Source organism: Eubalaena glacialis, chromosome 12 (assembly GCF_028564815.1).
Source record: "Eubalaena glacialis isolate mEubGla1 chromosome 12, mEubGla1.1.hap2.+ XY, whole genome shotgun sequence".
Classification (NCBI taxonomy): domain Eukaryota; kingdom Metazoa; phylum Chordata; class Mammalia; order Artiodactyla; family Balaenidae; genus Eubalaena; species Eubalaena glacialis.
Window position 1 is genome coordinate 73,898,403 of NC_083727.1, and position 288,358 is coordinate 74,186,760.

The following is a 288,358-nucleotide window of genomic DNA, read 5'->3' on the forward strand; positions in this document are numbered from 1 at the left end:
TCTTTGTCCACCCATCCGTTGGTGGACTTTTTGGTTCCTTCCATATCTTGCCTATTGTAATACTGCTGCAATGCAGATTTCCCTCCCTGTGTGTTTCCAGCTTGGTTTCCTTAGGTCATAGGTCCAAGATTCGGCCGGCTGGATCATAAGGTAGTTCAATGTTTACCTTTTGAAAGCACCTCCATTGTGTTTCCATTAGTGGGTCTTACCACATCCCAATCAGCACCGAAGGTACGCATTTCTCCACATCCCCTTTAACATTGAATATTTAAAGAATTTTTGCACTTGGCCATTCTGACTGTTGTGACCTGACACGTTTTTGTAATTTGGATTTGCATGTCCTTAACAATTCCTAATGTTCAGCATTTTCCCACGACTTTTACTTTTCCATTTAAAAAAATATAAAACGTGAGTACAATAAACCTCTTGAAATTTTCTTCTTCGAAGGTTGCCCTTTTGTGAAATTCTTGGTCGATTTTCGACCTCAGGAGTTTTTTTGAAGGCAAGTGTCATTTACATGCCTGCAATGATTGTGAATATTTCGTGAACTTTAGCAGTGGGTTTAAAGCTGCTGTTGTGGGAAACGGCCTCAAGGTGGGAGCATTTTTCCATTATGAAATCTGGTTATTAAGGCAGCAGAGCCTTTCTGGAAGTCGTGTTTGTAGCTTGTAAATTACAATGAAATAGGCCAGGAGAAAGCCCCTTACGTTGATATCATTACTTCTTGTTCGTGTTTTTAATTTAATTTTTATTTTTTATCAGAGCAAGTTTGATTACACTATTCTGTTTGTTCTAGGTGTGCAAGATGTGGCTCTTTTACACATATACATATCTGTATTGTTCTTCGAATCCTTTTCCCATGTAGGTTATGACAGAATGTTGAGTAGTCTTCTCCTTGTATTCCATAGGTCTTTGGTGATTACATATTTCACATGTGTTTGTATATCTCTGTTAACCCCAATATCATAAAGTATTCAATCCTCACACCTTTCCATTTGGTGAACCATAAGTTTGTTTAATGAATCTGTGATTGCCTTTCTCTGTGGAAATATCTTCATTGGTATCAATTGTTAGGTAACACCTCTAAGTGATATCATAGGACAGGTGTCTTTCGCTTTGTGACTCACTACTAGTTGCGTGATTACTTCTAGACTCATCTATGGTGCTGCAAATGGCATTGTTTCATTTTTTTCCCCATGTAAATATTCTATCTGTATAGGTACCAGTTCTTCTTTGTCCACCCATCTGTTGATGGACTTTTTGGTTGCTTCTATATCTTGGCTGTTGTAATACTGCTGCAATGCAGATTTGCCTGCCTGTGTCTTTCCAATTCTGTCTTCTTAGGTTCTAGGTCCAGGAATGGGCCTGCTGGATCATATGGTAGCTCAATATATACCTTTTAAAGGCGCCTCCATTCTGTTCTCATTAGTGACTCTTTCCAGGTTTCGTCCCACTTCATGTTGAGGGTATGCATTTCTCCACAAGACCTTCAGCATTTCGTGTTTGTAGTTTTCTTGCTGATGGTTCTTCTGACTGGTGTGAGCTGATACGTCTTTGTGGTTGGATATGCATGCGTCTAATAATCCGTTGAAATTGCACTTTAAGGCATATCCTTTTTTTCCCCAAATTGTGTTTACAGCTTACTTCTTCAAATTGTTTTCTTAAAGTATGTGCCACATTTTGAAATTTTTTGGCCATTACCACCCTCAAGACATTTTGAAGGCACGTTTCATGTACAGCCCTGCAGTACTTTCTCATATGAAGTGACCATTAGCACAGGTTTTAAAGCTGCTGTTGCAGGTAACGGCCAGAGTGTGGCAGCATTTCTACGTTCCCCATGCTGGTACTAGGGAAACGGACCTTCCTGCCAGTGCTGTTCCTCGGTTATAAATTAGAGTGGAAGGTGCCCGGATCAACCCACAAAAGGTGATGTCTCCTTACTCATGTTTGTTTTTTAAATTTAATTTCCATTTTTTAGTGGAGTAATATTCCATGGTGTACATGGGCCACTTCTTCTTTGTGCATTCCTCTGTAGAAGGACATTTTCGTTGCTTCCAAGTGTTGGCTATGGTAAATATTGCTGGAGTACAGGATTGCCAGCCTGTGCCTTTTTGATTCTCATTTTCTCAGGTGATAGGCAAAGCAGTGCGTATGCTCGATTGACTGGTAGCTCAATGTTGACCTTTTCAAGGCACCTCCATTGTGTTTTCATTAGTGGCTCTTACCTCTTCCCACTTAGCACCGGGGGTACGCATTTCTCCACATCCCCTTGAACATTTTTTGTTTACAGAATTTTTGCACATGGCCATTCTGACTGGTGTGAGCTGACAGGTTTTTGTAATTTGGATTTGCATGTCCTTAACAATTTCTAATGTTCAGCATTTTTCCACACCATTTTATTTTCTATTAGAAAAAAAAAGAAAAAAAGTGTGACTACAATATACTTCTTGAAATTTTCTTATTGGAAGATTGCCCTTTTTTGAATTTTTTGGTCGATTTTTGACCTCAGAATTTTTTTTCAGGGCATGTGTCATTTACAGGCCTGCAATGATTGTGAATATGTAATGACCTTTAGCCCTGGGTTTAAAGCTGCTGTTGTGGGAAACGGCCCCAAGGCGGCAGCATTTCTCCATTACCAAATCTGGTTACTAAGGCAGCAGAGCTTTTCTGGAAGTCGTATACCTAGGTTGTAAATTAGACTGGAATGTGCCAGGAAAAAGACCCTTAAGTTTATGTCTCATTACTTCTTGGGTTTTTTTTAAATTTAATTTTTATGTTTTATCAGAGCCAATTTGATTACACTGTTCTGATTGTTCTAGGTGTGCAAGATGTGTTTCTTTTACACATATACATATATGTATTCTTGTTCGGATCCTTTTCCCATGTAGGTTATGACACAATGTTGAGTAGTCTTCTCTTGGTATTCCGTAGGTGTTTGGTGATTACGTATTTCACCTCTATTAATCCCAATATCGTAATGAAGCCAATCGTCACACTTTTCCATTTGGGGAACCATAGTTTATTTAATGAATCTGTGATTGCCTTTCTCTGTGGAAATATCTTCATTGGTATCAATGTTTAGGTAATACCTATAAGTGATATGATAGGATCGGTGTCTTTCACTTTCTGACTCACTACAAGTTGCGTGATTACTTCTAGACTCATGTATGGTGTTGCAAATGGCATTGTTTCATTTCTTTTTCCCTAGCAAATATTTCGTCTCTACTTGTGCCAGTTCTTCTTTGTCCACCCATCTGTTGGTGGACTTTTTGGTTCCTTCCATATCTTGGCTATTGTAATACTGCTGCAATGCAGATGTGCCTGCCTGTGTCTTTCCAATTCTGTTTTCTTAGGTTATAGGCCCAAGAATGCGCTTGCTGGAAAATATGGTAGCTCAATGTTTACCTTTGCAAAGCACCTCCACTGTGTTTCCATTAGTGGGTCTTACCACATCGCACTTAGCACCGAGGGTATGCATTTCTCCACATCCCCTTTTACATTTTATGTTTACAAAATTTTTGCACATGTGCATTCTGACTGGTGTGAGCTGATTGTTTTTTGTGATTCTGATTTACATGTCTTTAATAATTCTTAATGTTCAGCATATTTCCACGAGTTTTTCTTTTCTGTTAAAACAAAAAAGAAAAAATGTATGAGTACAATATACCGCCTGAAATTGTCTTCTTGAAAGGTTGCCCTCTTTTGATCGTTTTGGTCAATTTTCAACACCAGGTTTTTCTTTGAGGGCAGGTGTCATTTACAGTCCTGCAATGATTGTGAATATTTAGTGACTTTTAGCACTCGGTTTAAAGCTGCTCTTGTGGGAAACGGCCACAAGGCGGCAGCATTTCTCCATTATGATATCTGGTTACTAGGGCAGCAGAGCCTTTATGGAAGTGCTGTTCCTAGCTTGTAAATTGGAATGGAATGTGCCAGGAAAAAGCCCCTTAAGTTTATGTCTCATTACTTCTTGTTCGTTATTTAAATTTAATTTTTATTTTTTATCACAGCAAACTTGATTACACTATTCTGTTTGTTCTAGGTGTGCAAGATGTGGTTGTTTTACAGAAATACATATATGTGTTCTTCTTGGGATCCTTTTCCCATGTAGGTTATGACACAATGTTGAGTAGTCTTCTCTTGGTATTCCGTAGGTCTTTGGTGATTACGTATTTCACCTGTGTTTGTGTATCTCTATTAACCCCAATATCGTAATGTAGCCAATCGTCACACTTTTCCATTTGGTGAACCATAGTTTGTTTAATGAATCTGTGATTGCCTTTCTCTGTGGAAATATCTTCATTGGTATCAATTTTTAGGTAACACCTTTAAGTGATATCATAGGATCAGTGTCTTTCACTTTGCGACTCACTACAAGTTGCGTGATTACTTCTAGACTCATCTATGGTGCTGCAAATGACATAGTTTCATTTTTTTCCCCAAGCAAATATTCTTTCTGTACAGGTACCAGTTCTTCTTTGTCCACCCATCCGTTGGTGGACTTTTTGGTTCCTTCCATATCTTGGCTATTGTAATACTGCTGCAATGCAGATTTGCCTGCCTGTGTCTTTCCAATTCTGTCTACTTAGGTTATAGGTCCAAGAATGGGCCGGCTGGATCATAAGGTAGTTCAATGTTTACCTTTTGAAAGCACCTCCATTGTGTTTCCATTAGTGGGTCTTACCACATCCCAATTAGCACCGAAGGTACGCATTTCTCCACATCCCCTTTAACATTTAATGTTTAAAGAATTTTTGCACATGGCCATTCTGACTGTTGTGACCTGACAGGTTTTTGTAATTTGGATTTGCATGTCCTTAACAATTCCTAATGTTCAGCATTTTCCCACGACTTTTACTTATCCATTTAAAAAAATATAAAACGTGAGTACAATAAACCTCTTGAAATTTTCTTCTTCGAAGGTTGCCCTTTTGTGAAATTCTTGGTCGATTTTCGACCTCAGGAGTTTTTTTGAAGGCAAGTGTCATTTACATGCCTGCAATGATTGTGAATATTTCGTGACCTTTAGCACTGGGTTTAAAGCTGCTGTTGTGGGAAACGGCCTCAAGGTGGGAGCATTTTTCCATTATGAAATCTGGTTACTAAGGCAGCAGAGCCTTTCTGGAAGTCGTGTTCGTAGCTTGTAAATTACAATGAAATAGGCCAGGAGAAAGCCCTTTACGTTTATATCATTACTTCTTGTTCGTGTTTTTAATTTAATTTTTACTTTTTATCAGAGCAAGTTTGATTACACTATTTTCTTTGTTCTAGGTGTGCAAGATGTGGCTCTTTTACACATATACATATCTGTATTGTTCTTCGATTCCTTTTCCCATGTAGGTTATGACACAATGTTGAGTAGTCTTCTCCTTGTATAACATAGGTCTTTGGTGATTACATATTTCACATGCGTTTGTATATCTCTGTTAACCCCAATATCATAAAGTATTCAATCCTCACACCTTTCCATTTGGTGAACCATAAGTTTGTTTAATGAATCTGTGATTGCCTTTCTCTGTGGAAATATCTTCATTGGTATCAATTGTTAGGTAACACCTCTAAGTGATATCATAGGACAGGTGTCTTTCGCTTTCTGACTCACTACTAGTTGCGTGATTACTTCTAGACTCATCTATGGTGCTGCAAATGGCATTGTTTCATTTTTTTTCCCCATGCAAATATTCTATCTGTACAGGTACCAGTTCTTCTTTGTCCACCCATCTGTTGATGGACTTTTTGGTTGCCTCCATATCTTGGCTGTTGTAATACTGCTGCAATGCAGATTTGCCTGCCTGTGTCTTTCCAATTCTGTCTTCTTAGGTTCTAGGTCCAGGAATGGGCCTGCTGGATCATATGGTAGCTCAATATATACCTTTTAAAGGCGCCTCCATTCTGTTCTCATTAGTGACTCTTTCCAGGTTTCGTCCCACTTAATGTTGAGGGTATGCATTTCTCCACAAGACCTTCAGCATTTCGTGTTTGTAGTTTTCTTGCTGATGGTTATTCTGACTGGTGTGAGCTGATACCTCTTTGTGGTTGGATATGCATGCGTCTAATAATCCGTTGAAATTGCACTTTAAGGCATATCCTTTTTTCCCCCAAATTGTGTTTACAGCTTACTTCTTCAAATTGTTTTCTTAAAGTATGTGCCACATTTTGAAATTTTTTGGCCATTACCACCCTCAAGACATTTTGAAGGCACGTTTCATGTACAGCCCTGCAGTACTTTTTCATATGAAGTGACCATTAGCACAGGTTTTAAAGCTGCTGTTGCAGGTAACGGCCAGAGTGTGGCAGCATTTCTACGTTCCCCATGCTGGTACTAGGGAAACGGACCTTCCTGCCACTGCTGTTCCTCGGTTATAAATTAGAGTGTAAGGTGCCCGGATCAACCCACAAAAGGTGATGTCTCCTTACTCATGTTTGTTTTTTAAATTTAATTTCCATTTTTTAGTGGAGTAATATTCCATGGTGTACATGGGCCACTTCTTCTTTGTGCATTCCTCTGTAGAAGGACATTTTCGTTGCTTCCAAGTGTTGGCTATGGTAAATATTGCTGGAGTACAGGTTTGCCAGCCTGTGCCTTTTTGATTCTCATTTTCTCAGGTGATAGGCAAAGCAGTGCGTATGCTCCATTGACTGGTAGCTCAATGTTGACCTTTTCAAGGCACCTCCATTGTGTTTTCATTAGTGGCTCTTACCTCTTCCCACTTAGCACCGGGGGTACGCATTTCTCCACATCCCCTTGAACATTTTTTGTTTACAGAATTTTTGCACATGGCCATTCTGACTGGTGTGAGCTGACAGGTTTTTGTAATTTGGATTTGCATGTCCTTAACAATTCCTAATGTTCAGCATTTTTCCACACCATTTTATTTTCTATTAGAAAAAAAAAGAAAAAAAGTGTGACTACAATATACTTATTGAAATTTTCTTATTGGAAGATTGCCCTTTTTTGAATTTTTTGGTCGATTTTTGACCTCAGAATTTTTTTTCAGGGCATGTGTCATTTACAGGCCTGCAATGATTGTGAATATGTAATGACCTTTAGCCCTGGGTTTAAAGCTGCTGTTGTGGGAAACGGCCCCAAGGCGGCAGCATTTCTCCATTACCAAATCTGGTTACTAAGGCAGCAGAGCTTTTCTGGAAGTCGTATACCTAGGTTGTAAATTAGACTGGAATGTGCCAGGAAAAAGACCCTTAAGTTTATGTCTCATTACTTCTTGGGTTTTTTTTAAATTTAATTTTTATGTTTTATCAGAGCCAATTTGATTACACTGTTCTGATTGTTCTAGGTGTGCAAGATGTGTTTCTTTTACACATATACATATATGTATTCTTGTTCGGATCCTTTTCCCATGTAGGTTATGACACAATGTTGAGTAGTCTTCTCTTGGTATTCCGTAGGTTTTTGGTGATTACGTATTTCACCTCTATTAATCCCAATATCGTAATGAAGCCAATCGTCACACTTTTCCATTTGGGGAACCATAGTTTATTTAATGAATCTGTGATTGCCTTTCTCTGTGGAAATATCTTCATTGGTATCAATGTTTAGGTAATACCTATAAGTGATATGATAGGATCGGTGTCTTTCACTTTCTGACTCACTACAAGTTGCGTGATTACTTCTAGACTCATGTATGGTGTTGCAAATGGCATTGTTTCATTTCTTTTTCCCTAGCAAATATTTCGTCTCTACTTGTGCCAGTTCTTCTTTGTCCACCCATCTGTTGGTGGACTTTTTGGTTCCTTCCATATCTTGGCTATTGTAATACTGCTGCAATGCAGATGTGCCTGCCTGTGTCTTTCCAATTCTGTCTTCTTAGGTTATAGGCCCAAGAATGCGCTTGCTGGAAAATATGGTAGCTCAATGTTTACCTTTGCAAAGCACCTCCACTGTGTTTCCATTAGTGGGTCTTACCACATCGCACTTAGCACCGAGGGTATGCATTTCTCCACATCCCCTTTTACATTTTATGTTTACAAAATTTTTGCACATGTGCATTCTGACTGGTGTGAGCTGATTGTTTTTTGTGATTCTGATTTACATGTCTTTAATAATTCTTAATGTGCAGCATATTTCCACGAGTTTTTCTTTTCTGTTAAAACAAAAAAGAAAAAATGTATGAGTACAATATACCGCCTGAAATTGTCTTCTTGGAAGGTTGCCCTCTTTTGATCGTTTTGGTCAATTTTCAACACCAGGTTTTTCTTTGAGGGCAGGTGTCATTTACAGGCCTGCAATGATTGTGAATATTTAGTGACTTTTAGCACTCGGTTTAAAGCTGCTCTTGTGGGAAACGGCCACAAGGAGGCAGCATTTCTCCATTATGATATCTGGTTACTAGGGCAGCAGAGCCTTTCTGGAAGTGCTGTTCCTAGCTTGTAAATTGGAATGGAATGTGCCAGGAAAAAGCCCCTTAAGTTTATGTCTCATTACTTCTTGTTCGTTATTTAAATTTAATTTTTATTTTTTATCACAGCAAACTTGATTACACTATTCTGTTTGTTCTAGGTGTGCAAGATGTGGTTGTTTTACAGAAATACATATATGTGTTCTTCTTGGGATCCTTTTCCCATGTAGGTTATGACACAATGTTGAGTAGTCTTCTCTTGGTATTCCGTAGGTCTTTGGTGATTACGTATTTCACCTGTGTTTGTGTATCTCTATTAACCCCAATATCGTAATGTAGCCAATCGTCACACTTTTCCATTTGGTGAACCATAGTTTGTTTAATGAATCTGTGATTGCCTTTCTCTGTGGAAATATCTTCATTGGTATCAATTTTTAGGTAACACCTTTAAGTGATATCATAGGATCAGTGTCTTTCACTTTGCGACTCACTACAAGTTGCGTGATTACTTCTAGACTCATCTATGGTGCTGCAAATGACATAGTTTCATTTTTTTCCCCAAGCAAATATTCTTTCTGTACAGGTACCAGTTCTTCTTTGTCCACCCATCCGTTGGTGGACTTTTTGGTTCCTTCCATATCTTGGCTATTGTAATACTGCTGCAATGCAGATTTGCCTGCCTGTGTCTTTCCAATTCTGTCTACTTAGGTTATAGGTCCAAGAATGGGCCGGCTGGATCATAAGGTAGTTCAATGTTTACCTTTTGAAAGCACCTCCATTGTGTTTCCATTAGTGGGTCTTACCACATCCCAATTAGCACCGAAGGTACGCATTTCTCCACATCCCCTTTAACATTTAATGTTTAAAGAATTTTTGCACATGGCCATTCTGACTGTTGTGACCTGACAGGTTTTTGTAATTTGGATTTGCATGTCCTTAACAATTCCTAATGTTCAGCATTTTCCCACGACTTTTACTTATCCATTTAAAAAAATATAAAACGTGAGTACAATAAACCTCTTGAAATTTTCTTCTTCGAAGGTTGCCCTTTTGTGAAATTCTTGGTCGATTTTCGACCTCAGGAGTTTTTTTGAAGGCAAGTGTCATTTACATGCCTGCAATGATTGTGAATATTTCGTGACCTTTAGCACTGGGTTTAAAGCTGCTGTTGTGGGAAACGGCCTCAAGGTGGGAGCATTTTTCCATTATGAAATCTGGTTACTAAGGCAGCAGAGCCTTTCTGGAAGTCGTGTTCGTAGCTTGTAAATTACAATGAAATAGGCCAGGAGAAAGCCCTTTACGTTTATATCATTACTTCTTGTTCGTGTTTTTAATTTAATTTTTACTTTTTATCAGAGCAAGTTTGATTACACTATTTTCTTTGTTCTAGGTGTGCAAGATGTGGCTCTTTTACACATATACATATCTGTATTGTTCTTCGATTCCTTTTCCCATGTAGGTTATGACACAATGTTGAGTAGTCTTCTCCTTGTATAACATAGGTCTTTGGTGATTACATATTTCACATGCGTTTGTATATCTCTGTTAACCCCAATATCATAAAGTATTCAATCCTCACACCTTTCCATTTGGTGAACCATAAGTTTGTTTAATGAATCTGTGATTGCCTTTCTCTGTGGAAATATCTTCATTGGTATCAATTGTTAGGTAACACCTCTAAGTGATATCATAGGACAGGTGTCTTTCGCTTTCTGACTCACTACTAGTTGCGTGATTACTTCTAGACTCATCTATGGTTCTGCAAATGGCATTGTTTCATTTTTTTTCCCCATGCAAATATTCTATCTGTACAGGTACCAGTTCTTCTTTGTCCACCCATCTGTTGATGGACTTTTTGGTTGCTTCCATATCTTGGCTGTTGTAATACTGCTGCAATGCAGATTTGCCTGCCTGTGTCTTTCCAATTCTGTCTTCTTAGGTTCTAGGTCCAGGAATGGGCCTGCTGGATCATATGGTAGCTCAATATATACCTTTTAAAGGCGCCTCCATTCTGTTCTCATTAGTGACTCTTTCCAGGTTTCGTCCCACTTCATGTTGAGGGTATGCATTTCTCCACAAGACCTTCAGCATTTCGTGTTTGTAGTTTTCTTGCTGATGGTTATTCTGACTGGTGTGAGCTGATACCTCTTTGTGGTTGGATATGCATGCGTCTAATAATCCGTTGAAATTGCACTTTAAGGCATATCCTTTTTTCCCCCAAATTGTGTTTACAGCTTACTTCTTCAAATTGTTTTCTTAAAGTATGTGCCACATTTTGAAATTTTTTGGCCATTACCACCCTCAAGACATTTTGAAGGCACGTTTCATGTACAGCCCTGCAGTACTTTTTCATATGAAGTGACCATTAGCACAGGTTTTAAAGCTGCTGTTGCAGGTAACGGCCAGAGGGTGGCAGCATTTCTACGTTCCCCATGCTGGTACTAGGCAAACGGACCTTCCTGCCAGTGCTGTTCCTCGGTTATAAATTAGAGTGGAAGGTGCCCGGATCAACCCACAAAAGGTGATGTCTCCTTACTCATGTTTGTTTTTTAAATTTAATTTCCATTTTTTAGTGGAGTAATATTCCATGGTGTACATGGGCCACTTCTTCTTTGTGCATTCCTCTGTAGAAGGACATTTTCGTTGCTTCCAAGTGTTGGCTATGGTAAATATTGCTGGAGTACAGGTTTGCCAGCCTGTGCCTTTTTGATTCTCATTTTCTCAGGTGATAGGCAAAGCAGTGCGTATGCTTGATTGACTGGTATCTCAAAGTTTACCTTTTCAAGGCACCTTCATTGTGTTTTCATTAGTGGCTCTTACCTCTTCCCACTTAGCACCGGGGGTATGCATTTCTCCACATCCCCTTGAACATTTTTTGTTTACAGAATTTTTGCACATGGCCATTCTGACTGGTGTGAGCTGACAGGTTTTTGTAATTTGGATTTGCATGTCCTTAACGATTCCTAATGTTCAGCATTTTCCCACACCATTTTCTTTTCTATTAGAAAAAAAAAGAAAAAAGTGTGACTACAATATACTTCTTGAAATTTTCTTATTGGAAGATTGCCCTTTTTTGAATTTTTTGGTCGATTCTCGACCTCAGAACTTTTTTTCAGGGCATGTGTCCTTTACAGGCCTGCAATGATTGTGAATATGTAATGACCTTTAGCCCTGGGTTTAAAGCTGCTGTTGTGGGAAACGGCCCCAAGGCGGCAGCATTTCTCCATTACCAAATCTGGTTACTAAGGCAGCAGAGCTTTTCTGGAAGTCGTATACCTAGGTTGTAAATTAGACTGGAATGTGCCAGGAAAAAGACCCTTAAGTTTATGTCTCATTACTTCTTGGGTTTTTTTTAAATTTAAGTTTTATGTTTTATCAGAGCCAATTTGATTACACTGTTCTGATTGTTCTAGGTGTGCAAGATGTGTTTCTTTTACACATATACATATATGTATTCTTGTTCGGATCCTTTTCCCATGTAGGTTATGACACAATGTTGAGTAGTCTTCTCTTGGTATTCCGTAGGTGTTTGGTGATTACGTATTTCACCTGTGTTGGTATACCTCTATTAACCCCAAGATCGTAATGAAGCCAATCGTCACACTTTTCCATTTGGTGAACCATAGTTTGTTTAATGAATCTGTGATTGCCTTTCTCTGTGGAAATATCTTCATTGGTATCAATGTTTAGGTAACACCTTTAAGTGATATGATAGGATCGGTGTCTTTCACTTTCTGACTCACTACAAGTTGCGTGATTACTTCTAGACTCATGTATGGTGTTGCAAATGGCATTGTTTCATTTCTTTTTCCCTAGCAAATATTTCGTCTCTACCTGTGCCAGTTCTTCTTTGTCCACCCATCTGTTGGTGGACTTTTTGGTTCCTTCCATATCTTGGCTATTGTAATACTGCTGCAATGCAAATATGCCTGACTGTGTCTTCCCAATTCTGTTTTCTTAGGTTATAGGCCCAAGAATGCGCTTGCTGGAAAATATGGTAGCTCAATGTTTACCTTTTCAAAGCACCTCCACTGTGTTTCCATTAGTGGGTCTTACCACATCCCACTTAGCACCGAGGGTATGCATTTCTCCACATCCCCTTTTACATTTTATGTTTACAAAATTTTTGCACATGTGCATTCTGACTGGTGTGAGCTGATAGTTTTTTGTGATTCTGATTTACATGTCTTTAATAATTCTTAATGTTCAGCATATTTCCACGAGTTTTTCTTTTCTGTTAAAACAAAAAAGGAAAAATGTATGAGTACAATATACCGCCTGAAATTGTCTTCTTGGAAGGTTGCCCTCTTTTGATCGTTTTGGTCAATTTTCGACCCCAGGTTTTTCTTTGAGGGCAGGTGTCATTTACAGGCCTGCAATGATTGTGAATATTTAGTGACTTTTAGCACTCGGTTTAAAGCTGCTCTTGTGGGAAACGGCCCCAAGGCGGCAGCATTTCTCCATTATGATATCTGGTTACTAGGGCAGCAGAGCCTTTCTGGAAGTGCTGTTCCTAGCTTGTAAATTGGAATGGAATGTGCCAGGAAAAAGCCCCTTAGGTTTATGTCTCATTACTTCTTGTTTGTTATTTAAATTTAATTTTTATTTTTTATCAGAGCAAGTTTGATTACACTATTCTGTTTGTTCTAGATGTGCAAGATGTGGTTCTTTTACACAAATACATATATGTATTCTTCTTCGGATCCTTTTCCCATGTAGGTTATGACACAATGTTGAGTAGTCTTCTCTTGGTATTCCGTAGGTGTTTGGTGATTACGTATTTCACCTGTGTTTGTGTATCTCTATTAACCCCAATATCGTAATGTAGCCAATCGTCACACTTTTCCATTTGGTGAACCATAGTTTGTTTAATGAATCTGTGATTGCCTTTCTCTGTGGAAATATCTTCATTGGTATCAATTTTTAGGTAACACCTTTAAGTGATATCATAGGATCGGTGTCTTTCGCTTTGTGACTCACTACAAGTTGCGTGATTACTTCTAGACTCATCTATGGTGCTGCAAATGGCATTGTTTCATTTTTTTCCCCAAGCAAATATTCTTTCTGTACAGGTACCAGTTCTTCTTTGTCCACCCATCCGTTGGTGGACTTTTTGGTTCCTTTCATATCTTGGCTATTGTAATACTGCTGCAATGCAGATTTCCCTGCCTGTGTGTTTCCAGTTCGGTCTCCTTAGTTCATAGGTCCAAGAATGGGCCGGCTGGATCATAAGGTAGCTCAATGTTTACCTTTTCAAAGCACCTCCATTGTGTTTCCATTAGTGGGTCTTACCACATCCCAATCAGCACCGAAGGTACGCATTTCTCCACATCCCCTTTAACATTTAATGTTTAAAGAATTTTTGCACATGGCCATTCTGACTGTTGTGACCTGACAGGTTTTTGTAATTTGGATTTGCATGTCCTTAACAATTCCTAATGTTCAGCATTTTCCCACGACTTTTACTTTTCCATTTAAAAAAATATAAAACGTGAGTACAATAAACCTCTTGAAATTTTCTTCTTCGAAGGTTGCCCTTTTGTGAAATTCTTGGTCGATTTTCGACCTCAGGAGTTTTTTTGAAGGCAAGTGTCATTTACATGCCTGCAATGATTGTGAATATTTCGTGACCTTTAGCACTGGGTTTAAAGCTGCTGTTGTGGGAAACGGCCTCAAGGTGGGAGCATTTTTCCATTATGAAATCTGGTTACTAAGGCAGCAGAGCCTTTCTGGAAGTCGTGTTCGTAGCTTGTAAATTACAATGAAATAGGCCAGGAGAAAGCCCCTTACGTTGATATCATTACTTCTTGTTCGTGTTTTTAATTTAATTTTTATTTTTTATCAGAGCAAGTTTGATTACACTATTCTGTTTGTTCTAGGTGTGCAAGATGTGGCTCTTTTACACATATACATATCTGTATTGTTCTTCGAATCCTTTTCCCATGTAGGTTATGACAGAATGTTGAGTAGTCTTCTCCTTGTATTCCATAGGTCTTTGGTGATTACATATTTCACATGTGTTTGTATATCTCTGTTAACCCCAATATCATAAAGTATTCAATCCTCACACCTTTCCATTTGGTGAACCATAAGTTTGTTTAATGAATCTGTGATTGCCTTTCTCTGTGGAAATATCTTCATTGGTATCAATTGTTAGGTAACACCTCTAAGTGATATCATAGGACAGGTGTCTTTCGCTTTCTGACTCACTACTAGTTGCGTGATTACTTCTAGACTCATCTATGGTGCTGCAAATGGCATTGTTTCATTTTTTTTCCCCATGCAAATATCCTATCTGTACAGGTACCAGTTCTTCTTTGTCCACCCATCGGTTGATGGACTTTTTGGTTGCTTCCATATCTTGGCTGTTGTAATACTGCTGCAATGCAGATTTGCCTGCCTGTGTCTTTCCAATTCTGTCTTCTTAGGTTCTAGGTCCAGGAATGGGCCTGCTGGATCATATGGTAGCTCAATATATACCTTTTAAAGGCGCCTCCATTCTGTTCTCATTAGTGACTCTTTCCAGGTTTCGTCCCACTTCATGTTGAGGGTATGCATTTCTCCACAAGACCTTCAGCATTTCGTGTTTGTAGTTTTCTTGCTGATGGTTCTTCTGACTGGTGTGAACTGATACGTCTTTGTGGTTGGATATGCATGCGTCTAATAATCCGTTGAAATTGCACTTTAAGGCATATCCTTTTTTTTCCCCAAACTGTGTTTACAGCTTATTTCTTCAAATTGTTTTCTTAAAGTTTGGGCCACATTTTGAAATTTTTTGGCCATTACCACACTCAAGACATTTTGAAGGCACGTTTCATGTACAGCCCTGCAGTACTTTTTCATATGAAGTGACCATTAGCACAGGTTTTAAAGCTGCTGTTGCAGGTAACGGCCAGAGTGTGGCAGCATTTCTACGTTCCCCATGCTGGTACTAGGGAAACGGACCTTCCTGCCAGTGCTGTTCCTCAGTTATAAATTAGAGTGGAAGGTGCCCGGATAAACCCACAAAAGGTGATGTCTCCTTACTCATGTTTGTTTTTTAAATTTAATTTCTATTTTTTAGTGGAGTAATATTCCATAGTGTACATGGGCCACTTCTTCTTTGTGCATTCCTCTGTAGAAGGACATTTTCGTTGCTTCCAATTGTTGTCTATGTTAAATATTGCTGGAGTACAGGTTTGCCAGCCTGTGCCTTTTTGATTCTCATTTTCTCAGGTGATAGGCAAAGCAGTGCGTATGCTTGATTGACTGGTAGCTCAATGTTCACCTTTTCAAGGCACCTCCATTGTGTTTTCATTAGTGGCTCTTACCTCTTCCCACTTAGCACCGGGGGTACGCATTTCTCCACATCCCCTTGAACATTTTTTGTTTACAGAAATTTTGCACATGGCTATTCTGACTGGTGTGAGCTGACAGGTTTTGTAATTTGGATTTGCATGTCCTTAACGATTCCTAATGTTCAGCTTTTTTCCACACCATTTTCTTTTCTATTAGAAAAAAAAAGAAAAAAGTGTGACTATAATACACTTCTTGAAATTTTCTTATTGGAAGATTGCCCTTTTTTGAATTTTTTGGTCGATTTTTGACCTCAGAATTTTTTTTCAGGGCATGTGTCATTTACAGGCCTGCAATGATTGTGAATATGTAATGACCTTTAGCCCTGGGTTTAAAGCTGCTGTTGTGGGAAACGGCCCCAAGGTGGCAGCATTTCTCCATTATCAAATCTGGTTACTAAGGCAGCAGAGCTTTTCTGGAAGTCTTAAAACTTGGTTGTAAATTAGACTGGAATGTGCCAGGAAAAAGACCCTTAAGTTTATGTCTCATTACTTCTTGGGGTTTTTTTAAATTTAAGTTTTATGTTTTATCAGAGCCAATTTGATTACACTGTTCTGATTGTTCTAAGTGTGCAAGATGTGTTTCTTTTACACATATACATATATGTATTCTTGTTCGGATCCTTTTCCCATGTAGGTTATGACACAATGTTGAGTAGTCTTCTCTTGGTATTCCGTAGGTGTTTGGTGATTACGTATTTCACCTGTGTTGGTATACCTCTATTAACCCCAATATCGTAATGAAGCCAATCCTCACACTTTTCCATTTGGTGAACCATAGTTTGTTTAATGAATCTGTGATTGCCTTTCTCTGTGGAAATATCTTCATTGGTATCAATGTTTAGGTAACACCTTTAAGTGATATGATAGGATCGGTGTCTTTCACTTTCTGACTCACTACAAGTTGCGTGATTACTTCTAGACTCATGTATGGTGTTGCAAATGGCATTGTTTCATTTCTTTTTCCCTAGCAAATATTTCGTCTCTACTTGTGCCAGTTCTTCTTTGTCCACCCATCTGTTGGTGGACTTTTTGGTTCCTTCCATATCTTGGCTATTGTAATACTGCTGCAATGCAAATATGCCTGACTGTGTCTTCCCAATTCTGTTTTCTTAGGTTATAGGCCCAAGAATGGGCTTGCTGGATCATATGGTAGCTCAATGTTTACCTTTTCAAAGCACCTCCACTGTGTTTCCATTAGTGGGTCTTACCACATCGCACTTAGCACCGAGGGTATGCATTTCTCCACATCCCCTTTTACATTTTATGTTTACAAAATTTTTGCACATGTGCATTCTGACTGGTGTGAGCTGATAGTTTTTTGTGATTCTGATTTACATGTCTTTAATAATTCTTAATGTTCAGCATATTTCCACGAGGTTTTCTTTTCTGTTAAAACAAAAAAGAAAAAATGTATGAGTACAGTATACCGCCTGAAATTGTCTTCTTGGAAGGTTGCCCTCTTTTGATCGTTTTGGTCAATTTTCGACCCCAGGTTTTTCTTTGAGGGCAGGTGTCATTTACAGGCCTGCAATGATTGTGAATATTTAGTGACTTTTAGCACTCGGTTTAAATCTGCTCTTGTGGGAAACGGCCACAAGGTGGCAGCATTTCTCCATTATGATATCTGGTTACTAGGGCAGCAGAGCCTTTCTGGAAGTGCTGTTCCTAGCTTGTAAATTGGAATGGAATGTGCCAGGAAAAAGCCCCTTAAGTTTATGTCTCATTACTTCTTGTTCGTTATTTAAATTTAATTTTTATTTTTTATCACAGCAAATTTGATTACACTATTCTGTTTGTTCTAGGTGTGAAAGATGTGGTTCTTTTACACAAATACATATATGTATTCTTCTTCGGATCCTTTTCCCATGTAGGTTATGACACAATGTTGAGTAGTCTTCTCTTGGTATTCCGTAGGTCTTTGGTGATTACGTATTTCACCTGTGTTTGTGTATCTCTATTAACCCCAATATCGTAATGTAGCCAATCGTCACACTTTTCCATTTGGTGAACCATAGTTTGTTTAATGAATCTGTGATTGCCTTTCTCTGTGGAAATATCTTCATTGGTATCAATTTTTAGGTAACACCTTTAAGTGATATCATAGGATCGGTGTCTTTCGCTTTGTGACTCACTACAAGTTGCGTGATTACTTCTAGACTCATGTATGGTGTTGCAAATGGCATTGTTTCATTTCTTTTTCCCTAGCAAATATTCTTTCTGTACAGGTACCAGTTCTTCTTTGTCCACCCATCTGTTGGTGGACTTTTTGGTTCCTTCCATATCTTGGCTATTGTAATACTGCTGCAATGCAGATTTGCCTGCCTGTGTCTTCCCAATTCTGTTTTCTTAGGTTATAGGCCCAAGAATGCGCTTGCTGGAAAATATGGTAGCTCAATGTTTACCTTTTCAAAGCACCTCCACTGTGTTTCCATTAGTGGGTCTTACCACATCCTACTTAGCACCGAGGGTATGCATTTCTCCACATCCCCTTTTACATTTGATGTTTACAAAATTTTTGCACATGTGCGTTCTGACTGGTGTGAGCTGATAGTTTTTTGTGATTCTGATTTACATGTCTTTAATAATTCTTAATGTTCAGCATATTTCCACGAGGTTTTCTTTTCTGTTAAAACAAAAAAGAAAAAATGTATGAGTACAATATACCGCCTGAAATTGTCTTCTTGGAAGGTTGCCCTCTTTTGAACGTTTGGTCAATTTTCGACCCCAGGTCTTTCTTTGAGGGCAGGTGTCATTTACAGGCCTGCAATGATTGTGAATATTTAGTGACTTTTAGCACTCGGTTTAAAGCTGCTCTTGTGGGAAATGGCCACAAGGCGGCAGCATTTCTCCATTATGATATCTGGTTACTAGGGCAGCAGAGCTTTTCTGGAAGTGCTGTTCCTAGCTTGTAAATTTGAATGGAATGTGCAAGGAAAAAGCCCCTTAAGTTTATGTCTCATTACTTCTTGTTCATTATTTAAATTTAATTTTTATTTTTTATCACAGCAAATTTGATTACACTATTCTGTTTGTTCTAGGTGTGCAAGATGTGGTTCTTTTACAGAAATACATATATGTATTCTTCTTCGGATCCTTTTCCCATGTAGGTTATGACACAATGTTGAGTAGTCTTCTCTTGGTATTCCGTAGGTCTTTGGTGATTACGTATTTCACCTGTGTTTGTGTATCTCTATTAACCCCAATATCGTAATGTAGCCAATCGTCACACTTTTCCATTTGGTGAACCATAGTTTGTTTAATGAATCTGTGATTGCCTTTCTCTGTGGAAATATCTTCATTGGTATCAATTTTTAGGTAACACCTTTAAGTGATATCATAGGATCGGTGTCTTTCGCTTTGTGACTCACTACAAGTTGCGTGATTACTTCTAGACTCATCTATGGTGCTGCAAATGGCATTGTTTCATTTTTTTCCCCAAGCAAATATTCTTTCTGTACAGGTACCAGTTCTTCTTTGTCCACCCATCCGTTGGTGGACTTTTTGGTTCCTTCCATATCTTGCCTATTGTAATACTGCTTCAATGCAGATTTCCCTCCCTGTGTGTTTCCAGCTTGGTTTCCTTAGGTCATAGGTCCAAGATTCGGCCGGCTGGATCATAAGGTAGTTCAATGTTTACCTTTTGAAAGCACCTCCATTGTGTTTCCATTAGTGGGTCTTACCACATCCCAATCAGCACCGTAGGTACGCATTTCTCCACATCCCCTTTAACATTTAATATTTAAAGAATTTTTGCACTTGGCCATTCTGACTGTTGTGACCTGACACGTTTTTGTAATTTGGATTTGCATGTCCTTAACAATTCCTAATGTTCAGCATTTTCCCACGACTTTTACTTTTCCATTTAAAAAAATATAAAACGTGAGTACAATAAACCTCTTGAAATTTTCTTCTTCGAAGGTTGCCCTTTTGTGAAATTCTTGTTCGATTTTCGACCTCAGGAGTTTTTTTGAAGGCAAGTGTCATTTACATGCCTGCAATGATTGTGAATATTTCGTGAACTTTAGCACTGGGTTTAAAGCTGCTGTTGTGGGAAACGGCCTCAAGGTGGGAGCATTTTTCCATTATGAAATCTGGTTATTAAGGCAGCAGAGCCTTTCTGGAAGTCGTGTTTGTAGCTTGTAAATTACAATGAAATAGGCCAGGAGAAAGCCCCTTACGTTGATATCATTACTTCTTGTTCGTGTTTTTAATTTAATTTTTATTTTTTATCAGAGCAAGTTTGATTACACTATTCTGTTTGTTCTAGGTGTGCAAGATGTGGCTCTTTTACACATATACATATCTGTATTGTTCTTCGAATCCTTTTCCCATATAGGTTATGACAGAATGTTGAGTAGTCTTCTCCTTGTATTCCATAGGTCTTTGGTGATTACATATTTCACATGTGTTTGTATATCTCTGTTAACCCCAATATCATAAAGTATTCAATCCTCACACCTTTCCATTTGGTGAACCATAAGTTTGTTTAATGAATCTGTGATTGCCTTTCTCTGTGGAAATATCTTCATTGGTATCAATTGTTAGGTAACACCTCTAAGTGATATCATAGGACAGGTGTCTTTCGCTTTGTGACTCACTACTAGTTGCGTGATTACTTCTAGACTCATGTATGGTGTTGCAAATGGCATTGTTTCATTTCTTTTTCCCTAGCAAATATTTCGTCTCTACTTGTGCCAGTTCTTCTTTGTCCACCCATCTGTTGGTGGACTTTTTGGTTCCTTCCATATCTTGGCTATTGTAATACTGCTGCAATGCAGATGTGCCTGCCTGTGTCTTTCCAATTCTGTTTTCTTAGGTTATAGGCCCAAGAATGCGCTTGCTGGAAAATATGGTAGCTCAATGTTTACCTTTGCAAAGCACCTCCACTGTGTTTCCATTAGTGGGTCTTACCACATCGCACTTAGCACCGAGGGTATGCATTTCTCCACATCCCCTTTTACATTTTATGTTTACAAAATTTTTGCACATGTGCATTCTGACTGGTGTGAGCTGATTGTTTTTTGTGATTCTGATTTACATGTCTTTAATAATTCTTAATGTTCAGCATATTTCCACGAGTTTTTCTTTTCTGTTAAAACAAAAAAGAAAAAATGTATGAGTACAATATACCGCCTGAAATTGTCTTCTTGGAAGGTTGCCCTCTTTTGATCGTTTTGGTCAATTTTCAACACCAGGTTTTTCTTTGAGGGCAGGTGTCATTTACAGGCCTGCAATGATTGTGAATATTTAGTGACTTTTAGCACTCGGTTTAAAGCTGCTCTTGTGGGAAACGGCCACAAGGCGGCAGCATTTCTCCATTATGATATCTGGTTACTAGGGCAGCAGAGCCTTTCTGGAAGTGCTGTTCCTAGCTTGTAAATTGGAATGGAATGTGCCAGGAAAAAGCCCCTTAAGTTTATGTCTCATTACTTCTTGTTCGTTATTTAAATTTAATTTTTATTTTTTATCACAGCAAACTTGATTACACTATTCTGTTTGTTCTAGGTGTGCAAGATGTGGTTGTTTTACAGAAATACATATATGTGTTCTTCTTGGGATCCTTTTCCCATGTAGGTTATGACACAATGTTGAGTAGTCTTCTCTTGGTATTCCGTAGGTCTTTGGTGATTACGTATTTCACCTGTGTTTGTGTATCTCTATTAACCCCAATATCGTAATGTAGCCAATCGTCACACTTTTCCATTTGGTGAACCATAGTTTGTTTAATGAATCTGTGATTGCCTTTCTCTGTGGAAATATCTTCATTGGTATCAATTTTTAGGTAACACCTTTAAGTGCTATCATAGGATCGGTGTCTTTCGCTTTGTGACTCACTACAAGTTGCGTGATTACTTCTAGACTCATCTATGGTGCTGCAAATGACATAGTTTCATTTTTTTCCCCAAGCAAATATTCTTTCTGTACAGGTACCAGTTCTTCTTTGTCCACCCATCCGTTGGTGGACTTTTTGGTTCCTTCCATATCTTGGCTCTTGTAATACTGCTGCAATGCAGATTTGCCTGCCCGTGTCTTTCCAATTCTGTCTACTTAGGTTATAGGTCCAAGAATGGGCCGGCTGGATCATAAGGTAGTTCAATGTTTACCTTTTGAAAGCACCTCCATTGTGTTTCCATTAGTGGGTCTTACCACATCCCAATTAGCACCGAAGGTACGCATTTCTCCACATCCCCTTTAACATTTAATGTTTAAAGAATTTTTGCACATGGCCATTCTGACTGTTGTGACCTGACAGGTTTTTGTAATTTGGATTTGCATGTCCTTAACAATTCCTAATGTTCAGCATTTTCCCACGACTTTTACTTATCCATTTAAAAAAATATAAAACGTGAGTACAATAAACCTCTTGAAATTTTCTTCTTCGAAGGTTGCCCTTTTGTGAAATTCTTGGTCGATTTTCGACCTCAGGAGTTTTTTTGAAGGCAAGTGTCGTTTACATGCCTGCAATGATTGTGAATATTTCGTGACCTTTAGCACTGGGTTTAAAGCTGCTGTTGTGGGAAACGGCCTCAAGGTGGGAGCATTTTTCCATTATGAAATCTGGTTACTAAGGCAGCAGAGCCTTTCTGGAAGTCGTGTTCCTAGCTTGTAAATTACAATGAAATAGGCCAGGAGAAAGCCCTTTACGTTTATATCATTACTTCTTGTTCGTGTTTTTAATTTAATTTTTACTTTTTATCAGAGCAAGTTTGATTACACTATTTTCTTTGTTCTAGGTGTGCAAGATGTGGCTCTTTTACACATATACATATCTGTATTGTTCTTCGATTCCTTTTCCCATGTAGGTTATGACACAATGTTGAGTAGTCTTCTCCTTGTATAACATAGGTCTTTGGTGATTACATATTTCACATGCGTTTGTATATCTCTGTTAACCCCAATATCATAAAGTATTCAATCCTCACACCTTTCCATTTGGTGAACCATAAGTTTGTTTAATGAATCTGTGATTGCCTTTCTCTGTGGAAATATCTTCATTGGTATCAATTGTTAGGTAACACCTCTAAGTGATATCATAGGACAGGTGTCTTTCGCTTTGTGACTCACTACTAGTTGCGTGATTACTTCTAGACTCATGTATGGTGTTGCAAATGGCATTGTTTCATTTCTTTTTCCCTAGCAAATATTTCGTCTCTACTTGTGCCAGTTCTTCTTTGTCCACCCATCTGTTGGTGGACTTTTTGGTTCCTTCCATATCTTGGCTATTGTAATACTGCTGCAATGCAGATGTGCCTGCCTGTGTCTTTCCAATTCTGTTTTCTTAGGTTATAGGCCCAAGAATGCGCTTGCTGGAAAATATGGTAGCTCAATGTTTACCTTTGCAAAGCACCTCCACTGTGTTTCCATTAGTGGGTCTTACCACATCGCACTTAGCACCGAGGGTATGCATTTCTCCACATCCCCTTTTACATTTTATGTTTACAAAATTTTTGCACATGTGCATTCTGACTGGTGTGAGCTGATTGTTTTTTGTGATTCTGATTTACATGTCTTTAATAATTCTTAATGTTCAGCATATTTCCACGAGTTTTTCTTTTCTGTTAAAACAAAAAAGAAAAAATGTATGAGTACAATATACCGCCTGAAATTGTCTTCTTGGAAGGTTGCCCTCTTTTGATCGTTTTGGTCAATTTTCAACACCAGGTTTTTCTTTGAGGGCAGGTGTCATTTACAGGCCTGCAATGATTGTGAATATTTAGTGACTTTTAGCACTCGGTTTAAAGCTGCTCTTGTGGGAAACGGCCACAAGGCGGCAGCATTTCTCCATTATGATATCTGGTTACTAGGGCAGCAGAGCCTTTCTGGAAGTGCTGTTCCTAGCTTGTAAATTGGAATGGAATGTGCCAGGAAAAAGCCCCTTAAGTTTATGTCTCATTACTTCTTGTTCGTTATTTAAATTTAATTTTTATTTTTTATCACAGCAAACTTGATTACACTATTCTGTTTGTTCTAGGTGTGCAAGATGTGGTTGTTTTACAGAAATACATATATGTGTTCTTCTTGGGATCCTTTTCCCATGTAGGTTATGACACAATGTTGAGTAGTCTTCTCTTGGTATTCCGTAGGTCTTTGGTGATTACGTATTTCACCTGTGTTTGTGTATCTCTATTAACCCCAATATCGTAATGTAGCCAATCGTCACACTTTTCCATTTGGTGAACCATAGTTTGTTTAATGAATCTGTGATTGCCTTTCTCTGTGGAAATATCTTCATTGGTATCAATTTTTAGGTAACACCTTTAAGTGCTATCATAGGATCGGTGTCTTTCGCTTTGTGACTCACTACAAGTTGCGTGATTACTTCTAGACTCATCTATGGTGCTGCAAATGACATAGTTTCATTTTTTTCCCCAAGCAAATATTCTTTCTGTACAGGTACCAGTTCTTCTTTGTCCACCCATCCGTTGGTGGACTTTTTGGTTCCTTCCATATCTTGGCTCTTGTAATACTGCTGCAATGCAGATTTGCCTGCCCGTGTCTTTCCAATTCTGTCTACTTAGGTTATAGGTCCAAGAATGGGCCGGCTGGATCATAAGGTAGTTCAATGTTTACCTTTTGAAAGCACCTCCATTGTGTTTCCATTAGTGGGTCTTACCACATCCCAATTAGCACCGAAGGTACGCATTTCTCCACATCCCCTTTAACATTTAATGTTTAAAGAATTTTTGCACATGGCCATTCTGACTGTTGTGACCTGACAGGTTTTTGTAATTTGGATTTGCATGTCCTTAACAATTCCTAATGTTCAGCATTTTCCCACGACTTTTACTTATCCATTTAAAAAAATATAAAACGTGAGTACAATAAACCTCTTGAAATTTTCTTCTTCGAAGGTTGCCCTTTTGTGAAATTCTTGGTCGATTTTCGACCTCAGGAGTTTGTTTGAAGGCAAGTGTCATTTACATGCCTGCAATGATTGTGAATATTTCGTGACCTTTAGCACTGGGTTTAAAGCTGCTGTTGTGGGAAACGGCCTCAAGGTGGGAGCATTTTTCCATTATGAAATCTGGTTACTAAGGCAGCAGAGCCTTTCTGGAAGTCGTGTTCCTAGCTTGTAAATTACAATGAAATAGGCCAGGAGAAAGCCCTTTACGTTTATATCATTACTTCTTGTTCGTGTTTTTAATTTAATTTTTACTTTTTATCAGAGCAAGTTTGATTACACTATTTTCTTTGTTCTAGGTGTGCAAGATGTGGCTCTTTTACACATATACATATCTGTATTGTTCTTCGATTCCTTTTCCCATGTAGGTTATGACACAATGTTGAGTAGTCTTCTCCTTGTATAACATAGGTCTTTGGTGATTACATATTTCACATGCGTTTGTATATCTCTGTTAACCCCAATATCATAAAGTATTCAATCCTCACACCTTTCCATTTGGTGAACCATAAGTTTGTTTAATGAATCTGTGATTGCCTTTCTCTGTGGAAATATCTTCATTGGTATCAATTGTTAGGTAACACCTCTAAGTGATATCATAGGACAGGTGTCTTTCGCTTTCTGACTCACTACTAGTTGCGTGATTACTTCTAGACTCATCTATGGTGCTGCAAATGGCATTGTTTCATTTTCTTCCCCGTGCAAATACTCTATCTGTACAGGTACCAGTTCTTCTTTGTCCACCCATCTGTTGATGGACTTTTTGGTTGCTTCCATATCTTGGCTGTTGTAATACTGCTGCAATGCAGATTTGCCTGCCTGTGTCTTTCCAATTCTGTCTTCTTAGGTTGTAGGTCCAGGAATGGGCCTGCTGGATCATATGGTAGCTCAATATATACCTTTTAAAGGCGCCTCCATTCTGTTCTCATTAGTGACTCTTTCCAGGTTTCGTCCCACTTCATGTTGAGGGTATGCATTTCTCCACAAGACCTTCAGCATTTCGTGTTTGTAGTTTTCTTGCTGATGGTTATTCTGACTGGTGTGAGCTGATACCTCTTTGTGGTTGGATATGCATGCGTCTAATAATCCGTTGAAATTGCACTTTAAGGCATATCCTTTTTTCCCCCAAATTGTGTTTACAGCTTACTTCTTCAAATTGTTTTCTTAAAGTATGTGCCACATTTTGAAATTTTTTGGCCATTACCACCCTCAAGACATTTTGAAGGCACGTTTCATGTACAGCCCTGCAGTACTTTTTCATATGAAGTGACCATTAGCACAGGTTTTAAAGCTGCTGTTGCAGGTAACGGCCAGAGTGTGGGAGCATTTCTACGTTCCCCATGCTGGTACTAGGGAAACGGACCTTCCTGCCAGTGCTGTTCCTCGGTTATAAATTAGAGTGTAAGGTGCCCGGATCAACCCACAAAAGGTGATGTCTCCTTACTCATGTTTGTTTTTTAAATTTAATTTCCATTTTTTAGTGGAGTAATATTCCATGGTGTACATGGGCCACTTCTTCTTTGTGCATTCCTCTGTAGAAGGACATTTTCGTTGCTTCCAAGTGTTGGCTATGGTAAATATTGCTGGAGTACAGGTTTGCCAGCCTGTGCCTTTTTGATTCTCATTTTCTCAGGTGATAGGCAAAGCAGTGCGTATGCTTGATTGACTGGTAGCTCAATGTTGACCTTTTCAAGGCACCTCCATTGTGTTTTCATTAGTGGCTCTTACCTCTTCCCACTTAGCACCGGGGGTACGCATTTCTCCACATCCCCTTGAACATTTTTTGTTTACAGAATTTTTGCACATGGCCATTCTGACTGGTGTGAGCTGATAGGTTTTTGTAATTTGGATTTGCATGTCCTTAACGATTCCTAATGTTCAGCATTTTTCCACACCATTTTCTTTTCTATTAGAAAAAAAGAAAACAAGTGTGACTACAATATATTTCTTGAAATTTTCTTATTGGAAGATTGCCCATTTTTGAATTCTTTGGTCGATTTTTGACCTCAGAATTTTTTTTCAGGGCATGTGTCATTTACAGCCCTGCAATGATTGTGAATATGTAATGACCTGTAGCCCTGGGTTTAAAGCTGCTGTTGTGGGAAACGGCCCCAAGGCGGCAGCATTTCTCCATTACCAAATCTGGTTACTAAGGCAGCAGAGCTTTTCTGGAAGTCGTAAACCTAGGTTGTAAATTAGACTGGAATGTGCCAGGAAAAAGACCCTTAAGTTTATGTCTCATTACTTCTTGGGGTTTTTTTAAATTTAAGTTTTATGTTTTATCAGAGCCAATTTGATTACACTGTTCTGATTGTTCTAGGTGTGCAAGATGTGTTTCTTTTACACATATACATATATGTATTCTTGTTCGGATCCTTTTCCCATGTAGGTTATGACACAATGTTGAGTAGTCTTCTCTTGGTATTCCGTAGGTGTTTGGTGATTACGTATTTCACCTGTGTTTGTATACCTCTATTAACCCCAATATCGTAATGAAGCCAATCCTCACACTTTTCCATTTGGTGAACCATAGTTTGTTTAATGAATCTGTGATTGCCTTTCTCTGTGGAAATATCTTCATTGGTATCAATGTTTAGGTAACACCTTTAAGTGATATGATAGGATCGGTGTCTTTCACTTTCTGACTCACTACAAGTTGCGTGATTACTTCTAGACTCATGTATGGTGTTGCAAATGGCATTGTTTCATTTCTTTTTCCCTAGCAAATATTTCGTCTCTACTTGTGCCAGTTCTTCTTTGTCCACCCATCTGTTGGTGGACTTTTTGGTTCCTTCCATATCTTGGCTATTGTAATACTGCTGCAATGCAGATGTGCCTGCCTGTGTCTTTCCAATTCTGTTTTCTTAGGTTATAGGCCCAAGAATGCGCTTGCTGGAAAATACGGTAGCTCAATGTTTACCTTTGCAAAGCACCTCCACTGTGTTTCCATTAGTGGGTCTTACCACATCGCACTTAGCACCGAGGGTATGCATTTCTCCACATCCCCTTTTACATTTTATGTTTACAAAATTTTTGCACATGTGCATTCTGACTGGTGTGAGCTGATAGTTTTTTGTGATTCTGATTTACATGTCTTTAATAATTCTTAATGTTCAGCATATTTCCACGAGGTTTTCTTTTCTGTTAAAACAAAAAAGGAAAAATGTATGAGTACAATATACCGCCTGAAATTGTCTTCGTGGAAGGTTGCCCTCTTTTGATCGTTTTGGTCAATTTTCGACCCCAGGTTTTTCTTTGAGGGCAGGTGTCATTTACAGGCCTGCAATGATTGTGAATATTTAGTGAATTTTAGCACTCGGTTTAAAGCTGCTCTTGTGGGAAACGGCCACAAGGCGGCAGCATTTCTCCATTATGATATCTGGTTACTAGGGCAGCAGAGCCTTTCTGGAAGTGCTGTTCCTAGCTTGTAAATTGGAATGGAATGTGCCAGGAAAAAGCCCCTTAAGTTTATGTCTCATTACTTCTTGTTTGTTATTTAAATTTAATTTTTATTTTTTATCAGAGCAAGTTTGATTACACTATTCTGTTTGTTCTAGATGTGCAAGATGTGGTTCTTTTAGACAAATACATATATGTATTCTTCTTCGGATCCTTTTCCCATGTAGGTTATGACACAATGTTGAGTAGTCTTCTCTTGGTATTCCGTAGGTCTTTGGTGATTACGTATTTCACCTGTGTTTGTGTATCTCTATTAACCCCAATATCGTAATGTAGCCAATCGTCACACTTTTCCATTTGGTGAACCATAGTTTGTTTAATGAATCTGTGATTGCCTTTCTCTGTGGAAATATCTTCATTGGTATCAATTTTTAGGTAACACCTTTAAGTGATATCATAGGATCGGTGTCTTTCGCTTTGTGACTCACTACAAGTTGCGTGATTACTTCTAGACTCATCTATGGTGCTGCAAATGGCATTGTTTCATTTTTTTCCCCAAGCAAATATTCTTTCTGTACACGTACCAGTTCTTCTTTGTCCACCCATCCTTTGGTGGACTTTTTGGTTCCTTTCATATCTTGGCTATTGTAATACTGCTGCAATGCAGATTTCCCTCCCTGTGTGTTTCCAGCTTGGTTTCCTTAGGTCATAGGTCCAAGATTCGGCCGGCTGGATCATAAGGTAGTTCAATGTTTACCTTTTGAAAGCACCTCCATTGTGTTTCCATTAGTGGGTCTTACCACATCCCAATCAGCACCGAAGGTACGCATTTCTCCACATCCCCTTTAACATTTAATGTTTAAAGAATTTTTGCACATGGCCATTCTGACTGTTGTGACCTGACAGGTTTTTGTAATTTGGATTTGCATGTCCTTAACAATTCCTAATGTTCAGCATTTTCCCACGACTTTTACTTTTCCATTTAAAAAAATATAAAACGTGAGTATAATAAACCTCTTGAAATTTTCTTCTTCGAAGGTTGCCCTTTTGTGAAATTCTTCGTCGATTTTTGACCTCAGGAGTTTTTTTGAAGGCAAGTGTCATTTACATGCCTGCAATGATTGTGAATATTTCGTGACCTTTAGCACTGGGTTTAAAGCTGCTGTTGTGGGAAACGGCCTCAAGGTGGGAGCATTTTTCCATTATGAAATCTGGTTACTAAGGCAGCAGAGCCTTTCTGGAAGTCGTGTTCGTAGCTTGTAAATTACAATGAAATAGGCCAGGAGAAAGCCCCTTACGTTGATATCATTACTTCTTGTTCGTGTTTTTAATTTAATTTTTATTTTTTATCAGAGCAAGTTTGATTACACTATTCTGCTTGTTCTAGGTGTGCAAGATGTGGCTCTTTTACACATATACATATCTGTAATGTTCTTCGAATCCTTTTCCCATGTAGGTTATGACAGAATGTTGAGTAGTCTTCTCCTTGTATTCCATAGGTCTTTGGTGATTACATATTTCACATGTGTTTGTATATCTCTGTTAACCGCAATATCATAAAGTATTCAATCCTCACACCTTTCCATTTGGTGAACCATAAGTTTGTTTAATGAATCTGTGATTGCCTTTCACTTTGGAAATACCTTCATTGGTATCAATTGTTAGGTAACACCTCTAAGTGATATCATAGGACAGGTGTCTTTTGCTTTCTGACTCACTACTAGTTGCGTGATTACTTCTAGACTCATCTATGGTGCTGCAAATGGCATTGTTTCATTTTTTCCCCCATGCAAATATTCTATCTGTACAGGTACCAGTTCTTCTTTGTCCACCCATCTGTTGATGGACTTTTTGGTTGCTTCCATATCTTGGCTGTTGTAATACTGCTGCAATGCAGATTTGCCTGCCTGTGTCTTTCCAATTCTGTCTTCTTAGGTTCTAGGTCCAGGAATGGGCCTGCTGGATCATATGGTAGCTCAATATATACCTTTTAAAGGCGCCTCCATTCTGTTCTCATTAGTGACTCTTTCCAGGTTTCGTCCCACTTAATGTTGAGGGTATGCATTTCTCCACAAGACCTTCAGCATTTCGTGTTTGTAGTTTTCTTGCTGATGGTTCTTCTGACTGGTGTGAGCTGATACCTCTTTGTGGTTGGATATGCATGCGTCTAATAATCCGTTGAAATTGCACTTTAAGGCATATCCTTTTTTTCCCCAAATTGTGTTTACAGCTTACTTCTTCAAATTGTTTTCTTAAAGTATGTGCCACATTTTGAAATTTTTGGCCATTACCACCCTCAAGACATTTTGAAGGCACGTTTCATGTACAGCCCTGCAGTACTTTCTCATATGAAGTGACCATTAGCACAGGTTTTAAAGCTGCTGTTGCAGGTAACGGCCAGAGTGTGGCAGCATTTCTACGTTCCCCATGCTGGTACTAGGGAAACGGACCTTCCTGCCAGTGCTGTTCCTCAGTTATAATTTAGAGTGGAAGGTGCCCGGATCAACCCACAAAAGTTGATGTCTCCTTACTCATGTTTGTTTTTTAAATTTAATTTCCATTTTTTAGTGGAGTAATATTCCATGGTGTACATGGGCCACTTCTTCTTTGTGCATTCCTCTGTAGAAGGACATTTTCGTTGCTTCCAAGTGTTGGCTATGGTAAATATTGCTGGAGTACAGGTTTGCCAGCCTGTGCCTTTTTGATTCTCATTTTCTCAGGTGATAGGCAAAGCAGTGCGTAAGCTTGATTGACTGGTAGCTCAATGTTTACCTTTTTAAGGCACCTTCATTGTGTTTTCATTAGTGGCTCTTACCTCTTCCCACTTAGCACCGGGGGTATGCATTTCTCCACATCCCCTTGAACATTTTTTGTTTACAGAATTTTTGCACATGGCCATTCTGACTGGTGTGAGCTGACAGGTTTTTGTAATTTGGATTTGCATGTCCTTAACGATTCCTAATGTTCAGCATTTTCCCACACCATTTTCTTTTCTATTAGAAAAAAAAAGAAAAAAGTGTGACTACAATATACTTCTTGAAATTTTCTTATTGGAAGATTGCCCTTTTTTGAATTTTTTGGTCGATTCTCGACCTCAGAACTTTTTTTCAGGGCATGTGTCTTTTACAGGCCTGCAATGATTGTGAATATGTAATGACCTGTAGCCCTGGGTTTAAAGCTGCTGTTGTGGGAAACGGCCCCAAGGCGGCAGCATTTCTCCATTACCAAATCTGGTTACTAAGGCAGCAGAGCTTTTCTGGAAGTCGTATACCTAGGTTGTAAATTAGACTGGAATGTGCCAGGAAAAAGACCCTTAAGTTTATGTCTCATTACTTCTTGGGTTTTTTTTAAATTTAAGTTTTATGTTTTATCAGAGCCAATTTGATTACACTGTTCTGATTGTTCTAGGTGTGCAAGATGTGTTTCTTTTACACATATACATATATGTATTCTTGTTCGGATCCTTTTCCCATGTAGGTTATGACACAATGTTGAGTAGTCTTCTCTTGGTATTCCGTAGGTGTTTGGTGATTACGTATTTCACCTGTGTTGGTATACCTCTATTAACCCCAAGATCGTAATGAAGCCAATCCTCACACTTTTCCATTTGGTGAACCATAGTTTGTTTAATGAATCTGTGATTGCCTTTCTCTGTGGAAATATCTTCATTGGTATCAATGTTTAGGTAACACCTTTAAGTGATATGATAGGATCGGTGTCTTTCACTTTCTGACTCACTACAAGTTGCGTGATTACTTCTAGACTCATGTATGGTGTTGCAAATGGCATTGTTTCATTTCTTTTTCCCTAGCAAATATTTCGTCTCTACTTGTGCCAGTTCTTCTTTGTCCACCCATCTGTTGGTGGACTTTTTGGTTCCTTCCATATCTTGGCTATTGTAATACTGCTGCAATGCAAATATGCCTGACTGTGTCTTCCCAATTCTGTTTTCTTAGGTTATAGGCCCAAGAATGCGCTTGCTGGAAAATATGGTAGCTCAATGTTTACCTTTTCAAAGCACCTCCACTGTGTTTCCATTAGTGGGTCTTACCACATCCCACTTAGCACCGAGGGTATGCATTTCTCCACATCCCCTTTTACATTTTATGTTTACAAAATTTTTGCACATGTGCATTCTGACTGGTGTGAGCTGATAGTTTTTTGTGATTCTGATTTACATGTCTTTAATAATTCTTAATGTTCAGCATATTTCCACGAGGTTTTCTTTTCTGTTAAAACAAAAAAGGAAAAATGTATGAGTACAATATACCGCCTGAAATTGTCTTCTTGGAAGGTTGCCCTCTTTTGATCGTTTTGGTCAATTTTCGACCCCAGGTTTTTCTTTGAGGGCAGGTGTCATTTACAGGCCTGCAATGATTGTGAATATTTAGTGACTTTTAGCACTCGGTTTAAAGCTGCTCTTGTGGGAAACGGCCCCAAGGCGGCAGCATTTCTCCATTATGATATCTGGTTACTAGGGCAGCAGAGCCTTTCTGGAAGTGCTGTTCCTAGCTTGTAAATTGGAATGGAATGTGCCAGGAAAAAGCCCCTTAAGTATATGTCTCATTACTTCTTGTTTGTTATTTAAATTTAATTTTTATTCTTTATCACAGCAAATTTGATTACACTATTCTGTTTGTTCTAGGTGTGCAAGATGTGGTTCTTTTACACAAATACATATATGTATTCTTCTTCGGATCCTTTTCCCATGTAGGTTATGACACAATGTTGAGTAGTCTTCTCTTGGTATTCCGTAGGTCTTTGGTGATTACGTATTTCACCTGTGTTTGTGTATCTCTATTAACCCCAATATCGTAATGTAGCCAATCGTCACACTTTTCCATTTGGTGAACCATAGTTTGCTTAATGAATCTGTGATTGCCTTTCTCTGTGGAAATATCTTCATTGGTATCAATTTTTAGGTAACACCTTTAAGTGATATCATAGGATCGGTGTCTTTCACTTTGTGACTCACTACAAGTTTCGTGATTACTTCTAGACTCATCTATGGTGTTGCAAATGGCATTGTTTCATTTTTTTTCCCCAAGCAAATATTCTTTCTGTACAGGTACCAGTTCTTCTTTGTCCACCCATCCGTTGGTGCGCTTTTTGGTTCCTTCCATATCTTGGCTATTGTAATACTGCTGCAATGCAGATGTGCCTGCCTGTGTCTTTCCAATTCTGTCTTCTTAGGTTATAGGTCCAAGAATGGGCCGGCTGGATCATAAGGTAGCTCAATGTTTACCTTTTCAAAGCACCTCCATTGTGTTTCCATTAGTGGGTCTTACCACATCCCAATCAGCACCGAAGGTACGCATTTCTCCACATCCCCTTTAACATTTAATGTTTAAAGAATTTTTGCACATGGCCATTCTGACTGTTGTGACCTGACAGGTTTTTGTAATTTGGATTTGCATGTCCTTAACAATTCCTAATGTTCAGCATTTCCCCACGACTTTTACTTTTCCATTTAAAAAAATATAAAACGTGAGTACAATAAACCTCTTGAAATTTTCTTCTTCGAAGGTTGCCCTTTTGTGAAATTCTTGGTCGATTTTCGACCTCAGGAGTTTTTTTTGAAGGCAAGTGTCATTTACATGCCTGCAATAATTGTGAATATTTCGTGACCTTTAGCACTGGGTTTAAAGCTGCTGTTGTGGGAAACGGCCTCAAGGTGGGTGCATTTTTCCATTATGAAATCTGGTTACTAAGGCAGCAGAGCCTTTCTGGAAGTCGTGTTCGTAGCTTGTAAATTACAATGAAATAGGCCAGGAGAAAGCCCCTTACGTTGATATCATTACTTCTTGTTCGTGTTTTTAATTTAATTTTTATTTTTTATCAGAGCAAGTTTGATTACACTATTCTGCTTGTTCTAGGTGTGCAAGATGTGGCTCTTTTACACATATACATATCTGTAATGTTCTTCGAATCCTTTTCCCATGTAGGTTATGACAGAATGTTGAGTAGTCTTCTCCTTGTATTCCATAGGTCTTTGGTGATTACATATTTCACATGTGTTTGTATATCTCTGTTAACCCCAATATCATAAAGTATTCAATCCTCACACCTTTCCATTTGGTGAACCATAAGTTTGTTTAATGAATCTGTGATTGCCTTTCTCTGTGGAAATATCTTCATTGCTATCAATTGTTAGGTAACACCTCTAAGTGATATCATAGGACAGGTGTCTTTCGCTTTCTGACTCACTACTAGTTGCGTGATTACTTCTAGACTCATCTATGGTGCTGCAAATGGCATTGTTTCATTTTTTTTCCCCATGCAAATATTCTATCTGTACAGGTACCAGTTCTTCTTTGTCCACCCATCTGTTGATGGACTTTTTGGTTGCTTCCATATCTTGGCTGTTGTAATACTGCTGCAATGCAGATTTGCCTGCCTGTGTCTTTCCAATTCTGTCTTCTTAGGTTCTAGGTCCAGGAATGGGCCTGCTGGATCATATGGTAGCTCAATATATACCTTTTAAAGGCGCCTCCATTCTGTTCTCATTAGTGACTCTTTCCAGGTTTCGTCCCACTTAATGTTGAGGGTATGCATTTCTCCACAAGACCTTCAGCATTTCGTGTTTGTAGTTTTCTTGCTGATGGTTCTTCTGACTGGTGTGAGCTGATACCTCTTTGTGGTTGGATATGCATGCGTCTAATAATCCGTTGAAATTGCACTTTAAGGCATATCCTTTTTTCCCCCAAACTGTGTTTACAGCTTACTTCTTCAAATTGTTTTCTTAAAGTATGTGCCACATTTTGAAATTTTTTGGCCATTACCACCCTCAAGACATTTTGAAGGCACGTTTCATGTACAGCCCTGCAGTACTTTTTCATATGAAGTGACCATTAGCACAGGTTTTAAAGCTGCTGTTGCATGTAACGGCCAGAGGGTGGCAGCATTTCTACGTTCCCCATGCTGGTACTAGGGAAACGGACCTTCCGGCCAGTGCTGTTCCTCGGTTATAAATTAGAGTGTAAGGTGCCCGGATCAACCCACAAAAGGTGATGTCTCCTTACTCATGTTTGTTTTTTAAATTTAATTTCCATTTTTTAGTGGAGTAATATTCCATGGTGTACATGGGCCACTTCTTCTTTGTGCATTCCTCTGTAGAAGGACATTTTCGTTGCTTCCAAGTGTTGGCTATGGTAAATATTGCTGGAGTACAGGTTTGCCAGCCTGTGCCTTTTTGATTCTCATTTTCTCAGGTGATAGGCAAAGCAGTGCGTATGCTTGATTGACTGGTAGCTCAATGTTGACCTTTTCAAGGCACCTTCATTGTGTTTTCATTAGTGGCTCTTACCTCTTCCCACTTAGCACCGGGGGTACGCATTTCTCCACATCCCCTTGAACATTTTTTGTTTACAGAATTTTTGCACATGGCCATTCTGACTGGTGTGAGCTGATAGGTTTTTGTAATTTGGATTTGCATGTCCTTAACGATTCCTAATGTTCAGCATTTTTCCACACCATTTTCTTTTCTATTAGAAAAAAAAAGAAAACAAGTGTGACTACAATATACTTCTTGAAATTTTCTTATTGGAAGATTGCCCTTTTTTGAATTCTTTGGTCGATTTTTGACCTCAGAATTTTTTTTCAGGGCATGTGTCATTTACAGGCCTGCAATGATTGTGAATATTTCGTGACCTTTAGCACTGGGTTTAAAGCTGCTGTTGTGGGAAACGGCCTCAAGGTGGGAGCATTTTTCCATTATGAAATCTGGTTACTAAGGCAGCAGAGCCTTTCTGGAAGTCGTGTTCCTAGCTTGTAAATTACAATGAAATAGGCCAGGAGAAAGCCCTTTACGTTTATATCATTACTTCTTGTTCGTGTTTTTAATTTAATTTTTACTTTTTATCAGAGCAAGTTTGATTACACTATTTTCTTTGTTCTAGGTGTGCAAGATGTGGCTCTTTTACACATATACATATCTGTATTGTTCTTCGATTCCTTTTCCCATGTAGGTTATGACACAATGTTGAGTAGTCTTCTCCTTGTATAACATAGGTCTTTGGTGATTACATATTTCACATGCGTTTGTATATCTCTGTTAACCCCAATATCATAAAGTATTCAATCCTCACACCTTTCCATTTGGTGAACCATAAGTTTGTTTAATGAATCTGTGATTGCCTTTCTCTGTGGAAATATCTTCATTGGTATCAATTGTTAGGTAACACCTCTAAGTGATATCATAGGACAGGTGTCTTTCGCTTTGTGACTCACTACTAGTTGCGTGATTACTTCTAGACTCATGTATGGTGTTGCAAATGGCATTGTTTCATTTCTTTTTCCCTAGCAAATATTTCGTCTCTACTTGTGCCAGTTCTTCTTTGTCCACCCATCTGTTGGTGGACTTTTTGGTTCCTTCCATATCTTGGCTATTGTAATACTGCTGCAATGCAGATGTGCCTGCCTGTGTCTTTCCAATTCTGTTTTCTTAGGTTATAGGCCCAAGAATGCGCTTGCTGGAAAATATGGTAGCTCAATGTTTACCTTTGCAAAGCACCTCCACTGTGTTTCCATTAGTGGGTCTTACCACATCGCACTTAGCACCGAGGGTATGCATTTCTCCACATCCCCTTTTACATTTTATGTTTACAAAATTTTTGCACATGTGCATTCTGACTGGTGTGAGCTGATTGTTTTTTGTGATTCTGATTTACATGTCTTTAATAATTCTTAATGTTCAGCATATTTCCACGAGTTTTTCTTTTCTGTTAAAACAAAAAAGAAAAAATGTATGAGTACAATATACCGCCTGAAATTGTCTTCTTGGAAGGTTGCCCTCTTTTGATCGTTTTGGTCAATTTTCAACACCAGGTTTTTCTTTGAGGGCAGGTGTCATTTACAGGCCTGCAATGATTGTGAATATTTAGTGACTTTTAGCACTCGGTTTAAAGCTGCTCTTGTGGGAAACGGCCACAAGGCGGCAGCATTTCTCCATTATGATATCTGGTTACTAGGGCAGCAGAGCCTTTCTGGAAGTGCTGTTCCTAGCTTGTAAATTGGAATGGAATGTGCCAGGAAAAAGCCCCTTAAGTTTATGTCTCATTACTTCTTGTTCGTTATTTAAATTTAATTTTTATTTTTTATCACAGCAAACTTGATTACACTATTCTGTTTGTTCTAGGTGTGCAAGATGTGGTTGTTTTACAGAAATACATATATGTGTTCTTCTTGGGATCCTTTTCCCATGTAGGTTATGACACAATGTTGAGTAGTCTTCTCTTGGTATTCCGTAGGTCTTTGGTGATTACGTATTTCACCTGTGTTTGTGTATCTCTATTAACCCCAATATCGTAATGTAGCCAATCGTCACACTTTTCCATTTGGTGAACCATAGTTTGTTTAATGAATCTGTGATTGCCTTTCTCTGTGGAAATATCTTCATTGGTATCAATTTTTAGGTAACACCTTTAAGTGCTATCATAGGATCGGTGTCTTTCGCTTTGTGACTCACTACAAGTTGCGTGATTACTTCTAGACTCATCTATGGTGCTGCAAATGACATAGTTTCATTTTTTTCCCCAAGCAAATATTCTTTCTGTACAGGTACCAGTTCTTCTTTGTCCACCCATCCGTTGGTGGACTTTTTGGTTCCTTCCATATCTTGGCTCTTGTAATACTGCTGCAATGCAGATTTGCCTGCCCGTGTCTTTCCAATTCTGTCTACTTAGGTTATAGGTCCAAGAATGGGCCGGCTGGATCATAAGGTAGTTCAATGTTTACCTTTTGAAAGCACCTCCATTGTGTTTCCATTAGTGGGTCTTACCACATCCCAATTAGCACCGAAGGTACGCATTTCTCCACATCCCCTTTAACATTTAATGTTTAAAGAATTTTTGCACATGGCCATTCTGACTGTTGTGACCTGACAGGTTTTTGTAATTTGGATTTGCATGTCCTTAACAATTCCTAATGTTCAGCATTTTCCCACGACTTTTACTTATCCATTTAAAAAAATATAAAACGTGAGTACAATAAACCTCTTGAAATTTTCTTCTTCGAAGGTTGCCCTTTTGTGAAATTCTTGGTCGATTTTCGACCTCAGGAGTTTGTTTGAAGGCAAGTGTCATTTACATGCCTGCAATGATTGTGAATATTTCGTGACCTTTAGCACTGGGTTTAAAGCTGCTGTTGTGGGAAACGGCCTCAAGGTGGGAGCATTTTTCCATTATGAAATCTGGTTACTAAGGCAGCAGAGCCTTTCTGGAAGTCGTGTTCCTAGCTTGTAAATTACAATGAAATAGGCCAGGAGAAAGCCCTTTACGTTTATATCATTACTTCTTGTTCGTGTTTTTAATTTAATTTTTACTTTTTATCAGAGCAAGTTTGATTACACTATTTTCTTTGTTCTAGGTGTGCAAGATGTGGCTCTTTTACACATATACATATCTGTATTGTTCTTCGATTCCTTTTCCCATGTAGGTTATGACACAATGTTGAGTAGTCTTCTCCTTGTATAACATAGGTCTTTGGTGATTACATATTTCACATGCGTTTGTATATCTCTGTTAACCCCAATATCATAAAGTATTCAATCCTCACACCTTTCCATTTGGTGAACCATAAGTTTGTTTAATGAATCTGTGATTGCCTTTCTCTGTGGAAATATCTTCATTGGTATCAATTGTTAGGTAACACCTCTAAGTGATATCATAGGACAGGTGTCTTTCGCTTTCTGACTCACTACTAGTTGCGTGATTACTTCTAGACTCATCTATGGTGCTGCAAATGGCATTGTTTCATTTTTTTTCCCCATGCAAATATTCTATCTGTACAGGTACCAGTTCTTCTTTGTCCACCCATCTGTTGATGGACTTTTTGGTTGCTTCCATATCTTGGCTGTTGTAATACTGCTGCAATGCAGATTTGCCTGCCTGTGTCTTTCCAATTCTGTCTTCTTAGGTTGTAGGTCCAGGAATGGGCCTGCTGGATCATATGGTAGCTCAATATATACCTTTTAAAGGCGCCTCCATTCTGTTCTCATTAGTGACTCTTTCCAGGTTTCGTCCCACTTCATGTTGAGGGTATGCATTTCTCCACAAGACCTTCAGCATTTCGTGTTTGTAGTTTTCTTGCTGATGGTTATTCTGACTGGTGTGAGCTGATACCTCTTTGTGGTTGGATATGCATGCGTCTAATAATCCGTTGAAATTGCACTTTAAGGCATATCCTTTTTTCCCCCAAATTGTGTTTACAGCTTACTTCTTCAAATTGTTTTCTTAAAGTATGTGCCACATTTTGAAATTTTTTGGCCATTACCACCCTCAAGACATTTTGAAGGCACGTTTCATGTACAGCCCTGCAGTACTTTTTCATATGAAGTGACCATTAGCACAGGTTTTAAAGCTGCTGTTGCAGGTAACGGCCAGAGTGTGGGAGCATTTCTACGTTCCCCATGCTGGTACTAGGGAAACGGACCTTCCTGCCAGTGCTGTTCCTCGGTTATAAATTAGAGTGTAAGGTGCCCGGATCAACCCACAAAAGGTGATGTCTCCTTACTCATGTTTGTTTTTTAAATTTAATTTCCATTTTTTAGTGGAGTAATATTCCATGGTGTACATGGGCCACTTCTTCTTTGTGCATTCCTCTGTAGAAGGACATTTTCGTTGCTTCCAAGTGTTGGCTATGGTAAATATTGCTGGAGTACAGGTTTGCCAGCCTGTGCCTTTTTGATTCTCATTTTCTCAGGTGATAGGCAAAGCAGTGCGTATGCTTGATTGACTGGTAGCTCAATGTTGACCTTTTCAAGGCACCTCCATTGTGTTTTCATTAGTGGCTCTTACCTCTTCCCACTTAGCACCGGGGGTACGCATTTCTCCACATCCCCTTGAACATTTTTTGTTTACAGAATTTTTGCACATGGCCATTCTGACTGGTGTGAGCTGATAGGTTTTTGTAATTTGGATTTGCATGTCCTTAACGATTCCTAATGTTCAGCATTTTTCCACACCATTTTCTTTTCTATTAGAAAAAAAAGAAAACAAGTGTGACTACAATATATTTCTTGAAATTTTCTTATTGGAAGATTGCCCATTTTTGAATTCTTTGGTCGATTTTTGACCTCAGAATTTTTTTTCAGGGCATGTGTCATTTACAGGCCTGCAATGATTGTGAATATGTAATGACCTGTAGCCCTGGGTTTAAAGCTGCTGTTGTGGGAAACGGCCCCAAGGCGGCAGCATTTCTCCATTACCAAATCTGGTTACTAAGGCAGCAGAGCTTTTCTGGAAGTCGTAAACCTAGGTTGTAAATTAGACTGGAATGTGCCAGGAAAAAGACCCTTAAGTTTATGTCTCATTACTTCTTGGGGTTTTTTTAAATTTAAGTTTTATGTTTTATCAGAGCCAATTTGATTACACTGTTCTGATTGTTCTAGGTGTGCAAGATGTGTTTCTTTTACACATATACATATATGTATTCTTGTTCGGATCCTTTTCCCATGTAGGTTATGACACAATGTTGAGTAGTCTTCTCTTGGTATTCCGTAGGTGTTTGGTGATTACGTATTTCACCTGTGTTTGTATACCTCTATTAACCCCAATATCGTAATGAAGCCAATCCTCACACTTTTCCATTTGGTGAACCATAGTTTGTTTAATGAATCTGTGATTGCCTTTCTCTGTGGAAATATCTTCATTGGTATCAATGTTTAGGTAACACCTTTAAGTGATATGATAGGATCGGTGTCTTTCACTTTCTGACTCACTACAAGTTGCGTGATTACTTCTAGACTCATGTATGGTGTTGCAAATGGCATTGTTTCATTTCTTTTTCCCTAGCAAATATTTCGTCTCTACTTGTGCCAGTTCTTCTTTGTCCACCCATCTGTTGGTGGACTTTTTGGTTCCTTCCATATCTTGGCTATTGTAATACTGCTGCAATGCAGATGTGCCTGCCTGTGTCTTTCCAATTCTGTTTTCTTAGGTTATAGGCCCAAGAATGCGCTTGCTGGAAAATACGGTAGCTCAATGTTTACCTTTGCAAAGCACCTCCACTGTGTTTCCATTAGTGGGTCTTACCACATCGCACTTAGCACCGAGGGTATGCATTTCTCCACATCCCCTTTTACATTTTATGTTTACAAAATTTTTGCACATGTGCATTCTGACTGGTGTGAGCTGATAGTTTTTTGTGATTCTGATTTACATGTCTTTAATAATTCTTAATGTTCAGCATATTTCCACGAGGTTTTCTTTTCTGTTAAAACAAAAAAGGAAAAATGTATGAGTACAATATACCGCCTGAAATTGTCTTCGTGGAAGGTTGCCCTCTTTTGATCGTTTTGGTCAATTTTCGACCCCAGGTTTTTCTTTGAGGGCAGGTGTCATTTACAGGCCTGCAATGATTGTGAATATTTAGTGAATTTTAGCACTCGGTTTAAAGCTGCTCTTGTGGGAAACGGCCACAAGGCGGCAGCATTTCTCCATTATGATATCTGGTTACTAGGGCAGCAGAGCCTTTCTGGAAGTGCTGTTCCTAGCTTGTAAATTGGAATGGAATGTGCCAGGAAAAATCCCCTTAAGTTTATGTCTCATTACTTCTTGTTTGTTATTTAAATTTAATTTTTATTTTTTATCAGAGCAAGTTTGATTACACTATTCTGTTTGTTCTAGATGTGCAAGATGTGGTTCTTTTAGACAAATACATATATGTATTCTTCTTCGGATCCTTTTCCCATGTAGGTTATGACACAATGTTGAGTAGTCTTCTCTTGGTATTCCGTAGGTCTTTGGTGATTACGTATTTCACCTGTGTTTGTGTATCTCTATTAACCCCAATATCGTAATGTAGCCAATCGTCACACTTTTCCATTTGGTGAACCATAGTTTGTTTAATGAATCTGTGATTGCCTTTCTCTGTGGAAATATCTTCATTGGTATCAATTTTTAGGTAACACCTTTAAGTGATATCATAGGATCGGTGTCTTTCGCTTTGTGACTCACTACAAGTTGCGTGATTACTTCTAGACTCATCTATGGTGCTGCAAATGGCATTGTTTCATTTTTTTCCCCAAGCAAATATTCTTTCTGTACACGTACCAGTTCTTCTTTGTCCACCCATCCTTTGGTGGACTTTTTGGTTCCTTTCATATCTTGGCTATTGTAATACTGCTGCAATGCAGATTTCCCTCCCTGTGTGTTTCCAGCTTGGTTTCCTTAGGTCATAGGTCCAAGATTCGGCCGGCTGGATCATAAGGTAGTTCAATGTTTACCTTTTGAAAGCACCTCCATTGTGTTTCCATTAGTGGGTCTTACCACATCCCAATCAGCACCGAAGGTACGCATTTCTCCACATCCCCTTTAACATTTAATGTTTAAAGAATTTTTGCACATGGCCATTCTGACTGTTGTGACCTGACAGGTTTTTGTAATTTGGATTTGCATGTCCTTAACAATTCCTAATGTTCAGCATTTTCCCACGACTTTTACTTTTCCATTTAAAAAAATATAAAACGTGAGTATAATAAACCTCTTGAAATTTTCTTCTTCGAAGGTTGCCCTTTTGTGAAATTCTTCGTCGATTTTTGACCTCAGGAGTTTTTTTGAAGGCAAGTGTCATTTACATGCCTGCAATGATTGTGAATATTTCGTGACCTTTAGCACTGGGTTTAAAGCTGCTGTTGTGGGAAACGGCCTCAAGGTGGGAGCATTTTTCCATTATGAAATCTGGTTACTAAGGCAGCAGAGCCTTTCTGGAAGTCGTGTTCGTAGCTTGTAAATTACAATGAAATAGGCCAGGAGAAAGCCCCTTACGTTGATATCATTACTTCTTGTTCGTGTTTTTAATTTAATTTTTATTTTTTATCAGAGCAAGTTTGATTACACTATTCTGCTTGTTCTAGGTGTGCAAGATGTGGCTCTTTTACACATATACATATCTGTAATGTTCTTCGAATCCTTTTCCCATGTAGGTTATGACAGAATGTTGAGTAGTCTTCTCCTTGTATTCCATAGGTCTTTGGTGATTACATATTTCACATGTGTTTGTATATCTCTGTTAACCGCAATATCATAAAGTATTCAATCCTCACACCTTTCCATTTGGTGAACCATAAGTTTGTTTAATGAATCTGTGATTGCCTTTCACTTTGGAAATACCTTCATTGGTATCAATTGTTAGGTAACACCTCTAAGTGATATCATAGGACAGGTGTCTTTTGCTTTCTGACTCACTACTAGTTGCGTGATTACTTCTAGACTCATCTATGGTGCTGCAAATGGCATTGTTTCATTTTTTCCCCCATGCAAATATTCTATCTGTACAGGTACCAGTTCTTCTTTGTCCACCCATCTGTTGATGGACTTTTTGGTTGCTTCCATATCTTGGCTGTTGTAATACTGCTGCAATGCAGATTTGCCTGCCTGTGTCTTTCCAATTCTGTCTTCTTAGGTTCTAGGTCCAGGAATGGGCCTGCTGGATCATATGGTAGCTCAATATATACCTTTTAAAGGCGCCTCCATTCTGTTCTCATTAGTGACTCTTTCCAGGTTTCGTCCCACTTAATGTTGAGGGTATGCATTTCTCCACAAGACCTTCAGCATTTCGTGTTTGTAGTTTTCTTGCTGATGGTTCTTCTGACTGGTGTGAGCTGATACCTCTTTGTGGTTGGATATGCATGCGTCTAATAATCCGTTGAAATTGCACTTTAAGGCATATCCTTTTTTTCCCCAAATTGTGTTTACAGCTTACTTCTTCAAATTGTTTTCTTAAAGTATGTGCCACATTTTGAAATTTTTGGCCATTACCACCCTCAAGACATTTTGAAGGCACGTTTCATGTACAGCCCTGCAGTACTTTCTCATATGAAGTGACCATTAGCACAGGTTTTAAAGCTGCTGTTGCAGGTAACGGCCAGAGTGTGGCAGCATTTCTACGTTCCCCATGCTGGTACTAGGGAAACGGACCTTCCTGCCAGTGCTGTTCCTCAGTTATAATTTAGAGTGGAAGGTGCCCGGATCAACCCACAAAAGTTGATGTCTCCTTACTCATGTTTGTTTTTTAAATTTAATTTCCATTTTTTAGTGGAGTAATATTCCATGGTGTACATGGGCCACTTCTTCTTTGTGCATTCCTCTGTAGAAGGACATTTTCGTTGCTTCCAAGTGTTGGCTATGGTAAATATTGCTGGAGTACAGGTTTGCCAGCCTGTGCCTTTTTGATTCTCATTTTCTCAGGTGATAGGCAAAGCAGTGCGTAAGCTTGATTGACTGGTAGCTCAATGTTTACCTTTTTAAGGCACCTTCATTGTGTTTTCATTAGTGGCTCTTACCTCTTCCCACTTAGCACCGGGGGTATGCATTTCTCCACATCCCCTTGAACATTTTTTGTTTACAGAATTTTTGCACATGGCCATTCTGACTGGTGTGAGCTGACAGGTTTTTGTAATTTGGATTTGCATGTCCTTAACGATTCCTAATGTTCAGCATTTTCCCACACCATTTTCTTTTCTATTAGAAAAAAAAAGAAAAAAGTGTGACTACAATATACTTCTTGAAATTTTCTTATTGGAAGATTGCCCTTTTTTGAATTTTTTGGTCGATTCTCGACCTCAGAACTTTTTTTCAGGGCATGTGTCTTTTACAGGCCTGCAATGATTGTGAATATGTAATGACCTGTAGCCCTGGGTTTAAAGCTGCTGTTGTGGGAAACGGCCCCAAGGCGGCAGCATTTCTCCATTACCAAATCTGGTTACTAAGGCAGCAGAGCTTTTCTGGAAGTCGTATACCTAGGTTGTAAATTAGACTGGAATGTGCCAGGAAAAAGACCCTTAAGTTTATGTCTCATTACTTCTTGGGTTTTTTTTAAATTTAAGTTTTATGTTTTATCAGAGCCAATTTGATTACACTGTTCTGATTGTTCTAGGTGTGCAAGATGTGTTTCTTTTACACATATACATATATGTATTCTTGTTCGGATCCTTTTCCCATGTAGGTTATGACACAATGTTGAGTAGTCTTCTCTTGGTATTCCGTAGGTGTTTGGTGATTACGTATTTCACCTGTGTTGGTATACCTCTATTAACCCCAAGATCGTAATGAAGCCAATCGTCACACTTTTCCATTTGGTGAACCATAGTTTGTTTAATGAATCTGTGATTGCCTTTCTCTGTGGAAATATCTTCATTGGTATCAATGTTTAGGTAACACCTTTAAGTGATATGATAGGATCGGTGTCTTTCACTTTCTGACTCACTACAAGTTGCGTGATTACTTCTAGACTCATGTATGGTGTTGCAAATGGCATTGTTTCATTTCTTTTTCCCTAGCAAATATTTCGTCTCTACTTGTGCCAGTTCTTCTTTGTCCACCCATCTGTTGGTGGACTTTTTGGTTCCTTCCATATCTTGGCTATTGTAATACTGCTGCAATGCAAATATGCCTGACTGTGTCTTCCCAATTCTGTTTTCTTAGGTTATAGGCCCAAGAATGCGCTTGCTGGAAAATATGGTAGCTCAATGTTTACCTTTTCAAAGCACCTCCACTGTGTTTCCATTAGTGGGTCTTACCACATCCCACTTAGCACCGAGGGTATGCATTTCTCCACATCCACTTTTACATTTTATGTTTACAAAATTTTTGCACATGTGCATTCTGACTGGTGTGAGCTGATAGTTTTTTGTGATTCTGATTTACATGTCTTTAATAATTCTTAATGTTCAGCATATTTCCACGAGGTTTTCTTTTCTGTTAAAACAAAAAAGGAAAAATGTATGAGTACAATATACCGCCTGAAATTGTCTTCTTGGAAGGTTGCCCTCTTTTGATCGTTTTGGTCAATTTTCGACCCCAGGTTTTTCTTTGAGGGCAGGTGTCATTTACAGGCCTGCAATGATTGTGAATATTTAGTGACTTTTAGCACTCGGTTTAAAGCTGCTCTTGTGGGAAATGGCCACAAGGCGGCAGCATTTCTCCATTATGATATCTGGTTACTAGGGCAGCAGAGCCTTTCTGGAAGTGCTGTTCCTAGCTTGTAAATTGGAATGGAATGTGCCAGGAAAAAGCCCCTTAAGTATATGTCTCATTACTTCTTGTTTGTTATTTAAATTTAATTTTTATTTTTTATCACAGCAAATTTGATTACACTATTCTGTTTGTTCTAGGTGTGCAAGATGTGGTTCTTTTACACAAATACATATATGTATTCTTCTTCGGATCCTTTTCCCATGTAGGTTATGACACAATGTTGAGTAGTCTTCTCTTGGTATTCCGTAGGTCTTTGGTGATTACGTATTTCACCTGTGTTTGTGTATCTCTATTAACCCCAATATCGTAATGTAGCCAATCGTCACACTTTTCCATTTGGTGAACCATAGTTTGCTTAATGAATCTGTGATTGCCTTTCTCTGTGGAAATATCTTCATTGGTATCAATTTTTAGGTAACACCTTTAAGTGATATCATAGGATCGGTGTCTTTCACTTTGTGACTCACTACAAGTTTCGTGATTACTTCTAGACTCATCTATGGTGTTGCAAATGGCATTGTTTCATTTTTTTTCCCCAAGCAAATATTCTTTCTGTACAGGTACCAGTTCTTCTTTGTCCACCCATCCGTTGGTGCGCTTTTTGCTTCCTTCCATATCTTGGCTATTGTAATACTGCTGCAATGCAGATGTGCCTGCCTGTGTCTTTCCAATTCTGTCTTCTTAGGTTATAGGTCCAAGAATGGGCCGGCTGGATCATAAGGTAGCTCAATGTTTACCTTTTCAAAGCACCTCCATTGTGTTTCCATTAGTGGGTCTTACCACATCCCAATCAGCACCGAAGGTACGCATTTCTCCACATCCCCTTTAACATTTAATGTTTAAAGAATTTTTGCACATGGCCATTCTGACTGTTGTGACCTGACAGGTTTTTGTAATTTGGATTTGCATGTCCTTAACAATTCCTAATGTTCAGCATTTCCCCACGACTTTTACTTTTCCATTTAAAAAAATATAAAACGTGAGTACAATAAACCTCTTGAAATTTTCTTCTTCGAAGGTTGCCCTTTTGTGAAATTCTTGGTCGATTTTCGACCTCAGGAGTTTTTTTTGAAGGCAAGTGTCATTTACATGCCTGCAATGATTGTGAATATTTCGTGACCTTTAGCACTGGGTTTAAAGCTGCTGTTGTGGGAAACGGCCTCAAGGTGGGAGCATTTTTCCATTATGAAATCTGGTTACTAAGGCAGCAGAGCCTTTCTGGAAGTCGTGTTCGTAGCTTGTAAATTACAATGAAATAGGCCAGGAGAAAGCCCCTTACGTTGATATCATTACTTCTTGTTCGTGTTTTTAATTTAATTTTTATTTTTTATCAGAGCAAGTTTGATTACACTATTCTGCTTGTTCTAGGTGTGCAAGATGTGGCTCTTTTACACATATACATATCTGTAATGTTCTTCGAATCCTTTTCCCATGTAGGTTATGACAGAATGTTGAGTAGTCTTCTCCTTGTATTCCATAGGTCTTTGGTGATTACATATTTCACATGTGTTTGTATATCTCTGTTAACCCCAATATCATAAAGTATTCAATCCTCACACCTTTCCATTTGGTGAACCATAAGTTTGTTTAATGAATCTGTGATTGCCTTTCTCTGTGGAAATATCTTCATTGGTATCAATTGTTAGGTAACACCTCTAAGTGATATCATAGGACAGGTGTCTTTCGCTTTCTGACTCACTACTAGTTGCGTGATTACTTCTAGACTCATCTATGGTGCTGCAAATGGCATTGTTTCATTTTTTTTCCCCATGCAAATATTCTATCTGTACAGGTACCAGTTCTTCTTTGTCCACCCATCTGTTGATGGACTTTTTGGTTGCTTCCATATCTTGGCTGTTGTAATACTGCTGCAATGCAGATTTGCCTGCCTGTGTCTTTCCAATTCTGTCTTCTTAGGTTCTAGGTCCAGGAATGGGCCTGCTGGATCATATGGTAGCTCAATATATACCTTTTAAAGGCGCCTCCATTCTGTTCTCATTAGTGACTCTTTCCAGGTTTCGTCCCACTTCATGTTGAGGGTATGCATTTCTCCACAAGACCTTCAGCATTTCGTGTTTGTAGTTTTCTTGCTGATGGTTCTTCTGACTGGTGTGAGCTGAAACCTCTTTGTGGTTGGATATGCATGCGTCTAATAATCCGTTGAAATTGCACTTTAAGGCATATCCTTTTTTCCCCCAAACTGTGTTTACAGCTTACTTCTTCAAATTGTTTTCTTAAAGTATGTGCCACATTTTGAAATTTTTTGGCCATTACCACCCTCAAGACATTTTGAAGGCACGTTTCATGTACAGCCCTGCAGTACTTTTTCATATGAAGTGACCATTAGCACAGGTTTTAAAGCTGCTGTTGCAGGTAACGGCCAGAGGGTGGCAGCATTTCTACGTTCCCCATGCTGGTACTAGGGAAACGGACCTTCCGGCCAGTGCTGTTCCTCGGTTATAAATTAGAGTGGAAGGTGCCCGGATCAACCCACAAATGGTGATGTCTCCTTACTCATGTTTGTTTTTTAAATTTAATTTCCATTTTTTAGTGGAGTAATATTCCATGGTGTACATGGGCCACTTCTTCTTTGTGCATTCCTCTGTAGAAGGACATTTTCGTTGCTTCCAAGTGTTGGCTATGGTAAATATTGCTGGAGTACAGGTTTGCCAGCCTGTGCCTTTTTGATTCTCATTTTCTCAGGTGATAGGCAAAGCAGTGCGTATGCTTGATTGACTGGTAGCTCAATGTTGACCTTTTCAAGGCACCTTCATTGTGTTTTCATTAGTGGCTCTTACCTCTTCCCACTTAGCACCGGGGGTACGCATTTCTCCACATCCCCTTGAACATTTTTTGTTTACAGAATTTTTGCACATGGCCATTCTGACTGGTGTGAGCTGATAGGTTTTTGTAATTTGGATTTGCATGTCCTTAACGATTCCTAATGTTCAGCATTTTTCCACACCATTTTCTTTTCTATTAGAAAAAAAAAGAAAACAAGTGTGACTACAATATACTTCTTGAAATTTTCTTATTGGAAGATTGCCCTTTTTTGAATTCTTTGGTCGATTTTTGACCTCAGAATTTTTTTTCAGGGCATGTGTCATTTACAGGCCTGCAATGATTGTGAATATGTAATGACCTGTAGCCCTGGGTTTAAAGCTGCTGTTGTGGGAAACGGCCCCAAGGCGGCAGCATTTCTCCATTACCAAATCTGGTTACTAAGGCAGCAGAGCTTTTCTGGAAGTCGTAAACCTAGGTTGTAAATTAGACTGGAATGTGCCAGGAAAAAGACCCTTAAGTTTATGTCTCATTACTTCTTGGGGTTTTTTTAAATTTAATTTTTATGTTTTATCAGAGCCAATTTGATTACACTGTTCTGATTGTTCTAGGTGTGCAAGATGTGTTTCTTTTACACATATACATATATGTATTCTTGTTCGGATCCTTTTCCCATGTAGGTTATGACACAATGTTGAGTAGTCTTCTCTTGGTATTCCGTAGGTGTTTGGTGATTACGTATTTCACCTGTGTTTGTATACCTCTATTAACCCCAATATCGTAATGAAGCCAATCCTCACACTTTTCCATTTGGTGAACCATAGTTTGTTTAATGAATCTGTGATTGCCTTTCTCTGTGGAAATATCTTCATTGGTATCAATGTTTAGGTAACACCTTTAAGTGATATGATAGGATCGGTGTCTTTCACTTTCTGACTCACTACAAGTTGCGTGATTACTTCTAGACTCATGTATGGTGTTGCAAATGGCATTGTTTCATTTCTTTTTCCCTAGCAAATATTTCGTCTCTACTTGTGCCAGTTCTTCTTTGTCCACCCATCTGTTGGTGGACATTTTGGTTCCTTCCATATCTTGGCTATTGTAATACTGCTGCAATGCAGATGTGCCTGCCTGTGTCTTTCCAATTCTGTTTTCTTAGGTTATAGGCCCAAGAATGCGCTTGCTGGAAAATACGGTAGCTCAATGTTTACCTTTTCAAAGCACCTCCACTGTGTTTCCATTAGTGGGTCTTACCACATCGCACTTAGCACCGAGGGTATGCATTTCTCCACATCCCCTTTTACATTTTATGTTTACAAAATTTTTGCACATGTGCATTCTGACTGGTGTGAGCTGATAGTTTTTTGTGATTCTGATTTACATGTCTTTAATAATTCTTAATGTTCAGCATATTTCCACGAGGTTTTCTTTTCTGTTAAAACAAAAAAGAAAAAATGTATGAGTACAGTATACCGCCTGAAATTGTCTTCTTGGAAGGTTGCCCTCTTTTGATCGTTTTGGTCAATTTTCGACCCCAGGTTTTTCTTTGAGGGCAGGTGTCATTTACAGGCCTGCAATGATTGTCAATATTTAGTGACTTTTAGCACTCGGTTTAAAGCTGCTCTTGTGGGAAACGGCCACAAGGTGGTAGCATTTCTCCATTATGATATCTGGTTACTAGGGCAGCAGAGCCTTTCTGGAAGTGCTGTTCCTAGCTTGTAAATTGGAATGGAATGTGCCAGGAAAAAGCCCCTTAAGTTTATGTCTCATTACTTCTTGTTCGTTATTTAAATTTAATTTTTATTTTTTATCACAGCAAATTTGATTACACTATTCTGTTTGTTCTAGGTGTGCAAGATGTGGTTCTTTTACACAAATACATATATGTATTCTTCTTCGGATCCTTTTCCCATGTAGGTTATGACACAATGTTGAGTAGTCTTCTCTTGGTATTCCGTAGGTCTTTGGTGATTACGTATTTCACCTGTGTTTGTGTATCTCTATTAACCCCAATATCGTAATGTAGCCAATCGTCACACTTTTCCATTTGGTGAACCATAGTTTGTTTAATGAATCTGTGATTGCCTTTCTCTGTGGAAATATCTTCATTGGTATCAATTTTTAGGTAACACCTTTAAGTGATATCATAGGATCGGTGTCTTTCGCTTTGTGACTCACTACAAGTTGCGTGATTACTTCTAGACTCATGTATGGTGTTGCAAATGGCATTGTTTCATTTCTTTTTCCCTAGCAAATATTCTTTCTGTACAGGTACCAGTTCTTCTTTGTCCACCCATCTGTTGGTGGACTCTTTGGTTCCTTCCATATCTTGGCTATTGTAATACTGCTGCAATGCAGATTTGCCTGCCTGTGTCTTCCCAATTCTGTTTTCTTAGGTTATAGGCCCAAGAATGCGCTTGCTGGAAAATATGGTAGCTCAATGTTTACCTTTTCAAAGCACCTGCACTGTGTTTCCATTAGTGGGTCTTACCACATCCTACTTAGCACCGAGGGTATGCATTTCTCCACATCCCCTTTTACATTTGATGTTTACAAAATTTTTGCACATGTGCGTTCTGACTGGTGTGAGCTGATAGTTTTTTGTGATTCTGATTTACATGTCTTTAATAATTCTTAATGTTCAGCATATTTCCACGAGGTTTTCTTTTCTGTTAAAACAAAAAAGAAAAAATGTATGAGTACAATATACCGCCTGAAATTGTCTTCTTGGAAGGTTGCCCTCTTTTGAACGTTTGGTCAATTTTCGACCCCAGGTCTTTCTTTGAGGGCAGGTGTCATTTACAGGCCTGCAATGATTGTGAATATTTAGTGACTTTTAGCACTCGGTTTAAAGCTGCTCTTGTGGGAAATGGCCACAAGGCGGCAGCATTTCTCCATTATGATATCTGGTTACTAGGGCAGCAGAGCTTTTCTGGAAGTGCTGTTCCTAGCTTGTAAATTTGAATGGAATGTGCAAGGAAAAAGCCCCTTAAGTTTATGTCTCATTACTTCTTGTTCATTATTTAAATTTAATTTTTATTTTTTATCACAGCAAATTTGATTACACTATTCTGTTTGTTCTAGGTGTGCAAGATGTGGTTCTTTTACACAAATACATATATGTATTCTTCTTCGGATCCTTTTCCCATGTAGGTTATGACACAATGTTGAGTAGTCTTCTCTTGGTATTCCGTAGGTCTTTGGTGATTACGTATTTCACCTGTGTTTGTGTATCTCTATTAACCCCAATATCGTAATGTAGCCAATCGTCACACTTTTCCATTTGGTGAACCATAGTTTGTTTAATGAATCTGTGATTGCCTTTCTCTGTGGAAATATCTTCATTGGTATCAATTTTTAGGTAACACCTTTAAGTGATATCATAGGATCGGTGTCTTTCGCTTTGTGACTCACTACAAGTTGCGTGATTACTTCTAGACTCATCTATGGTGCTGCAAATGGCATTGTTTCATTTTTTTCCCCAAGCAAATATTCTTTCTGTACAGGTACCAGTTCTTCTTTGTCCACCCATCCGTTGGTGGACTTTTTGGTTCCTTCCATATCTTGCCTATTGTAATACTGCTTCAATGCAGATTTCCCTCCCTGTGTGTTTCCAGCTTGGTTTCCTTAGGTCATAGGTCCAAGATTCGGCCGGCTGGATCATAAGGTAGTTCAATGTTTACCTTTTGAAAGCACCTCCATTGTGTTTCCATTAGTGGGTCTTACCACATCCCAATCAGCACCGAAGGTACGCATTTCTCCACATCCCCTTTAACATTTAATATTTAAAGAATTTTTGCACTTGGCCATTCTGACTGTTGTGACCTGACACGTTTTTGTAATTTGGATTTGCATGTCCTTAACAATTCCTAATGTTCAGCATTTTCCCACGACTTTTACTTTTCCATTTAAAAAAATATAAAACGTGAGTACAATAAACCTCTTGAAATTTTCTTCTTCGAAGGTTGCCCTTTTGTGAAATTCTTGGTCGATTTTCGACCTCAGGAGTTTTTTTGAAAGCAAGTGTCATTTACATGCCTGCAATGATTGTGAATATTTCGTGAACTTTAGCAGTGGGTTTAAAGCTGCTGTTGTGGGAAACGGCCTCAAGGTGGGAGCATTTTTCCATTATGAAATCTGGTTATTAAGGCAGCAGAGCCTTTCTGGAAGTCGTGTTTGTAGCTTGTAAATTACAATGAAATAGGCCAGGAGAAAGCCCCTTACGTTGATATCATTACTTCTTGTTCGTGTTTTTAATTTAATTTTTATTTTTTATCAGAGCAAGTTTGATTACACTATTCTGTTTGTTCTAGGTGTGCAAGATGTGGCTCTTTTACACATATACATATCTGTATTGTTCTTCGAATCCTTTTCCCATGTAGGTTATGACAGAATGTTGAGTAGTCTTCTCCTTGTATTCCATAGGTCTTTGGTGATTACATATTTCACATGTGTTTGTATATCTCTGTTAACCCCAATATCATAAAGTATTCAATCCTCACACCTTTCCATTTGGTGAACCATAAGTTTGTTTAATGAATCTGTGATTGCCTTTCTCTGTGGAAATATCTTCATTGGTATCAATTGTTAGGTAACACCTCTAAGTGATATCATAGGACAGGTGTCTTTCGCTTTCTGACTCACTACTAGTTGCGTGATTACTTCTAGACTCATCTATGGTGCTGCAAATGGCATTGTTTCATTTTTTTCCCCATGCAAATATTCTATCTGTACAGGTACCAGTTCTTCTTTGTCCACCCATCTGTTGATGGACTTTTTGGTTGCTTCCATATCTTGGCTGTTGTAATACTGCTGCAATGCAGATTTGCCTGCCTGTGTCTTTCCAATTCTGTCTTCTTAGGTTCTAGGTCCAGGAATGGGCCTGCTGGATCATATGGTAGCTCAATATATACCTTTTAAAGGCGCCTCCATTCTGTTCTCATTAGTGACTCTTTCCAGGTTTCGTCCCACTTCATGTTGAGGGTATGCATTTCTCCACAAGACCTTCAGCATTTCGTGTTTGTAGTTTTCTTGCTGATGGATCTTCTGACTGGTGTGAGCTGATACCTCTTTGTGGTTGGATATGCATGCGTCTAATAATCCGTTGAAATTGCACTTTAAGGCATATCCTTTTTTCCCCCAAATTGTGTTTACAGCTTACTTCTTCAAATTGTTTTCTTAAAGTATGTGCCACATTTTGAAATTTTTTGGCCATTACCACCCTCAAGACATTTTGAAGGCACGTTTCATGTACAGCCCTGCAGTACTTTCTCATATGAAGTGACCATTAGCACAGGTTTTAAAGCTGCTGTTGCAGGTAACGGCCAGAGGGTGGCAGCATTTCTACGTTCCCCATGCTGGTACTAGGGAAACGGACCTTCCTGCCAGTGCTGTTCCTCAGTGATAATTTAGAGTGGACGGTGCCCGGATCAACCCACAAAAGTTGATGTCTCCTTACTCATGTTTGTTTTTTAAATTTAATTTCTATTTTTTAGTGGAGTAATATTCCATGGTGTACATGGGCCACTTTTTCTTTGTGCATTCCTCTGTAGAAGGACATTTTCGTTGCTTCCAGGTGTTGGCTATGGTAAATATTGCTGGAGTACAGGTTTGCCAGCCTGTGCCTTTTTGATTCTCATTTTCTCAGGTGATAGGCAAAGCAGTGCGTATGCTGGATTGACTGGTAGCTCAAAGTTTACCTTTTCAAGGCACCTTCATTGTGTTTTCATTAGTGGCTCTTACCTCTTCCCACTTAGCACCGGGGATATGCATTTCTCCACATCCCCTTGAACATTTTTTGTTTACAGAATTTTTGCACATGGCCATTCTGACTGGTGTGAGCTGACAGGTTTTTGTAATTTGGATTTGCATGTCCTTAACGATTCCTAATGTTCAGCATTTTCCCACACCATTTTCTTTTCTATTAGAAAAAAAAAGAAAAAAGTGTGACTACAATATACGTCTTGAAATTTTCTTATTGGAAGATTGCCCTTTTTTGAATTTTTTGGTCGATTCTCGACCTCAGAACTTTTTTTCAGGGCATGTGTCCTTTACAGGCCTGCAATGATTGTGAATATGTAATGACCTTTAGCCCTGGGTTTAAAGCTGCTTTGTGGGAAACGGCCCCAAGGCGGCAGCATTTCTCCATTACCAAATCTGGTTACTAAGGCAGCAGAGCTTTTCTGGAAGTCGTATACCTAGGTTGTAAATTAGACTGGAATGTGCCAGGAAAAAGACCCTTAAGTTTATGTCTCATTACTTCTTGGGTTTTTTTTAAATTTAAGTTTTATGTTTTATCAGAGCCAATTTGATTACACTGTTCTGATTGTTCTAGGTGTGCAAGATGTGTTTCTTTTACACATATACATATATGTATTCTTGTTCGGATCCTTTTCCCATGTAGGTTATGACACAATGTTGAGTAGTCTTCTCTTGGTATTCCGTAGGTGTTTGGTGATTACGTATTTCACCTGTGTTGGTATACCTCTATTAACCCCAAGATCGTAATGAAGCCAATCGTCACACTTTTCCATTTGGTGAACCATAGTTTGTTTAATGAATCTGTGATTGCCTTTCTCTGTGGAAATATCTTCATTGGTATCAATGTTTAGGTAACACCTTTAAGTGATATGATAGGATCGGTGTCTTTCACTTTCTGACTCACAACAAGTTGCGTGATTACTTCTAGACTCATGTATGGTGTTGCAAATGGCATTGTTTCATTTCTTTTTCCCTAGCAAATATTTCATCTCTACCTGTGCCAGTTCTTCTTTGTCCACCCATCTGTTGGTGGACTTTTTGGTTCCTTCCATATCTTGGCTATTGTAATACTGCTGCAATGCAAATATGCCTGACTGTGTCTTCCCAATTCTGTTTTCTTAGGTTATAGGCCCAAGAATGCGCTTGCTGGAAAATATGGTAGCTCAATGTTTACCTTTTCAAAGCACCTCCACTGTGTTTCCATTAGTGGGTCTTACCACATCCCACTTAGCACCGAGGGTATGCATTTCTCCACATCCCCTTTTACATTTTATGTTTACAAAATTTTTGCACATGTGCATTCTGACTGGTGTGAGCTGATAGTTTTTTGTGATTCTGATTTACATGTCTTTAATAATTCTTAATGTTCAGCATATTTCCACGAGGTTTTCTTTTCTGTTAAAACAAAAAAGGAAAAATGTATGAGTACAATATACCGCCTGAAATTGTCTTCTTGGAAGGTTGCCCTCTTTTGATCATTTTGGTCAATTTTCGACCCCAGGTTTTTCTTTGAGGGCAGGTGTCATTTACAGGCCTGCAATGATTGTGAATATTTAGTGACTTTTAGCACTCGGTTTAAAGCTGCTCTTGTGGGAAACGGCCCCAAGGCGGCAGCATTTCTCCATTATGATATCTGGTTATTAGGGCAGCAGAGCCTTTCTGGAAGTGCTGTTCCTAACTTGTAAATTGGAATGGAATGTGCCAGGAAAAAGCCCCTTAGGTTTATGTCTCATTACTTCTTGTTTGTTATTTAAATTTAATTTTTATTTTTTATCAGAGCAAGTTTGATTACACTATTCTGTTTGTTCTAGATGTGCAAGATGTGGTTCTTTTACACAAATACATATATGTATTCTTCTTCGGATCCTTTTCCCATGTAGGTTATGACACAATGTTGAGTAGTCTTCTCTTGGTATTCCGTAGGTGTTTGGTGATTACGTATTTCACCTGTGTTTGTGTATCTCTATTAACCCCAATATCGTAATGTAGCCAATCGTCACACTTTTCCATTTGGTGAACCATAGTTTGTTTAATGAATCTGTGATTGCCTTTCTCTGTGGAAATATCTTCATTGGTATCAATTTTTAGGTAACACCTTTAAGTGATATCATAGGATCGGTGTCTTTCGCTTTGTGACTCACTACAAGTTGCGTGATTACTTCTAGACTCATCTATGGTGCTGCAAATGGCATTGTTTCATTTTTTTCCCCAAGCAAATATTCTTTCTGTACAGGTACCAGTTCTTCTTTGTCCACCCATCCGTTGGTGGACTTTTTGGTTCCTTTCATATCTTGGCTATTGTAATACTGCTGCAATGCAGATTTCCCTGCCTGTGTGTTTCCAGTTCGGTCTCCTTAGTTCATAGGTCCAAGAATGGGCCGGCTGGATCATAAGGTCGCTCAATGTTTACCTTTTCAAAGCACCTCCATTGTGTTTCCATTAGTGGGTCTTACCACATCCCAATCAGCACCGAAGGTACGCATTTCTCCACATCCCCTTTAACATTTAATGTTTAAAGAATTTTTGCACATGGCCATTCTGACTGTTGTGACCTGACAGGTTTTTGTAATTTGGATTTGCATGTCCTTAACAATTCCTAATGTTCAGCATTTTCCCACGACTTTTACTTTTCCATTTAAAAAAATATAAAACGTGAGTACAATAAACCTCTTGAAATTTTCTTCTTCGAAGGTTGCCCTTTTGTGAAATTCTTGGTCGATTTTCGACCTCAGGAGTTTTTTTGAAGGCAAGTGTCATTTACATGCCTGCAATGATTGTGAATATTTCGTGACCTTTAGCACTGGGTTTAAAGCTGCTGTTGTGGGAAACGGCCTCAAGGTGGGAGCATTTTTCCATTATGAAATCTGGTTACTAAGGCAGCAGAGCCTTTCTGGAAGTCGTGTTCGTAGCTTGTAAATTACAATGAAATAGGCCAGGAGAAAGCCCCTTACGTTGATATCATTACTTCTTGTTCGTGTTTTTAATTTAATTTTTATTTTTTATCAGAGCAAGTTTGATTACACTATTCTGTTTGTTCTAGGTGTGCAAGATGTGGCTCTTTTACACATATACATATCTGTATTGTTCTTCGAATCCTTTTCCCATGTAGGTTATGACAGAATGTTGAGTAGTCTTCTCCTTGTATTCCATAGGTCTTTGGTGATTACATATTTCACATGTGTTTGTATATCTCTGTTAACCCCAATATCATAAAGTATTCAATCCTCACACCTTTCCATTTGGTGAACCATAAGTTTGTTTAATGAATCTGTGATTGCCTTTCTCTGTGGAAATATCTTCATTGGTATCAATTGTTAGGTAACACCTCTAAGTGATATCATAGGACAGGTGTCTTTCGCTTTCTGACTCACTACTAGTTGCGTGATTACTTCTAGACTCATCTATGGTGCTGCAAATGGCATTGTTTCATTTTTTTCCCCGTGCAAATATTCTATCTGTACAGGTACCAGTTCTTCTTTGTCCACCCATCTGTTGATGGACTTTTTGGTTGCTTCCATATCTTGGCTGTTGTAATACTGCTGCAATGCAGATTTGCCTGCCTGTGTCTTTCCAATTCTGTCTTCTTAGGTTCTAGGTCCAGGAATGGGCCTGCTGGATCATATGGTAGCTCAATATATACCTTTTAAAGGCGCCTCCATTCTGTTCTCATTAGTGACTCTTTCCAGGTTTCGTCCCACTTCATGTTGAGGGTATGCATTTCTCCACAAGACCTTCAGCATTTCGTGTTTGTAGTTTTCTTGCTGATGGTTCTTCTGACTGGTGTGAGCTGATACCTCTTTGTGGTTGGATATGCATGCGTCTAATAATCCGTTGAAATTGCACTTTAAGGCATATCCTTTTTTTTCCCCAAACTGTGTTTACAGCTTATTTCTTCAAATTGTTTTCTTAAAGTATGTGCCACATTTTGAAATTTTTTGGCCATTACCACACTCAAGACATTTTGAAGGCACGTTTCATGTACAGCCCTGCAGTACTTTTTCATATGAAGTGACCATTAGCACAGGTTTTAAAGCTGCTGTTGCAGGTAACGGCCAGAGTGTGGCAGCATTTCTACGTTCCCCATGCTGGTACTAGGGAAACGGACCTTCCTGCCAGTGCTGTTCCTCAGTTATAAATTAGAGTGGAAGGTGCCCGGATAAACCCACAAAAGGTGATGTCTCCTTACTCATGTTTGTTTTTTAAATTTAATTTCTATTTTTTAGTGGAGTAATATTCCATAGTGTACATGGGCCACTTCTTCTTTGTGCATTCCTCTGTAGAAGGACATTTTCGTTGCTTCCAATTGTTGTCTATGTTAAATATTGCTGGAGTACAGGTTTGCCAGCCTGTGCCTTTTTGATTCTCATTTTCTCAGGTGATAGGCAAAGCAGTGCGTATGCTTGATTGACTGGTAGCTCAATGTTGACCTTTTCAAGGCACCTCCATTGTGTTTTCATTAGTGGCTCTTACCTCTTCCCACTTAGCACCGGGGGTACGCATTTCTCCACATCCCCTTGAACATTTTTTGTTTACAGAAATTTTGCACATGGCTATTCTGACTGGTGTGAGCTGACAGGTTTTGTAATTTGGATTTGCATGTCCTTAACGATTCCTAATGTTCAGCTTTTTTCCACACCATTTTCTTTTCTATTAGAAAAAAAAAGAAAAAAGTGTGACTACAATACACTTCTTGAAATTTTCTTATTGGAAGATTGCCCTTTTTTGAATTTTTTGGTCGATTTTTGACCTCAGAATTTTTTTTCAGGGCATGTGTCATTTACAGGCCTGCAATGATTGTGAATATGTAATGACCTTTAGCCCTGGGTTTAAAGCTGCTGTTGTGGGAAACGGCCCCAAGGTGGCAGCATTTCTCCATTATCAAATCTGGTTACTAAGGCAGCAGAGCTTTTCTGGAAGTCTTAAAACTTGGTTGTAAATTAGACTGGAATGTGCCAGGAAAAAGACCCTTAAGTTTATGTCTCATTACTTCTTGGGGTTTTTTTAAATTTAATTTGTATGTTTTATCAGAGCCAATTTGATTACACTGTTCTGATTGTTCTAGGTGTGCAAGATGTGTTTCTTTTACACATATACATATATGTATTCTTGTTCGGATCCTTTTCCCATGTAGGTTATGACAGAATGTTGAGTAGTCTTCTCCTTGTATTCCATAGGTCTTTTGTGATTACATATTTCACATGTGTTTGTATATCTCTGTTAACCCCAATATCATAAAGTATTCAATCCTCACACCTTTCCATTTGGTGAACCATAAGTTTGTTTAATGAATCTGTGATTGCCTTTCTCTGTGGAAATATCTTCATTGGTATCAATTGTTAGGTAACACCTCTAAGTGATATCATAGGACAGGTGTCTTTCGCTTTCTGGCTCACTACTAGTTGCGTGATTACTTCTAGACTCATCTATGGTGCTGCAAATGGCATTGTTTCATTTTTTTTCCCCATGCAAATATTCTATCTGTACAGGTACCAGTTCTTCTTTGTCCACCCATCTGTTGATGGACTTTTTGGTTGCTTCCATATCTTGGCTGTTGTAATACTGCTGCAATGCAGATTTGCCTGCCTGTGTCTTTCCAATTCTGTCTTCTTAGGTTCTAGGTCCAGGAATGGGCCTGCTGGATCATATGGTAGCTCAATATATACCTTTTAAAGGCGCCTCCATTCTGTTCTCATTAGTGACTCTTTCCAGGTTTCGTCCCACTTCATGTTGAGGGTATGCATTTCTCCACAAGACCTTCAGCATTTCGTGTTTGTAGTTTTCTTGCTGATGGTTCTTCTGACTGGTGTGAACTGATACGTCTTTGTGGTTGGATATGCATGCGTCTAATAATCCGTTGAAATTGCACTTTAAGGCATATCCTTTTTTTCCCCAAACTGTGTTTACAGCTTATTTCTTCAAATTGTTTTATTAAAGTATGGGCCACATTTTGAAATTTTTTGGCCATTACCACACTCAAGACATTTTGAAGGCACGTTTCATGTACAGCCCTGCAGTACTTTTTCATATGAAGTGACCATTAGCACAGGTTTTAAAGCTGCTGTTGCAGGTAACGGCCAGAGTGTGGCAGCATTTCTACGTTCCCCATGCTGGTACTAGGGAAACGGACCTTCCTGCCAGTGCTGTTCCTCAGTTATAAATTAGAGTGGAAGGTGCCCGGATAAACCCACAAAAGGTGATGTCTCCTTACTCATGTTTGTTTTTTAAATTTAATTTCTATTTTTTAGTGGAGTAATATTCCATAGTGTACATGGGCCACTTCTTCTTTGTGCATTCCTCTGTAGAAGGACATTTTCGTTGCTTCCAATTGTTGTCTATGTTAAATATTGCTGGAGTACAGGTTTGCCAGCCTGTGCCTTTTTGATTCTCATTTTCTCAGGTGATAGGCAAAGCAGTGCGTATGCTTGATTGACTGGTAGCTCAATGTTGACCTTTTCAAGGCACCTCCATTGTGTTTTCATTAGTGGCTCTTACCTCTTCCCACTTAGCACCGGGGGTACGCATTTCTCCACATCCCCTTGAACATTTTTTGTTTACAGAAATTTTGCACATGGCTATTCTGACTGGTGTGAGCTGACAGGTTTTGTAATTTGGATTTGCATGTCCTTAACGATTCCTAATGTTCAGCTTTTTTCCACACCATTTTCTTTTCTATTAGAAAAAAAAAGAAAAAAGTGTGACTACAATACACTTCTTGAAATTTTCTTATTGGAAGATTGCCCTTTTTTGAATTTTTTGGTCGATTTTTGACCTCAGAATTTTTTTTCAGGGCATGTGTCATTTACAGGCCTGCAATGATTGTGAATATGTAATGACCTTTAGCCCTGGGTTTAAAGCTGCTGTTGTGGGAAACGGCCCCAAGGTGGCAGCATTTCTCCATTATCAAATCTGGTTACTAAGGCAGCAGAGCTTTTCTGGAAGTCGTATACCTAGGTTGTAAATTAGACTGGAATGTGCCAGGAAAAAGACCCTTAAGTTTATGTCTCATTACTTCTTGGGGTTTTTTTAAATTTAATTTGTATGTTTTATCAGAGCCAATTTGATTACACTGTTCTGATTGTTCTAGGTGTGCAAGATGTGTTTCTTTTACACATATACATATATGTATTCTTGTTCGGATCCTTTTCCCATGTAGGTTATGACACAATGTTGAGTAGTCTTCTCTTGGTATTCCGTAGGTGTTTGGTGATTACGTATTTCACCTGTGTTGGTATACCTCTATTAACCCCAATATCGTAATGAAGCCAATCCTCACACTTTTCCATTTGGTGAACCATAGTTTGTTTAATGAATCTGTGATTGCCTTTCTCTGTGGAAATATCTTCATTGGTATCAATGTTTAGGTAACACCTTTAAGTGATATGATAGGATCGGTGTCTTTCACTTTCTGACTCACTACAAGTTGCGTGACTACTTCTAGACTCATGTATGGTGTTGCAAATGGCATTGTTTCATTTCTTTTTCCCTAGCAAATATTTCGTCTCTACTTGTGCCAGTTCTTCTTTGTCCACCCATCTGTTGGTGGACTTTTTGGTTCCTTCCATATCTTGGCTATTGTAATACTGCTGCAATGCAAATATGCCTGACTGTGTCTTCCCAATTCTGTTTTCTTAGGTTATAGGCCCAAGAATGGGCTTGCTGGATCATATGGTAGCTCAATGTTTACCTTTTCAAAGCACCTCCACTGTGTTTCCATTAGTGGGTCTTACCACATCGCACTTAGCACAGAGGGTATGCATTTCTCCACATCCCCTTTTACATTTTATGTTTACAAAATTTTTGCACATGTGCATTCTGACTGGTGTGAGCTGATAGTTTTTTGTGATTCTGATTTACATGTCTTTAATAATTCTTAATGTTCAGCATATTTCCACGAGGTTTTCTTTTCTGTTAAAACAAAAAAGAAAAAATGTATGAGTACAGTATACCGCCTGAAATTGTCTTCTTGGAAGGTTGCCCTCTTTTGATCGTTTTGGTCAATTTTCGACCCCAGGTTTTTCTTTGAGGGCAGGTGTCATTTACAGGCCTGCAATGATTGTGAATATTTAGTGACTTTTAGCACTCGGTTTAAAGCTGCTCTTGTGGGAAACGGCCACAAGGTGGCAGCATTTCTCCATTATGATATCTGGTTACTAGGGCAGCAGAGCCTTTCTGGAAGTGCTGTTCCTAGCTTGTAAATTGGAATGGAATGTGCCAGGAAAAAGCCCCTTAAGTTTATGTCTCATTACTTCTTGTTCATTATTTAAATTTAATTTTTATTTTTTATCACAGCAAATTTGATTACACTATTCTGTTTGTTCTAGGTGTGCAAGATGTGGTTCTTTTACACAAATACATATATGTATTCTTCTTCGGATCCTTTTCCCATGTAGGTTATGACACAATGTTGAGTAGTCTTCTCTTGGTATTCCGTAGGTCTTTGGTGATTACGTATTTCACCTGTGTTTGTGTATCTCTATTAACCCCAATATCGTAATGTAGCCAATCGTCACACTTTTCCATTTGGTGAACCATAGTTTGTTTAATGAATCTGTGATTGCCTTTCTCTGTGGAAATATCTTCATTGGTATCAATTTTTAGGTAACACCTTTAAGTGATATCATAGGATCGGTGTCTTTCGCTTTGTGACTCACTACAAGTTGCGTGATTACTTCTAGACTCATCTATGGTGCTGCAAATGGCATTGTTTCATTTTTTTCCCCAAGCAAATATTCTTTCTGTACAGGTACCAGTTCTTCTTTGTCCACCCATCCGTTGGTGGACTTTTTGGTTCCTTCCATATCTTGCCTATTGTAATACTGCTTCAATGCAGATTTCCCTCCCTGTGTGTTTCCAGCTTGGTTTCCTTAGGTCATAGGTCCAAGATTCGGCCGGCTGGATCATAAGGTAGTTCAATGTTTACCTTTTGAAAGCACCTCCATTGTGTTTCCATTAGTGGGTCTTACCACATCCCAATCAGCACCGAAGGTACGCATTTCTCCACATCCCCTTTAACATTTAATATTTAAAGAATTTTTGCACTTGGCCATTCTGACTGTTGTGACCTGACACGTTTTTGTAATTTGGATTTGCATGTCCTTAACAATTCCTAATGTTCAGCATTTTCCCACGACTTTTACTTTTCCATTTAAAAAAATATAAAACGTGAGTACAATAAACCTCTTGAAATTTTCTTCTTCGAAGGTTGCCCTTTTGTGAAATTCTTGGTCGATTTTCGACCTCAGGAGTTTTTTTGAAGGCAAGTGTCATTTACATGCCTGCAATGATTGTGAATATTTCGTGAACTTTAGCACTGGGTTTAAAGCTGCTGTTGTGGGAAACGGCCTCAAGGTGGGAGCATTTTTCCATTATGAAATCTGGTTATTAAGGCAGCAGAGCCTTTCTGGAAGTCGTGTTTGTAGCTTGTAAATTACAATGAAATAGGCCAGGAGAAAGCCCCTTACGTTGATATCATTACTTCTTGTTCGTGTTTTTAATTTAATTTTTATTTTTTATCAGAGCAAGTTTGATTACACTATTCTGTTTGTTCTAGGTGTGCAAGATGTGGCTCTTTTACACATATACATATCTGTATTGTTCTTCGAATCCTTTTCCCATGTAGGTTATGACAGAATGTTGAGTAGTCTTCTCCTTGTATTCCATAGGTCTTTGGTGATTACATATTTCACATGTGTTTGTATATCTCTGTTAACCCCAATATCATAAAGTATTCAATCCTCACACCTTTCCATTTGGTGAACCATAAGTTTGTTTAATGAATCTGTGATTGCCTTTCTCTGTGGAAATATCTTCATTGGTATCAATTGTTAGGTAACACCTCTAAGTGATATCATAGGACAGGTGTCTTTCGCTTTCTGACTCACTACTAGTTGCGTGATTACTTCTAGACTCATCTATGGTGCTGCAAATGGCATTGTTTCATTTTTTTCCCCGTGCAAATATTCTATCTGTACAGGTACCAGTTCTTCTTTGTCCACCCATCTGTTGATGGACTTTTTGGTTGCTTCCATATCTTGGCTGTTGTAATACTGCTGCAATGCAGATTTGCCTGCCTGTGTCTTTCCAATTCTGTCTTCTTAGGTTCTAGGTCCAGGAATGGGCCTGCTGGATCATATGGTAGCTCAATATATACCTTTTAAAGGCGCCTCCATTCTGTTCTCATTAGTGACTCTTTCCAGGTTTCGTCCCACTTCATGTTGAGGGTATGCATTTCTCCACAAGACCTTCAGCATTTCGTGTTTGTAGTTTTCTTGCTGATGGTTCTTCTGACTGGTGTGAGCTGATACCTCTTTGTGGTTGGATATGCATGCGTCTAATAATCCGTTGAAATTGCACTTTAAGGCATATCCTTTTTTTTCCCCAAACTGTGTTTACAGCTTATTTCTTCAAATTGTTTTCTTAAAGTATGTGCCACATTTTGAAATTTTTTGGCCATTACCACACTCAAGACATTTTGAAGGCACGTTTCATGTACAGCCCTGCAGTACTTTTTCATATGAAGTGACCATTAGCACAGGTTTTAAAGCTGCTGTTGCAGGTAACGGCCAGAGTGTGGCAGCATTTCTACGTTCCCCATGCTGGTACTAGGGAAACGGACCTTCCTGCCAGTGCTGTTCCTCAGTTATAAATTAGAGTGGAAGGTGCCCGGATAAACCCACAAAAGGTGATGTCTCCTTACTCATGTTTGTTTTTTAAATTTAATTTCTATTTTTTAGTGGAGTAATATTCCATAGTGTACATGGGCCACTTCTTCTTTGTGCATTCCTCTGTAGAAGGACATTTTCGTTGCTTCCAATTGTTGTCTATGTTAAATATTGCTGGAGTACAGGTTTGCCAGCCTGTGCCTTTTTGATTCTCATTTTCTCAGGTGATAGGCAAAGCAGTGCGTATGCTTGATTGACTGGTAGCTCAATGTTGACCTTTTCAAGGCACCTCCATTGTGTTTTCATTAGTGGCTCTTACCTCTTCCCACTTAGCACCGGGGGTACGCATTTCTCCACATCCCCTTGAACATTTTTTGTTTACAGAAATTTTGCACATGGCTATTCTGACTGGTGTGAGCTGACAGGTTTTGTAATTTGGATTTGCATGTCCTTAACGATTCCTAATGTTCAGCTTTTTTCCACACCATTTTCTTTTCTATTAGAAAAAAAAAGAAAAAAGTGTGACTACAATACACTTCTTGAAATTTTCTTATTGGAAGATTGCCCTTTTTTGAATTTTTTGGTCGATTTTTGACCTCAGAATTTTTTTTCAGGGCATGTGTCATTTACAGGCCTGCAATGATTGTGAATATGTAATGACCTTTAGCCCTGGGTTTAAAGCTGCTTTGTGGGAAACGGCCCCAAGGCGGCAGCATTTCTCCATTACCAAATCTGGTTACTAAGGCAGCAGAGCTTTTCTGGAAGTCGTATACCTAGGTTGTAAATTAGACTGGAATGTGCCAGGAAAAAGACCCTTAAGTTTATGTCTCATTACTTCTTGGGTTTTTTTTAAATTTAAGTTTTATGTTTTATCAGAGCCAATTTGATTACACTGTTCTGATTGTTCTAGGTGTGCAAGATGTGTTTCTTTTACACATATACATATATGTATTCTTGTTCGGATCCTTTTCCCATGTAGGTTATGACACAATGTTGAGTAGTCTTCTCTTGGTATTCCGTAGGTGTTTGGTGATTACGTATTTCACCTGTGTTGGTATACCTCTATTAACCCCAAGATCGTAATGAAGCCAATCGTCACACTTTTCCATTTGGTGAACCATAGTTTGTTTAATGAATCTGTGATTGCCTTTCTCTGTGGAAATATCTTCATTGGTATCAATGTTTAGGTAACACCTTTAAGTGATATGATAGGATCGGTGTCTTTCACTTTCTGACTCACTACAAGTTGCGTGATTACTTCTAGACTCATGTATGGTGTTGCAAATGGCATTGTTTCATTTCTTTTTCCCTAGCAAATATTTCGTCTCTACCTGTGCCAGTTCTTCTTTGTCCACCCATCTGTTGGTGGACTTTTTGGTTCCTTCCATATCTTGGCTATTGTAATACTGCTGCAATGCAAATATGCCTGACTGTGTCTTCCCAATTCTGTTTTCTTAGGTTATAGGCCCAAGAATGCGCTTGCTGGAAAATATGGTAGCTCAATGTTTACCTTTTCAAAGCACCTCCACTGTGTTTCCATTAGTGGGTCTTACCACATCCCACTTAGCACCGAGGGTATGCATTTCTCCACATCCCCTTTTACATTTTATGTTTACAAAATTTTTGCACATGTGCATTCTGACTGGTGTGAGCTGATAGTTTTTTGTGATTCTGATTTACATGTCTTTAATAATTCTTAATGTTCAGCATATTTCCACGAGGTTTTCTTTTCTGTTAAAACAAAAAAGGAAAAATGTATGAGTACAATATACCGCCTGAAATTGTCTTCTTGGAAGGTTGCCCTCTTTTGATCGTTTTGGTCAATTTTCGACCCCAGGTTTTTCTTTGAGGGCAGGTGTCATTTACAGGCCTGCAATGATTGTGAATATTTAGTGACTTTTAGCACTCGGTTTAAAGCTGCTCTTGTGGGAAACGGCCCCAAGGCGGCAGCATTTCTCCATTATGATATCTGGTTATTAGGGCAGCAGAGCCTTTCTGGAAGTGCTGTTCCTAGCTTGTAAATTGGAATGGAATGTGCCAGGAAAAAGCCCCTTAGGTTTATGTCTCATTACTTCTTGTTTGTTATTTAAATTTAATTTTTATTTTTTATCAGAGCAAGTTTGATTACACTATTCTGTTTGTTCTAGATGTGCAAGATGTGGTTCTTTTACACAAATACATATATGTATTCTTCTTCGGATCCTTTTCCCATGTAGGTTATGACACAATGTTGAGTAGTCTTCTCTTGGTATTCCGTAGGTGTTTGGTGATTACGTATTTCACCTGTGTTTGTGTATCTCTATTAACCCCAATATCGTAATGTAGCCAATCGTCACACTTTTCCATTTGGTGAACCATAGTTTGTTTAATGAATCTGTGATTGCCTTTCTCTGTGGAAATATCTTCATTGGTATCAATTTTTAGGTAACACCTTTAAGTGATATCATAGGATCGGTGTCTTTCGCTTTGTGACTCACTACAAGTTGCGTGATTACTTCTAGACTCATCTATGGTGCTGCAAATGGCATTGTTTCATTTTTTTCCCCAAGCAAATATTCTTTCTGTACAGGTACCAGTTCTTCTTTGTCCACCCATCCGTTGGTGGACTTTTTGGTTCCTTTCATATCTTGGCTATTGTAATACTGCTGCAATGCAGATTTCCCTGCCTGTGTGTTTCCAGTTCGGTCTCCTTAGTTCATAGGTCCAAGAATGGGCCGGCTGGATCATAAGGTCGCTCAATGTTTACCTTTTCAAAGCACCTCCATTGTGTTTCCATTAGTGGGTCTTACCACATCCCAATCAGCACCGAAGGTACGCATTTCTCCACATCCCCTTTAACATTTAATGTTTAAAGAATTTTTGCACATGGCCATTCTGACTGTTGTGACCTGACAGGTTTTTGTAATTTGGATTTGCATGTCCTTAACAATTCCTAATGTTCAGCATTTTCCCACGACTTTTACTTTTCCATTTAAAAAAATATAAAACGTGAGTACAATAAACCTCTTGAAATTTTCTTCTTCGAAGGTTGCCCTTTTGTGAAATTCTTGGTCGATTTTCGACCTCAGGAGTTTTTTTGAAGGCAAGTGTCATTTACATGCCTGCAATGATTGTGAATATTTCGTGACCTTTAGCACTGGGTTTAAAGCTGCTGTTGTGGGAAACGGCCTCAAGGTGGGAGCATTTTTCCATTATGAAATCTGGTTACTAAGGCAGCAGAGCCTTTCTGGAAGTCGTGTTCGTAGCTTGTAAATTACAATGAAATAGGCCAGGAGAAAGCCCCTTACGTTGATATCATTACTTCTTGTTCGTGTTTTTAATTTAATTTTTATTTTTTATCAGAGCAAGTTTGATTACACTATTCTGTTTGTTCTAGGTGTGCAAGATGTGGCTCTTTTACACATATACATATCTGTATTGTTCTTCGAATCCTTTTCCCATGTAGGTTATGACAGAATGTTGAGTAGTCTTCTCCTTGTATTCCATAGGTCTTTGGTGATTACATATTTCACATGTGTTTGTATATCTCTGTTAACCCCAATATCATAAAGTATTCAATCCTCACACCTTTCCATTTGGTGAACCATAAGTTTGTTTAATGAATCTGTGATTGCCTTTCTCTGTGGAAATATCTTCATTGGTATCAATTGTTAGGTAACACCTCTAAGTGATATCATAGGACAGGTGTCTTTCGCTTTCTGACTCACTACTAGTTGCGTGATTACTTCTAGACTCATCTATGGTGCTGCAAATGGCATTGTTTCATTTTTTTCCCCGTGCAAATATTCTATCTGTACAGGTACCAGTTCTTCTTTGTCCACCCATCTGTTGATGGACTTTTTGGTTGCTTCCATATCTTGGCTGTTGTAATACTGCTGCAATGCAGATTTGCCTGCCTGTGTCTTTCCAATTCTGTCTTCTTAGGTTCTAGGTCCAGGAATGGGCCTGCTGGATCATATGGTAGCTCAATATATACCTTTTAAAGGCGCCTCCATTCTGTTCTCATTAGTGACTCTTTCCAGGTTTCGTCCCACTTCATGTTGAGGGTATGCATTTCTCCACAAGACCTTCAGCATTTCGTGTTTGTAGTTTTCTTGCTGATGGTTCTTCTGACTGGTGTGAGCTGATACCTCTTTGTGGTTGGATATGCATGCGTCTAATAATCCGTTGAAATTGCACTTTAAGGCATATCCTTTTTTTTCCCCAAACTGTGTTTACAGCTTATTTCTTCAAATTGTTTTCTTAAAGTATGTGCCACATTTTGAAATTTTTTGGCCATTACCACACTCAAGACATTTTGAAGGCACATTTCATGTACAGCCCTGCAGTACTTTTTCATATGAAGTGACCATTAGCACAGGTTTTAAAGCTGCTGTTGCAGGTAACGGCCAGAGTGTGGCAGCATTTCTACGTTCCCCATGCTGGTACTAGGGAAACGGACCTTCCTGCCAGTGCTGTTCCTCAGTTATAAATTAGAGTGGAAGGTGCCCGGATAAACCCACAAAAGGTGATGTCTCCTTACTCATGTTTGTTTTTTAAATTTAATTTCTATTTTTTAGTGGAGTAATATTCCATAGTGTACATGGGCCACTTCTTCTTTGTGCATTCCTCTGTAGAAGGACATTTTCGTTGCTTCCAATTGTTGTCTATGTTAAATATTGCTGGAGTACAGGTTTGCCAGCCTGTGCCTTTTTGATTCTCATTTTCTCAGGTGATAGGCAAAGCAGTGCGTATGCTTGATTGACTGGTAGCTCAATGTTGACCTTTTCAAGGCACCTCCATTGTGTTTTCATTAGTGGCTCTTACCTCTTCCCACTTAGCACCGGGGGTACGCATTTCTCCACATCCCCTTGAACATTTTTTGTTTACAGAAATTTTGCACATGGCTATTCTGACTGGTGTGAGCTGACAGGTTTTGTAATTTGGATTTGCATGTCCTTAACGATTCCTAATGTTCAGCTTTTTTCCACACCATTTTCTTTTCTATTAGAAAAAAAAAGAAAAAAGTGTGACTACAATACACTTCTTGAAATTTTCTTATTGGAAGATTGCCCTTTTTTGAATTTTTTGGTCGATTTTTGACCTCAGAATTTTTTTTCAGGGCATGTGTCATTTACAGGCCTGCAATGATTGTGAATATGTAATGACCTTTAGCCCTGGGTTTAAAGCTGCTTTGTGGGAAACGGCCCCAAGGCGGCAGCATTTCTCCATTACCAAATCTGGTTACTAAGGCAGCAGAGCTTTTCTGGAAGTCGTATACCTAGGTTGTAAATTAGACTGGAATGTGCCAGGAAAAAGACCCTTAAGTTTATGTCTCATTACTTCTTGGGTTTTTTTTAAATTTAAGTTTTATGTTTTATCAGAGCCAATTTGATTACACTGTTCTGATTGTTCTAGGTGTGCAAGATGTGTTTCTTTTACACATATACATATATGTATTCTTGTTCGGATCCTTTTCCCATGTAGGTTATGACACAATGTTGAGTAGTCTTCTCTTGGTATTCCGTAGGTGTTTGGTGATTACGTATTTCACCTGTGTTGGTATACCTCTATTAACCCCAAGATCGTAATGAAGCCAATCGTCACACTTTTCCATTTGGTGAACCATAGTTTGTTTAATGAATCTGTGATTGCCTTTCTCTGTGGAAATATCTTCATTGGTATCAATGTTTAGGTAACACCTTTAAGTGATATGATAGGATCGGTGTCTTTCACTTTCTGACTCACTACAAGTTGCGTGATTACTTCTAGACTCATGTATGGTGTTGCAAATGGCATTGTTTCATTTCTTTTTCCCTAGCAAATATTTCGTCTCTACCTGTGCCAGTTCTTCTTTGTCCACCCATCTGTTGGTGGACTTTTTGGTTCCTTCCATATCTTGGCTATTGTAATACTGCTGCAATGCAAATATGCCTGACTGTGTCTTCCCAATTCTGTTTTCTTAGGTTATAGGCCCAAGAATGCGCTTGCTGGAAAATATGGTAGCTCAATGTTTACCTTTTCAAAGCACCTCCACTGTGTTTCCATTAGTGGGTCTTACCACATCCCACTTAGCACCGAGGGTATGCATTTCTCCACATCCCCTTTTACATTTTATGTTTACAAAATTTTTGCACATGTGCATTCTGACTGGTGTGAGCTGATAGTTTTTTGTGATTCTGATTTACATGTCTTTAATAATTCTTAATGTTCAGCATATTTCCACGAGGTTTTCTTTTCTGTTAAAACAAAAAAGGAAAAATGTATGAGTACAATATACCGCCTGAAATTGTCTTCTTGGAAGGTTGCCCTCTTTTGATCGTTTTGGTCAATTTTCGACCCCAGGTTTTTCTTTGAGGGCAGGTGTCATTTACAGGCCTGCAATGATTGTGAATATTTAGTGACTTTTAGCACTCGGTTTAAAGCTGCTCTTGTGGGAAACGGCCCCAAGGCGGCAGCATTTCTCCATTATGATATCTGGTTATTAGGGCAGCAGAGCCTTTCTGGAAGTGCTGTTCCTAGCTTGTAAATTGGAATGGAATGTGCCAGGAAAAAGCCCCTTAGGTTTATGTCTCATTACTTCTTGTTTGTTATTTAAATTTAATTTTTATTTTTTATCAGAGCAAGTTTGATTACACTATTCTGTTTGTTCTAGATGTGCAAGATGTGGTTCTTTTACACAAATACATATATGTATTCTTCTTCGGATCCTTTTCCCATGTAGGTTATGACACAATGTTGAGTAGTCTTCTCTTGGTATTCCGTAGGTGTTTGGTGATTACGTATTTCACCTGTGTTTGTGTATCTCTATTAACCCCAATATCGTAATGTAGCCAATCGTCACACTTTTCCATTTGGTGAACCATAGTTTGTTTAATGAATCTGTGATTGCCTTTCTCTGTGGAAATATCTTCATTGGTATCAATTTTTAGGTAACACCTTTAAGTGATATCATAGGATCGGTGTCTTTCGCTTTGTGACTCACTACAAGTTGCGTGATTACTTCTAGACTCATCTATGGTGCTGCAAATGGCATTGTTTCATTTTTTTCCCCAAGCAAATATTCTTTCTGTACAGGTACCAGTTCTTCTTTGTCCACCCATCCGTTGGTGGACTTTTTGGTTCCTTTCATATCTTGGCTATTGTAATACTGCTGCAATGCAGATTTCCCTGCCTGTGTGTTTCCAGTTCGGTCTCCTTAGTTCATAGGTCCAAGAATGGGCCGGCTGGATCATAAGGTCGCTCAATGTTTACCTTTTCAAAGCACCTCCATTGTGTTTCCATTAGTGGGTCTTACCACATCCCAATCAGCACCGAAGGTACGCATTTCTCCACATCCCCTTTAACATTTAATGTTTAAAGAATTTTTGCACATGGCCATTCTGACTGTTGTGACCTGACAGGTTTTTGTAATTTGGATTTGCATGTCCTTAACAATTCCTAATGTTCAGCATTTTCCCACGACTTTTACTTTTCCATTTAAAAAAATATAAAACGTGAGTACAATAAACCTCTTGAAATTTTCTTCTTCGAAGGTTGCCCTTTTGTGAAATTCTTGGTCGATTTTCGACCTCAGGAGTTTTTTTGAAGGCAAGTGTCATTTACATGCCTGCAATGATTGTGAATATTTCGTGACCTTTAGCACTGGGTTTAAAGCTGCTGTTGTGGGAAACGGCCTCAAGGTGGGAGCATTTTTCCATTATGAAATCTGGTTACTAAGGCAGCAGAGCCTTTCTGGAAGTCGTGTTCGTAGCTTGTAAATTACAATGAAATAGGCCAGGAGAAAGCCCCTTACGTTGATATCATTACTTCTTGTTCGTGTTTTTAATTTAATTTTTATTTTTTATCAGAGCAAGTTTGATTACACTATTCTGTTTGTTCTAGGTGTGCAAGATGTGGCTCTTTTACACATATACATATCTGTATTGTTCTTCGAATCCTTTTCCCATGTAGGTTATGACAGAATGTTGAGTAGTCTTCTCCTTGTATTCCATAGGTCTTTGGTGATTACATATTTCACATGTGTTTGTATATCTCTGTTAACCCCAATATCATAAAGTATTCAATCCTCACACCTTTCCATTTGGTGAACCATAAGTTTGTTTAATGAATCTGTGATTGCCTTTCTCTGTGGAAATATCTTCATTGGTATCAATTGTTAGGTAACACCTCTAAGTGATATCATAGGACAGGTGTCTTTCGCTTTCTGACTCACTACTAGTTGCGTGATTACTTCTAGACTCATCTATGGTGCTGCAAATGGCATTGTTTCATTTTTTTCCCCGTGCAAATATTCTATCTGTACAGGTACCAGTTCTTCTTTGTCCACCCATCTGTTGATGGACTTTTTGGTTGCTTCCATATCTTGGCTGTTGTAATACTGCTGCAATGCAGATTTGCCTGCCTGTGTCTTTCCAATTCTGTCTTCTTAGGTTCTAGGTCCAGGAATGGGCCTGCTGGATCATATGGTAGCTCAATATATACCTTTTAAAGGCGCCTCCATTCTGTTCTCATTAGTGACTCTTTCCAGGTTTCGTCCCACTTCATGTTGAGGGTATGCATTTCTCCACAAGACCTTCAGCATTTCGTGTTTGTAGTTTTCTTGCTGATGGTTCTTCTGACTGGTGTGAGCTGATACCTCTTTGTGGTTGGATATGCATGCGTCTAATAATCCGTTGAAATTGCACTTTAAGGCATATCCTTTTTTTTCCCCAAACTGTGTTTACAGCTTATTTCTTCAAATTGTTTTCTTAAAGTATGTGCCACATTTTGAAATTTTTTGGCCATTACCACACTCAAGACATTTTGAAGGCACGTTTCATGTACAGCCCTGCAGTACTTTTTCATATGAAGTGACCATTAGCACAGGTTTTAAAGCTGCTGTTGCAGGTAACGGCCAGAGTGTGGCAGCATTTCTACGTTCCCCATGCTGGTACTAGGGAAACGGACCTTCCTGCCAGTGCTGTTCCTCAGTTATAAATTAGAGTGGAAGGTGCCCGGATAAACCCACAAAAGGTGATGTCTCCTTACTCATGTTTGTTTTTTAAATTTAATTTCTATTTTTTAGTGGAGTAATATTCCATAGTGTACATGGGCCACTTCTTCTTTGTGCATTCCTCTGTAGAAGGACATTTTCGTTGCTTCCAATTGTTGTCTATGTTAAATATTGCTGGAGTACAGGTTTGCCAGCCTGTGCCTTTTTGATTCTCATTTTCTCAGGTGATAGGCAAAGCAGTGCGTATGCTTGATTGACTGGTAGCTCAATGTTGACCTTTTCAAGGCACCTCCATTGTGTTTTCATTAGTGGCTCTTACCTCTTCCCACTTAGCACCGGGGGTACGCATTTCTCCACATCCCCTTGAACATTTTTTGTTTACAGAAATTTTGCACATGGCTATTCTGACTGGTGTGAGCTGACAGGTTTTGTAATTTGGATTTGCATGTCCTTAACGATTCCTAATGTTCAGCTTTTTTCCACACCATTTTCTTTTCTATTAGAAAAAAAAAGAAAAAAGTGTGACTACAATACACTTCTTGAAATTTTCTTATTGGAAGATTGCCCTTTTTTGAATTTTTTGGTCGATTTTTGACCTCAGAATTTTTTTTCAGGGCATGTGTCATTTACAGGCCTGCAATGCTTGTGAATATGTAATGACCTTTAGCCCTGGGTTTAAAGCTGCTGTTGTGGGAAACGGCCCCAAGGTGGCAGCATTTCTCCATTATCAAATCTGGTTACTAAGGCAGCAGAGCTTTTCTGGAAGTCTTAAAACTTGGTTGTAAATTAGACTGGAATGTGCCAGGAAAAAGACCCTTAAGTTTATGTCTCATTACTTCTTGGGGTTTTTTTAAATTTAATTTGTATGTTTTATCAGAGCCAATTTGATTACACTGTTCTGATTGTTCTAGGTGTGCAAGATGTGTTTCTTTTACACATATACATATATGTATTCTTGTTCGGATCCTTTTCCCATGTAGGTTATGACAGAATGTTGAGTAGTCTTCTCCTTGTATTCCATAGGTCTTTGGTGATTACATATTTCACATGTGTTTGTATATCTCTGTTAACCCCAATATCATAAAGTATTCAATCCTCACACCTTTCCATTTGGTGAACCATAAGTTTGTTTAATGAATCTGTGATTGCCTTTCTCTGTGGAAATATCTTCATTGGTATCAATTGTTAGGTAACACCTCTAAGTGATATCATAGGACAGGTGTCTTTCGCTTTCTGGCTCACTACTAGTTGCGTGATTACTTCTAGACTCATCTATGGTGCTGCAAATGGCATTGTTTCATTTTTTTTCCCCATGCAAATATTCTATCTGTACAGGTACCAGTTCTTCTTTGTCCACCCATCTGTTGATGGACTTTTTGGTTGCTTCCATATCTTGGCTGTTGTAATACTGCTGCAATGCAGATTTGCCTGCCTGTGTCTTTCCAATTCTGTCTTCTTAGGTTCTAGGTCCAGGAATGGGCCTGCTGGATCATATGGTAGCTCAATATATACCTTTTAAAGGCGCCTCCATTCTGTTCTCATTAGTGACTCTTTCCAGGTTTCGTCCCACTTCATGTTGAGGGTATGCATTTCTCCACAAGACCTTCAGCATTTCGTGTTTGTAGTTTTCTTGCTGATGGTTCTTCTGACTGGTGTGAACTGATACGTCTTTGTGGTTGGATATGCATGCGTCTAATAATCCGTTGAAATTGCACTTTAAGGCATATCCTTTTTTTTCCCCAAACTGTGTTTACAGCTTATTTCTTCAAATTGTTTTCTTAAAGTATGGGCCACATTTTGAAATTTTTTGGCCATTACCACACTCAAGACATTTTGAAGGCACGTTTCATGTACAGCCCTGCAGTACTTTTTCATATGAAGTGACCATTAGCACAGGTTTTAAAGCTGCTGTTGCAGGTAACGGCCAGAGTGTGGCAGCATTTCTACGTTCCCCATGCTGGTACTAGGGAAACGGACCTTCCTGCCAGTGCTGTTCCTCAGTTATAAATTAGAGTGGAAGGTGCCCGGATAAACCCACAAAAGGTGATGTCTCCTTACTCATGTTTGTTTTTTAAATTTAATTTCTATTTTTTAGTGGAGTAATATTCCATAGTGTACATGGGCCACTTCTTCTTTGTGCATTCCTCTGTAGAAGGACATTTTCGTTGCTTCCAATTGTTGTCTATGTTAAATATTGCTGGAGTACAGGTTTGCCAGCCTGTGCCTTTTTGATTCTCATTTTCTCAGGTGATAGGCAAAGCAGTGCGTATGCTTGATTGACTGGTAGCTCAATGTTGACCTTTTCAAGGCACCTCCATTGTGTTTTCATTAGTGGCTCTTACCTCTTCCCACTTAGCACCGGGGGTACGCATTTCTCCACATCCCCTTGAACATTTTTTGTTTACAGAAATTTTGCACATGGCTATTCTGACTGGTGTGAGCTGACAGGTTTTGTAATTTGGATTTGCATGTCCTTAACGATTCCTAATGTTCAGCTTTTTTCCACACCATTTTCTTTTCTATTAGAAAAAAAAAGAAAAAAGTGTGACTACAATACACTTCTTGAAATTTTCTTATTGGAAGATTGCCCTTTTTTGAATTTTTTGGTCGATTTTTGACCTCAGAATTTTTTTTCAGGGCATGTGTCATTTACAGGCCTGCAATGATTGTGAATATGTAATGACCTTTAGCCCTGGGTTTAAAGCTGCTGTTGTGGGAAACGGCCCCAAGGTGGCAGCATTTCTCCATTATCAAATCTGGTTACTAAGGCAGCAGAGCTTTTCTGGAAGTCTTAAAACTTGGTTGTAAATTAGACTGGAATGTGCCAGGAAAAAGACCCTTAAGTTTATGTCTCATTACTTCTTGGGGTTTTTTTAAATTTAATTTGTATGTTTTATCAGAGCCAATTTGATTACACTGTTCTGATTGTTCTAGGTGTGCAAGATGTGTTTCTTTTACACATATACATATATGTATTCTTGTTCGGATCCTTTTCCCATGTAGGTTATGACACAATGTTGAGTAGTCTTCTCTTGGTATTCCGTAGGTGTTTGGTGATTACGTATTTCACCTGTGTTGGTATACCTCTATTAACCCCAATATCGTAATGAAGCCAATCCTCACACTTTTCCATTTGGTGAACCATAGTTTGTTTAATGAATCTGTGATTGCCTTTCTCTGTGGAAATATCTTCATTGGTATCAATGTTTAGGTAACACCTTTAAGTGATATGATAGGATCGGTGTCTTTCACTTTCTGACTCACTACAAGTTGCGTGACTACTTCTAGACTCATGTATGGTGTTGCAAATGGCATTGTTTCATTTCTTTTTCCCTAGCAAATATTTCGTCTCTACTTGTGCCAGTTCTTCTTTGTCCACCCATCTGTTGGTGGACTTTTTGGTTCCTTCCATATCTTGGCTATTGTAATACTGCTGCAATGCAAATATGCCTGACTGTGTCTTCCCAATTCTGTTTTCTTAGGTTATAGGCCCAAGAATGGGCTTGCTGGATCATATGGTAGCTCAATGTTTACCTTTTCAAAGCACCTCCACTGTGTTTCCATTAGTGGGTCTTACCACATCGCACTTAGCACCGAGGGTATGCATTTCTCCACATCCCCTTTTACATTTTATGTTTACAAAATTTTTGCACATGTGCATTCTGACTGGTGTGAGCTGATAGTTTTTTGTGATTCTGATTTACATGTCTTTAATAATTCTTAATGTTCAGCATATTTCCACGAGGTTTTCTTTTCTGTTAAAACAAAAAAGAAAAAATGTATGAGTACAGTATACCGCCTGAAATTGTCTTCTTGGAAGGTTGCCCTCTTTTGATCGTTTTGGTCAATTTTCGACCCCAGGTTTTTCTTTGAGGGCAGGTGTCATTTACAGGCCTGCAATGATTGTGAATATTTAGTGACTTTTAGCACTCGGTTTAAAGCTGCTCTTGTGGGAAACGGCCACAAGGTGGCAGCATTTCTCCATTATGATATCTGGTTACTAGGGCAGCAGAGCCTTTCTGGAAGTGCTGTTCCTAGCTTGTAAATTGGAATGGAATGTGCCAGGAAAAAGCCCCTTAAGTTTATGTCTCATTACTTCTTGTTCGTTATTTAAATTTAATTTTTATTTTTTATCACAGCAAATTTGATTACACTATTCTGTTTGTTCTAGGTGTGCAAGATGTGGTTCTTTTACACAAATACATATATGTATTCTTCTTCGGATCCTTTTCCCATGTAGGTTATGACACAATGTTGAGTAGTCTTCTCTTGGTATTCCGTAGGTCTTTGGTGATTACGTATTTCACCTGTGTTTGTGTATCTCTATTAACCCCAATATCGTAATGTAGCCAATCGTCACACTTTTCCATTTGGTGAACCATAGTTTGTTTAATGAATCTGTGATTGCCTTTCTCTGTGGAAATATCTTCATTGGTATCAATTTTTAGGTAACACCTTTAAGTGATATCATAGGATCGGTGTCTTTCGCTTTGTGACTCACTACAAGTTGCGTGATTACTTCTAGACTCATGTATGGTGTTGCAAATGGCATTGTTTCATTTCTTTTTCCCTAGCAAATATTCTTTCTGTACAGGTACCATTTCTTCTTTGTCCACCCATCTGTTGGTGGACTCTTTGGTTCCTTCCATATCTTGGCTATTGTAATACTGCTGCAATGCAGATTTGCCTGCCTGTGTCTTCCCAATTCTGTTTTCTTAGGTTATAGGCCCAAGAATGCGCTTGCTGGAAAATATGGTAGCTCAATGTTTACCTTTTCAAAGCACCTCCACTGTGTTTCCATTAGTGGGTCTTACCACATCCTACTTAGCACCGAGGGTATGCATTTCTCCACATCCCCTTTTACATTTGATGTTTACAAAATTTTTGCACATGTGCGTTCTGACTGGTGTGAGCTGATAGTTTTTTGTGATTCTGATTTACATGTCTTTAATAATTCTTAATGTTCAGCATATTTCCACGAGGTTTTCTTTTCTGTTAAAACAAAAAAGAAAAAATGTATGAGTACAATATACCGCCTGAAATTGTCTTCTTGGAAGGTTGCCCTCTTTTGAACGTTTGGTCAATTTTCGACCCCAGGTCTTTCTTTGAGGGCAGGTGTCATTTACAGGCCTGCAATGATTGTGAATATTTAGTGACTTTTAGCACTCGGTTTAAAGCTGCTCTTGTGGGAAATGGCCACAAGGCGGCAGCATTTCTCCATTATGATATCTGCTTACTAGGGCAGCAGAGCTTTTCTGGAAGTGCTGTTCCTAGCTTGTAAATTTGAATGGAATGTGCAAGGAAAAAGCCCCTTAAGTTTATGTCTCATTACTTCTTGTTCATTATTTAAATTTAATTTTTATTTTTTATCACAGCAAATTTGATTACACTATTCTGTTTGTTCTAGGTGTGCAAGATGTGGTTCTTTTACACAAATACATATATGTATTCTTCTTCGGATCCTTTTCCCATGTAGGTTATGACACAATGTTGACTAGTCTTCTCTTGGTATTCCGTAGGTCTTTGGTGATTACGTATTTCACCTGTGTTTGTGTATCTCTATTAACCCCAATATCGTAATGTAGCCAATCGTCACACTTTTCCATTTGGTGAACCATAGTTTGTTTAATGAATCTGTGATTGCCTTTCTCTGTGGAAATATCTTCATTGGTATCAATTTTTAGGTAACACCTTTAAGTGATATCATAGGATCGGTGTCTTTCGCTTTGTGACTCACTACAAGTTGCGTGATTACTTCTAGACTCATCTATGGTGCTGCAAATGGCATTGTTTCATTTTTTTCCCCAAGCAAATATTCTTTCTGTACAGGTACCAGTTCTTCTTTGTCCACCCATCCGTTGGTGGACTTTTTGGTTCCTTCCATATCTTGCCTATTGTAATACTGCTTCAATGCAGATTTCCCTCCCTGTGTGTTTCCAGCTTGGTTTCCTTAGGTCATAGGTCCAAGATTCGGCCGGCTGGATCATAAGGTAGTTCAATGTTTACCTTTTGAAAGCACCTCCATTGTGTTTCCATTAGTGGGTCTTACCACATCCCAATCAGCACCGAAGGTACGCATTTCTCCACATCCCCTTTAACATTTAATATTTAAAGAATTTTTGCACTTGGCCATTCTGACTGTTGTGACCTGACACGTTTTTGTAATTTGGATTTGCATGTCCTTAACAATTCCTAATGTTCAGCATTTTCCCACGACTTTTACTTTTCCATTTAAAAAAATATAAAACGTGAGTACAATAAACCTCTTGAAATTTTCTTCTTCGAAGGTTGCCCTTTTGTGAAATTCTTGGTCGATTTTCGACCTCAGGAGTTTTTTTGAAGGCAAGTGTCATTTACATGCCTGCAATGATTGTGAATATTTCGTGAACTTTAGCACTGGGTTTAAAGCTGCTGTTGTGGGAAACGGCCTCAAGGTGGGAGCATTTTTCCATTATGAAATCTGGTTATTAAGGCAGCAGAGCCTTTCTGGAAGTCGTGTTTGTAGCTTGTAAATTACAATGAAATAGGCCAGGAGAAAGCCCCTTACGTTGATATCATTACTTCTTGTTCGTGTTTTTAATTTAATTTTTATTTTTTATCAGAGCAAGTTTGATTACACTATTCTGTTTGTTCTAGGTGTGCAAGATGTGGCTCTTTTACACATATACATATCTGTATTGTTCTTCGAATCCTTTTCCCATGTAGGTTATGACAGAATGTTGAGTAGTCTTCTCCTTGTATTCCATAGGTCTTTGGTGATTACATATTTCACATGTGTTTGTATATCTCTGTTAACCCCAATATCATAAAGTATTCAATCCTCACACCTTTCCATTTGGTGAACCATAAGTTTGTTTAATGAATCTGTGATTGCCTTTCTCTGTGGAAATATCTTCATTGGTATCAATTGTTAGGTAACACCTCTAAGTGATATCATAGGACAGGTGTCTTTCGCTTTCTGACTCACTACTAGTTGCGTGATTACTTCTAGACTCATCTATGGTGCTGCAAATGGCATTGTTTCATTTTTTTCCCCGTGCAAATATTCTATCTGTACAGGTACCAGTTCTTCTTTGTCCACCCATCTGTTGATGGACTTTTTGGTTGCTTCCATATCTTGGCTGTTGTAATACTGCTGCAATGCAGATTTGCCTGCCTGTGTCTTTCCAATTCTGTCTTCTTAGGTTCTAGGTCCAGGAATGGGCCTGCTGGATCATATGGTAGCTCAATATATACCTTTTAAAGGCGCCTCCATTCTGTTCTCATTAGTGACTCTTTCCAGGTTTCGTCCCACTTCATGTTGAGGGTATGCATTTCTCCACAAGACCTTCAGCATTTCGTGTTTGTAGTTTTCTTGCTGATGGTTCTTCTGACTGGTGTGAGCTGATACCTCTTTGTGGTTGGATATGCATGCGTCTAATAATCCGTTGAAATTGCACTTTAAGGCATATCCTTTTTTTTCCCCAAACTGTGTTTACAGCTTATTTCTTCAAATTGTTTTCTTAAAGTATGGGCCACATTTTGAAATTTTTTGGCCATTACCACACTCAAGACATTTTGAAGGCACGTTTCATGTACAGCCCTGCAGTACTTTTTCATATGAAGTGACCATTAGCACAGGTTTTAAAGCTGCTGTTGCAGGTAACGGCCAGAGTGTGGCAGCATTTCTACGTTCCCCATGCTGGTACTAGGGAAACGGACCTTCCTGCCAGTGCTGTTCCTCAGTTATAAATTAGAGTGGAAGGTGCCCGGATAAACCCACAAAAGGTGATGTCTCCTTACTCATGTTTGTTTTTTAAATTTAATTTCTATTTTTTAGTGGAGTAATATTCCATAGTGTACATGGGCCACTTCTTCTTTGTGCATTCCTCTGTAGAAGGACATTTTCGTTGCTTCCAATTGTTGTCTATGTTAAATATTGCTGGAGTACAGGTTTGCCAGCCTGTGCCTTTTTGATTCTCATTTTCTCAGGTGATAGGCAAAGCAGTGCGTATGCTTGATTGACTGGTAGCTCAATGTTGACCTTTTCAAGGCACCTCCATTGTGTTTTCATTAGTGGCTCTTACCTCTTCCCACTTAGCACCGGGGGTACGCATTTCTCCACATCCCCTTGAACATTTTTTGTTTACAGAAATTTTGCACATGGCTATTCTGACTGGTGTGAGCTGACAGGTTTTGTAATTTGGATTTGCATGTCCTTAACGATTCCTAATGTTCAGCTTTTTTCCACACCATTTTCTTTTCTATTAGAAAAAAAAAGAAAAAAGTGTGACTACAATACACTTCTTGAAATTTTCTTATTGGAAGATTGCCCTTTTTTGAATTTTTTGGTCGATTTTTGACCTCAGAATTTTTTTTCAGGGCATGTGTCATTTACAGGCCTGCAATGCTTGTGAATATGTAATGACCTTTAGCCCTGGGTTTAAAGCTGCTGTTGTGGGAAACGGCCCCAAGGTGGCAGCATTTCTCCATTATCAAATCTGGTTACTAAGGCAGCAGAGCTTTTCTGGAAGTCTTAAAACTTGGTTGTAAATTAGACTGGAATGTGCCAGGAAAAAGACCCTTAAGTTTATGTCTCATTACTTCTTGGGGTTTTTTTAAATTTAATTTGTATGTTTTATCAGAGCCAATTTGATTACACTGTTCTGATTGTTCTAGGTGTGCAAGATGTGTTTCTTTTACACATATACATATATGTATTCTTGTTCGGATCCTTTTCCCATGTAGGTTATGACAGAATGTTGAGTAGTCTTCTCCTTGTATTCCATAGGTCTTTGGTGATTACATATTTCACATGTGTTTGTATATCTCTGTTAACCCCAATATCATAAAGTATTCAATCCTCACACCTTTCCATTTGGTGAACCATAAGTTTGTTTAATGAATCTGTGATTGCCTTTCTCTGTGGAAATATCTTCATTGGTATCAATTGTTAGGTAACACCTCTAAGTGATATCATAGGACAGGTGTCTTTCGCTTTCTGGCTCACTACTAGTTGCGTGATTACTTCTAGACTCATCTATGGTGCTGCAAATGGCATTGTTTCATTTTTTTTCCCCATGCAAATATTCTATCTGTACAGGTACCAGTTCTTCTTTGTCCACCCATCTGTTGATGGACTTTTTGGTTGCTTCCATATCTTGGCTGTTGTAATACTGCTGCAATGCAGATTTGCCTGCCTGTGTCTTTCCAATTCTGTCTTCTTAGGTTCTAGGTCCAGGAATGGGCCTGCTGGATCATATGGTAGCTCAATATATACCTTTTAAAGGCGCCTCCATTCTGTTCTCATTAGTGACTCTTTCCAGGTTTCGTCCCACTTCATGTTGAGGGTATGCATTTCTCCACAAGACCTTCAGCATTTCGTGTTTGTAGTTTTCTTGCTGATGGTTCTTCTGACTGGTGTGAACTGATACGTCTTTGTGGTTGGATATGCATGCGTCTAATAATCCGTTGAAATTGCACTTTAAGGCATATCCTTTTTTTTCCCCAAACTGTGTTTACAGCTTATTTCTTCAAATTGTTTTCTTAAAGTATGGGCCACATTTTGAAATTTTTTGGCCATTACCACACTCAAGACATTTTGAAGGCACGTTTCATGTACAGCCCTGCAGTACTTTTTCATATGAAGTGACCATTAGCACAGGTTTTAAAGCTGCTGTTGCAGGTAACGGCCAGAGTGTGGCAGCATTTCTACGTTCCCCATGCTGGTACTAGGGAAACGGACCTTCCTGCCAGTGCTGTTCCTCAGTTATAAATTAGAGTGGAAGGTGCCCGGATAAACCCACAAAAGGTGATGTCTCCTTACTCATGTTTGTTTTTTAAATTTAATTTCTATTTTTTAGTGGAGTAATATTCCATAGTGTACATGGGCCACTTCTTCTTTGTGCATTCCTCTGTAGAAGGACATTTTCGTTGCTTCCAATTGTTGTCTATGTTAAATATTGCTGGAGTACAGGTTTGCCAGCCTGTGCCTTTTTGATTCTCATTTTCTCAGGTGATAGGCAAAGCAGTGCGTATGCTTGATTGACTGGTAGCTCAATGTTGACCTTTTCAAGGCACCTCCATTGTGTTTTCATTAGTGGCTCTTACCTCTTCCCACTTAGCACCGGGGGTACGCATTTCTCCACATCCCCTTGAACATTTTTTGTTTACAGAAATTTTGCACATGGCTATTCTGACTGGTGTGAGCTGACAGGTTTTGTAATTTGGATTTGCATGTCCTTAACGATTTCTAATGTTCAGCTTTTTTCCACACCATTTTCTTTTCTATTAGAAAAAAAAAGAAAAAAGTGTGACTACAATACACTTCTTGAAATTTTCTTATTGGAAGATTGCCCTTTTTTGAATTTTTTGGTCGATTTTTGACCTCAGAATTTTTTTTCAGGGCATGTGTCATTTACAGGCCTGCAATGATTGTGAATATGTAATGACCTTTAGCCCTGGGTTTAAAGCTGCTGTTGTGGGAAACGGCCCCAAGGTGGCAGCATTTCTCCATTATCAAATCTGGTTACTAAGGCAGCAGAGCTTTTCTGGAAGTCGTATACCTAGGTTGTAAATTAGACTGGAATGTGCCAGGAAAAAGACCCTTAAGTTTATGTCTCATTACTTCTTGGGGTTTTTTTAAATTTAATTTTTATGTTTTATCAGAGCCAATTTGATTACACTGTTCTGATTGTTCTAGGTGTGCAAGATGTGTTTCTTTTACACATATACATATATGTATTCTTGTTCGGATCCTTTTCCCATGTAGGTTATGACACAATGTTGAGTAGTCTTCTCTTGGTATTCCGTAGGTGTTTGGTGATTACGTATTTCACCTGTGTTGGTATACCTCTATTAACCCCAATATCGTAATGAAGCCAATCCTCACACTTTTCCATTTGGTGAACCATAGTTTGTTTAATGAATCTGTGATTGCCTTTCTCTGTGGAAATATCTTCATTGGTATCAATGTTTAGGTAACACCTTTAAGTGATATGATAGGATCGGTGTCTTTCACTTTCTGACTCACTACAAGTTGCGTGACTACTTCTAGACTCATGTATGGTGTTGCAAATGGCATTGTTTCATTTCTTTTTCCCTAGCAAATATTTCGTCTCTACTTGTGCCAGTTCTTCTTTGTCCACCCATCTGTTGGTGGACTTTTTGGTTCCTTCCATATCTTGGCTATTGTAATACTGCTGCAATGCAAATATGCCTGACTGTGTCTTCCCAATTCTGTTTTCTTAGGTTATAGGCCCAAGAATGGGCTTGCTGGATCATATGGTAGCTCAATGTTTACCTTTTCAAAGCACCTCCACTGTGTTTCCATTAGTGGGTCTTACCACATCGCACTTAGCACCGAGGGTATGCATTTCTCCACATCCCCTTTTACATTTTATGTTTACAAAATTTTTGCACATGTGCATTCTGACTGGTGTGAGCTGATAGTTTTTTGTGATTCTGATTTACATGTCTTTAATAATTCTTAATGTTCAGCATATTTCCACGAGGTTTTCTTTTCTGTTAAAACAAAAAAGAAAAAATGTATGAGTACAGTATACCGCCTGAAATTGTCTTCTTGGAAGGTTGCCCTCTTTTGATCGTTTTGGTCAATTTTCGACCCCAGGTTTTTCTTTGAGGGCAGGTGTCATTTACAGGCCTGCAATGATTGTGAATATTTAGTGACTTTTAGCACTCGGTTTAAAGCTGCTCTTGTGGGAAACGGCCACAAGGTGGCAGCATTTCTCCATTATGATATCTGGTTACTAGGGCAGCAGAGCCTTTCTGGAAGTGCTGTTCCTAGCTTGTAAATTGGAATGGAATGTGCCAGGAAAAAGCCCCTTAAGTTTATGTCTCATTACTTCTTGTTCGTTATTTAAATTTAATTTTTATTTTTTATCACAGCAAATTTGATTACACTATTCTGTTTGTTCTAGGTGTGCAAGATGTGGTTCTTTTACACAAATACATATATGTATTCTTCTTCGGATCCTTTTCCCATGTAGGTTATGACACAATGTTGAGTAGTCTTCTCTTGGTATTCCGTAGGTCTTTGGTGATTACGTATTTCACCTGTGTTTGTGTATCTCTATTAACCCCAATATCGTAATGTAGCCAATCGTCACACTTTTCCATTTGGTGAACCATAGTTTGTTTAATGAATCTGTGATTGCCTTTCTCTGTGGAAATATCTTCATTGGTATCAATTTTTAGGTAACACCTTTAAGTGATATCATAGGATCGGTGTCTTTCGCTTTGTGACTCACTACAAGTTGCGTGATTACTTCTAGACTCATGTATGGTGTTGCAAATGGCATTGTTTCATTTCTTTTTCCCTAGCAAATATTCTTTCTGTACAGGTACCATTTCTTCTTTGTCCACCCATCTGTTGGTGGACTCTTTGGTTCCTTCCCTATCTTGGCTATTGTAATACTGCTGCAATGCAGATTTGCCTGCCTGTGTCTTCCCAATTCTGTTTTCTTAGGTTATAGGCCCAAGAATGCGCTTGCTGGAAAATATGGTAGCTCAATGTTTACCTTTTCAAAGCACCTCCACTGTGTTTCCATTAGTGGGTCTTACCACATCCTACTTAGCACCGAGGGTATGCATTTCTCCACATCCCCTTTTACATTTGATGTTTACAAAATTTTTGCACATGTGCGTTCTGACTGGTGTGAGCTGATAGTTTTTTGTGATTCTGATTTACATGTCTTTAATAATTCTTAATGTTCAGCATATTTCCACGAGGTTTTCTTTTCTGTTAAAACAAAAAAGAAAAAATGTATGAGTACAATATACCGCCTGAAATTGTCTTCTTGGAAGGTTGCCCTCTTTTGAACGTTTGGTCAATTTTCGACCCCAGGTCTTTCTTTGAGGGCAGGTGTCATTTACAGGCCTGCAATGATTGTGAATATTTAGTGACTTTTAGCACTCGGTTTAAAGCTGCTCTTGTGGGAAATGGCCACAAGGCGGCAGCATTTCTCCATTATGATATCTGGTTACTAGGGCAGCAGAGCTTTTCTGGAAGTGCTGTTCCTAGCTTGTAAATTTGAATGGAATGTGCAAGGAAAAAGCCCCTTAAGTTTATGTCTCATTACTTCTTGTTCATTATTTAAATTTAATTTTTATTTTTTATCACAGCAAATTTGATTACACTATTCTGTTTGTTCTAGGTGTGCAAGATGTGGTTCTTTTACACAAATACATATATGTATTCTTCTTCGGATCCTTTTCCCATGTAGGTTATGACACAATGTTGACTAGTCTTCTCTTGGTATTCCGTAGGTCTTTGGTGATTACGTATTTCACCTGTGTTTGTGTATCTCTATTAACCCCAATATCGTAATGTAGCCAATCGTCACACTTTTCCATTTGGTGAACCATAGTTTGTTTAATGAATCTGTGATTGCCTTTCTCTGTGGAAATATCTTCATTGGTATCAATTTTTAGGTAACACCTTTAAGTGATATCATAGGATCGGTGTCTTTCGCTTTGTGACTCACTACAAGTTGCGTGATTACTTCTAGACTCATCTATGGTGCTGCAAATGGCATTGTTTCATTTTTTTCCCCAAGCAAATATTCTTTCTGTACAGGTACCAGTTCTTCTTTGTCCACCCATCCGTTGGTGGACTTTTTGGTTCCTTCCATATCTTGCCTATTGTAATACTGCTTCAATGCAGATTTCCCTCCCTGTGTGTTTCCAGCTTGGTTTCCTTAGGTCATAGGTCCAAGATTCGGCCGGCTGGATCATAAGGTAGTTCAATGTTTACCTTTTGAAAGCACCTCCATTGTGTTTCCATTAGTGGGTCTTACCACATCCCAATCAGCACCGAAGGTACGCATTTCTCCACATCCCCTTTAACATTTAATATTTAAAGAATTTTTGCACTTGGCCATTCTGACTGTTGTGACCTGACACGTTTTTGTAATTTGGATTTGCATGTCCTTAACAATTCCTAATGTTCAGCATTTTCCCACGACTTTTACTTTTCCATTTAAAAAAATATAAAACGTGAGTACAATAAACCTCTTGAAATTTTCTTCTTCGAAGGTTGCCCTTTTGTGAAATTCTTGGTCGATTTTCGACCTCAGGAGTTTTTTTGAAGGCAAGTGTCATTTACATGCCTGCAATGATTGTGAATATTTCGTGAACTTTAGCACTGGGTTTAAAGCTGCTGTTGTGGGAAACGGCCTCAAGGTGGGAGCATTTTTCCATTATGAAATCTGGTTATTAAGGCAGCAGAGCCTTTCTGGAAGTCGTGTTTGTAGCTTGTAAATTACAATGAAATAGGCCAGGAGAAAGCCCCTTACGTTGATATCATTACTTCTTGTTCGTGTTTTTAATTTAATTTTTATTTTTTATCAGAGCAAGTTTGATTACACTATTCTGTTTGTTCTAGGTGTGCAAGATGTGGCTCTTTTACACATATACATATCTGTATTGTTCTTCGAATCCTTTTCCCATGTAGGTTATGACAGAATGTTGAGTAGTCTTCTCCTTGTATTCCATAGGTCTTTGGTGATTACATATTTCACATGTGTTTGTATATCTCTGTTAACCCCAATATCATAAAGTATTCAATCCTCACACCTTTCCATTTGGTGAACCATAAGTTTGTTTAATGAATCTGTGATTGCCTTTCTCTGTGGAAATATCTTCATTGGTATCAATTGTTAGGTAACACCTCTAAGTGATATCATAGGACAGGTGTCTTTCGCTTTCTGACTCACTACTAGTTGCGTGATTACTTCTAGACTCATCTATGGTGCTGCAAATGGCATTGTTTCATTTTTTTCCCCGTGCAAATATTCTATCTGTACAGGTACCAGTTCTTCTTTGTCCACCCATCTGTTGATGGACTTTTTGGTTGCTTCCATATCTTGGCTGTTGTAATACTGCTGCAATGCAGATTTGCCTGCCTGTGTCTTTCCAATTCTGTCTTCTTAGGTTCTAGGTCCAGGAATGGGCCTGCTGGATCATATGGTAGCTCAATATATACCTTTTAAAGGCGCCTCCATTCTGTTCTCATTAGTGACTCTTTCCAGGTTTCGTCCCACTTCATGTTGAGGGTATGCATTTCTCCACAAGACCTTCAGCATTTCGTGTTTGTAGTTTTCTTGCTGATGGTTCTTCTGACTGGTGTGAGCTGATACCTCTTTGTGGTTGGATATGCATGCGTCTAATAATCCGTTGAAATTGCACTTTAAGGCATATCCTTTTTTTTCCCCAAACTGTGTTTACAGCTTATTTCTTCAAATTGTTTTCTTAAAGTATGTGCCACATTTTGAAATTTTTTGGCCATTACCACACTCAAGACATTTTGAAGGCACGTTTCATGTACAGCCCTGCAGTACTTTTTCATATGAAGTGACCATTAGCACAGGTTTTAAAGCTGCTGTTGCAGGTAACGGCCAGAGTGTGGCAGCATTTCTACGTTCCCCATGCTGGTACTAGGGAAACGGACCTTCCTGCCAGTGCTGTTCCTCAGTTATAAATTAGAGTGGAAGGTGCCCGGATAAACCCACAAAAGGTGATGTCTCCTTACTCATGTTTGTTTTTTAAATTTAATTTCTATTTTTTAGTGGAGTAATATTCCATAGTGTACATGGGCCACTTCTTCTTTGTGCATTCCTCTGTAGAAGGACATTTTCGTTGCTTCCAATTGTTGTCTATGTTAAATATTGCTGGAGTACAGGTTTGCCAGCCTGTGCCTTTTTGATTCTCATTTTCTCAGGTGATAGGCAAAGCAGTGCGTATGCTTGATTGACTGGTAGCTCAATGTTGACCTTTTCAAGGCACCTCCATTGTGTTTTCATTAGTGGCTCTTACCTCTTCCCACTTAGCACCGGGGGTACGCATTTCTCCACATCCCCTTGAACATTTTTTGTTTACAGAAATTTTGCACATGGCTATTCTGACTGGTGTGAGCTGACAGGTTTTGTAATTTGGATTTGCATGTCCTTAACGATTCCTAATGTTCAGCTTTTTTCCACACCATTTTCTTTTCTATTAGAAAAAAAAAGAAAAAAGTGTGACTACAATACACTTCTTGAAATTTTCTTATTGGAAGATTGCCCTTTTTTGAATTTTTTGGTCGATTTTTGACCTCAGAATTTTTTTTCAGGGCATGTGTCATTTACAGGCCTGCAATGCTTGTGAATATGTAATGACCTTTAGCCCTGGGTTTAAAGCTGCTGTTGTGGGAAACGGCCCCAAGGTGGCAGCATTTCTCCATTATCAAATCTGGTTACTAAGGCAGCAGAGCTTTTCTGGAAGTCTTAAAACTTGGTTGTAAATTAGACTGGAATGTGCCAGGAAAAAGACCCTTAAGTTTATGTCTCATTACTTCTTGGGGTTTTTTTAAATTTAATTTGTATGTTTTATCAGAGCCAATTTGATTACACTGTTCTGATTGTTCTAGGTGTGCAAGATGTGTTTCTTTTACACATATACATATATGTATTCTTGTTCGGATCCTTTTCCCATGTAGGTTATGACAGAATGTTGAGTAGTCTTCTCCTTGTATTCCATAGGTCTTTGGTGATTACATATTTCACATGTGTTTGTATATCTCTGTTAACCCCAATATCATAAAGTATTCAATCCTCACACCTTTCCATTTGGTGAACCATAAGTTTGTTTAATGAATCTGTGATTGCCTTTCTCTGTGGAAATATCTTCATTGGTATCAATTGTTAGGTAACACCTCTAAGTGATATCATAGGACAGGTGTCTTTCGCTTTCTGGCTCACTACTAGTTGCGTGATTACTTCTAGACTCATCTATGGTGCTGCAAATGGCATTGTTTCATTTTTTTTCCCCATGCAAATATTCTATCTGTACAGGTACCAGTTCTTCTTTGTCCACCCATCTGTTGATGGACTTTTTGGTTGCTTCCATATCTTGGCTGTTGTAATACTGCTGCAATGCAGATTTGCCTGCCTGTGTCTTTCCAATTCTGTCTTCTTAGGTTCTAGGTCCAGGAATGGGCCTGCTGGATCATATGGTAGCTCAATATATACCTTTTAAAGGCGCCTCCATTCTGTTCTCATTAGTGACTCTTTCCAGGTTTCGTCCCACTTCATGTTGAGGGTATGCATTTCTCCACAAGACCTTCAGCATTTCGTGTTTGTAGTTTTCTTGCTGATGGTTCTTCTGACTGGTGTGAACTGATACGTCTTTGTGGTTGGATATGCATGCGTCTAATAATCCGTTGAAATTGCACTTTAAGGCATATCCTTTTTTTTCCCCAAACTGTGTTTACAGCTTATTTCTTCAAATTGTTTTCTTAAAGTATGGGCCACATTTTGAAATTTTTTGGCCATTACCACACTCAAGACATTTTGAAGGCACGTTTCATGTACAGCCCTGCAGTACTTTTTCATATGAAGTGACCATTAGCACAGGTTTTAAAGCTGCTGTTGCAGGTAACGGCCAGAGTGTGGCAGCATTTCTACGTTCCCCATGCTGGTACTAGGGAAACGGACCTTCCTGCCAGTGCTGTTCCTCAGTTATAAATTAGAGTGGAAGGTGCCCGGATAAACCCACAAAAGGTGATGTCTCCTTACTCATGTTTGTTTTTTAAATTTAATTTCTATTTTTTAGTGGAGTAATATTCCATAGTGTACATGGGCCACTTCTTCTTTGTGCATTCCTCTGTAGAAGGACATTTTCGTTGCTTCCAATTGTTGTCTATGTTAAATATTGCTGGAGTACAGGTTTGCCAGCCTGTGCCTTTTTGATTCTCATTTTCTCAGGTGATAGGCAAAGCAGTGCGTATGCTTGATTGACTGGTAGCTCAATGTTGACCTTTTCAAGGCACCTCCATTGTGTTTTCATTAGTGGCTCTTACCTCTTCCCACTTAGCACCGGGGGTACGCATTTCTCCACATCCCCTTGAACATTTTTTGTTTACAGAAATTTTGCACATGGCTATTCTGACTGGTGTGAGCTGACAGGTTTTGTAATTTGGATTTGCATGTCCTTAACGATTCCTAATGTTCAGCTTTTTTCCACACCATTTTCTTTTCTATTAGAAAAAAAAAGAAAAAAGTGTGACTACAATACACTTCTTGAAATTTTCTTATTGGAAGATTGCCCTTTTTTGAATTTTTTGGTCGATTTTTGACCTCAGAATTTTTTTTCAGGGCATGTGTCATTTACAGGCCTGCAATGATTGTGAATATGTAATGACCTTTAGCCCTGGGTTTAAAGCTGCTGTTGTGGGAAACGGCCCCAAGGTGGCAGCATTTCTCCATTATCAAATCTGGTTACTAAGGCAGCAGAGCTTTTCTGGAAGTCGTATACCTAGGTTGTAAATTAGACTGGAATGTGCCAGGAAAAAGACCCTTAAGTTTATGTCTCATTACTTCTTGGGGTTTTTTTAAATTTAATTTGTATGTTTTATCAGAGCCAATTTGATTACACTGTTCTGATTGTTCTAGGTGTGCAAGATGTGTTTCTTTTACACATATACATATATGTATTCTTGTTCGGATCCTTTTCCCATGTAGGTTATGACACAATGTTGAGTAGTCTTCTCTTGGTATTCCGTAGGTGTTTGGTGATTACGTATTTCACCTGTGTTGGTATACCTCTATTAACCCCAATATCGTAATGAAGCCAATCCTCACACTTTTCCATTTGGTGAACCATAGTTTGTTTAATGAATCTGTGATTGCCTTTCTCTGTGGAAATATCTTCATTGGTATCAATGTTTAGGTAACACCTTTAAGTGATATGATAGGATCGGTGTCTTTCACTTTCTGACTCACTACAAGTTGCGTGACTACTTCTAGACTCATGTATGGTGTTGCAAATGGCATTGTTTCATTTCTTTTTCCCTAGCAAATATTTCGTCTCTACTTGTGCCAGTTCTTCTTTGTCCACCCATCTGTTGGTGGACTTTTTGGTTCCTTCCATATCTTGGCTATTGTAATACTGCTGCAATGCAAATATGCCTGACTGTGTCTTCCCAATTCTGTTTTCTTAGGTTATAGGCCCAAGAATGGGCTTGCTGGATCATATGGTAGCTCAATGTTTACCTTTTCAAAGCACCTCCACTGTGTTTCCATTAGTGGGTCTTACCACATCGCACTTAGCACCGAGGGTATGCATTTCTCCACATCCCCTTTTACATTTTATGTTTACAAAATTTTTGCACATGTGCATTCTGACTGGTGTGAGCTGATAGTTTTTTGTGATTCTGATTTACATGTCTTTAATAATTCTTAATGTTCAGCATATTTCCACGAGGTTTTCTTTTCTGTTAAAACAAAAAAGAAAAAATGTATGAGTACAGTATACCGCCTGAAATTGTCTTCTTGGAAGGTTGCCCTCTTTTGATCGTTTTGGTCAATTTTCGACCCCAGGTTTTTCTTTGAGGGCAGGTGTCATTTACAGGCCTGCAATGATTGTGAATATTTAGTGACTTTTAGCACTCGGTTTAAAGCTGCTCTTGTGGGAAACGGCCACAAGGTGGCAGCATTTCTCCATTATGATATCTGGTTACTAGGGCAGCAGAGCCTTTCTGGAAGTGCTGTTCCTAGCTTGTAAATTGGAATGGAATGTGCCAGGAAAAAGCCCCTTAAGTTTATGTCTCATTACTTCTTGTTCGTTATTTAAATTTAATTTTTATTTTTTATCACAGCAAATTTGATTACACTATTCTGTTTGTTCTAGGTGTGCAAGATGTGGTTCTTTTACACAAATACATATATGTATTCTTCTTCGGATCCTTTTCCCATGTAGGTTATGACACAATGTTGAGTAGTCTTCTCTTGGTATTCCGTAGGTCTTTGGTGATTACGTATTTCACCTGTGTTTGTGTATCTCTATTAACCCCAATATCGTAATGTAGCCAATCGTCACACTTTTCCATTTGGTGAACCATAGTTTGTTTAATGAATCTGTGATTGCCTTTCTCTGTGGAAATATCTTCATTGGTATCAATGTTTAGGTAACACCTTTAAGTGATATCATAGGATCGGTGTCTTTCGCTTTGTGACTCACTACAAGTTGCGTGATTACTTCTAGACTCATGTATGGTGTTGCAAATGGCATTGTTTCATTTCTTTTTCCCTAGCAAATATTCTTTCTGTACAGGTACCATTTCTTCTTTGTCCACCCATCTGTTGGTGGACTCTTTGGTTCCTTCCATATCTTGGCTATTGTAATACTGCTGCAATGCAGATTTGCCTGCCTGTGTCTTCCCAATTCTGTTTTCTTAGGTTATAGGCCCAAGAATGCGCTTGCTGGAAAATATGGTAGCTCAATGTTTACCTTTTCAAAGCACCTCCACTGTGTTTCCATTAGTGGGTCTTACCACATCCTACTTAGCACCGAGGGTATGCATTTCTCCACATCCCCTTTTACATTTGATGTTTACAAAATTTTTGCACATGTGCGTTCTGACTGGTGTGAGCTGATAGTTTTTTGTGATTCTGATTTACATGTCTTTAATAATTCTTAATGTTCAGCATATTTCCACGAGGTTTTCTTTTCTGTTAAAACAAAAAAGAAAAAATGTATGAGTACAATATACCGCCTGAAATTGTCTTCTTGGAAGGTTGCCCTCTTTTGAACGTTTGGTCAATTTTCGACCCCAGGTCTTTCTTTGAGGGCAGGTGTCATTTACAGGCCTGCAATGATTGTGAATATTTAGTGACTTTTAGCACTCGGTTTAAAGCTGCTCTTGTGGGAAATGGCCACAAGGCGGCAGCATTTCTCCATTATGATATCTGGTTACTAGGGCAGCAGAGCTTTTCTGGAAGTGCTGTTCCTAGCTTGTAAATTTGAATGGAATGTGCAAGGAAAAAGCCCCTTAAGTTTATGTCTCATTACTTCTTGTTCATTATTTAAATTTAATTTTTATTTTTTATCACAGCAAATTTGATTACACTATTCTGTTTGTTCTAGGTGTGCAAGATGTGGTTCTTTTACACAAATACATATATGTATTCTTCTTCGGATCCTTTTCCCATGTAGGTTATGACACAATGTTGACTAGTCTTCTCTTGGTATTCCGTAGGTCTTTGGTGATTACGTATTTCACCTGTGTTTGTGTATCTCTATTAACCCCAATATCGTAATGTAGCCAATCGTCACACTTTTCCATTTGGTGAACCATAGTTTGTTTAATGAATCTGTGATTGCCTTTCTCTGTGGAAATATCTTCATTGGTATCAATTTTTAGGTAACACCTTTAAGTGATATCATAGGATCGGTGTCTTTCGCTTTGTGACTCACTACAAGTTGCGTGATTACTTCTAGACTCATCTATGGTGCTGCAAATGGCATTGTTTCATTTTTTTCCCCAAGCAAATATTCTTTCTGTACAGGTACCAGTTCTTCTTTGTCCACCCATCCGTTGGTGGACTTTTTGGTTCCTTCCATATCTTGCCTATTGTAATACTGCTTCAATGCAGATTTCCCTCCCTGTGTGTTTCCAGCTTGGTTTCCTTAGGTCATAGGTCCAAGATTCGGCCGGCTGGATCATAAGGTAGTTCAATGTTTACCTTTTGAAAGCACCTCCATTGTGTTTCCATTAGTGGGTCTTACCACATCCCAATCAGCACCGAAGGTACGCATTTCTCCACATCCCCTTTAACATTTAATATTTAAAGAATTTTTGCACTTGGCCATTCTGACTGTTGTGACCTGACACGTTTTTGTAATTTGGATTTGCATGTCCTTAACAATTCCTAATGTTCAGCATTTTCCCACGACTTTTACTTTTCCATTTAAAAAAATATAAAACGTGAGTACAATAAACCTCTTGAAATTTTCTTCTTCGAAGGTTGCCCTTTTGTGAAATTCTTGGTCGATTTTCGACCTCAGGAGTTTTTTTGAAGGCAAGTGTCATTTACATGCCTGCAATGATTGTGAATATTTCGTGAACTTTAGCACTGGGTTTAAAGCTGCTGTTGTGGGAAACGGCCTCAAGGTGGGAGCATTTTTCCATTATGAAATCTGGTTATTAAGGCAGCAGAGCCTTTCTGGAAGTCGTGTTTGTAGCTTGTAAATTACAATGAAATAGGCCAGGAGAAAGCCCCTTACGTTGATATCATTACTTCTTGTTCGTGTTTTTAATTTAATTTTTATTTTTTATCAGAGCAAGTTTGATTACACTATTCTGTTTGTTCTAGGTGTGCAAGATGTGGCTCTTTTACACATATACATATCTGTATTGTTCTTCGAATCCTTTTCCCATGTAGGTTATGACAGAATGTTGAGTAGTCTTCTCCTTGTATTCCATAGGTCTTTGGTGATTACATATTTCACATGTGTTTGTATATCTCTGTTAACCCCAATATCATAAAGTATTCAATCCTCACACCTTTCCATTTGGTGAACCATAAGTTTGTTTAATGAATCTGTGATTGCCTTTCTCTGTGGAAATATCTTCATTGGTATCAATTGTTAGGTAACACCTCTAAGTGATATCATAGGACAGGTGTCTTTCGCTTTCTGACTCACTACTAGTTGCGTGATTACTTCTAGACTCATCTATGGTGCTGCAAATGGCATTGTTTCATTTTTTTCCCCGTGCAAATATTCTATCTGTACAGGTACCAGTTCTTCTTTGTCCACCCATCTGTTGATGGACTTTTTGGTTGCTTCCATATCTTGGCTGTTGTAATACTGCTGCAATGCAGATTTGCCTGCCTGTGTCTTTCCAATTCTGTCTTCTTAGGTTCTAGGTCCAGGAATGGGCCTGCTGGATCATATGGTAGCTCAATATATACCTTTTAAAGGCGCCTCCATTCTGTTCTCATTAGTGACTCTTTCCAGGTTTCGTCCCACTTCATGTTGAGGGTATGCATTTCTCCACAAGACCTTCAGCATTTCGTGTTTGTAGTTTTCTTGCTGATGGTTCTTCTGACTGGTGTGAGCTGATACCTCTTTGTGGTTGGATATGCATGCGTCTAATAATCCGTTGAAATTGCACTTTAAGGCATATCCTTTTTTTTCCCCAAACTGTGTTTACAGCTTATTTCTTCAAATTGTTTTCTTAAAGTATGTGCCACATTTTGAAATTTTTTGGCCATTACCACACTCAAGACATTTTGAAGGCACGTTTCATGTACAGCCCTGCAGTACTTTTTCATATGAAGTGACCATTAGCACAGGTTTTAAAGCTGCTGTTGCAGGTAACGGCCAGAGTGTGGCAGCATTTCTACGTTCCCCATGCTGGTACTAGGGAAACGGACCTTCCTGCCAGTGCTGTTCCTCAGTTATAAATTAGAGTGGAAGGTGCCCGGATAAACCCACAAAAGGTGATGTCTCCTTACTCATGTTTGTTTTTTAAATTTAATTTCTATTTTTTAGTGGAGTAATATTCCATAGTGTACATGGGCCACTTCTTCTTTGTGCATTCCTCTGTAGAAGGACATTTTCGTTGCTTCCAATTGTTGTCTATGTTAAATATTGCTGGAGTACAGGTTTGCCAGCCTGTGCCTTTTTGATTCTCATTTTCTCAGGTGATAGGCAAAGCAGTGCGTATGCTTGATTGACTGGTAGCTCAATGTTGACCTTTTCAAGGCACCTCCATTGTGTTTTCATTAGTGGCTCTTACCTCTTCCCACTTAGCACCGGGGGTACGCATTTCTCCACATCCCCTTGAACATTTTTTGTTTACAGAAATTTTGCACATGGCTATTCTGACTGGTGTGAGCTGACAGGTTTTGTAATTTGGATTTGCATGTCCTTAACGATTCCTAATGTTCAGCTTTTTTCCACACCATTTTCTTTTCTATTAGAAAAAAAAAGAAAAAAGTGTGACTACAATACACTTCTTGAAATTTTCTTATTGGAAGATTGCCCTTTTTTGAATTTTTTGGTCGATTTTTGACCTCAGAATTTTTTTTCAGGGCATGTGTCATTTACAGGCCTGCAATGCTTGTGAATATGTAATGACCTTTAGCCCTGGGTTTAAAGCTGCTGTTGTGGGAAACGGCCCCAAGGTGGCAGCATTTCTCCATTATCAAATCTGGTTACTAAGGCAGCAGAGCTTTTCTGGAAGTCTTAAAACTTGGTTGTAAATTAGACTGGAATGTGCCAGGAAAAAGACCCTTAAGTTTATGTCTCATTACTTCTTGGGGTTTTTTTAAATTTAATTTGTATGTTTTATCAGAGCCAATTTGATTACACTGTTCTGATTGTTCTAGGTGTGCAAGATGTGTTTCTTTTACACATATACATATATGTATTCTTGTTCGGATCCTTTTCCCATGTAGGTTATGACAGAATGTTGAGTAGTCTTCTCCTTGTATTCCATAGGTCTTTGGTGATTACATATTTCACATGTGTTTGTATATCTCTGTTAACCCCAATATCATAAAGTATTCAATCCTCACACCTTTCCATTTGGTGAACCATAAGTTTGTTTAATGAATCTGTGATTGCCTTTCTCTGTGGAAATATCTTCATTGGTATCAATTGTTAGGTAACACCTCTAAGTGATATCATAGGACAGGTGTCTTTCGCTTTCTGGCTCACTACTAGTTGCGTGATTACTTCTAGACTCATCTATGGTGCTGCAAATGGCATTGTTTCATTTTTTTTCCCCATGCAAATATTCTATCTGTACAGGTACCAGTTCTTCTTTGTCCACCCATCTGTTGATGGACTTTTTGGTTGCTTCCATATCTTGGCTGTTGTAATACTGCTGCAATGCAGATTTGCCTGCCTGTGTCTTTCCAATTCTGTCTTCTTAGGTTCTAGGTCCAGGAATGGGCCTGCTGGATCATATGGTAGCTCAATATATACCTTTTAAAGGCGCCTCCATTCTGTTCTCATTAGTGACTCTTTCCAGGTTTCGTCCCACTTCATGTTGAGGGTATGCATTTCTCCACAAGACCTTCAGCATTTCGTGTTTGTAGTTTTCTTGCTGATGGTTCTTCTGACTGGTGTGAACTGATACGTCTTTGTGGTTGGATATGCATGCGTCTAATAATCCGTTGAAATTGCACTTTAAGGCATATCCTTTTTTTTCCCCAAACTGTGTTTACAGCTTATTTCTTCAAATTGTTTTCTTAAAGTATGGGCCACATTTTGAAATTTTTTGGCCATTACCACACTCAAGACATTTTGAAGGCACGTTTCATGTACAGCCCTGCAGTACTTTTTCATATGAAGTGACCATTAGCACAGGTTTTAAAGCTGCTGTTGCAGGTAACGGCCAGAGTGTGGCAGCATTTCTACGTTCCCCATGCTGGTACTAGGGAAACGGACCTTCCTGCCAGTGCTGTTCCTCAGTTATAAATTAGAGTGGAAGGTGCCCGGATAAACCCACAAAAGGTGATGTCTCCTTACTCATGTTTGTTTTTTAAATTTAATTTCTATTTTTTAGTGGAGTAATATTCCATAGTGTACATGGGCCACTTCTTCTTTGTGCATTCCTCTGTAGAAGGACATTTTCGTTGCTTCCAATTGTTGTCTATGTTAAATATTGCTGGAGTACAGGTTTGCCAGCCTGTGCCTTTTTGATTCTCATTTTCTCAGGTGATAGGCAAAGCAGTGCGTATGCTTGATTGACTGGTAGCTCAATGTTGACCTTTTCAAGGCACCTCCATTGTGTTTTCATTAGTGGCTCTTACCTCTTCCCACTTAGCACCGGGGGTACGCATTTCTCCACATCCCCTTGAACATTTTTTGTTTACAGAAATTTTGCACATGGCTATTCTGACTGGTGTCAGCTGACAGGTTTTGTAATTTGGATTTGCATGTCCTTAACGATTCCTAATGTTCAGCTTTTTTCCACACCATTTTCTTTTCTATTAGAAAAAAAAAGAAAAAAGTGTGACTACAATACACTTCTTGAAATTTTCTTATTGGAAGATTGCCCTTTTTTGAATTTTTTGGTCGATTTTTGACCTCAGAATTTTTTTTCAGGGCATGTGTCATTTACAGGCCTGCAATGATTGTGAATATGTAATGACCTTTAGCCCTGGGTTTAAAGCTGCTGTTGTGGGAAACGGCCCCAAGGTGGCAGCATTTCTCCATTATCAAATCTGGTTACTAAGGCAGCAGAGCTTTTCTGGAAGTCGTATACCTAGGTTGTAAATTAGACTGGAATGTGCCAGGAAAAAGACCCTTAAGTTTATGTCTCATTACTTCTTGGGGTTTTTTTAAATTTAATTTGTATGTTTTATCAGAGCCAATTTGATTACACTGTTCTGATTGTTCTAGGTGTGCAAGATGTGTTTCTTTTACACATATACATATATGTATTCTTGTTCGGATCCTTTTCCCATGTAGGTTATGACAGAATGTTGAGTAGTCTTCTCCTTGTATTCCATAGGTCTTTGGTGATTACATATTTCACATGTGTTTGTATATCTCTGTTAACCCCAATATCATAAAGTATTCAATCCTCACACCTTTCCATTTGGTGAACCATAAGTTTGTTTAATGAATCTGTGATTGCCTTTCTCTGTGGAAATATCTTCATTGGTATCAATTGTTAGGTAACACCTCTAAGTGATATCATAGGACAGGTGTCTTTCGCTTTCTGGCTCACTACTAGTTGCGTGATTACTTCTAGACTCATCTATGGTGCTGCAAATGGCATTGTTTCATTTTTTTTCCCCATGCAAATATTCTATCTGTACAGGTACCAGTTCTTCTTTGTCCACCCATCTGTTGATGGACTTTTTGGTTGCTTCCATATCTTGGCTGTTGTAATACTGCTGCAATGCAGATTTGCCTGCCTGTGTCTTTCCAATTCTGTCTTCTTAGGTTCTAGGTCCAGGAATGGGCCTGCTGGATCATATGGTAGCTCAATATATACCTTTTAAAGGCGCCTCCATTCTGTTCTCATTAGTGACTCTTTCCAGGTTTCGTCCCACTTCATGTTGAGGGTATGCATTTCTCCACAAGACCTTCAGCATTTCGTGTTTGTAGTTTTCTTGCTGATGGTTCTTCTGACTGGTGTGAACTGATACGTCTTTGTGGTTGGATATGCATGCGTCTAATAATCCGTTGAAATTGCACTTTAAGGCATATCCTTTTTTTTCCCCAAACTGTGTTTACAGCTTATTTCTTCAAATTGTTTTCTTAAAGTATGGGCCACATTTTGAAATTTTTTGGCCATTACCACACTCAAGACATTTTGAAGGCACGTTTCATGTACAGCCCTGCAGTACTTTTTCATATGAAGTGACCATTAGCACAGGTTTTAAAGCTGCTGTTGCAGGTAACGGCCAGAGTGTGGCAGCATTTCTACGTTCCCCATGCTGGTACTAGGGAAACGGACCTTCCTGCCAGTGCTGTTCCTCAGTTATAAATTAGAGTGGAAGGTGCCCGGATAAACCCACAAAAGGTGATGTCTCCTTACTCATGTTTGTTTTTTAAATTTAATTTCTATTTTTTAGTGGAGTAATATTCCATAGTGTACATGGGCCACTTCTTCTTTGTGCATTCCTCTGTAGAAGGACATTTTCGTTGCTTCCAATTGTTGTCTATGTTAAATATTGCTGGAGTACAGGTTTGCCAGCCTGTGCCTTTTTGATTCTCATTTTCTCAGGTGATAGGCAAAGCAGTGCGTATGCTTGATTGACTGGTAGCTCAATGTTGACCTTTTCAAGGCACCTCCATTGTGTTTTCATTAGTGGCTCTTACCTCTTCCCACTTAGCACCGGGGGTACGCATTTCTCCACATCCCCTTGAACATTTTTTGTTTACAGAAATTTTGCACATGGCTATTCTGACTGGTGTGAGCTGACAGGTTTTGTAATTTGGATTTGCATGTCCTTAACGATTCCTAATGTTCAGCTTTTTTCCACACCATTTTCTTTTCTATTAGAAAAAAAAAGAAAAAAGTGTGACTACAATACACTTCTTGAAATTTTCTTATTGGAAGATTGCCCTTTTTTGAATTTTTTGGTCGATTTTTGACCTCAGAATTTTTTTTCAGGGCATGTGTCATTTACAGGCCTGCAATGATTGTGAATATGTAATGACCTTTAGCCCTGGGTTTAAAGCTGCTGTTGTGGGAAACGGCCCCAAGGTGGCAGCATTTCTCCATTATCAAATCTGGTTACTAAGGCAGCAGAGCTTTTCTGGAAGTCGTATACCTAGGTTGTAAATTAGACTGGAATGTGCCAGGAAAAAGACCCTTAAGTTTATGTCTCATTACTTCTTGGGGTTTTTTTAAATTTAATTTGTATGTTTTATCAGAGCCAATTTGATTACACTGTTCTGATTGTTCTAGGTGTGCAAGATGTGTTTCTTTTACACATATACATATATGTATTCTTGTTCGGATCCTTTTCCCATGTAGGTTATGACACAATGTTGAGTAGTCTTCTCTTGGTATTCCGTAGGTGTTTGGTGATTACGTATTTCACCTGTGTTGGTATACCTCTATTAACCCCAATATCGTAATGAAGCCAATCCTCACACTTTTCCATTTGGTGAACCATAGTTTGTTTAATGAATCTGTGATTGCCTTTCTCTGTGGAAATATCTTCATTGGTATCAATGTTTAGGTAACACCTTTAAGTGATATGATAGGATCGGTGTCTTTCACTTTCTGACTCACTACAAGTTGCGTGACTACTTCTAGACTCATGTATGGTGTTGCAAATGGCATTGTTTCATTTCTTTTTCCCTAGCAAATATTTCGTCTCTACTTGTGCCAGTTCTTCTTTGTCCACCCATCTGTTGGTGGACTTTTTGGTTCCTTCCATATCTTGGCTATTGTAATACTGCTGCAATGCAAATATGCCTGACTGTGTCTTCCCAATTCTGTTTTCTTAGGTTATAGGCCCAAGAATGGGCTTGCTGGATCATATGGTAGCTCAATGTTTACCTTTTCAAAGCACCTCCACTGTGTTTCCATTAGTGGGTCTTACCACATCGCACTTAGCACCGAGGGTATGCATTTCTCCACATCCCCTTTTACATTTTATGTTTACAAAATTTTTGCACATGTGCATTCTGACTGGTGTGAGCTGATAGTTTTTTGTGATTCTGATTTACATGTCTTTAATAATTCTTAATGTTCAGCATATTTCCACGAGGTTTTCTTTTCTGTTAAAACAAAAAAGAAAAAATGTATGAGTACAGTATACCGCCTGAAATTGTCTTCTTGGAAGGTTGCCCTCTTTTGATCGTTTTGGTCAATTTTCGACCCCAGGTTTTTCTTTGAGGGCAGGTGTCATTTACAGGCCTGCAATGATTGTGAATATTTAGTGACTTTTAGCACTCGGTTTAAAGCTGCTCTTGTGGGAAACGGCCACAAGGTGGCAGCATTTCTCCATTATGATATCTGGTTACTAGGGCAGCAGAGCCTTTCTGGAAGTGCTGTTCCTAGCTTGTAAATTGGAATGGAATGTGCCAGGAAAAAGCCCCTTAAGTTTATGTCTCATTACTTCTTGTTCGTTATTTAAATTTAATTTTTATTTTTTATCACAGCAAATTTGATTACACTATTCTGTTTGTTCTAGGTGTGCAAGATGTGGTTCTTTTACACAAATACATATATGTATTCTTCTTCGGATCCTTTTCCCATGTAGGTTATGACACAATGTTGAGTAGTCTTCTCTTGGTATTCCGTAGGTCTTTGGTGATTACGTATTTCACCTGTGTTTGTGTATCTCTATTAACCCCAATATCGTAATGTAGCCAATCGTCACACTTTTCCATTTGGTGAACCATAGTTTGTTTAATGAATCTGTGATTGCCTTTCTCTGTGGAAATATCTTCATTGGTATCAATTTTTAGGTAACACCTTTAAGTGATATCATAGGATCGGTGTCTTTCGCTTTGTGACTCACTACAAGTTGCGTGATTACTTCTAGACTCATGTATGGTGTTGCAAATGGCATTGTTTCATTTCTTTTTCCCTAGCAAATATTCTTTCTGTACAGGTACCATTTCTTCTTTGTCCACCCATCTGTTGGTGGACTCTTTGGTTCCTTCCATATCTTGGCTATTGTAATACTGCTGCAATGCAGATTTGCCTGCCTGTGTCTTCCCAATTCTGTTTTCTTAGGTTATAGGCCCAAGAATGCGCTTGCTGGAAAATATGGTAGCTCAATGTTTACCTTTTCAAAGCACCTCCACTGTGTTTCCATTAGTGGGTCTTACCACATCCTACTTAGCACCGAGGGTATGCATTTCTCCACATCCCCTTTTACATTTGATGTTTACAAAATTTTTGCACATGTGCGTTCTGACTGGTGTGAGCTGATAGTTTTTTGTGATTCTGATTTACATGTCTTTAATAATTCTTAATGTTCAGCATATTTCCACGAGGTTTTCTTTTCTGTTAAAACAAAAAAGAAAAAATGTATGAGTACAATATACCGCCTGAAATTGTCTTCTTGGAAGGTTGCCCTCTTTTGAACGTTTGGTCAATTTTCGACCCCAGGTCTTTCTTTGAGGGCAGGTGTCATTTACAGGCCTGCAATGATTGTGAATATTTAGTGACTTTTAGCACTCGGTTTAAAGCTGCTCTTGTGGGAAATGGCCACAAGGCGGCAGCATTTCTCCATTATGATATCTGGTTACTAGGGCAGCAGAGCTTTTCTGGAAGTGCTGTTCCTAGCTTGTAAATTTGAATGGAATGTGCAAGGAAAAAGCCCCTTAAGTTTATGTCTCATTACTTCTTGTTCATTATTTAAATTTAATTTTTATTTTTTATCACAGCAAATTTGATTACACTATTCTGTTTGTTCTAGGTGTGCAAGATGTGGTTCTTTTACACAAATACATATATGTATTCTTCTTCGGATCCTTTTCCCATGTAGGTTATGACACAATGTTGACTAGTCTTCTCTTGGTATTCCGTAGGTCTTTGGTGATTACGTATTTCACCTGTGTTTGTGTATCTCTATTAACCCCAATATCGTAATGTAGCCAATCGTCACACTTTTCCATTTGGTGAACCATAGTTTGTTTAATGAATCTGTGATTGCCTTTCTCTGTGGAAATATCTTCATTGGTATCAATTTTTAGGTAACACCTTTAAGTGATATCATAGGATCGGTGTCTTTCGCTTTGTGACTCACTACAAGTTGCGTGATTACTTCTAGACTCATCTATGGTGCTGCAAATGGCATTGTTTCATTTTTTTCCCCAAGCAAATATTCTTTCTGTACAGGTACCAGTTCTTCTTTGTCCACCCATCCGTTGGTGGACTTTTTGGTTCCTTCCATATCTTGCCTATTGTAATACTGCTTCAATGCAGATTTCCCTCCCTGTGTGTTTCCAGCTTGGTTTCCTTAGGTCATAGGTCCAAGATTCGGCCGGCTGGATCATAAGGTAGTTCAATGTTTACCTTTTGAAAGCACCTCCATTGTGTTTCCATTAGTGGGTCTTACCACATCCCAATCAGCACCGAAGGTACGCATTTCTCCACATCCCCTTTAACATTTAATATTTAAAGAATTTTTGCACTTGGCCATTCTGACTGTTGTGACCTGACACGTTTTTGTAATTTGGATTTGCATGTCCTTAACAATTCCTAATGTTCAGCATTTTCCCACGACTTTTACTTTTCCATTTAAAAAAATATAAAACGTGAGTACAATAAACCTCTTGAAATTTTCTTCTTCGAAGGTTGCCCTTTTGTGAAATTCTTGGTCGATTTTCGACCTCAGGAGTTTTTTTGAAGGCAAGTGTCATTTACATGCCTGCAATGATTGTGAATATTTCGTGAACTTTAGCACTGGGTTTAAAGCTGCTGTTGTGGGAAACGGCCTCAAGGTGGGAGCATTTTTCCATTATGAAATCTGGTTATTAAGGCAGCAGAGCCTTTCTGGAAGTCGTGTTTGTAGCTTGTAAATTACAATGAAATAGGCCAGGAGAAAGCCCCTTACGTTGATATCATTACTTCTTGTTCGTGTTTTTAATTTAATTTTTATTTTTTATCAGAGCAAGTTTGATTACACTATTCTGTTTGTTCTAGGTGTGCAAGATGTGGCTCTTTTACACATATACATATCTGTATTGTTCTTCGAATCCTTTTCCCATGTAGGTTATGACAGAATGTTGAGTAGTCTTCTCCTTGTATTCCATAGGTCTTTGGTGATTACATATTTCACATGTGTTTGTATATCTCTGTTAACCCCAATATCATAAAGTATTCAATCCTCACACCTTTCCATTTGGTGAACCATAAGTTTGTTTAATGAATCTGTGATTGCCTTTCTCTGTGGAAATATCTTCATTGGTATCAATTGTTAGGTAACACCTCTAAGTGATATCATAGGACAGGTGTCTTTCGCTTTCTGACTCACTACTAGTTGCGTGATTACTTCTAGACTCATCTATGGTGCTGCAAATGGCATTGTTTCATTTTTTTCCCCGTGCAAATATTCTATCTGTACAGGTACCAGTTCTTCTTTGTCCACCCATCTGTTGATGGACTTTTTGGTTGCTTCCATATCTTGGCTGTTGTAATACTGCTGCAATGCAGATTTGCCTGCCTGTGTCTTTCCAATTCTGTCTTCTTAGGTTCTAGGTCCAGGAATGGGCCTGCTGGATCATATGGTAGCTCAATATATACCTTTTAAAGGCGCCTCCATTCTGTTCTCATTAGTGACTCTTTCCAGGTTTCGTCCCACTTCATGTTGAGGGTATGCATTTCTCCACAAGACCTTCAGCATTTCGTGTTTGTAGTTTTCTTGCTGATGGTTCTTCTGACTGGTGTGAGCTGATACCTCTTTGTGGTTGGATATGCATGCGTCTAATAATCCGTTGAAATTGCACTTTAAGGCATATCCTTTTTTTTCCCCAAACTGTGTTTACAGCTTATTTCTTCAAATTGTTTTCTTAAAGTATGTGCCACATTTTGAAATTTTTTGGCCATTACCACACTCAAGACATTTTGAAGGCACGTTTCATGTACAGCCCTGCAGTACTTTTTCATATGAAGTGACCATTAGCACAGGTTTTAAAGCTGCTGTTGCAGGTAACGGCCAGAGTGTGGCAGCATTTCTACGTTCCCCATGCTGGTACTAGGGAAACGGACCTTCCTGCCAGTGCTGTTCCTCAGTTATAAATTAGAGTGGAAGGTGCCCGGATAAACCCACAAAAGGTGATGTCTCCTTACTCATGTTTGTTTTTTAAATTTAATTTCTATTTTTTAGTGGAGTAATATTCCATAGTGTACATGGGCCACTTCTTCTTTGTGCATTCCTCTGTAGAAGGACATTTTCGTTGCTTCCAATTGTTGTCTATGTTAAATATTGCTGGAGTACAGGTTTGCCAGCCTGTGCCTTTTTGATTCTCATTTTCTCAGGTGATAGGCAAAGCAGTGCGTATGCTTGATTGACTGGTAGCTCAATGTTGACCTTTTCAAGGCACCTCCATTGTGTTTTCATTAGTGGCTCTTACCTCTTCCCACTTAGCACCGGGGGTACGCATTTCTCCACATCCCCTTGAACATTTTTTGTTTACAGAAAATTTGCACATGGCTATTCTGACTGGTGTGAGCTGACAGGTTTTGTAATTTGGATTTGCATGTCCTTAACGATTCCTAATGTTCAGCTTTTTTCCACACCATTTTCTTTTCTATTAGAAAAAAAAAGAAAAAAGTGTGACTACAATACACTTCTTGAAATTTTCTTATTGGAAGATTGCCCTTTTTTGAATTTTTTGGTCGATTTTTGACCTCAGAATTTTTTTTCAGGGCATGTGTCATTTACAGGCCTGCAATGCTTGTGAATATGTAATGACCTTTAGCCCTGGGTTTAAAGCTGCTGTTGTGGGAAACGGCCCCAAGGTGGCAGCATTTCTCCATTATCAAATCTGGTTACTAAGGCAGCAGAGCTTTTCTGGAAGTCTTAAAACTTGGTTGTAAATTAGACTGGAATGTGCCAGGAAAAAGACCCTTAAGTTTATGTCTCATTACTTCTTGGGGTTTTTTAAATTTAATTTGTATGTTTTATCAGAGCCAATTTGATTACACTGTTCTGATTGTTCTAGGTGTGCAAGATGTGTTTCTTTTACACATATACATATATGTATTCTTGTTCGGATCCTTTTCCCATGTAGGTTATGACAGAATGTTGAGTAGTCTTCTCCTTGTATTCCATAGGTCTTTGGTGATTACATATTTCACATGTGTTTGTATATCTCTGTTAACCCCAATATCATAAAGTATTCAATCCTCACACCTTTCCATTTGGTGAACCATAAGTTTGTTTAATGAATCTGTGATTGCCTTTCTCTGTGGAAATATCTTCATTGGTATCAATTGTTAGGTAACACCTCTAAGTGATATCATAGGACAGGTGTCTTTCGCTTTCTGACTCACTACTAGTTGCGTGATTACTTCTAGACTCATCTATGGTGCTGCAAATGGCATTGTTTCATTTTTTTTCCCCATGCAAATATTCTATCTGTACAGGTACCAGTTCTTCTTTGTCCACCCATCTGTTGATGGACTTTTTGGTTGCTTCCATATCTTGGCTGTTGTAATACTGCTGCAATGCAGATTTGCCTGCCTGTGTCTTTCCAATTCTGTCTTCTTAGGTTCTAGGTCCAGGAATGGGCCTGCTGGATCATATGGTAGCTCAATATATACCTTTTAAAGGCGCCTCCATTCTGTTCTCATTAGTGACTCTTTCCAGGTTTCGTCCCACTTCATGTTGAGGGTATGCATTTCTCCACAAGACCTTCAGCATTTCGTGTTTGTAGTTTTCTTGCTGATGGTTCTTCTGACTGGTGTGAGCTGATACCTCTTTGTGGTTGGATATGCATGCGTCTAATAATCCGTTGAAATTGCACTTTAAGGCATATCCTTTTTTCCCCCAAATTGTGTTTACAGCTTACTTCTTCAAATTGTTTTCTTAAAGTATGTGCCACATTTTGAAATTTTTTGGCCATTACCACACTCAAGACATTTTGAAGGCACGTTTCATGTACAGCCCTGCAGTACTTTTTCATATGAAGTGACCATTAGCACAGGTTTTAAAGCTGCTGTTGCAGGTAACGGCCAGAGTGTGGCAGCATTTCTACGTTCCCCATGCTGGTACTAGGGAAACGGACCTTCCTGCCAGTGCTGTTCCTCGGTTATAAATTAGAGTGGAAGGTGCCCGGATCAACCCACAAAAGGTGATGTCTCCTTACTCATGTTTGTTTTTTAAATTTAATTTCCATTTTTTAGTGGAGTAATATTCCATGGTGTACATGGGCCACTTCTTCTTTGTGCATTCCTCTGTAGAAGGACATTTTCGTTGCTTCCAAGTGTTGGCTATGGTAAATATTGCTGGAGTACAGGTTTGCCAGCCTGTGCCTTTTTGATTCTCATTTTCTCAGGTGATAGGCAAAGCAGTGCGTATGCTTGATTGACTGGTAGCTCAATGTTGACCTTTTCAAGGCACCTCCATTGTGTTTTCATTAGTGGCTCTTACCTCTTCCCACTTAGCACCGGGGGTACGCATTTCTCCACATCCCCTTGAACATTTTTTGTTTACAGAATTTTTGCACATGGCCATTCTGACTGGTGTGAGCTGACAGGTTTTTGTAATTTGGATTTGCATGTCCTTAACGATTCCTAATGTTCAGCATTTTCCCACACCATTTTCTTTTCTATTAGAAAAAAAAAGAAAAAAGTGTGACTACAATATACTTCTTGAAATTTTCTTATTGGAAGATTGCCCTTTTTTGAATTTTTTGGTCGATTCTCGACCTCAGAACTTTTTTTCAGGGCATGTGTCTTTTACAGGCCTGCAATGATTGTGAATATGTAATGACCTTTAGCCCTGGGTTTAAAGCTGCTGTTGTGGGAAACGGCCCCAAGGCGGCAGCATTTCTCCATTACCAAATCTGGTTACTAAGGCAGCAGAGCTTTTCTGGAAGTCGTATACCTAGGTTGTAAATTAGACTGGAATGTGCCAGGAAAAAGACCCTTAAGTTTATGTCTCATTACTTCTTGGGGTTTTTTTAAATTTAATTTCTATGTTTTATCAGAGCCAATTTGATTACACTGTTCTGATTGTTCTAGGTGTGCAAGATGTGTTTCTTTTACACATATACATATATGTATTCTTGTTCGGATCCTTTTCCCATGTAGGTTATGACACAATGTTGAGTAGTCTTCTCTTGGTATTCCGTAGGTGTTTGGTGATTACGTATTTCACCTGTGTTTGTATACCTCTATTAACCCCAATATCGTAATGAAGCCAATCGTCACACTTTTCCATTTGGTGAACCATAGTTTGTTTAATGAATCTGTGATTGCCTTTCTCTGTGGAAATATCTTCATTGGTATCAATGTTTAGGTAACACCTTTAAGTGATATGATAGGATCGGTGTCTTTCACTTTCTGACTCACTACAAGTTGCGTGATTACTTCTAGACTCATGTATGGTGTTGCAAATGGCATTGTTTCATTTCTTTTTCCCTAGCAAATATTTCGTCTCTACTTGTGCCAGTTCTTCTTTGTCCACCCATCTGTTGGTGGACTTTTTGGTTCCTTCCATATCTTGGCTATTGTAATACTGCTGCAATGCAAATATGCCTGACTGTGTCTTCCCAATTCTGTTTTCTTAGGTTATAGGCCCAAGAATGCGCTTGCTGGAAAATATGGTAGCTCAATGTTTACCTTTTCAAAGCACCTCCACTGTGTTTCCATTAGTGGGTCTTACCACATCCCACTTAGCACCGAGGGTATGCATTTCTCCACATCCCCTTTTACATTTTATGTTTACAAAATTTTTGCACATGTGCATTCTGACTGGTGTGAGCTGATAGTTTTTTGTGATTCTGATTTACATGTCTTTAATAATTCTTAATGTTCAGCATATTTCCACGAGGTTTTCTTTTCTGTTAAAACAAAAAAGAAAAAATGTATGAGTACAATATACCGCCTGAAATTGTCTTCTTGGAAGGTTGCCCTCTTTTGATCGTTTTGGTCAATTTTCGACCCCAGGTTTTTCTTTGAGGGCAGGTGTCATTTACAGGCCTGCAATGATTGTGAATATTTAGTGACTTTTAGCACTCGGTTAAAAGCTGCTCTTGTGGGAAACGGCCCCAAGGCGGCAGCATTTCTCCATTATGATATCTGGTTACTAGGGCAGCAGAGCCTTTCTGGAAGTGCTGTTCCTAGCTTGTAAATTGGAATGGAATGTGCCAGGAAAAAGCCCCTTAAGTTTATGTCTCATTACTTCTTGTTCGTTATTTAAATTTAATTTTTATTTTTTATCACAGCAAATTTGATTACACTATTCTGTTTGTTCTAGATGTGCAAGATGTGGTTCTTTTACACAAATACATATATGTATTCTTCTTCGGATCCTTTTCCCATGTAGGTTATGACACAATGTTGAGTAGTCTTCTCTTGGTATTCCGTAGGTCTTTGGTGATTACGTATTTCAGCTGTGTTTGTGTATCTCTATTAACCCCAATATCGTAATGTAGCCAATCGTCACACTTTTCCATTTGGTGAACCATAGTTTGTTTAATGAATCTGTGATTGCCTTTCTCTGTGGAAATATCTTCATTGGTATCAATTTTTAGGTAACACCTTTAAGTGATATCATAGGATCAGTGTCTTTCGCTTTGTGACTCACTACAAGTTGCGTGATTATTTCTAGACTCATCTATGGTGCTGCAAATGGCATTGTTTCATTTTTTTCCCCAAGCAAATATTCTTTCTGTACAGGTACCAGTTCTTCTTTGTCCACCCATCCGTTGGTGGACTTTTTGGTTCCTTCCATATCTTGCCTATTGTAATACTGCTTCAATGCAGATTTGCCTGCCTGTGTCTTTCCAATTCTGTCTTCTTAGGTTATAGGTCCAAGAATGGGCCGGCTGGATCATAAGGTAGCTCAATGTTTACCTTTTGAAAGCACCTCCATTGTTTTTCCATTAGTGGGTCTTACCACATCCCAATCAGCACCGAATGTACGCATTTCTCCACATCCCCTTTAACATTTAATGTTTAAAGAATTTTTGCACATGGCCATTCTGACTGTTGTGACCTGACAGGTTTTTGTAATTTGGATTTGCATGTCCTTAACAATTCCTAATGTTCAACATTTTCCCACGACTTTTACTTTTCCATTTAAAAAAATATAAAACGTGAGTACAATAAACCTCTTGAAATTTTCTTCTTCGAAGGTTGCCCTTTTGTGAAATTCTTGGTCGATTTTCGACCTCAGGAGTTTTTTTTGAAGGCAAGTGTCATTTACATGCCTGCAATGATTGTGAATATTTCGTGACCTTTAGCACTGGGTTTAAAGCTGCTGTTGTGGGAAACGGCCTCAAGGTGGGAGCATTTTTCCATTATGAAATCTGGTTACTAAGGCAGCAGAGCCTTTCTGGAAGTCGTGTTCGTAGCTTGTAAATTACAGTGAAATAGGCCAGGAGAAAGCCCCTTACGTTGATATCATTACTTCTTGTTCGTATTTTTAATTTAATTTTTATTTTTTATCAGAGCAAGTTTGATTACACTATTCTGTTTGTTCTAGGTGTGCAAGATGTGGCTCTTTTACACATATACATATCTGTATTGTTCTTCGAATCCTTTTCCCATGTAGGTTATGACAGAATGTTGAGTAGTCTTCTCCTTGTATTCCATAGGTCTTTGGTGATTACATATTTCACATGTGTTTGTATATCTCTGTTAACCCCAATATCATAAAGTATTCAATCCTCACACCTTTCCATTTGGTGAACCATAAGTTTGTTTAATGAATCTGTGATTGCCTTTCTCTGTGGAAATATCTTCATTGGTATCAATTGTTAGGTAACACCTCTAAGTGATATCATAGGACAGGTGTCTTTCGCTTTCTGACTCACTACTAGTTGCGTGATTACTTCTAGACTCATCTATGGTGCTGCAAATGGCATTGTTTCATTTTTTTTCCCCGTGCAAATATTCTATCTGTACAGGTACCAGTTCTTCTTTGTCCACCCATCTGTTGATGGACTTTTTGGTTGCTTCCATATCTTGGCTGTTGTAATACTGCTGCAATGCAGATTTGCCTGCCTGTGTCTTTCCAATTCTGTCTTCTTAGGTTCTAGGTCCAGGAATGGGCCTGCTGGATCATATGGTAGCTCAATATATACCTTTTAAAGGCGCCTCCATTCTGTTCTCATTAGTGACTCTTTCTAGGTTTCGTCCCACTTAATGTTGAGGATATGCATTTCTCCACAAGACCTTCAGCATTTCGTGTTTGTAGTTTTCTTGCTGATGGTTCTTCTGACTGGTGTGAGCTGATACCTCTTTGTGGTTGGATATGCATGCGTCTAATAATCCGTTGAAATTGCACTTTAAGGCATATCCTTTTTTCCCCCAAACTGTGTTTACAGCTTACTTCTTCAAATTGTTTTCTTAAAGTATGTGCCACATTTTGAAATTTTTTGGCCATTACCACCCTCAAGACATTTTGAAGGCACGTTTCATGTACAGCCCTGCAGTACTTTTTCATATGAAGTGACCATTAGCACAGGTTTTAAAGCTGCTGTTGCAGGTAACGGCCAGAGTGTGGCAGCATTTCTACGTTCCCCATGCTGGTACTAGGGAAACGGACCTTCCTGCCAGTGCTGTTCCTCGGTTATAAATTAGAGTGGAAGGTGCCCGGATCAACCCACAAAAGGTGATGTCTCCTTACTCATGTTTGTTTTTTAAATTTAATTTCCATTTTTTAGTGGAGTAATATTCCATGGTGTACATGGGCCACTTCTTCTTTGTGCATTCCTCTGTAGAAGGACATTTTCGTTGCTTCCAAGTGTTGGCTATGGTAAATATTGCTGGAGTACAGGTTTGCCAGCCTGTGCCTTTTTGATTCTCATTTTCTCAGGTGATAGGCAAAGCAGTGCGTATGCTTGATTGACTGGTAGCTCAATGTTGACCTTTTCAAGGCACCTCCATTGTGTTTTCATTAGTGGCTCTTACCTCTTCCCACTTAGCACCGGGGGTACGCATTTCTCCACATCCCCTTGAACATTTTTTGTTTACAGAATTTTTGCACATGGCCATTCTGACTGGTGTGAGCTGATAGGTTTTTGTAATTTGGATTTGCATGTCCTTAACGATTCCTAATGTTCAGCATTTTTCCACACCATTTTCTTTTCTATTAGAAAAAAAAAGAAAACAAGTGTGACTACAATATACTTCTTGAAATTTTCTTATTGGAAGATTGCCCTTTTTTGAATTCTTTGGTCGATTTTTGACCTCAGAATTTTTTTTCAGGGCATGTGTCATTTACAGGCCTGCAATGATTGTGAATATGTAATGACCTGTAGCCCTGGGTTTAAAGCTGCTGTTGTGGGAAACGGCCCCAAGGCGGCAGCATTTCTCCATTACCAAATCTGGTTACTAAGGCAGCAGAGCTTTTCTGGAAGTCGTAAACCTAGGTTGTAAATTAGACTGGAATGTGCCAGGAAAAAGACCCTTAAGTTTATGTCTCATTACTTCTTGGGGTTTTTTTAAATTTAAGTTTTATGTTTTATCAGAGCCAATTTGATTACACTGTTCTGATTGTTCTAGGTGTGCAAGATGTGTTTCTTTTACACATATACATATATGTATTCTTGTTCGGATCCTTTTCCCATGTAGGTTATGACACAATGTTGAGTAGTCTTCTCTTGGTATTCCGTAGGTGTTTGGTGATTACGTATTTCACCTGTGTTGGTATACCTCTATTAACCCCAATATCGTAATGAAGCCAATCCTCACACTTTTCCATTTGGTGAACCATAGTTTGTTTAATGAATCTGTGATTGCCTTTCTCTGTGGAAATATCTTCATTGGTATCAATGTTTAGGTAACACCTTTAAGTGATATGATAGGATCGGTGTCTTTCACTTTCTGACTCACTACAAGTTGCGTGATTACTTCTAGACTCATGTATGGTGTTGCAAATGGCATTGTTTCATTTCTTTTTCCCTAGCAAATATTTCGTCTCTACTTGTGCCAGTTCTTCTTTGTCCACCCATCTGTTGGTGGACTTTTTGGTTCCTTCCATATCTTGGCTATTGTAATACTGCTGCAATGCAGATGTGCCTGCCTGTGTCTTTCCAATTCTGTTTTCTTAGGTTATAGGCCCAAGAATGCGCTTGCTGGAAAATACGGTAGCTCAATGTTTACCTTTGCAAAGCACCTCCACTGTGTTTCCATTAGTGGGTCTTACCACATCCCACTTAGCACCGAGGGTATGCATTTCTCCACATCCCCTTTTACATTTTATGTTTACAAAATTTTTGCACATGTGCATTCTGACTGGTGTGAGCTGATAGTTTTTTGTGATTCTGATTTACATGTCTTTAATAATTCTTAATGTTCAGCATATTTCCACGAGGTTTTCTTTTCTGTTAAAACAAAAAAGGAAAAATGTATGAGTACAATATACCGCCTGAAATTGTCTTCGTGGAAGGTTGCCCTCTTTTGATCGTTTTGGTCAATTTTCGACCCCAGGTTTTTCTTTGAGGGCAGGTGTCATTTACAGGCCTGCAATGATTGTGAATATTTAGTGACTTTTAGCACTCGGTTTAAAGCTGCTCTTGTGGGAAACGGCCACAAGGCGGCAGCATTTCTCCATTATGATATCTGGTTACTAGGGCAGCAGAGCCTTTCTGGAAGTGCTGTTCCTAGCTTGTAAATTGGAATGGAATGTGCCAGGAAAAAGCCCCTTAAGTTTATGTCTCATTACTTCTTGTTCGTTATTTAAATTTAATTTTTATTTTTTATCAGAGCAAATTTGATTACACTATTCTGTTTGTTCTAGGTGTGCAAGATGTGGTTGTTTTACAGAAATACATATATGTATTCTTCTTCGGATCCTTTTCCCATGTAGGTTATGACACAATGTTGAGTAGTCTTCTCTTGGTATTCCGTAGGTCTTTGGTGATTACGTATTTCACCTGTGTTTGTGTATCTCTATTAACCCCAATATCGTAATGTAGCCAATCGTCACACTTTTCCATTTGGTGAACCATAGTTTGTTTAATGAATCTGTGATTGCCTTTCTCTGTGGAAATATCTTCATTGGTATCAATTTTTAGGTAACACCTTTAAGTGATATCATAGGATCGGTGTCTTTCGCTTTGTGACTCACTACAAGTTGCGTGATTACTTCTAGACTCATCTATGGTGCTGCAAATGGCATTGTTTCATTTTTTTTCCCCAAGCAAATATTCTTTCTGTACAGGTACCAGTTCTTCTTTGTCCACCCATCCGTTGGTGGACTTTTTGGTTCCTTCCATATCTTGGCTATTGTAATACTGCTGCAATGCAGATGTGCCTGCCTGTGTCTTTCCAATTCTGTCTTCTTAGGTTATAGGTCCAAGAATGGGCAGGCTGGATCATAAGGTAGCTCAATGTTTACCTTTTGAAAGCACCTCCATTGTGTTTCCATTAGTGGGTCTTACCACATCCCAATCAGCACCGAAGGTACGCATTTCTCCACATCCCCTTTAACATTTAATGTTTAAAGAATTTTTGCACATGGCCCTTCTGAATGTTGTGACCTGACAGGTTTTTGTAATTTGGATTTGCATGTCCTTAACAATTCCTAATGTTCAGCATTTTCCCACGACTTTTACTTTTCCATTTAAAAAAATATAAAACGTGAGTACAATAAACCTCTTGAAATTTTCTTCTTCGAAGGTTGCCCTTTTGTGAAATTCTTGGTCGATTTTCGACCTCAGGAGTTTTTTTGGAGGCAAGTGTCATTTACATGCCTGCAATGATTGTGAATATTTCGTGACCTTTAGCACTGGGTTTAAAGCTGCTGTTGTGGGAAACGGCCTCAAGGTGGGAGCATTTTTCCATTATGAAATCTGGTTACTAAGGCAGCAGAGCCTTTCTGGAAGTCGTGTTCGTAGCTTGTAAATTACAATGAAATAGGCCAGGAGAAAGCCCCTTACGTTGATATCATTACTTCTTGTTCGTGTTTTTAATTTAATTTTTATTTTTTATCAGAGCAAGTTTGATTACACTATTCTGTTTGTTCTAGGTGTGCAAGATGTGGCTCTTTTACACATATACATATCTGTATTGTTCTTCGAATCCTTTTCCCATGTAGGTTATGACAGAATGTTGAGTAGTCTTCTCCTTGTATTCCATAGGTCTTTGGTGATTACATATTTCACATGTGTTTGTATATCTCTGTTAACCCCAATATCATAAAGTATTCAATCCTCACACCTTTCCATTTGGTGAACCATAAGTTTGTTTAATGAATCTGTGATTGCCTTTCTCTGTGGAAATATCTTCATTGGTATCAATTGTTAGGTAACACCTCTAAGTGATATCATAGGACAGGTGTCTTTCGCTTTCTGACTCACTACTAGTTGCGTGATTACTTCTAGACTCATCTATGGTGCTGCAAATGGCATTGTTTCATTTTTTTCCCCGTGCAAATATTCTATCTGTACAGGTACCAGTTCTTCTTTGTCCACCCATCTGTTGATGGACTTTTTGGTTGCTTCCATATCTTGGCTGTTGTAATACTGCTGCAATGCAGATTTGCCTGCCTGTGTCTTTCCAATTCTGTCTTCTTAGGTTCTAGGTCCAGGAATGGGCCTGCTGGATCATATGGTAGCTCAATATATACCTTTTAAAGGCGCCTCCATTCTGTTCTCATTAGTGACTCTTTCCAGGTTTCGTCCCACTTCATGTTGAGGGTATGCATTTCTCCACAAGACCTTCAGCATTTCGTGTTTGTAGTTTTCTTGCTGATGGTTCTTCTGACTGGTGTGAGCTGATACGTCTTTGTGGTTGGATATGCATGCGTCTAATAATCCGTTGAAATTGCACTTTAAGGCATATCCTTTTTTCCCCCAAACTGTGTTTACAGCTTACTTCTTCAAATTGTTTTCTTAAAGTATGTGCCACATTTTGAAATTTTTTGGCCATTACCACCCTCAAGACATTTTGAAGGCACGTTTCATGTACAGCCCTGCAGTACTTTCTCATATGAAGTGACCATTAGCACAGGTTTTAAAGCTGCTGTTGCAGGTAACGGCCAGAGTGTGGCAGCATTTCTACGTTCCCCATGCTGGTACTAGGGAAACGGACCTTCCTGCCAGTGCTGTTCCTCGGTTATAATTTAGAGTGGAAGGTGCCCGGATCAACCCACAAAAGTTGATGTCTCCTTACTCATGTTTGTTTTTTAAATTTAATTTCCATTTTTTAGTGGAGTAATATTCCATGGTGTACATGGGCCACTTCTTCTTTGTGCATTCCTCTGTAGAAGGACATTTTCGTTGCTTCCAGGTGTTGGCTATGGTAAATATTGCTGGAGTACAGGTTTGCCAGCCTGTGCCTTTTTGATTCTCATTTTCTCAGGTGATAGGCAAAGCAGTGCGTATGCTTGATTGACTGGTAGCTCAATGTTTACCTTTTCAAGGCACCTTCATTGTGTTTTCATTAGTGGCTCTTACCTCTTCCCACTTAGCACCGGGGGTATGCATTTCTCCACATCCCCTTGAACATTTTTTGTTTACAGAATTTTTGCACATGGCCATTCTGACTGGTGTGAGCTGACAGGTTTTTGTAATTTGGATTTGCATGTCCTTAACGATTCCTAATGTTCAGCATTTTCCCACACCATTTTCTTTTCTATTAGAAAAAAAAAGAAAAAAGTGTGACTACAATATACTTCTTGAAATTTTCTTATTGGAAGATTGCCCTTTTTTGAATTTTTTGGTCGATTCTCGACCTCAGAACTTTTTTTCAGGGCATGTGTCTTTTACAGGCCTGCAATGATTGTGAATATGTAATGACCTTTAGCCCTGGGTTTAAAGCTGCTGTTGTGGGAAACGGCCCCAAGGCGGCAGCATTTCTCCATTACCAAATCTGGTTACTAAGGCAGCAGAGCTTTTCTGGAAGTCGTAAACCTAGGTTGTAAATTAGACTGGAATGTGCCAGGAAAAAGACCCTTAAGTTTATGTCTCATTACTTCTTGGGGTTTTTTTAAATTTAAGTTTTATGTTTTATCAGAGCCAATTTGATTACACTGTTCTGATTGTTCTAGGTGTGCAAGATGTGTTTCTTTTACACATATACATATATGTATTCTTGTTCGGATCCTTTTCCCATGTAGGTTATGACACAATGTTGAGTAGTCTTCTCTTGGTATTCCGTAGGTGTTTGGTGATTACGTATTTCACCTGTGTTGGTATACCTCTATTAACCCCAATATCGTAATGAAGCCAATCGTCACACTTTTCCATTTGGTGAACCATAGTTTGTTTAATGAATCTGTGATTGCCTTTCTCTGTGGAAATATCTTCATTGGTATCAATGTTTAGGTAACACCTTTAAGTGATATGATAGGATCGGTGTCTTTCACTTTCTGACTCACTACAAGTTGCGTGATTACTTCTAGACTCATGTATGGTGTTGCAAATGGCATTGTTTCATTTCTTTTTCCCTAGCAAATATTTCGTCTCTACTTGTGCCAGTTCTTCTTTGTCCACCCATCTGTTGGTGGACTTTTTGGTTCCTTCCATATCTTGGCTATTGTAATACTGCTGCAATGCAGATGTGCCTGCCTGTGTCTTTCCAATTCTGTTTTCTTAGGTTATAGGCCCAAGAATGCGCTTGCTGGAAAATACGGTAGCTCAATGTTTACCTTTGCAAAGCACCTCCACTGTGTTTCCATTAGTGGGTCTTACCACATCCCACTTAGCACCGAGGGTATGCATTTCTCCACATCCCCTTTTACATTTTATGTTTACAAAATTTTTGCACATGTGCATTCTGACTGGTGTGAGCTGATAGTTTTTTGTGATTCTGATTTACATGTCTTTAATAATTCTTAATGTTCAGCATATTTCCACGAGGTTTTCTTTTCTGTTAAAACAAAAAAGGAAAAATGTATGAGTACAATATACCGCCTGAAATTGTCTTCGTGGAAGGTTGCCCTCTTTTGATCGTTTTGGTCAATTTTCGACCCCAGGTTTTTCTTTGAGGGCAGGTGTCATTTACAGGCCTGCAATGATTGTGAATATTTAGTGACTTTTAGCACTCGGTTTAAAGCTGCTCTTGTGGGAAACGGCCACAAGGCGGCAGCATTTCTCCATTATGATATCTGGTTACTAGGGCAGCAGAGCCTTTCTGGAAGTGCTGTTCCTAGCTTGTAAATTGGAATGGAATGTGCCAGGAAAAAGCCCCTTAAGTTTATGTCTCATTACTTCTTGTTCGTTATTTAAATTTAATTTTTATTTTTTATCAGAGCAAATTTGATTACACTATTCTGTTTGTTCTAGGTGTGCAAGATGTGGTTCTTTTACACAAATACATATATGTATTCTTCTTCGGATCCTTTTCCCATGTAGGTTATGACACAATGTTGAGTAGTCTTCTCTTGGTATTCCGTAGGTCTTTGGTGATTACGTATTTCACCTGTGTTTGTGTATCTCTATTAACCCCAATATCGTAATGTAGCCAATCGTCACACTTTTCCATTTGGTGAACCATAGTTTGTTTAATGAATCTGTGATTGCCTTTCTCTGTGGAAATATCTTCATTGGTATCAATTTTTAGGTAACACCTTTAAGTGATATCATAGGATCGGTGTCTTTCGCTTTGTGACTCACTACAAGTTGCGTGATTACTTCTAGACTCATCTATGGTGCTGCAAATGGCATTGTTTCATTTTTTTTCCCCAAGCAAATATTCTTTCTGTACAGGTACCAGTTCTTCTTTGTCCACCCATCCGTTGGTGGACTTTTTGGTTCCTTCCATATCTTGGCTATTGTAATACTGCTGCAATGCAGATGTGCCTGCCTGTGTCTTTCCAATTCTGTCTTCTTAGGTTATAGGTCCAAGAATGGGCAGGCTGGATCATAAGGTAGCTCAATGTTTACCTTTTGAAAGCACCTCCATTGTGTTTCCATTAGTGGGTCTTACCACATCCCAATCAGCACCGAAGGTACGCATTTCTCCACATCCCCTTTAACATTTAATGTTTAAAGAATTTTTGCACATGGCCCTTCTGAATGTTGTGACCTGACAGGTTTTTGTAATTTGGATTTGCATGTCCTTAACAATTCCTAATGTTCAGCATTTTCCCACGACTTTTACTTTTCCATTTAAAAAAATATAAAACGTGAGTACAATAAACCTCTTGAAATTTTCTTCTTCGAAGGTTGCCCTTTTGTGAAATTCTTGGTCGATTTTCGACCTCAGGAGTTTTTTTGGAGGCAAGTGTCATTTACATGCCTGCAATGATTGTGAATATTTCGTGACCTTTAGCACTGGGTTTAAAGCTGCTGTTGTGGGAAACGGCCTCAAGGTGGGAGCATTTTTCCATTATGAAATCTGGTTACTAAGGCAGCAGAGCCTTTCTGGAAGTCGTGTTCGTAGCTTGTAAATTACAATGAAATAGGCCAGGAGAAAGCCCCTTACGTTGATATCATTACTTCTTGTTCGTGTTTTTAATTTAATTTTTATTTTTTATCAGAGCAAGTTTGATTACACTATTCTGTTTGTTCTAGGTGTGCAAGATGTGGCTCTTTTACACATATACATATCTGTATTGTTCTTCGAATCCTTTTCCCATGTAGGTTATGACAGAATGTTGAGTAGTCTTCTCCTTGTATTCCATAGGTCTTTGGTGATTACATATTTCACATGTGTTTGTATATCTCTGTTAACCCCAATATCATAAAGTATTCAATCCTCACACCTTTCCATTTGGTGAACCATAAGTTTGTTTAATGAATCTGTGATTGCCTTTCTCTGTGGAAATATCTTCATTGGTATCAATTGTTAGGTAACACCTCTAAGTGATATCATAGGACAGGTGTCTTTCGCTTTCTGACTCACTACTAGTTGCGTGATTACTTCTAGACTCATCTATGGTGCTGCAAATGGCATTGTTTCATTTTTTTCCCCGTGCAAATATTCTATCTGTACAGGTACCAGTTCTTCTTTGTCCACCCATCTGTTGATGGACTTTTTGGTTGCTTCCATATCTTGGCTGTTGTAATACTGCTGCAATGCAGATTTGCCTGCCTGTGTCTTTCCAATTCTGTCTTCTTAGGTTCTAGGTCCAGGAATGGGCCTGCTGGATCATATGGTAGCTCAATATATACCTTTTAAAGGCGCCTCCATTCTGTTCTCATTAGTGACTCTTTCCAGGTTTCGTCCCACTTCATGTTGAGGGTATGCATTTCTCCACAAGACCTTCAGCATTTCGTGTTTGTAGTTTTCTTGCTGATGGTTCTTCTGACTGGTGTGAGCTGATACGTCTTTGTGGTTGGATATGCATGCGTCTAATAATCCGTTGAAATTGCACTTTAAGGCATATCCTTTTTTCCCCCAAACTGTGTTTACAGCTTACTTCTTCAAATTGTTTTCTTAAAGTATGTGCCACATTTTGAAATTTTTTGGCCATTACCACCCTCAAGACATTTTGAAGGCACGTTTCATGTACAGCCCTGCAGTACTTTCTCATATGAAGTGACCATTAGCACAGGTTTTAAAGCTGCTGTTGCAGGTAACGGCCAGAGTGTGGCAGCATTTCTACGTTCCCCATGCTGGTACTAGGGAAACGGACCTTCCTGCCAGTGCTGTTCCTCGGTTATAATTTAGAGTGGAAGGTGCCCGGATCAACCCACAAAAGTTGATGTCTCCTTACTCATGTTTGTTTTTTAAATTTAATTTCCATTTTTTAGTGGAGTAATATTCCATGGTGTACATGGGCCACTTCTTCTTTGTGCATTCCTCTGTAGAAGGACATTTTCGTTGCTTCCAGGTGTTGGCTATGGTAAATATTGCTGGAGTACAGGTTTGCCAGCCTGTGCCTTTTTGATTCTCATTTTCTCAGGTGATAGGCAAAGCAGTGCGTATGCTTGATTGACTGGTAGCTCAATGTTTACCTTTTCAAGGCACCTTCATTGTGTTTTCATTAGTGGCTCTTACCTCTTCCCACTTAGCACCGGGGGTATGCATTTCTCCACATCCCCTTGAACATTTTTTGTTTACAGAATTTTTGCACATGGCCATTCTGACTGGTGTGAGCTGACAGGTTTTTGTAATTTGGATTTGCATGTCCTTAACGATTCCTAATGTTCAGCATTTTCCCACACCATTTTCTTTTCTATTAGAAAAAAAAAGAAAAAAGTGTGACTACAATATACTTCTTGAAATTTTCTTATTGGAAGATTGCCCTTTTTTGAATTTTTTGGTCGATTCTCGACCTCAGAACTTTTTTTCAGGGCATGTGTCTTTTACAGGCCTGCAATGATTGTGAATATGTAATGACCTTTAGCCCTGGGTTTAAAGCTGCTGTTGTGGGAAACGGCCCCAAGGCGGCAGCATTTCTCCATTACCAAATCTGGTTACTAAGGCAGCAGAGCTTTTCTGGAAGTCGTAAACCTAGGTTGTAAATTAGACTGGAATGTGCCAGGAAAAAGACCCTTAAGTTTATGTCTCATTACTTCTTGGGGTTTTTTTAAATTTAAGTTTTATGTTTTATCAGAGCCAATTTGATTACACTGTTCTGATTGTTCTAGGTGTGCAAGATGTGTTTCTTTTACACATATACATATATGTATTCTTGTTCGGATCCTTTTCCCATGTAGGTTATGACACAATGTTGAGTAGTCTTCTCTTGGTATTCCGTAGGTGTTTGGTGATTACGTATTTCACCTGTGTTGGTATACCTCTATTAACCCCAATATCGTAATGAAGCCAATCGTCACACTTTTCCATTTGGTGAACCATAGTTTGTTTAATGAATCTGTGATTGCCTTTCTCTGTGGAAATATCTTCATTGGTATCAATGTTTAGGTAACACCTTTAAGTGATATGATAGGATCGGTGTCTTTCACTTTCTGACTCACTACAAGTTGCGTGATTACTTCTAGACTCATGTATGGTGTTGCAAATGGCATTGTTTCATTTCTTTTTCCCTAGCAAATATTTCGTCTCTACTTGTGCCAGTTCTTCTTTGTCCACCCATCTGTTGGTGGACTTTTTGGTTCCTTCCATATCTTGGCTATTGTAATACTGCTGCAATGCAGATGTGCCTGCCTGTGTCTTTCCAATTCTGTTTTCTTAGGTTATAGGCCCAAGAATGCGCTTGCTGGAAAATACGGTAGCTCAATGTTTACCTTTGCAAAGCACCTCCACTGTGTTTCCATTAGTGGGTCTTACCACATCCCACTTAGCACCGAGGGTATGCATTTCTCCACATCCCCTTTTACATTTTATGTTTACAAAATTTTTGCACATGTGCATTCTGACTGGTGTGAGCTGATAGTTTTTTGTGATTCTGATTTACATGTCTTTAATAATTCTTAATGTTCAGCATATTTCCACGAGGTTTTCTTTTCTGTTAAAACAAAAAAGGAAAAATGTATGAGTACAATATACCGCCTGAAATTGTCTTCGTGGAAGGTTGCCCTCTTTTGATCGTTTTGGTCAATTTTCGACCCCAGGTTTTTCTTTGAGGGCAGGTGTCATTTACAGGCCTGCAATGATTGTGAATATTTAGTGACTTTTAGCACTCGGTTTAAAGCTGCTCTTGTGGGAAACGGCCACAAGGCGGCAGCATTTCTCCATTATGATATCTGGTTACTAGGGCAGCAGAGCCTTTCTGGAAGTGCTGTTCCTAGCTTGTAAATTGGAATGGAATGTGCCAGGAAAAAGCCCCTTAAGTTTATGTCTCATTACTTCTTGTTCGTTATTTAAATTTAATTTTTATTTTTTATCAGAGCAAATTTGATTACACTATTCTGTTTGTTCTAGGTGTGCAAGATGTGGTTCTTTTACACAAATACATATATGTATTCTTCTTCGGATCCTTTTCCCATGTAGGTTATGACACAATGTTGAGTAGTCTTCTCTTGGTATTCCGTAGGTCTTTGGTGATTACGTATTTCACCTGTGTTTGTGTATCTCTATTAACCCCAATATCGTAATGTAGCCAATCGTCACACTTTTCCATTTGGTGAACCATAGTTTGTTTAATGAATCTGTGATTGCCTTTCTCTGTGGAAATATCTTCATTGGTATCAATTTTTAGGTAACACCTTTAAGTGATATCATAGGATCGGTGTCTTTCGCTTTGTGACTCACTACAAGTTGCGTGATTACTTCTAGACTCATCTATGGTGCTGCAAATGGCATTGTTTCATTTTTTTTCCCCAAGCAAATATTCTTTCTGTACAGGTACCAGTTCTTCTTTGTCCACCCATCCGTTGGTGGACTTTTTGGTTCCTTCCATATCTTGGCTATTGTAATACTGCTGCAATGCAGATGTGCCTGCCTGTGTCTTTCCAATTCTGTCTTCTTAGGTTATAGGTCCAAGAATGGGCAGGCTGGATCATAAGGTAGCTCAATGTTTACCTTTTGAAAGCACCTCCATTGTGTTTCCATTAGTGGGTCTTACCACATCCCAATCAGCACCGAAGGTACGCATTTCTCCACATCCCCTTTAACATTTAATGTTTAAAGAATTTTTGCACATGGCCCTTCTGAATGTTGTGACCTGACAGGTTTTTGTAATTTGGATTTGCATGTCCTTAACAATTCCTAATGTTCAGCATTTTCCCACGACTTTTACTTTTCCATTTAAAAAAATATAAAACGTGAGTACAATAAACCTCTTGAAATTTTCTTCTTCGAAGGTTGCCCTTTTGTGAAATTCTTGGTCGATTTTCGACCTCAGGAGTTTTTTTGGAGGCAAGTGTCATTTACATGCCTGCAATGATTGTGAATATTTCGTGACCTTTAGCACTGGGTTTAAAGCTGCTGTTGTGGGAAACGGCCTCAAGGTGGGAGCATTTTTCCATTATGAAATCTGGTTACTAAGGCAGCAGAGCCTTTCTGGAAGTCGTGTTCGTAGCTTGTAAATTACAATGAAATAGGCCAGGAGAAAGCCCCTTACGTTGATATCATTACTTCTTGTTCGTGTTTTTAATTTAATTTTTATTTTTTATCAGAGCAAGTTTGATTACACTATTCTGTTTGTTCTAGGTGTGCAAGATGTGGCTCTTTTACACATATACATATCTGTATTGTTCTTCGAATCCTTTTCCCATGTAGGTTATGACAGAATGTTGAGTAGTCTTCTCCTTGTATTCCATAGGTCTTTGGTGATTACATATTTCACATGTGTTTGTATATCTCTGTTAACCCCAATATCATAAAGTATTCAATCCTCACACCTTTCCATTTGGTGAACCATAAGTTTGTTTAATGAATCTGTGATTGCCTTTCTCTGTGGAAATATCTTCATTGGTATCAATTGTTAGGTAACACCTCTAAGTGATATCATAGGACAGGTGTCTTTCGCTTTCTGACTCACTACTAGTTGCGTGATTACTTCTAGACTCATCTATGGTGCTGCAAATGGCATTGTTTCATTTTTTTCCCCGTGCAAATATTCTATCTGTACAGGTACCAGTTCTTCTTTGTCCACCCATCTGTTGATGGACTTTTTGGTTGCTTCCATATCTTGGCTGTTGTAATACTGCTGCAATGCAGATTTGCCTGCCTGTGTCTTTCCAATTCTGTCTTCTTAGGTTCTAGGTCCAGGAATGGGCCTGCTGGATCATATGGTAGCTCAATATATACCTTTTAAAGGCGCCTCCATTCTGTTCTCATTAGTGACTCTTTCCAGGTTTCGTCCCACTTCATGTTGAGGGTATGCATTTCTCCACAAGACCTTCAGCATTTCGTGTTTGTAGTTTTCTTGCTGATGGTTCTTCTGACTGGTGTGAGCTGATACGTCTTTGTGGTTGGATATGCATGCGTCTAATAATCCGTTGAAATTGCACTTTAAGGCATATCCTTTTTTCCCCCAAACTGTGTTTACAGCTTACTTCTTCAAATTGTTTTCTTAAAGTATGTGCCACATTTTGAAATTTTTTGGCCATTACCACCCTCAAGACATTTTGAAGGCACGTTTCATGTACAGCCCTGCAGTACTTTCTCATATGAAGTGACCATTAGCACAGGTTTTAAAGCTGCTGTTGCAGGTAACGGCCAGAGTGTGGCAGCATTTCTACGTTCCCCATGCTGGTACTAGGGAAACGGACCTTCCTGCCAGTGCTGTTCCTCGGTTATAATTTAGAGTGGAAGGTGCCCGGATCAACCCACAAAAGTTGATGTCTCCTTACTCATGTTTGTTTTTTAAATTTAATTTCCATTTTTTAGTGGAGTAATATTCCATGGTGTACATGGGCCACTTCTTCTTTGTGCATTCCTCTGTAGAAGGACATTTTCGTTGCTTCCAGGTGTTGGCTATGGTAAATATTGCTGGAGTACAGGTTTGCCAGCCTGTGCCTTTTTGATTCTCATTTTCTCAGGTGATAGGCAAAGCAGTGCGTATGCTTGATTGACTGGTAGCTCAATGTTTACCTTTTCAAGGCACCTTCATTGTGTTTTCATTAGTGGCTCTTACCTCTTCCCACTTAGCACCGGGGGTATGCATTTCTCCACATCCCCTTGAACATTTTTTGTTTACAGAATTTTTGCACATGGCCATTCTGACTGGTGTGAGCTGACAGGTTTTTGTAATTTGGATTTGCATGTCCTTAACGATTCCTAATGTTCAGCATTTTCCCACACCATTTTCTTTTCTATTAGAAAAAAAAAGAAAAAAGTGTGACTACAATATACTTCTTGAAATTTTCTTATTGGAAGATTGCCCTTTTTTGAATTTTTTGGTCGATTCTCGACCTCAGAACTTTTTTTCAGGGCATGTGTCTTTTACAGGCCTGCAATGATTGTGAATATGTAATGACCTTTAGCCCTGGGTTTAAAGCTGCTGTTGTGGGAAACGGCCCCAAGGCGGCAGCATTTCTCCATTACCAAATCTGGTTACTAAGGCAGCAGAGCTTTTCTGGAAGTCGTATACCTAGGTTGTAAATTAGACTGGAATGTGCCAGGAAAAAGACCCTTAAGTTTATGTCTCATTACTTCTTGGGGTTTTTTTAAATTTAATTTCTATGTTTTATCAGAGCCAATTTGATTACACTGTTCTGATTGTTCTAGGTGTGCAAGATGTGTTTCTTTTACACATATACATATATGTATTCTTGTTCGGATCCTTTTCCCATGTAGGTTATGACACAATGTTGAGTAGTCTTCTCTTGGTATTCCGTAGGTGTTTGGTGATTACGTATTTCACCTGTGTTGGTATACCTCTATTAACCCCAATATCGTAATGAAGCCAATCGTCACACTTTTCCATTTGGTGAACCATAGTTTGTTTAATGAATCTGTGATTGCCTTTCTCTGTGGAAATATCTTCATTGGTATCAATGTTTAGGTAACACCTTTAAGTGATATGATAGGATCGGTGTCTTTCACTTTCTGACTCACTACAAGTTGCGTGATTACTTCTAGACTCATGTATGGTGTTGCAAATGGCATTGTTTCATTTCTTTTTCCCTAGCAAATATTTCGTCTCTACTTGTGCCAGTTCTTCTTTGTCCACCCATCTGTTGGTGGACTTTTTGGTTCCTTCCATATCTTGGCTATTGTAATACTGCTGCAATGCAAATATGCCTGACTGTGTCTTCCCAATTCTGTTTTCTTAGGTTATAGGCCCAAGAATGCGCTTGCTGGAAAATATGGTAGCTCAATGTTTACCTTTTCAAAGCACCTCCACTGTGTTTCCATTAGTGGGTCTTACCACATCCCACTTAGCACCGAGGGTATGCATTTCTCCACATCCCCTTTTACATTTTATGTTTACAAAATTTTTGCACATGTGCATTCTGACTGGTGTGAGCTGATAGTTTTTTGTGATTCTGATTTACATGTCTTTAATAATTCTTAATGTTCAGCATATTTCCACGAGGTTTTCTTTTCTGTTAAAACAAAAAAGAAAAAATGTATGAGTACAATATACCGCCTGAAATTGTCTTCTTGGAAGGTTGCCCTCTTTTGATCGTTTTGGTCAATTTTCGACCCCAGGTTTTTCTTTGAGGGCAGGTGTCATTTACAGGCCTGCAATGATTGTGAATATTTAGTGACTTTTAGCACTCGGTTAAAAGCTGCTCTTGTGGGAAACGGCCCCAAGGCGGCAGCATTTCTCCATTATGATATCTGGTTACTAGGGCAGCAGAGCCTTTCTGGAAGTGCTGTTCCTAGCTTGTAAATTGGAATGGAATGTGCCAGGAAAAAGCCCCTTAAGTTTATGTCTCATTACTTCTTGTTCGTTATTTAAATTTAATTTTTATTTTTTATCACAGCAAATTTGATTACACTATTCTGTTTGTTCTAGATGTGCAAGATGTGGTTCTTTTACACAAATACATATATGTATTCTTCTTCGGATCCTTTTCCCATGTAGGTTATGACACAATGTTGAGTAGTCTTCTCTTGGTATTCCGTAGGTCTTTGGTGATTACGTATTTCAGCTGTGTTTGTGTATCTCTATTAACCCCAATATCGTAATGTAGCCAATCGTCACACTTTTCCATTTGGTGAACCATAGTTTGTTTAATGAATCTGTGATTGCCTTTCTCTGTGGAAATATCTTCATTGGTATCAATTTTTAGGTAACACCTTTAAGTGATATCATAGGATCAGTGTCTTTCGCTTTGTGACTCACTACAAGTTGCGTGATTACTTCTAGACTCATCTATGGTGCTGCAAATGGCATTGTTTCATTTTTTTCCCCAAGCAAATATTCTTTCTGTACAGGTACCAGTTCTTCTTTGTCCACCCATCCGTTGGTGGACTTTTTGGTTCCTTCCATATCTTGCCTATTGTAATACTGCTTCAATGCAGATTTGCCTGCCTGTGTCTTTCCAATTCTGTCTTCTTAGGTTATAGGTCCAAGAATGGGCCGGCTGGATCATAAGGTAGCTCAATGTTTACCTTTTGAAAGCACCTCCATTGTTTTTCCATTAGTGGGTCTTACCACATCCCAATCAGCACCGAATGTACGCATTTCTCCACATCCCCTTTAACATTTAATGTTTAAAGAATTTTTGCACATGGCCATTCTGACTGTTGTGACCTGACAGGTTTTTGTAATTTGGATTTGCATGTCCTTAACAATTCCTAATGTTCAACATTTTCCCACGACTTTTACTTTTCCATTTAAAAAAATATAAAACGTGAGTACAATAAACCTCTTGAAATTTTCTTCTTCGAAGGTTGCCCTTTTGTGAAATTCTTGGTCGATTTTCGACCTCAGGAGTTTTTTTTGAAGGCAAGTGTCATTTACATGCCTGCAATGATTGTGAATATTTCGTGACCTTTAGCACTGGGTTTAAAGCTGCTGTTGTGGGAAACGGCCTCAAGGTGGGAGCATTTTTCCATTATGAAATCTGGTTACTAAGGCAGCAGAGCCTTTCTGGAAGTCGTGTTCGTAGCTTGTAAATTACAGTGAAATAGGCCAGGAGAAAGCCCCTTACGTTGATATCATTACTTCTTGTTCGTATTTTTAATTTAATTTTTATTTTTTATCAGAGCAAGTTTGATTACACTATTCTGTTTGTTCTAGGTGTGCAAGATGTGGCTCTTTTACACATATACATATCTGTATTGTTCTTCGAATCCTTTTCCCATGTAGGTTATGACAGAATGTTGAGTAGTCTTCTCCTTGTATTCCATAGGTCTTTGGTGATTACATATTTCACATGTGTTTGTATATCTCTGTTAACCCCAATATCATAAAGTATTCAATCCTCACACCTTTCCATTTGGTGAACCATAAGTTTGTTTAATGAATCTGTGATTGCCTTTCTCTGTGGAAATATCTTCATTGGTATCAATTGTTAGGTAACACCTCTAAGTGATATCATAGGACAGGTGTCTTTCGCTTTCTGACTCACTACTAGTTGCGTGATTACTTCTAGACTCATCTATGGTGCTGCAAATGGCATTGTTTCATTTTTTTTCCCCATGCAAATATTCTATCTGTACAGGTACCAGTTCTTCTTTGTCCACCCATCTGTTGATGGACTTTTTGGTTGCTTCCATATCTTGGCTGTTGTAATACTGCTGCAATGCAGATTTGCCTGCCTGTGTCTTTCCAATTCTGTCTTCTTAGGTTCTAGGTCCAGGAATGGGCCTGCTGGATCATATGGTAGCTCAATATATACCTTTTAAAGGCGCCTCCATTCTGTTCTCATTAGTGACTCTTTCCAGGTTTCGTCCCACTTAATGTTGAGGATATGCATTTCTCCACAAGACCTTCAGCATTTCGTGTTTGTAGTTTTCTTGCTGATGGTTCTTCTGACTGGTGTGAGCTGATACGTCTTTGTGGTTGGATATGCATGCGTCTAATAATCCGTTGAAATTGCACTTTAAGGCATATCCTTTTTTCCCCCAAACTGTGTTTACAGCTTACTTCTTCAAATTGTTTTCTTAAAGTATGTGCCACATTTTGAAATTTTTTGGCCATTACCACCCTCAAGACATTTTGAAGGCACGTTTCATGTACAGCCCTGCAGTACTTTTTCATATGAAGTGACCATTAGCACAGGTTTTAAAGCTGCTGTTGCAGGTAACGGCCAGAGTGTGGCAGCATTTCTACGTTCCCCATGCTGGTACTAGGGAAACGGACCTTCCTGCCATCGCTGTTCCTCGGTTATAAATTAGAGTGGAAGGTGCCCGGATCAACCCACAAAAGGTGATGTCTCCTTACTCATGTTTGTTTTTTAAATTTAATTTCCATTTTTTAGTGGAGTAATATTCCATGGTGTACATAGGCCACTTCTTCTTTGTGCATTCCTCTGTAGAAGGACATTTTCGTTGCTTCCAAGTGTTGGCTATGGTAAATATTGCTGGAGTACAGGTTTGCCAGCCTGTGCCTTTTTGATTCTCATTTTCTCAGGTGATAGGCAAAGCAGTGCGTATGCTTGATTGACTGGTAGCTCAATGTTGACCTTTTCAAGGCACCTCCATTGTGTTTTCATTAGTGGCTCTTACCTCTTCCCACTTAGCACCGGGGGTACGCATTTCTCCACATCCCCTTGAACATTTTTTGTTTACAGAATTTTTGCACATGGCCATTCTGACTGGTGTGAGCTGATAGGTTTTTGTAATTTGGATTTGCATGTCCTTAACGATTCCTAATGTTCAGCATTTTTCCACACCATTTTCTTTTCTATTAGAAAAAAAAAGAAAACAAGTGTGACTACAATATACTTCTTGAAATTTTCTTATTGGAAGATTGCCCTTTTTTGAATTCTTTGGTCGATTTTTGACCTCAGAATTTTTTTTCAGGGCATGTGTCATTTACAGGCCTGCAATGATTGTGAATATGTAATGACCTGTAGCCCTGGGTTTAAAGCTGCTGTTGTGGGAAACGGCCCCAAGGCGGCAGCATTTCTCCATTACCAAATCTGGTTACTAAGGCAGCAGAGCTTTTCTGGAAGTCGTAAACCTAGGTTGTAAATTAGACTGGAATGTGCCAGGAAAAAGACCCTTAAGTTTATGTCTCATTACTTCTTGGGGTTTTTTTAAATTTAAGTTTTATGTTTTATCAGAGCCAATTTGATTACACTGTTCTGATTGTTCTAGGTGTGCAAGATGTGTTTCTTTTACACATATACATATATGTATTCTTGTTCGGATCCTTTTCCCATGTAGGTTATGACACAATGTTGAGTAGTCTTCTCTTGGTATTCCGTAGGTGTTTGGTGATTACGTATTTCACCTGTGTTTGTATACCTCTATTAACCCCAATATCGTAATGAAGCCAATCCTCACACTTTTCCATTTGGTGAACCATAGTTTGTTTAATGAATCTGTGATTGCCTTTCTCTGTGGAAATATCTTCATTGGTATCAATGTTTAGGTAACACCTTTAAGTGATATGATAGGATCGGTGTCTTTCACTTTCTGACTCACTACAAGTTGCGTGATTACTTCTAGACTCATGTATGGTGTTGCAAATGGCATTGTTTCATTTCTTTTTCCCTAGCAAATATTTCGTCTCTACTTGTGCCAGTTCTTCTTTGTCCACCCATCTGTTGGTGGACTTTTTGGTTCCTTCCATATCTTGGCTATTGTAATACTGCTGCAATGCAGATGTGCCTGCCTGTGTCTTTCCAATTCTGTTTTCTTAGGTTATAGGCCCAAGAATGCGCTTGCTGGAAAATACGGTAGCTCAATGTTTACCTTTGCAAAGCACCTCCACTGTGTTTCCATTAGTGGGTCTTACCACATCCCACTTAGCACCGAGGGTATGCATTTCTCCACATCCCCTTTTACATTTTATGTTTACAAAATTTTTGCACATGTGCATTCTGACTGGTGTGAGCTGATAGTTTTTTGTGATTCTGATTTACATGTCTTTAATAATTCTTAATGTTCAGCATATTTCCACGAGGTTTTCTTTTCTGTTAAAACAAAAAAGGAAAAATGTATGAGTACAATATACCGCCTGAAATTGTCTTCGTGGAAGGTTGCCCTCTTTTGATCGTTTTGGTCAATTTTCGACCCCAGGTTTTTCTTTGAGGGCAGGTGTCATTTACAGGCCTGCAATGATTGTGAATATTTAGTGACTTTTAGCACTCGGTTTAAAGCTGCTCTTGTGGGAAACGGCCACAAGGCGGCAGCATTTCTCCATTATGATATCTGGTTACTAGGGCAGCAGAGCCTTTCTGGAAGTGCTGTTCCTAGCTTGTAAATTGGAATGGAATGTGCCAGGAAAAAGCCCCTTAAGTTTATGTCTCATTACTTCTTGTTCGTTATTTAAATTTAATTTTTATTTTTTATCAGAGCAAATTTGATTACACTATTCTGTTTGTTCTAGGTGTGCAAGATGTGGTTCTTTTACACAAATACATATATGTATTCTTCTTCGGATCCTTTTCCCATGTAGGTTATGACACAATGTTGAGTAGTCTTCTCTTGGTATTCCGTAGGTCTTTGGTGATTACGTATTTCACCTGTGTTTGTGTATCTCTATTAACCCCAATATCGTAATGTAGCCAATCGTCACACTTTTCCATTTGGTGAACCATAGTTTGTTTAATGAATCTGTGATTGCCTTTCTCTGTGGAAATATCTTCATTGGTATCAATTTTTAGGTAACACCTTTAAGTGATATCATAGGATCGGTGTCTTTCGCTTTGTGACTCACTACAAGTTGCGTGATTACTTCTAGACTCATCTATGGTGCTGCAAATGGCATTGTTTCATTTTTTTTCCCCAAGCAAATATTCTTTCTGTACAGGTACCAGTTCTTCTTTGTCCACCCATCCGTTGGTGGACTTTTTGGTTCCTTCCATATCTTGGCTATTGTAATACTGCTGCAATGCAGATGTGCCTGCCTGTGTCTTTCCAATTCTGTCTTCTTAGGTTATAGGTCCAAGAATGGGCAGGCTGGATCATAAGGTAGCTCAATGTTTACCTTTTGAAAGCACCTCCATTGTGTTTCCATTAGTGGGTCTTACCACATCCCAATCAGCACCGAAGGTACGCATTTCTCCACATCCCCTTTAACATTTAATGTTTAAAGAATTTTTGCACATGGCCCTTCTGAATGTTGTGACCTGACAGGTTTTTGTAATTTGGATTTGCATGTCCTTAACAATTCCTAATGTTCAGCATTTTCCCACGACTTTTACTTTTCCATTTAAAAAAATATAAAACGTGAGTACAATAAACCTCTTGAAATTTTCTTCTTCGAAGGTTGCCCTTTTGTGAAATTCTTGGTCGATTTTCGACCTCAGGAGTTTTTTTGGAGGCAAGTGTCATTTACATGCCTGCAATGATTGTGAATATTTCGTGACCTTTAGCACTGGGTTTAAAGCTGCTGTTGTGGGAAACGGCCTCAAGGTGGGAGCATTTTTCCATTATGAAATCTGGTTACTAAGGCAGCAGAGCCTTTCTGGAAGTCGTGTTCGTAGCTTGTAAATTACAATGAAATAGGCCAGGAGAAAGCCCCTTACGTTGATATCATTACTTCTTGTTCGTGTTTTTAATTTAATTTTTATTTTTTATCAGAGCAAGTTTGATTACACTATTCTGTTTGTTCTAGGTGTGCAAGATGTGGCTCTTTTACACATATACATATCTGTATTGTTCTTCGAATCCTTTTCCCATGTAGGTTATGACAGAATGTTGAGTAGTCTTCTCCTTGTATTCCATAGGTCTTTGGTGATTACATATTTCACATGTGTTTGTATATCTCTGTTAACCCCAATATCATAAAGTATTCAATCCTCACACCTTTCCATTTGGTGAACCATAAGTTTGTTTAATGAATCTGTGATTGCCTTTCTCTGTGGAAATATCTTCATTGGTATCAATTGTTAGGTAACACCTCTAAGTGATATCATAGGACAGGTGTCTTTCGCTTTCTGACTCACTACTAGTTGCGTGATTACTTCTAGACTCATCTATGGTGCTGCAAATGGCATTGTTTCATTTTTTTCCCCGTGCAAATATTCTATCTGTACAGGTACCAGTTCTTCTTTGTCCACCCATCTGTTGATGGACTTTTTGGTTGCTTCCATATCTTGGCTGTTGTAATACTGCTGCAATGCAGATTTGCCTGCCTGTGTCTTTCCAATTCTGTCTTCTTAGGTTCTAGGTCCAGGAATGGGCCTGCTGGATCATATGGTAGCTCAATATATACCTTTTAAAGGCGCCTCCATTCTGTTCTCATTAGTGACTCTTTCCAGGTTTCGTCCCACTTCATGTTGAGGGTATGCATTTCTCCACAAGACCTTCAGCATTTCGTGTTTGTAGTTTTCTTGCTGATGGTTCTTCTGACTGGTGTGAGCTGATACGTCTTTGTGGTTGGATATGCATGCGTCTAATAATCCGTTGAAATTGCACTTTAAGGCATATCCTTTTTTCCCCCAAACTGTGTTTACAGCTTACTTCTTCAAATTGTTTTCTTAAAGTATGTGCCACATTTTGAAATTTTTTGGCCATTACCACCCTCAAGACATTTTGAAGGCACGTTTCATGTACAGCCCTGCAGTACTTTCTCATATGAAGTGACCATTAGCACAGGTTTTAAAGCTGCTGTTGCAGGTAACGGCCAGAGTGTGGCAGCATTTCTACGTTCCCCATGCTGGTACTAGGGAAACGGACCTTCCTGCCAGTGCTGTTCCTCGGTTATAATTTAGAGTGGAAGGTGCCCGGATCAACCCACAAAAGTTGATGTCTCCTTACTCATGTTTGTTTTTTAAATTTAATTTCCATTTTTTAGTGGAGTAATATTCCATGGTGTACATGGGCCACTTCTTCTTTGTGCATTCCTCTGTAGAAGGACATTTTCGTTGCTTCCAGGTGTTGGCTATGGTAAATATTGCTGGAGTACAGGTTTGCCAGCCTGTGCCTTTTTGATTCTCATTTTCTCAGGTGATAGGCAAAGCAGTGCGTATGCTTGATTGACTGGTAGCTCAATGTTTACCTTTTCAAGGCACCTTCATTGTGTTTTCATTAGTGGCTCTTACCTCTTCCCACTTAGCACCGGGGGTATGCATTTCTCCACATCCCCTTGAACATTTTTTGTTTACAGAATTTTTGCACATGGCCATTCTGACTGGTGTGAGCTGACAGGTTTTTGTAATTTGGATTTGCATGTCCTTAACGATTCCTAATGTTCAGCATTTTCCCACACCATTTTCTTTTCTATTAGAAAAAAAAAGAAAAAAGTGTGACTACAATATACTTCTTGAAATTTTCTTATTGGAAGATTGCCCTTTTTTGAATTTTTTGGTCGATTCTCGACCTCAGAACTTTTTTTCAGGGCATGTGTCTTTTACAGGCCTGCAATGATTGTGAATATGTAATGACCTTTAGCCCTGGGTTTAAAGCTGCTGTTGTGGGAAACGGCCCCAAGGCGGCAGCATTTCTCCATTACCAAATCTGGTTACTAAGGCAGCAGAGCTTTTCTGGAAGTCGTATACCTAGGTTGTAAATTAGACTGGAATGTGCCAGGAAAAAGACCCTTAAGTTTATGTCTCATTACTTCTTGGGGTTTTTTTAAATTTAATTTCTATGTTTTATCAGAGCCAATTTGATTACACTGTTCTGATTGTTCTAGGTGTGCAAGATGTGTTTCTTTTACACATATACATATATGTATTCTTGTTCGGATCCTTTTCCCATGTAGGTTATGACACAATGTTGAGTAGTCTTCTCTTGGTATTCCGTAGGTGTTTGGTGATTACGTATTTCACCTGTGTTGGTATACCTCTATTAACCCCAATATCGTAATGAAGCCAATCGTCACACTTTTCCATTTGGTGAACCATAGTTTGTTTAATGAATCTGTGATTGCCTTTCTCTGTGGAAATATCTTCATTGGTATCAATGTTTAGGTAACACCTTTAAGTGATATGATAGGATCGGTGTCTTTCACTTTCTGACTCACTACAAGTTGCGTGATTACTTCTAGACTCATGTATGGTGTTGCAAATGGCATTGTTTCATTTCTTTTTCCCTAGCAAATATTTCGTCTCTACTTGTGCCAGTTCTTCTTTGTCCACCCATCTGTTGGTGGACTTTTTGGTTCCTTCCATATCTTGGCTATTGTAATACTGCTGCAATGCAAATATGCCTGACTGTGTCTTCCCAATTCTGTTTTCTTAGGTTATAGGCCCAAGAATGCGCTTGCTGGAAAATATGGTAGCTCAATGTTTACCTTTTCAAAGCACCTCCACTGTGTTTCCATTAGTGGGTCTTACCACATCCCACTTAGCACCGAGGGTATGCATTTCTCCACATCCCCTTTTACATTTTATGTTTACAAAATTTTTGCACATGTGCATTCTGACTGGTGTGAGCTGATAGTTTTTTGTGATTCTGATTTACATGTCTTTAATAATTCTTAATGTTCAGCATATTTCCACGAGGTTTTCTTTTCTGTTAAAACAAAAAAGAAAAAATGTATGAGTACAATATACCGCCTGAAATTGTCTTCTTGGAAGGTTGCCCTCTTTTGATCGTTTTGGTCAATTTTCGACCCCAGGTTTTTCTTTGAGGGCAGGTGTCATTTACAGGCCTGCAATGATTGTGAATATTTAGTGACTTTTAGCACTCGGTTAAAAGCTGCTCTTGTGGGAAACGGCCCCAAGGCGGCAGCATTTCTCCATTATGATATCTGGTTACTAGGGCAGCAGAGCCTTTCTGGAAGTGCTGTTCCTAGCTTGTAAATTGGAATGGAATGTGCCAGGAAAAAGCCCCTTAAGTTTATGTCTCATTACTTCTTGTTCGTTATTTAAATTTAATTTTTATTTTTTATCACAGCAAATTTGATTACACTATTCTGTTTGTTCTAGATGTGCAAGATGTGGTTCTTTTACACAAATACATATATGTATTCTTCTTCGGATCCTTTTCCCATGTAGGTTATGACACAATGTTGAGTAGTCTTCTCTTGGTATTCCGTAGGTCTTTGGTGATTACGTATTTCAGCTGTGTTTGTGTATCTCTATTAACCCCAATATCGTAATGTAGCCAATCGTCACACTTTTCCATTTGGTGAACCATAGTTTGTTTAATGAATCTGTGATTGCCTTTCTCTGTGGAAATATCTTCATTGGTATCAATTTTTAGGTAACACCTTTAAGTGATATCATAGGATCAGTGTCTTTCGCTTTGTGACTCACTACAAGTTGCGTGATTACTTCTAGACTCATCTATGGTGCTGCAAATGGCATTGTTTCATTTTTTTCCCCAAGCAAATATTCTTTCTGTACAGGTACCAGTTCTTCTTTGTCCACCCATCCGTTGGTGGACTTTTTGGTTCCTTCCATATCTTGCCTATTGTAATACTGCTTCAATGCAGATTTGCCTGCCTGTGTCTTTCCAATTCTGTCTTCTTAGGTTATAGGTCCAAGAATGGGCCGGCTGGATCATAAGGTAGCTCAATGTTTACCTTTTGAAAGCACCTCCATTGTTTTTCCATTAGTGGGTCTTACCACATCCCAATCAGCACCGAATGTACGCATTTCTCCACATCCCCTTTAACATTTAATGTTTAAAGAATTTTTGCACATGGCCATTCTGACTGTTGTGACCTGACAGGTTTTTGTAATTTGGATTTGCATGTCCTTAACAATTCCTAATGTTCAACATTTTCCCACGACTTTTACTTTTCCATTTAAAAAAATATAAAACGTGAGTACAATAAACCTCTTGAAATTTTCTTCTTCGAAGGTTGCCCTTTTGTGAAATTCTTGGTCGATTTTCGACCTCAGGAGTTTTTTTTGAAGGCAAGTGTCATTTACATGCCTGCAATGATTGTGAATATTTCGTGACCTTTAGCACTGGGTTTAAAGCTGCTGTTGTGGGAAACGGCCTCAAGGTGGGAGCATTTTTCCATTATGAAATCTGGTTACTAAGGCAGCAGAGCCTTTCTGGAAGTCGTGTTCGTAGCTTGTAAATTACAGTGAAATAGGCCAGGAGAAAGCCCCTTACGTTGATATCATTACTTCTTGTTCGTATTTTTAATTTAATTTTTATTTTTTATCAGAGCAAGTTTGATTACACTATTCTGTTTGTTCTAGGTGTGCAAGATGTGGCTCTTTTACACATATACATATCTGTATTGTTCTTCGAATCCTTTTCCCATGTAGGTTATGACAGAATGTTGAGTAGTCTTCTCCTTGTATTCCATAGGTCTTTGGTGATTACATATTTCACATGTGTTTGTATATCTCTGTTAACCCCAATATCATAAAGTATTCAATCCTCACACCTTTCCATTTGGTGAACCATAAGTTTGTTTAATGAATCTGTGATTGCCTTTCTCTGTGGAAATATCTTCATTGGTATCAATTGTTAGGTAACACCTCTAAGTGATATCATAGGACAGGTGTCTTTCGCTTTCTGACTCACTACTAGTTGCGTGATTACTTCTAGACTCATCTATGGTGCTGCAAATGGCATTGTTTCATTTTTTTTCCCCATGCAAATATTCTATCTGTACAGGTACCAGTTCTTCTTTGTCCACCCATCTGTTGATGGACTTTTTGGTTGCTTCCATATCTTGGCTGTTGTAATACTGCTGCAATGCAGATTTGCCTGCCTGTGTCTTTCCAATTCTGTCTTCTTAGGTTCTAGGTCCAGGAATGGGCCTGCTGGATCATATGGTAGCTCAATATATACCTTTTAAAGGCGCCTCCATTCTGTTCTCATTAGTGACTCTTTCCAGGTTTCGTCCCACTTAATGTTGAGGATATGCATTTCTCCACAAGACCTTCAGCATTTCGTGTTTGTAGTTTTCTTGCTGATGGTTCTTCTGACTGGTGTGAGCTGATACGTCTTTGTGGTTGGATATGCATGCGTCTAATAATCCGTTGAAATTGCACTTTAAGGCATATCCTTTTTTCCCCCAAACTGTGTTTACAGCTTACTTCTTCAAATTGTTTTCTTAAAGTATGTGCCACATTTTGAAATTTTTTGGCCATTACCACCCTCAAGACATTTTGAAGGCACGTTTCATGTACAGCCCTGCAGTACTTTTTCATATGAAGTGACCATTAGCACAGGTTTTAAAGCTGCTGTTGCAGGTAACGGCCAGAGTGTGGCAGCATTTCTACGTTCCCCATGCTGGTACTAGGGAAACGGACCTTCCTGCCATCGCTGTTCCTCGGTTATAAATTAGAGTGGAAGGTGCCCGGATCAACCCACAAAAGGTGATGTCTCCTTACTCATGTTTGTTTTTTAAATTTAATTTCCATTTTTTAGTGGAGTAATATTCCATGGTGTACATGGGCCACTTCTTCTTTGTGCATTCCTCTGTAGAAGGACATTTTCGTTGCTTCCAAGTGTTGGCTATGGTAAATATTGCTGGAGTACAGGTTTGCCAGCCTGTGCCTTTTTGATTCTCATTTTCTCAGGTGATAGGCAAAGCAGTGCGTATGCTTGATTGACTGGTAGCTCAATGTTGACCTTTTCAAGGCACCTCCATTGTGTTTTCATTAGTGGCTCTTACCTCTTCCCACTTAGCACCGGGGGTACGCATTTCTCCACATCCCCTTGAACATTTTTTGTTTACAGAATTTTTGCACATGGCCATTCTGACTGGTGTGAGCTGATAGGTTTTTGTAATTTGGATTTGCATGTCCTTAACGATTCCTAATGTTCAGCATTTTTCCACACCATTTTCTTTTCTATTAGAAAAAAAAAGAAAACAAGTGTGACTACAATATACTTCTTGAAATTTTCTTATTGGAAGATTGCCCTTTTTTGAATTCTTTGGTCGATTTTTGACCTCAGAATTTTTTTTCAGGGCATGTGTCATTTACAGGCCTGCAATGATTGTGAATATGTAATGACCTGTAGCCCTGGGTTTAAAGCTGCTGTTGTGGGAAACGGCCCCAAGGCGGCAGCATTTCTCCATTACCAAATCTGGTTACTAAGGCAGCAGAGCTTTTCTGGAAGTCGTAAACCTAGGTTGTAAATTAGACTGGAATGTGCCAGGAAAAAGACCCTTAAGTTTATGTCTCATTACTTCTTGGGGTTTTTTTAAATTTAAGTTTTATGTTTTATCAGAGCCAATTTGATTACACTGTTCTGATTGTTCTAGGTGTGCAAGATGTGTTTCTTTTACACATATACATATATGTATTCTTGTTCGGATCCTTTTCCCATGTAGGTTATGACACAATGTTGAGTAGTCTTCTCTTGGTATTCCGTAGGTGTTTGGTGATTACGTATTTCACCTGTGTTTGTATACCTCTATTAACCCCAATATCGTAATGAAGCCAATCCTCACACTTTTCCATTTGGTGAACCATAGTTTGTTTAATGAATCTGTGATTGCCTTTCTCTGTGGAAATATCTTCATTGGTATCAATGTTTAGGTAACACCTTTAAGTGATATGATAGGATCGGTGTCTTTCACTTTCTGACTCACTACAAGTTGCGTGATTACTTCTAGACTCATGTATGGTGTTGCAAATGGCATTGTTTCATTTCTTTTTCCCTAGCAAATATTTCGTCTCTACTTGTGCCAGTTCTTCTTTGTCCACCCATCTGTTGGTGGACTTTTTGGTTCCTTCCATATCTTGGCTATTGTAATACTGCTGCAATGCAGATGTGCCTGCCTGTGTCTTTCCAATTCTGTTTTCTTAGGTTATAGGCCCAAGAATGCGCTTGCTGGAAAATACGGTAGCTCAATGTTTACCTTTGCAAAGCACCTCCACTGTGTTTCCATTAGTGGGTCTTACCACATCCCACTTAGCACCGAGGGTATGCATTTCTCCACATCCCCTTTTACATTTTATGTTTACAAAATTTTTGCACATGTGCATTCTGACTGGTGTGAGCTGATAGTTTTTTGTGATTCTGATTTACATGTCTTTAATAATTCTTAATGTTCAGCATATTTCCACGAGGTTTTCTTTTCTGTTAAAACAAAAAAGGAAAAATGTATGAGTACAATATACCGCCTGAAATTGTCTTCGTGGAAGGTTGCCCTCTTTTGATCGTTTTGGTCAATTTTCGACCCCAGGTTTTTCTTTGAGGGCAGGTGTCATTTACAGGCCTGCAATGATTGTGAATATTTAGTGACTTTTAGCACTCGGTTTAAAGCTGCTCTTGTGGGAAACGGCCACAAGGCGGCAGCATTTCTCCATTATGATATCTGGTTACTAGGGCAGCAGAGCCTTTCTGGAAGTGCTGTTCCTAGCTTGTAAATTGGAATGGAATGTGCCAGGAAAAAGCCCCTTAAGTTTATGTCTCATTACTTCTTGTTCGTTATTTAAATTTAATTTTTATTTTTTATCAGAGCAAATTTGATTACACTATTCTGTTTGTTCTAGGTGTGCAAGATGTGGTTCTTTTACACAAATACATATATGTATTCTTCTTCGGATCCTTTTCCCATGTAGGTTATGACACAATGTTGAGTAGTCTTCTCTTGGTATTCCGTAGGTCTTTGGTGATTACGTATTTCACCTGTGTTTGTGTATCTCTATTAACCCCAATATCGTAATGTAGCCAATCGTCACACTTTTCCATTTGGTGAACCATAGTTTGTTTAATGAATCTGTGATTGCCTTTCTCTGTGGAAATATCTTCATTGGTATCAATTTTTAGGTAACACCTTTAAGTGATATCATAGGATCGGTGTCTTTCGCTTTGTGACTCACTACAAGTTGCGTGATTACTTCTAGACTCATCTATGGTGCTGCAAATGGCATTGTTTCATTTTTTTTCCCCAAGCAAATATTCTTTCTGTACAGGTACCAGTTCTTCTTTGTCCACCCATCCGTTGGTGGACTTTTTGGTTCCTTCCATATCTTGGCTATTGTAATACTGCTGCAATGCAGATGTGCCTGCCTGTGTCTTTCCAATTCTGTCTTCTTAGGTTATAGGTCCAAGAATGGGCAGGCTGGATCATAAGGTAGCTCAATGTTTACCTTTTGAAAGCACCTCCATTGTGTTTCCATTAGTGGGTCTTACCACATCCCAATCAGCACCGAAGGTACGCATTTCTCCACATCCCCTTTAACATTTAATGTTTAAAGAATTTTTGCACATGGCCCTTCTGAATGTTGTGACCTGACAGGTTTTTGTAATTTGGATTTGCATGTCCTTAACAATTCCTAATGTTCAGCATTTTCCCACGACTTTTACTTTTCCATTTAAAAAAATATAAAACGTGAGTACAATAAACCTCTTGAAATTTTCTTCTTCGAAGGTTGCCCTTTTGTGAAATTCTTGGTCGATTTTCGACCTCAGGAGTTTTTTTGGAGGCAAGTGTCATTTACATGCCTGCAATGATTGTGAATATTTCGTGACCTTTAGCACTGGGTTTAAAGCTGCTGTTGTGGGAAACGGCCTCAAGGTGGGAGCATTTTTCCATTATGAAATCTGGTTACTAAGGCAGCAGAGCCTTTCTGGAAGTCGTGTTCGTAGCTTGTAAATTACAATGAAATAGGCCAGGAGAAAGCCCCTTACGTTGATATCATTACTTCTTGTTCGTGTTTTTAATTTAATTTTTATTTTTTATCAGAGCAAGTTTGATTACACTATTCTGTTTGTTCTAGGTGTGCAAGATGTGGCTCTTTTACACATATACATATCTGTATTGTTCTTCGAATCCTTTTCCCATGTAGGTTATGACAGAATGTTGAGTAGTCTTCTCCTTGTATTCCATAGGTCTTTGGTGATTACATATTTCACATGTGTTTGTATATCTCTGTTAACCCCAATATCATAAAGTATTCAATCCTCACACCTTTCCATTTGGTGAACCATAAGTTTGTTTAATGAATCTGTGATTGCCTTTCTCTGTGGAAATATCTTCATTGGTATCAATTGTTAGGTAACACCTCTAAGTGATATCATAGGACAGGTGTCTTTCGCTTTCTGACTCACTACTAGTTGCGTGATTACTTCTAGACTCATCTATGGTGCTGCAAATGGCATTGTTTCATTTTTTTCCCCGTGCAAATATTCTATCTGTACAGGTACCAGTTCTTCTTTGTCCACCCATCTGTTGATGGACTTTTTGGTTGCTTCCATATCTTGGCTGTTGTAATACTGCTGCAATGCAGATTTGCCTGCCTGTGTCTTTCCAATTCTGTCTTCTTAGGTTCTAGGTCCAGGAATGGGCCTGCTGGATCATATGGTAGCTCAATATATACCTTTTAAAGGCGCCTCCATTCTGTTCTCATTAGTGACTCTTTCCAGGTTTCGTCCCACTTCATGTTGAGGGTATGCATTTCTCCACAAGACCTTCAGCATTTCGTGTTTGTAGTTTTCTTGCTGATGGTTCTTCTGACTGGTGTGAGCTGATACGTCTTTGTGGTTGGATATGCATGCGTCTAATAATCCGTTGAAATTGCACTTTAAGGCATATCCTTTTTTCCCCCAAACTGTGTTTACAGCTTACTTCTTCAAATTGTTTTCTTAAAGTATGTGCCACATTTTGAAATTTTTTGGCCATTACCACCCTCAAGACATTTTGAAGGCACGTTTCATGTACAGCCCTGCAGTACTTTCTCATATGAAGTGACCATTAGCACAGGTTTTAAAGCTGCTGTTGCAGGTAACGGCCAGAGTGTGGCAGCATTTCTACGTTCCCCATGCTGGTACTAGGGAAACGGACCTTCCTGCCAGTGCTGTTCCTCGGTTATAATTTAGAGTGGAAGGTGCCCGGATCAACCCACAAAAGTTGATGTCTCCTTACTCATGTTTGTTTTTTAAATTTAATTTCCATTTTTTAGTGGAGTAATATTCCATGGTGTACATGGGCCACTTCTTCTTTGTGCATTCCTCTGTAGAAGGACATTTTCGTTGCTTCCAGGTGTTGGCTATGGTAAATATTGCTGGAGTACAGGTTTGCCAGCCTGTGCCTTTTTGATTCTCATTTTCTCAGGTGATAGGCAAAGCAGTGCGTATGCTTGATTGACTGGTAGCTCAATGTTTACCTTTTCAAGGCACCTTCATTGTGTTTTCATTAGTGGCTCTTACCTCTTCCCACTTAGCACCGGGGGTATGCATTTCTCCACATCCCCTTGAACATTTTTTGTTTACAGAATTTTTGCACATGGCCATTCTGACTGGTGTGAGCTGACAGGTTTTTGTAATTTGGATTTGCATGTCCTTAACGATTCCTAATGTTCAGCATTTTCCCACACCATTTTCTTTTCTATTAGAAAAAAAAAGAAAAAAGTGTGACTACAATATACTTCTTGAAATTTTCTTATTGGAAGATTGCCCTTTTTTGAATTTTTTGGTCGATTCTCGACCTCAGAACTTTTTTTCAGGGCATGTGTCTTTTACAGGCCTGCAATGATTGTGAATATGTAATGACCTTTAGCCCTGGGTTTAAAGCTGCTGTTGTGGGAAACGGCCCCAAGGCGGCAGCATTTCTCCATTACCAAATCTGGTTACTAAGGCAGCAGAGCTTTTCTGGAAGTCGTAAACCTAGGTTGTAAATTAGACTGGAATGTGCCAGGAAAAAGACCCTTAAGTTTATGTCTCATTACTTCTTGGGGTTTTTTTAAATTTAAGTTTTATGTTTTATCAGAGCCAATTTGATTACACTGTTCTGATTGTTCTAGGTGTGCAAGATGTGTTTCTTTTACACATATACATATATGTATTCTTGTTCGGATCCTTTTCCCATGTAGGTTATGACACAATGTTGAGTAGTCTTCTCTTGGTATTCCGTAGGTGTTTGGTGATTACGTATTTCACCTGTGTTGGTATACCTCTATTAACCCCAATATCGTAATGAAGCCAATCGTCACACTTTTCCATTTGGTGAACCATAGTTTGTTTAATGAATCTGTGATTGCCTTTCTCTGTGGAAATATCTTCATTGGTATCAATGTTTAGGTAACACCTTTAAGTGATATGATAGGATCGGTGTCTTTCACTTTCTGACTCACTACAAGTTGCGTGATTACTTCTAGACTCATGTATGGTGTTGCAAATGGCATTGTTTCATTTCTTTTTCCCTAGCAAATATTTCGTCTCTACTTGTGCCAGTTCTTCTTTGTCCACCCATCTGTTGGTGGACTTTTTGGTTCCTTCCATATCTTGGCTATTGTAATACTGCTGCAATGCAGATGTGCCTGCCTGTGTCTTTCCAATTCTGTTTTCTTAGGTTATAGGCCCAAGAATGCGCTTGCTGGAAAATACGGTAGCTCAATGTTTACCTTTGCAAAGCACCTCCACTGTGTTTCCATTAGTGGGTCTTACCACATCCCACTTAGCACCGAGGGTATGCATTTCTCCACATCCCCTTTTACATTTTATGTTTACAAAATTTTTGCACATGTGCATTCTGACTGGTGTGAGCTGATAGTTTTTTGTGATTCTGATTTACATGTCTTTAATAATTCTTAATGTTCAGCATATTTCCACGAGGTTTTCTTTTCTGTTAAAACAAAAAAGGAAAAATGTATGAGTACAATATACCGCCTGAAATTGTCTTCGTGGAAGGTTGCCCTCTTTTGATCGTTTTGGTCAATTTTCGACCCCAGGTTTTTCTTTGAGGGCAGGTGTCATTTACAGGCCTGCAATGATTGTGAATATTTAGTGACTTTTAGCACTCGGTTTAAAGCTGCTCTTGTGGGAAACGGCCACAAGGCGGCAGCATTTCTCCATTATGATATCTGGTTACTAGGGCAGCAGAGCCTTTCTGGAAGTGCTGTTCCTAGCTTGTAAATTGGAATGGAATGTGCCAGGAAAAAGCCCCTTAAGTTTATGTCTCATTACTTCTTGTTCGTTATTTAAATTTAATTTTTATTTTTTATCAGAGCAAATTTGATTACACTATTCTGTTTGTTCTAGGTGTGCAAGATGTGGTTCTTTTACACAAATACATATATGTATTCTTCTTCGGATCCTTTTCCCATGTAGGTTATGACACAATGTTGAGTAGTCTTCTCTTGGTATTCCGTAGGTCTTTGGTGATTACGTATTTCACCTGTGTTTGTGTATCTCTATTAACCCCAATATCGTAATGTAGCCAATCGTCACACTTTTCCATTTGGTGAACCATAGTTTGTTTAATGAATCTGTGATTGCCTTTCTCTGTGGAAATATCTTCATTGGTATCAATTTTTAGGTAACACCTTTAAGTGATATCATAGGATCGGTGTCTTTCGCTTTGTGACTCACTACAAGTTGCGTGATTACTTCTAGACTCATCTATGGTGCTGCAAATGGCATTGTTTCATTTTTTTTCCCCAAGCAAATATTCTTTCTGTACAGGTACCAGTTCTTCTTTGTCCACCCATCCGTTGGTGGACTTTTTGGTTCCTTCCATATCTTGGCTATTGTAATACTGCTGCAATGCAGATGTGCCTGCCTGTGTCTTTCCAATTCTGTCTTCTTAGGTTATAGGTCCAAGAATGGGCAGGCTGGATCATAAGGTAGCTCAATGTTTACCTTTTGAAAGCACCTCCATTGTGTTTCCATTAGTGGGTCTTACCACATCCCAATCAGCACCGAAGGTACGCATTTCTCCACATCCCCTTTAACATTTAATGTTTAAAGAATTTTTGCACATGGCCCTTCTGAATGTTGTGACCTGACAGGTTTTTGTAATTTGGATTTGCATGTCCTTAACAATTCCTAATGTTCAGCATTTTCCCACGACTTTTACTTTTCCATTTAAAAAAATATAAAACGTGAGTACAATAAACCTCTTGAAATTTTCTTCTTCGAAGGTTGCCCTTTTGTGAAATTCTTGGTCGATTTTCGACCTCAGGAGTTTTTTTGGAGGCAAGTGTCATTTACATGCCTGCAATGATTGTGAATATTTCGTGACCTTTAGCACTGGGTTTAAAGCTGCTGTTGTGGGAAACGGCCTCAAGGTGGGAGCATTTTTCCATTATGAAATCTGGTTACTAAGGCAGCAGAGCCTTTCTGGAAGTCGTGTTCGTAGCTTGTAAATTACAATGAAATAGGCCAGGAGAAAGCCCCTTACGTTGATATCATTACTTCTTGTTCGTGTTTTTAATTTAATTTTTATTTTTTATCAGAGCAAGTTTGATTACACTATTCTGTTTGTTCTAGGTGTGCAAGATGTGGCTCTTTTACACATATACATATCTGTATTGTTCTTCGAATCCTTTTCCCATGTAGGTTATGACAGAATGTTGAGTAGTCTTCTCCTTGTATTCCATAGGTCTTTGGTGATTACATATTTCACATGTGTTTGTATATCTCTGTTAACCCCAATATCATAAAGTATTCAATCCTCACACCTTTCCATTTGGTGAACCATAAGTTTGTTTAATGAATCTGTGATTGCCTTTCTCTGTGGAAATATCTTCATTGGTATCAATTGTTAGGTAACACCTCTAAGTGATATCATAGGACAGGTGTCTTTCGCTTTCTGACTCACTACTAGTTGCGTGATTACTTCTAGACTCATCTATGGTGCTGCAAATGGCATTGTTTCATTTTTTTCCCCGTGCAAATATTCTATCTGTACAGGTACCAGTTCTTCTTTGTCCACCCATCTGTTGATGGACTTTTTGGTTGCTTCCATATCTTGGCTGTTGTAATACTGCTGCAATGCAGATTTGCCTGCCTGTGTCTTTCCAATTCTGTCTTCTTAGGTTCTAGGTCCAGGAATGGGCCTGCTGGATCATATGGTAGCTCAATATATACCTTTTAAAGGCGCCTCCATTCTGTTCTCATTAGTGACTCTTTCCAGGTTTCGTCCCACTTCATGTTGAGGGTATGCATTTCTCCACAAGACCTTCAGCATTTCGTGTTTGTAGTTTTCTTGCTGATGGTTCTTCTGACTGGTGTGAGCTGATACGTCTTTGTGGTTGGATATGCATGCGTCTAATAATCCGTTGAAATTGCACTTTAAGGCATATCCTTTTTTCCCCCAAACTGTGTTTACAGCTTACTTCTTCAAATTGTTTTCTTAAAGTATGTGCCACATTTTGAAATTTTTTGGCCATTACCACCCTCAAGACATTTTGAAGGCACGTTTCATGTACAGCCCTGCAGTACTTTCTCATATGAAGTGACCATTAGCACAGGTTTTAAAGCTGCTGTTGCAGGTAACGGCCAGAGTGTGGCAGCATTTCTACGTTCCCCATGCTGGTACTAGGGAAACGGACCTTCCTGCCAGTGCTGTTCCTCGGTTATAATTTAGAGTGGAAGGTGCCCGGATCAACCCACAAAAGTTGATGTCTCCTTACTCATGTTTGTTTTTTAAATTTAATTTCCATTTTTTAGTGGAGTAATATTCCATGGTGTACATGGGCCACTTCTTCTTTGTGCATTCCTCTGTAGAAGGACATTTTCGTTGCTTCCAGGTGTTGGCTATGGTAAATATTGCTGGAGTACAGGTTTGCCAGCCTGTGCCTTTTTGATTCTCATTTTCTCAGGTGATAGGCAAAGCAGTGCGTATGCTTGATTGACTGGTAGCTCAATGTTTACCTTTTCAAGGCACCTTCATTGTGTTTTCATTAGTGGCTCTTACCTCTTCCCACTTAGCACCGGGGGTATGCATTTCTCCACATCCCCTTGAACATTTTTTGTTTACAGAATTTTTGCACATGGCCATTCTGACTGGTGTGAGCTGACAGGTTTTTGTAATTTGGATTTGCATGTCCTTAACGATTCCTAATGTTCAGCATTTTCCCACACCATTTTCTTTTCTATTAGAAAAAAAAAGAAAAAAGTGTGACTACAATATACTTCTTGAAATTTTCTTATTGGAAGATTGCCCTTTTTTGAATTTTTTGGTCGATTCTCGACCTCAGAACTTTTTTTCAGGGCATGTGTCTTTTACAGGCCTGCAATGATTGTGAATATGTAATGACCTTTAGCCCTGGGTTTAAAGCTGCTGTTGTGGGAAACGGCCCCAAGGCGGCAGCATTTCTCCATTACCAAATCTGGTTACTAAGGCAGCAGAGCTTTTCTGGAAGTCGTATACCTAGGTTGTAAATTAGACTGGAATGTGCCAGGAAAAAGACCCTTAAGTTTATGTCTCATTACTTCTTGGGGTTTTTTTAAATTTAATTTCTATGTTTTATCAGAGCCAATTTGATTACACTGTTCTGATTGTTCTAGGTGTGCAAGATGTGTTTCTTTTACACATATACATATATGTATTCTTGTTCGGATCCTTTTCCCATGTAGGTTATGACACAATGTTGAGTAGTCTTCTCTTGGTATTCCGTAGGTGTTTGGTGATTACGTATTTCACCTGTGTTGGTATACCTCTATTAACCCCAATATCGTAATGAAGCCAATCGTCACACTTTTCCATTTGGTGAACCATAGTTTGTTTAATGAATCTGTGATTGCCTTTCTCTGTGGAAATATCTTCATTGGTATCAATGTTTAGGTAACACCTTTAAGTGATATGATAGGATCGGTGTCTTTCACTTTCTGACTCACTACAAGTTGCGTGATTACTTCTAGACTCATGTATGGTGTTGCAAATGGCATTGTTTCATTTCTTTTTCCCTAGCAAATATTTCGTCTCTACTTGTGCCAGTTCTTCTTTGTCCACCCATCTGTTGGTGGACTTTTTGGTTCCTTCCATATCTTGGCTATTGTAATACTGCTGCAATGCAAATATGCCTGACTGTGTCTTCCCAATTCTGTTTTCTTAGGTTATAGGCCCAAGAATGCGCTTGCTGGAAAATATGGTAGCTCAATGTTTACCTTTTCAAAGCACCTCCACTGTGTTTCCATTAGTGGGTCTTACCACATCCCACTTAGCACCGAGGGTATGCATTTCTCCACATCCCCTTTTACATTTTATGTTTACAAAATTTTTGCACATGTGCATTCTGACTGGTGTGAGCTGATAGTTTTTTGTGATTCTGATTTACATGTCTTTAATAATTCTTAATGTTCAGCATATTTCCACGAGGTTTTCTTTTCTGTTAAAACAAAAAAGAAAAAATGTATGAGTACAATATACCGCCTGAAATTGTCTTCTTGGAAGGTTGCCCTCTTTTGATCGTTTTGGTCAATTTTCGACCCCAGGTTTTTCTTTGAGGGCAGGTGTCATTTACAGGCCTGCAATGATTGTGAATATTTAGTGACTTTTAGCACTCGGTTAAAAGCTGCTCTTGTGGGAAACGGCCCCAAGGCGGCAGCATTTCTCCATTATGATATCTGGTTACTAGGGCAGCAGAGCCTTTCTGGAAGTGCTGTTCCTAGCTTGTAAATTGGAATGGAATGTGCCAGGAAAAAGCCCCTTAAGTTTATGTCTCATTACTTCTTGTTCGTTATTTAAATTTAATTTTTATTTTTTATCACAGCAAATTTGATTACACTATTCTGTTTGTTCTAGATGTGCAAGATGTGGTTCTTTTACACAAATACATATATGTATTCTTCTTCGGATCCTTTTCCCATGTAGGTTATGACACAATGTTGAGTAGTCTTCTCTTGGTATTCCGTAGGTCTTTGGTGATTACGTATTTCAGCTGTGTTTGTGTATCTCTATTAACCCCAATATCGTAATGTAGCCAATCGTCACACTTTTCCATTTGGTGAACCATAGTTTGTTTAATGAATCTGTGATTGCCTTTCTCTGTGGAAATATCTTCATTGGTATCAATTTTTAGGTAACACCTTTAAGTGATATCATAGGATCAGTGTCTTTCGCTTTGTGACTCACTACAAGTTGCGTGATTACTTCTAGACTCATCTATGGTGCTGCAAATGGCATTGTTTCATTTTTTTCCCCAAGCAAATATTCTTTCTGTACAGGTACCAGTTCTTCTTTGTCCACCCATCCGTTGGTGGACTTTTTGGTTCCTTCCATATCTTGCCTATTGTAATACTGCTTCAATGCAGATTTGCCTGCCTGTGTCTTTCCAATTCTGTCTTCTTAGGTTATAGGTCCAAGAATGGGCCGGCTGGATCATAAGGTAGCTCAATGTTTACCTTTTGAAAGCACCTCCATTGTTTTTCCATTAGTGGGTCTTACCACATCCCAATCAGCACCGAATGTACGCATTTCTCCACATCCCCTTTAACATTTAATGTTTAAAGAATTTTTGCACATGGCCATTCTGACTGTTGTGACCTGACAGGTTTTTGTAATTTGGATTTGCATGTCCTTAACAATTCCTAATGTTCAACATTTTCCCACGACTTTTACTTTTCCATTTAAAAAAATATAAAACGTGAGTACAATAAACCTCTTGAAATTTTCTTCTTCGAAGGTTGCCCTTTTGTGAAATTCTTGGTCGATTTTCGACCTCAGGAGTTTTTTTTGAAGGCAAGTGTCATTTACATGCCTGCAATGATTGTGAATATTTCGTGACCTTTAGCACTGGGTTTAAAGCTGCTGTTGTGGGAAACGGCCTCAAGGTGGGAGCATTTTTCCATTATGAAATCTGGTTACTAAGGCAGCAGAGCCTTTCTGGAAGTCGTGTTCGTAGCTTGTAAATTACAGTGAAATAGGCCAGGAGAAAGCCCCTTACGTTGATATCATTACTTCTTGTTCGTATTTTTAATTTAATTTTTATTTTTTATCAGAGCAAGTTTGATTACACTATTCTGTTTGTTCTAGGTGTGCAAGATGTGGCTCTTTTACACATATACATATCTGTATTGTTCTTCGAATCCTTTTCCCATGTAGGTTATGACAGAATGTTGAGTAGTCTTCTCCTTGTATTCCATAGGTCTTTGGTGATTACATATTTCACATGTGTTTGTATATCTCTGTTAACCCCAATATCATAAAGTATTCAATCCTCACACCTTTCCATTTGGTGAACCATAAGTTTGTTTAATGAATCTGTGATTGCCTTTCTCTGTGGAAATATCTTCATTGGTATCAATTGTTAGGTAACACCTCTAAGTGATATCATAGGACAGGTGTCTTTCGCTTTCTGACTCACTACTAGTTGCGTGATTACTTCTAGACTCATCTATGGTGCTGCAAATGGCATTGTTTCATTTTTTTTCCCCATGCAAATATTCTATCTGTACAGGTACCAGTTCTTCTTTGTCCACCCATCTGTTGATGGACTTTTTGGTTGCTTCCATATCTTGGCTGTTGTAATACTGCTGCAATGCAGATTTGCCTGCCTGTGTCTTTCCAATTCTGTCTTCTTAGGTTCTAGGTCCAGGAATGGGCCTGCTGGATCATATGGTAGCTCAATATATACCTTTTAAAGGCGCCTCCATTCTGTTCTCATTAGTGACTCTTTCCAGGTTTCGTCCCACTTAATGTTGAGGATATGCATTTCTCCACAAGACCTTCAGCATTTCGTGTTTGTAGTTTTCTTGCTGATGGTTCTTCTGACTGGTGTGAGCTGATACGTCTTTGTGGTTGGATATGCATGCGTCTAATAATCCGTTGAAATTGCACTTTAAGGCATATCCTTTTTTCCCCCAAACTGTGTTTACAGCTTACTTCTTCAAATTGTTTTCTTAAAGTATGTGCCACATTTTGAAATTTTTTGGCCATTACCACCCTCAAGACATTTTGAAGGCACGTTTCATGTACAGCCCTGCAGTACTTTTTCATATGAAGTGACCATTAGCACAGGTTTTAAAGCTGCTGTTGCAGGTAACGGCCAGAGTGTGGCAGCATTTCTACGTTCCCCATGCTGGTACTAGGGAAACGGACCTTCCTGCCATCGCTGTTCCTCGGTTATAAATTAGAGTGGAAGGTGCCCGGATCAACCCACAAAAGGTGATGTCTCCTTACTCATGTTTGTTTTTTAAATTTAATTTCCATTTTTTAGTGGAGTAATATTCCATGGTGTACATAGGCCACTTCTTCTTTGTGCATTCCTCTGTAGAAGGACATTTTCGTTGCTTCCAAGTGTTGGCTATGGTAAATATTGCTGGAGTACAGGTTTGCCAGCCTGTGCCTTTTTGATTCTCATTTTCTCAGGTGATAGGCAAAGCAGTGCGTATGCTTGATTGACTGGTAGCTCAATGTTGACCTTTTCAAGGCACCTCCATTGTGTTTTCATTAGTGGCTCTTACCTCTTCCCACTTAGCACCGGGGGTACGCATTTCTCCACATCCCCTTGAACATTTTTTGTTTACAGAATTTTTGCACATGGCCATTCTGACTGGTGTGAGCTGATAGGTTTTTGTAATTTGGATTTGCATGTCCTTAACGATTCCTAATGTTCAGCATTTTTCCACACCATTTTCTTTTCTATTAGAAAAAAAAAGAAAACAAGTGTGACTACAATATACTTCTTGAAATTTTCTTATTGGAAGATTGCCCTTTTTTGAATTCTTTGGTCGATTTTTGACCTCAGAATTTTTTTTCAGGGCATGTGTCATTTACAGGCCTGCAATGATTGTGAATATGTAATGACCTGTAGCCCTGGGTTTAAAGCTGCTGTTGTGGGAAACGGCCCCAAGGCGGCAGCATTTCTCCATTACCAAATCTGGTTACTAAGGCAGCAGAGCTTTTCTGGAAGTCGTAAACCTAGGTTGTAAATTAGACTGGAATGTGCCAGGAAAAAGACCCTTAAGTTTATGTCTCATTACTTCTTGGGGTTTTTTTAAATTTAAGTTTTATGTTTTATCAGAGCCAATTTGATTACACTGTTCTGATTGTTCTAGGTGTGCAAGATGTGTTTCTTTTACACATATACATATATGTATTCTTGTTCGGATCCTTTTCCCATGTAGGTTATGACACAATGTTGAGTAGTCTTCTCTTGGTATTCCGTAGGTGTTTGGTGATTACGTATTTCACCTGTGTTTGTATACCTCTATTAACCCCAATATCGTAATGAAGCCAATCCTCACACTTTTCCATTTGGTGAACCATAGTTTGTTTAATGAATCTGTGATTGCCTTTCTCTGTGGAAATATCTTCATTGGTATCAATGTTTAGGTAACACCTTTAAGTGATATGATAGGATCGGTGTCTTTCACTTTCTGACTCACTACAAGTTGCGTGATTACTTCTAGACTCATGTATGGTGTTGCAAATGGCATTGTTTCATTTCTTTTTCCCTAGCAAATATTTCGTCTCTACTTGTGCCAGTTCTTCTTTGTCCACCCATCTGTTGGTGGACTTTTTGGTTCCTTCCATATCTTGGCTATTGTAATACTGCTGCAATGCAGATGTGCCTGCCTGTGTCTTTCCAATTCTGTTTTCTTAGGTTATAGGCCCAAGAATGCGCTTGCTGGAAAATACGGTAGCTCAATGTTTACCTTTGCAAAGCACCTCCACTGTGTTTCCATTAGTGGGTCTTACCACATCCCACTTAGCACCGAGGGTATGCATTTCTCCACATCCCCTTTTACATTTTATGTTTACAAAATTTTTGCACATGTGCATTCTGACTGGTGTGAGCTGATAGTTTTTTGTGATTCTGATTTACATGTCTTTAATAATTCTTAATGTTCAGCATATTTCCACGAGGTTTTCTTTTCTGTTAAAACAAAAAAGGAAAAATGTATGAGTACAATATACCGCCTGAAATTGTCTTCGTGGAAGGTTGCCCTCTTTTGATCGTTTTGGTCAATTTTCGACCCCAGGTTTTTCTTTGAGGGCAGGTGTCATTTACAGGCCTGCAATGATTGTGAATATTTAGTGACTTTTAGCACTCGGTTTAAAGCTGCTCTTGTGGGAAACGGCCACAAGGCGGCAGCATTTCTCCATTATGATATCTGGTTACTAGGGCAGCAGAGCCTTTCTGGAAGTGCTGTTCCTAGCTTGTAAATTGGAATGGAATGTGCCAGGAAAAAGCCCCTTAAGTTTATGTCTCATTACTTCTTGTTCGTTATTTAAATTTAATTTTTATTTTTTATCAGAGCAAATTTGATTACACTATTCTGTTTGTTCTAGGTGTGCAAGATGTGGTTCTTTTACACAAATACATATATGTATTCTTCTTCGGATCCTTTTCCCATGTAGGTTATGACACAATGTTGAGTAGTCTTCTCTTGGTATTCCGTAGGTCTTTGGTGATTACGTATTTCACCTGTGTTTGTGTATCTCTATTAACCCCAATATCGTAATGTAGCCAATCGTCACACTTTTCCATTTGGTGAACCATAGTTTGTTTAATGAATCTGTGATTGCCTTTCTCTGTGGAAATATCTTCATTGGTATCAATTTTTAGGTAACACCTTTAAGTGATATCATAGGATCGGTGTCTTTCGCTTTGTGACTCACTACAAGTTGCGTGATTACTTCTAGACTCATCTATGGTGCTGCAAATGGCATTGTTTCATTTTTTTTCCCCAAGCAAATATTCTTTCTGTACAGGTACCAGTTCTTCTTTGTCCACCCATCCGTTGGTGGACTTTTTGGTTCCTTCCATATCTTGGCTATTGTAATACTGCTGCAATGCAGATGTGCCTGCCTGTGTCTTTCCAATTCTGTCTTCTTAGGTTATAGGTCCAAGAATGGGCAGGCTGGATCATAAGGTAGCTCAATGTTTACCTTTTGAAAGCACCTCCATTGTGTTTCCATTAGTGGGTCTTACCACATCCCAATCAGCACCGAAGGTACGCATTTCTCCACATCCCCTTTAACATTTAATGTTTAAAGAATTTTTGCACATGGCCCTTCTGAATGTTGTGACCTGACAGGTTTTTGTAATTTGGATTTGCATGTCCTTAACAATTCCTAATGTTCAGCATTTTCCCACGACTTTTACTTTTCCATTTAAAAAAATATAAAACGTGAGTACAATAAACCTCTTGAAATTTTCTTCTTCGAAGGTTGCCCTTTTGTGAAATTCTTGGTCGATTTTCGACCTCAGGAGTTTTTTTGGAGGCAAGTGTCATTTACATGCCTGCAATGATTGTGAATATTTCGTGACCTTTAGCACTGGGTTTAAAGCTGCTGTTGTGGGAAACGGCCTCAAGGTGGGAGCATTTTTCCATTATGAAATCTGGTTACTAAGGCAGCAGAGCCTTTCTGGAAGTCGTGTTCGTAGCTTGTAAATTACAATGAAATAGGCCAGGAGAAAGCCCCTTACGTTGATATCATTACTTCTTGTTCGTGTTTTTAATTTAATTTTTATTTTTTATCAGAGCAAGTTTGATTACACTATTCTGTTTGTTCTAGGTGTGCAAGATGTGGCTCTTTTACACATATACATATCTGTATTGTTCTTCGAATCCTTTTCCCATGTAGGTTATGACAGAATGTTGAGTAGTCTTCTCCTTGTATTCCATAGGTCTTTGGTGATTACATATTTCACATGTGTTTGTATATCTCTGTTAACCCCAATATCATAAAGTATTCAATCCTCACACCTTTCCATTTGGTGAACCATAAGTTTGTTTAATGAATCTGTGATTGCCTTTCTCTGTGGAAATATCTTCATTGGTATCAATTGTTAGGTAACACCTCTAAGTGATATCATAGGACAGGTGTCTTTCGCTTTCTGACTCACTACTAGTTGCGTGATTACTTCTAGACTCATCTATGGTGCTGCAAATGGCATTGTTTCATTTTTTTCCCCGTGCAAATATTCTATCTGTACAGGTACCAGTTCTTCTTTGTCCACCCATCTGTTGATGGACTTTTTGGTTGCTTCCATATCTTGGCTGTTGTAATACTGCTGCAATGCAGATTTGCCTGCCTGTGTCTTTCCAATTCTGTCTTCTTAGGTTCTAGGTCCAGGAATGGGCCTGCTGGATCATATGGTAGCTCAATATATACCTTTTAAAGGCGCCTCCATTCTGTTCTCATTAGTGACTCTTTCCAGGTTTCGTCCCACTTCATGTTGAGGGTATGCATTTCTCCACAAGACCTTCAGCATTTCGTGTTTGTAGTTTTCTTGCTGATGGTTCTTCTGACTGGTGTGAGCTGATACGTCTTTGTGGTTGGATATGCATGCGTCTAATAATCCGTTGAAATTGCACTTTAAGGCATATCCTTTTTTCCCCCAAACTGTGTTTACAGCTTACTTCTTCAAATTGTTTTCTTAAAGTATGTGCCACATTTTGAAATTTTTTGGCCATTACCACCCTCAAGACATTTTGAAGGCACGTTTCATGTACAGCCCTGCAGTACTTTCTCATATGAAGTGACCATTAGCACAGGTTTTAAAGCTGCTGTTGCAGGTAACGGCCAGAGTGTGGCAGCATTTCTACGTTCCCCATGCTGGTACTAGGGAAACGGACCTTCCTGCCAGTGCTGTTCCTCGGTTATAATTTAGAGTGGAAGGTGCCCGGATCAACCCACAAAAGTTGATGTCTCCTTACTCATGTTTGTTTTTTAAATTTAATTTCCATTTTTTAGTGGAGTAATATTCCATGGTGTACATGGGCCACTTCTTCTTTGTGCATTCCTCTGTAGAAGGACATTTTCGTTGCTTCCAGGTGTTGGCTATGGTAAATATTGCTGGAGTACAGGTTTGCCAGCCTGTGCCTTTTTGATTCTCATTTTCTCAGGTGATAGGCAAAGCAGTGCGTATGCTTGATTGACTGGTAGCTCAATGTTTACCTTTTCAAGGCACCTTCATTGTGTTTTCATTAGTGGCTCTTACCTCTTCCCACTTAGCACCGGGGGTATGCATTTCTCCACATCCCCTTGAACATTTTTTGTTTACAGAATTTTTGCACATGGCCATTCTGACTGGTGTGAGCTGACAGGTTTTTGTAATTTGGATTTGCATGTCCTTAACGATTCCTAATGTTCAGCATTTTCCCACACCATTTTCTTTTCTATTAGAAAAAAAAAGAAAAAAGTGTGACTACAATATACTTCTTGAAATTTTCTTATTGGAAGATTGCCCTTTTTTGAATTTTTTGGTCGATTCTCGACCTCAGAACTTTTTTTCAGGGCATGTGTCTTTTACAGGCCTGCAATGATTGTGAATATGTAATGACCTTTAGCCCTGGGTTTAAAGCTGCTGTTGTGGGAAACGGCCCCAAGGCGGCAGCATTTCTCCATTACCAAATCTGGTTACTAAGGCAGCAGAGCTTTTCTGGAAGTCGTATACCTAGGTTGTAAATTAGACTGGAATGTGCCAGGAAAAAGACCCTTAAGTTTATGTCTCATTACTTCTTGGGGTTTTTTTAAATTTAATTTCTATGTTTTATCAGAGCCAATTTGATTACACTGTTCTGATTGTTCTAGGTGTGCAAGATGTGTTTCTTTTACACATATACATATATGTATTCTTGTTCGGATCCTTTTCCCATGTAGGTTATGACACAATGTTGAGTAGTCTTCTCTTGGTATTCCGTAGGTGTTTGGTGATTACGTATTTCACCTGTGTTGGTATACCTCTATTAACCCCAATATCGTAATGAAGCCAATCGTCACACTTTTCCATTTGGTGAACCATAGTTTGTTTAATGAATCTGTGATTGCCTTTCTCTGTGGAAATATCTTCATTGGTATCAATGTTTAGGTAACACCTTTAAGTGATATGATAGGATCGGTGTCTTTCACTTTCTGACTCACTACAAGTTGCGTGATTACTTCTAGACTCATGTATGGTGTTGCAAATGGCATTGTTTCATTTCTTTTTCCCTAGCAAATATTTCGTCTCTACTTGTGCCAGTTCTTCTTTGTCCACCCATCTGTTGGTGGACTTTTTGGTTCCTTCCATATCTTGGCTATTGTAATACTGCTGCAATGCAAATATGCCTGACTGTGTCTTCCCAATTCTGTTTTCTTAGGTTATAGGCCCAAGAATGCGCTTGCTGGAAAATATGGTAGCTCAATGTTTACCTTTTCAAAGCACCTCCACTGTGTTTCCATTAGTGGGTCTTACCACATCCCACTTAGCACCGAGGGTATGCATTTCTCCACATCCCCTTTTACATTTTATGTTTACAAAATTTTTGCACATGTGCATTCTGACTGGTGTGAGCTGATAGTTTTTTGTGATTCTGATTTACATGTCTTTAATAATTCTTAATGTTCAGCATATTTCCACGAGGTTTTCTTTTCTGTTAAAACAAAAAAGAAAAAATGTATGAGTACAATATACCGCCTGAAATTGTCTTCTTGGAAGGTTGCCCTCTTTTGATCGTTTTGGTCAATTTTCGACCCCAGGTTTTTCTTTGAGGGCAGGTGTCATTTACAGGCCTGCAATGATTGTGAATATTTAGTGACTTTTAGCACTCGGTTAAAAGCTGCTCTTGTGGGAAACGGCCCCAAGGCGGCAGCATTTCTCCATTATGATATCTGGTTACTAGGGCAGCAGAGCCTTTCTGGAAGTGCTGTTCCTAGCTTGTAAATTGGAATGGAATGTGCCAGGAAAAAGCCCCTTAAGTTTATGTCTCATTACTTCTTGTTCGTTATTTAAATTTAATTTTTATTTTTTATCACAGCAAATTTGATTACACTATTCTGTTTGTTCTAGATGTGCAAGATGTGGTTCTTTTACACAAATACATATATGTATTCTTCTTCGGATCCTTTTCCCATGTAGGTTATGACACAATGTTGAGTAGTCTTCTCTTGGTATTCCGTAGGTCTTTGGTGATTACGTATTTCAGCTGTGTTTGTGTATCTCTATTAACCCCAATATCGTAATGTAGCCAATCGTCACACTTTTCCATTTGGTGAACCATAGTTTGTTTAATGAATCTGTGATTGCCTTTCTCTGTGGAAATATCTTCATTGGTATCAATTTTTAGGTAACACCTTTAAGTGATATCATAGGATCAGTGTCTTTCGCTTTGTGACTCACTACAAGTTGCGTGATTACTTCTAGACTCATCTATGGTGCTGCAAATGGCATTGTTTCATTTTTTTCCCCAAGCAAATATTCTTTCTGTACAGGTACCAGTTCTTCTTTGTCCACCCATCCGTTGGTGGACTTTTTGGTTCCTTCCATATCTTGCCTATTGTAATACTGCTTCAATGCAGATTTGCCTGCCTGTGTCTTTCCAATTCTGTCTTCTTAGGTTATAGGTCCAAGAATGGGCCGGCTGGATCATAAGGTAGCTCAATGTTTACCTTTTGAAAGCACCTCCATTGTTTTTCCATTAGTGGGTCTTACCACATCCCAATCAGCACCGAATGTACGCATTTCTCCACATCCCCTTTAACATTTAATGTTTAAAGAATTTTTGCACATGGCCATTCTGACTGTTGTGACCTGACAGGTTTTTGTAATTTGGATTTGCATGTCCTTAACAATTCCTAATGTTCAACATTTTCCCACGACTTTTACTTTTCCATTTAAAAAAATATAAAACGTGAGTACAATAAACCTCTTGAAATTTTCTTCTTCGAAGGTTGCCCTTTTGTGAAATTCTTGGTCGATTTTCGACCTCAGGAGTTTTTTTTGAAGGCAAGTGTCATTTACATGCCTGCAATGATTGTGAATATTTCGTGACCTTTAGCACTGGGTTTAAAGCTGCTGTTGTGGGAAACGGCCTCAAGGTGGGAGCATTTTTCCATTATGAAATCTGGTTACTAAGGCAGCAGAGCCTTTCTGGAAGTCGTGTTCGTAGCTTGTAAATTACAGTGAAATAGGCCAGGAGAAAGCCCCTTACGTTGATATCATTACTTCTTGTTCGTATTTTTAATTTAATTTTTATTTTTTATCAGAGCAAGTTTGATTACACTATTCTGTTTGTTCTAGGTGTGCAAGATGTGGCTCTTTTACACATATACATATCTGTATTGTTCTTCGAATCCTTTTCCCATGTAGGTTATGACAGAATGTTGAGTAGTCTTCTCCTTGTATTCCATAGGTCTTTGGTGATTACATATTTCACATGTGTTTGTATATCTCTGTTAACCCCAATATCATAAAGTATTCAATCCTCACACCTTTCCATTTGGTGAACCATAAGTTTGTTTAATGAATCTGTGATTGCCTTTCTCTGTGGAAATATCTTCATTGGTATCAATTGTTAGGTAACACCTCTAAGTGATATCATAGGACAGGTGTCTTTCGCTTTCTGACTCACTACTAGTTGCGTGATTACTTCTAGACTCATCTATGGTGCTGCAAATGGCATTGTTTCATTTTTTTTCCCCATGCAAATATTCTATCTGTACAGGTACCAGTTCTTCTTTGTCCACCCATCTGTTGATGGACTTTTTGGTTGCTTCCATATCTTGGCTGTTGTAATACTGCTGCAATGCAGATTTGCCTGCCTGTGTCTTTCCAATTCTGTCTTCTTAGGTTCTAGGTCCAGGAATGGGCCTGCTGGATCATATGGTAGCTCAATATATACCTTTTAAAGGCGCCTCCATTCTGTTCTCATTAGTGACTCTTTCCAGGTTTCGTCCCACTTAATGTTGAGGATATGCATTTCTCCACAAGACCTTCAGCATTTCGTGTTTGTAGTTTTCTTGCTGATGGTTCTTCTGACTGGTGTGAGCTGATACCTCTTTGTGGTTGGATATGCATGCGTCTAATAATCCGTTGAAATTGCACTTTAAGGCATATCCTTTTTTCCCCCAAACTGTGTTTACAGCTTACTTCTTCAAATTGTTTTCTTAAAGTATGTGCCACATTTTGAAATTTTTTGGCCATTACCACCCTCAAGACATTTTGAAGGCACGTTTCATGTACAGCCCTGCAGTACTTTTTCATATGAAGTGACCATTAGCACAGGTTTTAAAGCTGCTGTTGCAGGTAACGGCCAGAGTGTGGCAGCATTTCTACGTTCCCCATGCTGGTACTAGGGAAACGGACCTTCCTGCCATCGCTGTTCCTCGGTTATAAATTAGAGTGGAAGGTGCCCGGATCAACCCACAAAAGGTGATGTCTCCTTACTCATGTTTGTTTTTTAAATTTAATTTCCATTTTTTAGTGGAGTAATATTCCATGGTGTACATGGGCCACTTCTTCTTTGTGCATTCCTCTGTAGAAGGACATTTTCGTTGCTTCCAAGTGTTGGCTATGGTAAATATTGCTGGAGTACAGGTTTGCCAGCCTGTGCCTTTTTGATTCTCATTTTCTCAGGTGATAGGCAAAGCAGTGCGTATGCTTGATTGACTGGTAGCTCAATGTTGACCTTTTCAAGGCACCTCCATTGTGTTTTCATTAGTGGCTCTTACCTCTTCCCACTTAGCACCGGGGGTACGCATTTCTCCACATCCCCTTGAACATTTTTTGTTTACAGAATTTTTGCACATGGCCATTCTGACTGGTGTGAGCTGATAGGTTTTTGTAATTTGGATTTGCATGTCCTTAACGATTCCTAATGTTCAGCATTTTTCCACACCATTTTCTTTTCTATTAGAAAAAAAAAGAAAACAAGTGTGACTACAATATACTTCTTGAAATTTTCTTATTGGAAGATTGCCCTTTTTTGAATTCTTTGGTCGATTTTTGACCTCAGAATTTTTTTTCAGGGCATGTGTCATTTACAGGCCTGCAATGATTGTGAATATGTAATGACCTGTAGCCCTGGGTTTAAAGCTGCTGTTGTGGGAAACGGCCCCAAGGCGGCAGCATTTCTCCATTACCAAATCTGGTTACTAAGGCAGCAGAGCTTTTCTGGAAGTCGTAAACCTAGGTTGTAAATTAGACTGGAATGTGCCAGGAAAAAGACCCTTAAGTTTATGTCTCATTACTTCTTGGGGTTTTTTTAAATTTAAGTTTTATGTTTTATCAGAGCCAATTTGATTACACTGTTCTGATTGTTCTAGGTGTGCAAGATGTGTTTCTTTTACACATATACATATATGTATTCTTGTTCGGATCCTTTTCCCATGTAGGTTATGACACAATGTTGAGTAGTCTTCTCTTGGTATTCCGTAGGTGTTTGGTGATTACGTATTTCACCTGTGTTTGTATACCTCTATTAACCCCAATATCGTAATGAAGCCAATCCTCACACTTTTCCATTTGGTGAACCATAGTTTGTTTAATGAATCTGTGATTGCCTTTCTCTGTGGAAATATCTTCATTGGTATCAATGTTTAGGTAACACCTTTAAGTGATATGATAGGATCGGTGTCTTTCACTTTCTGACTCACTACAAGTTGCGTGATTACTTCTAGACTCATGTATGGTGTTGCAAATGGCATTGTTTCATTTCTTTTTCCCTAGCAAATATTTCGTCTCTACTTGTGCCAGTTCTTCTTTGTCCACCCATCTGTTGGTGGACTTTTTGGTTCCTTCCATATCTTGGCTATTGTAATACTGCTGCAATGCAGATGTGCCTGCCTGTGTCTTTCCAATTCTGTTTTCTTAGGTTATAGGCCCAAGAATGCGCTTGCTGGAAAATACGGTAGCTCAATGTTTACCTTTGCAAAGCACCTCCACTGTGTTTCCATTAGTGGGTCTTACCACATCCCACTTAGCACCGAGGGTATGCATTTCTCCACATCCCCTTTTACATTTTATGTTTACAAAATTTTTGCACATGTGCATTCTGACTGGTGTGAGCTGATAGTTTTTTGTGATTCTGATTTACATGTCTTTAATAATTCTTAATGTTCAGCATATTTCCACGAGGTTTTCTTTTCTGTTAAAACAAAAAAGGAAAAATGTATGAGTACAATATACCGCCTGAAATTGTCTTCGTGGAAGGTTGCCCTCTTTTGATCGTTTTGGTCAATTTTCGACCCCAGGTTTTTCTTTGAGGGCAGGTGTCATTTACAGGCCTGCAATGATTGTGAATATTTAGTGACTTTTAGCACTCGGTTTAAAGCTGCTCTTGTGGGAAACGGCCACAAGGCGGCAGCATTTCTCCATTATGATATCTGGTTACTAGGGCAGCAGAGCCTTTCTGGAAGTGCTGTTCCTAGCTTGTAAATTGGAATGGAATGTGCCAGGAAAAAGCCCCTTAAGTTTATGTCTCATTACTTCTTGTTCGTTATTTAAATTTAATTTTTATTTTTTATCAGAGCAAATTTGATTACACTATTCTGTTTGTTCTAGGTGTGCAAGATGTGGTTCTTTTACACAAATACATATATGTATTCTTCTTCGGATCCTTTTCCCATGTAGGTTATGACACAATGTTGAGTAGTCTTCTCTTGGTATTCCGTAGGTCTTTGGTGATTACGTATTTCACCTGTGTTTGTGTATCTCTATTAACCCCAATATCGTAATGTAGCCAATCGTCACACTTTTCCATTTGGTGAACCATAGTTTGTTTAATGAATCTGTGATTGCCTTTCTCTGTGGAAATATCTTCATTGGTATCAATTTTTAGGTAACACCTTTAAGTGATATCATAGGATCGGTGTCTTTCGCTTTGTGACTCACTACAAGTTGCGTGATTACTTCTAGACTCATCTATGGTGCTGCAAATGGCATTGTTTCATTTTTTTTCCCCAAGCAAATATTCTTTCTGTACAGGTACCAGTTCTTCTTTGTCCACCCATCCGTTGGTGGACTTTTTGGTTCCTTCCATATCTTGGCTATTGTAATACTGCTGCAATGCAGATGTGCCTGCCTGTGTCTTTCCAATTCTGTCTTCTTAGGTTATAGGTCCAAGAATGGGCAGGCTGGATCATAAGGTAGCTCAATGTTTACCTTTTGAAAGCACCTCCATTGTGTTTCCATTAGTGGGTCTTACCACATCCCAATCAGCACCGAAGGTACGCATTTCTCCACATCCCCTTTAACATTTAATGTTTAAAGAATTTTTGCACATGGCCCTTCTGAATGTTGTGACCTGACAGGTTTTTGTAATTTGGATTTGCATGTCCTTAACAATTCCTAATGTTCAGCATTTTCCCACGACTTTTACTTTTCCATTTAAAAAAATATAAAACGTGAGTACAATAAACCTCTTGAAATTTTCTTCTTCGAAGGTTGCCCTTTTGTGAAATTCTTGGTCGATTTTCGACCTCAGGAGTTTTTTTGGAGGCAAGTGTCATTTACATGCCTGCAATGATTGTGAATATTTCGTGACCTTTAGCACTGGGTTTAAAGCTGCTGTTGTGGGAAACGGCCTCAAGGTGGGAGCATTTTTCCATTATGAAATCTGGTTACTAAGGCAGCAGAGCCTTTCTGGAAGTCGTGTTCGTAGCTTGTAAATTACAATGAAATAGGCCAGGAGAAAGCCCCTTACGTTGATATCATTACTTCTTGTTCGTGTTTTTAATTTAATTTTTATTTTTTATCAGAGCAAGTTTGATTACACTATTCTGTTTGTTCTAGGTGTGCAAGATGTGGCTCTTTTACACATATACATATCTGTATTGTTCTTCGAATCCTTTTCCCATGTAGGTTATGACAGAATGTTGAGTAGTCTTCTCCTTGTATTCCATAGGTCTTTGGTGATTACATATTTCACATGTGTTTGTATATCTCTGTTAACCCCAATATCATAAAGTATTCAATCCTCACACCTTTCCATTTGGTGAACCATAAGTTTGTTTAATGAATCTGTGATTGCCTTTCTCTGTGGAAATATCTTCATTGGTATCAATTGTTAGGTAACACCTCTAAGTGATATCATAGGACAGGTGTCTTTCGCTTTCTGACTCACTACTAGTTGCGTGATTACTTCTAGACTCATCTATGGTGCTGCAAATGGCATTGTTTCATTTTTTTCCCCGTGCAAATATTCTATCTGTACAGGTACCAGTTCTTCTTTGTCCACCCATCTGTTGATGGACTTTTTGGTTGCTTCCATATCTTGGCTGTTGTAATACTGCTGCAATGCAGATTTGCCTGCCTGTGTCTTTCCAATTCTGTCTTCTTAGGTTCTAGGTCCAGGAATGGGCCTGCTGGATCATATGGTAGCTCAATATATACCTTTTAAAGGCGCCTCCATTCTGTTCTCATTAGTGACTCTTTCCAGGTTTCGTCCCACTTCATGTTGAGGGTATGCATTTCTCCACAAGACCTTCAGCATTTCGTGTTTGTAGTTTTCTTGCTGATGGTTCTTCTGACTGGTGTGAGCTGATACGTCTTTGTGGTTGGATATGCATGCGTCTAATAATCCGTTGAAATTGCACTTTAAGGCATATCCTTTTTTCCCCCAAACTGTGTTTACAGCTTACTTCTTCAAATTGTTTTCTTAAAGTATGTGCCACATTTTGAAATTTTTTGGCCATTACCACCCTCAAGACATTTTGAAGGCACGTTTCATGTACAGCCCTGCAGTACTTTCTCATATGAAGTGACCATTAGCACAGGTTTTAAAGCTGCTGTTGCAGGTAACGGCCAGAGTGTGGCAGCATTTCTACGTTCCCCATGCTGGTACTAGGGAAACGGACCTTCCTGCCAGTGCTGTTCCTCGGTTATAATTTAGAGTGGAAGGTGCCCGGATCAACCCACAAAAGTTGATGTCTCCTTACTCATGTTTGTTTTTTAAATTTAATTTCCATTTTTTAGTGGAGTAATATTCCATGGTGTACATGGGCCACTTCTTCTTTGTGCATTCCTCTGTAGAAGGACATTTTCGTTGCTTCCAGGTGTTGGCTATGGTAAATATTGCTGGAGTACAGGTTTGCCAGCCTGTGCCTTTTTGATTCTCATTTTCTCAGGTGATAGGCAAAGCAGTGCGTATGCTTGATTGACTGGTAGCTCAATGTTTACCTTTTCAAGGCACCTTCATTGTGTTTTCATTAGTGGCTCTTACCTCTTCCCACTTAGCACCGGGGGTATGCATTTCTCCACATCCCCTTGAACATTTTTTGTTTACAGAATTTTTGCACATGGCCATTCTGACTGGTGTGAGCTGACAGGTTTTTGTAATTTGGATTTGCATGTCCTTAACGATTCCTAATGTTCAGCATTTTCCCACACCATTTTCTTTTCTATTAGAAAAAAAAAGAAAAAAGTGTGACTACAATATACTTCTTGAAATTTTCTTATTGGAAGATTGCCCTTTTTTGAATTTTTTGGTCGATTCTCGACCTCAGAACTTTTTTTCAGGGCATGTGTCTTTTACAGGCCTGCAATGATTGTGAATATGTAATGACCTTTAGCCCTGGGTTTAAAGCTGCTGTTGTGGGAAACGGCCCCAAGGCGGCAGCATTTCTCCATTACCAAATCTGGTTACTAAGGCAGCAGAGCTTTTCTGGAAGTCGTATACCTAGGTTGTAAATTAGACTGGAATGTGCCAGGAAAAAGACCCTTAAGTTTATGTCTCATTACTTCTTGGGGTTTTTTTAAATTTAATTTCTATGTTTTATCAGAGCCAATTTGATTACACTGTTCTGATTGTTCTAGGTGTGCAAGATGTGTTTCTTTTACACATATACATATATGTATTCTTGTTCGGATCCTTTTCCCATGTAGGTTATGACACAATGTTGAGTAGTCTTCTCTTGGTATTCCGTAGGTGTTTGGTGATTACGTATTTCACCTGTGTTGGTATACCTCTATTAACCCCAATATCGTAATGAAGCCAATCGTCACACTTTTCCATTTGGTGAACCATAGTTTGTTTAATGAATCTGTGATTGCCTTTCTCTGTGGAAATATCTTCATTGGTATCAATGTTTAGGTAACACCTTTAAGTGATATGATAGGATCGGTGTCTTTCACTTTCTGACTCACTACAAGTTGCGTGATTACTTCTAGACTCATGTATGGTGTTGCAAATGGCATTGTTTCATTTCTTTTTCCCTAGCAAATATTTCGTCTCTACTTGTGCCAGTTCTTCTTTGTCCACCCATCTGTTGGTGGACTTTTTGGTTCCTTCCATATCTTGGCTATTGTAATACTGCTGCAATGCAAATATGCCTGACTGTGTCTTCCCAATTCTGTTTTCTTAGGTTATAGGCCCAAGAATGCGCTTGCTGGAAAATATGGTAGCTCAATGTTTACCTTTTCAAAGCACCTCCACTGTGTTTCCATTAGTGGGTCTTACCACATCCCACTTAGCACCGAGGGTATGCATTTCTCCACATCCCCTTTTACATTTTATGTTTACAAAATTTTTGCACATGTGCATTCTGACTGGTGTGAGCTGATAGTTTTTTGTGATTCTGATTTACATGTCTTTAATAATTCTTAATGTTCAGCATATTTCCACGAGGTTTTCTTTTCTGTTAAAACAAAAAAGAAAAAATGTATGAGTACAATATACCGCCTGAAATTGTCTTCTTGGAAGGTTGCCCTCTTTTGATCGTTTTGGTCAATTTTCGACCCCAGGTTTTTCTTTGAGGGCAGGTGTCATTTACAGGCCTGCAATGATTGTGAATATTTAGTGACTTTTAGCACTCGGTTAAAAGCTGCTCTTGTGGGAAACGGCCCCAAGGCGGCAGCATTTCTCCATTATGATATCTGGTTACTAGGGCAGCAGAGCCTTTCTGGAAGTGCTGTTCCTAGCTTGTAAATTGGAATGGAATGTGCCAGGAAAAAGCCCCTTAAGTTTATGTCTCATTACTTCTTGTTCGTTATTTAAATTTAATTTTTATTTTTTATCACAGCAAATTTGATTACACTATTCTGTTTGTTCTAGATGTGCAAGATGTGGTTCTTTTACACAAATACATATATGTATTCTTCTTCGGATCCTTTTCCCATGTAGGTTATGACACAATGTTGAGTAGTCTTCTCTTGGTATTCCGTAGGTCTTTGGTGATTACGTATTTCAGCTGTGTTTGTGTATCTCTATTAACCCCAATATCGTAATGTAGCCAATCGTCACACTTTTCCATTTGGTGAACCATAGTTTGTTTAATGAATCTGTGATTGCCTTTCTCTGTGGAAATATCTTCATTGGTATCAATTTTTAGGTAACACCTTTAAGTGATATCATAGGATCAGTGTCTTTCGCTTTGTGACTCACTACAAGTTGCGTGATTACTTCTAGACTCATCTATGGTGCTGCAAATGGCATTGTTTCATTTTTTTCCCCAAGCAAATATTCTTTCTGTACAGGTACCAGTTCTTCTTTGTCCACCCATCCGTTGGTGGACTTTTTGGTTCCTTCCATATCTTGCCTATTGTAATACTGCTTCAATGCAGATTTGCCTGCCTGTGTCTTTCCAATTCTGTCTTCTTAGGTTATAGGTCCAAGAATGGGCCGGCTGGATCATAAGGTAGCTCAATGTTTACCTTTTGAAAGCACCTCCATTGTTTTTCCATTAGTGGGTCTTACCACATCCCAATCAGCACCGAAGGTACGCATTTCTCCACATCCCCTTTAACATTTAATGTTTAAAGAATTTTTGCACATGGCCATTCTGACTGTTGTGACCTGACAGGTTTTTGTAATTTGGATTTGCATGTCCTTAACAATTCCTAATGTTCAACATTTTCCCACGACTTTTACTTTTCCATTTAAAAAAATATAAAACGTGAGTACAATAAACCTCTTGAAATTTTCTTCTTCGAAGGTTGCCCTTTTGTGAAATTCTTGGTCGATTTTCGACCTCAGGAGTTTTTTTTGAAGGCAAGTGTCATTTACATGCCTGCAATGATTGTGAATATTTCGTGACCTTTAGCACTGGGTTTAAAGCTGCTGTTGTGGGAAACGGCCTCAAGGTGGGAGCATTTTTCCATTATGAAATCTGGTTACTAAGGCAGCAGAGCCTTTCTGGAAGTCGTGTTCGTAGCTTGTAAATTACAGTGAAATAGGCCAGGAGAAAGCCCCTTACGTTGATATCATTACTTCTTGTTCGTATTTTTAATTTAATTTTTATTTTTTATCAGAGCAAGTTTGATTACACTATTCTGTTTGTTCTAGGTGTGCAAGATGTGGCTCTTTTACACATATACATATCTGTATTGTTCTTCGAATCCTTTTCCCATGTAGGTTATGACAGAATGTTGAGTAGTCTTCTCCTTGTATTCCATAGGTCTTTGGTGATTACATATTTCACATGTGTTTGTATATCTCTGTTAACCCCAATATCATAAAGTATTCAATCCTCACACCTTTCCATTTGGTGAACCATAAGTTTGTTTAATGAATCTGTGATTGCCTTTCTCTGTGGAAATATCTTCATTGGTATCAATTGTTAGGTAACACCTCTAAGTGATATCATAGGACAGGTGTCTTTCGCTTTCTGACTCACTACTAGTTGCGTGATTACTTCTAGACTCATCTATGGTGCTGCAAATGGCATTGTTTCATTTTTTTCCCCGTGCAAATATTCTATCTGTACAGGTACCAGTTCTTCTTTGTCCACCCATCTGTTGATGGACTTTTTGGTTGCTTCCATATCTTGGCTGTTGTAATACTGCTGCAATGCAGATTTGCCTGCCTGTGTCTTTCCAATTCTGTCTTCTTAGGTTCTAGGTCCAGGAATGGGCCTGCTGGATCATATGGTAGCTCAATATATACCTTTTAAAGGCGCCTCCATTCTGTTCTCATTAGTGACTCTTTCCAGGTTTCGTCCCACTTAATGTTGAGGATATGCATTTCTCCACAAGACCTTCAGCATTTCGTGTTTGTAGTTTTCTTGCTGATGGTTCTTCTGACTGGTGTGAGCTGATACCTCTTTGTGGTTGGATATGCATGCGTCTAATAATCCGTTGAAATTGCACTTTAAGGCATATCCTTTTTTCCCCCAAACTGTGTTTACAGCTTACTTCTTCAAATTGTTTTCTTAAAGTATGTGCCACATTTTGAAATTTTTTGGCCATTACCACCCTCAAGACATTTTGAAGGCACGTTTCATGTACAGCCCTGCAGTACTTTTTCATATGAAGTGACCATTAGCACAGGTTTTAAAGCTGCTGTTGCAGGTAACGGCCAGAGTGTGGCAGCATTTCTACGTTCCCCATGCTGGTACTAGGGAAACGGACCTTCCTGCCAGTGCTGTTCCTCGGTTATAAATTAGAGTGGAAGGTGCCCGGATCAACCCACAAAAGGTGATGTCTCCTTACTCATGTTTGTTTTTTAAATTTAATTTCCATTTTTTAGTGGAGTAATATTCCATGGTGTACATGGGCCACTTCTTCTTTGTGCATTCCTCTGTAGAAGGACATTTTCGTTGCTTCCAAGTGTTGGCTATGGTAAATATTGCTGGAGTACAGGTTTGCCAGCCTGTGCCTTTTTGATTCTCATTTTCTCAGGTGATAGGCAAAGCAGTGCGTATGCTTGATTGACTGGTAGCTCAATGTTGACCTTTTCAAGGCACCTCCATTGTGTTTTCATTAGTGGCTCTTACCTCTTCCCACTTAGCACCGGGGGTACGCATTTCTCCACATCCCCTTGAACATTTTTTGTTTACAGAATTTTTGCACATGGCCATTCTGACTGGTGTGAGCTGATAGGTTTTTGTAATTTGGATTTGCATGTCCTTAACGATTCCTAATGTTCAGCATTTTTCCACACCATTTTCTTTTCTATTAGAAAAAAAAAGAAAACAAGTGTGACTACAATATACTTCTTGAAATTTTCTTATTGGAAGATTGCCCTTTTTTGAATTCTTTGGTCGATTTTTGACCTCAGAATTTTTTTTCAGGGCATGTGTCATTTACAGGCCTGCAATGATTGTGAATATGTAATGACCTGTAGCCCTGGGTTTAAAGCTGCTGTTGTGGGAAACGGCCCCAAGGCGGCAGCATTTCTCCATTACCAAATCTGGTTACTAAGGCAGCAGAGCTTTTCTGGAAGTCGTAAACCTAGGTTGTAAATTAGACTGGAATGTGCCAGGAAAAAGACCCTTAAGTTTATGTCTCATTACTTCTTGGGGTTTTTTTAAATTTAAGTTTTATGTTTTATCAGAGCCAATTTGATTACACTGTTCTGATTGTTCTAGGTGTGCAAGATGTGTTTCTTTTACACATATACATATATGTATTCTTGTTCGGATCCTTTTCCCATGTAGGTTATGACACAATGTTGAGTAGTCTTCTCTTGGTATTCCGTAGGTGTTTGGTGATTACGTATTTCACCTGTGTTGGTATACCTCTATTAACCCCAATATCGTAATGAAGCCAATCCTCACACTTTTCCATTTGGTGAACCATAGTTTGTTTAATGAATCTGTGATTGCCTTTCTCTGTGGAAATATCTTCATTGGTATCAATGTTTAGGTAACACCTTTAAGTGATATGATAGGATCGGTGTCTTTCACTTTCTGACTCACTACAAGTTGCGTGATTACTTCTAGACTCATGTATGGTGTTGCAAATGGCATTGTTTCATTTCTTTTTCCCTAGCAAATATTTCGTCTCTACTTGTGCCAGTTCTTCTTTGTCCACCCATCTGTTGGTGGACTTTTTGGTTCCTTCCATATCTTGGCTATTGTAATACTGCTGCAATGCAGATGTGCCTGCCTGTGTCTTTCCAATTCTGTTTTCTTAGGTTATAGGCCCAAGAATGCGCTTGCTGGAAAATACGGTAGCTCAATGTTTACCTTTGCAAAGCACCTCCACTGTGTTTCCATTAGTGGGTCTTACCACATCCCACTTAGCACCGAGGGTATGCATTTCTCCACATCCCCTTTTACATTTTATGTTTACAAAATTTTTGCACATGTGCATTCTGACTGGTGTGAGCTGATAGTTTTTTGTGATTCTGATTTACATGTCTTTAATAATTCTTAATGTTCAGCATATTTCCACGAGGTTTTCTTTTCTGTTAAAACAAAAAAGGAAAAATGTATGAGTACAATATACCGCCTGAAATTGTCTTCGTGGAAGGTTGCCCTCTTTTGATCGTTTTGGTCAATTTTCGACCCCAGGTTTTTCTTTGAGGGCAGGTGTCATTTACAGGCCTGCAATGATTGTGAATATTTAGTGACTTTTAGCACTCGGTTTAAAGCTGCTCTTGTGGGAAACGGCCACAAGGCGGCAGCATTTCTCCATTATGATATCTGGTTACTAGGGCAGCAGAGCCTTTCTGGAAGTGCTGTTCCTAGCTTGTAAATTGGAATGGAATGTGCCAGGAAAAAGCCCCTTAAGTTTATGTCTCATTACTTCTTGTTCGTTATTTAAATTTAATTTTTATTTTTTATCAGAGCAAATTTGATTACACTATTCTGTTTGTTCTAGGTGTGCAAGATGTGGTTCTTTTACACAAATACATATATGTATTCTTCTTCGGATCCTTTTCCCATGTAGGTTATGACACAATGTTGAGTAGTCTTCTCTTGGTATTCCGTAGGTCTTTGGTGATTACGTATTTCACCTGTGTTTGTGTATCTCTATTAACCCCAATATCGTAATGTAGCCAATCGTCACACTTTTCCATTTGGTGAACCATAGTTTGTTTAATGAATCTGTGATTGCCTTTCTCTGTGGAAATATCTTCATTGGTATCAATTTTTAGGTAACACCTTTAAGTGATATCATAGGATCGGTGTCTTTCGCTTTGTGACTCACTACAAGTTGCGTGATTACTTCTAGACTCATCTATGGTGCTGCAAATGGCATTGTTTCATTTTTTTTCCCCAAGCAAATATTCTTTCTGTACAGGTACCAGTTCTTCTTTGTCCACCCATCCGTTGGTGGACTTTTTGGTTCCTTCCATATCTTGGCTATTGTAATACTGCTGCAATGCAGATGTGCCTGCCTGTGTCTTTCCAATTCTGTCTTCTTAGGTTATAGGTCCAAGAATGGGCAGGCTGGATCATAAGGTAGCTCAATGTTTACCTTTTGAAAGCACCTCCATTGTGTTTCCATTAGTGGGTCTTACCACATCCCAATCAGCACCGAAGGTACGCATTTCTCCACATCCCCTTTAACATTTAATGTTTAAAGAATTTTTGCACATGGCCCTTCTGAATGTTGTGACCTGACAGGTTTTTGTAATTTGGATTTGCATGTCCTTAACAATTCCTAATGTTCAGCATTTTCCCACGACTTTTACTTTTCCATTTAAAAAAATATAAAACGTGAGTACAATAAACCTCTTGAAATTTTCTTCTTCGAAGGTTGCCCTTTTGTGAAATTCTTGGTCGATTTTCGACCTCAGGAGTTTTTTTGGAGGCAAGTGTCATTTACACGCCTGCAATGATTGTGAATATTTCGTGACCTTTAGCACTGGGTTTAAAGCTGCTGTTGTGGGAAACGGCCTCAAGGTGGGAGCATTTTTCCATTATGAAATCTGGTTACTAAGGCAGCAGAGCCTTTCTGGAAGTCGTGTTCGTAGCTTGTAAATTACAATGAAATAGGCCAGGAGAAAGCCCCTTACGTTGATATCATTACTTCTTGTTCGTATTTTTAATTTAATTTTTATTTTTTATCAGAGCAAGTTTGATTACACTATTCTGTTTGTTCTAGGTGTGCAAGATGTGGCTCTTTTACACATATACATATCTGTATTGTTCTTCGAATCCTTTTCCCATGTAGGTTATGACAGAATGTTGAGTAGTCTTCTCCTTGTATTCCATAGGTCTTTGGTGATTACATATTTCACATGTGTTTGTATATCTCTGTTAACCCCAATATCATAAAGTATTCAATCCTCACACCTTTCCATTTGGTGAACCATAAGTTTGTTTAATGAATCTGTGATTGCCTTTCTCTGTGGAAATATCTTCATTGGTATCAATTGTTAGGTAACACCTCTAAGTGATATCATAGGACAGGTGTCTTTCGCTTTCTGACTCACTACTAGTTGCGTGATTACTTCTAGACTCATCTATGGTGCTGCAAATGGCATTGTTTCATTTTTTTCCCCGTGCAAATATTCTATCTGTACAGGTACCAGTTCTTCTTTGTCCACCCATCTGTTGATGGACTTTTTGGTTGCTTCCATATCTTGGCTGTTGTAATACTGCTGCAATGCAGATTTGCCTGCCTGTGTCTTTCCAATTCTGTCTTCTTAGGTTCTAGGTCCAGGAATGGGCCTGCTGGATCATATGGTAGCTCAATATATACCTTTTAAAGGCGCCTCCATTCTGTTCTCATTAGTGACTCTTTCCAGGTTTCGTCCCACTTCATGTTGAGGGTATGCATTTCTCCACAAGACCTTCAGCATTTCGTGTTTGTAGTTTTCTTGCTGATGGTTCTTCTGACTGGTGTGAGCTGATACGTCTTTGTGGTTGGATATGCATGCGTCTAATAATCCGTTGAAATTGCACTTTAAGGCATATCTTTTTTTCCCCCAAACTGTGTTTACAGCTTACTTCTTCAAATTGTTTTCTTAAAGTATGTGCCACATTTTGAAATTTTTTGGCCATTACCACCCTCAAGACATTTTGAAGGCACGTTTCATGTACAGCCCTGCAGTACTTTCTCATATGAAGTGACCATTAGCACAGGTTTTAAAGCTGCTGTTGCAGGTAACGGCCAGAGTGTGGCAGCATTTCTACGTTCCCCATGCTGGTACTAGGGAAACGGACCTTCCTGCCAGTGCTGTTCCTCGGTTATAATTTAGAGTGGAAGGTGCCCGGATCAACCCACAAAAGTTGATGTCTCCTTACTCATGTTTGTTTTTTAAATTTAATTTCCATTTTTTAGTGGAGTAATATTCCATGGTGTACATGGGCCACTTCTTCTTTGTGCATTCCTCTGTAGAAGGACATTTTCGTTGCTTCCAGGTGTTGGCTATGGTAAATATTGCTGGAGTACAGGTTTGCCAGCCTGTGCCTTTTTGATTCTCATTTTCTCAGGTGATAGGCAAAGCAGTGCGTATGCTTGATTGACTGGTAGCTCAATGTTTACCTTTTCAAGGCACCTTCATTGTGTTTTCATTAGTGGCTCTTACCTCTTCCCACTTAGCACCGGGGGTATGCATTTCTCCACATCCCCTTGAACATTTTTTGTTTACAGAATTTTTGCACATGGCCATTCTGACTGGTGTGAGCTGACAGGTTTTTGTAATTTGGATTTGCATGTCCTTAACGATTCCTAATGTTCAGCATTTTCCCACACCATTTTCTTTTCTATTAGAAAAAAAAAGAAAAAAGTGTGACTACAATATACTTCTTGAAATTTTCTTATTGGAAGATTGCCCTTTTTTGAATTTTTTGGTCGATTCTCGACCTCAGAACTTTTTTTCAGGGCATGTGTCTTTTACAGGCCTGCAATGATTGTGAATATGTAATGACCTTTAGCCCTGGGTTTAAAGCTGCTGTTGTGGGAAACGGCCCCAAGGCGGCAGCATTTCTCCATTACCAAATCTGGTTACTAAGGCAGCAGAGCTTTTCTGGAAGTCGTATACCTAGGTTGTAAATTAGACTGGAATGTGCCAGGAAAAAGACCCTTAAGTTTATGTCTCATTACTTCTTGGGGTTTTTTTAAATTTAATTTCTATGTTTTATCAGAGCCAATTTGATTACACTGTTCTGATTGTTCTAGGTGTGCAAGATGTGTTTCTTTTACACATATACATATATGTATTCTTGTTCGGATCCTTTTCCCATGTAGGTTATGACACAATGTTGAGTAGTCTTCTCTTGGTATTCCGTAGGTGTTTGGTGATTACGTATTTCACCTGTGTTGGTATACCTCTATTAACCCCAATATCGTAATGAAGCCAATCGTCACACTTTTCCATTTGGTGAACCATAGTTTGTTTAATGAATCTGTGATTGCCTTTCTCTGTGGAAATATCTTCATTGGTATCAATGTTTAGGTAACACCTTTAAGTGATATGATAGGATCGGTGTCTTTCACTTTCTGACTCACTACAAGTTGCGTGATTACTTCTAGACTCATGTATGGTGTTGCAAATGGCATTGTTTCATTTCTTTTTCCCTAGCAAATATTTCGTCTCTACTTGTGCCAGTTCTTCTTTGTCCACCCATCTGTTGGTGGACTTTTTGGTTCCTTCCATATCTTGGCTATTGTAATACTGCTGCAATGCAAATATGCCTGACTGTGTCTTCCCAATTCTGTTTTCTTAGGTTATAGGCCCAAGAATGCGCTTGCTGGAAAATATGGTAGCTCAATGTTTACCTTTTCAAAGCACCTCCACTGTGTTTCCATTAGTGGGTCTTACCACATCCCACTTAGCACCGAGGGTATGCATTTCTCCACATCCCCTTTTACATTTTATGTTTACAAAATTTTTGCACATGTGCATTCTGACTGGTGTGAGCTGATAGTTTTTTGTGATTCTGATTTACATGTCTTTAATAATTCTTAATGTTCAGCATATTTCCACGAGGTTTTCTTTTCTGTTAAAACAAAAAAGAAAAAATGTATGAGTACAATATACCGCCTGAAATTGTCTTCTTGGAAGGTTGCCCTCTTTTGATCGTTTTGGTCAATTTTCGACCCCAGGTTTTTCTTTGAGGGCAGGTGTCATTTACAGGCCTGCAATGATTGTGAATATTTAGTGACTTTTAGCACTCGGTTAAAAGCTGCTCTTGTGGGAAACGGCCCCAAGGCGGCAGCATTTCTCCATTATGATATCTGGTTACTAGGGCAGCAGAGCCTTTCTGGAAGTGCTGTTCCTAGCTTGTAAATTGGAATGGAATGTGCCAGGAAAAAGCCCCTTAAGTTTATGTCTCATTACTTCTTGTTCGTTATTTAAATTTAATTTTTATTTTTTATCACAGCAAATTTGATTACACTATTCTGTTTGTTCTAGATGTGCAAGATGTGGTTCTTTTACACAAATACATATATGTATTCTTCTTCGGATCCTTTTCCCATGTAGGTTATGACACAATGTTGAGTAGTCTTCTCTTGGTATTCCGTAGGTCTTTGGTGATTACGTATTTCAGCTGTGTTTGTGTATCTCTATTAACCCCAATATCGTAATGTAGCCAATCGTCACACTTTTCCATTTGGTGAACCATAGTTTGTTTAATGAATCTGTGATTGCCTTTCTCTGTGGAAATATCTTCATTGGTATCAATTTTTAGGTAACACCTTTAAGTGATATCATAGGATCAGTGTCTTTCGCTTTGTGACTCACTACAAGTTGCGTGATTACTTCTAGACTCATCTATGGTGCTGCAAATGGCATTGTTTCATTTTTTTCCCCAAGCAAATATTCTTTCTGTACAGGTACCAGTTCTTCTTTGTCCACCCATCCGTTGGTGGACTTTTTGGTTCCTTCCATATCTTGCCTATTGTAATACTGCTTCAATGCAGATTTGCCTGCCTGTGTCTTTCCAATTCTGTCTTCTTAGGTTATAGGTCCAAGAATGGGCCGGCTGGATCATAAGGTAGCTCAATGTTTACCTTTTGAAAGCACCTCCATTGTTTTTCCATTAGTGGGTCTTACCACATCCCAATCAGCACCGAATGTACGCATTTCTCCACATCCCCTTTAACATTTAATGTTTAAAGAATTTTTGCACATGGCCATTCTGACTGTTGTGACCTGACAGGTTTTTGTAATTTGGATTTGCATGTCCTTAACAATTCCTAATGTTCAACATTTTCCCACGACTTTTACTTTTCCATTTAAAAAAATATAAAACGTGAGTACAATAAACCTCTTGAAATTTTCTTCTTCGAAGGTTGCCCTTTTGTGAAATTCTTGGTCGATTTTCGACCTCAGGAGTTTTTTTTGAAGGCAAGTGTCATTTACATGCCTGCAATGATTGTGAATATTTCGTGACCTTTAGCACTGGGTTTAAAGCTGCTGTTGTGGGAAACGGCCTCAAGGTGGGAGCATTTTTCCATTATGAAATCTGGTTACTAAGGCAGCAGAGCCTTTCTGGAAGTCGTGTTCGTAGCTTGTAAATTACAGTGAAATAGGCCAGGAGAAAGCCCCTTACGTTGATATCATTACTTCTTGTTCGTATTTTTAATTTAATTTTTATTTTTTATCAGAGCAAGTTTGATTACACTATTCTGTTTGTTCTAGGTGTGCAAGATGTGGCTCTTTTACACATATACATATCTGTATTGTTCTTCGAATCCTTTTCCCATGTAGGTTATGACAGAATGTTGAGTAGTCTTCTCCTTGTATTCCATAGGTCTTTGGTGATTACATATTTCACATGTGTTTGTATATCTCTGTTAACCCCAATATCATAAAGTATTCAATCCTCACACCTTTCCATTTGGTGAACCATAAGTTTGTTTAATGAATCTGTGATTGCCTTTCTCTGTGGAAATATCTTCATTGGTATCAATTGTTAGGTAACACCTCTAAGTGATATCATAGGACAGGTGTCTTTCGCTTTCTGACTCACTACTAGTTGCGTGATTACTTCTAGACTCATCTATGGTGCTGCAAATGGCATTGTTTCATTTTTTTTCCCCATGCAAATATTCTATCTGTACAGGTACCAGTTCTTCTTTGTCCACCCATCTGTTGATGGACTTTTTGGTTGCTTCCATATCTTGGCTGTTGTAATACTGCTGCAATGCAGATTTGCCTGCCTGTGTCTTTCCAATTCTGTCTTCTTAGGTTCTAGGTCCAGGAATGGGCCTGCTGGATCATATGGTAGCTCAATATATACCTTTTAAAGGCGCCTCCATTCTGTTCTCATTAGTGACTCTTTCCAGGTTTCGTCCCACTTAATGTTGAGGATATGCATTTCTCCACAAGACCTTCAGCATTTCGTGTTTGTAGTTTTCTTGCTGATGGTTCTTCTGACTGGTGTGAGCTGATACCTCTTTGTGGTTGGATATGCATGCGTCTAATAATCCGTTGAAATTGCACTTTAAGGCATATCCTTTTTTCCCCCAAACTGTGTTTACAGCTTACTTCTTCAAATTGTTTTCTTAAAGTATGTGCCACATTTTGAAATTTTTTGGCCATTACCACCCTCAAGACATTTTGAAGGCACGTTTCATGTACAGCCCTGCAGTACTTTTTCATATGAAGTGACCATTAGCACAGGTTTTAAAGCTGCTGTTGCAGGTAACGGCCAGAGTGTGGCAGCATTTCTACGTTCCCCATGCTGGTACTAGGGAAACGGACCTTCCTGCCATCGCTGTTCCTCGGTTATAAATTAGAGTGGAAGGTGCCCGGATCAACCCACAAAAGGTGATGTCTCCTTACTCATGTTTGTTTTTTAAATTTAATTTCCATTTTTTAGTGGAGTAATATTCCATGGTGTACATGGGCCACTTCTTCTTTGTGCATTCCTCTGTAGAAGGACATTTTCGTTGCTTCCAAGTGTTGGCTATAGTAAATATTGCTGGAGTACAGGTTTGCCAGCCTGTGCCTTTTTGATTCTCATTTTCTCAGGTGATAGGCAAAGCAGTGCGTATGCTTGATTGACTGGTAGCTCAATGTTGACCTTTTCAAGGCACCTCCATTGTGTTTTCATTAGTGGCTCTTACCTCTTCCCACTTAGCACCGGGGGTACGCATTTCTCCACATCCCCTTGAACATTTTTTGTTTACAGAATTTTTGCACATGGCCATTCTGACTGGTGTGAGCTGATAGGTTTTTGTAATTTGGATTTGCATGTCCTTAACGATTCCTAATGTTCAGCATTTTTCCACACCATTTTCTTTTCTATTAGAAAAAAAAAGAAAACAAGTGTGACTACAATATACTTCTTGAAATTTTCTTATTGGAAGATTGCCCTTTTTTGAATTCTTTGGTCGATTTTTGACCTCAGAATTTTTTTTCAGGGCATGTGTCATTTACAGGCCTGCAATGATTGTGAATATGTAATGACCTGTAGCCCTGGGTTTAAAGCTGCTGTTGTGGGAAACGGCCCCAAGGCGGCAGCATTTCTCCATTACCAAATCTGGTTACTAAGGCAGCAGAGCTTTTCTGGAAGTCGTAAACCTAGGTTGTAAATTAGACTGGAATGTGCCAGGAAAAAGACCCTTAAGTTTATGTCTCATTACTTCTTGGGGTTTTTTTAAATTTAAGTTTTATGTTTTATCAGAGCCAATTTGATTACACTGTTCTGATTGTTCTAGGTGTGCAAGATGTGTTTCTTTTACACATATACATATATGTATTCTTGTTCGGATCCTTTTCCCATGTAGGTTATGACACAATGTTGAGTAGTCTTCTCTTGGTATTCCGTAGGTGTTTGGTGATTACGTATTTCACCTGTGTTTGTATACCTCTATTAACCCCAATATCGTAATGAAGCCAATCCTCACACTTTTCCATTTGGTGAACCATAGTTTGTTTAATGAATCTGTGATTGCCTTTCTCTGTGGAAATATCTTCATTGGTATCAATGTTTAGGTAACATCTTTAAGTGATATGATAGGATCGGTGTCTTTCACTTTCTGACTCACTACAAGTTGCGTGATTACTTCTAGACTCATGTATGGTGTTGCAAATGGCATTGTTTCATTTCTTTTTCCCTAGCAAATATTTCGTCTCTACTTGTGCCAGTTCTTCTTTGTCCACCCATCTGTTGGTGGACTTTTTGGTTCCTTCCATATCTTGGCTATTGTAATACTGCTGCAATGCAGATGTGCCTGCCTGTGTCTTTCCAATTCTGTTTTCTTAGGTTATAGGCCCAAGAATGCGCTTGCTGGAAAATACGGTAGCTCAATGTTTACCTTTGCAAAGCACCTCCACTGTGTTTCCATTAGTGGGTCTTACCACATCCCACTTAGCACCGAGGGTATGCATTTCTCCACATCCCCTTTTACATTTTATGTTTACAAAATTTTTGCACATGTGCATTCTGACTGGTGTGAGCTGATAGTTTTTTGTGATTCTGATTTACATGTCTTTAATAATTCTTAATGTTCAGCATATTTCCACGAGGTTTTCTTTTCTGTTAAAACAAAAAAGGAAAAATGTATGAGTACAATATACCGCCTGAAATTGTCTTCGTGGAAGGTTGCCCTCTTTTGATCGTTTTGGTCAATTTTCGACCCCAGGTTTTTCTTTGAGGGCAGGTGTCATTTACAGGCCTGCAATGATTGTGAATATTTAGTGACTTTTAGCACTCGGTTTAAAGCTGCTCTTGTGGGAAACGGCCACAAGGCGGCAGCATTTCTCCATTATGATATCTGGTTACTAGGGCAGCAGAGCCTTTCTGGAAGTGCTGTTCCTAGCTTGTAAATTGGAATGGAATGTGCCAGGAAAAAGCCCCTTAAGTTTATGTCTCATTACTTCTTGTTCGTTATTTAAATTTAATTTTTATTTTTTATCAGAGCAAATTTGATTACACTATTCTGTTTGTTCTAGGTGTGCAAGATGTGGTTCTTTTACACAAATACATATATGTATTCTTCTTCGGATCCTTTTCCCATGTAGGTTATGACACAATGTTGAGTAGTCTTCTCTTGGTATTCCGTAGGTCTTTGGTGATTACGTATTTCACCTGTGTTTGTGTATCTCTATTAACCCCAATATCGTAATGTAGCCAATCGTCACACTTTTCCATTTGGTGAACCATAGTTTGTTTAATGAATCTGTGATTGCCTTTCTCTGTGGAAATATCTTCATTGGTATCAATTTTTAGGTAACACCTTTAAGTGATATCATAGGATCAGTGTCTTTCGCTTTGTGACTCACTACAAGTTGCGTGATTACTTCTAGACTCATCTATGGTGCTGCAAATGGCATTGTTTCATTTTTTTTCCCCAAGCAAATATTCTTTCTGTACAGGTACCAGTTCTTCTTTGTCCACCCATCCGTTGGTGGACTTTTTGGTTCCTTCCATATCTTGGCTATTGTAATACTGCTGCAATGCAGATGTGCCTGCCTGTGTCTTTCCAATTCTGTCTTCTTAGGTTATAGGTCCAAGAATGGGCAGGCTGGATCATAAGGTAGCTCAATGTTTACCTTTTGAAAGCACCTCCATTGTGTTTCCATTAGTGGGTCTTACCACATCCCAATCAGCACCGAAGGTACGCATTTCTCCACATCCCCTTTAACATTTAATGTTTAAAGAATTTTTGCACATGGCCCTTCTGAATGTTGTGACCTGACAGGTTTTTGTAATTTGGATTTGCATGTCCTTAACAATTCCTAATGTTCAGCATTTTCCCACGACTTTTACTTTTCCATTTAAAAAAATATAAAACGTGAGTACAATAAACCTCTTGAAATTTTCTTCTTCGAAGGTTGCCCTTTTGTGAAATTCTTGGTCGATTTTCGACCTCAGGAGTTTTTTTGGAGGCAAGTGTCATTTACATGCCTGCAATGATTGTGAATATTTCGTGACCTTTAGCACTGGGTTTAAAGCTGCTGTTGTGGGAAACGGCCTCAAGGTGGGAGCATTTTTCCATTATGAAATCTGGTTACTAAGGCAGCAGAGCCTTTCTGGAAGTCGTGTTCGTAGCTTGTAAATTACAATGAAATAGGCCAGGAGAAAGCCCCTTACGTTGATATCATTACTTCTTGTTCGTGTTTTTAATTTAATTTTTATTTTTTATCAGAGCAAGTTTGATTACACTATTCTGTTTGTTCTAGGTGTGCAAGATGTGGCTCTTTTACACATATACATATCTGTATTGTTCTTCGAATCCTTTTCCCATGTAGGTTATGACAGAATGTTGAGTAGTCTTCTCCTTGTATTCCATAGGTCTTTGGTGATTACATATTTCACATGTGTTTGTATATCTCTGTTAACCCCAATATCATAAAGTATTCAATCCTCACACCTTTCCATTTGGTGAACCATAAGTTTGTTTAATGAATCTGTGATTGCCTTTCTCTGTGGAAATATCTTCATTGGTATCAATTGTTAGGTAACACCTCTAAGTGATATCATAGGACAGGTGTCTTTCGCTTTCTGACTCACTACTAGTTGCGTGATTACTTCTAGACTCATCTATGGTGCTGCAAATGGCATTGTTTCATTTTTTTCCCCGTGCAAATATTCTATCTGTACAGGTACCAGTTCTTCTTTGTCCACCCATCTGTTGATGGACTTTTTGGTTGCTTCCATATCTTGGCTGTTGTAATACTGCTGCAATGCAGATTTGCCTGCCTGTGTCTTTCCAATTCTGTCTTCTTAGGTTCTAGGTCCAGGAATGGGCCTGCTGGATCATATGGTAGCTCAATATATACCTTTTAAAGGCGCCTCCATTCTGTTCTCATTAGTGACTCTTTCCAGGTTTCGTCCCACTTCATGTTGAGGGTATGCATTTCTCCACAAGACCTTCAGCATTTCGTGTTTGTAGTTTTCTTGCTGATGGTTCTTCTGACTGGTGTGAGCTGATACGTCTTTGTGGTTGGATATGCATGCGTCTAATAATCCGTTGAAATTGCACTTTAAGGCATATCCTTTTTTCCCCCAAACTGTGTTTACAGCTTACTTCTTCAAATTGTTTTCTTAAAGTATGTGCCACATTTTGAAATTTTTTGGCCATTACCACCCTCAAGACATTTTGAAGGCACGTTTCATGTACAGCCCTGCAGTACTTTCTCATATGAAGTGACCATTAGCACAGGTTTTAAAGCTGCTGTTGCAGGTAACGGCCAGAGTGTGGCAGCATTTCTACGTTCCCCATGCTGGTACTAGGGAAACGGACCTTCCTGCCAGTGCTGTTCCTCGGTTATAATTTAGAGTGGAAGGTGCCCGGATCAACCCACAAAAGTTGATGTCTCCTTACTCATGTTTGTTTTTTAAATTTAATTTCCATTTTTTAGTGGAGTAATATTCCATGGTGTACATGGGCCACTTCTTCTTTGTGTATTCCTCTGTAGAAGGACATTTTCGTTGCTTCCAGGTGTTGGCTATGGTAAATATTGCTGGAGTACAGGTTTGCCAGCCTGTGCCTTTTTGATTCTCATTTTCTCAGGTGATAGGCAAAGCAGTGCGTATGCTTGATTGACTGGTAGCTCAATGTTTACCTTTTCAAGGCACCTTCATTGTGTTTTCATTAGTGGCTCTTACCTCTTCCCACTTAGCACCGGGGGTATGCATTTCTCCACATTCCCTTGAACATTTTTTGTTTACAGAATTTTTGCACATGGCCATTCTGACTGGTGTGAGCTGACAGGTTTTTGTAATTTGGATTTGCATGTCCTTAACGATTCCTAATGTTCAGCATTTTCCCACACCATTTTCTTTTCTATTAGAAAAAAAAAGAAAAAAGTGTGACTACAATATACTTCTTGAAATTTTCTTATTGGAAGATTGCCCTTTTTTGAATTTTTTGGTCGATTCTCGACCTCAGAACTTTTTTTCAGGGCATGTGTCTTTTACAGGCCTGCAATGATTGTGAATATGTAATGACCTTTAGCCCTGGGTTTAAAGCTGCTGTTGTGGGAAACGGCCCCAAGGCGGCAGCATTTCTCCATTACCAAATCTGGTTACTAAGGCAGCAGAGCTTTTCTGGAAGTCGTAAACCTAGGTTGTAAATTAGACTGGAATGTGCCAGGAAAAAGACCCTTAAGTTTATGTCTCATTACTTCTTGGGGTTTTTTTAAATTTAAGTTTTATGTTTTATCAGAGCCAATTTGATTACACTGTTCTGATTGTTCTAGGTGTGCAAGATGTGTTTCTTTTACACATATACATATATGTATTCTTGTTCGGATCCTTTTCCCATGTAGGTTATGACACAATGTTGAGTAGTCTTCTCTTGGTATTCCGTAGGTGTTTGGTGATTACGTATTTCACCTGTGTTTGTATACCTCTATTAACCCCAATATCGTAATGAAGCCAATCCTCACACTTTTCCATTTGGTGAACCATAGTTTGTTTAATGAATCTGTGATTGCCTTTCTCTGTGGAAATATCTTCATTGGTATCAATGTTTAGGTAACACCTTTAAGTGATATGATAGGATCGGTGTCTTTCACTTTCTGACTCACTACAAGTTGCGTGATTACTTCTAGACTCATGTATGGTGTTGCAAATGGCATTGTTTCATTTCTTTTTCCCTAGCAAATATTTCGTCTCTACTTGTGCCAGTTCTTCTTTGTCCACCCATCTGTTGGTGGACTTTTTGGTTCCTTCCATATCTTGGCTATTGTAATACTGCTGCAATGCAGATGTGCCTGCCTGTGTCTTTCCAATTCTGTTTTCTTAGGTTATAGGCCCAAGAATGCGCTTGCTGGAAAATACGGTAGCTCAATGTTTACCTTTGCAAAGCACCTCCACTGTGTTTCCATTAGTGGGTCTTACCACATCCCACTTAGCACCGAGGGTATGCATTTCTCCACATCCCCTTTTACATTTTATGTTTACAAAATTTTTGCACATGTGCATTCTGACTGGTGTGAGCTGATAGTTTTTTGTGATTCTGATTTACATGTCTTTAATAATTCTTAATGTTCAGCATATTTCCACGAGGTTTTCTTTTCTGTTAAAACAAAAAAGGAAAAATGTATGAGTACAATATACCGCCTGAAATTGTCTTCGTGGAAGGTTGCCCTCTTTTGATCGTTTTGGTCAATTTTCGACCCCAGGTTTTTCTTTGAGGGCAGGTGTCATTTACAGGCCTGCAATGATTGTGAATATTTAGTGACTTTTAGCACTCGGTTTAAAGCTGCTCTTGTGGGAAACGGCCACAAGGCGGCAGCATTTCTCCATTATGATATCTGGTTACTAGGGCAGCAGAGCCTTTCTGGAAGTGCTGTTCCTAGCTTGTAAATTGGAATGGAATGTGCCAGGAAAAAGCCCCTTAAGTTTATGTCTCATTACTTCTTGTTCGTTATTTAAATTTAATTTTTATTTTTTATCAGAGCAAATTTGATTACACTATTCTGTTTGTTCTAGGTGTGCAAGATGTGGTTCTTTTACACAAATACATATATGTATTCTTCTTCGGATCCTTTTCCCATGTAGGTTATGACACAATGTTGAGTAGTCTTCTCTTGGTATTCCGTAGGTCTTTGGTGATTACGTATTTCACCTGTGTTTGTGTATCTCTATTAACCCCAATATCGTAATGTAGCCAATCGTCACACTTTTCCATTTGGTGAACCATAGTTTGTTTAATGAATCTGTGATTGCCTTTCTCTGTGGAAATATCTTCATTGGTATCAATTTTTAGGTAACACCTTTAAGTGATATCATAGGATCGGTGTCTTTCGCTTTGTGACTCACTACAAGTTGCGTGATTACTTCTAGACTCATCTATGGTGCTGCAAATGGCATTGTTTCATTTTTTTTCCCCAAGCAAATATTCTTTCTGTACAGGTACCAGTTCTTCTTTGTCCACCCATCCGTTGGTGGACTTTTTGGTTCCTTCCATATCTTGGCTATTGTAATACTGCTGCAATGCAGATGTGCCTGCCTGTGTCTTTCCAATTCTGTCTTCTTAGGTTATAGGTCCAAGAATGGGCAGGCTGGATCATAAGGTAGCTCAATGTTTACCTTTTGAAAGCACCTCCATTGTGTTTCCATTAGTGGGTCTTACCACATCCCAATCAGCACCGAAGGTACGCATTTCTCCACATCCCCTTTAACATTTAATGTTTAAAGAATTTTTGCACATGGCCCTTCTGAATGTTGTGACCTGACAGGTTTTTGTAATTTGGATTTGCATGTCCTTAACAATTCCTAATGTTCAGCATTTTCCCACGACTTTTACTTTTCCATTTAAAAAAATATAAAACGTGAGTACAATAAACCTCTTGAAATTTTCTTCTTCGAAGGTTGCCCTTTTGTGAAATTCTTGGTCGATTTTCGACCTCAGGAGTTTTTTTGGAGGCAAGTGTCATTTACATGCCTGCAATGATTGTGAATATTTCGTGACCTTTAGCACTGGGTTTAAAGCTGCTGTTGTGGGAAACGGCCTCAAGGTGGGAGCATTTTTCCATTATGAAATCTGGTTACTAAGGCAGCAGAGCCTTTCTGGAAGTCGTGTTCGTAGCTTGTAAATTACAATGAAATAGGCCAGGAGAAAGCCCCTTACGTTGATATCATTACTTCTTGTTCGTGTTTTTAATTTAATTTTTATTTTTTATCAGAGCAAGTTTGATTACACTATTCTGTTTGTTCTAGGTGTGCAAGATGTGGCTCTTTTACACATATACATATCTGTATTGTTCTTCGAATCCTTTTCCCATGTAGGTTATGACAGAATGTTGAGTAGTCTTCTCCTTGTATTCCATAGGTCTTTGGTGATTACATATTTCACATGTGTTTGTATATCTCTGTTAACCCCAATATCATAAAGTATTCAATCCTCACACCTTTCCATTTGGTGAACCATAAGTTTGTTTAATGAATCTGTGATTGCCTTTCTCTGTGGAAATATCTTCATTGGTATCAATTGTTAGGTAACACCTCTAAGTGATATCATAGGACAGGTGTCTTTCGCTTTCTGACTCACTACTAGTTGCGTGATTACTTCTAGACTCATCTATGGTGCTGCAAATGGCATTGTTTCATTTTTTTTCCCCGTGCAAATATTCTATCTGTACAGGTACCAGTTCTTCTTTGTCCACCCATCTGTTGATGGACTTTTTGGTTGCTTCCATATCTTGGCTGTTGTAATACTGCTGCAATGCAGATTTGCCTGCCTGTGTCTTTCCAATTCTGTCTTCTTAGGTTCTAGGTCCAGGAATGGGCCTGCTGGATCATATGGTAGCTCAATATATACCTTTTAAAGGCGCCTCCATTCTGTTCTCATTAGTGACTCTTTCCAGGTTTCGTCCCACTTAATGTTGAGGATATGCATTTCTCCACAAGACCTTCAGCATTTCGTGTTTGTAGTTTTCTTGCTGATGGTTCTTCTGACTGGTGTGAGCTGATACCTCTTTGTGGTTGGATATGCATGCGTCTAATAATCCGTTGAAATTGCACTTTAAGGCATATCCTTTTTTCCCCCAAACTGTGTTTACAGCTTACTTCTTCAAATTGTTTTCTTAAAGTATGTGCCACATTTTGAAATTTTTTGGCCATTACCACCCTCAAGACATTTTGAAGGCACGTTTCATGTACAGCCCTGCAGTACTTTTTCATATGAAGTGACCATTAGCACAGGTTTTAAAGCTGCTGTTGCAGGTAACGGCCAGAGTGTGGCAGCATTTCTACGTTCCCCATGCTGGTACTAGGGAAACGGACCTTCCTGCCATCGCTGTTCCTCGGTTATAAATTAGAGTGGAAGGTGCCCGGATCAACCCACAAAAGGTGATGTCTCCTTACTCATGTTTGTTTTTTAAATTTAATTTCCATTTTTTAGTGGAGTAATATTCCATGGTGTACATGGGCCACTTCTTCTTTGTGCATTCCTCTGTAGAAGGACATTTTCGTTGCTTCCAAGTGTTGGCTATAGTAAATATTGCTGGAGTACAGGTTTGCCAGCCTGTGCCTTTTTGATTCTCATTTTCTCAGGTGATAGGCAAAGCAGTGCGTATGCTTGATTGACTGGTAGCTCAATGTTGACCTTTTCAAGGCACCTCCATTGTGTTTTCATTAGTGGCTCTTACCTCTTCCCACTTAGCACCGGGGGTACGCATTTCTCCACATCCCCTTGAACATTTTTTGTTTACAGAATTTTTGCACATGGCCATTCTGACTGGTGTGAGCTGATAGGTTTTTGTAATTTGGATTTGCATGTCCTTAACGATTCCTAATGTTCAGCATTTTTCCACACCATTTTCTTTTCTATTAGAAAAAAAAAGAAAACAAGTGTGACTACAATATACTTCTTGAAATTTTCTTATTGGAAGATTGCCCTTTTTTGAATTCTTTGGTCGATTTTTGACCTCAGAATTTTTTTTCAGGGCATGTGTCATTTACAGGCCTGCAATGATTGTGAATATGTAATGACCTGTAGCCCTGGGTTTAAAGCTGCTGTTGTGGGAAACGGCCCCAAGGCGGCAGCATTTCTCCATTACCAAATCTGGTTACTAAGGCAGCAGAGCTTTTCTGGAAGTCGTAAACCTAGGTTGTAAATTAGACTGGAATGTGCCAGGAAAAAGACCCTTAAGTTTATGTCTCATTACTTCTTGGGGTTTTTTTAAATTTAAGTTTTATGTTTTATCAGAGCCAATTTGATTACACTGTTCTGATTGTTCTAGGTGTGCAAGATGTGTTTCTTTTACACATATACATATATGTATTCTTGTTCGGATCCTTTTCCCATGTAGGTTATGACACAATGTTGAGTAGTCTTCTCTTGGTATTCCGTAGGTGTTTGGTGATTACGTATTTCACCTGTGTTTGTATACCTCTATTAACCCCAATATCGTAATGAAGCCAATCCTCACACTTTTCCATTTGGTGAACCATAGTTTGTTTAATGAATCTGTGATTGCCTTTCTCTGTGGAAATATCTTCATTGGTATCAATGTTTAGGTAACATCTTTAAGTGATATGATAGGATCGGTGTCTTTCACTTTCTGACTCACTACAAGTTGCGTGATTACTTCTAGACTCATGTATGGTGTTGCAAATGGCATTGTTTCATTTCTTTTTCCCTAGCAAATATTTCGTCTCTACTTGTGCCAGTTCTTCTTTGTCCACCCATCTGTTGGTGGACTTTTTGGTTCCTTCCATATCTTGGCTATTGTAATACTGCTGCAATGCAGATGTGCCTGCCTGTGTCTTTCCAATTCTGTTTTCTTAGGTTATAGGCCCAAGAATGCGCTTGCTGGAAAATACGGTAGCTCAATGTTTACCTTTGCAAAGCACCTCCACTGTGTTTCCATTAGTGGGTCTTACCACATCCCACTTAGCACCGAGGGTATGCATTTCTCCACATCCCCTTTTACATTTTATGTTTACAAAATTTTTGCACATGTGCATTCTGACTGGTGTGAGCTGATAGTTTTTTGTGATTCTGATTTACATGTCTTTAATAATTCTTAATGTTCAGCATATTTCCACGAGGTTTTCTTTTCTGTTAAAACAAAAAAGGAAAAATGTATGAGTACAATATACCGCCTGAAATTGTCTTCGTGGAAGGTTGCCCTCTTTTGATCGTTTTGGTCAATTTTCGACCCCAGGTTTTTCTTTGAGGGCAGGTGTCATTTACAGGCCTGCAATGATTGTGAATATTTAGTGACTTTTAGCACTCGGTTTAAAGCTGCTCTTGTGGGAAACGGCCACAAGGCGGCAGCATTTCTCCATTATGATATCTGGTTACTAGGGCAGCAGAGCCTTTCTGGAAGTGCTGTTCCTAGCTTGTAAATTGGAATGGAATGTGCCAGGAAAAAGCCCCTTAAGTTTATGTCTCATTACTTCTTGTTCGTTATTTAAATTTAATTTTTATTTTTTATCAGAGCAAATTTGATTACACTATTCTGTTTGTTCTAGGTGTGCAAGATGTGGTTCTTTTACACAAATACATATATGTATTCTTCTTCGGATCCTTTTCCCATGTAGGTTATGACACAATGTTGAGTAGTCTTCTCTTGGTATTCCGTAGGTCTTTGGTGATTACGTATTTCACCTGTGTTTGTGTATCTCTATTAACCCCAATATCGTAATGTAGCCAATCGTCACACTTTTCCATTTGGTGAACCATAGTTTGTTTAATGAATCTGTGATTGCCTTTCTCTGTGGAAATATCTTCATTGGTATCAATTTTTAGGTAACACCTTTAAGTGATATCATAGGATCAGTGTCTTTCGCTTTGTGACTCACTACAAGTTGCGTGATTACTTCTAGACTCATCTATGGTGCTGCAAATGGCATTGTTTCATTTTTTTTCCCCAAGCAAATATTCTTTCTGTACAGGTACCAGTTCTTCTTTGTCCACCCATCCGTTGGTGGACTTTTTGGTTCCTTCCATATCTTGGCTATTGTAATACTGCTGCAATGCAGATGTGCCTGCCTGTGTCTTTCCAATTCTGTCTTCTTAGGTTATAGGTCCAAGAATGGGCAGGCTGGATCATAAGGTAGCTCAATGTTTACCTTTTGAAAGCACCTCCATTGTGTTTCCATTAGTGGGTCTTACCACATCCCAATCAGCACCGAAGGTACGCATTTCTCCACATCCCCTTTAACATTTAATGTTTAAAGAATTTTTGCACATGGCCCTTCTGAATGTTGTGACCTGACAGGTTTTTGTAATTTGGATTTGCATGTCCTTAACAATTCCTAATGTTCAGCATTTTCCCACGACTTTTACTTTTCCATTTAAAAAAATATAAAACGTGAGTACAATAAACCTCTTGAAATTTTCTTCTTCGAAGGTTGCCCTTTTGTGAAATTCTTGGTCGATTTTCGACCTCAGGAGTTTTTTTGGAGGCAAGTGTCATTTACATGCCTGCAATGATTGTGAATATTTCGTGACCTTTAGCACTGGGTTTAAAGCTGCTGTTGTGGGAAACGGCCTCAAGGTGGGAGCATTTTTCCATTATGAAATCTGGTTACTAAGGCAGCAGAGCCTTTCTGGAAGTCGTGTTCGTAGCTTGTAAATTACAATGAAATAGGCCAGGAGAAAGCCCCTTACGTTGATATCATTACTTCTTGTTCGTGTTTTTAATTTAATTTTTATTTTTTATCAGAGCAAGTTTGATTACACTATTCTGTTTGTTCTAGGTGTGCAAGATGTGGCTCTTTTACACATATACATATCTGTATTGTTCTTCGAATCCTTTTCCCATGTAGGTTATGACAGAATGTTGAGTAGTCTTCTCCTTGTATTCCATAGGTCTTTGGTGATTACATATTTCACATGTGTTTGTATATCTCTGTTAACCCCAATATCATAAAGTATTCAATCCTCACACCTTTCCATTTGGTGAACCATAAGTTTGTTTAATGAATCTGTGATTGCCTTTCTCTGTGGAAATATCTTCATTGGTATCAATTGTTAGGTAACACCTCTAAGTGATATCATAGGACAGGTGTCTTTCGCTTTCTGACTCACTACTAGTTGCGTGATTACTTCTAGACTCATCTATGGTGCTGCAAATGGCATTGTTTCATTTTTTTCCCCGTGCAAATATTCTATCTGTACAGGTACCAGTTCTTCTTTGTCCACCCATCTGTTGATGGACTTTTTGGTTGCTTCCATATCTTGGCTGTTGTAATACTGCTGCAATGCAGATTTGCCTGCCTGTGTCTTTCCAATTCTGTCTTCTTAGGTTCTAGGTCCAGGAATGGGCCTGCTGGATCATATGGTAGCTCAATATATACCTTTTAAAGGCGCCTCCATTCTGTTCTCATTAGTGACTCTTTCCAGGTTTCGTCCCACTTCATGTTGAGGGTATGCATTTCTCCACAAGACCTTCAGCATTTCGTGTTTGTAGTTTTCTTGCTGATGGTTCTTCTGACTGGTGTGAGCTGATACGTCTTTGTGGTTGGATATGCATGCGTCTAATAATCCGTTGAAATTGCACTTTAAGGCATATCCTTTTTTCCCCCAAACTGTGTTTACAGCTTACTTCTTCAAATTGTTTTCTTAAAGTATGTGCCACATTTTGAAATTTTTTGGCCATTACCACCCTCAAGACATTTTGAAGGCACGTTTCATGTACAGCCCTGCAGTACTTTCTCATATGAAGTGACCATTAGCACAGGTTTTAAAGCTGCTGTTGCAGGTAACGGCCAGAGTGTGGCAGCATTTCTACGTTCCCCATGCTGGTACTAGGGAAACGGACCTTCCTGCCAGTGCTGTTCCTCGGTTATAATTTAGAGTGGAAGGTGCCCGGATCAACCCACAAAAGTTGATGTCTCCTTACTCATGTTTGTTTTTTAAATTTAATTTCCATTTTTTAGTGGAGTAATATTCCATGGTGTACATGGGCCACTTCTTCTTTGTGCATTCCTCTGTAGAAGGACATTTTCGTTGCTTCCAGGTGTTGGCTATGGTAAATATTGCTGGAGTACAGGTTTGCCAGCCTGTGCCTTTTTGATTCTCATTTTCTCAGGTGATAGGCAAAGCAGTGCGTATGCTTGATTGACTGGTAGCTCAATGTTTACCTTTTCAAGGCACCTTCATTGTGTTTTCATTAGTGGCTCTTACCTCTTCCCACTTAGCACCGGGGGTATGCATTTCTCCACATCCCCTTGAACATTTTTTGTTTACAGAATTTTTGCACATGGCCATTCTGACTGGTGTGAGCTGACAGGTTTTTGTAATTTGGATTTGCATGTCCTTAACGATTCCTAATGTTCAGCATTTTCCCACACCATTTTCTTTTCTATTAGAAAAAAAAAGAAAAAAGTGTGACTACAATATACTTCTTGAAATTTTCTTATTGGAAGATTGCCCTTTTTTGAATTTTTTGGTCGATTCTCGACCTCAGAACTTTTTTTCAGGGCATGTGTCTTTTACAGGCCTGCAATGATTGTGAATATGTAATGACCTTTAGCCCTGGGTTTAAAGCTGCTGTTGTGGGAAACGGCCCCAAGGCGGCAGCATTTCTCCATTACCAAATCTGGTTACTAAGGCAGCAGAGCTTTTCTGGAAGTCGTAAACCTAGGTTGTAAATTAGACTGGAATGTGCCAGGAAAAAGACCCTTAAGTTTATGTCTCATTACTTCTTGGGGTTTTTTTAAATTTAAGTTTTATGTTTTATCAGAGCCAATTTGATTACACTGTTCTGATTGTTCTAGGTGTGCAAGATGTGTTTCTTTTACACATATACATATATGTATTCTTGTTCGGATCCTTTTCCCATGTAGGTTATGACACAATGTTGAGTAGTCTTCTCTTGGTATTCCGTAGGTGTTTGGTGATTACGTATTTCACCTGTGTTTGTATACCTCTATTAACCCCAATATCGTAATGAAGCCAATCCTCACACTTTTCCATTTGGTGAACCATAGTTTGTTTAATGAATCTGTGATTGCCTTTCTCTGTGGAAATATCTTCATTGGTATCAATGTTTAGGTAACACCTTTAAGTGATATGATAGGATCGGTGTCTTTCACTTTCTGACTCACTACAAGTTGCGTGATTACTTCTAGACTCATGTATGGTGTTGCAAATGGCATTGTTTCATTTCTTTTTCCCTAGCAAATATTTCGTCTCTACTTGTGCCAGTTCTTCTTTGTCCACCCATCTGTTGGTGGACTTTTTGGTTCCTTCCATATCTTGGCTATTGTAATACTGCTGCAATGCAGATGTGCCTGCCTGTGTCTTTCCAATTCTGTTTTCTTAGGTTATAGGCCCAAGAATGCGCTTGCTGGAAAATACGGTAGCTCAATGTTTACCTTTGCAAAGCACCTCCACTGTGTTTCCATTAGTGGGTCTTACCACATCCCACTTAGCACCGAGGGTATGCATTTCTCCACATCCCCTTTTACATTTTATGTTTACAAAATTTTTGCACATGTGCATTCTGACTGGTGTGAGCTGATAGTTTTTTGTGATTCTGATTTACATGTCTTTAATAATTCTTAATGTTCAGCATATTTCCACGAGGTTTTCTTTTCTGTTAAAACAAAAAAGGAAAAATGTATGAGTACAATATACCGCCTGAAATTGTCTTCGTGGAAGGTTGCCCTCTTTTGATCGTTTTGGTCAATTTTCGACCCCAGGTTTTTCTTTGAGGGCAGGTGTCATTTACAGGCCTGCAATGATTGTGAATATTTAGTGACTTTTAGCACTCGGTTTAAAGCTGCTCTTGTGGGAAACGGCCACAAGGCGGCAGCATTTCTCCATTATGATATCTGGTTACTAGGGCAGCAGAGCCTTTCTGGAAGTGCTGTTCCTAGCTTGTAAATTGGAATGGAATGTGCCAGGAAAAAGCCCCTTAAGTTTATGTCTCATTACTTCTTGTTCGTTATTTAAATTTAATTTTTATTTTTTATCAGAGCAAATTTGATTACACTATTCTGTTTGTTCTAGGTGTGCAAGATGTGGTTCTTTTACACAAATACATATATGTATTCTTCTTCGGATCCTTTTCCCATGTAGGTTATGACACAATGTTGAGTAGTCTTCTCTTGGTATTCCGTAGGTCTTTGGTGATTACGTATTTCACCTGTGTTTGTGTATCTCTATTAACCCCAATATCGTAATGTAGCCAATCGTCACACTTTTCCATTTGGTGAACCATAGTTTGTTTAATGAATCTGTGATTGCCTTTCTCTGTGGAAATATCTTCATTGGTATCAATTTTTAGGTAACACCTTTAAGTGATATCATAGGATCGGTGTCTTTCGCTTTGTGACTCACTACAAGTTGCGTGATTACTTCTAGACTCATCTATGGTGCTGCAAATGGCATTGTTTCATTTTTTTTCCCCAAGCAAATATTCTTTCTGTACAGGTACCAGTTCTTCTTTGTCCACCCATCCGTTGGTGGACTTTTTGGTTCCTTCCATATCTTGGCTATTGTAATACTGCTGCAATGCAGATGTGCCTGCCTGTGTCTTTCCAATTCTGTCTTCTTAGGTTATAGGTCCAAGAATGGGCAGGCTGGATCATAAGGTAGCTCAATGTTTACCTTTTGAAAGCACCTCCATTGTGTTTCCATTAGTGGGTCTTACCACATCCCAATCAGCACCGAAGGTACGCATTTCTCCACATCCCCTTTAACATTTAATGTTTAAAGAATTTTTGCACATGGCCCTTCTGAATGTTGTGACCTGACAGGTTTTTGTAATTTGGATTTGCATGTCCTTAACAATTCCTAATGTTCAGCATTTTCCCACGACTTTTACTTTTCCATTTAAAAAAATATAAAACGTGAGTACAATAAACCTCTTGAAATTTTCTTCTTCGAAGGTTGCCCTTTTGTGAAATTCTTGGTCGATTTTCGACCTCAGGAGTTTTTTTGGAGGCAAGTGTCATTTACATGCCTGCAATGATTGTGAATATTTCGTGACCTTTAGCACTGGGTTTAAAGCTGCTGTTGTGGGAAACGGCCTCAAGGTGGGAGCATTTTTCCATTATGAAATCTGGTTACTAAGGCAGCAGAGCCTTTCTGGAAGTCGTGTTCGTAGCTTGTAAATTACAATGAAATAGGCCAGGAGAAAGCCCCTTACGTTGATATCATTACTTCTTGTTCGTGTTTTTAATTTAATTTTTATTTTTTATCAGAGCAAGTTTGATTACACTATTCTGTTTGTTCTAGGTGTGCAAGATGTGGCTCTTTTACACATATACATATCTGTATTGTTCTTCGAATCCTTTTCCCATGTAGGTTATGACAGAATGTTGAGTAGTCTTCTCCTTGTATTCCATAGGTCTTTGGTGATTACATATTTCACATGTGTTTGTATATCTCTGTTAACCCCAATATCATAAAGTATTCAATCCTCACACCTTTCCATTTGGTGAACCATAAGTTTGTTTAATGAATCTGTGATTGCCTTTCTCTGTGGAAATATCTTCATTGGTATCAATTGTTAGGTAACACCTCTAAGTGATATCATAGGACAGGTGTCTTTCGCTTTCTGACTCACTACTAGTTGCGTGATTACTTCTAGACTCATCTATGGTGCTGCAAATGGCATTGTTTCATTTTTTTCCCCGTGCAAATATTCTATCTGTACAGGTACCAGTTCTTCTTTGTCCACCCATCTGTTGATGGACTTTTTGGTTGCTTCCATATCTTGGCTGTTGTAATACTGCTGCAATGCAGATTTGCCTGCCTGTGTCTTTCCAATTCTGTCTTCTTAGGTTCTAGGTCCAGGAATGGGCCTGCTGGATCATATGGTAGCTCAATATATACCTTTTAAAGGCGCCTCCATTCTGTTCTCATTAGTGACTCTTTCCAGGTTTCGTCCCACTTCATGTTGAGGGTATGCATTTCTCCACAAGACCTTCAGCATTTCGTGTTTGTAGTTTTCTTGCTGATGGTTCTTCTGACTGGTGTGAGCTGATACGTCTTTGTGGTTGGATATGCATGCGTCTAATAATCCGTTGAAATTGCACTTTAAGGCATATCCTTTTTTCCCCCAAACTGTGTTTACAGCTTACTTCTTCAAATTGTTTTCTTAAAGTATGTGCCACATTTTGAAATTTTTTGGCCATTACCACCCTCAAGACATTTTGAAGGCACGTTTCATGTACAGCCCTGCAGTACTTTCTCATATGAAGTGACCATTAGCACAGGTTTTAAAGCTGCTGTTGCAGGTAACGGCCAGAGTGTGGCAGCATTTCTACGTTCCCCATGCTGGTACTAGGGAAACGGACCTTCCTGCCAGTGCTGTTCCTCGGTTATAATTTAGAGTGGAAGGTGCCCGGATCAACCCACAAAAGTTGATGTCTCCTTACTCATGTTTGTTTTTTAAATTTAATTTCCATTTTTTAGTGGAGTAATATTCCATGGTGTACATGGGCCACTTCTTCTTTGTGCATTCCTCTGTAGAAGGACATTTTCGTTGCTTCCAGGTGTTGGCTATGGTAAATATTGCTGGAGTACAGGTTTGCCAGCCTGTGCCTTTTTGATTCTCATTTTCTCAGGTGATAGGCAAAGCAGTGCGTATGCTTGATTGACTGGTAGCTCAATGTTTACCTTTTCAAGGCACCTTCATTGTGTTTTCATTAGTGGCTCTTACCTCTTCCCACTTAGCACCGGGGGTATGCATTTCTCCACATCCCCTTGAACATTTTTTGTTTACAGAATTTTTGCACATGGCCATTCTGACTGGTGTGAGCTGACAGGTTTTTGTAATTTGGATTTGCATGTCCTTAACGATTCCTAATGTTCAGCATTTTCCCACACCATTTTCTTTTCTATTAGAAAAAAAAAGAAAAAAGTGTGACTACAATATACTTCTTGAAATTTTCTTATTGGAAGATTGCCCTTTTTTGAATTTTTTGGTCGATTCTCGACCTCAGAACTTTTTTTCAGGGCATGTGTCTTTTACAGGCCTGCAATGATTGTGAATATGTAATGACCTTTAGCCCTGGGTTTAAAGCTGCTGTTGTGGGAAACGGCCCCAAGGCGGCAGCATTTCTCCATTACCAAATCTGGTTACTAAGGCAGCAGAGCTTTTCTGGAAGTCGTATACCTAGGTTGTAAATTAGACTGGAATGTGCCAGGAAAAAGACCCTTAAGTTTATGTCTCATTACTTCTTGGGGTTTTTTTAAATTTAATTTCTATGTTTTATCAGAGCCAATTTGATTACACTGTTCTGATTGTTCTAGGTGTGCAAGATGTGTTTCTTTTACACATATACATATATGTATTCTTGTTCGGATCCTTTTCCCATGTAGGTTATGACACAATGTTGAGTAGTCTTCTCTTGGTATTCCGTAGGTGTTTGGTGATTACGTATTTCACCTGTGTTGGTATACCTCTATTAACCCCAATATCGTAATGAAGCCAATCGTCACACTTTTCCATTTGGTGAACCATAGTTTGTTTAATGAATCTGTGATTGCCTTTCTCTGTGGAAATATCTTCATTGGTATCAATGTTTAGGTAACACCTTTAAGTGATATGATAGGATCGGTGTCTTTCACTTTCTGACTCACTACAAGTTGCGTGATTACTTCTAGACTCATGTATGGTGTTGCAAATGGCATTGTTTCATTTCTTTTTCCCTAGCAAATATTTCGTCTCTACTTGTGCCAGTTCTTCTTTGTCCACCCATCTGTTGGTGGACTTTTTGGTTCCTTCCATATCTTGGCTATTGTAATACTGCTGCAATGCAAATATGCCTGACTGTGTCTTCCCAATTCTGTTTTCTTAGGTTATAGGCCCAAGAATGCGCTTGCTGGAAAATATGGTAGCTCAATGTTTACCTTTTCAAAGCACCTCCACTGTGTTTCCATTAGTGGGTCTTACCACATCCCACTTAGCACCGAGGGTATGCATTTCTCCACATCCCCTTTTACATTTTATGTTTACAAAATTTTTGCACATGTGCATTCTGACTGGTGTGAGCTGATAGTTTTTTGTGATTCTGATTTACATGTCTTTAATAATTCTTAATGTTCAGCATATTTCCACGAGGTTTTCTTTTCTGTTAAAACAAAAAAGAAAAAATGTATGAGTACAATATACCGCCTGAAATTGTCTTCTTGGAAGGTTGCCCTCTTTTGATCGTTTTGGTCAATTTTCGACCCCAGGTTTTTCTTTGAGGGCAGGTGTCATTTACAGGCCTGCAATGATTGTGAATATTTAGTGACTTTTAGCACTCGGTTAAAAGCTGCTCTTGTGGGAAACGGCCCCAAGGCGGCAGCATTTCTCCATTATGATATCTGGTTACTAGGGCAGCAGAGCCTTTCTGGAAGTGCTGTTCCTAGCTTGTAAATTGGAATGGAATGTGCCAGGAAAAAGCCCCTTAAGTTTATGTCTCATTACTTCTTGTTCGTTATTTAAATTTAATTTTTATTTTTTATCACAGCAAATTTGATTACACTATTCTGTTTGTTCTAGATGTGCAAGATGTGGTTCTTTTACACAAATACATATATGTATTCTTCTTCGGATCCTTTTCCCATGTAGGTTATGACACAATGTTGAGTAGTCTTCTCTTGGTATTCCGTAGGTCTTTGGTGATTACGTATTTCAGCTGTGTTTGTGTATCTCTATTAACCCCAATATCGTAATGTAGCCAATCGTCACACTTTTCCATTTGGTGAACCATAGTTTGTTTAATGAATCTGTGATTGCCTTTCTCTGTGGAAATATCTTCATTGGTATCAATTTTTAGGTAACACCTTTAAGTGATATCATAGGATCAGTGTCTTTCGCTTTGTGACTCACTACAAGTTGCGTGATTACTTCTAGACTCATCTATGGTGCTGCAAATGGCATTGTTTCATTTTTTTCCCCAAGCAAATATTCTTTCTGTACAGGTACCAGTTCTTCTTTGTCCACCCATCCGTTGGTGGACTTTTTGGTTCCTTCCATATCTTGCCTATTGTAATACTGCTTCAATGCAGATTTGCCTGCCTGTGTCTTTCCAATTCTGTCTTCTTAGGTTATAGGTCCAAGAATGGGCCGGCTGGATCATAAGGTAGCTCAATGTTTACCTTTTGAAAGCACCTCCATTGTTTTTCCATTAGTGGGTCTTACCACATCCCAATCAGCACCGAATGTACGCATTTCTCCACATCCCCTTTAACATTTAATGTTTAAAGAATTTTTGCACATGGCCATTCTGACTGTTGTGACCTGACAGGTTTTTGTAATTTGGATTTGCATGTCCTTAACAATTCCTAATGTTCAACATTTTCCCACGACTTTTACTTTTCCATTTAAAAAAATATAAAACGTGAGTACAATAAACCTCTTGAAATTTTCTTCTTCGAAGGTTGCCCTTTTGTGAAATTCTTGGTCGATTTTCGACCTCAGGAGTTTTTTTTGAAGGCAAGTGTCATTTACATGCCTGCAATGATTGTGAATATTTCGTGACCTTTAGCACTGGGTTTAAAGCTGCTGTTGTGGGAAACGGCCTCAAGGTGGGAGCATTTTTCCATTATGAAATCTGGTTACTAAGGCAGCAGAGCCTTTCTGGAAGTCGTGTTCGTAGCTTGTAAATTACAGTGAAATAGGCCAGGAGAAAGCCCCTTACGTTGATATCATTACTTCTTGTTCGTATTTTTAATTTAATTTTTATTTTTTATCAGAGCAAGTTTGATTACACTATTCTGTTTGTTCTAGGTGTGCAAGATGTGGCTCTTTTACACATATACATATCTGTATTGTTCTTCGAATCCTTTTCCCATGTAGGTTATGACAGAATGTTGAGTAGTCTTCTCCTTGTATTCCATAGGTCTTTGGTGATTACATATTTCACATGTGTTTGTATATCTCTGTTAACCCCAATATCATAAAGTATTCAATCCTCACACCTTTCCATTTGGTGAACCATAAGTTTGTTTAATGAATCTGTGATTGCCTTTCTCTGTGGAAATATCTTCATTGGTATCAATTGTTAGGTAACACCTCTAAGTGATATCATAGGACAGGTGTCTTTCGCTTTCTGACTCACTACTAGTTGCGTGATTACTTCTAGACTCATCTATGGTGCTGCAAATGGCATTGTTTCATTTTTTTTCCCCATGCAAATATTCTATCTGTACAGGTACCAGTTCTTCTTTGTCCACCCATCTGTTGATGGACTTTTTGGTTGCTTCCATATCTTGGCTGTTGTAATACTGCTGCAATGCAGATTTGCCTGCCTGTGTCTTTCCAATTCTGTCTTCTTAGGTTCTAGGTCCAGGAATGGGCCTGCTGGATCATATGGTAGCTCAATATATACCTTTTAAAGGCGCCTCCATTCTGTTCTCATTAGTGACTCTTTCCAGGTTTCGTCCCACTTAATGTTGAGGATATGCATTTCTCCACAAGACCTTCAGCATTTCGTGTTTGTAGTTTTCTTGCTGATGGTTCTTCTGACTGGTGTGAGCTGATACGTCTTTGTGGTTGGATATGCATGCGTCTAATAATCCGTTGAAATTGCACTTTAAGGCATATCCTTTTTTCCCCCAAACTGTGTTTACAGCTTACTTCTTCAAATTGTTTTCTTAAAGTATGTGCCACATTTTGAAATTTTTTGGCCATTACCACCCTCAAGACATTTTGAAGGCACGTTTCATGTACAGCCCTGCAGTACTTTTTCATATGAAGTGACCATTAGCACAGGTTTTAAAGCTGCTGTTGCAGGTAACGGCCAGAGTGTGGCAGCATTTCTACGTTCCCCATGCTGGTACTAGGGAAACGGACCTTCCTGCCATCGCTGTTCCTCGGTTATAAATTAGAGTGGAAGGTGCCCGGATCAACCCACAAAAGGTGATGTCTCCTTACTCATGTTTGTTTTTTAAATTTAATTTCCATTTTTTAGTGGAGTAATATTCCATGGTGTACATAGGCCACTTCTTCTTTGTGCATTCCTCTGTAGAAGGACATTTTCGTTGCTTCCAAGTGTTGGCTATGGTAAATATTGCTGGAGTACAGGTTTGCCAGCCTGTGCCTTTTTGATTCTCATTTTCTCAGGTGATAGGCAAAGCAGTGCGTATGCTTGATTGACTGGTAGCTCAATGTTGACCTTTTCAAGGCACCTCCATTGTGTTTTCATTAGTGGCTCTTACCTCTTCCCACTTAGCACCGGGGGTACGCATTTCTCCACATCCCCTTGAACATTTTTTGTTTACAGAATTTTTGCACATGGCCATTCTGACTGGTGTGAGCTGATAGGTTTTTGTAATTTGGATTTGCATGTCCTTAACGATTCCTAATGTTCAGCATTTTTCCACACCATTTTCTTTTCTATTAGAAAAAAAAAGAAAACAAGTGTGACTACAATATACTTCTTGAAATTTTCTTATTGGAAGATTGCCCTTTTTTGAATTCTTTGGTCGATTTTTGACCTCAGAATTTTTTTTCAGGGCATGTGTCATTTACAGGCCTGCAATGATTGTGAATATGTAATGACCTGTAGCCCTGGGTTTAAAGCTGCTGTTGTGGGAAACGGCCCCAAGGCGGCAGCATTTCTCCATTACCAAATCTGGTTACTAAGGCAGCAGAGCTTTTCTGGAAGTCGTAAACCTAGGTTGTAAATTAGACTGGAATGTGCCAGGAAAAAGACCCTTAAGTTTATGTCTCATTACTTCTTGGGGTTTTTTTAAATTTAAGTTTTATGTTTTATCAGAGCCAATTTGATTACACTGTTCTGATTGTTCTAGGTGTGCAAGATGTGTTTCTTTTACACATATACATATATGTATTCTTGTTCGGATCCTTTTCCCATGTAGGTTATGACACAATGTTGAGTAGTCTTCTCTTGGTATTCCGTAGGTGTTTGGTGATTACGTATTTCACCTGTGTTTGTATACCTCTATTAACCCCAATATCGTAATGAAGCCAATCCTCACACTTTTCCATTTGGTGAACCATAGTTTGTTTAATGAATCTGTGATTGCCTTTCTCTGTGGAAATATCTTCATTGGTATCAATGTTTAGGTAACACCTTTAAGTGATATGATAGGATCGGTGTCTTTCACTTTCTGACTCACTACAAGTTGCGTGATTACTTCTAGACTCATGTATGGTGTTGCAAATGGCATTGTTTCATTTCTTTTTCCCTAGCAAATATTTCGTCTCTACTTGTGCCAGTTCTTCTTTGTCCACCCATCTGTTGGTGGACTTTTTGGTTCCTTCCATATCTTGGCTATTGTAATACTGCTGCAATGCAGATGTGCCTGCCTGTGTCTTTCCAATTCTGTTTTCTTAGGTTATAGGCCCAAGAATGCGCTTGCTGGAAAATACGGTAGCTCAATGTTTACCTTTGCAAAGCACCTCCACTGTGTTTCCATTAGTGGGTCTTACCACATCCCACTTAGCACCGAGGGTATGCATTTCTCCACATCCCCTTTTACATTTTATGTTTACAAAATTTTTGCACATGTGCATTCTGACTGGTGTGAGCTGATAGTTTTTTGTGATTCTGATTTACATGTCTTTAATAATTCTTAATGTTCAGCATATTTCCACGAGGTTTTCTTTTCTGTTAAAACAAAAAAGGAAAAATGTATGAGTACAATATACCGCCTGAAATTGTCTTCGTGGAAGGTTGCCCTCTTTTGATCGTTTTGGTCAATTTTCGACCCCAGGTTTTTCTTTGAGGGCAGGTGTCATTTACAGGCCTGCAATGATTGTGAATATTTAGTGACTTTTAGCACTCGGTTTAAAGCTGCTCTTGTGGGAAACGGCCACAAGGCGGCAGCATTTCTCCATTATGATATCTGGTTACTAGGGCAGCAGAGCCTTTCTGGAAGTGCTGTTCCTAGCTTGTAAATTGGAATGGAATGTGCCAGGAAAAAGCCCCTTAAGTTTATGTCTCATTACTTCTTGTTCGTTATTTAAATTTAATTTTTATTTTTTATCAGAGCAAATTTGATTACACTATTCTGTTTGTTCTAGGTGTGCAAGATGTGGTTCTTTTACACAAATACATATATGTATTCTTCTTCGGATCCTTTTCCCATGTAGGTTATGACACAATGTTGAGTAGTCTTCTCTTGGTATTCCGTAGGTCTTTGGTGATTACGTATTTCACCTGTGTTTGTGTATCTCTATTAACCCCAATATCGTAATGTAGCCAATCGTCACACTTTTCCATTTGGTGAACCATAGTTTGTTTAATGAATCTGTGATTGCCTTTCTCTGTGGAAATATCTTCATTGGTATCAATTTTTAGGTAACACCTTTAAGTGATATCATAGGATCGGTGTCTTTCGCTTTGTGACTCACTACAAGTTGCGTGATTACTTCTAGACTCATCTATGGTGCTGCAAATGGCATTGTTTCATTTTTTTTCCCCAAGCAAATATTCTTTCTGTACAGGTACCAGTTCTTCTTTGTCCACCCATCCGTTGGTGGACTTTTTGGTTCCTTCCATATCTTGGCTATTGTAATACTGCTGCAATGCAGATGTGCCTGCCTGTGTCTTTCCAATTCTGTCTTCTTAGGTTATAGGTCCAAGAATGGGCAGGCTGGATCATAAGGTAGCTCAATGTTTACCTTTTGAAAGCACCTCCATTGTGTTTCCATTAGTGGGTCTTACCACATCCCAATCAGCACCGAAGGTACGCATTTCTCCACATCCCCTTTAACATTTAATGTTTAAAGAATTTTTGCACATGGCCCTTCTGAATGTTGTGACCTGACAGGTTTTTGTAATTTGGATTTGCATGTCCTTAACAATTCCTAATGTTCAGCATTTTCCCACGACTTTTACTTTTCCATTTAAAAAAATATAAAACGTGAGTACAATAAACCTCTTGAAATTTTCTTCTTCGAAGGTTGCCCTTTTGTGAAATTCTTGGTCGATTTTCGACCTCAGGAGTTTTTTTGGAGGCAAGTGTCATTTACATGCCTGCAATGATTGTGAATATTTCGTGACCTTTAGCACTGGGTTTAAAGCTGCTGTTGTGGGAAACGGCCTCAAGGTGGGAGCATTTTTCCATTATGAAATCTGGTTACTAAGGCAGCAGAGCCTTTCTGGAAGTCGTGTTCGTAGCTTGTAAATTACAATGAAATAGGCCAGGAGAAAGCCCCTTACGTTGATATCATTACTTCTTGTTCGTGTTTTTAATTTAATTTTTATTTTTTATCAGAGCAAGTTTGATTACACTATTCTGTTTGTTCTAGGTGTGCAAGATGTGGCTCTTTTACACATATACATATCTGTATTGTTCTTCGAATCCTTTTCCCATGTAGGTTATGACAGAATGTTGAGTAGTCTTCTCCTTGTATTCCATAGGTCTTTGGTGATTACATATTTCACATGTGTTTGTATATCTCTGTTAACCCCAATATCATAAAGTATTCAATCCTCACACCTTTCCATTTGGTGAACCATAAGTTTGTTTAATGAATCTGTGATTGCCTTTCTCTGTGGAAATATCTTCATTGGTATCAATTGTTAGGTAACACCTCTAAGTGATATCATAGGACAGGTGTCTTTCGCTTTCTGACTCACTACTAGTTGCGTGATTACTTCTAGACTCATCTATGGTGCTGCAAATGGCATTGTTTCATTTTTTTCCCCGTGCAAATATTCTATCTGTACAGGTACCAGTTCTTCTTTGTCCACCCATCTGTTGATGGACTTTTTGGTTGCTTCCATATCTTGGCTGTTGTAATACTGCTGCAATGCAGATTTGCCTGCCTGTGTCTTTCCAATTCTGTCTTCTTAGGTTCTAGGTCCAGGAATGGGCCTGCTGGATCATATGGTAGCTCAATATATACCTTTTAAAGGCGCCTCCATTCTGTTCTCATTAGTGACTCTTTCCAGGTTTCGTCCCACTTCATGTTGAGGGTATGCATTTCTCCACAAGACCTTCAGCATTTCGTGTTTGTAGTTTTCTTGCTGATGGTTCTTCTGACTGGTGTGAGCTGATACGTCTTTGTGGTTGGATATGCATGCGTCTAATAATCCGTTGAAATTGCACTTTAAGGCATATCCTTTTTTCCCCCAAACTGTGTTTACAGCTTACTTCTTCAAATTGTTTTCTTAAAGTATGTGCCACATTTTGAAATTTTTTGGCCATTACCACCCTCAAGACATTTTGAAGGCACGTTTCATGTACAGCCCTGCAGTACTTTCTCATATGAAGTGACCATTAGCACAGGTTTTAAAGCTGCTGTTGCAGGTAACGGCCAGAGTGTGGCAGCATTTCTACGTTCCCCATGCTGGTACTAGGGAAACGGACCTTCCTGCCAGTGCTGTTCCTCGGTTATAATTTAGAGTGGAAGGTGCCCGGATCAACCCACAAAAGTTGATGTCTCCTTACTCATGTTTGTTTTTTAAATTTAATTTCCATTTTTTAGTGGAGTAATATTCCATGGTGTACATGGGCCACTTCTTCTTTGTGCATTCCTCTGTAGAAGGACATTTTCGTTGCTTCCAGGTGTTGGCTATGGTAAATATTGCTGGAGTACAGGTTTGCCAGCCTGTGCCTTTTTGATTCTCATTTTCTCAGGTGATAGGCAAAGCAGTGCGTATGCTTGATTGACTGGTAGCTCAATGTTTACCTTTTCAAGGCACCTTCATTGTGTTTTCATTAGTGGCTCTTACCTCTTCCCACTTAGCACCGGGGGTATGCATTTCTCCACATCCCCTTGAACATTTTTTGTTTACAGAATTTTTGCACATGGCCATTCTGACTGGTGTGAGCTGACAGGTTTTTGTAATTTGGATTTGCATGTCCTTAACGATTCCTAATGTTCAGCATTTTCCCACACCATTTTCTTTTCTATTAGAAAAAAAAAGAAAAAAGTGTGACTACAATATACTTCTTGAAATTTTCTTATTGGAAGATTGCCCTTTTTTGAATTTTTTGGTCGATTCTCGACCTCAGAACTTTTTTTCAGGGCATGTGTCTTTTACAGGCCTGCAATGATTGTGAATATGTAATGACCTTTAGCCCTGGGTTTAAAGCTGCTGTTGTGGGAAACGGCCCCAAGGCGGCAGCATTTCTCCATTACCAAATCTGGTTACTAAGGCAGCAGAGCTTTTCTGGAAGTCGTATACCTAGGTTGTAAATTAGACTGGAATGTGCCAGGAAAAAGACCCTTAAGTTTATGTCTCATTACTTCTTGGGGTTTTTTTAAATTTAATTTCTATGTTTTATCAGAGCCAATTTGATTACACTGTTCTGATTGTTCTAGGTGTGCAAGATGTGTTTCTTTTACACATATACATATATGTATTCTTGTTCGGATCCTTTTCCCATGTAGGTTATGACACAATGTTGAGTAGTCTTCTCTTGGTATTCCGTAGGTGTTTGGTGATTACGTATTTCACCTGTGTTGGTATACCTCTATTAACCCCAATATCGTAATGAAGCCAATCGTCACACTTTTCCATTTGGTGAACCATAGTTTGTTTAATGAATCTGTGATTGCCTTTCTCTGTGGAAATATCTTCATTGGTATCAATGTTTAGGTAACACCTTTAAGTGATATGATAGGATCGGTGTCTTTCACTTTCTGACTCACTACAAGTTGCGTGATTACTTCTAGACTCATGTATGGTGTTGCAAATGGCATTGTTTCATTTCTTTTTCCCTAGCAAATATTTCGTCTCTACTTGTGCCAGTTCTTCTTTGTCCACCCATCTGTTGGTGGACTTTTTGGTTCCTTCCATATCTTGGCTATTGTAATACTGCTGCAATGCAAATATGCCTGACTGTGTCTTCCCAATTCTGTTTTCTTAGGTTATAGGCCCAAGAATGCGCTTGCTGGAAAATATGGTAGCTCAATGTTTACCTTTTCAAAGCACCTCCACTGTGTTTCCATTAGTGGGTCTTACCACATCCCACTTAGCACCGAGGGTATGCATTTCTCCACATCCCCTTTTACATTTTATGTTTACAAAATTTTTGCACATGTGCATTCTGACTGGTGTGAGCTGATAGTTTTTTGTGATTCTGATTTACATGTCTTTAATAATTCTTAATGTTCAGCATATTTCCACGAGGTTTTCTTTTCTGTTAAAACAAAAAAGAAAAAATGTATGAGTACAATATACCGCCTGAAATTGTCTTCTTGGAAGGTTGCCCTCTTTTGATCGTTTTGGTCAATTTTCGACCCCAGGTTTTTCTTTGAGGGCAGGTGTCATTTACAGGCCTGCAATGATTGTGAATATTTAGTGACTTTTAGCACTCGGTTAAAAGCTGCTCTTGTGGGAAACGGCCCCAAGGCGGCAGCATTTCTCCATTATGATATCTGGTTACTAGGGCAGCAGAGCCTTTCTGGAAGTGCTGTTCCTAGCTTGTAAATTGGAATGGAATGTGCCAGGAAAAAGCCCCTTAAGTTTATGTCTCATTACTTCTTGTTCGTTATTTAAATTTAATTTTTATTTTTTATCACAGCAAATTTGATTACACTATTCTGTTTGTTCTAAATGTGCAAGATGTGGTTCTTTTACACAAATACATATATGTATTCTTCTTCGGATCCTTTTCCCATGTAGGTTATGACACAATGTTGAGTAGTCTTCTCTTGGTATTCCGTAGGTCTTTGGTGATTACGTATTTCAGCTGTGTTTGTGTATCTCTATTAACCCCAATATCGTAATGTAGCCAATCGTCACACTTTTCCATTTGGTGAACCATAGTTTGTTTAATGAATCTGTGATTGCCTTTCTCTGTGGAAATATCTTCATTGGTATCAATTTTTAGGTAACACCTTTAAGTGATATCATAGGATCAGTGTCTTTCGCTTTGTGACTCACTACAAGTTGCGTGATTACTTCTAGACTCATCTATGGTGCTGCAAATGGCATTGTTTCATTTTTTTCCCCAAGCAAATATTCTTTCTGTACAGGTACCAGTTCTTCTTTGTCCACCCATCCGTTGGTGGACTTTTTGGTTCCTTCCATATCTTGCCTATTGTAATACTGCTTCAATGCAGATTTGCCTGCCTGTGTCTTTCCAATTCTGTCTTCTTAGGTTATAGGTCCAAGAATGGGCCGGCTGGATCATAAGGTAGCTCAATGTTTACCTTTTGAAAGCACCTCCATTGTTTTTCCATTAGTGGGTCTTACCACATCCCAATCAGCACCGAAGGTACGCATTTCTCCACATCCCCTTTAACATTTAATGTTTAAAGAATTTTTGCACATGGCCATTCTGACTGTTGTGACCTGACAGGTTTTTGTAATTTGGATTTGCATGTCCTTAACAATTCCTAATGTTCAACATTTTCCCACGACTTTTACTTTTCCATTTAAAAAAATATAAAACGTGAGTACAATAAACCTCTTGAAATTTTCTTCTTCGAAGGTTGCCCTTTTGTGAAATTCTTGGTCGATTTTCGACCTCAGGAGTTTTTTTTGAAGGCAAGTGTCATTTACATTCCTGCAATGATTGTGAATATTTCGTGACCTTTAGCACTGGGTTTAAAGCTGCTGTTGTGGGAAACGGCCTCAAGGTGGGAGCATTTTTCCATTATGAAATCTGGTTACTAAGGCAGCAGAGCCTTTCTGGAAGTCGTGTTCGTAGCTTGTAAATTACAGTGAAATAGGCCAGGAGAAAGCCCCTTACGTTGATATCATTACTTCTTGTTCGTATTTTTAATTTAATTTTTATTTTTTATCAGAGCAAGTTTGATTACACTATTCTGTTTGTTCTAGGTGTGCAAGATGTGGCTCTTTTACACATATACATATCTGTATTGTTCTTCGAATCCTTTTCCCATGTAGGTTATGACAGAATGTTGAGTAGTCTTCTCCTTGTATTCCATAGGTCTTTGGTGATTACATATTTCACATGTGTTTGTATATCTCTGTTAACCCCAATATCATAAAGTATTCAATCCTCACACCTTTCCATTTGGTGAACCATAAGTTTGTTTAATGAATCTGTGATTGCCTTTCTCTGTGGAAATATCTTCATTGGTATCAATTGTTAGGTAACACCTCTAAGTGATATCATAGGACAGGTGTCTTTCGCTTTCTGACTCACTACTAGTTGCGTGATTACTTCTAGACTCATCTATGGTGCTGCAAATGGCATTGTTTCATTTTTTTCCCCGTGCAAATATTCTATCTGTACAGGTACCAGTTCTTCTTTGTCCACCCATCTGTTGATGGACTTTTTGGTTGCTTCCATATCTTGGCTGTTGTAATACTGCTGCAATGCAGATTTGCCTGCCTGTGTCTTTCCAATTCTGTCTTCTTAGGTTCTAGGTCCAGGAATGGGCCTGCTGGATCATATGGTAGCTCAATATATACCTTTTAAAGGCGCCTCCATTCTGTTCTCATTAGTGACTCTTTCCAGGTTTCGTCCCACTTAATGTTGAGGATATGCATTTCTCCACAAGACCTTCAGCATTTCGTGTTTGTAGTTTTCTTGCTGATGGTTCTTCTGACTGGTGTGAGCTGATACCTCTTTGTGGTTGGATATGCATGCGTCTAATAATCCGTTGAAATTGCACTTTAAGGCATATCCTTTTTTCCCCCAAACTGTGTTTACAGCTTACTTCTTCAAATTGTTTTCTTAAAGTATGTGCCACATTTTGAAATTTTTTGGCCATTACCACCCTCAAGACATTTTGAAGGCACGTTTCATGTACAGCCCTGCAGTACTTTTTCATATGAAGTGACCATTAGCACAGGTTTTAAAGCTGCTGTTGCAGGTAACGGCCAGAGTGTGGCAGCATTTCTACGTTCCCCATGCTGGTACTAGGGAAACGGACCTTCCTGCCAGTGCTGTTCCTCGGTTATAAATTAGAGTGGAAGGTGCCCGGATCAACCCACAAAAGGTGATGTCTCCTTACTCATGTTTGTTTTTTAAATTTAATTTCCATTTTTTAGTGGAGTAATATTCCATGGTGTACATGGGCCACTTCTTCTTTGTGCATTCCTCTGTAGAAGGACATTTTCGTTGCTTCCAAGTGTTGGCTATGGTAAATATTGCTGGAGTACAGGTTTGCCAGCCTGTGCCTTTTTGATTCTCATTTTCTCAGGTGATAGGCAAAGCAGTGCGTATGCTTGATTGACTGGTAGCTCAATGTTGACCTTTTCAAGGCACCTCCATTGTGTTTTCATTAGTGGCTCTTACCTCTTCCCACTTAGCACCGGGGGTACGCATTTCTCCACATCCCCTTGAACATTTTTTGTTTACAGAATTTTTGCACATGGCCATTCTGACTGGTGTGAGCTGATAGGTTTTTGTAATTTGGATTTGCATGTCCTTAACGATTCCTAATGTTCAGCATTTTTCCACACCATTTTCTTTTCTATTAGAAAAAAAAAGAAAACAAGTGTGACTACAATATACTTCTTGAAATTTTCTTATTGGAAGATTGCCCTTTTTTGAATTCTTTGGTCGATTTTTGACCTCAGAATTTTTTTTCAGGGCATGTGTCATTTACAGGCCTGCAATGATTGTGAATATGTAATGACCTGTAGCCCTGGGTTTAAAGCTGCTGTTGTGGGAAACGGCCCCAAGGCGGCAGCATTTCTCCATTACCAAATCTGGTTACTAAGGCAGCAGAGCTTTTCTGGAAGTCGTAAACCTAGGTTGTAAATTAGACTGGAATGTGCCAGGAAAAAGACCCTTAAGTTTATGTCTCATTACTTCTTGGGGTTTTTTTAAATTTAAGTTTTATGTTTTATCAGAGCCAATTTGATTACACTGTTCTGATTGTTCTAGGTGTGCAAGATGTGTTTCTTTTACACATATACATATATGTATTCTTGTTCGGATCCTTTTCCCATGTAGGTTATGACACAATGTTGAGTAGTCTTCTCTTGGTATTCCGTAGGTGTTTGGTGATTACGTATTTCACCTGTGTTGGTATACCTCTATTAACCCCAATATCGTAATGAAGCCAATCCTCACACTTTTCCATTTGGTGAACCATAGTTTGTTTAATGAATCTGTGATTGCCTTTCTCTGTGGAAATATCTTCATTGGTATCAATGTTTAGGTAACACCTTTAAGTGATATGATAGGATCGGTGTCTTTCACTTTCTGACTCACTACAAGTTGCGTGATTACTTCTAGACTCATGTATGGTGTTGCAAATGGCATTGTTTCATTTCTTTTTCCCTAGCAAATATTTCGTCTCTACTTGTGCCAGTTCTTCTTTGTCCACCCATCTGTTGGTGGACTTTTTGGTTCCTTCCATATCTTGGCTATTGTAATACTGCTGCAATGCAGATGTGCCTGCCTGTGTCTTTCCAATTCTGTTTTCTTAGGTTATAGGCCCAAGAATGCGCTTGCTGGAAAATACGGTAGCTCAATGTTTACCTTTGCAAAGCACCTCCACTGTGTTTCCATTAGTGGGTCTTACCACATCCCACTTAGCACCGAGGGTATGCATTTCTCCACATCCCCTTTTACATTTTATGTTTACAAAATTTTTGCACATGTGCATTCTGACTGGTGTGAGCTGATAGTTTTTTGTGATTCTGATTTACATGTCTTTAATAATTCTTAATGTTCAGCATATTTCCACGAGGTTTTCTTTTCTGTTAAAACAAAAAAGGAAAAATGTATGAGTACAATATACCGCCTGAAATTGTCTTCGTGGAAGGTTGCCCTCTTTTGATCGTTTTGGTCAATTTTCGACCCCAGGTTTTTCTTTGAGGGCAGGTGTCATTTACAGGCCTGCAATGATTGTGAATATTTAGTGACTTTTAGCACTCGGTTTAAAGCTGCTCTTGTGGGAAACGGCCACAAGGCGGCAGCATTTCTCCATTATGATATCTGGTTACTAGGGCAGCAGAGCCTTTCTGGAAGTGCTGTTCCTAGCTTGTAAATTGGAATGGAATGTGCCAGGAAAAAGCCCCTTAAGTTTATGTCTCATTACTTCTTGTTCGTTATTTAAATTTAATTTTTATTTTTTATCAGAGCAAATTTGATTACACTATTCTGTTTGTTCTAGGTGTGCAAGATGTGGTTCTTTTACACAAATACATATATGTATTCTTCTTCGGATCCTTTTCCCATGTAGGTTATGACACAATGTTGAGTAGTCTTCTCTTGGTATTCCGTAGGTCTTTGGTGATTACGTATTTCACCTGTGTTTGTGTATCTCTATTAACCCCAATATCGTAATGTAGCCAATCGTCACACTTTTCCATTTGGTGAACCATAGTTTGTTTAATGAATCTGTGATTGCCTTTCTCTGTGGAAATATCTTCATTGGTATCAATTTTTAGGTAACACCTTTAAGTGATATCATAGGATCGGTGTCTTTCGCTTTGTGACTCACTACAAGTTGCGTGATTACTTCTAGACTCATCTATGGTGCTGCAAATGGCATTGTTTCATTTTTTTTCCCCAAGCAAATATTCTTTCTGTACAGGTACCAGTTCTTCTTTGTCCACCCATCCGTTGGTGGACTTTTTGGTTCCTTCCATATCTTGGCTATTGTAATACTGCTGCAATGCAGATGTGCCTGCCTGTGTCTTTCCAATTCTGTCTTCTTAGGTTATAGGTCCAAGAATGGGCAGGCTGGATCATAAGGTAGCTCAATGTTTACCTTTTGAAAGCACCTCCATTGTGTTTCCATTAGTGGGTCTTACCACATCCCAATCAGCACCGAAGGTACGCATTTCTCCACATCCCCTTTAACATTTAATGTTTAAAGAATTTTTGCACATGGCCCTTCTGAATGTTGTGACCTGACAGGTTTTTGTAATTTGGATTTGCATGTCCTTAACAATTCCTAATGTTCAGCATTTTCCCACGACTTTTACTTTTCCATTTAAAAAAATATAAAACGTGAGTACAATAAACCTCTTGAAATTTTCTTCTTCGAAGGTTGCCCTTTTGTGAAATTCTTGGTCGATTTTCGACCTCAGGAGTTTTTTTGGAGGCAAGTGTCATTTACATGCCTGCAATGATTGTGAATATTTCGTGACCTTTAGCACTGGGTTTAAAGCTGCTGTTGTGGGAAACGGCCTCAAGGTGGGAGCATTTTTCCATTATGAAATCTGGTTACTAAGGCAGCAGAGCCTTTCTGGAAGTCGTGTTCGTAGCTTGTAAATTACAATGAAATAGGCCAGGAGAAAGCCCCTTACGTTGATATCATTACTTCTTGTTCGTGTTTTTAATTTAATTTTTATTTTTTATCAGAGCAAGTTTGATTACACTATTCTGTTTGTTCTAGGTGTGCAAGATGTGGCTCTTTTACACATATACATATCTGTATTGTTCTTCGAATCCTTTTCCCATGTAGGTTATGACAGAATGTTGAGTAGTCTTCTCCTTGTATTCCATAGGTCTTTGGTGATTACATATTTCACATGTGTTTGTATATCTCTGTTAACCCCAATATCATAAAGTATTCAATCCTCACACCTTTCCATTTGGTGAACCATAAGTTTGTTTAATGAATCTGTGATTGCCTTTCTCTGTGGAAATATCTTCATTGGTATCAATTGTTAGGTAACACCTCTAAGTGATATCATAGGACAGGTGTCTTTCGCTTTCTGACTCACTACTAGTTGCGTGATTACTTCTAGACTCATCTATGGTGCTGCAAATGGCATTGTTTCATTTTTTTCCCCGTGCAAATATTCTATCTGTACAGGTACCAGTTCTTCTTTGTCCACCCATCTGTTGATGGACTTTTTGGTTGCTTCCATATCTTGGCTGTTGTAATACTGCTGCAATGCAGATTTGCCTGCCTGTGTCTTTCCAATTCTGTCTTCTTAGGTTCTAGGTCCAGGAATGGGCCTGCTGGATCATATGGTAGCTCAATATATACCTTTTAAAGGCGCCTCCATTCTGTTCTCATTAGTGACTCTTTCCAGGTTTCGTCCCACTTCATGTTGAGGGTATGCATTTCTCCACAAGACCTTCAGCATTTCGTGTTTGTAGTTTTCTTGCTGATGGTTCTTCTGACTGGTGTGAGCTGATACGTCTTTGTGGTTGGATATGCATGCGTCTAATAATCCGTTGAAATTGCACTTTAAGGCATATCCTTTTTTCCCCCAAACTGTGTTTACAGCTTACTTCTTCAAATTGTTTTCTTAAAGTATGTGCCACATTTTGAAATTTTTTGGCCATTACCACCCTCAAGACATTTTGAAGGCACGTTTCATGTACAGCCCTGCAGTACTTTCTCATATGAAGTGACCATTAGCACAGGTTTTAAAGCTGCTGTTGCAGGTAACGGCCAGAGTGTGGCAGCATTTCTACGTTCCCCATGCTGGTACTAGGGAAACGGACCTTCCTGCCAGTGCTGTTCCTCGGTTATAATTTAGAGTGGAAGGTGCCCGGATCAACCCACAAAAGGTGATGTCTCCTTACTCATGTTTGTTTTTTAAATTTAATTTCCATTTTTTAGTGGAGTAATATTCCATGGTGTACATGGGCCACTTCTTCTTTGTGCATTCCTCTGTAGAAGGACATTTTCGTTGCTTCCAGGTGTTGGCTATGGTAAATATTGCTGGAGTACAGGTTTGCCAGCCTGTGCCTTTTTGATTCTCATTTTCTCAGGTGATAGGCAAAGCAGTGCGTATGCTTGATTGACTGGTAGCTCAATGTTTACCTTTTCAAGGCACCTTCATTGTGTTTTCATTAGTGGCTCTTACCTCTTCCCACTTAGCACCGGGGGTATGCATTTCTCCACATCCCCTTGAACATTTTTTGTTTACAGAATTTTTGCACATGGCCATTCTGACTGGTGTGAGCTGACAGGTTTTTGTAATTTGGATTTGCATGTCCTTAACGATTCCTAATGTTCAGCATTTTCCCACACCATTTTCTTTTCTATTAGAAAAAAAAAGAAAAAAGTGTGACTACAATATACTTCTTGAAATTTTCTTATTGGAAGATTGCCCTTTTTTGAATTTTTTGGTCGATTCTCGACCTCAGAACTTTTTTTCAGGGCATGTGTCTTTTACAGGCCTGCAATGATTGTGAATATGTAATGACCTTTAGCCCTGGGTTTAAAGCTGCTGTTGTGGGAAACGGCCCCAAGGCGGCAGCATTTCTCCATTACCAAATCTGGTTACTAAGGCAGCAGAGCTTTTCTGGAAGTCGTATACCTAGGTTGTAAATTAGACTGGAATGTGCCAGGAAAAAGACCCTTAAGTTTATGTCTCATTACTTCTTGGGGTTTTTTTAAATTTAATTTCTATGTTTTATCAGAGCCAATTTGATTACACTGTTCTGATTGTTCTAGGTGTGCAAGATGTGTTTCTTTTACACATATACATATATGTATTCTTGTTCGGATCCTTTTCCCATGTAGGTTATGACACAATGTTGAGTAGTCTTCTCTTGGTATTCCGTAGGTGTTTGGTGATTACGTATTTCACCTGTGTTGGTATACCTCTATTAACCCCAATATCGTAATGAAGCCAATCGTCACACTTTTCCATTTGGTGAACCATAGTTTGTTTAATGAATCTGTGATTGCCTTTCTCTGTGGAAATATCTTCATTGGTATCAATGTTTAGGTAACACCTTTAAGTGATATGATAGGATCGGTGTCTTTCACTTTCTGACTCACTACAAGTTGCGTGATTACTTCTAGACTCATGTATGGTGTTGCAAATGGCATTGTTTCATTTCTTTTTCCCTAGCAAATATTTCGTCTCTACTTGTGCCAGTTCTTCTTTGTCCACCCATCTGTTGGTGGACTTTTTGGTTCCTTCCATATCTTGGCTATTGTAATACTGCTGCAATGCAAATATGCCTGACTGTGTCTTCCCAATTCTGTTTTCTTAGGTTATAGGCCCAAGAATGCGCTTGCTGGAAAATATGGTAGCTCAATGTTTACCTTTTCAAAGCACCTCCACTGTGTTTCCATTAGTGGGTCTTACCACATCCCACTTAGCACCGAGGGTATGCATTTCTCCACATCCCCTTTTACATTTTATGTTTACAAAATTTTTGCACATGTGCATTCTGACTGGTGTGAGCTGATAGTTTTTTGTGATTCTGATTTACATGTCTTTAATAATTCTTAATGTTCAGCATATTTCCACGAGGTTTTCTTTTCTGTTAAAACAAAAAAGAAAAAATGTATGAGTACAATATACCGCCTGAAATTGTCTTCTTGGAAGGTTGCCCTCTTTTGATCGTTTTGGTCAATTTTCGACCGCAGGTTTTTCTTTGAGGGCAGGTGTCATTTACAGGCCTGCAATGATTGTGAATATTTAGTGACTTTTAGCACTCGGTTAAAAGCTGCTCTTGTGGGAAACGGCCCCAAGGCGGCAGCATTTCTCCATTATGATATCTGGTTACTAGGGCAGCAGAGCCTTTCTGGAAGTGCTGTTCCTAGCTTGTAAATTGGAATGGAATGTGCCAGGAAAAAGCCCCTTAAGTTTATGTCTCATTACTTCTTGTTCGTTATTTAAATTTAATTTTTATTTTTTATCACAGCAAATTTGATTACACTATTCTGTTTGTTCTAGATGTGCAAGATGTGGTTCTTTTACACAAATACATATATGTATTCTTCTTCGGATCCTTTTCCCATGTAGGTTATGACACAATGTTGAGTAGTCTTCTCTTGGTATTCCGTAGGTCTTTGGTGATTACGTATTTCAGCTGTGTTTGTGTATCTCTATTAACCCCAATATCGTAATGTAGCCAATCGTCACACTTTTCCATTTGGTGAACCATAGTTTGTTTAATGAATCTGTGATTGCCTTTCTCTGTGGAAATATCTTCATTGGTATCAATTTTTAGGTAACACCTTTAAGTGATATCATAGGATCAGTGTCTTTCGCTTTGTGACTCACTACAAGTTGCGTGATTACTTCTAGACTCATCTATGGTGCTGCAAATGGCATTGTTTCATTTTTTTCCCCAAGCAAATATTCTTTCTGTACAGGTACCAGTTCTTCTTTGTCCACCCATCCGTTGGTGGACTTTTTGGTTCCTTCCATATCTTGCCTATTGTAATACTGCTTCAATGCAGATTTGCCTGCCTGTGTCTTTCCAATTCTGTCTTCTTAGGTTATAGGTCCAAGAATGGGCCGGCTGGATCATAAGGTAGCTCAATGTTTACCTTTTGAAAGCACCTCCATTGTTTTTCCATTAGTGGGTCTTACCACATCCCAATCAGCACCGAATGTACGCATTTCTCCACATCCCCTTTAACATTTAATGTTTAAAGAATTTTTGCACATGGCCATTCTGACTGTTGTGACCTGACAGGTTTTTGTAATTTGGATTTGCATGTCCTTAACAATTCCTAATGTTCAACATTTTCCCACGACTTTTACTTTTCCATTTAAAAAAATATAAAACGTGAGTACAATAAACCTCTTGAAATTTTCTTCTTCGAAGGTTGCCCTTTTGTGAAATTCTTGGTCGATTTTCGACCTCAGGAGTTTTTTTTGAAGGCAAGTGTCATTTACATGCCTGCAATGATTGTGAATATTTCGTGACCTTTAGCACTGGGTTTAAAGCTGCTGTTGTGGGAAACGGCCTCAAGGTGGGAGCATTTTTCCATTATGAAATCTGGTTACTAAGGCAGCAGAGCCTTTCTGGAAGTCGTGTTCGTAGCTTGTAAATTACAGTGAAATAGGCCAGGAGAAAGCCCCTTACGTTGATATCATTACTTCTTGTTCGTATTTTTAATTTAATTTTTATTTTTTATCAGAGCAAGTTTGATTACACTATTCTGTTTGTTCTAGGTGTGCAAGATGTGGCTCTTTTACACATATACATATCTGTATTGTTCTTCGAATCCTTTTCCCATGTAGGTTATGACAGAATGTTGAGTAGTCTTCTCCTTGTATTCCATAGGTCTTTGGTGATTACATATTTCACATGTGTTTGTATATCTCTGTTAACCCCAATATCATAAAGTATTCAATCCTCACACCTTTCCATTTGGTGAACCATAAGTTTGTTTAATGAATCTGTGATTGCCTTTCTCTGTGGAAATATCTTCATTGGTATCAATTGTTAGGTAACACCTCTAAGTGATATCATAGGACAGGTGTCTTTCGCTTTCTGACTCACTACTAGTTGCGTGATTACTTCTAGACTCATCTATGGTGCTGCAAATGGCATTGTTTCATTTTTTTTCCCCATGCAAATATTCTATCTGTACAGGTACCAGTTCTTCTTTGTCCACCCATCTGTTGATGGACTTTTTGGTTGCTTCCATATCTTGGCTGTTGTAATACTGCTGCAATGCAGATTTGCCTGCCTGTGTCTTTCCAATTCTGTCTTCTTAGGTTCTAGGTCCAGGAATGGGCCTGCTGGATCATATGGTAGCTCAATATATACCTTTTAAAGGCGCCTCCATTCTGTTCTCATTAGTGACTCTTTCCAGGTTTCGTCCCACTTAATGTTGAGGATATGCATTTCTCCACAAGACCTTCAGCATTTCGTGTTTGTAGTTTTCTTGCTGATGGTTCTTCTGACTGGTGTGAGCTGATACGTCTTTGTGGTTGGATATGCATGCGTCTAATAATCCGTTGAAATTGCACTTTAAGGCATATCCTTTTTTCCCCCAAACTGTGTTTACAGCTTACTTCTTCAAATTGTTTTCTTAAAGTATGTGCCACATTTTGAAATTTTTTGGCCATTACCACCCTCAAGACATTTTGAAGGCACGTTTCATGTACAGCCCTGCAGTACTTTTTCATATGAAGTGACCATTAGCACAGGTTTTAAAGCTGCTGTTGCAGGTAACGGCCAGAGTGTGGCAGCATTTCTACGTTCCCCATGCTGGTACTAGGGAAACGGACCTTCCTGCCATCGCTGTTCCTCGGTTATAAATTAGAGTGGAAGGTGCCCGGATCAACCCACAAAAGGTGATGTCTCCTTACTCATGTTTGTTTTTTAAATTTAATTTCCATTTTTTAGTGGAGTAATATTCCATGGTGTACATGGGCCACTTCTTCTTTGTGCATTCCTCTGTAGAAGGACATTTTCGTTGCTTCCAAGTGTTGGCTATGGTAAATATTGCTGGAGTACAGGTTTGCCAGCCTGTGCCTTTTTGATTCTCATTTTCTCAGGTGATAGGCAAAGCAGTGCGTATGCTTGATTGACTGGTAGCTCAATGTTGACCTTTTCAAGGCACCTCCATTGTGTTTTCATTAGTGGCTCTTACCTCTTCCCACTTAGCACCGGGGGTACGCATTTCTCCACATCCCCTTGAACATTTTTTGTTTACAGAATTTTTGCACATGGCCATTCTGACTGGTGTGAGCTGATAGGTTTTTGTAATTTGGATTTGCATGTCCTTAACGATTCCTAATGTTCAGCATTTTTCCACACCATTTTCTTTTCTATTAGAAAAAAAAAGAAAACAAGTGTGACTACAATATACTTCTTGAAATTTTCTTATTGGAAGATTGCCCTTTTTTGAATTCTTTGGTCGATTTTTGACCTCAGAATTTTTTTTCAGGGCATGTGTCATTTACAGGCCTGCAATGATTGTGAATATGTAATGACCTGTAGCCCTGGGTTTAAAGCTGCTGTTGTGGGAAACGGCCCCAAGGCGGCAGCATTTCTCCATTACCAAATCTGGTTACTAAGGCAGCAGAGCTTTTCTGGAAGTCGTAAACCTAGGTTGTAAATTAGACTGGAATGTGCCAGGAAAAAGACCCTTAAGTTTATGTCTCATTACTTCTTGGGGTTTTTTTAAATTTAAGTTTTATGTTTTATCAGAGCCAATTTGATTACACTGTTCTGATTGTTCTAGGTGTGCAAGATGTGTTTCTTTTACACATATACATATATGTATTCTTGTTCGGATCCTTTTCCCATGTAGGTTATGACACAATGTTGAGTAGTCTTCTCTTGGTATTCCGTAGGTGTTTGGTGATTACGTATTTCACCTGTGTTTGTATACCTCTATTAACCCCAATATCGTAATGAAGCCAATCCTCACACTTTTCCATTTGGTGAACCATAGTTTGTTTAATGAATCTGTGATTGCCTTTCTCTGTGGAAATATCTTCATTGGTATCAATGTTTAGGTAACACCTTTAAGTGATATGATAGGATCGGTGTCTTTCACTTTCTGACTCACTACAAGTTGCGTGATTACTTCTAGACTCATGTATGGTGTTGCAAATGGCATTGTTTCATTTCTTTTTCCCTAGCAAATATTTCGTCTCTACTTGTGCCAGTTCTTCTTTGTCCACCCATCTGTTGGTGGACTTTTTGGTTCCTTCCATATCTTGGCTATTGTAATACTGCTGCAATGCAGATGTGCCTGCCTGTGTCTTTCCAATTCTGTTTTCTTAGGTTATAGGCCCAAGAATGCGCTTGCTGGAAAATACGGTAGCTCAATGTTTACCTTTGCAAAGCACCTCCACTGTGTTTCCATTAGTGGGTCTTACCACATCCCACTTAGCACCGAGGGTATGCATTTCTCCACATCCCCTTTTACATTTTATGTTTACAAAATTTTTGCACATGTGCATTCTGACTGGTGTGAGCTGATAGTTTTTTGTGATTCTGATTTACATGTCTTTAATAATTCTTAATGTTCAGCATATTTCCACGAGGTTTTCTTTTCTGTTAAAACAAAAAAGGAAAAATGTATGAGTACAATATACCGCCTGAAATTGTCTTCGTGGAAGGTTGCCCTCTTTTGATCGTTTTGGTCAATTTTCGACCCCAGGTTTTTCTTTGAGGGCAGGTGTCATTTACAGGCCTGCAATGATTGTGAATATTTAGTGACTTTTAGCACTCGGTTTAAAGCTGCTCTTGTGGGAAACGGCCACAAGGCGGCAGCATTTCTCCATTATGATATCTGGTTACTAGGGCAGCAGAGCCTTTCTGGAAGTGCTGTTCCTAGCTTGTAAATTGGAATGGAATGTGCCAGGAAAAAGCCCCTTAAGTTTATGTCTCATTACTTCTTGTTCGTTATTTAAATTTAATTTTTATTTTTTATCAGAGCAAATTTGATTACACTATTCTGTTTGTTCTAGGTGTGCAAGATGTGGTTCTTTTACACAAATACATATATGTATTCTTCTTCGGATCCTTTTCCCATGTAGGTTATGACACAATGTTGAGTAGTCTTCTCTTGGTATTCCGTAGGTCTTTGGTGATTACGTATTTCACCTGTGTTTGTGTATCTCTATTAACCCCAATATCGTAATGTAGCCAATCGTCACACTTTTCCATTTGGTGAACCATAGTTTGTTTAATGAATCTGTGATTGCCTTTCTCTGTGGAAATATCTTCATTGGTATCAATTTTTAGGTAACACCTTTAAGTGATATCATAGGATCGGTGTCTTTCGCTTTGTGACTCACTACAAGTTGCGTGATTACTTCTAGACTCATCTATGGTGCTGCAAATGGCATTGTTTCATTTTTTTTCCCCAAGCAAATATTCTTTCTGTACAGGTACCAGTTCTTCTTTGTCCACCCATCCGTTGGTGGACTTTTTGGTTCCTTCCATATCTTGGCTATTGTAATACTGCTGCAATGCAGATGTGCCTGCCTGTGTCTTTCCAATTCTGTCTTCTTAGGTTATAGGTCCAAGAATGGGCAGGCTGGATCATAAGGTAGCTCAATGTTTACCTTTTGAAAGCACCTCCATTGTGTTTCCATTAGTGGGTCTTACCACATCCCAATCAGCACCGAAGGTACGCATTTCTCCACATCCCCTTTAACATTTAATGTTTAAAGAATTTTTGCACATGGCCCTTCTGAATGTTGTGACCTGACAGGTTTTTGTAATTTGGATTTGCATGTCCTTAACAATTCCTAATGTTCAGCATTTTCCCACGACTTTTACTTTTCCATTTAAAAAAATATAAAACGTGAGTACAATAAACCTCTTGAAATTTTCTTCTTCGAAGGTTGCCCTTTTGTGAAATTCTTGGTCGATTTTCGACCTCAGGAGTTTTTTTGGAGGCAAGTGTCATTTACATGCCTGCAATGATTGTGAATATTTCGTGACCTTTAGCACTGGGTTTAAAGCTGCTGTTGTGGGAAACGGCCTCAAGGTGGGAGCATTTTTCCATTATGAAATCTGGTTACTAAGGCAGCAGAGCCTTTCTGGAAGTCGTGTTCGTAGCTTGTAAATTACAATGAAATAGGCCAGGAGAAAGCCCCTTACGTTGATATCATTACTTCTTGTTCGTGTTTTTAATTTAATTTTTATTTTTTATCAGAGCAAGTTTGATTACACTATTCTGTTTGTTCTAGGTGTGCAAGATGTGGCTCTTTTACACATATACATATCTGTATTGTTCTTCGAATCCTTTTCCCATGTAGGTTATGACAGAATGTTGAGTAGTCTTCTCCTTGTATTCCATAGGTCTTTGGTGATTACATATTTCACATGTGTTTGTATATCTCTGTTAACCCCAATATCATAAAGTATTCAATCCTCACACCTTTCCATTTGGTGAACCATAAGTTTGTTTAATGAATCTGTGATTGCCTTTCTCTGTGGAAATATCTTCATTGGTATCAATTGTTAGGTAACACCTCTAAGTGATATCATAGGACAGGTGTCTTTCGCTTTCTGACTCACTACTAGTTGCGTGATTACTTCTAGACTCATCTATGGTGCTGCAAATGGCATTGTTTCATTTTTTTCCCCGTGCAAATATTCTATCTGTACAGGTACCAGTTCTTCTTTGTCCACCCATCTGTTGATGGACTTTTTGGTTGCTTCCATATCTTGGCTGTTGTAATACTGCTGCAATGCAGATTTGCCTGCCTGTGTCTTTCCAATTCTGTCTTCTTAGGTTCTAGGTCCAGGAATGGGCCTGCTGGATCATATGGTAGCTCAATATATACCTTTTAAAGGCGCCTCCATTCTGTTCTCATTAGTGACTCTTTCCAGGTTTCGTCCCACTTCATGTTGAGGGTATGCATTTCTCCACAAGACCTTCAGCATTTCGTGTTTGTAGTTTTCTTGCTGATGGTTCTTCTGACTGGTGTGAGCTGATACGTCTTTGTGGTTGGATATGCATGCGTCTAATAATCCGTTGAAATTGCACTTTAAGGCATATCCTTTTTTCCCCCAAACTGTGTTTACAGCTTACTTCTTCAAATTGTTTTCTTAAAGTATGTGCCACATTTTGAAATTTTTTGGCCATTACCACCCTCAAGACATTTTGAAGGCACGTTTCATGTACAGCCCTGCAGTACTTTCTCATATGAAGTGACCATTAGCACAGGTTTTAAAGCTGCTGTTGCAGGTAACGGCCAGAGTGTGGCAGCATTTCTACGTTCCCCATGCTGGTACTAGGGAAACGGACCTTCCTGCCAGTGCTGTTCCTCGGTTATAATTTAGAGTGGAAGGTGCCCGGATCAACCCACAAAAGTTGATGTCTCCTTACTCATGTTTGTTTTTTAAATTTAATTTCCATTTTTTAGTGGAGTAATATTCCATGGTGTACATGGGCCACTTCTTCTTTGTGCATTCCTCTGTAGAAGGACATTTTCGTTGCTTCCAGGTGTTGGCTATGGTAAATATTGCTGGAGTACAGGTTTGCCAGCCTGTGCCTTTTTGATTCTCATTTTCTCAGGTGATAGGCAAAGCAGTGCGTATGCTTGATTGACTGGTAGCTCAATGTTTACCTTTTCAAGGCACCTTCATTGTGTTTTCATTAGTGGCTCTTACCTCTTCCCACTTAGCACCGGGGGTATGCATTTCTCCACATCCCCTTGAACATTTTTTGTTTACAGAATTTTTGCACATGGCCATTCTGACTGGTGTGAGCTGACAGGTTTTTGTAATTTGGATTTGCATGTCCTTAACGATTCCTAATGTTCAGCATTTTCCCACACCATTTTCTTTTCTATTAGAAAAAAAAAGAAAAAAGTGTGACTACAATATACTTCTTGAAATTTTCTTATTGGAAGATTGCCCTTTTTTGAATTTTTTGGTCGATTCTCGACCTCAGAACTTTTTTTCAGGGCATGTGTCTTTTACAGGCCTGCAATGATTGTGAATATGTAATGACCTTTAGCCCTGGGTTTAAAGCTGCTGTTGTGGGAAACGGCCCCAAGGCGGCAGCATTTCTCCATTACCAAATCTGGTTACTAAGGCAGCAGAGCTTTTCTGGAAGTCGTATACCTAGGTTGTAAATTAGACTGGAATGTGCCAGGAAAAAGACCCTTAAGTTTATGTCTCATTACTTCTTGGGGTTTTTTTAAATTTAATTTCTATGTTTTATCAGAGCCAATTTGATTACACTGTTCTGATTGTTCTAGGTGTGCAAGATGTGTTTCTTTTACACATATACATATATGTATTCTTGTTCGGATCCTTTTCCCATGTAGGTTATGACACAATGTTGAGTAGTCTTCTCTTGGTATTCCGTAGGTGTTTGGTGATTACGTATTTCACCTGTGTTGGTATACCTCTATTAACCCCAATATCGTAATGAAGCCAATCGTCACACTTTTCCATTTGGTGAACCATAGTTTGTTTAATGAATCTGTGATTGCCTTTCTCTGTGGAAATATCTTCATTGGTATCAATGTTTAGGTAACACCTTTAAGTGATATGATAGGATCGGTGTCTTTCACTTTCTGACTCACTACAAGTTGCGTGATTACTTCTAGACTCATGTATGGTGTTGCAAATGGCATTGTTTCATTTCTTTTTCCCTAGCAAATATTTCGTCTCTACTTGTGCCAGTTCTTCTTTGTCCACCCATCTGTTGGTGGACTTTTTGGTTCCTTCCATATCTTGGCTATTGTAATACTGCTGCAATGCAAATATGCCTGACTGTGTCTTCCCAATTCTGTTTTCTTAGGTTATAGGCCCAAGAATGCGCTTGCTGGAAAATATGGTAGCTCAATGTTTACCTTTTCAAAGCACCTCCACTGTGTTTCCATTAGTGGGTCTTACCACATCCCACTTAGCACCGAGGGTATGCATTTCTCCACATCCCCTTTTACATTTTATGTTTACAAAATTTTTGCACATGTGCATTCTGACTGGTGTGAGCTGATAGTTTTTTGTGATTCTGATTTACATGTCTTTAATAATTCTTAATGTTCAGCATATTTCCACGAGGTTTTCTTTTCTGTTAAAACAAAAAAGAAAAAATGTATGAGTACAATATACCGCCTGAAATTGTCTTCTTGGAAGGTTGCCCTCTTTTGATCGTTTTGGTCAATTTTCGACCCCAGGTTTTTCTTTGAGGGCAGGTGTCATTTACAGGCCTGCAATGATTGTGAATATTTAGTGACTTTTAGCACTCGGTTAAAAGCTGCTCTTGTGGGAAACGGCCCCAAGGCGGCAGCATTTCTCCATTATGATATCTGGTTACTAGGGCAGCAGAGCCTTTCTGGAAGTGCTGTTCCTAGCTTGTAAATTGGAACGGAATGTGCCAGGAAAAAGCCCCTTAAGTTTATGTCTCATTACTTCTTGTTCGTTATTTAAATTTAATTTTTATTTTTTATCACAGCAAATTTGATTACACTATTCTGTTTGTTCTAGATGTGCAAGATGTGGTTCTTTTACACAAATACATATATGTATTCTTCTTCGGATCCTTTTCCCATGTAGGTTATGACACAATGTTGAGTAGTCTTCTCTTGGTATTCCGTAGGTCTTTGGTGATTACGTATTTCAGCTGTGTTTGTGTATCTCTATTAACCCCAATATCGTAATGTAGCCAATCGTCACACTTTTCCATTTGGTGAACCATAGTTTGTTTAATGAATCTGTGATTGCCTTTCTCTGTGGAAATATCTTCATTGGTATCAATTTTTAGGTAACACCTTTAAGTGATATCATAGGATCAGTGTCTTTCGCTTTGTGACTCACTACAAGTTGCGTGATTACTTCTAGACTCATCTATGGTGCTGCAAATGGCATTGTTTCATTTTTTTCCCCAAGCAAATATTCTTTCTGTACAGGTACCAGTTCTTCTTTGTCCACCCATCCGTTGGTGGACTTTTTGGTTCCTTCCATATCTTGCCTATTGTAATACTGCTTCAATGCAGATTTGCCTGCCTGTGTCTTTCCAATTCTGTCTTCTTAGGTTATAGGTCCAAGAATGGGCCGGCTGGATCATAAGGTAGCTCAATGTTTACCTTTTGAAAGCACCTCCATTGTTTTTCCATTAGTGGGTCTTACCACATCCCAATCAGCACCGAAGGTACGCATTTCTCCACATCCCCTTTAACATTTAATGTTTAAAGAATTTTTGCACATGGCCATTCTGACTGTTGTGACCTGACAGGTTTTTGTAATTTGGATTTGCATGTCCTTAACAATTCCTAATGTTCAACATTTTCCCACGACTTTTACTTTTCCATTTAAAAAAATATAAAACGTGAGTACAATAAACCTCTTGAAATTTTCTTCTTCGAAGGTTGCCCTTTTGTGAAATTCTTGGTCGATTTTCGACCTCAGGAGTTTTTTTTGAAGGCAAGTGTCATTTACATGCCTGCAATGATTGTGAATATTTCGTGACCTTTAGCACTGGGTTTAAAGCTGCTGTTGTGGGAAACGGCCTCAAGGTGGGAGCATTTTTCCATTATGAAATCTGGTTACTAAGGCAGCAGAGCCTTTCTGGAAGTCGTGTTCGTAGCTTGTAAATTACAGTGAAATAGGCCAGGAGAAAGCCCCTTACGTTGATATCATTACTTCTTGTTCGTATTTTTAATTTAATTTTTATTTTTTATCAGAGCAAGTTTGATTACACTATTCTGTTTGTTCTAGGTGTGCAAGATGTGGCTCTTTTACACATATACATATCTGTATTGTTCTTCGAATCCTTTTCCCATGTAGGTTATGACAGAATGTTGAGTAGTCTTCTCCTTGTATTCCATAGGTCTTTGGTGATTACATATTTCACATGTGTTTGTATATCTCTGTTAACCCCAATATCATAAAGTATTCAATCCTCACACCTTTCCATTTGGTGAACCATAAGTTTGTTTAATGAATCTGTGATTGCCTTTCTCTGTGGAAATATCTTCATTGGTATCAATTGTTAGGTAACACCTCTAAGTGATATCATAGGACAGGTGTCTTTCGCTTTCTGACTCACTACTAGTTGCGTGATTACTTCTAGACTCATCTATGGTGCTGCAAATGGCATTGTTTCATTTTTTTCCCCGTGCAAATATTCTATCTGTACAGGTACCAGTTCTTCTTTGTCCACCCATCTGTTGATGGACTTTTTGGTTGCTTCCATATCTTGGCTGTTGTAATACTGCTGCAATGCAGATTTGCCTGCCTGTGTCTTTCCAATTCTGTCTTCTTAGGTTCTAGGTCCAGGAATGGGCCTGCTGGATCATATGGTAGCTCAATATATACCTTTTAAAGGCGCCTCCATTCTGTTCTCATTAGTGACTCTTTCCAGGTTTCGTCCCACTTAATGTTGAGGATATGCATTTCTCCACAAGACCTTCAGCATTTCGTGTTTGTAGTTTTCTTGCTGATGGTTCTTCTGACTGGTGTGAGCTGATACCTCTTTGTGGTTGGATATGCATGCGTCTAATAATCCGTTGAAATTGCACTTTAAGGCATATCCTTTTTTCCCCCAAACTGTGTTTACAGCTTACTTCTTCAAATTGTTTTCTTAAAGTATGTGCCACATTTTGAAATTTTTTGGCCATTACCACCCTCAAGACATTTTGAAGGCACGTTTCATGTACAGCCCTGCAGTACTTTTTCATATGAAGTGACCATTAGCACAGGTTTTAAAGCTGCTGTTGCAGGTAACGGCCAGAGTGTGGCAGCATTTCTACGTTCCCCATGCTGGTACTAGGGAAACGGACCTTCCTGCCAGTGCTGTTCCTCGGTTATAAATTAGAGTGGAAGGTGCCCGGATCAACCCACAAAAGGTGATGTCTCCTTACTCATGTTTGTTTTTTAAATTTAATTTCCATTTTTTAGTGGAGTAATATTCCATGGTGTACATGGGCCACTTCTTCTTTGTGCATTCCTCTGTAGAAGGACATTTTCGTTGCTTCCAAGTGTTGGCTATGGTAAATATTGCTGGAGTACAGGTTTGCCAGCCTGTGCCTTTTTGATTCTCATTTTCTCAGGTGATAGGCAAAGCAGTGCGTATGCTTGATTGACTGGTAGCTCAATGTTGACCTTTTCAAGGCACCTCCATTGTGTTTTCATTAGTGGCTCTTACCTCTTCCCACTTAGCACCGGGGGTACGCATTTCTCCACATCCCCTTGAACATTTTTTGTTTACAGAATTTTTGCACATGGCCATTCTGACTGGTGTGAGCTGATAGGTTTTTGTAATTTGGATTTGCATGTCCTTAACGATTCCTAATGTTCAGCATTTTTCCACACCATTTTCTTTTCTATTAGAAAAAAAAAGAAAACAAGTGTGACTACAATATACTTCTTGAAATTTTCTTATTGGAAGATTGCCCTTTTTTGAATTCTTTGGTCGATTTTTGACCTCAGAATTTTTTTTCAGGGCATGTGTCATTTACAGGCCTGCAATGATTGTGAATATGTAATGACCTGTAGCCCTGGGTTTAAAGCTGCTGTTGTGGGAAACGGCCCCAAGGCGGCAGCATTTCTCCATTACCAAATCTGGTTACTAAGGCAGCAGAGCTTTTCTGGAAGTCGTAAACCTAGGTTGTAAATTAGACTGGAATGTGCCAGGAAAAAGACCCTTAAGTTTATGTCTCATTACTTCTTGGGGTTTTTTTAAATTTAAGTTTTATGTTTTATCAGAGCCAATTTGATTACACTGTTCTGATTGTTCTAGGTGTGCAAGATGTGTTTCTTTTACACATATACATATATGTATTCTTGTTCGGATCCTTTTCCCATGTAGGTTATGACACAATGTTGAGTAGTCTTCTCTTGGTATTCCGTAGGTGTTTGGTGATTACGTATTTCACCTGTGTTGGTATACCTCTATTAACCCCAATATCGTAATGAAGCCAATCCTCACACTTTTCCATTTGGTGAACCATAGTTTGTTTAATGAATCTGTGATTGCCTTTCTCTGTGGAAATATCTTCATTGGTATCAATGTTTAGGTAACACCTTTAAGTGATATGATAGGATCGGTGTCTTTCACTTTCTGACTCACTACAAGTTGCGTGATTACTTCTAGACTCATGTATGGTGTTGCAAATGGCATTGTTTCATTTCTTTTTCCCTAGCAAATATTTCGTCTCTACTTGTGCCAGTTCTTCTTTGTCCACCCATCTGTTGGTGGACTTTTTGGTTCCTTCCATATCTTGGCTATTGTAATACTGCTGCAATGCAGATTTGCCTGCCTGTGTCTTTCCAATTCTGTTTTCTTAGGTTATAGGCCCAAGAATGCGCTTGCTGGAAAATACGGTAGCTCAATGTTTACCTTTGCAAAGCACCTCCACTGTGTTTCCATTAGTGGGTCTTACCACATCCCACTTAGCACCGAGGGTATGCATTTCTCCACATCCCCTTTTACATTTTATGTTTACAAAATTTTTGCACATGTGCATTCTGACTGGTGTGAGCTGATAGTTTTTTGTGATTCTGATTTACATGTCTTTAATAATTCTTAATGTTCAGCATATTTCCACGAGGTTTTCTTTTCTGTTAAAACAAAAAAGGAAAAATGTATGAGTACAATATACCGCCTGAAATTGTCTTCGTGGAAGGTTGCCCTCTTTTGATCGTTTTGGTCAATTTTCGACCCCAGGTTTTTCTTTGAGGGCAGGTGTCATTTACAGGCCTGCAATGATTGTGAATATTTAGTGACTTTTAGCACTCGGTTTAAAGCTGCTCTTGTGGGAAACGGCCACAAGGCGGCAACATTTCTCCATTATGATATCTGGTTACTAGGGCAGCAGAGCCTTTCTGGAAGTGCTGTTCCTAGCTTGTAAATTGGAATGGAATGTGCCAGGAAAAAGCCCCTTAAGTTTATGTCTCCTTACTTCTTGTTTGTTATTTAAATTTAATTTTTATTTTTTATCAGAGCAAGTTTGATTACACTATTCTGTTTGTTCTAGATGTGCAAGATGTGGTTCTTTTAGACAAATACATATATGTATTCTTCTTCGGATCCTTTTCCCATGTAGGTTATGACACAATGTTGAGTAGTCTTCTCTTGGTATTCCGTAGGTGTTTGGTGATTACGTATTTCACCTGTGTTTGTGTATCTCTATTAACCCCAATATCGTAATGTAGCCAATCGTCACACTTTTCCATTTGGTGAACCATAGTTTGTTTAATGAATCTGTGATTGCCTTTCTCTGTGGAAATATCTTCATTGGTATCAATTTTTAGGTAACACCTTTAAGTGATATCATAGGATCGGTGTCTTTCGCTTTGTGACTCACTACAAGTTGCGTGATTACTTCTAGACTCATCTATGGTGCTGCAAATGGCATTGTTTCATTTTTTTCCCCAAGCAAATATTCTTTCTGTACACGTACCAGTTCTTCTTTGTCCACCCATCCGTTGGTGGACTTTTCGGTTCCTTTCATATCTTGGCTATTGTAATACTGCTGCAATGCAGATTTCCCTGCCTGTGTGTTTCCAGTTCGGTCTCCTTAGTTCATAGGTCCAAGAATGGGCCGGCTGGATCAAAAGGTAGTTCAATGTTTACCTTTTGAAAGCACCTCCATTGTGTTTCCATTAGTGGGTCTTACCACATCCCAATCAGCACCGAAGGTACGCATTTCTCCACATCCCCTTTAACATTTAATGTTTAAAGAATTTTTGCACATGGCCATTCTGACTGTTGTGACCTGACAGGTTTTTGTAATTTGGATTTGCATGTCCTTAACAATTCCTAATGTTCAGCATTTTCCCACGACTTTTACTTTTCCATTTAAAAAAATATAAAACGTGAGTATAATAAACCTCTTGAAATTTTCTTCTTCGAAGGTTGCCCTTTTGTGAAATTCTTGGTCGATTTTCGACCTCAGGAGTTTTTTTGAAGGCAAGTGTCATTTACATGCCTGCAATGATTGTGAATATTTCGTGACCTTTAGCACTGGGTTTAAAGCTGCTGTTGTGGGAAACGGCCTCAAGGTGGGAGCATTTTTCCATTATGAAATCTGGTTACTAAGGCAGCAGAGCCTTTCTGGAAGTCGTGTTCGTAGCTTGTAAATTACAATGAAATAGGCCAGGAGAAAGCCCCTTACGTTGATATCATTACTTCTTGTTCGTGTTTTTAATTTAATTTTTATTTTTTATCAGAGCAAGTTTGATTACACTATTCTGCTTGTTCTAGGTGTGCAAGATGTGGCTCTTTTACACATATACATATCTGTAATGTTCTTCGAATCCTTTTCCCATGTAGGTTATGACAGAATGTTGAGTAGTCTTCTCCTTGTATTCCATAGGTCTTTGGTGATTACATATTTCACATGTGTTTGTATATCTCTGTTAACCCCAATATCATAAAGTATTCAATCCTCACACCTTTCCATTTGGTGAACCATAAGTTTGTTTAATGAATCTGTGATTGCCTTTCTCTGTGGAAATATCTTCATTGGTATCAATTGTTAGGTAACACCTCTAAGTGATATCATAGGACAGGTGTCTTTCGCTTTCTGACTCACTACTAGTTGCGTGATTACTTCTAGACTCATCTATGGTGCTGCAAATGGCATTGTTTCATTTTTTCCCCCATGCAAATATTCTATCTGTACAGGTACCAGTTCTTCTTTGTCCACCCATCTGTTGATAGACTTTTTGGTTGCTTCCATATCTTGGCTGTTGTAATACTGCTGCAATGCAGATTTGCCTGCCTGTGTCTTTCCAATTCTGTCTTCTTAGGTTCTAGGTCCAGGAATGGGCCTGCTGGATCATATGGTAGCTCAATATATACCTTTTAAAGGCGCCTCCATTCTGTTCTCATTAGTGACTCTTTCCAGGTTTCGTCCCACTTAATGTTGAGGGTATGCATTTCTCCACAAGACCTTCAGCATTTCGTGTTTGTAGTTTTCTTGCTGATGGTTCTTCTGACTGGTGTGAGCTGATACCTCTTTGTGGTTGGATATGCATGCGTCTAATAATCCGTTGAAATTGCACTTTAAGGCATATCCTTTTTTCCCCCAAACTGTGTTTACAGCTTACTTCTTCAAATTGTTTTCTTAAAGTATGTGCCACATTTTGAAATTTTTTGGCCATTACCACCCTCAAGACATTTTGAAGGCACGTTTCATGTACAGCCCTGCAGTACTTTCTCATATGAAGTGACCATTAGCACAGGTTTTAAAGCTGCTGTTGCAGGTAACGGCCAGAGTGTGGCAGCATTTCTACGTTCCCCATGCTGGTACTAGGGAAACGGACCTTCCTGCCAGTGCTGTTCCTCGGTTATAATTTAGAGTGGAAGGTGCCCGGATCAACCCACAAAAGTTGATGTCTCCTTACTCATGTTTGTTTTTTAAATTTAATTTCCATTTTTTAGTGGAGTAATATTCCATGGTGTACATGGGCCACTTCTTCTTTGTGCATTCCTCTGTAGAAGGACATTTTCGTTGCTTCCAGGTGTTGGCTATGGTAAATATTGCTGGAGTACAGGTTTGCCAGCCTGTGCCTTTTTGATTCTCATTTTCTCAGGTGATAGGCAAAGCAGTGCGTATGCTTGATTGACTGGTAGCTCAATGTTTACCTTTTCAAGGCACCTTCATTGTGTTTTCATTAGTGGCTCTTACCTCTTCCCACTTAGCACCGGGGGTATGCATTTCTCCACATCCCCTTGAACATTTTTTGTTTACAGAATTTTTGCACATGGCCATTCTGACTGGTGTGAGCTGACAGGTTTTTGTAATTTGGATTTGCATGTCCTTAACGATTCCTAATGTTCAGCATTTTCCCACACCATTTTCTTTTCTATTAGAAAAAAAAAGAAAAAAGTGTGACTACAATATACTTCTTGAAATTTTCTTATTGGAAGATTGCCCTTTTTTGAATTTTTTGGTCGATTCTCGACCTCAGAACTTTTTTTCAGGGCATGTGTCTTTTACAGGCCTGCAATGATTGTGAATATGTAATGACCTTTAGCCCTGGGTTTAAAGCTGCTGTTGTGGGAAACAGCCCCAAGGCGGCAGCATTTCTCCATTACCAAATCTGGTTACTAAGGCAGCAGAGCTTTTCTGGAAGTCGTATACCTAGGTTGTAAATTAGACTGGAATGTGCCAGGAAAAAGACCCTTAAGTTTATGTCTCATTACTTCTTGGGGTTTTTTTAAATTTAATTTCTATGTTTTATCAGAGCCAATTTGATTACACTGTTCTGATTGTTCTAGGTGTGCAAGATGTGTTTCTTTTACACATATACATATATGTATTCTTGTTCGGATCCTTTTCCCATGTAGGTTATGACACAATGTTGAGTAGTCTTCTCTTGGTATTCCGTAGGTGTTTGGTGATTACGTATTTCACCTGTGTTGGTATACCTCTATTAACCCCAATATCGTAATGAAGCCAATCGTCACACTTTTCCATTTGGTGAACCATAGTTTGTTTAATGAATCTGTGATTGCCTTTCTCTGTGGAAATATCTTCATTGGTATCAATGTTTAGGTAACACCTTTAAGTGATATGATAGGATCGGTGTCTTTCACTTTCTGACTCACTACAAGTTGCGTGATTACTTCTAGACTCATGTATGGTGTTGCAAATGGCATTGTTTCATTTCTTTTTCCCTAGCAAATATTTCGTCTCTACTTGTGCCAGTTCTTCTTTGTCCACCCATCTGTTGGTGGACTTTTTGGTTCCTTCCATATCTTGGCTATTGTAATACTGCTGCAATGCAAATATGCCTGACTGTGTCTTCCCAATTCTATTTTCTTAGGTTATAGGCCCAAGAATGCGCTTGCTGGAAAATATGGTAGCTCAATGTTTACCTTTTCAAAGCACCTCCACTGTGTTTCCATTAGTGGGTCTTACCACATCCCACTTAGCACCGAGGGTATGCATTTCTCCACATCCCCTTTTACATTTTATGTTTACAAAATTTTTGCACATGTGCATTCTGACTGGTGTGAGCTGATAGTTTTTTGTGATTCTGATTTACATGTCTTTAATAATTCTTAATGTTCAGCATATTTCCACGAGGTTTTCTTTTCTGTTAAAACAAAAAAGAAAAAATGTATGAGTACAATATACCGCCTGAAATTGTCTTCTTGGAAGGTTGCCCTCTTTTGATCGTTTTGGTCAATTTTCGACCCCAGGTTTTTCTTTGAGGGCAGGTGTCATTTACAGGCCTGCAATGATTGTGAATATTTAGTGACTTTTAGCACTCGGTTAAAAGCTGCTCTTGTGGGAAACGGCCCCAAGGCGGCAGCATTTCTCCATTATGATATCTGGTTACTAGGGCAGCAGAGCCTTTCTGGAAGTGCTGTTCCTAGCTTGTAAATTGGAATGGAATGTGCCAGGAAAAAGCCCCTTAAGTTTATGTCTCATTACTTCTTGTTCGTTATTTAAATTTAATTTTTATTTTTTATCACAGCAAATTTGATTACACTATTCTGTTTGTTCTAGATGTGCAAGATGTGGTTCTTTTACACAAATACATATATGTATTCTTCTTCGGATCCTTTTCCCATGTAGGTTATGACACAATGTTGAGTAGTCTTCTCTTGGTATTCCGTAGGTCTTTGGTGATTACGTATTTCAGCTGTGTTTGTGTATCTCTATTAACCCCAATATCGTAATGTAGCCAATCGTCACACTTTTCCATTTGGTGAACCATAGTTTGTTTAATGAATCTGTGATTGCCTTTCTCTGTGGAAATATCTTCATTGGTATCAATTTTTAGGTAACACCTTTAAGTGATATCATAGGATCAGTGTCTTTCGCTTTGTGACTCACTACAAGTTGCGTGATTACTTCTAGACTCATCTATGGTGCTGCAAATGGCATTGTTTCATTTTTTTCCCCAAGCAAATATTCTTTCTGTACAGGTACCAGTTCTTCTTTGTCCACCCATCCGTTGGTGGACTTTTTGGTTCCTTCCATATCTTGCCTATTGTAATACTGCTTCAATGCAGATTTGCCTGCCTGTGTCTTTCCAATTCTGTCTTCTTAGGTTATAGGTCCAAGAATGGGCCGGCTGGATCATAAGGTAGCTCAATGTTTACCTTTTGAAAGCACCTCCATTGTTTTTCCATTAGTGGGTCTTACCACATCCCAATCAGCACCGAATGTACGCATTTCTCCACATCCCCTTTAACATTTAATGTTTAAAGAATTTTTGCACATGGCCATTCTGACTGTTGTGACCTGACAGGTTTTTGTAATTTGGATTTGCATGTCCTTAACAATTCCTAATGTTCAACATTTTCCCACGACTTTTACTTTTCCATTTAAAAAAATATAAAACGTGAGTACAATAAACCTCTTGAAATTTTCTTCTTCGAAGGTTGCCCTTTTGTGAAATTCTTGGTCGATTTTCGACCTCAGGAGTTTTTTTTGAAGGCAAGTGTCATTTACATGCCTGCAATGATTGTGAATATTTCGTGACCTTTAGCACTGGGTTTAAAGCTGCTGTTGTGGGAAACGGCCTCAAGGTGGGAGCATTTTTCCATTATGAAATCTGGTTACTAAGGCAGCAGAGCCTTTCTGGAAGTCGTGTTCGTAGCTTGTAAATTACAGTGAAATAGGCCAGGAGAAAGCCCCTTACGTTGATATCATTACTTCTTGTTCGTATTTTTAATTTAATTTTTATTTTTTATCAGAGCAAGTTTGATTACACTATTCTGTTTGTTCTAGGTGTGCAAGATGTGGCTCTTTTACACATATACATATCTGTATTGTTCTTCGAATCCTTTTCCCATGTAGGTTATGACAGAATGTTGAGTAGTCTTCTCCTTGTATTCCATAGGTCTTTGGTGATTACATATTTCACATGTGTTTGTATATCTCTGTTAACCCCAATATCATAAAGTATTCAATCCTCACACCTTTCCATTTGGTGAACCATAAGTTTGTTTAATGAATCTGTGATTGCCTTTCTCTGTGGAAATATCTTCATTGGTATCAATTGTTAGGTAACACCTCTAAGTGATATCATAGGACAGGTGTCTTTCGCTTTCTGACTCACTACTAGTTGCGTGATTACTTCTAGACTCATCTATGGTGCTGCAAATGGCATTGTTTCATTTTTTTTCCCCATGCAAATATTCTATCTGTACAGGTACCAGTTCTTCTTTGTCCACCCATCTGTTGATGGACTTTTTGGTTGCTTCCATATCTTGGCTGTTGTAATACTGCTGCAATGCAGATTTGCCTGCCTGTGTCTTTCCAATTCTGTCTTCTTAGGTTCTAGGTCCAGGAATGGGCCTGCTGGATCATATGGTAGCTCAATATATACCTTTTAAAGGCGCCTCCATTCTGTTCTCATTAGTGACTCTTTCCAGGTTTCGTCCCACTTAATGTTGAGGATATGCATTTCTCCACAAGACCTTCAGCATTTCGTGTTTGTAGTTTTCTTGCTGATGGTTCTTCTGACTGGTGTGAGCTGATACCTCTTTGTGGTTGGATATGCATGCGTCTAATAATCCGTTGAAATTGCACTTTAAGGCATATCCTTTTTTCCCCCAAACTGTGTTTACAGCTTACTTATTCAAATTGTTTTCTTAAAGTATGTGCCACATTTTGAAATTTTTTGGCCATTACCACCCTCAAGACATTTTGAAGGCACGTTTCATGTACAGCCCTGCAGTACTTTTTCATATGAAGTGACCATTAGCACAGGTTTTAAAGCTGCTGTTGCAGGTAACGGCCAGAGTGTGGCAGCATTTCTACGTTCCCCATGCTGGTACTAGGGAAACGGACCTTCCTGCCATCGCTGTTCCTCGGTTATAAATTAGAGTGGAAGGTGCCCGGATCAACCCACAAAAGGTGATGTCTCCTTACTCATGTTTGTTTTTTAAATTTAATTTCCATTTTTTAGTGGAGTAATATTCCATGGTGTACATGGGCCACTTCTTCTTTGTGCATTCCTCTGTAGAAGGACATTTTCGTTGCTTCCAAGTGTTGGCTATGGTAAATATTGCTGGAGTACAGGTTTGCCAGCCTGTGCCTTTTTGATTCTCATTTTCTCAGGTGATAGGCAAAGCAGTGCGTATGCTTGATTGACTGGTAGCTCAATGTTGACCTTTTCAAGGCACCTCCATTGTGTTTTCATTAGTGGCTCTTACCTCTTCCCACTTAGCACCGGGGGTACGCATTTCTCCACATCCCCTTGAACATTTTTTGTTTACAGAATTTTTGCACATGGCCATTCTGACTGGTGTGAGCTGATAGGTTTTTGTAATTTGGATTTGCATGTCCTTAACGATTCCTAATGTTCAGCATTTTTCCACACCATTTTCTTTTCTATTAGAAAAAAAAAGAAAACAAGTGTGACTACAATATACTTCTTGAAATTTTCTTATTGGAAGATTGCCCTTTTTTGAATTCTTTGGTCGATTTTTGACCTCAGAATTTTTTTTCAGGGCATGTGTCATTTACAGGCCTGCAATGATTGTGAATATGTAATGACCTGTAGCCCTGGGTTTAAAGCTGCTGTTGTGGGAAACGGCCCCAAGGCGGCAGCATTTCTCCATTACCAAATCTGGTTACTAAGGCAGCAGAGCTTTTCTGGAAGTCGTAAACCTAGGTTGTAAATTAGACTGGAATGTGCCAGGAAAAAGACCCTTAAGTTTATGTCTCATTACTTCTTGGGGTTTTTTTAAATTTAAGTTTTATGTTTTATCAGAGCCAATTTGATTACACTGTTCTGATTGTTCTAGGTGTGCAAGATGTGTTTCTTTTACACATATACATATATGTATTCTTGTTCGGATCCTTTTCCCATGTAGGTTATGACACAATGTTGAGTAGTCTTCTCTTGGTATTCCGTAGGTGTTTGGTGATTACGTATTTCACCTGTGTTTGTATACCTCTATTAACCCCAATATCGTAATGAAGCCAATCCTCACACTTTTCCATTTGGTGAACCATAGTTTGTTTAATGAATCTGTGATTGCCTTTCTCTGTGGAAATATCTTCATTGGTATCAATGTTTAGGTAACACCTTTAAGTGATATGATAGGATCGGTGTCTTTCACTTTCTGACTCACTACAAGTTGCGTGATTACTTCTAGACTCATGTATGGTGTTGCAAATGGCATTGTTTCATTTCTTTTTCCCTAGCAAATATTTCGTCTCTACTTGTGCCAGTTCTTCTTTGTCCACCCATCTGTTGGTGGACTTTTTGGTTCCTTCCATATCTTGGCTATTGTAATACTGCTGCAATGCAGATGTGCCTGCCTGTGTCTTTCCAATTCTGTTTTCTTAGGTTATAGGCCCAAGAATGCGCTTGCTGGAAAATACGGTAGCTCAATGTTTACCTTTGCAAAGCACCTCCACTGTGTTTCCATTAGTGGGTCTTACCACATCCCACTTAGCACCGAGGGTATGCATTTCTCCACATCCCCTTTTACATTTTATGTTTACAAAATTTTTGCACATGTGCATTCTGACTGGTGTGAGCTGATAGTTTTTTGTGATTCTGATTTACATGTCTTTAATAATTCTTAATGTTCAGCATATTTCCACGAGGTTTTCTTTTCTGTTAAAACAAAAAAGGAAAAATGTATGAGTACAATATACCGCCTGAAATTGTCTTCGTGGAAGGTTGCCCTCTTTTGATCGTTTTGGTCAATTTTCGACCCCAGGTTTTTCTTTGAGGGCAGGTGTCATTTACAGGCCTGCAATGATTGTGAATATTTAGTGACTTTTAGCACTCGGTTTAAAGCTGCTCTTGTGGGAAACGGCCACAAGGCGGCAGCATTTCTCCATTATGATATCTGGTTACTAGGGCAGCAGAGCCTTTCTGGAAGTGCTGTTCCTAGCTTGTAAATTGGAATGGAATGTGCCAGGAAAAAGCCCCTTAAGTTTATGTCTCATTACTTCTTGTTCGTTATTTAAATTTAATTTTTATTTTTTATCAGAGCAAATTTGATTACACTATTCTGTTTGTTCTAGGTGTGCAAGATGTGGTTCTTTTACACAAATACATATATGTATTCTTCTTCGGATCCTTTTCCCATGTAGGTTATGACACAATGTTGAGTAGTCTTCTCTTGGTATTCCGTAGGTCTTTGGTGATTACGTATTTCACCTGTGTTTGTGTATCTCTATTAACCCCAATATCGTAATGTAGCCAATCGTCACACTTTTCCATTTGGTGAACCATAGTTTGTTTAATGAATCTGTGATTGCCTTTCTCTGTGGAAATATCTTCATTGGTATCAATTTTTAGGTAACACCTTTAAGTGATATCATAGGATCGGTGTCTTTCGCTTTGTGACTCACTACAAGTTGCGTGATTACTTCTAGACTCATCTATGGTGCTGCAAATGGCATTGTTTCATTTTTTTTCCCCAAGCAAATATTCTTTCTGTACAGGTACCAGTTCTTCTTTGTCCACCCATCCGTTGGTGGACTTTTTGGTTCCTTCCATATCTTGGCTATTGTAATACTGCTGCAATGCAGATGTGCCTGCCTGTGTCTTTCCAATTCTGTCTTCTTAGGTTATAGGTCCAAGAATGGGCAGGCTGGATCATAAGGTAGCTCAATGTTTACCTTTTGAAAGCACCTCCATTGTGTTTCCATTAGTGGGTCTTACCACATCCCAATCAGCACCGAAGGTACGCATTTCTCCACATCCCCTTTAACATTTAATGTTTAAAGAATTTTTGCACATGGCCCTTCTGAATGTTGTGACCTGACAGGTTTTTGTAATTTGGATTTGCATGTCCTTAACAATTCCTAATGTTCAGCATTTTCCCACGACTTTTACTTTTCCATTTAAAAAAATATAAAACGTGAGTACAATAAACCTCTTGAAATTTTCTTCTTCGAAGGTTGCCCTTTTGTGAAATTCTTGGTCGATTTTCGACCTCAGGAGTTTTTTTGGAGGCAAGTGTCATTTACATGCCTGCAATGATTGTGAATATTTCGTGACCTTTAGCACTGGGTTTAAAGCTGCTGTTGTGGGAAACGGCCTCAAGGTGGGAGCATTTTTCCATTATGAAATCTGGTTACTAAGGCAGCAGAGCCTTTCTGGAAGTCGTGTTCGTAGCTTGTAAATTACAATGAAATAGGCCAGGAGAAAGCCCCTTACGTTGATATCATTACTTCTTGTTCGTGTTTTTAATTTAATTTTTATTTTTTATCAGAGCAAGTTTGATTACACTATTCTGTTTGTTCTAGGTGTGCAAGATGTGGCTCTTTTACACATATACATATCTGTATTGTTCTTCGAATCCTTTTCCCATGTAGGTTATGACAGAATGTTGAGTAGTCTTCTCCTTGTATTCCATAGGTCTTTGGTGATTACATATTTCACATGTGTTTGTATATCTCTGTTAACCCCAATATCATAAAGTATTCAATCCTCACACCTTTCCATTTGGTGAACCATAAGTTTGTTTAATGAATCTGTGATTGCCTTTCTCTGTGGAAATATCTTCATTGGTATCAATTGTTAGGTAACACCTCTAAGTGATATCATAGGACAGGTGTCTTTCGCTTTCTGACTCACTACTAGTTGCGTGATTACTTCTAGACTCATCTATGGTGCTGCAAATGGCATTGTTTCATTTTTTTCCCCGTGCAAATATTCTATCTGTACAGGTACCAGTTCTTCTTTGTCCACCCATCTGTTGATGGACTTTTTGGTTGCTTCCATATCTTGGCTGTTGTAATACTGCTGCAATGCAGATTTGCCTGCCTGTGTCTTTCCAATTCTGTCTTCTTAGGTTCTAGGTCCAGGAATGGGCCTGCTGGATCATATGGTAGCTCAATATATACCTTTTAAAGGCGCCTCCATTCTGTTCTCATTAGTGACTCTTTCCAGGTTTCGTCCCACTTCATGTTGAGGGTATGCATTTCTCCACAAGACCTTCAGCATTTCGTGTTTGTAGTTTTCTTGCTGATGGTTCTTCTGACTGGTGTGAGCTGATACGTCTTTGTGGTTGGATATGCATGCGTCTAATAATCCGTTGAAATTGCACTTTAAGGCATATCCTTTTTTCCCCCAAACTGTGTTTACAGCTTACTTCTTCAAATTGTTTTCTTAAAGTATGTGCCACATTTTGAAATTTTTTGGCCATTACCACCCTCAAGACATTTTGAAGGCACGTTTCATGTACAGCCCTGCAGTACTTTCTCATATGAAGTGACCATTAGCACAGGTTTTAAAGCTGCTGTTGCAGGTAACGGCCAGAGTGTGGCAGCATTTCTACGTTCCCCATGCTGGTACTAGGGAAACGGACCTTCCTGCCAGTGCTGTTCCTCGGTTATAATTTAGAGTGGAAGGTGCCCGGATCAACCCACAAAAGTTGATGTCTCCTTACTCATGTTTGTTTTTTAAATTTAATTTCCATTTTTTAGTGGAGTAATATTCCATGGTGTACATGGGCCACTTCTTCTTTGTGCATTCCTCTGTAGAAGGACATTTTCGTTGCTTCCAGGTGTTGGCTATGGTAAATATTGCTGGAGTACAGGTTTGCCAGCCTGTGCCTTTTTGATTCTCATTTTCTCAGGTGATAGGCAAAGCAGTGCGTATGCTTGATTGACTGGTAGCTCAATGTTTACCTTTTCAAGGCACCTTCATTGTGTTTTCATTAGTGGCTCTTACCTCTTCCCACTTAGCACCGGGGGTATGCATTTCTCCACATCCCCTTGAACATTTTTTGTTTACAGAATTTTTGCACATGGCCATTCTGACTGGTGTGAGCTGACAGGTTTTTGTAATTTGGATTTGCATGTCCTTAACGATTCCTAATGTTCAGCATTTTCCCACACCATTTTCTTTTCTATTAGAAAAAAAAAGAAAAAAGTGTGACTACAATATACTTCTTGAAATTTTCTTATTGGAAGATTGCCCTTTTTTGAATTTTTTGGTCGATTCTCGACCTCAGAACTTTTTTTCAGGGCATGTGTCTTTTACAGGCCTGCAATGATTGTGAATATGTAATGACCTTTAGCCCTGGGTTTAAAGCTGCTGTTGTGGGAAACGGCCCCAAGGCGGCAGCATTTCTCCATTACCAAATCTGGTTACTAAGGCAGCAGAGCTTTTCTGGAAGTCGTATACCTAGGTTGTAAATTAGACTGGAATGTGCCAGGAAAAAGACCCTTAAGTTTATGTCTCATTACTTCTTGGGGTTTTTTTAAATTTAATTTCTATGTTTTATCAGAGCCAATTTGATTACACTGTTCTGATTGTTCTAGGTGTGCAAGATGTGTTTCTTTTACACATATACATATATGTATTCTTGTTCGGATCCTTTTCCCATGTAGGTTATGACACAATGTTGAGTAGTCTTCTCTTGGTATTCCGTAGGTGTTTGGTGATTACGTATTTCACCTGTGTTGGTATACCTCTATTAACCCCAATATCGTAATGAAGCCAATCGTCACACTTTTCCATTTGGTGAACCATAGTTTGTTTAATGAATCTGTGATTGCCTTTCTCTGTGGAAATATCTTCATTGGTATCAATGTTTAGGTAACACCTTTAAGTGATATGATAGGATCGGTGTCTTTCACTTTCTGACTCACTACAAGTTGCGTGATTACTTCTAGACTCATGTATGGTGTTGCAAATGGCATTGTTTCATTTCTTTTTCCCTAGCAAATATTTCGTCTCTACTTGTGCCAGTTCTTCTTTGTCCACCCATCTGTTGGTGGACTTTTTGGTTCCTTCCATATCTTGGCTATTGTAATACTGCTGCAATGCAAATATGCCTGACTGTGTCTTCCCAATTCTGTTTTCTTAGGTTATAGGCCCAAGAATGCGCTTGCTGGAAAATATGGTAGCTCAATGTTTACCTTTTCAAAGCACCTCCACTGTGTTTCCATTAGTGGGTCTTACCACATCCCACTTAGCACCGAGGGTATGCATTTCTCCACATCCCCTTTTACATTTTATGTTTACAAAATTTTTGCACATGTGCATTCTGACTGGTGTGAGCTGATAGTTTTTTGTGATTCTGATTTACATGTCTTTAATAATTCTTAATGTTCAGCATATTTCCACGAGGTTTTCTTTTCTGTTAAAACAAAAAAGAAAAAATGTATGAGTACAATATACCGCCTGAAATTGTCTTCTTGGAAGGTTGCCCTCTTTTGATCGTTTTGGTCAATTTTCGACCCCAGGTTTTTCTTTGAGGGCAGGTGTCATTTACAGGCCTGCAATGATTGTGAATATTTAGTGACTTTTAGCACTCGGTTAAAAGCTGCTCTTGTGGGAAACGGCCCCAAGGCGGCAGCATTTCTCCATTATGATATCTGGTTACTAGGGCAGCAGAGCCTTTCTGGAAGTGCTGTTCCTAGCTTGTAAATTGGAATGGAATGTGCCAGGAAAAAGCCCCTTAAGTTTATGTCTCATTACTTCTTGTTCGTTATTTAAATTTAATTTTTATTTTTTATCACAGCAAATTTGATTACACTATTCTGTTTGTTCTAGATGTGCAAGATGTGGTTCTTTTACACAAATACATATATGTATTCTTCTTCGGATCCTTTTCCCATGTAGGTTATGACACAATGTTGAGTAGTCTTCTCTTGGTATTCCGTAGGTCTTTGGTGATTACGTATTTCAGCTGTGTTTGTGTATCTCTATTAACCCCAATATCGTAATGTAGCCAATCGTCACACTTTTCCATTTGGTGAACCATAGTTTGTTTAATGAATCTGTGATTGCCTTTCTCTGTGGAAATATCTTCATTGGTATCAATTTTTAGGTAACACCTTTAAGTGATATCATAGGATCAGTGTCTTTCGCTTTGTGACTCACTACAAGTTGCGTGATTACTTCTAGACTCATCTATGGTGCTGCAAATGGCATTGTTTCATTTTTTTCCCCAAGCAAATATTCTTTCTGTACAGGTACCAGTTCTTCTTTGTCCACCCATCCGTTGGTGGACTTTTTGGTTCCTTCCATATCTTGCCTATTGTAATACTGCTTCAATGCAGATTTGCCTGCCTGTGTCTTTCCAATTCTGTCTTCTTAGGTTATAGGTCCAAGAATGGGCCGGCTGGATCATAAGGTAGCTCAATGTTTACCTTTTGAAAGCACCTCCATTGTTTTTCCATTAGTGGGTCTTACCACATCCCAATCAGCACCGAAGGTACGCATTTCTCCACATCCCCTTTAACATTTAATGTTTAAAGAATTTTTGCACATGGCCATTCTGACTGTTGTGACCTGACAGGTTTTTGTAATTTGGATTTGCATGTCCTTAACAATTCCTAATGTTCAACATTTTCCCACGACTTTTACTTTTCCATTTAAAAAAATATAAAACGTGAGTACAATAAACCTCTTGAAATTTTCTTCTTCGAAGGTTGCCCTTTTGTGAAATTCTTGGTCGATTTTCGACCTCAGGAGTTTTTTTTGAAGGCAAGTGTCATTTACATGCCTGCAATGATTGTGAATATTTCGTGACCTTTAGCACTGGGTTTAAAGCTGCTGTTGTGGGAAACGGCCTCAAGGTGGGAGCATTTTTCCATTATGAAATCTGGTTACTAAGGCAGCAGAGCCTTTCTGGAAGTCGTGTTCGTAGCTTGTAAATTACAGTGAAATAGGCCAGGAGAAAGCCCCTTACGTTGATATCATTACTTCTTGTTCGTATTTTTAATTTAATTTTTATTTTTTATCAGAGCAAGTTTGATTACACTATTCTGTTTGTTCTAGGTGTGCAAGATGTGGCTCTTTTACACATATACATATCTGTATTGTTCTTCGAATCCTTTTCCCATGTAGGTTATGACAGAATGTTGAGTAGTCTTCTCCTTGTATTCCATAGGTCTTTGGTGATTACATATTTCACATGTGTTTGTATATCTCTGTTAACCCCAATATCATAAAGTATTCAATCCTCACACCTTTCCATTTGGTGAACCATAAGTTTGTTTAATGAATCTGTGATTGCCTTTCTCTGTGGAAATATCTTCATTGGTATCAATTGTTAGGTAACACCTCTAAGTGATATCATAGGACAGGTGTCTTTCGCTTTCTGACTCACTACTAGTTGCGTGATTACTTCTAGACTCATCTATGGTGCTGCAAATGGCATTGTTTCATTTTTTTCCCCGTGCAAATATTCTATCTGTACAGGTACCAGTTCTTCTTTGTCCACCCATCTGTTGATGGACTTTTTGGTTGCTTCCATATCTTGGCTGTTGTAATACTGCTGCAATGCAGATTTGCCTGCCTGTGTCTTTCCAATTCTGTCTTCTTAGGTTCTAGGTCCAGGAATGGGCCTGCTGGATCATATGGTAGCTCAATATATACCTTTTAAAGGCGCCTCCATTCTGTTCTCATTAGTGACTCTTTCCAGGTTTCGTCCCACTTAATGTTGAGGATATGCATTTCTCCACAAGACCTTCAGCATTTCGTGTTTGTAGTTTTCTTGCTGATGGTTCTTCTGACTGGTGTGAGCTGATACGTCTTTGTGGTTGGATATGCATGCGTCTAATAATCCGTTGAAATTGCACTTTAAGGCATATCCTTTTTTCCCCCAAACTGTGTTTACAGCTTACTTCTTCAAATTGTTTTCTTAAAGTATGTGCCACATTTTGAAATTTTTTGGCCATTACCACCCTCAAGACATTTTGAAGGCACGTTTCATGTACAGCCCTGCAGTACTTTTTCATATGAAGTGACCATTAGCACAGGTTTTAAAGCTGCTGTTGCAGGTAACGGCCAGAGTGTGGCAGCATTTCTACGTTCCCCATGCTGGTACTAGGGAAACGGACCTTCCTGCCAGTGCTGTTCCTCGGTTATAAATTAGAGTGGAAGGTGCCCGGATCAACCCACAAAAGGTGATGTCTCCTTACTCATGTTTGTTTTTTAAATTTAATTTCCATTTTTTAGTGGAGTAATATTCCATGGTGTACATGGGCCACTTCTTCTTTGTGCATTCCTCTGTAGAAGGACATTTTCGTTGCTTCCAAGTGTTGGCTATGGTAAATATTGCTGGAGTACAGGTTTGCCAGCCTGTGCCTTTTTGATTCTCATTTTCTCAGGTGATAGGCAAAGCAGTGCGTATGCTTGATTGACTGGTAGCTCAATGTTGACCTTTTCAAGGCACCTCCATTGTGTTTTCATTAGTGGCTCTTACCTCTTCCCACTTAGCACCGGGGGTACGCATTTCTCCACATCCCCTTGAACATTTTTTGTTTACAGAATTTTTGCACATGGCCATTCTGACTGGTGTGAGCTGATAGGTTTTTGTAATTTGGATTTGCATGTCCTTAACGATTCCTAATGTTCAGCATTTTTCCACACCATTTTCTTTTCTATTAGAAAAAAAAAGAAAACAAGTGTGACTACAATATACTTCTTGAAATTTTCTTATTGGAAGATTGCCCTTTTTTGAATTCTTTGGTCGATTTTTGACCTCAGAATTTTTTTTCAGGGCATGTGTCATTTACAGGCCTGCAATGATTGTGAATATGTAATGACCTGTAGCCCTGGGTTTAAAGCTGCTGTTGTGGGAAACGGCCCCAAGGCGGCAGCATTTCTCCATTACCAAATCTGGTTACTAAGGCAGCAGAGCTTTTCTGGAAGTCGTAAACCTAGGTTGTAAATTAGACTGGAATGTGCCAGGAAAAAGACCCTTAAGTTTATGTCTCATTACTTCTTGGGGTTTTTTTAAATTTAAGTTTTATGTTTTATCAGAGCCAATTTGATTACACTGTTCTGATTGTTCTAGGTGTGCAAGATGTGTTTCTTTTACACATATACATATATGTATTCTTGTTCGGATCCTTTTCCCATGTAGGTTATGACACAATGTTGAGTAGTCTTCTCTTGGTATTCCGTAGGTGTTTGGTGATTACGTATTTCACCTGTGTTTGTATACCTCTATTAACCCCAATATCGTAATGAAGCCAATCCTCACACTTTTCCATTTGGTGAACCATAGTTTGTTTAATGAATCTGTGATTGCCTTTCTCTGTGGAAATATCTTCATTGGTATCAATGTTTAGGTAACACCTTTAAGTGATATGATAGGATCGGTGTCTTTCACTTTCTGACTCACTACAAGTTGCGTGATTACTTCTAGACTCATGTATGGTGTTGCAAATGGCATTGTTTCATTTCTTTTTCCCTAGCAAATATTTCGTCTCTACTTGTGCCAGTTCTTCTTTGTCCACCCATCTGTTGGTGGACTTTTTGGTTCCTTCCATATCTTGGCTATTGTAATACTGCTGCAATGCAGATGTGCCTGCCTGTGTCTTTCCAATTCTGTTTTCTTAGGTTATAGGCCCAAGAATGCGCTTGCTGGAAAATACGGTAGCTCAATGTTTACCTTTGCAAAGCACCTCCACTGTGTTTCCATTAGTGGGTCTTACCACATCCCACTTAGCACCGAGGGTATGCATTTCTCCACATCCCCTTTTACATTTTATGTTTACAAAATTTTTGCACATGTGCATTCTGACTGGTGTGAGCTGATAGTTTTTTGTGATTCTGATTTACATGTCTTTAATAATTCTTAATGTTCAGCATATTTCCACGAGGTTTTCTTTTCTGTTAAAACAAAAAAGGAAAAATGTATGAGTACAATACACCGCCTGAAATTGTCTTCGTGGAAGGTTGCCCTCTTTTGATCGTTTTGGTCAATTTTCGACCCCAGGTTTTTCTTTGAGGGCAGGTGTCATTTACAGGCCTGCAATGATTGTGAATATTTAGTGACTTTTAGCACTCGGTTTAAAGCTGCTCTTGTGGGAAACGGCCACAAGGCGGCAGCATTTCTCCATTATGATATCTGGTTACTAGGGCAGCAGAGCCTTTCTGGAAGTGCTGTTCCTAGCTTGTAAATTGGAATGGAATGTGCCAGGAAAAAGCCCCTTAAGTTTATGTCTCATTACTTCTTGTTCGTTATTTAAATTTAATTTTTATTTTTTATCAGAGCAAATTTGATTACACTATTCTGTTTGTTCTAGGTGTGCAAGATGTGGTTCTTTTACACAAATACATATATGTATTCTTCTTCGGATCCTTTTCCCATGTAGGTTATGACACAATGTTGAGTAGTCTTCTCTTGGTATTCCGTAGGTCTTTGGTGATTACGTATTTCACCTGTGTTTGTGTATCTCTATTAACCCCAATATCGTAATGTAGCCAATCGTCACACTTTTCCATTTGGTGAACCATAGTTTGTTTAATGAATCTGTGATTGCCTTTCTCTGTGGAAATATCTTCATTGGTATCAATTTTTAGGTAACACCTTTAAGTGATATCATAGGATCGGTGTCTTTCGCTTTGTGACTCACTACAAGTTGCGTGATTACTTCTAGACTCATCTATGGTGCTGCAAATGGCATTGTTTCATTTTTTTTCCCCAAGCAAATATTCTTTCTGTACAGGTACCAGTTCTTCTTTGTCCACCCATCCGTTGGTGGACTTTTTGGTTCCTTCCATATCTTGGCTATTGTAATACTGCTGCAATGCAGATGTGCCTGCCTGTGTCTTTCCAATTCTGTCTTCTTAGGTTATAGGTCCAAGAATGGGCAGGCTGGATCATAAGGTAGCTCAATGTTTACCTTTTGAAAGCACCTCCATTGTGTTTCCATTAGTGGGTCTTACCACATCCCAATCAGCACCGAAGGTACGCATTTCTCCACATCCCCTTTAACATTTAATGTTTAAAGAATTTTTGCACATGGCCCTTCTGAATGTTGTGACCTGACAGGTTTTTGTAATTTGGATTTGCATGTCCTTAACAATTCCTAATGTTCAGCATTTTCCCACGACTTTTACTTTTCCATTTAAAAAAATATAAAACGTGAGTACAATAAACCTCTTGAAATTTTCTTCTTCGAAGGTTGCCCTTTTGTGAAATTCTTGGTCGATTTTCGACCTCAGGAGTTTTTTTGAAGGCAAGTGTCATTTACATGCCTGCAATGATTGTGAATATTTCGTGACCTTTAGCACTGGGTTTAAAGCTGCTGTTGTGGGAAACGGCCTCAAGGTGGGAGCATTTTTCCATTATGAAATCTGGTTACTAAGGCAGCAGAGCCTTTCTGGAAGTCGTGTTCGTAGCTTGTAAATTACAATGAAATAGGCCAGGAGAAAGCCCCTTACGTTGATATCATTACTTCTTGTTCGTGTTTTTAATTTAATTTTTATTTTTTATCAGAGCAAGTTTGATTACACTATTCTGTTTGTTCTAGGTGTGCAAGATGTGGCTCTTTTACACATATACATATCTGTATTGTTCTTCGAATCCTTTTCCCATGTAGGTTATGACAGAATGTTGAGTAGTCTTCTCCTTGTATTCCATAGGTCTTTGGTGATTACATATTTCACATGTGTTTGTATATCTCTGTTAACCCCAATATCATAAAGTATTCAATCCTCACACCTTTCCATTTGGTGAACCATAAGTTTGTTTAATGAATCTGTGATTGCCTTTCTCTGTGGAAATATCTTCATTGGTATCAATTGTTAGGTAACACCTCTAAGTGATATCATAGGACAGGTGTCTTTCGCTTTCTGACTCACTACTAGTTGCGTGATTACTTCTAGACTCATCTATGGTGCTGCAAATGGCATTGTTTCATTTTTTTCCCCGTGCAAATATTCTATCTGTACAGGTACCAGTTCTTCTTTGTCCACCCATCTGTTGATGGACTTTTTGGTTGCTTCCATATCTTGGCTGTTGTAATACTGCTGCAATGCAGATTTGCCTGCCTGTGTCTTTCCAATTCTGTCTTCTTAGGTTCTAGGTCCAGGAATGGGCCTGCTGGATCATATGGTAGCTCAATATATACCTTTTAAAGGCGCCTCCATTCTGTTCTCATTAGTGACTCTTTCCAGGTTTCGTCCCACTTCATGTTGAGGGTATGCATTTCTCCACAAGACCTTCAGCATTTCGTGTTTGTAGTTTTCTTGCTGATGGTTCTTCTGACTGGTGTGAGCTGATACGTCTTTGTGGTTGGATATGCATGCGTCTAATAATCCGTTGAAATTGCACTTTAAGGCATATCCTTTTTTCCCCCAAACTGTGTTTACAGCTTACTTCTTCAAATTGTTTTCTTAAAGTATGTGCCACATTTTGAAATTTTTTGGCCATTACCACCCTCAAGACATTTTGAAGGCACGTTTCATGTACAGCCCTGCAGTACTTTCTCATATGAAGTGACCATTAGCACAGGTTTTAAAGCTGCTGTTGCAGGTAACGGCCAGAGTGTGGCAGCATTTCTACGTTCCCCATGCTGGTACTAGGGAAACGGACCTTCCTGCCAGTGCTGTTCCTCGGTTATAATTTAGAGTGGAAGGTGCCCGGATCAACCCACAAAAGTTGATGTCTCCTTACTCATGTTTGTTTTTTAAATTTAATTTCCATTTTTTAGTGGAGTAATATTCCATGGTGTACATGGGCCACTTCTTCTTTGTGCATTCCTCTGTAGAAGGACATTTTCGTTGCTTCCAGGTGTTGGCTATGGTAAATATTGCTGGAGTACAGGTTTGCCAGCCTGTGCCTTTTTGATTCTCATTTTCTCAGGTGATAGGCAAAGCAGTGCGTATGCTTGATTGACTGGTAGCTCAATGTTTACCTTTTCAAGGCACCTTCATTGTGTTTTCATTAGTGGCTCTTACCTCTTCCCACTTAGCACCGGGGGTATGCATTTCTCCACATCCCCTTGAACATTTTTTGTTTACAGAATTTTTGCACATGGCCATTCTGACTGGTGTGAGCTGACAGGTTTTTGTAATTTGGATTTGCATGTCCTTAACGATTCCTAATGTTCAGCATTTTCCCACACCATTTTCTTTTCTATTAGAAAAAAAAAGAAAAAAGTGTGACTACAATATACTTCTTGAAATTTTCTTATTGGAAGATTGCCCTTTTTTGAATTTTTTGGTCGATTCTCGACCTCAGAACTTTTTTTCAGGGCATGTGTCTTTTACAGGCCTGCAATGATTGTGAATATGTAATGACCTTTAGCCCTGGGTTTAAAGCTGCTGTTGTGGGAAACGGCCCCAAGGCGGCAGCATTTCTCCATTACCAAATCTGGTTACTAAGGCAGCAGAGCTTTTCTGGAAGTCGTATACCTAGGTTGTAAATTAGACTGGAATGTGCCAGGAAAAAGACCCTTAAGTTTATGTCTCATTACTTCTTGGGGTTTTTTTAAATTTAATTTCTATGTTTTATCAGAGCCAATTTGATTACACTGTTCTGATTGTTCTAGGTGTGCAAGATGTGTTTCTTTTACACATATACATATATGTATTCTTGTTCGGATCCTTTTCCCATGTAGGTTATGACACAATGTTGAGTAGTCTTCTCTTGGTATTCCGTAGGTGTTTGGTGATTACGTATTTCACCTGTGTTGGTATACCTCTATTAACCCCAATATCGTAATGAAGCCAATCGTCACACTTTTCCATTTGGTGAACCATAGTTTGTTTAATGAATCTGTGATTGCCTTTCTCTGTGGAAATATCTTCATTGGTATCAATGTTTAGGTAACACCTTTAAGTGATATGATAGGATCGGTGTCTTTCACTTTCTGACTCACTACAAGTTGCGTGATTACTTCTAGACTCATGTATGGTGTTGCAAATGGCATTGTTTCATTTCTTTTTCCCTAGCAAATATTTCGTCTCTACTTGTGCCAGTTCTTCTTTGTCCACCCATCTGTTGGTGGACTTTTTGGTTCCTTCCATATCTTGGCTATTGTAATACTGCTGCAATGCAAATATGCCTGACTGTGTCTTCCCAATTCTGTTTTCTTAGGTTATAGGCCCAAGAATGCGCTTGCTGGAAAATATGGTAGCTCAATGTTTACCTTTTCAAAGCACCTCCACTGTGTTTCCATTAGTGGGTCTTACCACATCCCACTTAGCACCGAGGGTATGCATTTCTCCACATCCCCTTTTACATTTTATGTTTACAAAATTTTTGCACATGTGCATTCTGACTGGTGTGAGCTGATAGTTTTTTGTGATTCTGATTTACATGTCTTTAATAATTCTTAATGTTCAGCATATTTCCACGAGGTTTTCTTTTCTGTTAAAACAAAAAAGAAAAAATGTATGAGTACAATATACCGCCTGAAATTGTCTTCTTGGAAGGTTGCCCTCTTTTGATCGTTTTGGTCAATTTTCGACCCCAGGTTTTTCTTTGAGGGCAGGTGTCATTTACAGGCCTGCAATGATTGTGAATATTTAGTGACTTTTAGCACTCGGTTAAAAGCTGCTCTTGTGGGAAACGGCCCCAAGGCGGCAGCATTTCTCCATTATGATATCTGGTTACTAGGGCAGCAGAGCCTTTCTGGAAGTGCTGTTCCTAGCTTGTAAATTGGAATGGAATGTGCCAGGAAAAAGCCCCTTAAGTTTATGTCTCATTACTTCTTGTTCGTTATTTAAATTTAATTTTTATTTTTTATCACAGCAAATTTGATTACACTATTCTGTTTGTTCTAGATGTGCAAGATGTGGTTCTTTTACACAAATACATATATGTATTCTTCTTCGGATCCTTTTCCCATGTAGGTTATGACACAATGTTGAGTAGTCTTCTCTTGGTATTCCGTAGGTCTTTGGTGATTACGTATTTCAGCTGTGTTTGTGTATCTCTATTAACCCCAATATCGTAATGTAGCCAATCGTCACACTTTTCCATTTGGTGAACCATAGTTTGTTTAATGAATCTGTGATTGCCTTTCTCTGTGGAAATATCTTCATTGGTATCAATTTTTAGGTAACACCTTTAAGTGATATCATAGGATCAGTGTCTTTCGCTTTGTGACTCACTACAAGTTGCGTGATTACTTCTAGACTCATCTATGGTGCTGCAAATGGCATTGTTTCATTTTTTTCCCCAAGCAAATATTCTTTCTGTACAGGTACCAGTTCTTCTTTGTCCACCCATCCGTTGGTGGACTTTTTGGTTCCTTCCATATCTTGCCTATTGTAATACTGCTTCAATGCAGATTTGCCTGCCTGTGTCTTTCCAATTCTGTCTTCTTAGGTTATAGGTCCAAGAATGGGCCGGCTGGATCATAAGGTAGCTCAATGTTTACCTTTTGAAAGCACCTCCATTGTTTTTCCATTAGTGGGTCTTACCACATCCCAATCAGCACCGAATGTACGCATTTCTCCACATCCCCTTTAACATTTAATGTTTAAAGAATTTTTGCACATGGCCATTCTGACTGTTGTGACCTGACAGGTTTTTGTAATTTGGATTTGCATGTCCTTAACAATTCCTAATGTTCAACATTTTCCCACGACTTTTACTTTTCCATTTAAAAAAATATAAAACGTGAGTACAATAAACCTCTTGAAATTTTCTTCTTCGAAGGTTGCCCTTTTGTGAAATTCTTGGTCGATTTTCGACCTCAGGAGTTTTTTTTGAAGGCAAGTGTCATTTACATGCCTGCAATGATTGTGAATATTTCGTGACCTTTAGCACTGGGTTTAAAGCTGCTGTTGTGGGAAACGGCCTCAAGGTGGGAGCATTTTTCCATTATGAAATCTGGTTACTAAGGCAGCAGAGCCTTTCTGGAAGTCGTGTTCGTAGCTTGTAAATTACAGTGAAATAGGCCAGGAGAAAGCCCCTTACGTTGATATCATTACTTCTTGTTCGTATTTTTAATTTAATTTTTATTTTTTATCAGAGCAAGTTTGATTACACTATTCTGTTTGTTCTAGGTGTGCAAGATGTGGCTCTTTTACACATATACATATCTGTATTGTTCTTCGAATCCTTTTCCCATGTAGGTTATGACAGAATGTTGAGTAGTCTTCTCCTTGTATTCCATAGGTCTTTGGTGATTACATATTTCACATGTGTTTGTATATCTCTGTTAACCCCAATATCATAAAGTATTCAATCCTCACACCTTTCCATTTGGTGAACCATAAGTTTGTTTAATGAATCTGTGATTGCCTTTCTCTGTGGAAATATCTTCATTGGTATCAATTGTTAGGTAACACCTCTAAGTGATATCATAGGACAGGTGTCTTTCGCTTTCTGACTCACTACTAGTTGCGTGATTACTTCTAGACTCATCTATGGTGCTGCAAATGGCATTGTTTCATTTTTTTTCCCCATGCAAATATTCTATCTGTACAGGTACCAGTTCTTCTTTGTCCACCCATCTGTTGATGGACTTTTTGGTTGCTTCCATATCTTGGCTGTTGTAATACTGCTGCAATGCAGATTTGCCTGCCTGTGTCTTTCCAATTCTGTCTTCTTAGGTTCTAGGTCCAGGAATGGGCCTGCTGGATCATATGGTAGCTCAATATATACCTTTTAAAGGCGCCTCCATTCTGTTCTCATTAGTGACTCTTTCCAGGTTTCGTCCCACTTAATGTTGAGGATATGCATTTCTCCACAAGACCTTCAGCATTTCGTGTTTGTAGTTTTCTTGCTGATGGTTCTTCTGACTGGTGTGAGCTGATACCTCTTTGTGGTTGGATATGCATGCGTCTAATAATCCGTTGAAATTGCACTTTAAGGCATATCCTTTTTTCCCCCAAACTGTGTTTACAGCTTACTTCTTCAAATTGTTTTCTTAAAGTATGTGCCACATTTTGAAATTTTTTGGCCATTACCACCCTCAAGACATTTTGAAGGCACGTTTCATGTACAGCCCTGCAGTACTTTTTCATATGAAGTGACCATTAGCACAGGTTTTAAAGCTGCTGTTGCAGGTAACGGCCAGAGTGTGGCAGCATTTCTACGTTCCCCATGCTGGTACTAGGGAAACGGACCTTCCTGCCATCGCTGTTCCTCGGTTATAAATTAGAGTGGAAGGTGCCCGGATCAACCCACAAAAGGTGATGTCTCCTTACTCATGTTTGTTTTTTAAATTTAATTTCCATTTTTTAGTGGAGTAATATTCCATGGTGTACATGGGCCACTTCTTCTTTGTGCATTCCTCTGTAGAAGGACATTTTCGTTGCTTCCAAGTGTTGGCTATGGTAAATATTGCTGGAGTACAGGTTTGCCAGCCTGTGCCTTTTTGATTCTCATTTTCTCAGGTGATAGGCAAAGCAGTGCGTATGCTTGATTGACTGGTAGCTCAATGTTGACCTTTTCAAGGCACCTCCATTGTGTTTTCATTAGTGGCTCTTACCTCTTCCCACTTAGCACCGGGGGTACGCATTTCTCCACATCCCCTTGAACATTTTTTGTTTACAGAATTTTTGCACATGGCCATTCTGACTGGTGTGAGCTGATAGGTTTTTGTAATTTGGATTTGCATGTCCTTAACGATTCCTAATGTTCAGCATTTTTCCACACCATTTTCTTTTCTATTAGAAAAAAAAAGAAAACAAGTGTGACTACAATATACTTCTTGAAATTTTCTTATTGGAAGATTGCCCTTTTTTGAATTCTTTGGTCGATTTTTGACCTCAGAATTTTTTTTCAGGGCATGTGTCATTTACAGGCCTGCAATGATTGTGAATATGTAATGACCTGTAGCCCTGGGTTTAAAGCTGCTGTTGTGGGAAACGGCCCCAAGGCGGCAGCATTTCTCCATTACCAAATCTGGTTACTAAGGCAGCAGAGCTTTTCTGGAAGTCGTAAACCTAGGTTGTAAATTAGACTGGAATGTGCCAGGAAAAAGACCCTTAAGTTTATGTCTCATTACTTCTTGGGGTTTTTTTAAATTTAAGTTTTATGTTTTATCAGAGCCAATTTGATTACACTGTTCTGATTGTTCTAGGTGTGCAAGATGTGTTTCTTTTACACATATACATATATGTATTCTTGTTCGGATCCTTTTCCCATGTAGGTTATGACACAATGTTGAGTAGTCTTCTCTTGGTATTCCGTAGGTGTTTGGTGATTACGTATTTCACCTGTGTTTGTATACCTCTATTAACCCCAATATCGTAATGAAGCCAATCCTCACACTTTTCCATTTGGTGAACCATAGTTTGTTTAATGAATCTGTGATTGCCTTTCTCTGTGGAAATATCTTCATTGGTATCAATGTTTAGGTAACACCTTTAAGTGATATGATAGGATCGGTGTCTTTCACTTTCTGACTCACTACAAGTTGCGTGATTACTTCTAGACTCATGTATGGTGTTGCAAATGGCATTGTTTCATTTCTTTTTCCCTAGCAAATATTTCGTCTCTACTTGTGCCAGTTCTTCTTTGTCCACCCATCTGTTGGTGGACTTTTTGGTTCCTTCCATATCTTGGCTATTGTAATACTGCTGCAATGCAGATGTGCCTGCCTGTGTCTTTCCAATTCTGTTTTCTTAGGTTATAGGCCCAAGAATGCGCTTGCTGGAAAATACGGTAGCTCAATGTTTACCTTTGCAAAGCACCTCCACTGTGTTTCCATTAGTGGGTCTTACCACATCCCACTTAGCACCGAGGGTATGCATTTCTCCACATCCCCTTTTACATTTTATGTTTACAAAATTTTTGCACATGTGCATTCTGACTGGTGTGAGCTGATAGTTTTTTGTGATTCTGATTTACATGTCTTTAATAATTCTTAATGTTCAGCATATTTCCACGAGGTTTTCTTTTCTGTTAAAACAAAAAAGGAAAAATGTATGAGTACAATATACCGCCTGAAATTGTCTTCGTGGAAGGTTGCCCTCTTTTGATCGTTTTGGTCAATTTTCGACCCCAGGTTTTTCTTTGAGGGCAGGTGTCATTTACAGGCCTGCAATGATTGTGAATATTTAGTGACTTTTAGCACTCGGTTTAAAGCTGCTCTTGTGGGAAACGGCCACAAGGCGGCAGCATTTCTCCATTATGATATCTGGTTACTAGGGCAGCAGAGCCTTTCTGGAAGTGCTGTTCCTAGCTTGTAAATTGGAATGGAATGTGCCAGGAAAAAGCCCCTTAAGTTTATGTCTCATTACTTCTTGTTCGTTATTTAAATTTAATTTTTATTTTTTATCAGAGCAAATTTGATTACACTATTCTGTTTGTTCTAGGTGTGCAAGATGTGGTTCTTTTACACAAATACATATATGTATTCTTCTTCGGATCCTTTTCCCATGTAGGTTATGACACAATGTTGAGTAGTCTTCTCTTGGTATTCCGTAGGTCTTTGGTGATTACGTATTTCACCTGTGTTTGTGTATCTCTATTAACCCCAATATCGTAATGTAGCCAATCGTCACACTTTTCCATTTGGTGAACCATAGTTTGTTTAATGAATCTGTGATTGCCTTTCTCTGTGGAAATATCTTCATTGGTATCAATTTTTAGGTAACACCTTTAAGTGATATCATAGGATCGGTGTCTTTCGCTTTGTGACTCACTACAAGTTGCGTGATTACTTCTAGACTCATCTATGGTGCTGCAAATGGCATTGTTTCATTTTTTTTCCCCAAGCAAATATTCTTTCTGTACAGGTACCAGTTCTTCTTTGTCCACCCATCCGTTGGTGGACTTTTTGGTTCCTTCCATATCTTGGCTATTGTAATACTGCTGCAATGCAGATGTGCCTGCCTGTGTCTTTCCAATTCTGTCTTCTTAGGTTATAGGTCCAAGAATGGGCAGGCTGGATCATAAGGTAGCTCAATGTTTACCTTTTGAAAGCACCTCCATTGTGTTTCCATTAGTGGGTCTTACCACATCCCAATCAGCACCGAAGGTACGCATTTCTCCACATCCCCTTTAACATTTAATGTTTAAAGAATTTTTGCACATGGCCCTTCTGAATGTTGTGACCTGACAGGTTTTTGTAATTTGGATTTGCATGTCCTTAACAATTCCTAATGTTCAGCATTTTCCCACGACTTTTACTTTTCCATTTAAAAAAATATAAAACGTGAGTACAATAAACCTCTTGAAATTTTCTTCTTCGAAGGTTGCCCTTTTGTGAAATTCTTGGTCGATTTTCGACCTCAGGAGTTTTTTTGGAGGCAAGTGTCATTTACATGCCTGCAATGATTGTGAATATTTCGTGACCTTTAGCACTGGGTTTAAAGCTGCTGTTGTGGGAAACGGCCTCAAGGTGGGAGCATTTTTCCATTATGAAATCTGGTTACTAAGGCAGCAGAGCCTTTCTGGAAGTCGTGTTCGTAGCTTGTAAATTACAATGAAATAGGCCAGGAGAAAGCCCCTTACGTTGATATCATTACTTCTTGTTCGTGTTTTTAATTTAATTTTTATTTTTTATCAGAGCAAGTTTGATTACACTATTCTGTTTGTTCTAGGTGTGCAAGATGTGGCTCTTTTACACATATACATATCTGTATTGTTCTTCGAATCCTTTTCCCATGTAGGTTATGACAGAATGTTGAGTAGTCTTCTCCTTGTATTCCATAGGTCTTTGGTGATTACATATTTCACATGTGTTTGTATATCTCTGTTAACCCCAATATCATAAAGTATTCAATCCTCACACCTTTCCATTTGGTGAACCATAAGTTTGTTTAATGAATCTGTGATTGCCTTTCTCTGTGGAAATATCTTCATTGGTATCAATTGTTAGGTAACACCTCTAAGTGATATCATAGGACAGGTGTCTTTCGCTTTCTGACTCACTACTAGTTGCGTGATTACTTCTAGACTCATCTATGGTGCTGCAAATGGCATTGTTTCATTTTTTTCCCCGTGCAAATATTCTATCTGTACAGGTACCAGTTCTTCTTTGTCCACCCATCTGTTGATGGACTTTTTGGTTGCTTCCATATCTTGGCTGTTGTAATACTGCTGCAATGCAGATTTGCCTGCCTGTGTCTTTCCAATTCTGTCTTCTTAGGTTCTAGGTCCAGGAATGGGCCTGCTGGATCATATGGTAGCTCAATATATACCTTTTAAAGGCGCCTCCATTCTGTTCTCATTAGTGACTCTTTCCAGGTTTCGTCCCACTTCATGTTGAGGGTATGCATTTCTCCACAAGACCTTCAGCATTTCGTGTTTGTAGTTTTCTTGCTGATGGTTCTTCTGACTGGTGTGAGCTGATACGTCTTTGTGGTTGGATATGCATGCGTCTAATAATCCGTTGAAATTGCACTTTAAGGCATATCCTTTTTTCCCCCAAACTGTGTTTACAGCTTACTTCTTCAAATTGTTTTCTTAAAGTATGTGCCACATTTTGAAATTTTTTGGCCATTACCACCCTCAAGACATTTTGAAGGCACGTTTCATGTACAGCCCTGCAGTACTTTCTCATATGAAGTGACCATTAGCACAGGTTTTAAAGCTGCTGTTGCAGGTAACGGCCAGAGTGTGGCAGCATTTCTACGTTCCCCATGCTGGTACTAGGGAAACGGACCTTCCTGCCAGTGCTGTTCCTCGGTTATAATTTAGAGTGGAAGGTGCCCGGATCAACCCACAAAAGTTGATGTCTCCTTACTCATGTTTGTTTTTTAAATTTAATTTCCATTTTTTAGTGGAGTAATATTCCATGGTGTACATGGGCCACTTCTTCTTTGTGCATTCCTCTGTAGAAGGACATTTTCGTTGCTTCCAGGTGTTGGCTATGGTAAATATTGCTGGAGTACAGGTTTGCCAGCCTGTGCCTTTTTGATTCTCATTTTCTCAGGTGATAGGCAAAGCAGTGCGTATGCTTGATTGACTGGTAGCTCAATGTTTACCTTTTCAAGGCACCTTCATTGTGTTTTCATTAGTGGCTCTTACCTCTTCCCACTTAGCACCGGGGGTATGCATTTCTCCACATCCCCTTGAACATTTTTTGTTTACAGAATTTTTGCACATGGCCATTCTGACTGGTGTGAGCTGACAGGTTTTTGTAATTTGGATTTGCATGTCCTTAACGATTCCTAATGTTCAGCATTTTCCCACACCATTTTCTTTTCTATTAGAAAAAAAAAGAAAAAAGTGTGACTACAATATACTTCTTGAAATTTTCTTATTGGAAGATTGCCCTTTTTTGAATTTTTTGGTCGATTCTCGACCTCAGAACTTTTTTTCAGGGCATGTGTCTTTTACAGGCCTGCAATGATTGTGAATATGTAATGACCTTTAGCCCTGGGTTTAAAGCTGCTGTTGTGGGAAACGGCCCCAAGGCGGCAGCATTTCTCCATTACCAAATCTGGTTACTAAGGCAGCAGAGCTTTTCTGGAAGTCGTATACCTAGGTTGTAAATTAGACTGGAATGTGCCAGGAAAAAGACCCTTAAGTTTATGTCTCATTACTTCTTGGGGTTTTTTTAAATTTAATTTCTATGTTTTATCAGAGCCAATTTGATTACACTGTTCTGATTGTTCTAGGTGTGCAAGATGTGTTTCTTTTACACATATACATATATGTATTCTTGTTCGGATCCTTTTCCCATGTAGGTTATGACACAATGTTGAGTAGTCTTCTCTTGGTATTCCGTAGGTGTTTGGTGATTACGTATTTCACCTGTGTTGGTATACCTCTATTAACCCCAATATCGTAATGAAGCCAATCGTCACACTTTTCCATTTGGTGAACCATAGTTTGTTTAATGAATCTGTGATTGCCTTTCTCTGTGGAAATATCTTCATTGGTATCAATGTTTAGGTAACACCTTTAAGTGATATGATAGGATCGGTGTCTTTCACTTTCTGACTCACTACAAGTTGCGTGATTACTTCTAGACTCATGTATGGTGTTGCAAATGGCATTGTTTCATTTCTTTTTCCCTAGCAAATATTTCGTCTCTACTTGTGCCAGTTCTTCTTTGTCCACCCATCTGTTGGTGGACTTTTTGGTTCCTTCCATATCTTGGCTATTGTAATACTGCTGCAATGCAAATATGCCTGACTGTGTCTTCCCAATTCTGTTTTCTTAGGTTATAGGCCCAAGAATGCGCTTGCTGGAAAATATGGTAGCTCAATGTTTACCTTTTCAAAGCACCTCCACTGTGTTTCCATTAGTGGGTCTTACCACATCCCACTTAGCACCGAGGGTATGCATTTCTCCACATCCCCTTTTACATTTTATGTTTACAAAATTTTTGCACATGTGCATTCTGACTGGTGTGAGCTGATAGTTTTTTGTGATTCTGATTTACATGTCTTTAATAATTCTTAATGTTCAGCATATTTCCACGAGGTTTTCTTTTCTGTTAAAACAAAAAAGAAAAAATGTATGAGTACAATATACCGCCTGAAATTGTCTTCTTGGAAGGTTGCCCTCTTTTGATCGTTTTGGTCAATTTTCGACCCCAGGTTTTTCTTTGAGGGCAGGTGTCATTTACAGGCCTGCAATGATTGTGAATATTTAGTGACTTTTAGCACTCGGTTAAAAGCTGCTCTTGTGGGAAACGGCCCCAAGGCGGCAGCATTTCTCCATTATGATATCTGGTTACTAGGGCAGCAGAGCCTTTCTGGAAGTGCTGTTCCTAGCTTGTAAATTGGAATGGAATGTGCCAGGAAAAAGCCCCTTAAGTTTATGTCTCATTACTTCTTGTTCGTTATTTAAATTTAATTTTTATTTTTTATCACAGCAAATTTGATTACACTATTCTGTTTGTTCTAGATGTGCAAGATGTGGTTCTTTTACACAAATACATATATGTATTCTTCTTCGGATCCTTTTCCCATGTAGGTTATGACACAATGTTGAGTAGTCTTCTCTTGGTATTCCGTAGGTCTTTGGTGATTACGTATTTCAGCTGTGTTTGTGTATCTCTATTAACCCCAATATCGTAATGTAGCCAATCGTCACACTTTTCCATTTGGTGAACCATAGTTTGTTTAATGAATCTGTGATTGCCTTTCTCTGTGGAAATATCTTCATTGGTATCAATTTTTAGGTAACACCTTTAAGTGATATCATAGGATCAGTGTCTTTCGCTTTGTGACTCACTACAAGTTGCGTGATTACTTCTAGACTCATCTATGGTGCTGCAAATGGCATTGTTTCATTTTTTTCCCCAAGCAAATATTCTTTCTGTACAGGTACCAGTTCTTCTTTGTCCACCCATCCGTTGGTGGACTTTTTGGTTCCTTCCATATCTTGCCTATTGTAATACTGCTTCAATGCAGATTTGCCTGCCTGTGTCTTTCCAATTCTGTCTTCTTAGGTTATAGGTCCAAGAATGGGCCGGCTGGATCATAAGGTAGCTCAATGTTTACCTTTTGAAAGCACCTCCATTGTTTTTCCATTAGTGGGTCTTACCACATCCCAATCAGCACCGAATGTACGCATTTCTCCACATCCCCTTTAACATTTAATGTTTAAAGAATTTTTGCACATGGCCATTCTGACTGTTGTGACCTGACAGGTTTTTGTAATTTGGATTTGCATGTCCTTAACAATTCCTAATGTTCAACATTTTCCCACGACTTTTACTTTTCCATTTAAAAAAATATAAAACGTGAGTACAATAAACCTCTTGAAATTTTCTTCTTCGAAGGTTGCCCTTTTGTGAAATTCTTGGTCGATTTTCGACCTCAGGAGTTTTTTTTGAAGGCAAGTGTCATTTACATGCCTGCAATGATTGTGAATATTTCGTGACCTTTAGCACTGGGTTTAAAGCTGCTGTTGTGGGAAACGGCCTCAAGGTGGGAGCATTTTTCCATTATGAAATCTGGTTACTAAGGCAGCAGAGCCTTTCTGGAAGTCGTGTTCGTAGCTTGTAAATTACAGTGAAATAGGCCAGGAGAAAGCCCCTTACGTTGATATCATTACTTCTTGTTCGTATTTTTAATTTAATTTTTATTTTTTATCAGAGCAAGTTTGATTACACTATTCTGTTTGTTCTAGGTGTGCAAGATGTGGCTCTTTTACACATATACATATCTGTATTGTTCTTCGAATCCTTTTCCCATGTAGGTTATGACAGAATGTTGAGTAGTCTTCTCCTTGTATTCCATAGGTCTTTGGTGATTACATATTTCACATGTGTTTGTATATCTCTGTTAACCCCAATATCATAAAGTATTCAATCCTCACACCTTTCCATTTGGTGAACCATAAGTTTGTTTAATGAATCTGTGATTGCCTTTCTCTGTGGAAATATCTTCATTGGTATCAATTGTTAGGTAACACCTCTAAGTGATATCATAGGACAGGTGTCTTTCGCTTTCTGACTCACTACTAGTTGCGTGATTACTTCTAGACTCATCTATGGTGCTGCAAATGGCATTGTTTCATTTTTTTTCCCCATGCAAATATTCTATCTGTACAGGTACCAGTTCTTCTTTGTCCACCCATCTGTTGATGGACTTTTTGGTTGCTTCCATATCTTGGCTGTTGTAATACTGCTGCAATGCAGATTTGCCTGCCTGTGTCTTTCCAATTCTGTCTTCTTAGGTTCTAGGTCCAGGAATGGGCCTGCTGGATCATATGGTAGCTCAATATATACCTTTTAAAGGCGCCTCCATTCTGTTCTCATTAGTGACTCTTTCCAGGTTTCGTCCCACTTAATGTTGAGGATATGCATTTCTCCACAAGACCTTCAGCATTTCGTGTTTGTAGTTTTCTTGCTGATGGTTCTTCTGACTGGTGTGAGCTGATACCTCTTTGTGGTTGGATATGCATGCGTCTAATAATCCGTTGAAATTGCACTTTAAGGCATATCCTTTTTTCCCCCAAACTGTGTTTACAGCTTACTTCTTCAAATTGTTTTCTTAAAGTATGTGCCACATTTTGAAATTTTTTGGCCATTACCACCCTCAAGACATTTTGAAGGCACGTTTCATGTACAGCCCTGCAGTACTTTTTCATATGAAGTGACCATTAGCACAGGTTTTAAAGCTGCTGTTGCAGGTAACGGCCAGAGTGTGGCAGCATTTCTACGTTCCCCATGCTGGTACTAGGGAAACGGACCTTCCTGCCATCGCTGTTCCTCGGTTATAAATTAGAGTGGAAGGTGCCCGGATCAACCCACAAAAGGTGATGTCTCCTTACTCATGTTTGTTTTTTAAATTTAATTTCCATTTTTTAGTGGAGTAATATTCCATGGTGTACATGGGCCACTTCTTCTTTGTGCATTCCTCTGTAGAAGGACATTTTCGTTGCTTCCAAGTGTTGGCTATGGTAAATATTGCTGGAGTACAGGTTTGCCAGCCTGTGCCTTTTTGATTCTCATTTTCTCAGGTGATAGGCAAAGCAGTGCGTATGCTTGATTGACTGGTAGCTCAATGTTGACCTTTTCAAGGCACCTCCATTGTGTTTTCATTAGTGGCTCTTACCTCTTCCCACTTAGCACCGGGGGTACGCATTTCTCCACATCCCCTTGAACATTTTTTGTTTACAGAATTTTTGCACATGGCCATTCTGACTGGTGTGAGCTGATAGGTTTTTGTAATTTGGATTTGCATGTCCTTAACGATTCCTAATGTTCAGCATTTTTCCACACCATTTTCTTTTCTATTAGAAAAAAAAAGAAAACAAGTGTGACTACAATATACTTCTTGAAATTTTCTTATTGGAAGATTGCCCTTTTTTGAATTCTTTGGTCGATTTTTGACCTCAGAATTTTTTTTCAGGGCATGTGTCATTTACAGGCCTGCAATGATTGTGAATATGTAATGACCTGTAGCCCTGGGTTTAAAGCTGCTGTTGTGGGAAACGGCCCCAAGGCGGCAGCATTTCTCCATTACCAAATCTGGTTACTAAGGCAGCAGAGCTTTTCTGGAAGTCGTAAACCTAGGTTGTAAATTAGACTGGAATGTGCCAGGAAAAAGACCCTTAAGTTTATGTCTCATTACTTCTTGGGGTTTTTTTAAATTTAAGTTTTATGTTTTATCAGAGCCAATTTGATTACACTGTTCTGATTGTTCTAGGTGTGCAAGATGTGTTTCTTTTACACATATACATATATGTATTCTTGTTCGGATCCTTTTCCCATGTAGGTTATGACACAATGTTGAGTAGTCTTCTCTTGGTATTCCGTAGGTGTTTGGTGATTACGTATTTCACCTGTGTTTGTATACCTCTATTAACCCCAATATCGTAATGAAGCCAATCCTCACACTTTTCCATTTGGTGAACCATAGTTTGTTTAATGAATCTGTGATTGCCTTTCTCTGTGGAAATATCTTCATTGGTATCAATGTTTAGGTAACACCTTTAAGTGATATGATAGGATCGGTGTCTTTCACTTTCTGACTCACTACAAGTTGCGTGATTACTTCTAGACTCATGTATGGTGTTGCAAATGGCATTGTTTCATTTCTTTTTCCCTAGCAAATATTTCGTCTCTACTTGTGCCAGTTCTTCTTTGTCCACCCATCTGTTGGTGGACTTTTTGGTTCCTTCCATATCTTGGCTATTGTAATACTGCTGCAATGCAGATGTGCCTGCCTGTGTCTTTCCAATTCTGTTTTCTTAGGTTATAGGCCCAAGAATGCGCTTGCTGGAAAATACGGTAGCTCAATGTTTACCTTTGCAAAGCACCTCCACTGTGTTTCCATTAGTGGGTCTTACCACATCCCACTTAGCACCGAGGGTATGCATTTCTCCACATCCCCTTTTACATTTTATGTTTACAAAATTTTTGCACATGTGCATTCTGACTGGTGTGAGCTGATAGTTTTTTGTGATTCTGATTTACATGTCTTTAATAATTCTTAATGTTCAGCATATTTCCACGAGGTTTTCTTTTCTGTTAAAACAAAAAAGGAAAAATGTATGAGTACAATATACCGCCTGAAATTGTCTTCGTGGAAGGTTGCCCTCTTTTGATCGTTTTGGTCAATTTTCGACCCCAGGTTTTTCTTTGAGGGCAGGTGTCATTTACAGGCCTGCAATGATTGTGAATATTTAGTGACTTTTAGCACTCGGTTTAAAGCTGCTCTTGTGGGAAACGGCCACAAGGCGGCAGCATTTCTCCATTATGATATCTGGTTACTAGGGCAGCAGAGCCTTTCTGGAAGTGCTGTTCCTAGCTTGTAAATTGGAATGGAATGTGCCAGGAAAAAGCCCCTTAAGTTTATGTCTCATTACTTCTTGTTCGTTATTTAAATTTAATTTTTATTTTTTATCAGAGCAAATTTGATTACACTATTCTGTTTGTTCTAGGTGTGCAAGATGTGGTTCTTTTACACAAATACATATATGTATTCTTCTTCGGATCCTTTTCCCATGTAGGTTATGACACAATGTTGAGTAGTCTTCTCTTGGTATTCCGTAGGTCTTTGGTGATTACGTATTTCACCTGTGTTTGTGTATCTCTATTAACCCCAATATCGTAATGTAGCCAATCGTCACACTTTTCCATTTGGTGAACCATAGTTTGTTTAATGAATCTGTGATTGCCTTTCTCTGTGGAAATATCTTCATTGGTATCAATTTTTAGGTAACACCTTTAAGTGATATCATAGGATCGGTGTCTTTCGCTTTGTGACTCACTACAAGTTGCGTGATTACTTCTAGACTCATCTATGGTGCTGCAAATGGCATTGTTTCATTTTTTTTCCCCAAGCAAATATTCTTTCTGTACAGGTACCAGTTCTTCTTTGTCCACCCATCCGTTGGTGGACTTTTTGGTTCCTTCCATATCTTGGCTATTGTAATACTGCTGCAATGCAGATGTGCCTGCCTGTGTCTTTCCAATTCTGTCTTCTTAGGTTATAGGTCCAAGAATGGGCAGGCTGGATCATAAGGTAGCTCAATGTTTACCTTTTGAAAGCACCTCCATTGTGTTTCCATTAGTGGGTCTTACCACATCCCAATCAGCACCGAAGGTACGCATTTCTCCACATCCCCTTTAACATTTAATGTTTAAAGAATTTTTGCACATGGCCCTTCTGAATGTTGTGACCTGACAGGTTTTTGTAATTTGGATTTGCATGTCCTTAACAATTCCTAATGTTCAGCATTTTCCCACGACTTTTACTTTTCCATTTAAAAAAATATAAAACGTGAGTACAATAAACCTCTTGAAATTTTCTTCTTCGAAGGTTGCCCTTTTGTGAAATTCTTGGTCGATTTTCGACCTCAGGAGTTTTTTTGGAGGCAAGTGTCATTTACATGCCTGCAATGATTGTGAATATTTCGTGACCTTTAGCACTGGGTTTAAAGCTGCTGTTGTGGGAAACGGCCTCAAGGTGGGAGCATTTTTCCATTATGAAATCTGGTTACTAAGGCAGCAGAGCCTTTCTGGAAGTCGTGTTCGTAGCTTGTAAATTACAATGAAATAGGCCAGGAGAAAGCCCCTTACGTTGATATCATTACTTCTTGTTCGTGTTTTTAATTTAATTTTTATTTTTTATCAGAGCAAGTTTGATTACACTATTCTGTTTGTTCTAGGTGTGCAAGATGTGGCTCTTTTACACATATACATATCTGTATTGTTCTTCGAATCCTTTTCCCATGTAGGTTATGACAGAATGTTGAGTAGTCTTCTCCTTGTATTCCATAGGTCTTTGGTGATTACATATTTCACATGTGTTTGTATATCTCTGTTAACCCCAATATCATAAAGTATTCAATCCTCACACCTTTCCATTTGGTGAACCATAAGTTTGTTTAATGAATCTGTGATTGCCTTTCTCTGTGGAAATATCTTCATTGGTATCAATTGTTAGGTAACACCTCTAAGTGATATCATAGGACAGGTGTCTTTCGCTTTCTGACTCACTACTAGTTGCGTGATTACTTCTAGACTCATCTATGGTGCTGCAAATGGCATTGTTTCATTTTTTTCCCCGTGCAAATATTCTATCTGTACAGGTACCAGTTCTTCTTTGTCCACCCATCTGTTGATGGACTTTTTGGTTGCTTCCATATCTTGGCTGTTGTAATACTGCTGCAATGCAGATTTGCCTGCCTGTGTCTTTCCAATTCTGTCTTCTTAGGTTCTAGGTCCAGGAATGGGCCTGCTGGATCATATGGTAGCTCAATATATACCTTTTAAAGGCGCCTCCATTCTGTTCTCATTAGTGACTCTTTCCAGGTTTCGTCCCACTTCATGTTGAGGGTATGCATTTCTCCACAAGACCTTCAGCATTTCGTGTTTGTAGTTTTCTTGCTGATGGTTCTTCTGACTGGTGTGAGCTGATACGTCTTTGTGGTTGGATATGCATGCGTCTAATAATCCGTTGAAATTGCACTTTAAGGCATATCCTTTTTTCCCCCAAACTGTGTTTACAGCTTACTTCTTCAAATTGTTTTCTTAAAGTATGTGCCACATTTTGAAATTTTTTGGCCATTACCACCCTCAAGACATTTTGAAGGCACGTTTCATGTACAGCCCTGCAGTACTTTCTCATATGAAGTGACCATTAGCACAGGTTTTAAAGCTGCTGTTGCAGGTAACGGCCAGAGTGTGGCAGCATTTCTACGTTCCCCATGCTGGTACTAGGGAAACGGACCTTCCTGCCAGTGCTGTTCCTCGGTTATAATTTAGAGTGGAAGGTGCCCGGATCAACCCACAAAAGTTGATGTCTCCTTACTCATGTTTGTTTTTTAAATTTAATTTCCATTTTTTAGTGGAGTAATATTCCATGGTGTACATGGGCCACTTCTTCTTTGTGCATTCCTCTGTAGAAGGACATTTTCGTTGCTTCCAGGTGTTGGCTATGGTAAATATTGCTGGAGTACAGGTTTGCCAGCCTGTGCCTTTTTGATTCTCATTTTCTCAGGTGATAGGCAAAGCAGTGCGTATGCTTGATTGACTGGTAGCTCAATGTTTACCTTTTCAAGGCACCTTCATTGTGTTTTCATTAGTGGCTCTTACCTCTTCCCACTTAGCACCGGGGGTATGCATTTCTCCACATCCCCTTGAACATTTTTTGTTTACAGAATTTTTGCACATGGCCATTCTGACTGGTGTGAGCTGACAGGTTTTTGTAATTTGGATTTGCATGTCCTTAACGATTCCTAATGTTCAGCATTTTCCCACACCATTTTCTTTTCTATTAGAAAAAAAAAGAAAAAAGTGTGACTACAATATACTTCTTGAAATTTTCTTATTGGAAGATTGCCCTTTTTTGAATTTTTTGGTCGATTCTCGACCTCAGAACTTTTTTTCAGGGCATGTGTCTTTTACAGGCCTGCAATGATTGTGAATATGTAATGACCTTTAGCCCTGGGTTTAAAGCTGCTGTTGTGGGAAACGGCCCCAAGGCGGCAGCATTTCTCCATTACCAAATCTGGTTACTAAGGCAGCAGAGCTTTTCTGGAAGTCGTATACCTAGGTTGTAAATTAGACTGGAATGTGCCAGGAAAAAGACCCTTAAGTTTATGTCTCATTACTTCTTGGGGTTTTTTTAAATTTAATTTCTATGTTTTATCAGAGCCAATTTGATTACACTGTTCTGATTGTTCTAGGTGTGCAAGATGTGTTTCTTTTACACATATACATATATGTATTCTTGTTCGGATCCTTTTCCCATGTAGGTTATGACACAATGTTGAGTAGTCTTCTCTTGGTATTCCGTAGGTGTTTGGTGATTACGTATTTCACCTGTGTTGGTATACCTCTATTAACCCCAATATCGTAATGAAGCCAATCGTCACACTTTTCCATTTGGTGAACCATAGTTTGTTTAATGAATCTGTGATTGCCTTTCTCTGTGGAAATATCTTCATTGGTATCAATGTTTAGGTAACACCTTTAAGTGATATGATAGGATCGGTGTCTTTCACTTTCTGACTCACTACAAGTTGCGTGATTACTTCTAGACTCATGTATGGTGTTGCAAATGGCATTGTTTCATTTCTTTTTCCCTAGCAAATATTTCGTCTCTACTTGTGCCAGTTCTTCTTTGTCCACCCATCTGTTGGTGGACTTTTTGGTTCCTTCCATATCTTGGCTATTGTAATACTGCTGCAATGCAAATATGCCTGACTGTGTCTTCCCAATTCTGTTTTCTTAGGTTATAGGCCCAAGAATGCGCTTGCTGGAAAATATGGTAGCTCAATGTTTACCTTTTCAAAGCACCTCCACTGTGTTTCCATTAGTGGGTCTTACCACATCCCACTTAGCACCGAGGGTATGCATTTCTCCACATCCCCTTTTACATTTTATGTTTACAAAATTTTTGCACATGTGCATTCTGACTGGTGTGAGCTGATAGTTTTTTGTGATTCTGATTTACATGTCTTTAATAATTCTTAATGTTCAGCATATTTCCACGAGGTTTTCTTTTCTGTTAAAACAAAAAAGAAAAAATGTATGAGTACAATATACCGCCTGAAATTGTCTTCTTGGAAGGTTGCCCTCTTTTGATCGTTTTGGTCAATTTTCGACCGCAGGTTTTTCTTTGAGGGCAGGTGTCATTTACAGGCCTGCAATGATTGTGAATATTTAGTGACTTTTAGCACTCGGTTAAAAGCTGCTCTTGTGGGAAACGGCCACAAGGCGGCAGCATTTCTCCATTATGATATCTGGTTACTAGGGCAGCAGAGCCTTTCTGGAAGTGCTGTTCCTAGCTTGTAAATTGGAATGGAATGTGCCAGGAAAAAGCCCCTTAAGTTTATGTCTCATTACTTCTTGTTCGTTATTTAAATTTAATTTTTATTTTTTATCACAGCAAATTTGATTACACTATTCTGTTTGTTCTAGATGTGCAAGATGTGGTTCTTTTACACAAATACATATATGTATTCTTCTTCGGATCCTTTTCCCATGTAGGTTATGACACAATGTTGAGTAGTCTTCTCTTGGTATTCCGTAGGTCTTTGGTGATTACGTATTTCAGCTGTGTTTGTGTATCTCTATTAACCCCAATATCGTAATGTAGCCAATCGTCACACTTTTCCATTTGGTGAACCATAGTTTGTTTAATGAATCTGTGATTGCCTTTCTCTGTGGAAATATCTTCATTGGTATCAATTTTTAGGTAACACCTTTAAGTGATATCATAGGATCAGTGTCTTTCGCTTTGTGACTCACTACAAGTTGCGTGATTACTTCTAGACTCATCTATGGTGCTGCAAATGGCATTGTTTCATTTTTTTCCCCAAGCAAATATTCTTTCTGTACAGGTACCAGTTCTTCTTTGTCCACCCATCCGTTGGTGGACTTTTTGGTTCCTTCCATATCTTGCCTATTGTAATACTGCTTCAATGCAGATTTGCCTGCCTGTGTCTTTCCAATTCTGTCTTCTTAGGTTATAGGTCCAAGAATGGGCCGGCTGGATCATAAGGTAGCTCAATGTTTACCTTTTGAAAGCACCTCCATTGTTTTTCCATTAGTGGGTCTTACCACATCCCAATCAGCACCGAATGTACGCATTTCTCCACATCCCCTTTAACATTTAATGTTTAAAGAATTTTTGCACATGGCCATTCTGACTGTTGTGACCTGACAGGTTTTTGTAATTTGGATTTGCATGTCCTTAACAATTCCTAATGTTCAACATTTTCCCACGACTTTTACTTTTCCATTTAAAAAAATATAAAACGTGAGTACAATAAACCTCTTGAAATTTTCTTCTTCGAAGGTTGCCCTTTTGTGAAATTCTTGGTCGATTTTCGACCTCAGGAGTTTTTTTTGAAGGCAAGTGTCATTTACATGCCTGCAATGATTGTGAATATTTCGTGACCTTTAGCACTGGGTTTAAAGCTGCTGTTGTGGGAAACGGCCTCAAGGTGGGAGCATTTTTCCATTATGAAATCTGGTTACTAAGGCAGCAGAGCCTTTCTGGAAGTCGTGTTCGTAGCTTGTAAATTACAGTGAAATAGGCCAGGAGAAAGCCCCTTACGTTGATATCATTACTTCTTGTTCGTATTTTTAATTTAATTTTTATTTTTTATCAGAGCAAGTTTGATTACACTATTCTGTTTGTTCTAGGTGTGCAAGATGTGGCTCTTTTACACATATACATATCTGTATTGTTCTTCGAATCCTTTTCCCATGTAGGTTATGACAGAATGTTGAGTAGTCTTCTCCTTGTATTCCATAGGTCTTTGGTGATTACATATTTCACATGTGTTTGTATATCTCTGTTAACCCCAATATCATAAAGTATTCAATCCTCACACCTTTCCATTTGGTGAACCATAAGTTTGTTTAATGAATCTGTGATTGCCTTTCTCTGTGGAAATATCTTCATTGGTATCAATTGTTAGGTAACACCTCTAAGTGATATCATAGGACAGGTGTCTTTCGCTTTCTGACTCACTACTAGTTGCGTGATTACTTCTAGACTCATCTATGGTGCTGCAAATGGCATTGTTTCATTTTTTTTCCCCATGCAAATATTCTATCTGTACAGGTACCAGTTCTTCTTTGTCCACCCATCTGTTGATGGACTTTTTGGTTGCTTCCATATCTTGGCTGTTGTAATACTGCTGCAATGCAGATTTGCCTGCCTGTGTCTTTCCAATTCTGTCTTCTTAGGTTCTAGGTCCAGGAATGGGCCTGCTGGATCATATGGTAGCTCAATATATACCTTTTAAAGGCGCCTCCATTCTGTTCTCATTAGTGACTCTTTCCAGGTTTCGTCCCACTTAATGTTGAGGATATGCATTTCTCCACAAGACCTTCAGCATTTCGTGTTTGTAGTTTTCTTGCTGATGGTTCTTCTGACTGGTGTGAGCTGATACGTCTTTGTGGTTGGATATGCATGCGTCTAATAATCCGTTGAAATTGCACTTTAAGGCATATCCTTTTTTCCCCCAAACTGTGTTTACAGCTTACTTCTTCAAATTGTTTTCTTAAAGTATGTGCCACATTTTGAAATTTTTTGGCCATTACCACCCTCAAGACATTTTGAAGGCACGTTTCATGTACAGCCCTGCAGTACTTTTTCATATGAAGTGACCATTAGCACAGGTTTTAAAGCTGCTGTTGCAGGTAACGGCCAGAGTGTGGCAGCATTTCTACGTTCCCCATGCTGGTACTAGGGAAACGGACCTTCCTGCCATCGCTGTTCCTCGGTTATAAATTAGAGTGGAAGGTGCCCGGATCAACCCACAAAAGGTGATGTCTCCTTACTCATGTTTGTTTTTTAAATTTAATTTCCATTTTTTAGTGGAGTAATATTCCATGGTGTACATGGGCCACTTCTTCTTTGTGCATTCCTCTGTAGAAGGACATTTTCGTTGCTTCCAAGTGTTGGCTATGGTAAATATTGCTGGAGTACAGGTTTGCCAGCCTGTGCCTTTTTGATTCTCATTTTCTCAGGTGATAGGCAAAGCAGTGCGTATGCTTGATTGACTGGTAGCTCAATGTTGACCTTTTCAAGGCACCTCCATTGTGTTTTCATTAGTGGCTCTTACCTCTTCCCACTTAGCACCGGGGGTACGCATTTCTCCACATCCCCTTGAACATTTTTTGTTTACAGAATTTTTGCACATGGCCATTCTGACTGGTGTGAGCTGATAGGTTTTTGTAATTTGGATTTGCATGTCCTTAACGATTCCTAATGTTCAGCATTTTTCCACACCATTTTCTTTTCTATTAGAAAAAAAAAGAAAACAAGTGTGACTACAATATACTTCTTGAAATTTTCTTATTGGAAGATTGCCCTTTTTTGAATTCTTTGGTCGATTTTTGACCTCAGAATTTTTTTTCAGGGCATGTGTCATTTACAGGCCTGCAATGATTGTGAATATGTAATGACCTGTAGCCCTGGGTTTAAAGCTGCTGTTGTGGGAAACGGCCCCAAGGCGGCAGCATTTCTCCATTACCAAATCTGGTTACTAAGGCAGCAGAGCTTTTCTGGAAGTCGTAAACCTAGGTTGTAAATTAGACTGGAATGTGCCAGGAAAAAGACCCTTAAGTTTATGTCTCATTACTTCTTGGGGTTTTTTTAAATTTAAGTTTTATGTTTTATCAGAGCCAATTTGATTACACTGTTCTGATTGTTCTAGGTGTGCAAGATGTGTTTCTTTTACACATATACATATATGTATTCTTGTTCGGATCCTTTTCCCATGTAGGTTATGACACAATGTTGAGTAGTCTTCTCTTGGTATTCCGTAGGTGTTTGGTGATTACGTATTTCACCTGTGTTTGTATACCTCTATTAACCCCAATATCGTAATGAAGCCAATCCTCACACTTTTCCATTTGGTGAACCATAGTTTGTTTAATGAATCTGTGATTGCCTTTCTCTGTGGAAATATCTTCATTGGTATCAATGTTTAGGTAACACCTTTAAGTGATATGATAGGATCGGTGTCTTTCACTTTCTGACTCACTACAAGTTGCGTGATTACTTCTAGACTCATGTATGGTGTTGCAAATGGCATTGTTTCATTTCTTTTTCCCTAGCAAATATTTCGTCTCTACTTGTGCCAGTTCTTCTTTGTCCACCCATCTGTTGGTGGACTTTTTGGTTCCTTCCATATCTTGGCTATTGTAATACTGCTGCAATGCAGATGTGCCTGCCTGTGTCTTTCCAATTCTGTTTTCTTAGGTTATAGGCCCAAGAATGCGCTTGCTGGAAAATACGGTAGCTCAATGTTTACCTTTGCAAAGCACCTCCACTGTGTTTCCATTAGTGGGTCTTACCACATCCCACTTAGCACCGAGGGTATGCATTTCTCCACATCCCCTTTTACATTTTATGTTTACAAAATTTTTGCACATGTGCATTCTGACTGGTGTGAGCTGATAGTTTTTTGTGATTCTGATTTACATGTCTTTAATAATTCTTAATGTTCAGCATATTTCCACGAGGTTTTCTTTTCTGTTAAAACAAAAAAGGAAAAATGTATGAGTACAATATACCGCCTGAAATTGTCTTCGTGGAAGGTTGCCCTCTTTTGATCGTTTTGGTCAATTTTCGACCCCAGGTTTTTCTTTGAGGGCAGGTGTCATTTACAGGCCTGCAATGATTGTGAATATTTAGTGACTTTTAGCACTCGGTTTAAAGCTGCTCTTGTGGGAAACGGCCACAAGGCGGCAGCATTTCTCCATTATGATATCTGGTTACTAGGGCAGCAGAGCCTTTCTGGAAGTGCTGTTCCTAGCTTGTAAATTGGAATGGAATGTGCCAGGAAAAAGCCCCTTAAGTTTATGTCTCATTACTTCTTGTTCGTTATTTAAATTTAATTTTTATTTTTTATCAGAGCAAATTTGATTACACTATTCTGTTTGTTCTAGGTGTGCAAGATGTGGTTCTTTTACACAAATACATATATGTATTCTTCTTCGGATCCTTTTCCCATGTAGGTTATGACACAATGTTGAGTAGTCTTCTCTTGGTATTCCGTAGGTCTTTGGTGATTACGTATTTCACCTGTGTTTGTGTATCTCTATTAACCCCAATATCGTAATGTAGCCAATCGTCACACTTTTCCATTTGGTGAACCATAGTTTGTTTAATGAATCTGTGATTGCCTTTCTCTGTGGAAATATCTTCATTGGTATCAATTTTTAGGTAACACCTTTAAGTGATATCATAGGATCGGTGTCTTTCGCTTTGTGACTCACTACAAGTTGCGTGATTACTTCTAGACTCATCTATGGTGCTGCAAATGGCATTGTTTCATTTTTTTTCCCCAAGCAAATATTCTTTCTGTACAGGTACCAGTTCTTCTTTGTCCACCCATCCGTTGGTGGACTTTTTGGTTCCTTCCATATCTTGGCTATTGTAATACTGCTGCAATGCAGATGTGCCTGCCTGTGTCTTTCCAATTCTGTCTTCTTAGGTTATAGGTCCAAGAATGGGCAGGCTGGATCATAAGGTAGCTCAATGTTTACCTTTTGAAAGCACCTCCATTGTGTTTCCATTAGTGGGTCTTACCACATCCCAATCAGCACCGAAGGTACGCATTTCTCCACATCCCCTTTAACATTTAATGTTTAAAGAATTTTTGCACATGGCCCTTCTGAATGTTGTGACCTGACAGGTTTTTGTAATTTGGATTTGCATGTCCTTAACAATTCCTAATGTTCAGCATTTTCCCACGACTTTTACTTTTCCATTTAAAAAAATATAAAACGTGAGTACAATAAACCTCTTGAAATTTTCTTCTTCGAAGGTTGCCCTTTTGTGAAATTCTTGGTCGATTTTCGACCTCAGGAGTTTTTTTGGAGGCAAGTGTCATTTACATGCCTGCAATGATTGTGAATATTTCGTGACCTTTAGCACTGGGTTTAAAGCTGCTGTTGTGGGAAACGGCCTCAAGGTGGGAGCATTTTTCCATTATGAAATCTGGTTACTAAGGCAGCAGAGCCTTTCTGGAAGTCGTGTTCGTAGCTTGTAAATTACAATGAAATAGGCCAGGAGAAAGCCCCTTACGTTGATATCATTACTTCTTGTTCGTGTTTTTAATTTAATTTTTATTTTTTATCAGAGCAAGTTTGATTACACTATTCTGTTTGTTCTAGGTGTGCAAGATGTGGCTCTTTTACACATATACATATCTGTATTGTTCTTCGAATCCTTTTCCCATGTAGGTTATGACAGAATGTTGAGTAGTCTTCTCCTTGTATTCCATAGGTCTTTGGTGATTACATATTTCACATGTGTTTGTATATCTCTGTTAACCCCAATATCATAAAGTATTCAATCCTCACACCTTTCCATTTGGTGAACCATAAGTTTGTTTAATGAATCTGTGATTGCCTTTCTCTGTGGAAATATCTTCATTGGTATCAATTGTTAGGTAACACCTCTAAGTGATATCATAGGACAGGTGTCTTTCGCTTTCTGACTCACTACTAGTTGCGTGATTACTTCTAGACTCATCTATGGTGCTGCAAATGGCATTGTTTCATTTTTTTCCCCGTGCAAATATTCTATCTGTACAGGTACCAGTTCTTCTTTGTCCACCCATCTGTTGATGGACTTTTTGGTTGCTTCCATATCTTGGCTGTTGTAATACTGCTGCAATGCAGATTTGCCTGCCTGTGTCTTTCCAATTCTGTCTTCTTAGGTTCTAGGTCCAGGAATGGGCCTGCTGGATCATATGGTAGCTCAATATATACCTTTTAAAGGCGCCTCCATTCTGTTCTCATTAGTGACTCTTTCCAGGTTTCGTCCCACTTCATGTTGAGGGTATGCATTTCTCCACAAGACCTTCAGCATTTCGTGTTTGTAGTTTTCTTGCTGATGGTTCTTCTGACTGGTGTGAGCTGATACGTCTTTGTGGTTGGATATGCATGCGTCTAATAATCCGTTGAAATTGCACTTTAAGGCATATCCTTTTTTCCCCCAAACTGTGTTTACAGCTTACTTCTTCAAATTGTTTTCTTAAAGTATGTGCCACATTTTGAAATTTTTTGGCCATTACCACCCTCAAGACATTTTGAAGGCACGTTTCATGTACAGCCCTGCAGTACTTTCTCATATGAAGTGACCATTAGCACAGGTTTTAAAGCTGCTGTTGCAGGTAACGGCCAGAGTGTGGCAGCATTTCTACGTTCCCCATGCTGGTACTAGGGAAACGGACCTTCCTGCCAGTGCTGTTCCTCGGTTATAATTTAGAGTGGAAGGTGCCCGGATCAACCCACAAAAGTTGATGTCTCCTTACTCATGTTTGTTTTTTAAATTTAATTTCCATTTTTTAGTGGAGTAATATTCCATGGTGTACATGGGCCACTTCTTCTTTGTGCATTCCTCTGTAGAAGGACATTTTCGTTGCTTCCAGGTGTTGGCTATGGTAAATATTGCTGGAGTACAGGTTTGCCAGCCTGTGCCTTTTTGATTCTCATTTTCTCAGGTGATAGGCAAAGCAGTGCGTATGCTTGATTGACTGGTAGCTCAATGTTTACCTTTTCAAGGCACCTTCATTGTGTTTTCATTAGTGGCTCTTACCTCTTCCCACTTAGCACCGGGGGTATGCATTTCTCCACATCCCCTTGAACATTTTTTGTTTACAGAATTTTTGCACATGGCCATTCTGACTGGTGTGAGCTGACAGGTTTTTGTAATTTGGATTTGCATGTCCTTAACGATTCCTAATGTTCAGCATTTTCCCACACCATTTTCTTTTCTATTAGAAAAAAAAAGAAAAAAGTGTGACTACAATATACTTCTTGAAATTTTCTTATTGGAAGATTGCCCTTTTTTGAATTTTTTGGTCGATTCTCGACCTCAGAACTTTTTTTCAGGGCATGTGTCTTTTACAGGCCTGCAATGATTGTGAATATGTAATGACCTTTAGCCCTGGGTTTAAAGCTGCTGTTGTGGGAAACGGCCCCAAGGCGGCAGCATTTCTCCATTACCAAATCTGGTTACTAAGGCAGCAGAGCTTTTCTGGAAGTCGTATACCTAGGTTGTAAATTAGACTGGAATGTGCCAGGAAAAAGACCCTTAAGTTTATGTCTCATTACTTCTTGGGGTTTTTTTAAATTTAATTTCTATGTTTTATCAGAGCCAATTTGATTACACTGTTCTGATTGTTCTAGGTGTGCAAGATGTGTTTCTTTTACACATATACATATATGTATTCTTGTTCGGATCCTTTTCCCATGTAGGTTATGACACAATGTTGAGTAGTCTTCTCTTGGTATTCCGTAGGTGTTTGGTGATTACGTATTTCACCTGTGTTGGTATACCTCTATTAACCCCAATATCGTAATGAAGCCAATCGTCACACTTTTCCATTTGGTGAACCATAGTTTGTTTAATGAATCTGTGATTGCCTTTCTCTGTGGAAATATCTTCATTGGTATCAATGTTTAGGTAACACCTTTAAGTGATATGATAGGATCGGTGTCTTTCACTTTCTGACTCACTACAAGTTGCGTGATTACTTCTAGACTCATGTATGGTGTTGCAAATGGCATTGTTTCATTTCTTTTTCCCTAGCAAATATTTCGTCTCTACTTGTGCCAGTTCTTCTTTGTCCACCCATCTGTTGGTGGACTTTTTGGTTCCTTCCATATCTTGGCTATTGTAATACTGCTGCAATGCAAATATGCCTGACTGTGTCTTCCCAATTCTGTTTTCTTAGGTTATAGGCCCAAGAATGCGCTTGCTGGAAAATATGGTAGCTCAATGTTTACCTTTTCAAAGCACCTCCACTGTGTTTCCATTAGTGGGTCTTACCACATCCCACTTAGCACCGAGGGTATGCATTTCTCCACATCCCCTTTTACATTTTATGTTTACAAAATTTTTGCACATGTGCATTCTGACTGGTGTGAGCTGATAGTTTTTTGTGATTCTGATTTACATGTCTTTAATAATTCTTAATGTTCAGCATATTTCCACGAGGTTTTCTTTTCTGTTAAAACAAAAAAGAAAAAATGTATGAGTACAATATACCGCCTGAAATTGTCTTCTTGGAAGGTTGCCCTCTTTTGATCGTTTTGGTCAATTTTCGACCCCAGGTTTTTCTTTGAGGGCAGGTGTCATTTACAGGCCTGCAATGATTGTGAATATTTAGTGACTTTTAGCACTCGGTTAAAAGCTGCTCTTGTGGGAAACGGCCCCAAGGCGGCAGCATTTCTCCATTATGATATCTGGTTACTAGGGCAGCAGAGCCTTTCTGGAAGTGCTGTTCCTAGCTTGTAAATTGGAATGGAATGTGCCAGGAAAAAGCCCCTTAAGTTTATGTCTCATTACTTCTTGTTCGTTATTTAAATTTAATTTTTATTTTTTATCACAGCAAATTTGATTACACTATTCTGTTTGTTCTAGATGTGCAAGATGTGGTTCTTTTACACAAATACATATATGTATTCTTCTTCGGATCCTTTTCCCATGTAGGTTATGACACAATGTTGAGTAGTCTTCTCTTGGTATTCCGTAGGTCTTTGGTGATTACGTATTTCAGCTGTGTTTGTGTATCTCTATTAACCCCAATATCGTAATGTAGCCAATCGTCACACTTTTCCATTTGGTGAACCATAGTTTGTTTAATGAATCTGTGATTGCCTTTCTCTGTGGAAATATCTTCATTGGTATCAATTTTTAGGTAACACCTTTAAGTGATATCATAGGATCAGTGTCTTTCGCTTTGTGACTCACTACAAGTTGCGTGATTACTTCTAGACTCATCTATGGTGCTGCAAATGGCATTGTTTCATTTTTTTCCCCAAGCAAATATTCTTTCTGTACAGGTACCAGTTCTTCTTTGTCCACCCATCCGTTGGTGGACTTTTTGGTTCCTTCCATATCTTGCCTATTGTAATACTGCTTCAATGCAGATTTGCCTGCCTGTGTCTTTCCAATTCTGTCTTCTTAGGTTATAGGTCCAAGAATGGGCCGGCTGGATCATAAGGTAGCTCAATGTTTACCTTTTGAAAGCACCTCCATTGTTTTTCCATTAGTGGGTCTTACCACATCCCAATCAGCACCGAAGGTACGCATTTCTCCACATCCCCTTTAACATTTAATGTTTAAAGAATTTTTGCACATGGCCATTCTGACTGTTGTGACCTGACAGGTTTTTGTAATTTGGATTTGCATGTCCTTAACAATTCCTAATGTTCAACATTTTCCCACGACTTTTACTTTTCCATTTAAAAAAATATAAAACGTGAGTACAATAAACCTCTTGAAATTTTCTTCTTCGAAGGTTGCCCTTTTGTGAAATTCTTGGTCGATTTTCGACCTCAGGAGTTTTTTTTGAAGGCAAGTGTCATTTACATGCCTGCAATGATTGTGAATATTTCGTGACCTTTAGCACTGGGTTTAAAGCTGCTGTTGTGGGAAACGGCCTCAAGGTGGGAGCATTTTTCCATTATGAAATCTGGTTACTAAGGCAGCAGAGCCTTTCTGGAAGTCGTGTTCGTAGCTTGTAAATTACAGTGAAATAGGCCAGGAGAAAGCCCCTTACGTTGATATCATTACTTCTTGTTCGTATTTTTAATTTAATTTTTATTTTTTATCAGAGCAAGTTTGATTACACTATTCTGTTTGTTCTAGGTGTGCAAGATGTGGCTCTTTTACACATATACATATCTGTATTGTTCTTCGAATCCTTTTCCCATGTAGGTTATGACAGAATGTTGAGTAGTCTTCTCCTTGTATTCCATAGGTCTTTGGTGATTACATATTTCACATGTGTTTGTATATCTCTGTTAACCCCAATATCATAAAGTATTCAATCCTCACACCTTTCCATTTGGTGAACCATAAGTTTGTTTAATGAATCTGTGATTGCCTTTCTCTGTGGAAATATCTTCATTGGTATCAATTGTTAGGTAACACCTCTAAGTGATATCATAGGACAGGTGTCTTTCGCTTTCTGACTCACTACTAGTTGCGTGATTACTTCTAGACTCATCTATGGTGCTGCAAATGGCATTGTTTCATTTTTTTTCCCCATGCAAATATTCTATCTGTACAGGTACCAGTTCTTCTTTGTCCACCCATCTGTTGATGGACTTTTTGGTTGCTTCCATATCTTGGCTGTTGTAATACTGCTGCAATGCAGATTTGCCTGCCTGTGTCTTTCCAATTCTGTCTTCTTAGGTTCTAGGTCCAGGAATGGGCCTGCTGGATCATATGGTAGCTCAATATATACCTTTTAAAGGCGCCTCCATTCTGTTCTCATTAGTGACTCTTTCCAGGTTTCGTCCCACTTAATGTTGAGGATATGCATTTCTCCACAAGACCTTCAGCATTTCGTGTTTGTAGTTTTCTTGCTGATGGTTCTTCTGACTGGTGTGAGCTGATACCTCTTTGTGGTTGGATATGCATGCGTCTAATAATCCGTTGAAATTGCACTTTAAGGCATATCCTTTTTTCCCCCAAACTGTGTTTACAGCTTACTTCTTCAAATTGTTTTCTTAAAGTATGTGCCACATTTTGAAATTTTTTGGCCATTACCACCCTCAAGACATTTTGAAGGCACGTTTCATGTACAGCCCTGCAGTACTTTTTCATATGAAGTGACCATTAGCACAGGTTTTAAAGCTGCTGTTGCAGGTAACGGCCAGAGTGTGGCAGCATTTCTACGTTCCCCATGCTGGTACTAGGGAAACGGACCTTCCTGCCATCGCTGTTCCTCGGTTATAAATTAGAGTGGAAGGTGCCCGGATCAACCCACAAAAGGTGATGTCTCCTTACTCATGTTTGTTTTTTAAATTTAATTTCCATTTTTTAGTGGAGTAATATTCCATGGTGTACATGGGCCACTTCTTCTTTGTGCATTCCTCTGTAGAAGGACATTTTCGTTGCTTCCAAGTGTTGGCTATGGTAAATATTGCTGGAGTACAGGTTTGCCAGCCTGTGCCTTTTTGATTCTCATTTTCTCAGGTGATAGGCAAAGCAGTGCGTATGCTTGATTGACTGGTAGCTCAATGTTGACCTTTTCAAGGCACCTCCATTGTGTTTTCATTAGTGGCTCTTACCTCTTCCCACTTAGCACCGGGGGTACGCATTTCTCCACATCCCCTTGAACATTTTTTGTTTACAGAATTTTTGCACATGGCCATTCTGACTGGTGTGAGCTGATAGGTTTTTGTAATTTGGATTTGCATGTCCTTAACGATTCCTAATGTTCAGCATTTTTCCACACCATTTTCTTTTCTATTAGAAAAAAAAAGAAAACAAGTGTGACTACAATATACTTCTTGAAATTTTCTTATTGGAAGATTGCCCTTTTTTGAATTCTTTGGTCGATTTTTGACCTCAGAATTTTTTTTCAGGGCATGTGTCATTTACAGGCCTGCAATGATTGTGAATATGTAATGACCTGTAGCCCTGGGTTTAAAGCTGCTGTTGTGGGAAACGGCCCCAAGGCGGCAGCATTTCTCCATTACCAAATCTGGTTACTAAGGCAGCAGAGCTTTTCTGGAAGTCGTAAACCTAGGTTGTAAATTAGACTGGAATGTGCCAGGAAAAAGACCCTTAAGTTTATGTCTCATTACTTCTTGGGGTTTTTTTAAATTTAAGTTTTATGTTTTATCAGAGCCAATTTGATTACACTGTTCTGATTGTTCTAGGTGTGCAAGATGTGTTTCTTTTACACATATACATATATGTATTCTTGTTCGGATCCTTTTCCCATGTAGGTTATGACACAATGTTGAGTAGTCTTCTCTTGGTATTCCGTAGGTGTTTGGTGATTACGTATTTCACCTGTGTTTGTATACCTCTATTAACCCCAATATCGTAATGAAGCCAATCCTCACACTTTTCCATTTGGTGAACCATAGTTTGTTTAATGAATCTGTGATTGCCTTTCTCTGTGGAAATATCTTCATTGGTATCAATGTTTAGGTAACACCTTTAAGTGATATGATAGGATCGGTGTCTTTCACTTTCTGACTCACTACAAGTTGCGTGATTACTTCTAGACTCATGTATGGTGTTGCAAATGGCATTGTTTCATTTCTTTTTCCCTAGCAAATATTTCGTCTCTACTTGTGCCAGTTCTTCTTTGTCCACCCATCTGTTGGTGGACTTTTTGGTTCCTTCCATATCTTGGCTATTGTAATACTGCTGCAATGCAGATGTGCCTGCCTGTGTCTTTCCAATTCTGTTTTCTTAGGTTATAGGCCCAAGAATGCGCTTGCTGGAAAATACGGTAGCTCAATGTTTACCTTTGCAAAGCACCTCCACTGTGTTTCCATTAGTGGGTCTTACCACATCCCACTTAGCACCGAGGGTATGCATTTCTCCACATCCCCTTTTACATTTTATGTTTACAAAATTTTTGCACATGTGCATTCTGACTGGTGTGAGCTGATAGTTTTTTGTGATTCTGATTTACATGTCTTTAATAATTCTTAATGTTCAGCATATTTCCACGAGGTTTTCTTTTCTGTTAAAACAAAAAAGGAAAAATGTATGAGTACAATATACCGCCTGAAATTGTCTTCGTGGAAGGTTGCCCTCTTTTGATCGTTTTGGTCAATTTTCGACCCCAGGTTTTTCTTTGAGGGCAGGTGTCATTTACAGGCCTGCAATGATTGTGAATATTTAGTGACTTTTAGCACTCGGTTTAAAGCTGCTCTTGTGGGAAACGGCCACAAGGCGGCAGCATTTCTCCATTATGATATCTGGTTACTAGGGCAGCAGAGCCTTTCTGGAAGTGCTGTTCCTAGCTTGTAAATTGGAATGGAATGTGCCAGGAAAAAGCCCCTTAAGTTTATGTCTCATTACTTCTTGTTCGTTATTTAAATTTAATTTTTATTTTTTATCAGAGCAAATTTGATTACACTATTCTGTTTGTTCTAGGTGTGCAAGATGTGGTTCTTTTACACAAATACATATATGTATTCTTCTTCGGATCCTTTTCCCATGTAGGTTATGACACAATGTTGAGTAGTCTTCTCTTGGTATTCCGTAGGTCTTTGGTGATTACGTATTTCACCTGTGTTTGTGTATCTCTATTAACCCCAATATCGTAATGTAGCCAATCGTCACACTTTTCCATTTGGTGAACCATAGTTTGTTTAATGAATCTGTGATTGCCTTTCTCTGTGGAAATATCTTCATTGGTATCAATTTTTAGGTAACACCTTTAAGTGATATCATAGGATCGGTGTCTTTCGCTTTGTGACTCACTACAAGTTGCGTGATTACTTCTAGACTCATCTATGGTGCTGCAAATGGCATTGTTTCATTTTTTTTCCCCAAGCAAATATTCTTTCTGTACAGGTACCAGTTCTTCTTTGTCCACCCATCCGTTGGTGGACTTTTTGGTTCCTTCCATATCTTGGCTATTGTAATACTGCTGCAATGCAGATGTGCCTGCCTGTGTCTTTCCAATTCTGTCTTCTTAGGTTATAGGTCCAAGAATGGGCAGGCTGGATCATAAGGTAGCTCAATGTTTACCTTTTGAAAGCACCTCCATTGTGTTTCCATTAGTGGGTCTTACCACATCCCAATCAGCACCGAAGGTACGCATTTCTCCACATCCCCTTTAACATTTAATGTTTAAAGAATTTTTGCACATGGCCCTTCTGAATGTTGTGACCTGACAGGTTTTTGTAATTTGGATTTGCATGTCCTTAACAATTCCTAATGTTCAGCATTTTCCCACGACTTTTACTTTTCCATTTAAAAAAATATAAAACGTGAGTACAATAAACCTCTTGAAATTTTCTTCTTCGAAGGTTGCCCTTTTGTGAAATTCTTGGTCGATTTTCGACCTCAGGAGTTTTTTTGGAGGCAAGTGTCATTTACATGCCTGCAATGATTGTGAATATTTCGTGACCTTTAGCACTGGGTTTAAAGCTGCTGTTGTGGGAAACGGCCTCAAGGTGGGAGCATTTTTCCATTATGAAATCTGGTTACTAAGGCAGCAGAGCCTTTCTGGAAGTCGTGTTCGTAGCTTGTAAATTACAATGAAATAGGCCAGGAGAAAGCCCCTTACGTTGATATCATTACTTCTTGTTCGTGTTTTTAATTTAATTTTTATTTTTTATCAGAGCAAGTTTGATTACACTATTCTGTTTGTTCTAGGTGTGCAAGATGTGGCTCTTTTACACATATACATATCTGTATTGTTCTTCGAATCCTTTTCCCATGTAGGTTATGACAGAATGTTGAGTAGTCTTCTCCTTGTATTCCATAGGTCTTTGGTGATTACATATTTCACATGTGTTTGTATATCTCTGTTAACCCCAATATCATAAAGTATTCAATCCTCACACCTTTCCATTTGGTGAACCATAAGTTTGTTTAATGAATCTGTGATTGCCTTTCTCTGTGGAAATATCTTCATTGGTATCAATTGTTAGGTAACACCTCTAAGTGATATCATAGGACAGGTGTCTTTCGCTTTCTGACTCACTACTAGTTGCGTGATTACTTCTAGACTCATCTATGGTGCTGCAAATGGCATTGTTTCATTTTTTTCCCCGTGCAAATATTCTATCTGTACAGGTACCAGTTCTTCTTTGTCCACCCATCTGTTGATGGACTTTTTGGTTGCTTCCATATCTTGGCTGTTGTAATACTGCTGCAATGCAGATTTGCCTGCCTGTGTCTTTCCAATTCTGTCTTCTTAGGTTCTAGGTCCAGGAATGGGCCTGCTGGATCATATGGTAGCTCAATATATACCTTTTAAAGGCGCCTCCATTCTGTTCTCATTAGTGACTCTTTCCAGGTTTCGTCCCACTTCATGTTGAGGGTATGCATTTCTCCACAAGACCTTCAGCA